Here is a 288,358-nt window from a genome sequence, read left to right as displayed (position 1 = left end):
ATTAACACCACTCGAAAATATATGCTGCCGTTAATGTTAATTCTGCTCAAAAATTCTAGTAGTTTGTTCGTAATCATCTCTGGATTAGCACATCAGTATGTAACATTTATGTTACATACATTACATGTACATATATTATATATAAGGTTCCAGATTCCAGTGTATGTACAATGTTTTTAGATTTTCACAAGTCAGTTTAAGTAAACCATAAAGCACTTCAACACTAAACCTAAATGCAGGCGTTTAAAGGTCAGTCACTTGCTCCCACTATCCCAGGGCTACAAGTCCTAAAAAAAGGGAGTGCATCCCAAAGTTATTTTTTTCTCTTTTATTGCAGCTGTGAGGGCAACATTAAATCATGTAATACATGTAACTGGGATCAGATCAAGTTGTTGTGAAAATGCAGAGTCAGACATCCTCATTCAATAATTCCTTCTGTTCTTTGGTTTCAAGAAGAAGAGTCTCTTCTTTTAACTGTCATGCCAAATCAGGTTCTAAAGTAAAATGCCACGTCAGGATGACTGTCAGTCAGGATGACGTCTACAATGACATTTTAAAATGCCACTAATATGTCGCACTTTACTGCATCTGCTATGTAATTATTGTCAGACTTTTTGGTTCAGTACGTTTGAACTCCACCAATGTGTGCTTCTCCCTCCCTCTATATTTTTTCTTCTGTTTCATCTTTAACCCTGCCACCGCATAAAGCATCATGTGTTTTGTCAGAGTTCTTTTGGATCACAGAGTTACAAAATAAGGTGCCCTTTGGTGCCGGGCAATGCTGGCATCTGCTTGGAGCCTCAGGCCCCCCCGAGGTCTGACAAACTTTATGCTAAAACAGTGGCAGTGTGCAAGGTTTGCAATGACAACCTCCCTCAGGAGGCCTGACTGGACTTCACTCACTTTAGTAGCAAGTGACATGAATAATTCTGTTTAAACAAATCTAATGACAACAACAAAAACTACTCAACAAAAATGAGGAACCGTTATCCTTCTGGGAGTGGGGGAAAAAAAAGAGCAAGTGGGAAAAAAAGCAAGACAGTGAAGCTGATAGTAAAAAGTAATTAGAATAAGTAGTATTATTGATGTTATCAGAGTTATTGTTGCAATAATAATAATAATAATAATAATAATAATAATAATAATAATAATAATAATAAAAATAAGTTGAAGATCAAGTTAATTGTGTCACAGGAAAATTTATTGCAAAATAATGGAAATGTACAGATTTTTTGTGTCTGTTAGCTGCTTAATCAGAATGCCAGTGTAGGGGTAACCTCTACATAAAGACTGCAGCTCATAAACAACATGTTCACATAAAATAAGGAAACAATCTTTTTCCCTGGGTAGTTTGTCTTTAAACCACACAAAAGACAGATTTATCTTAATTTGGCCCACAGCATGTCCATTACAGTCTAAAAGCTTGCTAATTAAAAAACCTTTGGTATTACTTTGCTTCAGAATAGTCTGAGATATGTTGGTTGGGTTTGCATTTTGGGGTTGAGATTTCCATCGCGTGAGGCATTCTCCATCAATCCAGTGGCAGTAATTGAATCTATTGGTGAATCCTCCCTTTGACTTAATCAGAATTTGTGCTCTTCAGAATAAATAATGAAGTGGAATAGTTTAACATTTTTTAGTAAAGACAATACAGCAACAATGCACAGAGAGGGCCTTTGTTCAACTCTATGGTAGAAAACTGGATGAACAGAATGAAAGTGATTTTGTTTTTACCTTATGATTCTATGTGAGTGCGTTATCATGGCAACCAGTGGTCCCAGATGCCTTTCCCAGAGATACCAGTTATAGTGGGTGCAGTGGGCAGTGGGTTTGTTGACCCAAATATCTAATCAACCAAGGACATGGCAGCAACTCAATGCATTTAGGCATGTAGATATGGTCAAAATGACCCCTATTGTGATGCTTAAACTGAGCATCAGAATGGGGAATAAAGCAGATTTAGAAATCAAGAAACTGCTAATCTAGATTTATTCATGGTTCATTTTTTTCATTGTCCTCAGCAGGTACAGGGTGAAAACGTCTCATTGATTCCAGGGGTTAGAGGAGAATAGCCAGACGGCTTTGTAGGAAGAGCAATAACTCAAATAACCACTCTTTACAACCAAATACTGCAGAAGAGCATCTCTGAAAGCATAACATACCAAACTTTGATGCACATGGGCTAAAGTAGCACAAGACCACACTGGGTACCATTCCTGTCAGCTAAGAACAGGAAAGCTGCTCTGATGGTATCATCAGAATATGGCAAAAAGCATGTATTCATCCATGGAGCCTACAGTTCAGGCAGCTGGTGGTGGTCTAATTATGTTTTCTTGGCACAGAGTGCCCCCTTAGTACCAGCTGATCATTGAATGCCGCAACCCTCCTGAGAATTGCTGCTACCATGTCCATCCATTTATGACCACAGTCCACTGATGGCTGCTTCGAGCAGGATACCATACCATGGTACGAAGCCCAAATCATCTCTAACTGGTTTCTTGAACATGACAGTGAGTTAATCCAATAAAGCATCACTGGGAGGTGGGGGGAATGGTAAAATTTACATCATATATATGCAGGCAACAAATCTGCAGCACATGTGAAAATTATCATGTCAGTATGGATCAAAATCTCTGAGCACCCAGCTGAATCTATGTCACAAAGAATGAAAGCAGTTCTGGAGGCAAAAGGTGTCCAACCTTGAACTAGTGAGAAATGCCTAATAAAATGGCTAGTGAAGATAAATATGTCAACCTTTTATTTGTTTTTGGAGAGATTTTATCACACAAATAGCATCATAAGATACAATCACAAAACAAATCAGGTTTGTGAGTGATATGAAAATTAAAATCATTCATGGTTGGTGTTACACTTTGACAGAAGAATAACACCAAAGTTTGATTATAATCTTTGTTTCAAAAGATTTGTTGATATTTAACACTGACAACTGAAGGCGAAATTGAACAAAATATACATTTACTCATTGTGTAACAAAGAACATATGGCAACAAAAGCCCAATTCATGCAGGAGAAAACAAAAATCACATGATGCATTTAGTCAGTGTCTATATAAAAGATGATTGCTATGAAAGAGATTTGGTGAATTGTTGTTCTTTATCTCCTTGCTGTTTTCCCCATCTGATTCAGAAATTCTCATCTGTTTACAAGGCTCCCATATGTTGCCGTTTCCCGCTGTTTTCCCCAGAGAGAAACAGATAGACAGAGATGAGAATGGAGATTTAGAGCAAGTGGAGGACAGCTAACAGGGGGGAAAAAAAATAAGAGCTGGAAAGGGAAATGGGCAAGTGTGGAGTGAAATACAGGTTGTCACAATTGGTAGCAAAAGTTAAAGAAAATAAATAAATATATGAAGTGGTAAAGAGACAAAGAAAGAGACGTACGGGAAAGTAGATCAAGGGGTGAACAAAACACGGGTATTTTTGTCTTTGGTAATTTAAAGCATTTAACACTGAACTAAAATTTGGAATCCACACCAATACATCCTTTCTGGGGTTTTTTTTTGTTTGTTTGTTTGTTTTTTTACACACATTTACTGATTTAACCAGATAAGCAACTATTGGCTTAGTATTGCAGCTGTGAAGCAGTAGCCAGAAATGGAACAGATTGGCAGGGAAGTCACTACTTAAGCTTGAAAGCAATCAAAACATGCTATAATTAGCTCTGTAAAGCTACATTGGCACTTTTATTTATAAAATTGTGTGTGTGTGTTTGCACATGCAAATTTCCCATTTGCATTCTACTTAGCTAATTGTCCTCAAGGGGAAATGTTTTTTTCACAGCTTTGGCACATAAAAACTGAAACAGTTACACGGTACATCTCATTCACAACGAACATCAAGAATTCAAGGTGCCTTTATTGAACAAAATAAGCAAATCAGCACAACAGGAGAAACAAACGATTCTGCTGAAAGACGTAGTGATGACAGCATTTATTAAATGATAAATACAAGTGGATCACCAGAGAGGACAATACTGATTCATTTGTGTGTGCTGTGTATTTCTCACATCCCTACTGTGACGTTATAATGGGCATTTTTATATAGATACACTCACTCACACACTCAGCAGCAACATTATCATCTACCTAATAGTGTGAGGGCCCCCCACCTCTTACTCCCAAAACAGCTTTTGGACACTAAGGCATGGACTCCATGAGACCTCTGAAGTGGTCCTTTGGTATCATGTACCAAAACAAGCAAATCCTTTAAGTCCTGTAAGTTGCAAAATGCAACCTCCATTTTTGAGCCAGACATGAAAAAAGACTCTCAGGAAAGGGTTGTGCCCCCTTAGCATCTGTCAAAATTATGTTTTGACTGCCAAGAAATCAGTACAAATACCTCGTGAAATACAATAAAAAATAACTCCATGAGTAGCATAATGTATGCATACCAGGCACTTGAGCCTGGACCTGATTTAACCTTCAGAACTGCCTTAATTCTTTGTGAATTAGATTAAGCAAGGTGCTGGAAATATGTCCACAGCAACATGACAGGATCACACAGTTGTTGCAGATTTGTCGGCTGCACATCCATGATGCTTCACCACATTGCATGTCTTTTGTCTGTGTACTTGAAGTGAATGTTGGTGGCTGTGTAACCAAAACTATTCCACAACCCATGAAGTTTTCTTTTTCAAAAGAAAATTAAAAAAAAAAAAAAAAAGTTTGCATTTTGTGTAAGTTCCATTAGCCCACACGTCCATGGATGTTTGGTGGGTTAGTTTTAGTTGCCTCCAAGATAAAAACAAGTGGAGACATGGTAAGAAGAAACCAAGTGAGTGATGTTCAGCATGGGGTGTAAGTGCTTTCCGATTGAAGCCTTTGCTGATGAGGTCGGAGTGATAGGAAACAGGGAAGCCAATTATATTTGATGCAGTGTGGGTGGTTTTAATGAATCTATTTCTCTCTCCAACTGAGATCACAGCAGGGAAAAGAGAGAGCAAAGAGAGAAGGGCAGAGTTCATTATACAAAAGTACACTTCGGTCTATAAGTTTTTTTTGGAATCGTGACACCTTTTTGTGCAATTTTGCTTCTGCACAGTATCAGAAAAACGTAAGTATTCAAGATGAAATTGAAGAGCAGAGTTTCAGCTTTAATTCAAGGGGAGCAACAAAAGTAATGTATTATCTGTAGAAGAATTACAATCTTATACATACCATTTCCAGAAGCTCAAAGGTAACTGAAGAAGCTAATTTAAAGATTGATTTTAATCATTTGGACAAAAATGTAGCATTCATGGACGAAGTCTAGAACCTCACCAAATACTGAGATGATCTGGCAGGCATTTAATACTGAACAGTTCATTTACTTGTTTGTGGGTCTGTCTACTGTTCCGTTACAAACTCATGTCATAACATTGCTTCCACCTCCTATAATTTTAGTACAAGTTAATATTGGTTTCCTCTGTCCTTGTTTTGTGTATTTCAGAATCTAGACAGAATATTTTAGATGCAATTTGGCACAGTCTAATGTGGCCTTTCTGTTCTTAAGTGTAACCTGTGGTTTGAACCCTGTTGTAAACCATCAGTATTTCTGTTTAAGAAGGCACCTCTTGATTGTAGACTTTGATAACAAATTTATTGATGATGTTCTTGACATAGCTAGCAGCTGTGAAGAGGTTTTTCATAACAAGGCAATAATTTGCCACAAATTTTGGTCTAATGATGGCCTTGTTACTTGTGCTGGCATATTTATGATCTCGTATTGAGAGTTCAATCATCCAAATACAAGTTCAACTTAACATAAAATAAGAGCACAGACCTCATGATTATCTACTCGTTTTTCTACACGGCCAATGTGTAAACCTTTAATTCATGCCTGAATTAAAGACTGAACTCTAATTGTCTGGTTAACAATCTGTGGTAGTGTACAGAAGCAAAATCATCAAAAACTGTGCCATTGTGGAAACGCTTATGGACCTGCCTGTGCATGCAATGACCTATGTGTAGTGCTAGATGCATGCGTGACTTGTTAGAAACCAGTTTCACATGAGATGCGACCTTAACCTGGCAGCTTCTGAATGTGTCAGCTTGATGCCTGTACATCTGGAAGAATGCACTCACTTCAATATATACATACTGTTATGTCACCCATGTCTGAAAAGGGCAAGAGAGAGTGGATGTGTGATTGCAGTTGTAAGTCTGTACATGCAGAAGCATCTGCACATACAATGTACAATACAGCCAAAACTGAGCTGCAAATCTGATTTAAGTTACCACTTATTGTTACTGACATCAGGGCAGAAGGGTTTCTAACCAGAAAAATGATAAAGGATGATGTCCCTACCGTCAAAACACCACCACAAAGACAAAGGGAAAGCAAAGCATTCAGTCAAGTGTTTTATGAACCCATCCATCTAACAGAGGTTTTTTGGCTTATCCCACTGCTGTTTTTGCTCCAAACTGCTGAGTTGAAGTATAACAATACGTTTTAATCTTCATCAAATCAAATGAAACATCCCTTTCTACCTAGACTTATGCATGAAGTAAGAGCCGGCCAGATAAAATGAGATAAAAACATTTATAAAGTTGAAATACAGCCCTTTCACCCTTATTACCTTAGCATGCACTTTTAAGATGATGGATACCTTGAACTTGTAATACCACTTATTAATGCAAACATTTCTGATGTTTTCCCCCCCCCTTTCTTTAGTATATGCTCATATCTGCATAATGCATTAACTCTAAGCCCTGCATTTGTTTTATTAGTTCAGCCATACCCTTGTGAATAATGTATGTAAAGGAAAGCTACCTGGCTGCCAACAGCTCCCCCTTAAGGAGAATCTGCAGCCCGCAACACTAAGCCGACGTTTGTGAATGTATGAGTTTCATTCATCCTACCATTCATTCTATTCCATTAACATCTTTCTCTCACACTGACTCGTTGCCCTCTTATCTCGCTCATTTTTTCAGCAAGCCAACAACCCCCCTTTGCCCTTCTTCCCTCTCTCTCTCCCCACTGTATCTCTCTCATTCATCACGGTAAGCTCCAGTGACAGGGGAGCGCTGCTTGGTGGCAGTCCGCTTAGTAGAGCCTGACACACACAGCCTTGAAGACAGCCTTGCAAAATGAAAGTGAGAGAGAGAAGGAGAGAGAGAGTTGATGGTGGAAGTGGGGGGTGGTTGTGGTGGTTGCTGGGAGGACGCTAGACCAATAGAGAGAGATGGAAAGAAAGACAACGAGGTCACATGTATTCCCAGTGGAGTTGTCATTGGTCAAAATGCTCCATACTGTGTGTATTTTGTGGGTGACCTTGGGAGCTATGCCCTTCTCTATTTGTATTTGGACTGTTGTAAGGCAAAAGATGAAGCCTTCTTGAAATATTCCTATTTAAATATTTTAAATGTTGATCTTGATCTTTTCTCTTGAGGTGTGTAAAAATTCCATTCATTTTTAGGGATATCGTGCAAATTTCTCATAATTGTTCCTCAGTCTGACTGCACAAACAAGCAAATGGGGAAAGTAATAAATGATGATATTTTATATTTGAGAACTGAATATATTATATAGAATATATTGAGTTTAAATAAAGTTATCTCCAGTCAGTTTACTGTCATACCAGAGATTTACCCACAATGTGCATACCACCAGATATGAAAGGACAGAGGTTGTTTTACTTCAGTAGGTTTTAATTTATGTCTATTTTTAGATTTGACAAGGCAAGCACTGCTTCCTTTCCTTTGCTTCCTGATGGAGCAGCACTAATTGACAAATTTAATAGACTAAAATCTGTTTACACAAATGTAAAAAAGAACAGAAAGAGAAATAGTCCAGAAACAAAGTAATATCTAATTTCTTGTGTCATCCATTCCTTTTGTAGGAAATGAGGCACGGAGGGACAAGACATTTTAGCTGATTTAATAAAAAAATAAAAATAAAAACAAAGAAATGCCTACTTGTAACTTTTGTGTCACAGGTAAAAGCACTTTTGCAAGACCGCTTCCGCTCTCCGTAAGATGCATTTTTAAGATTTAAGAATTGAGATATCCTTCAAGATGGCACACTGAGATTGATTTCTCTGCCAGAGGACACAGTAGACATAAAATAGAGAAATGAGGAAAAACTCATACTTTCTCACCCTGGCTGTGCCCTCTACTGTCCCTGTGTTTCGTTGTATTCTCTTTCTGCTTTCTTGTTTCTTGCTTTCGCTGTCTGTCTTTTGTCCCATTGTTAATACGTGGTATTCACTGGGTCTTTATCACCGTTCCAACCAGTTTGCACACCTGTGCCTAATGATTTTTATCTCCAGCAGCACATCTACCTGGTATTTTTCTGTCATTCTTTGCAATGCTGTTCTGCCCGCTACCATGGTAGTTATGCTTACAACTTATATTTTTGCATAGTTTAAGTTTGCTCATCTTGTCTTTTCCTCTGCACCAGTTCAGCTCTCTTGTGTGCAGACCAGCCAACTCATTACCAGCCTGCCCAGTCAAACTTCTACTGTTCAGCTAAATGCCTTTGCCATTTGTCTTCCTGCATGCTCTGCTCATTTTGCTCTGGTATTCCACATCCTGAATGCTTCATCTCCACCCTGAGCAAACTAAATGCTTTGTTAATGCATAACACAGAGTCCGAAAACAAAGTACAAACCCAATATGATCTTTATGGAGATTTTTCATAGATTTTGCTTTTCACACTTTAACTATGGAATAGAAATAGATGAGGGATTCAGTTATCTCCTGTTTATGTGAAGAGCAGAGACAAAATATTTTGGCACACTCAGTTATTGCTGGTGCAATAAAGTTCTGTTAATGTTGTCACATGCATTGTGAGCAGCACGAAACAAACATGCTGAGTTTGCATTCTTAAACATCAAAGCCAAGGTTATCTGAAAGTATACAATGAAACAACAAGGAATAACCGACTTTTTAAAAATTGTTTTTAGTACGAATAATCAGTTTTTCTTCTGTGAAGTCAGAAAACACGGTTCTTGTTTCTTAGTGGTCATAATTCTTTTCTTTCTCAGGAATTATTTGGGAACAGGGAGACATAAAAACAGTCACTCAAGGACAACTACAAAGCTGTAGTTTGTACTGCAACAATGTAGGAGTTTAGTGTAGTGAATGGAAGAGGAGTTGATGATATTCATGACATTGGATAAAAATACAACTATTAAATTTTAAGTTATCACTTAAAGGATTAATATTTTGCTCTACTTTACTTTATTATAAAAAAATAAATAAATTCTTAAGCTACAAAAAGGCTTACAAATCCAGGCCTGGCATGTGCTTCCTCTTGCTTCACGTAGAATCATTATCCCTTTACAATTAATTACAATTTGGATTCAAGGTTGAAGATTTGAAGTAGCAAAAAACTGATAAACAGAATCATTGCACAAAGCACTTGAGAAAACCAGGAACATATATTAAACATTGTTTTTGAACTACTTCAAATGAAAGTCTTTTTCAGCTGAACCAAAAGCTTCATGAATAAACAGTAAGCAACTGCTTTTGCATCTGCAAAGTGTAATTACTTTAAGGAAATCCCTTGGCTTCCATTAGATTAGTCTTTTCATAAGAGCTCCTGGTCGGTGGTTATATTCAGAGGAAATCGATGTGTTTACACAACAAGGTCAGTCATTGCTCAGCTTGCCACCTTTGTTAGCGAAACTGAGGCTGAAAGACAGAATAGTCATCACTTCACTCTGCCAAAATATAGAGAAAAAAAAGTCTACAACCTCTTTACTGGACATTAACTCTTCTTTAGAACGTTCAGTTAGAACATTGGTTTATTTGCACGCCCGAGGGGGCACTATTTTGCTATTTTTACTTTTGGTAAATTAATTACTGTTTACTTTTGCAAAAGATTGCCTTTTGGTTTGTTTAAGTATAAGCAGTTTTTTTCTTAGCAAGTGAAAGTTTTGCAAAGTTTGAAAAGTGAGATGTGAGAAAGAATAGCCCCCGTATTCATTGGTAGTAAAGGAGGATGGAGTAAAACAAAGGAAAGGAGATTAATTGGAAAGAGATAAGGACTGAATTCTTGGGTGCTTTGCAGACTAACAGTAGTTTAACAGATTGATGACAAATTAGGGTTTCCAGTAAGGAAAAAAAGATTTATTGTCAGCAGGAAAGGATATGTGAATGTTGGGGGAAAGGTATAGAGGAAAGAAAAAAAAGGCAAGTAGAAATAAATCAAATTGAATCCCAAAAATGAATTCATGCATGGCTGCAGAGAGGAGGGGATGGACATGGAGTGGTGGCCACAAGCAAAAATGAAGTTTGCTGTTTCTGCACCCAGGGAATATGAGAAAACTATGAGCTGCGGCTAGTGGGAAAGGTAATGAGACAGGTAGAAATACAAATAAAGAGGTAGAAAGGGCAGTGAAATTCAATATTTAGTAAAGGATCATTATTATTATTTTTTATTATTATTTTTCTTAAACAGCCACTCAAGAGCTATGAAGCTTTCTTATGTTACCTGATTAGGGTAAATGTTATACTGGAACACTGAATGTGACATTGTTGACATTTAAAACTATACTTCTGACAACTTTCTCATTTATTTGCCCCTTTCTTTACACATTATTTCAGGAAAGAATCACAAATTGCTGAAAGCATAAAAAACAAATAAATCAGGGTTTAGGGAATCTGTACCTCGGCTGTTTTAATGGTATTTGTGTTCAGGCTCAGTGAAGATGGAGCTTTTGGCTTTCTTATTTCTACGCTTGGTAGAAGTTAGGGATCAATAATCCATCTTTCCATTCAGTGGTTTACAACTGTAACCACACACACACACACGCAAATAAAGAGTTTTACAACAGTTGTTATCTAAGTCGATGTGTATGTGTGAAATTAGTTACCAATGGAGACAGATGGACATGTTCTCAAGGACATCATCTTGTTCCAAATCCTTGTACAATTAATGAGAAGTTGTTCCGCCATCCTTTATTCTCTAAATTGGTCATTCATTGTATTTACCGTATTTATACAGTGTTGTGTAAAAGTCTTGCATCATCTATCATTTTAAAAAATATTTTACTAGGAAAATGAGACAGGTGTTCATTTTCCTAGTTGAAATCTCCAAATAACCTAAATAACCCAAATAACCTAACATTCATGGCTCTGGACAGTGAGACAGATCTTTTTCTCCTTGTGTTGGTTCAAAATTCAATGTGCCGAGTATCTTATTTGTATGTTATTAACCAATTAACAAAGGACACTCTCAAAACATACACTTTTCCTTTTGATTATGTTTGCAGCCATGTAACTGTCATCTAACTGTTTGTCACATCAGTCAAACCAGAGCAGACACAAAGCAGACACAAGTCTTCTGCAGTTCATGCGCTGTCACTGGTAGCAAATCTTTGTGTGTGCGTCATCTTTTTTGTCTGACAAAACTGCTTTACATTTGCTCAAACAACAAGGCACCTGGCCTGAAGAAAGCATTTCTTTGTGCCAAATGAATTTGGACAGACAGGGCGTGTGTGAGTATTCTTGGAGCCCAAAAAGTCAGCATGCCCTCATATTTCAGTTGAATGAACCTGAAGACAGGAACGGTGAGGGTTTAGAAAATGACACACCTCTACAACTGTGGAGGGTACTTTATGAATCGGGTTTAGTAACACAGTAGAAAATATTTTATGTTTTCTTTTTTCCCCTCAATATTTTCTTTATCTTGTGATGATTATTGTTCATTAAAACTAAATGCAGATGGCTACACTCACACCACACATCAAAAGATCAAAACTCTAATCAGGCTTTTCTGTCCAGCACTCTCAGGTTGGGTATTATATATAAACTGTTGCATATACACAGGGTTCAAAATAACTTATAGGATAAATACCACTTGCTACTGTGTGTGTTCAAAACAGAATATTATTAATGCAAACTACAAATCTACAGATTATAGCTGACACTGTGGGAAAATGGTGTTTGGCTTGTTTTCTGGACAGAGGAAAGAACACAAAGAGGGCTTTATGGTGGAATGAAGAAGTGTAGGAAAGTATTTGAAAGAAAAGGGAAATGAACGTAGACAGGACTAGTGGGAGGCTAGGTGTATGACAAAGAGCAAAGGCAAAGACTTATGTCAGCCTTGAAGGACCTAAGGAAGGAGGAAAGGACTGAAAGATAGTTCAAGGTAGAAAGGATGTGCAGCAGGTTATGATAGATAAGGAAATGCACAAGTGACTGAAGAGAGTGTGCTGAGGAGGTGGAAGGAGTACTTTGAGGATTCTATAAATGAAGAAAAAGAGAGAGGAGGATCAGGATGGATGGAGTAAAGTTAGTGAATGAGGTAGTGTAGAGAATAAGAAAGTGAGGACAGTTTTAAAGAGAATGAAGAACGCACAGGTAGTTAGTCCAGATGACATATTTGTTGAGGTATGGAGATATCTAGGAGAGAGATGAATGAACTTTTAACAATCCTGGAAAGCGAAAGGATGGAAAATTGAGTATGTGTGTTTGTATAATTGATGTGTACTGGTACTAGTTTGCAAGAACAAGGGTGATGGGCAGATTTATAATAACTACAGAGGGATAAAGTGGATGAGCCATACCATGAAGAAAGACTTTTTGAAGCTATGTTAAGAAAGTAAGTGACAGTGTGGATGGTGAAGAAGTGGTTAAGGTGGATGATTTTAAATACCTGAGGTTAGCTGTCCAAAGCAACAGATGGTGCAAAAGAGAGGGCAAGATGAGAGTGCAGGCAGAGTGGAGCAGGTGGAGAAAATTGTCAGAGATGATTTATGACAGAAGGATAACAGCACGAGTGAAAGGAAAGGTCTACAAGATGGTAGTGAGAGCTGCTATGATATATGATTTTGAGACACTGGCACTAATAAAAAGACACAAGACAAAGCTGAGGGGGCCAGCAGGGACAGGATTAGCAATGAGTATATCAGAGGGACAGCTCAGGTTGAGCAACTTGAAGACAACGTTAGAGACGCAAGGAAGAAATGGTTTCGAAATGTGCAGAGCAGGGATAGTGGATATACTAGGCCAATGATATTAAAAATGGAGCTACCTGACAGGAGGAAGTGAAAAACCGGAAGGTTTATGGAGGTTTATGGAAGTCGTGAAGAAGAGCACGCAGAGGGCTGACGTGACAGAAGAGGATGCCAGGGATACGGTAAGAAGGAGGTAGTGACCCTTAAATGGAGCAGCCAAAGGAAGAAGACAAATCTACAGCGTCTAAGGCAGACTCTTTGTGGTGGGTTTCAGTGATTTAAAAGCCTTGAGCAAAACCAATCTATGAGCTCCTCCAGCCACACTCTGAAGTATAGCTCTGTCATTCTAACTGATTCATTCAAAGCACACGTCAACCTGAACAGAGTGAGTGTAAAGTCTGTCCGATGTGTTTGGTGCAGTACTCTGTTATGCAGTGTTGGGAAGGTTACTTTTAAAATGTATTCCACTACAGATTATAGAATATATGCCCCAAAATGTAGTTTGTAACGTATTCCATTAAGTTACTCAATGTGAGTAACAGATTCTGAATACTTTGGATTACTTAATATATTATCATCCTTTTTACAACTACATGAATGTACTATTTAGTAGCCTTCAGTAATCGTAATAAATTACACAGCAATAGTACATCGAAGATACTGAAGCGTCATTTATTTCCACTTATTTTAACAAAGTAACTGTTCTAATTATCGCCTATTTAAACGGTAACTGTAACAGAATACAGTTACTCATACACACACACACACATATATATAAAACACGCCGGTACATGTATTCTGTTACTCCCCAACATTGCTGTTATGTGACCTCTTATTTTAAAAAAATAAAATAAAATATGAAAGAAAATTTAGTGGAGCACTTATGTAGCCATGTAAAATTGTTAAACATATCAGTCTTTCACTCATAAGTAATAATTTTCCTTAATCTAGCCACTTTTCCCATATCAAAGTAAAATTTTCCAAAATGTTAAATGATAAACTGGTGAAATGCACATTCAATTACTTTACAGTTGCCATGATGTTCAAGTTGCCAACTCAGTGCTGCTGTGACTTCCCAAGCTGTTATCAAACCACCCAGTGATACTAGTTCCACTTTTCCATTACATTTAACAGATTACACCTGCACACTAAGTCTCTAAGGTCCACTACATGTGTTTTTATTCCTCTCTTCATATCTGCACAGAAGCACCACAACTCCACATGCAGCAGGCCTTAGAGGTCTGGTAAATCAAGTTTAATTGGTCAGTAAAGGAGAGTGTTAGCCCTGTGACAGACTGGCGACATGTCCAGGGTGTATCCGCTTCTCCACCTGTGATAGAGCTGGGATAGGCTTCAGCCCCACTGCGACTCTGATAAGGATGAGCAGAATTGAGCAAAAGAATGAATCGATGGTTTTAAAACAACACAAGGTGAGAAAGCCATTACAGAATATGTGCCCCCCCCCCCCCCCCTTTTTTTTTTTGTTAAACGTGCAGATATATGAATTTTTTCTGATTTAATAGAAATCTATTTTCTGTTAAATTTTACGAACAAGTTTTATTTATTAGCTTGTTATTCCTGTTTTATAACAAAACCTGGTGACTTCATGTATTAAAAGCCTTATATGACCAACATTATTTTTGGCTGAATTCCAGATTATAATAAGTCAAATTTACAGTTTGCACATAGATGGGGGTGATACGGTCACCTACACTGCAGTGCACCTTTTAAGAAGTTTAACACATATCAGTGACGCTAAACACAAGCTCTGTGATAGGCCAGGATGGCATCTAAATATAGTGTGTTTATTACCACACACACACACACACACACACACACACACGCTGCAAAAGTAATAAACCATTACTTATCAATGCTTGTTGCTTTATGTTTGCTAGGGAAAAATTGGTAATATAACATAAGATCTGTTAGTTCATTTTCTATATCAGAGGTGACAGACTGTAAATAGCTCTACAGATTATTCGGAAACCTACCATACACCTGAGAACATAACACTAGGTAGCCATCTTAAAGAAATTAATGCATCTACCCACTTTCATCACCTTGCAAGAATGCATTTCAACCTCAGTTCTGAAATTAGCAGTCTTTCACATCTGCAACACAAGCTGCCCAAGACATGTGACATGCTTGAACGTGGATGAACGTGAAAAGTTGACTCACTGTGATGCTTACTGTTCTCCTCATCCCTGAAACCCATTCTTTTAAAAAGGGATATCTTATTACAAAAGGTATAGCCAAAGAGTGCAGTGAAGTTACAGGTGTGATTATTTGACCTTCCTCAACTGTATGAGGTTAGGACGTTGACAAAGGCACAGTCAATCCTATCTCTGGATAGGATTGAGCTATCCCTGCCCAAGCCCTGCTTGTCAAGCAGGGCTTGCCCACCAGGGCTATAGCTCAGTAGGTAGAGTGGTGGCCCCATGATCGGAAGGTCAAAGGTTCAATACCCCTGAGCAAGGTACCGTCCCTACACACTGCTCCCTGGGCACCCAATGGCTGCCCACTGCTTCACTGAGTGAATGGGTTAAATGCAGAGAGGAATTTCCCCACGGGGATCAATAAAGTACACTTTGTTTCTTTCTTGTCTAAGTAGCTCAAATTGCTTCCATCTGGCCACAGACACACAGCATGCCAACATGCAGGGCAAACAGACTCAAACTAATTTGTCCCAGCTGCCACTGGTCTTTTAAATAACGCAATATGTTTTTAATGTTGCTATTATATTCTGTATTTTTAAATGTTGTGTATCATTGTTATATTTGTTGTTTATTCATAACTGGTTGCTTGATGACTGATTTCTGGTGACTGTACAACAAACTGTAACCCACAAATAAAGATATCCTTAATTTACATCAACGATTCAGATTCAGCAATGCCCTTTTATCATACATCTGCAATTCAGCACACAGAAAATACATCAAAAAGTAAAAGACAAGCAAGTCATCTTTTTAAAAAAAATGTAATCAAACAAAGAACCTTTGGTGTCTCACTTTCCTCTTATTTTATTTAGGCAAATCTCCCCTTTTTAATTATTATTCAATTACCATATGGTCTAGTGTGGATCTTCACACATGTTGTTATTTGCCCACCTGTCCAAAAGTTGCCCTAAAAATACTTGTCAGATCATAAAACACACCTCAGTGCACTGGAAGGAAACACAGAGACCCCCTGTCTGAGTACATTTACACAGATACGCCAACAAACAAACTAATGGACCTTTCACTCCAAGTCTCCTCCTACTTTTGCATCGGTAAAGTGCATTTTTCAGAAAAGGCTAAATTTAAATGCACAAGTATACACACATTGTAGAAGGTGAGGATGCTGGCGAGAGAACGCTGCCACACGAATTCAATGCCACTTGAAGCCATTTCATTTATGCACACACGCTGTTTGGCCATGCACATCCATGTAAGAAAACAGGCACACACACATGGATTCACGCACAAGTGAAGCCATTTTATGAATCAAACGTTATATTCTATACAGGTGAATGGGAGGAAAAGAGGAGAGGGAATGATTAAAGTGGCAAGATAGCAGGGAATAGTGGGTGAAAGGAAGAATCAGAAACAAAGAATCTTAGCAGGAAATAAGTGAAAGTGGGTAAAGATGAAAAAGGGAGACAAAAACAAAACAAATCAAGGAAAGTAAGAAGGATAAGGATTGATGAAAAAGAATTGATCGTATGAGGCATTTAAGTCCAGAGCAACAAACTACAGCACAGTAGTCTGTCAACAACAAAGCTTTATAATTCTCTGTGCTTTTTCTGGACTTTAATAACATTATCTTAGAATTGTGGGAAAACTGATGTACCTAAAAATGCTTTTACTGGCAAAAATATGCACTGTAATTTTGAAGATGCTAAATAATTATTTAATAAACATGAAATAAAGCACGCAAAGCAATAGTGTTGAAATGTTTATAAAACTTTAATATTAAAAGAAAGAAAAATAAAAACATAAATTAATATAATGTAGAATCTAAGGGAGAATTTACTGTGGTTCAGTGAACAGTTTTACTTGTGGAAATTTACTTCTGACAATTTACTGCAGAGCAGCTACAGAAGAATGAAAAAGCTAAGTGAAACATAACTTTAGATCTGCAAGTAATTAAAAAGTAGGAAGGGGTGTGTCTGCAAGTCTGTGGTTGCGCCTACTATTCAATATTTTTTAATATGCAGCCAGGTTTACTTAGATAAGTATATTCTGTGTGTGTTAAAAACTTAATCAAAATGACAGTGAAGTCTGGATGAGCCAGGAGAATTTGATTAACTTTCTCCATCTTATACGCATGCAACTCCCATACAGAAAGATTTAAAAGAAAAAGGAAAAGAAAAAAACAAAGAAAGAAAATTCAGGTTGACACAGAAATATAAACATGTCAGGAGTGACATGTGATATCACGATGTTTCTGTATTTTAATAAGGAAAAAGTTTTATTCAATCAAAACATCACTGACATTTTGATGTCAGTTTCAAATGATCAAAATAGATTTTAAAAATGTTTATTTAATTTTAAGCAACTGCTCTTCAGCAATAATACATGCAGGCAAAGTATTGTACAGAAACAATAATAAGGTGGATCAATAATTAATATAACATCTGGTTGTATTATCAGTAAACTTTTCACACCTCTTTTTCTCAGGTAGAAGAAACATTCCCTGTAATCCCTGCTTACATACCATTTTCCCATCATTAAGCTCACACCTTTGTTCTCAAGTGCATCCAGTAATGTTTCAGATAAATTATATATTCAGCCTTGATGAATCGAGTGGCACAATTACCTCTAACAGATGCAAGACATGTATAACCTTTAACAGACTACTGACCGCTGTTCCACTGCCATTCATAAAAGAGTGGATCCAGCCCAAGGCCACTACAGCATTGCCAGCATACATCACTGCCCACCCACTTGTCACATCTGATGTCTTTACAAGTGTATGTTGTTTTTGCTCTGAAAGATGAATGGCAACAACGTTATAATATGTAGCCACTCCAAACAATTCTCTAGACAGTTCCCAGAATGTTGCATCTGTTCTTGTGGATGTTGACTTTTCAGCAGGAGAAACATTTAATCCCTCATTCAAGTAAAAGATTAATAGACAGACAACTGAATCAAAAGGCTTAAATAGTGTGTGACGTGGTTAATTGAAAGCATCTGCAGGAAGATTAAAAGTATTAATGAAAATTTCAGATGCCGTGAATAACAAGTAGTAATAAGTAGTAATAAGTAGCAGTAAGTAGTAATACCAAAAGCATTGATTAAACTTAGTAAAAAGGGATTTTTGTCTGACATTTTAATCTGAAAATGATGGTTGAGCCTGCACTCGTTTAACTTGACATGGCAGAAGTTGCGATTCCATCATGAAGGCTGTGTTTACGACTAGCTTCCAGAGAATAGCCAGCTGCAGCCACAGGATGGCAGTACGGGAAACACTATAGGACACAAAACTCACGAATAAGAGGTGAGATTTCTTTCACTTTGCTTTGGTTTGTTTTAAGAGACATTTTTAGATTTGATGGGACAAGCACGGTTAGCCTTGCATGCCCAAATTCAATGCCAGTTATATTAATTTTTAAATAATAACAATCACCATCATCATCAGCATCATCAATAATATTTTAATTACTTTTAATGAGTGTAAAGTTCTGTATTATGACAGTTTAATTATGTTCTTAGCATCCACATCTGATATCAAAACTATATTATAATATCAGCCCCTGAAAATGTGCTGATTGAAATCCAAGCTGCTGAACTGTGTGGTCACAGACAGTGGCTGTTGTAGATATTTTTATGCCAAGAGGTCAAATATGTAGAAAATGTCAAGGAACCAGTAAAATGCATGGAAAACATAAAAGGCGTAGGTTGTAGTCAAGAAACGTAACGACAACTGACATAAATGGTTATTTACACTATAAATTATTCAACTTTCTGAGCTGGCTTTTAACATGCTGTCTCCTGACGCACATCAAGCTAACACAAACTAAATCATGAAGCATTCATGAGTCTAAAGATTATTGACTTCACATATTCAGAGTGACATGAAATGGTTCAGAAGGAAAGAAGATTTGTTGCTTCAAAGCAAGACAGCCACAATTTGAAAAGTAATGAGGCACTGACTCCCCACAAATTTAGGACTGGAAGAAGATAATAACTGAAACAGAAGCATGAGAAAGAAAGAAAATTTTAAAAATAAAGTGGAAAACAGACAAACGAAAGAGGGATATAAAAATAAGGATATACTCAAAGATTAACAAAGGAAGCATGCTATGCAAACTGAAGACATATTTGGACTTAATAGTTCAATATGTCTTACATTTTTGCAAAGATACTGTCAATATCTGGGTGAGTCACAGTAATTTTCCACAGTGCCTGCTCTCCTCCTCTGGGCAGAGTCTTCATCACTCCTCCCAGGATCACTACTTGAGATTAATCAATGCTGTATTTAAGACCAGCGTTCATAACCAGCCTTTGCCAGATTGTCTCTCCAGTCTCACCTGCCTGCCTCCCTGCCCCCTCTGTCTACCATCTCAGATCATTGCTCCACTGGACTCACCCAGGTCTCTTTTCCATACTTGTACCTCCTGCATAACTCCACCTGGGAACAAGTAAGGCTGCTTCAGACTACTACTATGGATCTACCTTGTCATTTCTCCACGCCAGTTCTTGAGCTTCGCCTGTCACAGTTCATGTTCAAAGTTCAGTTATCTCACAGTTCACAGCATCATACTTGCCTAGCTTGACATCATACATTTCATACTCATTTGCTATAGTCTCATTTCTAGCTTTAAGATTTGTAACCCTTGTATTCACCTCGTCACAGTAAAAAAGTACGTAAAAGTCAAGTTCTTGTTCACATCATTCTGAGCCTCCACTTTGACTCTGCTTTTGGGTCCACTTCATGCTCTGGCCTTGACAGATACAGTTTAACATTAGAAAGATGCATATAGTCTAAAAAGCAAACCAAATACAATTTAATATGCATTATTTTTCCTCGCTTCAGTAAAAGTAATAACATGTCATGATTGTAGCAGTCTTGAAGGTCTGTGTATGTTTGGGTGACTCAGAAAATACAAAGCAGTAGCGACTCTGGGCTTGTTCTGTTCTGAAACTGCTATCACAAAATGTGTTTGTGTGATGTTTTAATTCAGTTAATTGTTAATCTGAACATGTGTATTTGCTTCATTGCTACATAGCCTGAAGTAATATACTGCTCTAAATTTGTTTTTTTTCCACCAGAGTGCAAAGACTCTGAAAGGTATGACGGCAGCAAAAAGGCTCAGAGACTATGGAGCTGGTAAGATTATACCAGTCCAATTCTCTGAGCACCACCCACTGATAGTGGGGGATATATTTCTTTTTTTTATTATTATTTATTGTGCTGGTGTTCAGCAAATCAGCAACAGCATTCAGAAGAACAAGGCAAACATTTTGGTGGGAAAGGTTACGAAATGCTTGGCTGCTGAATCAAAATGCCATGGTTGGGTGCCTGAGTACTAATTTTTTGTATTAATATTTGGATTCCTGTGTTTTTTGGTATTTCAATTCCTTTTTAGTTGTGTATTTTTTCTGTAGTGGATATTACTTCATTAGTATATTAATCTTGAGGTTTTATTAGCTATGTTTGCTACCTTTCACAATCTGGTTTCAGTTGTAGTAACCGATAGTAGATAGTTGCAGTAACCGAACACTGTGGCTATAATTTCATGGTTGTGTTATATTCAGTTACATATAATTTTTTTAAATATCGGTAGTTTTTTGTGTCTGAAACTAAATATAAGACAGAAGACTGTCTTGTTATCAATTATTACTTTCACTTGTTTCTCGTTACCCAGATGTTTCCACTCCTCTGGTGTGTTTCTGTGTCCTAAAGAGGACAAACATAAAACCTTTTGTTTTTATTTTTTCGTACATGGAGGGGAAAAAACGCAACCGGAAAAGCAAAGCCGGCAATGCGGCACATGATTAAATTATAGAATGGTTTAAATAATTGTTATCCTTATATTTTTAGTAAACTAGAAATAGCCCATATTATTCATTTCAAGATCCCAGATTGCTTATTTTATACAACCCATACATATAGACAAACACCACATCACATCTTCCTCCCACTATACAAAAGTATAAAAGGCTCCCACCTTCATTTTTAAATAGAGCCGTCAACTAACCCTGCATTCCCTTCAAAGGGAGCAACTCTGTAAACCTCGGTAAGTACATTCCTGATTAGTTTGTGGCCTTACTTAACACAGCAGGATTTTGTAAATTATAATCCCCTGTATAGTTAAACAGATGATAAAGCAGGGTATACCCACAGCAACCTACCCTCAGCTATCCCTTACTTGACATGTTGAAAATTTTGATGAATTCATTGACGTTTCTTCTAAATATTGAAAGTAATCTCAGCACTTTATCTCACTGGACGCTCATGCTTACCAACAGAGCTGCAGTACAGTTGAATTGCATGGCAGTAGTTAAATATTCAGTGGATTCAAAGCTTTAGTTTTTTGTTTTGTTTTGGGTTTTTTTTTGTTTTTTTAATGCATGAAACTGGCAACACAAAGCAAAGATTAAAAACAGCTCAAAGAGACTTCAGAGCATTTGCCACTGCAATTCTACAGTAGAAACATGAACAGGTATAAATGGAGGCTCCAACACCAAAAGCCAGCAGTCTGGCCTGCAGATAATTGAAGAATCTCTGTAATGTAAGAAACAACATTGTGAGTGTCCAGCCACACCTGGGCTGGCAGACTGTAGAGTGGAAAGTAGTGGAACCAAATGCAGATGAACGAAGCATGAAAACTGAACTGGATTATTATTATTTTATTTATTTATTTTTTTTATTTTTTTTAAAGGCATGCCTTTTATTGAAGCCGAAAACCAACATGAACCACACGGGGGGGGAAAAAAAAAAAAAAAAAACCCACACAGATAAATGAGAAACTAATTACAAAACCAAAACCGGGAAAACTAAATGCACAAAAACCAGGAACACTAGTAAAAAAACAAAACAAAACAAGAAAGAAACACGAATGCCTGAGACATGGGAGGTTAGCAGTGGATAGAAAGCAGATAAACCAGCAACAAACAGAGGAAGACACAGGGCTTAAATACAGAGGGATAACAAGGTAATAAGGCACAAGAGGAGAGCACAGTTGGGAGCAATCACAACTAAGAAGACCAGGCAAAGCAAAACTTAAAACACTGAACACAGGACATTATCATACTCTCAGTATCTGGACTTTTCTAAATGCATGATTTCAAACAAACTTTGAAATCCCTTCATTACATTCTCTTCTTTTCCGTGTTATTCTTAAGAAAGAAAATTCCATTCCATGTAAACACTGAATACAACTTTCACTCACAGCCTCCAAGGCCAAACTCTCAGCGAGAGGACTGTTTAGAATCATTATTATAGTCTTTTATCCATTATATCAAATTAACTCTAGATAATATTCTGAACAATATTAAGCTGATAGTTAACCATGATTAACTATCAGCAAAATCACGTGTCAATTATGATTTTGTGTTCAACAAGTACATCATACTTAATACCATTTCTCTTATTCAGAATAGCTCAATACTTGTTTAAAGTAAATCTTTAGAGATTTATATTTTCACAGACATTGTAATGCAAGTCAGAGAATGCCCATGAACTTAAAAACATTCTATTATGACAGCTAGTCATCCGTTTTTAGATGTGTAATGGAGGCAGTAATGTCTAAGGCCAAATGCTGTCCATTTTCAGCTGATAAATATTGTGTGAATAGTGTCGAGTTTGAAAGCTCTCATCTGGGACTCCACTAAGACTTTACCTTTCTTCTGTGAAAATACTGGAACCATTTTTATGTTGCTCTGTGACACATTACTGCAAAGCTGATGTGTGTGAGGAGGCAGATAAGAGTCTTCAGTCAAGCGTCTGCTTAAGATTTCTTCCTTTCTGTCTCTATTACATGTTTTTGTCACATTTTATGGGACTAAACACACTCTATATTCAAATACGCATTCTGTCACGTGACTATACCTTCCTGATGAGGTACCAGTATGAATCGATGCCTACACTATGAACGCTGTTCTCATGATCATATACCTTGACCAATCAGTGAATCCAAAATTTGCATTTATAGCTGCATAAATATATCCATGAGTTAAGGTGACACATTTGAAGGCATTCGAGAGACATTGCATCATAAGAGTTGAATGTAGATACAGATGGCTGAACCAAGGACCGGAAAACCTAAAAACAGTACCACAGCCAGTGGTATGACATATTATGTAGGTTAAATCATTTACAATATTTACAGGAAAAGATTATGTTACCAGTAATTATCACTGTTGTTAAAGTCATTCAAATAATAGCTAAGGCCTTTGTGTTGGACTTTGCATGGTTTCAGTTTACATAGATGAGTTTCTTGTGGGTGCTTCCTCCCACATATCAAGGACATGCATGTTAGGTTAAGATTAATTGGCCCTACTAAGATGAGAGACCTCCAAAAACAAGTATTCTCTTTAATACAAAGAAAGCTCTATAAGGACTGTATTTCTCATGACTGATTGATCAGGTGCAGCTTGCAAATACAGACCATCATCACTAGCTCATACTCTGTGTTGGGGAATAACAGAATACATCTACCGGCGTTATGTATTTCAAATACAAAATAAGAGTAACTGTATTTTGTTACAGTTACCATTCAAATGGGTGATAATTAGAATAGAGTAACTTTGTAGAAATAAATGGATTACATGGCAGTCATTTCTTATGTTAGGCCATCTCCTCTCTAATTTCGGTAAGTCCACGCTTTGCTGGAAACCCAAACAAAACACGCAATAAGAGGCTCTAATGTAAGCATCCTGTTAATGTTGGTGGCGTCAGTTACACAATGGACCCGGAGCCAGCACAGAGCCAGCAGTGCAGGAATGCATTTCTTACTTAAAAATTCAAAAACACTTCGCTTTCACTTTAAAGAAGAAAAGGGATGGGCGAAATCTGACAGTGCAATGCTGACTCTGTTTGCCAGCAACCAAGCTGCTCTCAGCGTCGAAAGACTCCACCTCCAACCTAAAGAAACATCTGGAACCAAGTTCTTCTTTAAAAAAAAAAAAAAAAAAAAAAAAGAAACTAACGTTAGCCTAGTGCAAGTACCTTGTTATAGTTGTGGTAGTTACCTGGGTTATGTGCCACTTCAGTATCTTCGATGTACTATTGCTGTGTGATTAATTACTATTACTGAAGGCTACTCACCACCAAGCTAACATCTTATCTTATGTTAAGATGTCTATTCAGGGAGATTTGGGCTTAACAGGCAATTGGTAGAGAAAAACAAACAAGAATTGCAGGGTGTGATTGCTGCATTCATATAGTTGTTAAAAAAAAAAAAAAAAATTCAGAATGTTACTCACATTGAGTAACTTAACATAATGTTACAATCTACATTTTGGGCCATGTATTCTGTAATCTGCAGTAGAATACATTTTAAAAGTAACCTTCTCAACACTGCTCATACTCAAAACAGACCAAAAACACTGAAACCAGGCAAATGCAGTGATCCTTTGTTGACTTTAGCCATTTAGACTTTAGAGTACAGATACAGATGAAAGAGAGGGAACTAAAAGTCAAAGAAAAGTTGCAGAACTTTGATGGGAATCACACTGTGTATCCAACAACTACAGAGGTGCAGATAAATACCTGTGATGTCTGTTGTTTTGACAGCAGACAGATGGGAGACTTCCTGCTAAATGGCCAGATGTGTGTAATACATGTTGTGTGCGTGTGTGTTTACTTTCTGCTGGCCCATTTTTTAAATATCAAACAATAGAGAACAACCATAGAGATAGAGGGCACGCCTCAAAGACACATCATACACGCACACGCACCAAGAACACATGCAGAAATAATCACACCCCCGGCAATAAATTGAATGTACTGTACTCACAGCAGGATACAATCAGGGACATCAGTACACACATAGGCATACATCACAGTAAGAGTTCTTCTCACCATCTCTGCAGTTAGATAAAATGTCAAGCATGTGATCCCCCCCCCCCCTTCCAGTATGAGACACATGGCACATTATACTTACAGTTTACAAACAGTAATGAAATAAATAAAAAAAAACAGCACCAACAAGCAGCTAATGCTTTCAAACATATTTTACATTTATTTTCAAGTCACGTGAACTTTAATGAAGTCGCAATTATTTAAACTGCATTTTGCTCTATTAAAACTCATCATCTTTGAGATAAACAGGACTGAAATATGCCTGAACACTTCTGACTCACTATCAGTTGAGTCACACTTAGACCCACTGAGATTATTTTATGCAGTCAATGTGCAGAGAGACTTTATGAAAGACAAATTGAGTGGAATCATTAAAAAAAAAAAAAAAAAAAAAAAAAAAAAACCCGCTGATGGTCATTAATTTGATTCACAATGGTCATCGCAGCTCATGATTTAATCTTTTCTTTGGCCAAAGAGCTGAATGAATTTAAGATTATTTCAGTTTATCTGTCAATACAAAAAAGAAGTCCTGAAATACATGCAAATACATATTAAAAATATAACAGAAATATAACAAAATATAACAAAACATCAAAAGTGATATGACATTTAAATTCAACAAACTCACAAGAAATACAATTGAAAAAAAAAATTATGCTACTTGGAATACAATTATTTATTATCACGAGGGAACGTGCAATATTGCAGCTGCTGTAGAAAATGTCTATTACTATGTGTCAAGTCATGCTAAATCACAGGTGTCGAACTTCAGGCCTCGAGGGCTGGTGTCCTGCAGGTTTTAGATGTGTCCTTGATCCAACACAGCTGATTTAAATGGCTAAATGACCTCCTCAACATGTCTTGAAGTTCTCCAGAAGCCTGGTAATGACCTAATCATTTCATTCAGGTGTCTTGACCCAGGGTGATATCTAAAACCTGCAGGACACCGGCCCTCGAGGCCTGGAGTTCGACACCCCTGTGCTAAATCATCCAGGTGAGGAAATCCCAGAAAGTGTATTGTACCAGATTCAGCTTTCTGGTATCAGTTGCTGAATTGCTAACTAACTTAAATCAAGTTTTAAAAGGATAGACTAACAATATTCTATTTTATGTCAATAAATCTCTTTTAGTATTTTAAAAATATATATCTTTTCACTGTTAATAGTGTATATTAACATCAGCTGGTGAGAGTCGTTCTAAGCAATTGCAAAAATTCGAGTGCCAATAGCCAACTATGGTTATAGCATTTTCAGCATTTGATACATTATGGGACTGGATATGTTTGAGATGTAAGGAGAGAGAATACTTTCACTTTGATACATTTTAACTGCTCATTGTTTTTAGATTTAACTGGGCAAGTACTGCTGCCTTTCTTACCTTTAGCTGTAGTGGCACTCTCAGTTGGTACTGGCTTTCTCTGCAGGACAATAAATATTCCTGTCACGTGAGGTGCTGTGGCAGGCAGGATAAGGACCCAAATGCAGGACTCGGAACACAAGAGGGCTAAACTGAGAGAGGCAGCTTTATTGGCTGTGGCAAAATCTCGAACATTACAAATGGGGAAAAAAACAATACCTAAACTGGAAAGTGGGAAGCTAGGAACTCAGAATTAAACAACTAGAAAACAATAACATGAGGTGCTCGGAATCACGAGGTGACGCAAGGACCACAGCAAAAACACACATGACAATAGAAAACACAGGGATTAAATGCACAAGGGAGTAACGAGGGAATGAGACACAGGAGGAGAGCACTGCTAGGAATAATCTGATATAACGAGACAGGGAGGAAGGAAAACTGAATACACTTAGCACAGGACAAGAAACTATCAAAATCAAACAGGAACCAAGAGACATTCACATAAACATAGACTTGACACTGAGACATATACATACACACACACATTGCATTGAGCTGCAGGTAGAAGGAGTAAAGAATGATGCATTTTTTTTCCTCTGAAACTTTTCATCATGACAATATACGCCACAAGCAGTACTTTGCCCATCTAAGTCTAATTGCAGAAAAAAGCAGTGGCTGTGCCATGTGTAGTAATCATCACTAAATGACCCTCACAGCAAAGACTACTGTCAAAGGTTTTCCAGCTTTTACACTGCCCATTATCTTCTACGAAAATTGCAAAGTAGTATGCATGCTTGAGGAAAAATAAATAAATGTGAAAAATGAAGTAAGCGCTTACGAAGCAGCGTATTAGATACGTCTGCTATAATGATGACACATTACTGTTAGACAATGTTATGTGAAAAATGCATCTGAATATATTTTCTGATGTACAAAGAGAGGCGAAGGCCCAAGGCAAATTAAGCAATGCAGATGTCTTCACAGGCATCATACAGCAGCTTAAATGGACATTAACTTCCCCATAAGAATATCCAAATGGGCAGGCAAGACACCAACAAAGTGTGCATATTTAAGAATATATCTAGCACTCACTTTGCTGTGAAAACCAGATGAATTTTACTGACTGTTAGGAAGCTCAACTAAAGGGATTATTTTAGGGTAGATATTTGCTGTGCTGTGTAGATGCACTGTAACATGCAGAAAACTGACATGTATTGTACTGACAGTGATGAATAGGACACCACCAAGTCAAGCCCTTTAGGTTGACGAAGTGTGCATGCCAATTTGACATAATTAATATAATATATACATATATATATATATATTAGTAATATTCACTAATATTCATATCATTAACACAAATAATAAATTCTGGTCTTACCCACAGCAAAACAGGACAAAATCTGTTGCCTAAACCGACCACATGTTGTACTCATTCAGTGCATATGGTATATAATGTTTTTCATACTGAAAAAATAATTGCCAGGCAATATGTAGGCAGCAGCTAAATTACAAATGAAAATTTATTGATTTATTATTCTAGGGGAAAGGTTTGCTCTTGTTGAGTTTTACCTTGAACAGTTTTAAAAGACTAGAGTATGATGCTGTTGCAAGGGTGAAGTGAGGATCAAAATGCAGATGCAAGAAAGTAATGAATGACCTGAAAGCAAACTTTTACTGGACAATGTAAACTATTCAAAGAAAGAACAATCAAACAGGCTGTACAAACAGAAATTCAAACTGTAACATCAAAGTCAGGCAATCCAAGAAAAACAGGGATACACAAACAGGAACATAGTGACCATTAAAACCTCAACATTTGCATTTTCACGATCACCATCTTAGTTTCAAAATACCACTTATGGCACTAGAGTCACAGGTCTGACTATTAAACTGCTCTTAAACAACTTAATCATAAGTCATTGGTCATTGAGCATACCATGGATAATCCTCCATTTTGAAATATAGTATGACCAAAATGGACATAAGTTTTTATTACCACAAATTAATTAGTATGCAGATCATACTAATCTACCATATTATAATAAAACATCTTGATTATATAGAGTATGGTAGGATATAGTCATGAAAAATCTGAACTGTCTTAAACCCAGATATCAAAAGTGTAAATAAAAGATGAATGAAAGAATGAATAACATATGAGTATTTGAATGTTTTAGCCAACATTTACATCTCTAACCTGTAGGGCATGGAAACAACTGATACAGCTGGCCATGAATTCCAGCAATCACATTTATCTGAGTGGGAGGTGAAATTTCAGTGTTTTAATATGACACTTATAATCACCTGGAGGCCTCATACATATACAAACACTCACACGCACAATCTCAGAGGCACCAACTCAATCCTCAACACTTAAGTGGCCACCCACGGGAGGCTTAAATCGCACAACACACACACCTATGAGTCACTGTTTGACCTTGGCAAAAACCGCACTGCTGACAGTGTAAATCTGCTGGTTGCCTGATGGAACACAGATGAGAAGGGAGAACACAAGGCCAGTTACAGCCATTTTCTAAACCAGTTAATCACACCAGAGATTCTCCATGTGTCATTAGGTAAATTTATTTACTGACGTTAATCAAATTTATCTTTTTATTCCTAAAGTGGTGTTCAAAAATTAAAACGAACCTTGTGACAACCAAACCCTTTCGCATTTTCTATATTTACACTTGAAAAAACACTAAAATAATCAATAATCAATTAATCTTCTCTAATAAAGAAATAAAAAAGAAATGCAAGTTTATATTTTAAATAGATTTTATAGACCAGGTGTATGGACCAACCCATTTGTATGTATAAAATGTGTTTCATATGAAATGTTGCCTCATCTGAATATGATGCAAACAGTCTTTTGCCTGTACAGCACAAGTCTTGTTGAGCAATTGCTCCTGGATGAGCGCAGATGTGCAGTGTTCATTAGTTGTGGCTGCCTCTGATGAAAATGTCAACCCAGCATGTTCCAGACATGTTCAATACTAGAGATATTGGGACTAAATGTCTGCCAATGACATGTCTACATATGCTCATCCAGAAAGACCTGCACTACTTTGGCAAGGTTGAGGCGCACATTCAAGAACAATCAGATCAGAAATTGTGCTCCCATGAACATGCAAGGCTACAGCAAAAGCTTGGACACACATCCAACATCCAGCATGCCAGTATGCCTCAGTCAGCTTCAATCAGTCATGGCACTGATGACACTGTTATGCATACACTGGAATTTATGTTGCAGTAATGCAGTAAATCGAACCAATTTTGATGTGTACAGTTGAGTTAGTTTGTAATTGGAGAACAAATTACTAATGTGCCATTGACCAAAACCCATTAACTGAAACCGCAAACTACTCATAGAACATCTCTTGATGGATGCTCAATAATCCATGTAAGGAAATCCCAAAAAGTTGATTATGTTTATCTGGATGTGACCTTTTCATTGGGAGAAACGTTTAGTCTCTCATCCAAAATGACGACTTCAATCCCCCCCACTGAGACTAGAGAATCTCTTAGTTTCAAAGCACTTCTGGGGGGCTTTTAATAAGACTAGTCTACACAAATAGATATTGTTAATATCATGTCATTATTAAACCTGATAGATTTTTAATCATTGTGGTATCACCATTTTCCAGATCTCCCAGATCCACGTGGACAAAGACTCTCCCAGCTGTTAAACTTTTCAGCTGGACACCACACTCACACTCTGGGCAATCTAATTGGAATATATATGAAAACCACATTTTCATAACTGGCTTTTGGCCACAGAAAATCACATAAATAAAAGGATTTTAACCAGGGCTGTCGGCATTAGTTACAATGATGCTGCATATCTCTGCTAACGAGTTAACACGGATCACCCTTTGCGTGGGGCTGGACGGCGTCAACGCGTTAGCGGGGGTAGCTCGATTAACGCATTAGCTCCGTCCAGCCCCACACAAAGAGTGATCCGCGTTAATTCGTTAACGGAGATATGCTGCGTTAACGCGGTTTTGGCGTTAACATCATTTTAACGCGAACAACGCTGACAGCCCTAATTTTAACACAGTTATATGTGTGCACTGAATTTCTGATCAAATTGACCAAGCCGCATATTTATTTTGACTTTCTGCTAAAAGACTTTCATAGTTTACACAAGTTCTACACAATAAAAATGTCCTTATACCATTTTTTCCCTTGTCTGCTGACAGTTATGATTTGCAAGACCAAGTCAAAATAGTAAATCTGATGAAGTCTGGCAGTATGAGTGCGAGATCATGACCAGTCATCCTCAGATGATGAGCTTTCTTCCCTTCGTGTATTGGAGTCCTTAATAATCTGGTGACCTTTCTCTGACATTTGCACATATTAGCATTACTCTAAATTGTCTCTGTAGGCATTATATGGAGGGTGATGCATATAGGATGGAAAGAGCTACATGACATGTACATGCACGCAAGTTTTGACACTGAAAAAGAAATGGCTCATGAGTCATGTCTGTGTCAGAGTTTCATAAATAAAAAGTAGATGAAAAAGATGTCAGCTGAATGCACCAGGAAATGATAATCTCTCTTTCTCACACGTTCACACACTTGACCTTGCAAAATTTGCTCTGCACACAACCCCATTATATAGGCTGGTGTAATTAGATAGGTCCATCCTGTGGGACATTTACTCTCTTCCACCCACCCACACACACACACACACACACAATATACTGCACACTATGTCATACAGTAGATGCCCGCATTATGGAACACACGACACAGCAGATATCTACAAAGTTAAACTTTAAGCAAACACATGCAGTCATTTGTTTTTACTTTCCTTTATTCTATCTCTATTCATCTATGTGGTAATACAGGCTGAAATGAAGACAGTCCAGTTCTGTCATTAACAATATCACACCCTGCCCAGGGACAGACCACATCACCATATTTTGACAATTTTTTCTTAATTTAAAGAAGAAAAAAACATGCATGCATGATTCAGACATGTTTGTGTGTCAGGCAGACCACCATTCATGCTCACATTCACACCGACAGCCAATTTAGAATCACCAATTACTGTAACGTGCATATTGTTGTTAGTTAGAATACCCAGAGAGAACCCACTCAGGCACAGGAAAGACATGCAAACTCCACACAGAAATACCCCAGGCACTGTTAACAAAAAAAAAGATTTTACAGTGCAAAAAGTCTGCAGTGTCTAAGCCTTCAGGTAGTTATTAATTCTTTATTGATTTCTCCATCAACAAAGAATTAATAACACTTTATTTCTGCTAATGTGGTGTACTTCTGTAGATAGAATGCCGTTTTCAACATCGATTGCTGATTACCCTTGAGTACTGCCTGAGGGGATCCTTTGTCTCTATACAGAATGTTTCCAAGTCATATAAGGAATGAACTGCAAAAGTTGTTCTCTATGATGTTATGTGCTTTAGAGCTGAATTGTATTTGACACAATTTATGGATAAACCACAAAAAGACACAGAACTGAGGGGAGGTTGGAGGGAAATCCAATTTCTGAGGACACGGGACATTGCTTGTCACTATCCGTCAGCATTTTATACATTTGGCCTCGGAGACAGCAGCAGTAGGAATGCTCGTCCTCTGAGGCTGCGCCAGTGAAGCTTGTATTTCAACTTCATAATGTCCTGATGGCAAGAGAGCGACGTAGACAAGAAAGAGTAGAGATAGGGCACCAGTTATAAAGTGGCTGGGTCTGGGCCATCTATCTGTCTGCATGTCTTTTTATCTAGCAACTCTATTCTGTCTGATTGACTTGATTTAAGGCTATATTTAAGGGCTAAGACAAAAGCCTTATTTGAATTTAACTCTAACAAGCAAAGTTGAAAAGTAAATGGCCAGAACGAGTTTTAATAAGGGGCCATTAGCTATAATTAAATGTTGGTTTGCACTGTTGGCTTCATTAGAGCACCACAAGCTTATGTAATGGTTATGATGTTGCATTAATGCAAGAATAAATGATGAGTGGCTACTAAGCACAGCATCAAATTGAGTCCACAAAGGTGAAAGGAAACTGTAGCAAACACTGAAGGCTTATTAAGGTGATAATACACAGCCACATTTATAAATCTATTCTTACAAGCACATTGCACTAGTACGGATGTAACTACTGTATGCAGGCCCAGCTAGGAGAGAGTCTGGCCTACCTATGATCCTGAAGTGGATAATTGGTTAAGTATAAGATAACTGGTTAAGCATCTAACAATCTCTGTGCTTCTTTGTTTTGTTTGTTTGTTGGATTTGAGGGGTGGTTGCATGACCTGAAGCTCTCAAGCAACCTTGTCTGTATCTGTTATCACAGCACCAGCAGCTGTATTACAGAGTTATCTATTCATCATCCTTTTTGGATGATATTGCACTCAAAAACCATGAACCCGTTTCAACTTGTTCATCAACCAGCACTGTAGTGTTTATCATCTGAACTGACGTCTCTACTGGAATAAAGAGGTGAGCTGTTTTTTAATGCAATTTTAGTGTGTCTAAGTGGTGCATTATATATTTGAAAATATACATTATTTGCCACTTTAAATCAAACAGCCATGATTGTCCTGGAACATGGAACTTACACCTGAGCTGCTGAATTGCCAAGAGACCAGGCAGAGGTATATTTTGGCAATTTACTGTGTGCACATGTTTGCCAAAGCTGGGCTATTTTTCCAAGGTAGAATTTATTGGATACAGCTGAATAAACACAGCTTTTTAAACCATATTATTAATTCACTTTAAATCATATTATTAATGCTTCAGTGCAACTCACTCACTCACTATCACTACACTTCCTGTATTCCACTCCTGCTTGTAAAGTGAAGGTTTTCAGTGCAAAATTTAATCAAAGTACATGTCGTTTTTTCTCTAAATTGTAATTTCTCAAAGGTAACAGATAGGTGTCGCATTGGGGTAATATGCAATGCTAAAATTCAAGGAAGTGAGGCTGTAATGTAAAGCCCCCGCATGGCTTTGCTATAGCGAAGTATTGAGTAATGCAGGCTGGAGACCAATGCGGCCATGACAAATTGAGGCTGCTTTTGAATTCCTTAAACTATCAGCATCTCTGAATCAGGGGAAATAGGCCTGTCAGACTTGCGTGATAGATTAAAGCAGTCTATATATATATACAGTATATGTATTTACTGAGATACACTTGGCTTCCATTTTATAGCTGTCAGGCAGTGGGTGTATATTAACATGATAACTTGCTTCAACACAGGTTTATGCTCATTTATATGTGGGTCCCCATGTGTAAATGTATATGCACTCTGCAGCTGTTAACGTGTGGATGTGCATGCATGTAAGTCTGTGTGTGTGTGAGAGAGGGAGCATGCTTGACATGCATGAGGAGAACACTGACACAACACCAACCTGCTATCTTACACACACACTCAGACCTGGCAAGCTGCTCATGCATTTATAGATGAAAGTAAGGTTTGAGGCTGGCTGAAGACAACATTGTAGATGGAACAGATGTATTATGAAGACATGGTGTATAAAGCAGAACAGTAGATATTGAAAAAATTAATGAAAAAGAGAAAAAATGTAGAGATCAAGTCGTTCAGAGGAGGGAGAAATAAATCAGATTAAAGAGGAAAAAAGATCATGTGAAAAATATAGATTTAGAAAGTTTCTAATGACAGGACAAGAGAATAAACAACATTTTGGACTGCATGAAAAGACTTAATGTATGCAGGTTTATCTCTTAACAGACACATGATTTTCCATTACATTACCGTACATGTTCATAATGGTTGATTTCAAAGCTTTACACACGATATACTTCAAAGATGTATTAATGCAAAGCCCCCGAAAGGATAAAAGGATGCAGGATTTCCACCAAGCAGCGTCAATTAGTCGACTATCAACTACAACAAGGACAAACTGCTCAGTAAAATTATTTATCTCCTGGATGCTGATTTTTTTGACAGACTCAAAACCCTCAGGAATGTCAAGCAGTCATAATAGGATTGGTGGGGTTTCCCTGTTTATATAGTTTCCTCGAATCAGGGCAACCTGCCTAAAAAAATGATATAAACTGAACATGGTGGCCATGAGATGTAAGCAAATTATATATGTTAGATATGCAACATTGAAATGTAGGGAAACAGGGAAACGTAGCACAGAAATTACCTTTTTTTTTCCACGATTACTAGATATCAGTAAAGATACATTTGCAAATAAATAAATAATAATAAGAAAAGACAGGGAGCAAGGGAGAGAGTTGCTAAGGAAAGACAATAAATGACAGAGACAACACAAGAAATAAAGAGCAAGAGAGAAAATCAATATCTAATTCTGCAGGCAAATATCCTAACAAACAGAGCTGAAGCTTGAGAGGTGATTCGTTTCATTGCTTCAGCCGGTATTTGATGTTAAGTGTGAATATTCTACACTGTGCTCTCAAATTGTTCCAGAGATGAACATTGCATGATGGATTAATTTTTACTCACCTTCCTGCATCTCTGACCACTTTCCTTTGGCCTTCACTGATTAAACTCTGTTGGTGATAAGTGGCAATCAGAGAAATCAGACGAAAGGACTAATGAAATTAAACATTGCTTCAGACTATATCCAATGACCACATATATTATAGCGGCTAATTTTGAAAAGGTGTACAAGTAATTCTTTTCATTGGAAGAAATATCAAAATTATGGTATTAGCCTGACATTGTGCTTTGATTGGAACAGTAGTATCCCGGTTCACTGGCAGTTCTGATGGCCAATCTCCTTGTTGAATAAACTTGTGCTCCATCAGGAATATAAAGGTATTTAAACCCATAATAAAAAGTGGTGTGATCTCTTGTTCTCAAAACAGGTGACATTACACAAGGTGACATTACACAGACTTTGGATATGTTGAATTGATTTATTTTAATATAAATATCAAAGAGAAAAAAGAATGAGGAGTTTACTATTTGTTGCATCATCCCCATGTTGCACCAAAATCATTTTGCTGGGTGGAAGAATGAACAAATTAAGCATCATAATAAGTATAAAGTGTATAACTTTAAATAAACAGAAACAAAACAGAAAACAGAAACAAATATAGTAGCATCATTTCAGCATATTACAAATATATCTAGTATTCTCATGAGTTTTTATGACAAAAACTTATTATCAATATCAACTATATACATCAACAATGAAAGGAACACTTGACATTTAACTCTTAGTATACCCACAATAGGCATGTTAACAAACTAGGTCACCATAACTAATGCACACACACTCCCTTGCTTGCTTTGGAATTCATATGAGTACATATACATTTAAACGTGTCCATGCATGACTATACTAAGTGAAGTTACATGCACAAGTACACATGGACAAAACATACAGGGAGTGCAGAATTATTAGGCAAGTTGTATTTTTGAGGAATAATTTTATTATTGAACAACAACCATGTTCTCAATGAACCCAAAAAACTCATTAATATCAAAGCTGAATGTTTTTGGAAGTAGCTTTTAGTTTGTTTTTAGTTTTAGCTATTTTAGGGGGACATCTGTGTGTGCAGGTGACTATTACTGTGCATAATTATTAGGCAACTTAACAAAAAACAAATATATACCCAGTTCAATTATTTATTTTTACCAGTGAAACCAATATAACATCTCCACATTCACAAATATACATTTCTGACATTCAAAAACAAAACAAAAACAAATCAGCGACCAATATAGCCACCTTTCTTTGCAAGGACACTCAAAAGCCTGCCATCCATGGATTCTGTCAGTGTTTTGATCTGTTCACCATCAACATTGCGTGCAGCAGCAACCACAGCCTCCCAGACACTGTTCAGAGAGGTGTACTGTTTTCCCTCCCGGTAAATCTCACATTTGATGATGGACCACAGGTTCTCAATGGGGTTCAGATCAGGTGAACAAGGTGGCCATGTCATTAGTTTTTCTTCTTTTATACCCTTTCTTGCCAGCCACGCTGTGGAGTACTTGGACGCGTGTGATGGAGCATTGTCCTGCATGAAAATCATGTTTTTCTTGAAGGATGCAGACTTCTTCCTGTACCACTGCTTGAAGAAGGTGTCTTCCAGAAACTGGCAGTAGGACTGGGAGTTGAGCTTGACTCCATCCTCAACCCGAAAAGGCCCCACAAGCTCATCTTTGATGATACCAGCCCAAACCAATACTCTACCTCCACCTTGCTGGCGTCTGAGTCGGACTGGAGCTCTCTGCCCTTTACCAATCCAGCCACGGGCCCATCCATCTGGCCCATCAAGACTCACTCTCATTTCATCAGTCCATAAAACCTTAGAAAAATCAGTCTTGAGATATTTCTTGGCCCAGTCTTGACGTTTCAGCTTGTGTGTCTTGTTCAGTGGTGGTCGTCTTTCAGCCTTTCTTACCTTGGCCATGTCTCTGAGTATTGCACACCTTGTGCTTTTGGGCACTCCAGTGATGTTGCAGCTCTGAAATATGGCCAAACTGGTGGCAAGTGGCATCTTGGCAGCTGCACGCTTGACTTTTCTCAGTTCATGGGCAGTTATTTTGCGCCTTGGTTTTTCCACACGCTTCTTGCGACCCTGTTGACTATTTTGAATGAAACGCTTGATTGTTCGATGATCACGCTTCAGAAGCTTTGCAATTTTGAGACTGCTGCATCCCTCTGCAAGATATCTCACTATTTTTGACTTTTCTGAGCCTGTCAAGTCCTTCTTTTGACCCATTTTGCCAAAGGAAAGGACGTTGCCTAATAATTATGCACACCTGATATAGGGTGTTGATGTCATTAGACCACACCCCTTCTCATTACAGAGATGCACATCACCTAATATGCTTAATTGGTAGTAGGCTTTCGAGCCTATACAGCTTGGAGTAAGACAACATGCATGAAGAGGATGATGTGGACAAAATACTCATTTGCCTAATAATTCTGCACTCCCTGTATAGACACATGGTCAAATCATTCTAACACCTGACTCCCACATGTGCACATGTACATATACAGGCATAAAATACTCAGTACATGTATTTATATTGCATTGTCACATAATCCCAGCTGCTACTACCCTGTTACTCCAAAATATTAAAATTCCATTTTATTCAGCTATCTTGTTTGATCATTATTGAATCTATCTAGAATATTCAACAAGTCCATCTCAGTTATAACTTGACGTGGAGAGATGGTGACTGAGCCATGTAGCATGGCAACAGGAATTTCAAAAGACTCAGTGCTGGGATTATTTTCCCTCCCTCTGTAAAGAGACAAGGTCAAATATTGTCACATTTTTCAATTCTTATTCAACTGCTACCACGTCTGCCTCTAAATTTCCCCACATCATTATAGTTTACCATTGACGGCAGTGGCAATGGTAGGTAAGATGTGACTGAAAACACCTTTAGATCCAATGCGATCAATCCGTTCTTCCATTCTGACTACTCTGCTTCTTTTCCACTGGTTCTCCATCCTGTTCACAGTGGAGAGATAAACTGGCCAGCTAAGTCAGCAAAGCAGGGCTCTCTTAACTTTCCTATTAGCATGAGAGCAAACCTTTTCACACTGCTTATACATTTATCTGATGAATCACACTATTCTAAATACTGCCTTTTTGGGGGTCTAATCCAATTCAACAGACTGTGTGTATGTTCTGTTTTTATTTTCATTCCATTCATTATTCTTCCCTGTACCTAAAATTAACACAGGACATGAAAGCACATCATTTTTATGATACAAAGAAAATCTAAACAGTCATGTTACATTGCTGTACATGATTTTAGTTGTGTGTTTGTCAAATTACACGTAGCTTTTGTGTCTAGTTATGTTGAATGACAAAGTAGCTCTGGACAAAAAGATCATATACTATCCATTACTAAAGTTCTTCTGAAGAGTTATCTGGGAAAAGTAAAACATTACTAGTACTTACAGCTTTCAGCCTCAAATATTATCAAATAACTATCAGAAAAAAATAGCAGTAAGAATTTCAAAATGTCAGTGAACATGTTAGAATCATTTATTGAGAATCTGATTGCACAGAGGAGGTGATCCTGCACAACTCACCTAACACACATGCACTCAGTCAGAGATGCTGACTGTGAAATGAGTTGAATCCACTGTGACTGAAGCAAGCAGCTGCAGCAGAGACCATCGGGCTTTGGAAGGTTGACTCTCTTTCATTTTTTTCTGCTGAAAGTCACATGGTAAACCGAATCTCTGCCACTCCAGCTACCTGCTTGTGTGTATATACTGAACTGTGTAGACTCACCAATTCTTTGTGTCTGAACAAAAAAGGCAGTGAGTGAGATGTGTGTGGGTGGGGGTCAGAGCTGCAGTGGGATTTTTTAACTAGGTGGGAGTGCATGTACTTTTGTATACTGCAGATGCGTGTCCTGTGTGGGCTTTGCACAGCTTCCTTCTGCCCTCTACTGATTGCAGCGCACTTCCCCAGTCTTGTCAAAGAGTGAGATGGCTGACAGTGGTGGCTCCACAAAAACAGTAGAAGTATATACATAAATGAAAATGTGTGAAAGCAGGCGGAACCTCTGATCTGAGCCAAAGGGACAGCGAGAAGGGAAAGATCATTAACGAACAGTGCATCTACTTTTTGGTGATTGATGATTAATTAGACTTTTCATTTAGGATCTTTTCACACCTGTGCAGTTTAGTCTGTTTAAATTGAACTTTGATGTGGGGTTTTTGTTGTTGTTTTTTTGTTATGGCTTGTTTCTGTAAATGTAATTGCATTTGGATGCAGATCAAAAAAGCCACAACGTGACCCTTTGGATAAAAGGCCCAGTTCCAAATGAACTCAGAGTGGTTAATTTATAATAAGAACATGATAAGAACTTGATCCAACTCAACTACCAAGTGACTAATGGCGCAAGTTTAAGTATATGCCTTCACGTAGCCGAGCATTATTTGCATTCTACTATGCAGCAAAGCACCGTAGATGTATAGAGTACAAAAACTATAGCACCTACTGTGTCCTAACAAATGTAAGGAGTAAATTCTTCATGATATTCACTACCCCAGAGCTCAGCACCTTCTTCCTATATTTACTCTAGCTCCTCCTGTTGCAGATACATCTGAGCAATAAAATAAGGAGAGATCATTAGAAAGAATACAGAATTCAATTAAGCTATTTGGCGATTAGACTGTGATGGCACATCACAGCAGAACCGAATCCCAGTGGGGATAGGAAATTGGACAATTCGCTGACCCTTCAGAGTCTAGACACTGGTGGTGGAGACGAAGAGGCTTGGATGGAGCTCGAGTAACATAGAAGAGGCTGAGATCAGCAGGAGGTGGGTTTAAAGGGAGAATGACAGATGAGATTTAAAGTACGCTAAGTGGAGGTTGATTGCCCTGAAGAAGGCGGACAGAAAGATGATTGGACTAGTCCAGTGATGTCTCAATCAGCTTGACAGCGTGAGAAAGTGGATGTGCCATCCCCGAGTCCAGTCTGGCCTGATTACAATAACTTAGAATAAAAATAACTAATAAAGATCAAATAAACTATGACAATCAAGTGGACCAGTATAGCAAAAGGCCCACTTGGGAAAGTAAATCTGTTGGGCATTTTTCTTGGCCTTCAGACAATAATTCTGATTGCTACAGTGCCAGACAGGACACAAAAAAAAAAAAAAAGAGAAAGTGGATGTGATGTAAAGCTTAAATTAGCCACCAAAAACCCGGGAAGAAGACAGATGTGTTACCACAGATCTTCGTTACTGAACTTGTGCACAAGCTTCATTAAGCAGACTGATGATCTAGGACACATTTTGGTTGGCTTAGAGTTTTGCTTGTGTGAAAAGAAACCAAACCATATGAAAAAGCAACAAATTTTGATCAACTGCTATTTGTTAATGGACCAAACCATTAACAAATAGCCTTACCCTCACATTTTTGCCTTTCTGATTAAACATTCACACAGCTTCCTGAGTTAAAACTTAGCAGATGACTCCCCATCATGCCTTGATAATACTCATGATACCAAGTGTGTATGTGATGTACAGTTACAGGAAGTTGCACATTCTTCTGACCCATCTTCCAAAGTTTAGAAAATAATCATCTAAGGTGTCACAGACAAAATAGTATGAGCTGGATCAGTCATTAACGACCACAAACCACAGAGAAGCTTCACAAAGCTCAACAAGAAACGGGAACCTTATTTTGAACAGTGACAGAACAAAGTACACCTGAGCAGAGTTGTTTAGAGCTGTTTATGCTTCACATTATAGCAAATCGATGTAACAACCTCAGCAAAGCAAAAGCAGGGTTTTTATTTCTCTACATGTGCATCACGTTGCAAGACAAGAACACAGGCGGTTATATTAAAGGGTCAACGGGTGCACCCAAAGCTATAGTTGTACCCAAGTAAAAATGGCTATTGCTGCAATACGGTTTCAAATTTTATTTACAAAAAGAAAAAATTCTCACTTCAAGATTACTATAAAGAGAAAGTTGAGCGACCTAAAAATGTGCAACCTGTTAAACCCTAGATGAGCTACAGAGCTACTACATCACAGGTCCACATTAGCTCTTGACAGCCAAAAAGAGACTCACAGGTTCTGTTCAGAAAACTCAAATTTAAACTTTTAAAGCAGCAGCCTCACAGTATATTTCATTTCTGCTTTTTTACCAAATGTGCTGCTACAATAGTGAAGACAAGGCAAGTGAAGGCAGATATCTTTCTTATAATCAACAAACAAAAGTCCCTCATTAGAGGAATATTGTGATCACATTACAGGACAGCGTGTGACAGGGAACGACAACACACATAATATTAATTAAATCACAGCAAGGAAAAAAGGAACTTGAGTGGAGGTGGAGAGGAGTTGCAAATCAACCTCCAGAGGTAGCAGCAACTGTAGACAAGCAAAAGCAATTTAAAATGCATGGCCACCAGAGTAATTACTTGAGCTTCCATTCAGATCAACTGTTATCAGGATTGCAGGCTAAGCTTGACTTTGTAACGTATTTTGGTGATGAGATGCGAAAGTTAAGGTCACCCTCATTAAACTCATGAACGAGCCTGCATTGCATTGCTATTGGCAATGGACATAAGTTGTGGAGAGCATAACTGTCCAATACGCTTGTAAATCTGTAAATAATAAAGCACTGGATTAACACCATGAACATTTGTTTTCAAGCCATCTGTCACAGTTTGTGTGCCAGTTCTTTTTATTTTTTGCCAGTCTGCCCTGGTCTCCTGCCACTCTCCAGCCTTCCGAGTCCAGATCATTGCATCATTAACACTCTGCATTTTGTTTTGTTCTTCCTCCCTGGTACAGATGTCTGTCCAGCTGTAAGCTTTCACAAATTCTTCACAAAGTCAGTTAAACAAATTCTGCTGGTCTCCATCCTTAATTATCCCAAACAACAGTTTGTACTTAAATACCCATTAGCGCACCCCAGCTGTCAACCTTTCGACAAGATAGTGACAGGGGAACCAAATTTTTTCAGGGGATGTGTTTTTAACACCAATCCTGCAATCATTAGTATGCCATACTTGATGAAGTAACACCATGTCTTGGGAAGGTCTTCCATCAAAACATATAAACATGATACATGAAAACTCATGGGTGTTTCATCAAATTTTAAAATGTATTCAACCCTTTGTAAGATGGGAAGCCATTAGTGAAATAACATTTTCTGGAGATAAAACACTTTTTATTACTGTCAGTCAGTAATGCAAAACTGGTATTTCTTATTCCTATTGTTGCACATCTGATTCCTGCTACATTCATTATCTTGGTCCGTTTTATTGTATTCATTTTGGTGTCCAAACTGTCAGATCTGCACAAACACAACAAACCGGCATATAAAGCCATCGCTTGGCACATACTGTAGATTATACATATTATAGTTGATGTCATCAGGGAAACAGCAGGTCTGTTTTCCAGTTGTCTGTCAGAGCTATGTGGCTGAGCTGCCATCTTTTTAGACAAATGACTAAAATGCTGAGGTAAAAAAGAAAAACATAAAATGCAGATCCCTTCATCCATATGCAACCAGGTAGATGATAGATGGGTCTGTTTACACCCTTGGAGAGAAGGATGGAGGGAGATGAGGATGGATGTAGTGAAAAAGCAACTGACAGGAAAGCAGGGGCAGAGATAATGAGACAGAAGGAGGATGAAGAGGTGAAAAATCAAAGAAGGACAGAAAGATGAAGCAGAATCTTCACAGAGAGATGGAACAAAGGGGAAGCCAAAAGAAGAAAAAAGTGAATGAAGAAGTGATGGAGCATAATAATTGAGCAAAAATGTTAAAGAAACAAGTGAAGTCACAAGTTGGAGTGAAGATAGGATCGAGATAAAAATGGTTCTGCCAGCAGGAGGTGAACAATAGTGCTCGAGTTAGGTGACGCACGCATGACATAAAGAGGAAGACAAGGACAAAAAATGAAGACTGAGAGAGGCAGATAAAGAAGGATGAGCTCAACCATTGTGGCAGTTGATTCACTTCGTCCAAGGAAACTAAAAACTTATTCTCAAGTCAGGTTAAATTTAAAGATTATAAGATGCATTTCTGCTAATGGCATGGGCTTAAATTCAACAAGCAGGACTTAAGCATTCAGTAGTTAAAAGTGTCACTCTGTATATGTTTTTGTAGCAACTTTTAGACATGCCTCTAAAGCTTCACATGTTGGTTTGATTTATTTTCACATTTTTGATCATGCTGTCATACAATGTTTTTAAGTGTACAATACATACGTATTCACATGTTATTACACTATTTGCAAAAATAAGGATTTATTTTGTTTGTTTTTTTGCTTCTTCTTCTAGCTTCTGTTCTGTGCAAAAGAAATCTTAAGTAGAGAACATACAGAAGCTCAGTGACACTATCCCACTAAATGACTTGTGTAGAAATCACACATAAAGTCCTACAAGGACCTTAACACGATTGTGATTCTGTCACATGAAAAAACAGTTAATATTGAAAGCACTTTGACTAACAATGGCTTGGAAATGCTAAAATAGGAATAGGGCTACCATTATTGGAGCATATAGCCCCAAAAATATGATGACTTGTTAAAGAAGATATTGGAGTTTTTGCCTGTTGATGATTTATTGGCCAAATAATATGACTCAAGCTTAGGCACAATGCCACAAATCACAGAATATAATAGTAATAAACTTAGGTTAGATCCACTGTTGAGTTAATTTAGAGGGGCACTAGCCTCCAGACAGTACCTTTGCATCATTCAGTTTAAAAAAAAACTTGTAATCTTGTAATCTCCTTTAGTCAAAATCAAATTTAAGTGCTTTCTTCAGGCCAGACGTGTTCTTCTAGATTGTTAGCTGCCTCAGTGGCTGTCAAGTAAATCTGGCTTGTTCAGATTAAATATTAAATAGCAACCCAGTTTTTAAGGCGTCACATTTCTCAGCAAAATATAGATAACGACACTGCATGAAAAGTAGCCAAAATCTGAAGGGTTTTTTTTATTTTTTGTTTTTAAGAGGTGATCTTATTGTATGTAGGCATGTTAGAACAATTCGAACTGGTTGAAAGAGTGATGCTATCTACCTGACATGACATGATGGCAAAAACTGCACCACAAAGGTTAGTGATCCAGTCAGACCACAAGCAAGGAATATTAATGAGTTTATTGCAATGAAGAAACTGAATGTAGGCATTTTTGTTTTTCTAAAATATGACATTTAATTGAGAAATAATTTAGTTAATAAATCATAGTAATTTATCAAATAAACAAATAGTCACCTTCCTTTCCACATAGACTAGTACTACCAGACTATGTTTATTCATATAAGAACCATTTTTAGCAATTTATGCTTATGTAAATTCTGTGTCTTCTTTTGCATGGTACATTTCATGTGTCTGGACTGTAACAGCCATTACCCCTGATGTCAGTATTATAAGCCTGTGAAATGGTGCAGATATTTTTTCTTGGCATTCTTACTCTTCACTCAACACTTCACTCTGTTTTTCAGTGAGTGGATTTTCAAAATACTTGCTGATGTGGTTTATCCTTAAGGTCTCTGTGTGTATCTTAAGATTAAAAACAATGAATTGGAGTTGAGTTTGTATTAAACTAACAGAGACCAAGTTCTGATGTTGTACAATACCAAATATGATGATGTTGGTACATAAGATTAGATTGTAATGGTGTTGTTTGTCATTTATATTAACATTTATAATTTCTAATATGTGATTCACTGCATTTCATTTAACTAAGACTAGACAGTGTTTTACAGAACACAAAGATCATATGACATTTTCTCGTTTATTTCTCTTCTCTTTTGCTGCTATTGCCCTTTCCCCTCATTGACCTGGTTATCCCGTGTTGGCAGATGGAAATCATAAGACCTTTGAGCATTTTTTTCTCCTCTATAGCAAGATGTCGCTTACTGTATTTTTAACACACTAACAGTTATTTATAGAAGGAGGTGAAGGCCTTAAAGGATAAATGGACTGGATTTGTATAGTACTTTTTCATGTCAAGTGCAATTCTTTGAACAGTCTCTAAGACAGGTTACAGACTATTCAAAGGATTTTACTTGACATTTATTTTGCATTCATCCAGTCACACAGGGCAAAATTACAATATATGTTTGTTAGGTACAACAACACAGAGGTCACAAAATGTTGAAGATCTTAAGGTTAAATGCAGAACAATTTACGATTAGACATTAATCTGTGACATGCCTGAGAATGACCCAACCTGCCAGAAAGCATTCATGTAAAGGTTTTTGTTTAAGTATTAGCCACACAAGAGTTGTGTACACAGCAAAATGTGTGCTTAATTATCGTTTTTACACCTATATTTACACTAGAAATTGTGAAACTCTCAGTCTTGCTTTTATTGGGCCATACAGTAACTATGTCTGCATGCACAGATTTCTAAAGAGACAGGTAGTTCACAGAAACCCTTTTTTAATGTTTCATAAGAGATATTCAAATTAATTTAAGCCACCCAAGCCACAAACTTTCTTACCATGCCACAGCAACTTTCACAGTTAGCAAATTTACTGGACTGGCTCAAAGATACTTGACTACAATAAAGAGCCAAAGAATAAAAATGGAAGGATGTTCAGGTGCATCTATTTTCATGCTCTGTCTGCTCACATGATGATCGACAGCACACGTACTGTTCATTAAGTTCAGCCTTGTTTAACAGAAAAGCCATCTGTTAAACCTAAAATAGAAATGAAATATTTCATGGCATGAAATTTATTGTTTACACAGAAGTTATGATGTGAATTGTGCAAGAAAGCAGGTTTAACCTATTGCATGATGGTAGCAGGTCCACCTTTAAATTAAACTATTGAAACAATAGGTAAAAAGGGGATCTCATATATATCAGATCTTTATCATATATCATTGATAAATGATCCTAATTTGAAACTTGTAGATGGTAAATCTAAGCAGAACCCCATACTCTTTTCTCTCCCTCAGCATTATTCTTCAGCTGTACATGATGAATGAGGGGGGAATTAACCTTTCATTACTTCCTACCAATATATTTTCATTTGTATAAATAATGAATGTCATTAATGTATCTTGACAACTGTTTCAGGCAAATCTTGTTTTGGCAGTGTTTCTGTTTTTCCCTTGGAGGGAACTTTGTGAACAAAGGGGACCCAGAGCAGGTTTTATAATGGATAGGTCACTAGAATGTCAATCAGTCACTGTAGAAAATTCACATTATGCTAATCAACTTTATGCTAATTAACTTTATGATAATCCTCTTAAAGTACACAGGCTTAACCAAGATCAGTTATGAATGTGTAATTATTTGTGTTTTCAGGTGTATCTTTTGATGCATGTATGGAGAACATGGATGCCATGTGACTGGGTCAAAGTGTGTTACTGTAAGCATGTTTGTAGAATTAAATCACTCTGCATGAAACTTTTCATTCCCCTGTGACACCATAGTCTATTCAGAGAGCCAAGATTGGCCTACTCCTAAGGTCTTATAAAATTATTAATGTGCTTTTTTCATTTCCTATGTTGTGGGGAACATAAAGTACTGTGTAAAAGCACTGAGCCACTCCCATTACTGTATATTTTGCTTCCAGGGAGAAAGATTTTGATAACAGTATAAAAGGGCACCTAAATCAAGATGAACCAGTTTTTTTGAACTAAAAATGTACATCTTGGCCTTCAGTTGATTCAATTCAATTCTATTCAGTTTTATTTATATACTGTCAAATCACAACAACACATGTTATAAGGTCAAGACCATACAATAATACAAAGAAAACATCTGTTGATTGCCGAAGCCTTATCAGAAATGCTCTCAGTTGAAGGGGGGCTGTCAAAAGCTATTCATACTGTAAGGAAACGGGAAGAGAGGGCTGAGGTATTCCAAAGTACAGAGGAACAGAATGGTGTGTATGTGTAAGTTTGGTGATGGAGTTTTTATTATGAATGAATGATGAATTTTTATGAATTATTATGTCTATTTTTTATGCTTAAGGACAACAGATGGAAATTAGCCCTTGGCTATAATCTGGTATGTTTACATTCATGTAATTTTTTTTTATGTTCATTAACATGCACTGTCCTAAATAAAATAAATAAATAAATAAATAAACTGGAATGAAAATCGGTGGCAAAAGGTCTTATGGAGTGATGAAGACAAATTTGAAATATCTGATTTGAATCATCGTCAGTATGTGTGGAAAAGACAGCCAACATATAGAAAAGGACATGAAAGTACAACAGTTAATGTCTACAGCCACCTTTACAACATGGTGGAGGATTTTGGGCCACATTTCAACCAGTGCTGTTGGAGAGCTTGTCAAAACTGATGAAATTATGAATACAACAGATTTATTTTTCAACATGAGAATGAAACCAAACACACTGTCAATGCAGTAAATGTATACCTTCATAGAAAAACTAAGCCACTCCCCAGAGCCCAGCATTATTAAAGCAGTGTGGGATCATATTGATAAAGCAAAAAACAAAAGGCGGTCAACATCCAAAGAGTTTTAAATGTCCTTCAAGAAGCCTGGAGAACTATTTCTTAAGAGTTGCTTGTTAAAGTTCAGTCTTTTAGTGAATTACCATTTTGAATAAAATAAAATATAAAGAAAAAACAGTTGGCTCAAAAGTTCTCACAGTACTGTGTACATATGTACACATATGGTGAGGAGCTTCCTCACCTTTGGGGATATAAAATAAGACACCATAATGTAAACCATTACAGTACAATAGCATTGGGAAAACTATATATTATATAGTTTATATATATATATATTTTATATCTCTTCTTTGTTTCACAAATTTTAAATGTGTTATTTATATACTTCTACTACATCTAGAAGATATCAGGTTTAGCATAAATGTAGCTTTCGAGCCTAAAAAAGAAAAAAGAAAAGAAAATTGGTCTATTTTTATAAGAGGCATTATTTAATTAATCTTGAAGTGAAAAACCTGAATTAGTTGACATTCAGAGGCTAAAACTTCTCTCTCATGTCATTGTTTCCTCTGCATCAATGCTGTGAACCAATATTAGGGAGGGAGAAATGAATATTTCACAGTTTGTCTGTCTACGAGATTAAATTTTCACCCCTGCAGGGGATGGTGACTATTAAATCTAGAAAAGCAACTGGGAACAACAACACAATCCCAGGAATAAAAATACTTTAAAATAAAATCCAAGGAAATAAATTGGTTAATTCCATTAAGTAAGATAATTACAATCAATTTGTGAGTATTACATTGTTCAGAAGCGAATTTCATTCTTTGAGTCGGTCTTACATGCACTGAAATGTGGCTTTAGGGACAGGAAACAAGCAAGTGTGCTCGAGTATGTAAAAAATATATCCTGAAAATGACTGCTTCATCACCTTGGTTTATTTATTCTTGCAGAATTGCAATATCCTCTGGGTGCACATGAATGTCCAAACCAAATTTCATGCAAACCCATCCAATTCCCAAAGTTATGGAGACATTTTCCTCAAGGTTATAAATGAGAATCTCATGTTGGCACTAGAGGAAAATTTATTTCACTACAGTTCAAAAATAAACCTTTTAGTGATATTAAACATGAAGTTGACTGAGCTCATCTTTTATTGACCCTAAACAAAATCTATACAAATTTTTAAGGGATTCCATCCTATACTGGAGGAAATATAGTAAAAATATTACAGTCTGCACTAAAGTACCAAACTGGTAGATAAGACTACAGCACTTAAATCGCTTTAGTCACTATGTCCCTAAGTCCCTACCAAATATTTTTCCCTGCACTATTCATTAGTTTATCCTCTGTTATCATACTTGACAACCATTTAGTGACAGCTGATTGAGATTTCATGTGTAATTACAATAGAGATATTTTCCCCTTGGTCTGACCAGAATACATTCATTAGCAGCAATGAGCTCTCACCACAGAAGTACACTTACATGGTTTTATAGTATATAAAGACAAAAGAGCGGTAGCAAACTGCAATAGATCACATAACCTAATCTTTCAGAATTACAGCATTTCTCAAGCTGTCATAATTAATAACCACTCAAAATGTCCTGGTTGTACAAAGTGAGATGATAAGTGATTCTACTGGCTATAAAGACTGATAGCAGATTTTCATTGGGGGGGGGGGGTCTTTTTTTGTCAGCACTTCTATCAGCATTCAAAGGATATCTAATCACAAACTGAAATAAATGTTCTGAAGTTGTCACAAAAAAATAACGATATATGTATAGATACATTTCAAACTTTACATTTCATGACATTTCTCAGTATGTAACATATCTGAAAGCAGAAAGTAGTTAATATGCAAGATTATACAACAAATAAGCCAAATGTGTTCCACTGCCAGTCTGAAACCATTAGATTTAAATTAAGACTGGAGGTTATTCAGATGAGTAAGACATATCCATGATCCTGTGTGCACAACCACACCTAAGAAAATAGATCATTAGCTTTTTATTCTGTAGCTGCAGTTAATTGTGTAATTTATATAGACCTGGGCTGGATGTATTTTCATAGAAAGAAAAGCTTGAATAGACACTAAATAGATCTTTCAGACTCACAATGAAAAGATCAGGTTTTAATATTACAAGGCTGCAAACATAATGTTCTTCCTCTTTTGAAAAAGTTCTGTATAAAAGCCACATATACTGTGCAGCACAGCCTACAATAGCGCCACTTATCATTGAGGTGACAGGCACATAATAACATGGCTGTATGGCTAATGGCTCCCACACACTCGGGGCTTAAAATGTATTTCTCTGACTATGTAACTCCTGCCCTCCTCCTTCTCAAACATGATGGGATAATACATCCAACAAAGGCAATGATTCAGGGGTAATGACTTGCGTCAGTGTAGATGGACTTTTTCTTACCCTCCAGCTAAAACCATTACAAAATTAGTTTTATGCTTTTGTTTGCTGTCAGATATATTTTCATAAGCGCATAGATTTGTAATTTCTTGTGCAGGTAACAACTGTAATTTAAATCTAGTGTCTATACTGATTGTGTTGCTTTTTAAAAATTTCATTTTATTTTATTCTGTTTATTTTTTTTTTTTTTTTAGTTTTTATTTTTCCCAGAGCTGTACCACTAATAATTCTAACACAAGTAGATGATATAGATGGGGATTACAGAGTTTTGTTATATCAGATAAACTTAATTGTATTTAAATTAAAAATAAATTGTTTGTAATACGTTATCATGTGTTGCTGCCAAAGATCTATAATGTTTGCAAGTGGACTGAAAAGCCACAGGCAGAAGTTCCAAATACCAAATAGCATTCAATTCAGGTTCATCAATATATAAGACCAAATCACAACAGCAGTTGCCACAAAGGGGCTTTAGACTTTAAAGTAAAGACACTGCAGTATCCTGGAGAAGAAAGGGACAATCTGCCTTTGAACAGAAGAAAAACTCCAGGAAATAGGCATAGGGAGCAGCAGCCATCTATCCAATTGAGGTGGGGCGGGGGCAAAGAGAAAAACAAATGTGTTTAGGTTTCTGCAGGTTATAGTTTTTGGTTTCTTTTTGCACCTTATTTTTCACATTTCTGCATTCAGCCTAATAAAGCTTGCTTGTTGGTAAACTTATCCTGCCTCCACGCTTATGATACATCATCCTCATACCCTGAAGATGCTGATATAAGCCATTTATTTTTTTCAGGACATGTGTGCAGTTTAATTCACTGGTTTGTGTCATCCAACGTCATAGATAGATATAGTTGGGCATCATCTGCATATTGATAAAAATGTATATATAAAATACAAAAATATTGGTCCCAGCACAGAACACTGTGAAAGTCCGTGGCTAACTTTCATGTGTGGAAAAAGACTCCCCATTTATGTTCACAAATTGCAGTCTATCAAAAAGATACATTTTAAACTACTAAGGTACATTTCCTTTCATAACAACAGTAATTTCTATTCTGTGTAGCAAAATATTGTAATGAATAGTATTGCAAGATGCACTGAGGTTTAGCAGGATGAATGCACTGTCATGGGCCATAAGAGCTTTCACTAATGCTGTTTCTGTGTTAAAATACACTCTAATTCATGACTGAAATGTTCAAATAGCTTTGTTTTTCTGTTTTTCAGTAATAAACAGTAAAATGTCCAAACTTTGTAAATGGCTTATGAGTTCTCTGCCAGTAAGAAATGGTCAGGCAAAAGAGACTTTTCAGGAAGACTGTTATATGATCAGTTTCTATGCTATATGTCAGGACAACATGCAGAGAGTTGTTAAAACAGCGGACCAATAGAGTCTAATGATAAGATAAATGCAATGTCGAGGCTGTCATTTTTAACATATATATGAATAGTAAAATCACCCACTACAATTATTTTATCAGAACCGAACACTAAAGAAAATAAAGAGTCTAAGAACTAGGTGATAGATAACAAAGAAAACACTTTTTTTTTTTCAGTTAAGGCGAACAAAGGTAAGAGTAAGGCTTTCAGATGAATTATAACTCTGTCTAGATCTGTTTTTATTACTAGGCTAGAATGAAAGATTACTACCACTCCACCTCGGCCTGTGCTATGAGCATTCTCACAGTTAGCACAGCTTGAGGGTGTTGATTCATTTAAATTAATGTATTAATTCTGTTGCAGCCAGATTTGTTAATGCAAAATGAATCAATACTTTTGATGAATTATTAAATTGTGTGCTAACCAGGACTTAGAAGAGAGTCACCTAATGTTTAATAGTCCACATTTAATTATTTTGATCTTAGTTAAAACTGAAAAAGTTATTTTTTTTTCACTATCTTTGTGATTTTCCATAATTAAAATGTTTTTGATGATAATTCATTTATTTTTAGGTGGTCTTAGAGCAGATATAGTCTCTCGGGGGGTTGCGTTTTGGAGGTTATGGCGGCATTCTGTTGAAATATAAGGTTTTGCAATCTTAAAGGCAGTCTTACCGTTGGGCCAGCTACTTGAAATTTTATTAATTATCTTGATAATTAATAAGACTGTAAGTCAAACTGTACTTAGAACTTAGAAAAAACATATTGAACTCATCAAGTCTAAAGCTTGTAACTCGCTTTGTTCTCTAATTTACCCTCTGAAGACTTCATTCCAGGATTGATAATAGATTTTACCATTATTCCACAGTGATTCCTTCAACGTTATCCACACACATGTGCAAAAGTCCTGAGTTACACCTAGTTACCTCCGCCAATGAGTTTTGCTAGTGTTTGTGCGGTTGCATGCACGTATGTGTCGTGTGTACCGTCAACATATATAAAGTACCATATAAGATTTTAAATATCATATCATTTATGAACTCTGACCTCTCCGCCAAGGTCATGAGATTGATCTTAACAAGAACAAAAAACTTGTAACTTCTGAATCAATATTGTTCACATCAATGTGACAGACATTTTTCTAAAGAATTCAAAAGCTTCTTCCTCAAGTCAAAATTTCACACATTTTTATAACCTGTGAGACATTAGGATCGAATGAGAAAATGAAAAGACTGTGTATTCAGACAGAACGGAAACTGTGCCTGAGGTTTATGAAAGCGACAGTGAGAGAAGGACAAAAAAGAGAAACTGCAGGGAAATTATTAAAAAAACAAGTTCTAAGGTGAGTCAGAGATTGAGCACAAAGCCACTTTCTGCTAAGTATGAACAGACCCTGAATCTATCAATTCAGAAAGAATTTGCTGCTACTGAATACAAAGAGGGGAATAGAATAGAATAGAAAGTACTGTCTGCCATGGAGGAAAATTAGCTTTATACACCAATAAAGTGCACAAAGGGAAAAGAGCTGAAAATTCTACCAGTCACAGCACCAACAAGGCAAAAGCTGCTGCATTACAGTCTAGAGCAAAAGAGATGACATGAAGAAAATAATTAACTGAAGCAAAGACTGTGAGCTACTTCATGGAGCTTGAACTACAGTTTCCAGGTACAGGTACTTAAATTGCATAGTTATCTTGTTGCAACACAGATCCAATGCACCCTTTCAATCATGGAAACTTATATAAGTTGTCAGTGACGTGTTCTCTTTGCACACTAACCAGAATGTCAGTGATTTAGTAGTTCATCTAGATCATGATACATCACAATTCACAAATTATTGCTCATAAAAAAACAAATGTGATTTGACTTGGACTTTTTGGGGTAAAAACCCATTACAAGATCATCATAACTGACAGATAACATAGCAGAAATACTTCACTGCAGTTCTTAAGTAGAATGTTTATTTTTCCTTTTATTTTACTTTACTCCCTAAATGTTAACACAAATGTTCTCTCTACTACTTTCTAATCTTACATTTTCAAAACAAGCTTCTAAGTTTTGGTTTAAGACATTTGAGGGGAGTTATTTCCTGGCACTGTAGCCCTTCAAACACCATACCAAAGCCAACCTAAACTGGGGGAAAATAACAAATAAAAGACAATCCTATTGGTGTATCCATTGTTGGTGCTTATTGCACACAAAGAGATGAAAGAGGCAAAAACACATGACCTGTGTATTAATTGTGCTATACTCAGGTTAAAGATGGGCAGAACTATCTGGAATACCATTTATGGTTCAAATGTCCTCAAGTTTTGGAATATAGTACTTCAACATCCAGCCAGAGCTGCAGAAGAGGAGCAAGGATAAAGGGAGAAATGTTTTTTAAGTGGCAGGTAATTTAAAATAAGTCTGTAACAGCTCAATAAATATCATCAAACATAAATTATTTCTCTACAGTTTGTCACATAATGTGTCTGCTAGCAAAAGGTACAGCTGCTTTATTTCCCAGAGGGAGAAGATAATGTGAGATAATTTAGATAACTCAGAGATGGAGACAGATGTAAGAAAGAAAGGAGAGGAAAGGGTTTACTGACTTTTTTGCTATCTAAAGGTTATATGATGGTACAAAGTGTAGCGTTACATTAGTTAGTGGAGTGGAGCAAAGAGCTGTGGCAGTCAATGTTTGAATAAATTCCAACCGTACTGTAGGAATGGTGTTCTGAATGATGGATGAAGGGGCGGATGACAAACGTCCGCTACATGGTCCTTCAGTTGGATGGGCTAAAAATGCCTTTTATCAAAGAAACCTTTGAATGTGATGCATGTAAATGTACAATGCATAATGTGGCTTTTATCATTCATACAGTCAATGTGCTCGATGGCATGAAAAGGAAAAAGGTCAGGCTACTTAGTGGTCTGTTGCTTGATATGCCTCTGGTTTTCTGAATTGTCAGGTAGTTAACTGCAATCAGATGTTTTCCATACAGAACCAAGTATCTGAACACATCAATCACCATGCTGCCTTTTAATGCCAGAACCCATTTATGAGCCCTGATACTTCCAAAAAGCAGCTGGGCTTGTTAGTTGTCATGCAAAAGTACTGGCTTCAAAGGTGGCACTGAACCCAGGACATGATGACACATTAGAAACGCTCTTGATTTGATTGCTGATTTCCATTTGGCTGCTGTTTTGAATACTGTTGCTGTGTCACACTGTCACAGCTCACTGGAGGTCTCTTGAAGGGAATTTTAAAATTTGATTCTTACTGTGAACCACAAAAATACTGAAAACTGAAGTTGGCATTATAAGTGGTATTATCTAATTTAAGATTTGACAATAAGCTCATTATACTGTACATACCATTAAGCTTGCACATATTTTTCTAAATCAACACAGTATGTATAAAAGACTCCTGTTGTCCTGTTGTACTGATGTGAATACAGCTGGTAGGTAAACAATACAACTGGCTATCTTACAAGATTTTCTACAGTATGATAGGTGGGATTGGTTCCAGCCCTCCAGCAACAAGTGGAATAAAATGGATAATTGGATGGATCGATGCTTTCTTATTATTAAATGACAAATAGATAGAAATGTTCATCCAGAATACAAGTGGTTTTAGAATCAGAATATCTCAGGTGGGATATGAGTATCACAGAGGTGCCATTAATATTATTGCTATCACCTGTGGTTACTTTGGTATGATAAGCCAAATGACTAGAATAGAATAGAATAGAATAGAATAGCCCTCTATTGTCATTGTACATGTACAATTAAATTACAAGCGATTTATGCTAATTGTGCAGGAACAAAATAAGACAGTAGTACTTTCTTGTTGGAGAAATATATAAAATCAAGAGTGATATATACAAAACAAGAGAAAGGCACAAAAGAGAGAACAAAGTGATAGAAAACAGTCCTATTCGGAGCTCTTTGTTAATGCAGACTCACCAGGAGTTCGAATATTTGATATTAGCATGTTCTCTAAATATTCATTAGAGGGAATTCTGTGACTGAACTAGACTTCAGGGGATAAAGTTGGAAGGAAGCAGCAGATCTCTATCAAAAGAGGAAAAACTGGCCTCTCTGTAAATTCAGAATTTTGCCATTTAGTTATCTTTTGTATATTTTTAACTGGTTAGCAAGCCCATTTCTGCCCTTTTTTGGGGAGGTGGGGGGGGTTGGTCATTTTTTTCATATTCTTTTGTCCTAGCAGCATGTTCACAGAGATGTTTCTAACATATTTCTAACATTTTATTAGTTTTATCATGAAAAGACATGAAAACATGTCTTTGTCTCTGTGCCAATCTGTGTGTGTATGAGTGTCTGTGGATCCTCTTAGTGATAAACTGTATAAATCACTGTCCCCATTGATTGTCTGGATGTTTGCGTGATAACTCAGACATGCTACAGAGAGCCATAAGAGCCATAAAATCAAGGGGGAAAGATCGTGTATGCCATCAAAGGAACAAGGTTTCAAAATGTTCAAATGCAAATGCAATGAATGTATACAAATGCATGTGTATCTAAATGTTTTTAGATTTAGAAAATCTTTGGGGGAAAAGAAAAGAGAGGGTTAAATTATAATGTGCATTTTATTAGGACATTAAAGGTTTGCAATTCTACACTTCTTCTAAATTTACCCATATATGGCAAGTACATATCCCGTCATGCGCATATATAGAGCAGCACGATGTGTTATGGTCCACTAAATCTTGATATTATTACGGTGTAGTGAACATGAATTTGTAGGTCTCGTATACATTGCTTACTATTTAAGTGTATGTGTGTGTGTGTGTCTCCATGTGTTAGATGAAAGTAAAGGACATCTTGCCATTGTCATGCTGCACTGAACCGTGGCTGTGCCCAAAATGGCTCAAAGGTCAAATTAGTTCCATTTGAAAATAATAAGAAATGAGAAAAGCTGTTTGGGCTGTTTGTTTGTGTGTGTGCGCGCGCGCGCGTGCGTGTGCATGTGTGTGTGTGTGTGTGTGTGTGTGTGTGTGTGTGTGTGTGTGTGTGTGTGTGTGTGTGTGTGTGTGCGTGTGTGCGTGTTTGTAAGGGAACCAAGAATCTTTATCACCTCAGTGTTAATTCAAGATGTTTTATGGCATCCATAAAGCGTCAGCAGATGGCATGATGGCCTCCTCTCCTGCAGTTCACTGTTTACTGTCCTGTTGGTTAAAATGGCTTAAACCATAAATGACTAATGATGATGGCTGCATATCTGTGTGTGTGCTTACATGTGTGGATATTTGCTTAGTTAAGTGAATGAGCTGCTGGGCACAGTTTCAGCATTATGACATCATTTGCCCTCAGCTAGACAAGAACATCCAAAACTGATTCCCTGGACCAATGACGAAACATCATTTTTGTGTTTGTGTCTCTTAAAAGGTTATAGAAGACTGTGTTCCTCATCAAGAGACTGACGAGGCATGACTTTCAATATATATGTGTAGGTCTATATGGGATTAAAGTAAAATATATGTTTCATTGAGTTTATTCAGTTGTGGCTGTAGTTACATCCTCCCTTAAAAATGAGAGATGAAAGCATGTTTTTCAGTCTTTATACAGGGACTACAGCCCCAGTTGGAGACCACTTTGAAAGCTGATTTCGCTGTCTATCTGAATTATGGGTTTGGGTGAACAAAAAGCTTTAGTTGGTACAAATGCATTTCAGGATGTTTCCTTGACAACACAGTCAGAGTTCAGTACCTGTGAGAGGAGTTTAGAGAAGGTTATGCAAAGCAACAGCTTTAATTCAAAAATCAGTGCAGAAAGACAGTGAATCCAGTAGAAAGGCAATATGTAACAGTGTGGTTTGAAAATCAAGAGACAGTATTGACATTTTGGAGAAGTCAAAGGAATCTTAGCACCCCTAAAAGAGGCCTAAGCTTCCTTAGTAGTAACTTTAAGCGTTATTAAATACAATAATGATTATGCTGCATTGCATCATGCAAAACAATAATAATATTTGTAATTAATGATATTAAAGGTACATGAGAGAGCCTGCTCTCATCAGTACAACTGGTTTAATCCTATATCTTTAATCTATAACAGGTTGTATAAGATGATTGTTAAATCATTTACCATCCTTCCCAATCAGACACCATTGTGAAGCAGACTGCCGCTTTGCCATCCACAAAAAAAGAAAAAGATTTCAGAATAGAATGCATATGATGAACATCTTCCCACTCACAAGGCTCTGATTTTTTCTTTGATTTGTTGAACAAGACAAACCCAACATATGAAAGATTATTTTCCTGTGTTCTGATTATTGTCTTGAGAGATTATTTCTATATGTTGAACACCAGTGCTACAAAGTAGGACTCCACTTTATTCAGGCGACTTTAGGGTTAAAAGTGGTTCCCTCCTTGTCCTATAAAGGCACCATATTGCCATAATGTTTTATGCTGTAGGCTTTGTAGCTCTGGAGCAAGCTATGTTCCAGATTAGAGATCAGCTGGTATGAAATCACTCCCTGCTGGCCAATCAATTCTCCAAAGAGTAGTGTCACCATTCCTGGAAGAGCCCTCAGATCTCTCTAATGCTAAACTACTTTACAGAAGTTACATACAATCACACTGCTGCACTACAGATGTGTTGCTTTCAGTCATTATTCAGTCTTTATATCTTCATATTATGTTTTTTACCTGCCTTTGTAAAATTAGACACTCTGCTGCCAGTTGACATCAAAAAATGTAATTAATCAGATGATGCTAACCAGTATTGGTCAATTTACATGAAAAAAGTAATTAGTTACTAATTAATGATTACATCTCCAAAAAACTAATCCTGTTACTTTACTGATTACTTAATTAGATACTTTATTACTTAGTAACTTTTTAAAAACTTGATACACAACTTGAATACCTAATAGAGCAGTAGAGCTTTCAGCCCAATTCTATTTTTTCTGCACAAACCATCATATAAAATGTAATCAAATGAAAAAGTCTCTTTTTAAAAATTGTTTTATTAGTTTTAATCTTTTAACTTTATGCACATTGCATCTAGCAAAAATTAAATTATATGGAAGAAGAAATTTGTTTAACATTTAAACCTATTTTCTGCATATTCAATAAAATAATTTTTTGTGTTTACACTCGCTCTTTCAGATTGGTGCAAGTAAAACACAGCAAAAAATAAATAAAATCAAACACTCAGCTGCACTGAGTCTTGTTGCTCTTAAATCTATTTTCACCTGTTTAACAGGAGTGGGGCAAGTGGAGGTTTGCCCGGTGCCGCAGCAGTTATGTCAGTGAATTTCACATTGCCGTGCCAGTTTGCTAGATGCTTGCTCAGATTTGAAGTTAAATTTTTTGCTGTAAAAAGAAGTTTTCCTCCCACGCAGTGTACAGCGGACGCTAATGTTTTTGTCACTTTTTAGGGAATCAAACTCAAAGTAATTTCAGTACTTCAAAGCTTTAAACGCTGCATGGTTGCACTCCATATTATCCATATGATCCATTGTTGATCTACACACGTCTGTTGCTGCAATGAACGTCACACGCGCTTACATCATTGTCATGAGACTAACAAACAAAATAACGGTTTAGAAACGCAGTAGCGCAGCATGCTTATGGGAAAGCAACAGTAATCAAATTACTTTTTTCAAGTAACATGTAAAGTAAGCGATTACTATTGCAAAAAAGTAATCGGATTACAGTAGTGCCCATCTCTCATGCTAACACAACTCCTTGCATGTGAATGTGTGGAGGAAGCCCTGGGCTAATTTAATTGATAACCAGCTTGGTGTGACCCTGACTGCTGATGGTAGGATCACTGAATGCAGATAACTGAAAGATACCCTTGCTATGTAAGCTTGTTTCATAGTGTAAGGCCTTGGCCACTAAGAAATCCAGAGCAAAAGATAAAGTAGACCTCTTAAACATTACATATATATGCTGAGTAACAATCTAGTTTTTGTAGCCTGAAACTTTGAAGAAGCTTAAGTGCTATAATCAAAAGCACCAATTCAGCAATTAATTTCACTATGTAGTCTTGTTTTTCAATGTCTGTTTCAGGGATGAACTTTGTCAATCAGTCCAACTTAAGCCAATCAAAGTTAAACATAAAGCTCAGTTTAAGTAGGGAGCAGAAACGTCCCTCAGCAGTTGTCCCATTGTCAGTGCTAATTTCAAAGGTTGATAAAACTGTTGCTGTTAAAACCCCGCCTGAAGCACCCCCTGTGCCAGTAACACACAGACGCTGACTTTCCCTGTGTAAATATAGTTTTGTAATGGGAATATATCACTACAAGCCAAATTCAAAACCGCAATGTCAGAAGTTACATGACACGTGCTCTCACTTGCTTTGTCCCCACCCCAGTGTCTGTTTTAATGATAGGCTGTGAAGCATTAGCGCCAAGGGTGTCAAAGTTCTGCTCGGCTGTCAGAGCTCCTCTGTGAAAGAGTAGATAGATACAAAACGTGACTATAATTACAACACTTGTCATTTATGTAGAACAAAGCAAACCCGGGAATGAGAAGAAAAGGGAAACACAGAAAAAGAGAAACCCAGCTGAGTAGGAAGAGATATTCAGGTAGAAGCTTATACTATTGCTCCTCTTTGTAAACAGCATTATGAGCACTGCAAATGTTCTTTTAATGGCAAATAGATTTCAAATATGCACACACAATTTACTCATTTCTGGATTTACACAGCTTAGTTAAATTAGATGTAAGCAGATGTTTGTAAGTTGTCCAGATTGATTGATTTTGCAGCATGTTTCACAGTATGAAAAAAATGTAATGTCACATGTAAAGACCCAATATCTCATTTAAAAATATGAGGACTTACATATAAGCTTTAAATTTCCGGTTTATAAACACCACTGAGCCGTTCTCACCTTTTAATACAACCTGTCTTCTTCCTCCTTCTTTCTCCATCTCTGAGCGAAGTTAGTTGTTTTTTCTTTTCTCTCCCTGTGAAATATAGCAGCCGGACCTTTAAGCTAGCAACACACTGTGCGACAAATTGTAGACATAGGCTGTGTGTTTGCTGATGTTTGTTGAGCTGAGAACAGAAATGCTGCGTTTGAAATGACCTGCCACTTAATAAAAATTATTCCCTGGGCTCAAAGATTAGTGATGACTACAAGGAAACCATGGTAATGATAAGTGATTAAAACAAGCATCAGAATCTGGCATGAAAATGCTAATGAAGTTTAAAAGAATAATATGGTAAAAATATGTCAGGTGGGAAAAAAAAGCTGTCATGGAACACATGTTTAAAATATCCAGTAAAAAAAATAAGATACCATCCATATTCTCCCGCTTGTCGACCATCATCCTGTGCTGCCTTCATCACTGATTGACCTCTAACCATCCAAAGATCCAGCCTCTCCTGCAGCAAGTAGCAAGCCTTGCATACTGAAAATGTTTAAAGTTTTTCAAAATAAAGTTTTAAAAGAAAAACAATGTTAAAGCCAGCATGATAACTGGAAGTTCTTTGAGCAACAATTTCGCATTTACAAACTGTCCTATCAAAAATAAACAACAACATGCACTATTGTAATTTATGTATAAATTAAAATAATTAATTAATCTTTTTCCATTTCTGCCAAAAATAACATATTGAAATATTTAATGTCTATCATTATCACTACAAAACAGGGGGTCGTATAGCTATATTCTGAGTACACCACATCTCCAACCCCCTCAGCTAAATTGTCGAAAGTAAAGTGCTTAATTTGGAGGCAAATACTTTAAATATCATTAGCCACATATCTTATTTCGAAGTATAACTAACTATCTAGTTCTGTATCCATATTTACAATAATAATGGGCAGCTTATTTCAAGACAACCTTACTTTTATGCAACCCTAATTTTCATAACTACTGCGAGTATTATTAGCCAAGCTGACATTAGCTGCTAACCTACTGTTAGCTTCTCTTTTAGTGGTTTAAGTTAATAAGTAGAAGAGACACAGTCCTAAATGTACCTTAAGGATTTAAAAAAAAAAGGTTTTTACTTATCTTGCAGTGCTACAGTAGTAAGTAGAATGTGTTTGATTCAAGATATAGTGTGCAAGCATGGATCTGCAAGCCAAAAAGGAGGCAAATGAAGGCTAAAATTAGCAGCTGGCGCCCCACTTCTTCTTTGTTGAGGGATAAAATTGAAAGTGCAGACTCCCAGCTGTTGATTCTGAATCATCAGAATCAACAGCATAGTCATATTTTTGGTGGAATCATTGAGAATTCTACCACTCACACACAATTTTCCTGCATGCTTGCATGCCTCTCAAAAGTGACTACACTATCATCAAGAATGTGACTAAATCTAAGCAACCAAAGCTTAGATTTCTCTAAAATCAAAAAATAATGTCATAGAATAGGAAAATAACCTAAACTTTCATAAAATCTAAAAATCAAAACTTTTATATGATTTTTTAGACATACATGACTTTGGAGATCCACCCAGGGGTGCTGCAGAGCTCGAACCCTCAGCCTTCACTAGCTCACCCATGCGTCCTCCTAATCCAGTTTGTTTGAGGGCTTCTGTTCTTTTTAGATTGTCATAAATCAGATACAAGGGAAAATGTATGCTGAATAACACTATGATGTGGTATCCAATGCCAAATAAATAGGAATGATTTTTTAGCACAGCGAGGTTATTCAGCCAACATGTGCAGTTTTTCACCATTATTAAACAAGCAAATCATTCACACTATATTTATATAGTCTTTCTTCTTCGTAAGAACACAATTCTGGGATCTGATGTCTGAAAATGTTGCTGGCGGTCCATGACCCTTCACTGTCCCTGACCCTCAGTAGGGGAAACAAGCGCTTCCAGCCAGGCTAACAGACAGATGGACAGAGACAGCGTAACAGGATTATTTTATGGTGGATGTGGTTCACTGATCTTAATTGTAGTGTACATGGTGTGGCTCACAGCTACATTGCTCCATGTCAATGAGAATTAAAGTTACAGGAGTTCAAAGTAACTTTAATGTTCATCTGCAGTGCCCTCAGCTCCGCATGGTTCCACTTTTATCTGCCTGCTAACTCTTCTCAGTCTGCATGGATTCCACTGCAGGCCACAGCTTACTCATTACACTGTTTACTGAGCAGGGCAAACATATTTAGAAAACATTTTCTTATGTTTAGGGGCACTTGTGCCCATAAGCATAGCACTGACCTTCCACCTGTTTCATTGGAAAAGCTCAATTAAAGGCTTGATGCAGAAAGGACTCAAATTAAAGAAAATCAGGAGAAAACAGAAACTCTGATAATGCATATGTACGTACATACATATGCATGTGTGTATGTATGTGCCTCTGCTGGGCCTTTCCCTTTCCCATGCCTTTCCCTACATGTGTCCCTATATTTTTGTAGGTTCGGTTACTCCAGCTTCCTCTCATAATTCAAAGATATGTATGTTAGGCTAACTGGTAATTGTTTTCTGCAGTTGTGTGCGTGAATGGTTCTTTGTCTCTCATTGTGTTAGCACTGAGATAGAGTGGCATCTTATGCAAGTTGTGCCCTGCCTCTCGCCCTGTAGCATCTGGCACAGGCTCCAGCAACCCCACGACCCTGAATAGGACACGCGTGATGAATGGATGGATATGTGTGGCTAATATAAACCTAATTCAATTCGATTCAATTCAATTTATAAAGCGCCAAATCACAACAACTGTTGTCCCAAGGTGCTTTAATTAAAAATAGATATAATACAATCAGTGGTGAGTGTTGTGGAATCGCTTGAGGGTTAAAATTGGTCAAGCTGCAGAGGAGAGAAAATGGCGTGAGGAAGGGAGTTCATGAAACGTGACATCACAAGTGGAGCATTCCCATAAAGTTTGCCCAGTTGCAACACTTAAGGGGTGTTTCTGTCAGTTTCATGCTGACATTACAAGCTATTGAGGATCATTCTGCTCTTGCAGAGAGGACAGAATTTTTCATGTGAGGCATTAGTTCATTCTTATCTAATAAGTGAAGATGCTGACAGTTTGGTTAAACCTGTTACAAAGAGATACAATATGCCGCACAGCTCCCACTGCTCCGATATTACCTGAAATCACAGAACAATTGGCAACAACAATGGGAATAATTTGTGCATAATCATGCCCTGTGTGAGTGTTTTTAAATAGGCTCTACTTAGGAACTCCTTTGTTCTGCCAATTTGCATGAAGTTACCATGCAAGAATCACCCAGTAATTTGTTGACAACCATTTTGAATTCTCAAATTTGGTATTCTAGCCCTCTGGGTTTGGAGCCAGAACCATACGGTGAGTTTTGTGTTCATCAAAGTAATTCATGGGGAGTTTCTTTATCCACAAAGCCCTGCATTTTGACACTGGTGATTCTAGCTAACTCCCAAGTGGACACATAAGGAATGTTTTTCACACTCCCACATTACCTTTATATTTTAGCCCTGAGGGTTGCACCTTTGTTTTGAAATAAAGAAAACTGCAGTATTAGATAAATGCTTGTGTTGAAGATAGTGCAGATGTGACCAAACAAAGAGCCACATCCAATCACGGATACATTTAGGGTACAAAAATTAATTTAGGTTTACATTTTACACTAGATCTGACTATGGACTAGAAACAACTATCCATATCTGACACTTAATCAGGAAAAAAAGGAATTGTTGTCCAGGTTTTTCCCAAGACCCAAGTTTATCATATATCTATTAATCTGTCTGCTATGGTTGAGATAGATCCTGATTTGCTGATTTGGCTATAATGTATAATGTAAAACTTAACAGAAACACAGCATCTTAGATTGACTGAGGCAGTAAAGCAATAGATTATAAAAGAAACAATTATAAAGTTTTCACTTCATACAAATACAAATTTAAATGGAAGCATCCTAAAATGGAAAAAGGTGGTAAGAATTGCTTAGCTCTCCAGCAAAACACTTGTGCATTAAAATTGGCCTTGGGATTGCACCCATGCATTTAGTTGTGCTTGTGAGGGGCTGGAGAGTCAATCAAACATGGCCAATTTATGTTTGCTAATCAACCTCCATTTATAACTGTTTATTTCAATGTTATTATTGAAATACGAGCTTGATAAGTCCATTATTCGAGCTGCAGGTAGAAGTGTTTGGTTTTGAATACACAGAATTACAAACTGTAATGCTATAAAGATAGAAAGCTTCCCCAAAAATTCTTAATTTACATCCTCATCTTTGAAAGCCTATTTTCACTTTCAGAAAGTTCAAAATAGATGCTGTTACTGGAGAAAAAGATCATATTTTATCTGAAAGGATTGCGCTAAGAAGAAGTATGTCTTCAGAGGACAAAGCACTCGGACTGGATGTAGAAAGCGTTTCTACTTAAGGGAAATTATGACTGCTGTAAAACATCCTCTCCTGTAGCGCAGCGGCCATTAAGTGTTGGATTCAGTCCATGTTCTATGAACAGGATGCTTGAAAAGACCGTTGGTGTATGCGGCATGACTCATTCTGGATGGATAGAGAAACATGATGCGAATTCTGTGTTTAGTATTGATCCGGTTTCACCGTGACCAGATTAAAAATATCTCTGGTTGCTGTGTGTTGATAGGGTTTGTATGCTTTTTTTCCTCACCATTGCTGCTTTTTTGCTGTCGGATTTTAAAACGGTATTATGCATGTAATCTGACGTTGGAACCATTTTTTGTGACCACGTTTGTTGTTTGTTCCTGCTGACTGAAACGACAAATACAGTAGAGTGTCCACATTTAAAATCTGTTCTGGCCACTCCAACAAAACCGCTGAAAAAGCCTGAGACTGAGTTGCCCAAATAAATGTTGCTTCATACAATAACTGCCATTTTTAAGCACAATGTTTCTCTACAGCCATTCTTCCCACATGAACACATTTAAACAGCACAGCGACAGTTTTACACAATTAGCTTTACTGAAAAACACCAGCAAACGTTTTCATGGACTTATTGCTACTAAAGCCACTTAATTTGAAATTTGACTATACGTTGTAAAAACAGGTTGCACAAATTACCTACGGAGGCAATTGTTGTGAGGAGAAAATTTGCACAAGGGCACCCATAATCAAAGATGGTCTGGTGTATGGTAGCATTAATTAGCTAATGAAATGTGTTGCATTTAGAATATGAGATCACGAGCTTTAATGGTGGGGCTAATTAAAGATTTTACACACACTGCCGCGCTTAGTTTATCCTAAACAGCCACCGACTTCACAAAATAATTATGCTTGCAACAGCAAGACATGAAAGGATATTAGCCCAAGTGACAGTATGTTTAAACATCCTTAGAATGTGAAGGGGTTAAGCTCATTCTAAAGTTAATTTCTTTCTCTTGTTGCTGTCCTCTCTGACTGTCAGCTAATTGTGAGCCAGCAATTATAACACGAGCCATTTTTATCTCATAGTAAATAATTCATCAGCTTGCATTATTCAACAAGTGTAATAAGTGCAAAATACTGGTTAAATTAATAATTGAATGGCAATCATTAAAAAGAACACATCTCTCTCTCTTTCTCGTTTTTTTCCTGTCTAACTGGTCTAACTTTGCATGACTGCAGGGCATTTAGGCTGCCCGCTCGAGCCGTGCTGTTTGTGTTCTACTTGATGCTGCATTACTCACTATAATGATATCGATGTATTCTCTGCTGAAGCTCACAATTAACTCCTTTGCACAAGGGTGGAGTACAGAATATGTACATTTTGGATCTCTTTTCTGTGTCATTTGAAAATAATGACAGACACATTCCCTGAGTTAAAATATTAACAAAAATGACACCACAGGTATTTTATTTGCCTGCTAAATATGAAACTATCAACTACCAGATGCCAGAAAATTGGTACATAATGTTTTAAGATAAAAAAGAAAGAAAAGAAAAGCAGAGAGAAAGTTTATGTTTTAATATTCTGGACATTTTTAGATACGCTTTAAAATAGCATCAGTTGGAGTGAGACATAGTTCTGTATGATGCTTTCAACGTTTCACCTGATCTTTTTCCCTTGTAAGGTAACTACTGTTGTTCCATTGGCTTATCTCCAGAATCTGCTTATTTTATATGTTTATGACAACAAAGGGTGTAGAATAGCCCACAAACAATAACTTTACACAAAAATAAAAAGCCTTTGTGCCTTTTCTGATCTGCAAGTAAGCTAAACTTAGCTGACTGTGATGTAACTGTAATAAGTAAGATCTTTTCTGATGAGCCCAAACAGTGTCTGGCTGTGTCATCCCAGTGTCAGACAGAATGAGTAATTATGAATAATCCTGGCCATGGCCAGCTCATCATCACTGCAGGTGAAAATGTGACACTGTCTCCAGTCTTGGCTGCTTGGCCCTGCTCCTTTTACCACTCTGTGCGATGACACAGTGTGTCTGACATTAAGATAAGTCGGCAGAAAGAGACAAATAGTAGATGATGAACAGATGCCCACAGGGAGGGTACTGTGGCAGAGTGAGGTTCAGATTAGGTTAAATGTTGAATATATTTGGATGTCAAGCAGTAAGATGTCGTGAGGTAAATGAAAAGCGCTTATCTGAAGAACAGGACAACTGCAGCTAATATAAGCAAAGCCAAAGTACAATGTTAAGCTGTTCAAACTCTTCAAAATGTTTATCAGGATCTAGATGACATAAAGACTGAAACAATGCTTAAGTATACGGTGTGTAAGTAGTACAATTCTCAGCTGATGAGATGATCTTACTAAAGTTATACAGCAGTTAAATCATGCATTAGCTGCAGTATCCACAACACCAGACCAAAATAAGTAAAACAGCAGAGGTTTTCTGCTCCACAAAGAACTGCGAGAGATCGACTGTCAGCAGTGTGATGTAGAATCTAATGAGCTCCAGCACAGATGTTGCCAAAGCACTTGTTTCTCTTCAAAAAGAAAAAAAACAGGCTTTAAACAGGGGGGACTCTTAACCATAAAACAACTGAAAACTAATACATCTCATCACACAAAAGTAGAGAGCCGCTGATGTGTGTGTTTACTGCTCTGTAGTTTCTCTTTCCTAAACGTTGTCTTTTGTTTCATGCATTTTAAAAACTGAATAATTCCCATTTATCTCTCATTCTTTACTCAGTGCCTATATGATTTTCAGCTTATATGTTCAACCCCTTTGTCTTCAGCACTTTATGTCTCATTAACTTTGTGTTGCTTTTCTGCTTCTCTGGCTTTTCCTCTTCTTTTTTATGTGGTCTTAAATTACTTTCATTTTTTTTAATCTCTCTGTTTTTTTTTTCAGGTGTGCAGACCATATCTGCCTGAAAATATATGCTGGCTACCTTTCCAGCTAGCATGTTCTTGCTTTTCTCCTATGCCCTTTCCTTCTTTTCCTCCTCCTTCCTTCATTTCTGTTGCGCTTAAATTGTTCAACCTCTTTCTTTTCTTTTTTGACATCGTCATCCTCATTTTATGAATCACTACCTTCACCGCTGCCTCTCGCTTCCTTCGTTCTTACAAATTTCTTTTCATTTACTGTATTATCTGAAACTGCCCCCTCCTCTTTACTTCCTTTGCTTCATCCTGTCTTTTATACTGCCCTTGCCATTTTGGCCATGACCATGGACTGGCTTTTATAGAGAGCTTTTCTGCCTTACTGCCCCATCAAAGAGTTTTTGTTTCCTTCACTCATGACTGCCACCTGCCTCCTTCTTTTTTCTTTTTTCAACATTTCCTCCCTATTTATGTCTTTATAATCCCTATGTTCTTTTATAAGTCTATTAATTTCTCCTGCATTATCTCTTCCCCGTGTTTGTGACTCCTTCCTTACAAATAAATAAACTCCTTTCCAGTTTATTTTGCTCACATTAATTTTCCTCCCACATTTTCTCTGCCTTTCAGTTCGCTTACTCTAACTTCTCACTTGGTAACTTTCTGCATTTTTTACCCATTTCCCACTCACTCTGTTTACTCCTTTGCATCTTTGCTCACTCCAACTCTCCCAAATTGAGTCTCCATTATAGTTTTTACAGTACATGTATCTTTTCCTTCTCCACTCCTTGAAGACAAATGTTGAAGTGCAGTGAATTTCATCAGATTCCTCCTCTCCTCCACCACCTCTTACTAAGCCTCTCTTTTCCTCATTTCCTCTTTCTGGGAACAGTAGTGCTTTTTCCTACTCACTGACTCTTCCAGTTCCAATCACCTCCTAAATAACAGCTTTATCAGAAAACCTGTCAAGCTTGTCAGCAGCAAGTAAGAATATTCACACCATTTACTTAAAGATATCCTCTCTCCAGTTGTTTTTGAGTGCTAGATATCACTTGCTTTCACTGAGGGCTTTTCAGATGAAATGTTACATCTTGCAGGAGATGTCCTCTGTGAGCTTCTGATTGCCTTCATTTCACAAAATAGCTTCTGATATTAGAACAATTTAGCTCTGGGCTTATTAGGTTGAATCAGATAGTCATAATAGATTTGAGTCTGCAATACATTTTAGGATACTTTTGGAAATAGAAGTTAGTCACTAAACAAAAACACCATGTTATGGATTTAGGAAAAACAAAGCTACAATTGCTGCTTCTGGAGATATCGGTAAAAGGCCAAGTTGCTTACATCAGGCCCTTTTAACTGCATTTAAAAAAACACCATGGGCCAAGCCAGTTGCCAGGCAGGATAAAGTAAAAACTATGAAAAACTGCAGATGTTAAAAAAAACATTCAGTTTTCACAGTAGGAATTATGGTAAATAATTATCAATTCAAATAAAATCAAATATGCAAAGCGACCCTGAAAGTAGCTTACTGTTAAATCTGGCATTCCAAAAATCACTTAGAGCATAGAGTACAATGCATTTATTTGCTCTTTAATTAACATAGTGTTAGGATTTGGGGCAGGTCTGGGAAATCTTCGTCTATTTACTTTTCCCCTCCCTTGTTCTCTCTCTCTCACACACACACACACTCTTTTCTTAGAGAGAGGTGGGCAGATTACCTGAGCCTCCATCCACAGGCAGAGCTGCCTAATCCTTGGTTGGCTCTCTCACACCTGTGACTCATTGCGTTCATCAGTAAAGTGTATTTAAGTACACACAAAGACTTACCTGAAACCGAATCTCTTTCTTTCACCTCTGAGCCCCAGCCTGCTCACTAGCTATCCCTCTCATGCTTCAACACACTTCACTGACAATTAAGGACTCAAAGTTTAAATTGACTGAGCAATTGCAGCCTTCCTCTGCACTGTCATTTGTTAACTACCTCTCTCCCTCTTCGCAGACTCTCCTTGAACACTTCTTAGCAATCGTTAGGGTAACCACCTGTCCTCTATTCATCTTAATCCTGGTGTAAATAAGACTCTGTGAGCCTGCTCTTTGGGTCTAGTCTCTTTAAAACCATGACACAGCATATTACTATATTAGAGGCAAACAAGCTCTAGGGGGAGTATATTCATTCAGTTTCTTACAATACATTGTTGGCGATTTAAAAAAAACTACTGTTGGTATTTACAAAGAGAGCACAGTGACAAGATTGCATGTAAAAGGTGGGACCTCAGAGATTTTTGCAACTCACCCTCTTGCATATGCATTTTTCAGATTTCCTCTCTAAAGGTGCAAAATATATCAATGTATAAGAAATAAAAATAAAATAAAGTACAATAGTATTGCATTTGAATAAAAGTATAGAAATATAGAATACAGAAAAGAATAAGAATCAATAGATGCAACGGTACACTTGTCAGTTTATTTGGGATATTACACTAAGATGTGACGAAAACATACAAATTACCAAGGCACCTCATCTTAGATTTGCTTTACCTGGAACCTCCAACCAAATGGAGTCACACAATACGAGCAGTAACAAGGTTTCTGTAACGCTTCAATTTTTGGTGTCAGGTTCTTTTCAACAACTGTGGCTGGAATTTCACAGCCTTCGCAGTGGGGTCCACAGTGAAATGAAGTGAAATGGCTGAAGAGCAGAGGGATGACAACACTGACTTCAGACCCTATCTGGAAAATAATCTGGCCTTTAATGGACATCAGGCTTAGGTCTCAATATTAGCTCTTCATTCATCCTGACGTTTTAATTGGCTTGATAGCTGATAGCACATGCAGATCTCATGAGATGTGCTTTTCTGATTACAAGCTGCTCCTGTCGTGTTAATAAATTACCCGTAGTTGAATATATCCCTTAGTTTGCAACTTTATCCTACATAGATTTCCAAAGTCTAACCCAAAAAGACGAATGTGGCGGCAGAAATTAGTCTCCTATTGTCTGATTTTGATGTGCTCATGTGAACTGTAGCCTTAGTTTACTGTTCTTAGCTGACCATTCTCGATAAATCCTATATGGTTGTTCAGGAAAATTCCAGTAGATCATCCGTTTCCTACAAAGCAGTGCCTAATAAAGAGGCTAGTGGATAATTATTTCCAGTTGCGGTTTAATTTTATACAAGTATAGCTTATTATGTCATGTACTGTTAGTGTGACATTTTCTGTACTAAGAATAAGAACTGAGGAGCAGTCTAACTATTCATTTACTTCTTTTCTAGCAAGGAAGGGAATGTTTCCATTACAAATGTTGTAATATTGTAACACTATTGCAGCAATAGTATAAAAAAATAACATATAGAGCAGAATACTGACAAATACACTGAATAGTCATTTAATACATAGTTAATTAATGAAAACATCTTAATTTCATTTACAACCAAATATAATTTTTTTTTGTTTTCTATTCATATCAAGATAAAAGAAGAATTATTGGACATACTGTGGAGGTAAGCATGGACGACACGGAGCTCTTAGTTCTCACTCCTTCTTTATTCCTCCCCACACATCAACTGAACACATCGCGCCGCAAAACACAGCAACACACTTCCTCAACACTGGGTGTGAGTGGAGCCCTCCAGTGGTCCACCACTGGAGCAGAGTCCAACAACCTTGGAACAAAAGTGTCAGGCAGGCAGTGGTGCCAGGAACAGGAAAGCCCTGAGTCATTTGGGGGGCAAAAAGGCAGCACAGAGGATATCGAAACACGGGGGGGGCTCTCAGGTAAGAATTCCCCGGGGACGCGGAGGGGCTGGCCGAGGACCAGTTCAGCCGGGGAAACCCCGAGGTCTTCTTTAACCGCGCTACACAATACCAGCAAAACCCATGAAAGACGATCGACCCAGTTGTCATCCTGTTAGCTTGCGGGTGGTATGCTGTGGTGCGGTGGACCTTGACCCCCAGGCCGTCAGCCATGGCAGAACAAAGCTCGGAAACAAACTGGGGGCCCCTGTCCGAGGTAATGTCAGCAGGGGGACCGAAACGCGAAACCCACGTTGAAAATGCTCTGGCCACCATCACCGCTGTTGTGGACGCCAGGGGTACCGCCTCCGGCCACCTGGTCATGCGGTCCACCACAGTCAAAAGGTGCGTGAAACCCTGCAACTGTCGCAAGGGACCAACCAGGTCCACATGAACGTGATCGAAACGCCAACCGGGGACGCAGAAATGTTCGAGGGGTGCCTGCATGTGCCGGTGGATTTTCGAGCGTTGGCATGAGATACAAGCCGCAGCCCAGTCTTTCACTGTTTTGCGAAGGCCCGGCCAAACCAACCTGGCGCTGACCAGCTTGACCGAGGCCCGGACGCCTGGATGAGAGAGGGCATGCACCGACTCAAAAACACGGCGACGCCATGAAAGGGGAACCACCAGGCAGTGGCAGCCGGTGGAAACGTCGCAAAGCAGGCGCGGACCGCCGTCCCACACGGGGGTGTCCTCCAGCACGAGGCCCCTTTTTCGTTGACTGAAGGGCAAGGATGTCCGGGACAGCACATTGCTCAGCGGCCATGGCAGCATAGTCGACACCGACATACACTGGAGAAACCAACACGCGTGAGAGACAGTCAGCGACGTGATTGGACTTACCAGCCACATGCTGAATGTCTGTGGTAAACTCTGAAATGGCCGGCAACTGGCCCTGCTGGCGTGAGCTCCATGGGTCAGAGACCTTGGACATGGCAAACATCAAAGGCTTGTGGTCAACGTACGCAGTAAAGTTGCCACCCTCGAGGAAAAAACGGAAATGTTGTGTCGCAAGGTGCAGGGCCAGCAACTCCCTGTCGAAAACACTGTACTTGCATTCGGCATCCCGGAGCGTACGACTGAAAAAGGCAAGCGGTTGCTAGAGACCTGAAACCCGCTGTTCCAACACGGCACCCACTGCCACGTCGGATGCGTCAGTGGTCAACGCGATCTCCGCCGACGGAAACGGGTGGGCCAGCAGGGCGGCATCGGCCAGCAGGGAGGCGTCGGCCAGCAGGGCGGCGTCGGCCAGCAGGGCGGCGTCTGCCAGCAGGGCGGCGTCTGCCAGCAGGGCGGCGTCTGCCAGCGCAGACTTGGCTGTGGAAAACGCCTGGATGCGTTCCGGCAGCCAGTCAACAGGATCTTTGGCTGTTTTACCTTTTAAGGCAGCATAGAGCGGCTGTAGCTGCAGCTCTGGGGAGAAAGCAGTTGTAAAAATTGATCATCCCCAAGAACTCCTGCAACGCTTTAACTGACATAGGACGCGGAAAAACCAAAATGGCCTGGACTCTGTCGGGCAACGGAACCACACCCTCAGCGGAAATGCAGTGCCCGAGGAAATCCAGAACGGGCAACCCAAACTGGCACTTGGAAGGGTTGATGATCAGGCCGTGCGCTGCCAAACGCTGGAAAACCTGGCGCAGATGGGACTGGCAAAACGGAGCTCTTAGTTCTCGCTCCTTCCTTATTCCTCTCCACACATCAACTGAACACATCGCGCCACAAAACACAGCAACACAATTCCTCAACACTGGGTGTGAGTGGAGCCTTCTAGTGGTCCACCACAATACCTTAGCTTTGTCCTGAATAGAAATGATTTTCAATTTGACCTCAATTTAAAATGACAGCACATTTAAAAAGAACAACAATAAGAGCTAGGAGCAAAAGCTTTCCATAAAAGGCTACCAGGGAACTGGTAGAGGCAAGGGAAACAAAATATTTTAAGAATTAAGCAAATTGCTTCTTAGTTCACATATTTAAATTAAATAATTAAAATAATTACATTTAATTAAAAAATTAAATGTTCAGTCAAAGACTTTTTCTCACAACAGTACTCCATGCTATTTATCTCTATTAGAGGCCTCTGGATTGCAGCCCATCTTGCATCCAAAGCTCAATTAAACCAAATGAGTGAACAAAAACAATAACAGCCAGATCTGAATATAAGGTGCTTTTCATATGTTTTGTGAGAGATTCCTTGCACTAAGAAGAAGATTAGAAGAAAGCCAGGAAGGATTTGCTGACAGTTGTTCATTGGTTTGTACTGTTAAAGCCAGGTGCGATGTCACCTCCTGTCTGTGAGAGGAAAGGAGCAGGAGGAGCGAAAGGCAAGGAAGAGGAGGTGTCAGAGAGGGGACAGCAGGGAGCTGGAGTATCGATCCACGTCACGTTAAGATGACCTACAGACAACTCCGCTGGGAGAAGCTGTCAGCTCACTGTCTAAGTATATGCCTTCTCTTCCTGTTTGCTGCTAGTTTGGGCTTTTGCTCTCTCTGCCGGTCTCTGACTCCTTTCTTGGGTTAAATTCAAGGTTCTTTTGAAATTCCTAAAGTGTGAGTCCAAACTATAAATAAATGTATTTGTTCAGCTATTCAAGACCTCCGCCGTTTGCAATGGTTTATTAGTTCTGTACTATTGTAGAAACATGATGTTGCAACATGGCAAACTGTAGAATTTTTGCTAGTCGTAGTTAAAAAATTTTGATCTTAACACTGACATGACTAACATATGAAGGGATTGCTAACACTAGCTGCTTGTTTCAAACAGGGCGTGGCATTAGGGGGACAAGGGCTGTGACACCCCAACTCCTCATGTCATGGTCTCATAGTCCCAGCCATTGCTTTTGACTTTTGGGGGAGACATATTATCCCGTTTTTGTCTGATATAGTATCCTAGCTGTTCAGCAGTCTTGGCTTATCTTTGTTTTTATAATGTGTCAAATATTTATTAGCTGGAGAAAGGTCTGAACTGCATGCAGGCTAGTCCAGTACCTGGACTCTTCTACTACAATCCATATTGTTGTAATAGATGCAGTAGGTGGTTTAGCATTGTCTTGCTAAAATATGCAAGGCCTTCCCTGAAGAAGGCATTGCCTAGATGGCAGCAGATGTTACCATATATACCTTTCAGCACTGATTGTCCATTTCCACATGCAAGTGGCCAGTTCCACTGCACACCCATGCAATCACAGAACCAGTGCTGAGTACTGATAACAAGTCTAATGGCCCGTCTCCTCTTTAATCCAGAGAACACGGCATCCATGTTTTCCAAAAATTCTGAATCATGTTCACTTTTCACGATGGAGCTTTAATTAACCTAAATTGGTTTGCATAATGTTCCTCCAGCTGTTTCTTTTCAGTACCACTGAATTTTCCAGCCTTTTGTGTTGCTCTCACATGAGCTAATATTTTTGTTGAAATGGTGCATTTTCTCATTTTAAACATTTGATGTGGTTTTTATGTTCTATTGTGAATAAAATGTGGGTTGCTGAGGTATACAAGTCTTTGCATTCTGTTTTATTTGCGTTCTAAATGTACACAGTGTCCCAATTTGAGATTGAGGGTCACTGAATATGAAAAACTCCATGCAATCACCGAGCAACCACCATTTTTTCCCCTTTTTTTTGTGGGATTGAGACTTGACAAGACAGCACTATGTAACCTCCTGAGAGCACGCAGAACATTCAGCAGACATGAACCAGCCATCATTCTCATTGACTGCCCATCCTCACCTCATCATCCTTATGCAGATTCTTCTTGGCTATCACTCTTTTAATCCAGATGAATGAGATTCTGGAACAATAGCCTTCATGTCAAAACTTGAAGTCAAAACAAAAAGTGCTTTAAAATGTAACAGACCCTCACAAATCCTTTAAAGACTTTGGAATGAGACTGTGTTTGTTTTAGCTGCAGGATTACGGAGAAACATCAACCGCAGGACTCCCAGAGCAATGCTTAACTTTCAAACATTAACTTTGATATTGTTATATTTTTGCTTGCATTGTTTTATTTTGCAGTTAAGGATTTAATACTTGGCTGCAATACTGTTTCTTACACTACAGTGTAAAAGGGGTTATAAATAAAGTTTTGTTGGGAATTTACTTTTTCTGACACACACAAGCAGACTAAAATCATTATTCTCACACACAGGCATCCCACCTTCTGACTCCCTGCCTAGAGGGAGACGGGAGTCTTTGACAGGCAATGTTATATATGTCTAATCTCCAAAGCCAACCTGGGAAAGATGGATGATACTTTTTTTTTCCTCTCTCTCACCGCCATGCTCCTCCTTCCTCAGGCTGTTTGTACTCAGTGTTTCAAGTCAATGTGTGTGAGCATGTTGTGTGTGTCACCAGTACACCTTAGAGGTCTTTAGATGAAAGTCTGTTCATTGACGACATTTTAAAGGCCAATTGCCTACCAGTGAAAGAGCTTTCTAAAAAAACAATTATACTGTGCTTTGTATATATTAAAAGCGTGGCAAACACACTTTGTACGCTAAATAGGTGTAATGTACTGGCTAAGTTACAGTAACAGATTTCTAGATATAGCCAGTGCCAGTCAGTACTCTGTGTTCAAAGATAATATTTGTTGCCACACAGCTCAATACAGATTTTAATCGTCTCAAGAGGAAAAAATGACAGGAGCATTAAAGACTCTCAGTTAAAAAAACTAAGCCTAACTTAACAGTGCACATTCTCTGAAAACCCTTAAAGTTTTTCCTCTCGATTCTGTTTGTAAATAATATATTCTGAATTTAAAAAATAGTAAAACTTGATTTGAATATTGATTTTCCTCTTAGGTAAAACCCATTTTAAATTTTTTTAAAGAAATTTGGTAGCCAGTACAAACAGGAGGCCATACACCACCAAATAATATACACAGTTACTAAATATTGTCTTCTTTTTATGGGTTTTAAAGTTTTTTTTCTGCATGCATATTTTATACACACCCGCGTGTGTTTTCACTTGATTGGTTTGATTAGGCTCCTTTTAGAGGCTGTGTGATGTACAAATTGGTCTTTTTCCTGTTGCACCTGTTTGCAATCTTAAGCTATAGACTGTTCTGAGTTCAAAATGACATATGCAAGGGTGGTTCATGACTATCTTGTACATTTTAAAGTCGTCTTAAGAAATAGTTCTTAATGCTTTCTGGAGGCACCTAACTGAAAGCACAAGCCAGTGATGTGTTTATGCATATATTATGCATATATTACGCATATATTATTAAATAACCAATTTTAAATTGTATGTTTGGGCACTTTCTTTCTAACAGCCTGTTGCAAAAACATATCATTTGTTGCTATTTTTTTCAGTTGAATATGAAAAATGTCAACGATACATTAGCACAGGGATAAAAGGGTAGTTTTGATCCAACAAGGTAATTTGCAAAGAGCTATCAGCCAAAAACTTAGTATGCCATGTGATGGCGTGCAGTTTGTCCTGTGTATCTGCAGCAGAGAATAGCATCTGAAATCAATGTCCTTAAATAATAGAAAAATAATCCACCAAAGACCTGGCACAAGTCCTGAGAGATACATCTTGCCCTTCAGTTGATCCATCAGCTGTTCAATGAAGCCTCATTAGGAATGGTCTCAGTGGAAGTATGGCTGTCAAGAAGCTATTCTTAAGGAAGGGAAAGAACAGAAACAATTTTGGGGGCTTGTTAAAATTGTACTGCTTTTGCTTTGTATACTGTATTTCAATTCAGTTTGATTCGGTCTCAGTAAATAAAGGTAAACATGATGTAATATATAACCTTCTGCTGCTGCTATGAAGAAGAAACAAATGAGAGGCTACATTCAGAGCTCTACTATATGAGCACCTTTTTCACCTAATTCCATTAAAAATGCTTCAAAACATTGTAGATGTCCAGATGAGCCTTATTAGTTACCAGAAGTAAAACCTAGCAGACAAAGATAGACTCTTTATGTGCCTGCATAACTGTCAGTCAAATGCAGGCGCACACTGCTTTAAGCTTTAACAGAATATAAATAGGTGTAATAGGTATAAAAAAAAAAACTACAAGGTTATAAACATAATAATTGTATCTTTAATTTTGAAAACATTAACATAGCAGCCTGTGAGGTTTGACTTGTTTTTGCAGCCAGTTTGAAGTGACTGTTCAATTCAGTTCAGTCTAATAGCCTGCTCCATATAGAAGACAAAATGCTGACCCTTCTGCTCTGACAGGAACCAAATTACATTACCAACATTTACATAGTGAGCAGAGCTTGTGCACGACAAACTTCTCTTACTTTGACTGAAGTTGCGCTGAACTCCAGCAGCACTGTGTTTACCTCAAGTATATATATATTTTCCCACTCTTCACTCCTCCGCTCTCTTGTACAAAGCCAAGAAAAGTGACTCACTCTTTTACATAAAACCCTGGATGAAGCTGTCATTATGGGGCAATTATTATAGAAAAACTTACTGTATGAAAGGCATTGATCCTTTCAACAGCAGGGAGCTCCCATCTCCTGCTGACACACAGCTGGACGGCTGTCCTTTCTTCAGCAGCTTTTTGATTGCAGATCTACGGGGGAAAGGGCTGTAATACTGAGGAAATTATCTTGAATAAGGTGAAATTGAGATGCATACAGGATAATTATCAGTGACTCTGCTGCATGGCAATCATGGCCAAAGGCACAAGGCACTGATTGGTGGCCTGCTGCACATGCTTAGCGACAGCTGTGTGAGTGTGTGTGTGCGTGTGTGTGTGTGTGTGTGTGTGTGTGTGTGTGTGTGTGTGTGTGTGTGTGTGTGTGTGTGTGTGTGTGCGTGCGCGCTGTAGGTGCTCGCCACATGCTTGCATCATTATACAAATGGCATGCCTGCATGTTCAAATGGATCAAGCATAACTGCTCAGTTTCTGTTTTTAGATGCTCACATACTTGTTGAATGATTTGCACAAATACACTTCAAAGAAATGGGAAAGATTTGGGTTAATGACAACAAAATTACAGTGCATACTGACATAATATGGGTATTAAGGTAAGATTTACAACCACTCATAAGACGCCATTATATATACAGTAATATACAGAGTCATGAAGTTTTGATATTCTTTTTCCAGTGACCAATATTTTTTTAAACCATCTCTAGATATTTTCTAACTGTCAGAATGTTAAACTATGCATTTCTTCCCAGGAGAGTCCTTCAGATTGCCATTGCAATTCATGCTGTGTGCATCATCGACATCCACCTCCTTTTTCCTGTTCTGTAGACAGCATTTCATTCCTCCCTCTCATCACAGTTTGTTCTCATGCCTTCCTCCTGTCTTTCTACCCACAGCTACTTCAGCTCTCTCCTGCATCTTTTTCTCAGCTTCTCAACATTGTAATTACCGTGTTTTCTCTCCTCTCAATGTGATAATTAATATCAAAAGAGGAAAAACTAAGACTTTGTTGAGTTTTATGTGCAGCCAGCAGACATCCTCATTGGAAAAAAAATCTTGTTTGTTTTCTCCTTCTTCTTTCAGACATAAGAGCTTACCAGAAAGCCACAAACATATCATTCATGTTCAAACTCTTCACTGAGTGTCTTTTTGAAACTGAGTGAGATTGCTTGTTAGACTTACACACACAGTTATAAAGAGAGCATAGTCTTTTTGGTAAATAAAGGAATCAAAGATATGATTACGTTATTTACAAATAGAGAGCTGTGCAAAACTCGTGAGCCAACACGATTTATATTTTGCTAAGAAAAATTGGTGCACCAATTCAATGAAAAATGCAATTATGGCAATTCAGTATACAAGGGAAAAACAGAATGTAGGGTTTGAACAAACCTCAAAGTCAATATCTGGTGTCATCATGTTTATTCTTTAACACCTTACCTCTCTTAGGGAAACTGTCTTTAAATTTCTTCAAGCAGCCTTAAGGAATACTTCTTGAAGGACATTCCAGAATTCTTCTTTAGATTTTGGATGCCATTTCTTTGGCTCTCTACTAATACAATCCCGCACTGCTTCAATGGTGAACTCCAGGCTCTGGAGAGGACAATTCATGAGTGATAGTATTTTTATATTTCAGTGTGTTTGGCTTTATTGTTGTGTTGAAAAATGAAGCTGTTGCCAATCAGATGCTTTCAAGATGGTACCCTATATTGCCAAAAGCATTTGCTCGCCCATTCACCCCATTCTTTATCCATAGGATTTAATATGATTCCAGCCCACCACTTGCAGCTATAACAGCTTCAACTCTTCTGGGAAGGCTTTCCACAAGGTTTAGGAGTGTTTTTATGGGAATTTTTTTTTTTTTTACCATTCTTCCACAAGCACATTTGTGAGGTCAGAAAGTGACACTGGACAAGAAGCCCTGGCTTACAGTCTCTAATTTATCCCAAAGGTGTTCTATTGGGTTGAGGTCAGGACTGTATGCAGGCCAGTCAAGTTCTTCCACACCAAACTTGGTCGTCTATGTTTTTAAGGACCTTGCTTTGTGCACTGGTCATGCTGGAACAGGAAGAGGTGATCCCCAAATTGTTCCCACAATGTTGGGGACATGAAATTGCCCAAAATGTCTTGGTATGCTGAAACATTATGAGTACCTTTTCCTGGAACTAAGGGACTGAGCTCAACTCCTGAAAAAAACAAAAAAAAACAAAACACCATAATTCTCTTTTCCACCAAACTTTACACGTGGCACAATAAAGACAGACAAGAACCATTTTCCAGACTTGTGTGGGAATTCAGATTGCCAGACTGTGAAGCATGATTCATCACTCCAGAAAACACGTCTCCACTGCTTTAGTCCAGAGTACTTTACACTACTTGATCCGGCATGTTTTATTATGCTTGGTGATGTAAGGCTTGGATACTCAGCCATGGAAACCCATACTATGAATCTCTGTATGTACTGTTCTTGAGCGAATCTGAAGGTCACATAATTTGAAGGTCTCTAGTGATTGACTCTGCAAAAAGTTGGCAACCTCTGTGCACTATGTGCCTCATGTAACTAAAAGTTGACAGTGGAATATTTGTAGCAAGGACATTTCATAACTATTCTGAGCTTCATGCAGAGGTGATATCCCACTTTAAAAAAAAATTATAAAAAAGTCTGACTCCTTGTAAGCAAAATATAAAGAAACAAGATCAAAGATCATTACAGGAAGAAAATTATACTCAATCACTATGAAATGGAAATTCGCTGTATTTTACGATTTTTCAACAGGCATCGTAAGACACCCCAGTTGTCCTGTAAGAGGTCCTTCAGAATTCCAAGATGGCGGCATCCATCGGGGTGTGCTCTGCCCTCCGCATCACACTTGGAGGTGAATTATTTCGCCCTTTTTTCTGTTTCACAGCTTTTTAAACAGCCCATTTTATAAAGTGAAGTGTATTTATTGTCTTGATGTTTTTGAATTGTTACTGTTTTGCTCCGGTTTGCTTAGTTGACCCGGAAGAGCCTGTCATCATCACTCACATCGTGAAAATTGCTCACTTCAGCCAAAAACCTGAACTGCATTCACTAACAGCAGCATCCAGGGAGTTAAATTGAAGACATATTCAGCAAATTGTGTTCATTTTTGGGTGGTACTGTGTCTGTGTTGCAAGTTTCGGGTTACGCGTAATTCACCATTGCTCCCTAATCGATTTTGCTATGCCCTAAATATTGATCAAGTAACAGAATATAATGGTTTAAACGTGAAACTGGTTGTTCTGAGAATTATTTCTGCGAAATAGACTTGAAAGAATAGCTGTGTGCTTCATAAAGTGTCGCCTTTGTTAGGTACACCTTGCAGGTGTATAATCTAGTGTTTGTAGCCTTAAAGCACTTATTTCTAAGCCTGTTTGATTCTGCACTGTTTATTCTATAATTCTTCACCGTACGTTTAATTGTATGGTGTTTTCCAGCTGTTATTTTTATGCATACTTCAACTTTGGTATTTTACTGTTCTTGGGGGGTCTTGAAAGGCGCCTACAAATAAAATGTTTTATTGTTATTATTTATTATAATAATTTCTGACCATTAAAAAAGAACAAAATGTGATAAATAACGTTTTATCAGTGATTGCCATTGCTGTTTTAACAAGTGTCATTAATGACAAAAAAGAAAGAAAGTGTCAATCTCTTGCCACAAAGTGGCAGCAACATTATATCCAGTGACACAGCATAGGACAAATATGAGCAGAAACGTAGCCCAGGTAGTGTTTTCTCTGGAAATCCTATGTGAACGTAGAGTGTAACTGCTTAACACTTTAGCTTAACAATAACCAAAGTAACTTCACCTTGTAGCTCTTCAGGAGTCTGCACAGTATTGTCACATATAAAAACTGAAAAAAAAAAATGTTTTCTGCATGAGATGATGTGTCCTGGTCAAGCTTTTTAACCCATCTGCTTACAGTTCACCTTTTCCACCGTGCAACTGCATCGGTTACACCTTTTGCTCTTACTGTCATATGGCGTTTAACTAGCAAGTGCTCCATAGATGTTTGAGTTGAGTCATTTGTTGTGTGCCTTCATAACCTGATTGTGCTTAATGGTCTGCTTTTGCCACGAGTGGCAAACATCAGAATCAGAATACTTTATTAATCCCAAAGGAAATTAGGGTTACAGCAGGCAGCACGCTGATGGCGCATGCGCACTTACAAAGGAACCTTCTGACCAACTTTACACAAACATCACATTGGGGAGACATGTCAGAAAGGTAGGCTGATAGGAAAAAAACAACGAAAATACATAACATGAGGTAAGAGGAGGAGAAAAAAAACTCCACTCAGACTGAGCTCCTAGTGATGAAAAAACACCTCAGCACAAAAAGCACATGACTATCAATACACCATAGAAACACAAGACAAGCAACAGGGGCGGGTAAAGGGTAAGAGAGAGCCGGTGTAGACAGCGCATCCGGTCCTGCAGCATGTCTGCCCTGGTCCAGTCGACTGCCATCTTCCCCGGTAGGGCACAAGCATCGAAGGCGTTTGGAAAGGGAGGGGGGATCAGTGTGTGCATATCAGTGTATGTGTGTGTGTGTGTCCAGAGTTCAGCTGAGACAGTGTCCTTCGCCCCGCCAGGCTAAGTAAACAGTCTTCCAGCCAACCCAACATGTCTGCTGTTTTCACTTTCAGCAGGAACAGTTGTCTCGTATGTTTGTAAAGTATTGTGTTTTGCTGAAGTAGCTCCCTTTTTACTAAAAAATTGTGGAGGCTGATGATCTAAGATATGCCTGGACTTGTGTCTTTGCTGTGTATGCTAGGGAAGTAAACCCTTAGCATCATATTTTTTATATCATGTGAAAATGTACCTAGTGAAATTCTACAACAACTTGGTGGTTTATATATCCTCATTTAATGTATTCTCTTTGGTTATTAGCCCAGCTGTTGACTTGAGTGGACATACTTTCATGACTTTATCTTTGCATGTTGTCATCATGCAAGTAATGCAGTTTTAATAAGATCTGCCTTTCCTTCGGTGTCTTTGGTCTACAGGTGCAGCATCTCTCCGTGCTGTAGGAGGAGTTGTACAGGCGTCTCTCTTGGCAAGTCAAGCCTCAGCTGCGTCTCTGCAAAGACACTCTGCACATTCACCGCTCCCTCCAACAACATGGCAGCAAACAAGACACGGCAGCTTCTTCAACAAGCGTAAGTTTATGAAATGATGATTTTGAAAACTCTTCTCTCCAGCCGTCATCCTCCCACTATAATATTAAAAGTACACCATAGCATGACTTGCAAAAGCATAGCTGTTTAGAATGTTTTAAGTTGTCTCCTTATATAACACAGGTGATACCATCGGAGCAGAATTACCTTACCTTGCCTGTATCAGCTGAACCTACTTAAAGTTATGTCTTAAAAGATGATGGCCCTGAGTTTCAAAACTTATCAGCTGCTCCATTTCAAAAATGAAAACAGTAGCAAAGTACAAGTATAACAAATTCCAAAACAACAAAAATGAAAAACACAACAGTTCATAAAATGTATTTTCCTTAAGTGTTGTGAATTAATTGGATCAGTGGAACATTATTAACACTTACTCAGTCTTACTCAGTCAGTCTGAATGGGAGAAAATCTCAGCAGTGACGTTCTTCAGACTTTGCTTAAAGCCTGTACAACAATCGAGACTGTTACAGGTGATTTCTTGAAACCAAATGTTAATGGGTGTAGGGCTGGGCCATATCATACCATTCACGGTAATACCGGTATAATGTTGGGCAACGACAAGAAAATGAAATATTGCAATAGAATATGGGTAAAACGCGCATGCGCAGTGCCTTTGTTTTCATACGCACATGGCGAAAAAGGCACGGCGGTGACGGAGAATGAGAAGGGCGAAAGCAAATCGTTAAATGAAACGCACGAATCAGAATTGGTTTGTAAAAATGCTGCAACTTCAGTGGTGTGGCACTGGTTTAGCTTTCGTCCATCAGATACACAACAAAGCACTATTTTTGGTAGAGCATGCTAGCGGGCCGTCGTTATTACCGTGTTGTTTGATTTTAAGTGTGCCGTATTTTCCAATCCTTTGATTTTTCTGAAAATCGACAGTGCCCCCTATAATCCCGTGTGCCTTATGTATGAATTCTGGTTGTGTTTACTGAGCTCGAAACGATTTCATGTGGTACACGGCGCTCGAAAATCTGTCAAATGTTTTAGTACGACTTTGCTAAGCTACGAACCCGCACCGCTTGATGGATTGTCGGAGCATTATGGCTATCGTAGGCAGAAGCCTCGCGGAGTGATACGTACTGTGCTTCAACATAATATTACCGTATTGTGTGTGTATAAGCTCTTTTTAAGTTTTGTGGATATTATACATGGTTATGCTGAGGATATGTCGGCCAATTTCCACTGGAAATGCCTATTGGTTAAACTGTCAGCAAGGAATTTGCACTGTTACATTTTTATATAACTTTAATGCAAAAAACAGCTGCTTGTTTAAGTGAAAATACATTGATGTTTTTTTTTCCACTAATAAAATTGTGGAGTTGTAAAGTATTTTGTCTAGTGTCAATTATATCATCAGTTATATCGTTATTGCAAATTTTCAAATCTATATCGTGATAAATATTTTTGGTCATATCACCCTGCTCTAAATGGGTGCATATTATTATAGTGTCCAGATTCATCTGGCCATGTTCAAAGGGATGTTCTCACTGGTAAATGCACGTTAGCAGAGCTTGTTTGGAATTCATGTCAGGACTGATGACAGTGTTTGAAGTGGGCATATATGAAGCTGTCAAAACATCTCTTTTTATCTCCTGCTTTCTCTGCCATGCTTCATCACCCGCTTCATAACTACTCCTTTTTTCAGTCTTAATCATTTACAGTCAATGCCTCAGCATTTCTCGTGTAATTAAGAAAATGTTGTGCCTGTCAACACGTCACACTTTCAGTTTGAATTGTGATTACATGAAAAACACACTGTCAAACAGCCTGTCGCGTTACATTGACTCTCTCCCTGGCTTGTATTTCTCCAGGAAGACTCTTTAAGTATTCGCTTATAAATATTTAATTAGGTTATTTAACTTTTTATTGTGCATGTTGCTTACTGATTTTCAGATATGTCTGAATCAGTGGATGTACTGCAGATCCTAACTTGGGCCTTTGGTGATGCATTACCACTTTACAGTGATTGCTGTATAGCCACTGCAAATTTATTGGCTTTTAGTTACGGTCCCTGGTGCTCCCTTATGTCACTTACTGGACATCCTTATTTGTGGCTTTTAAAGGGGCACAGCTCCAAGCATTCTCACATTACATTAGTTAGATCTTACATTGTGAGATTACTGTTTAAAAATTTTAATGTGTGATGTCAGCTCTGAGAGGACGGACCCAAATTCTGATATGTTTATGATCTTTTGACTCTTAAGTGTTTTGACTTGGTGAGTTGAGCTAAAGTCAAGGTGAAGGTGTGGCAGATGAGTAGTTGGACACTTAAAATTTCTAAATCTACTCTGCTGGCAGCATTTTTCCTGCTAGCAGAAGAGACACTTGTTTTAATAAGACTGTTTCAGGTGTGTCTTATATTTTAATCTGTTTCAAATTGTTGTCACTGCTAACAGTCCTCTGGTATTAGCTCACTCATTGAGGTGCTGAAAATAACTATCGTCTTGTTTTGTCTGTCCAACAATTACAGGAAGCCCCAAATACAAATTTACCCCAATGTGAGACCAAGAAAAGCAGTGAATTCTCACATTTGAAAACGTATTTAATATTTTCATTTTTTAATCAAAAGTCATTTAAGTGATTTATCAGCTGTCAAATACTTATCATTTAGTTTTATCTTTCGTGTATGAATTGTTTTAGGTCTCAAGTAATCAGAAAAACAAATCTGTCATTTACTGACAGTGAAATTCTAAAACCTTTAATGCATTTGGAGAAAAAGGCTAGTTTCATACAGCTAATCTGTAGAAAACAAACATTTAAAGCATTTTTTACATTTTCATGTAAGAAAAAGAAAACTTTTAAATATGTGAACCATAAAAGATGTTGATAAAAGACCTTGATAAGAGTGATAAGAACTAAACAAAGGTAAAATCACAGACAGTTTGAAAGATGGTTGTAACTGCCGGGACTTTAACCATTGGTTTCTGAAGTCTCTAGATTTTCACCACCATGTTAGTCATAAAAAGACGGATGTGACAAGAGGTGTGGCTTGGACTGTGAAACCGCTTCTTCACTGGCTAACGGCTTGTCAGTCATAACTCAATAACCATCCACAACCATAGATAACCTTTATTCTCAAACATGGTATGACCATTTTTGTTTAATGTGTGTGTGTTTAACTGTGAGTGTGTGTGCGTGTGTGTGTGTATTTACAGTAACGGCTGAAGAGCTATGGAGAGGTGTGTTGGCTGAGTCCGGTGCTGGAGCAAGAAAGGGTCGAGGGAAGCGTACCAAACGCAAACTAAGGAGAGATCTGAACCGAGGACAGACCATTGGAGAGGGTGAGACTTCCACTGCGTGCCTTTCTTTAATTCACTTCTTGACAGAAGAGTAAAGCTGGTAAAACACAGAAAATCTAATTCCTAGAATTTTCTCTAGACAATTGAATTGTCTAAATGATTTCCTTTGTTCTGAAGTGCATAAATTTCTCCTGCTCAGCTGTTAACACAAGCGCTGCCAATCACACACTGACACTCACGCTGAAGCTAAGAAGCAGCTGATGAGGATGACAAACTAGAATATTCATTACTTAGTGTTAAATTATTAATGCTCTGCAAGAGAGCATCCATCATTTTGGAATCCCACAGAGCTCTCTCAGGTATGGAAGATAATGGGAACAACTATTTTCACTCGGTGTCCACAGCTGTCAACAGCTGTTTGCATCCACACACTGCAAGTATCATGGCCTTAGATCCTTATATACAAAGAAAATACAAATGTTTGCAAAATAATTAGTACTAATTTCTCTTCCTCTCATTCTTTATTCCTGTAATTGATTTCCTTTTTTCCTCTTTTTAACCTCCAGGTCGTGGCGGTTTTCTGTGGCCTGGGCTCAACAGTCCAGTGTTGAAGGATGGCGCTTTGCAGAGCATGAGTCGAAGAGGCGAAGCTGAGCAGCAGGAGGTTCAAGCTGAACTAGGTGAAGACACACAAATATCCCATCACATGTCACCGTTATCTGCGCAGAAGCACAAAATGATCACAAACCTGTGCAACTTTATGAATGCACTGACATTTTGTCAGCTACTGTTATCCAATATCACAGCTGTCCATCAGTTGCCAGCTTATATTCCACTTCTGAGCGTTAGAAAAGCCAAAGAAAAATAATTTTTCTGGAAAAATAAATTAACTTTTCACGAGCCACCAAGAAGGAGCGGTGGGGTAAATGAGGTCTTAGTCTTGAAAAACAGAAGCGCCACTGTTGGGACATAGAAGCCGCTAATTTGTCTCCACTGTGATCTCATTTGTTAATAGTAATTACACAGTTAATTTGACATTGACAGATAGCACCTTTGATGTTTATCGTGTTGTGCTCCTTGTAGTCAGCTGTGACCTGTGCAAAAATTTGTCTGTTGTGTTTTTCTGCAGTGCGTCAGAGGGACGAGTGGGAGAGAAGGAGGAAGATGAAGGTGAAGAGGGAGAGAGGTTGGACAGGAAACTCCTGGGGGGGAATCAGCCTGGGGCCGCCTGACCCTGGACCCAATGGAGGTAAATCATACCTAAATGCTCACAAAGTCTTGCTGTTATACCGTTACACTGTTAAAATTAATCAACTATACTCAAAAAGTATTTCAACCGGAAAACCTTTTGTCATCTTAATAATGCTATATAGAGCTATTTATCACTTTGACTCTCAGGTCAATCTGTTGACAGCAAAGGAGAGGTCAGAGGTCAAATATGACATGATATTTGAAATCGTCCCACAGTACTGTAGTTAATTATGTAGGTATAGTTTTAAGGCTTTTTGTCAATTTTGAACTCTAAATCATTAAGTTGTAGACCGTGGTGGATGCAAGCTAAATTTTAATGGATTTTTAACATGACCCCACTCATTGCTCTACACCCATACAAAGTTTTATCAGAACCTTTCGAACTACTGTGTTTACAAGTAAAATGAGCCGTAAATGCTTTCAAAAACATGACCTTCTTGGTTTAGTTAACAGTGTCCTTCAATTTGCTTTAGTGAATCCAGAAAAGTAGCAGAACAAAATACAACCAGCTTGAGCTGACCGTCACAGTGCAGACATCTCCACCTCACTCTCATGGAGTAACAAGAGTCTAGATCATGACACAGCAGGTCTCAGAGGGGCACCTCACTTGGATATACACTGAAAGACACAGCGAGACGTAATGATGACTATAGTGATGGAGAGAGGTGAGGTGGATGAAGCAATACAAGTGTAACTAGAAAGTGCATTTTCTGAAGAAACTGCAGTGTGAATGCTTGAATCTGAATGTATGCACTGAAATGAATTAATTGCTGAATTTTGAGTTGAAAATTTTGAATGAGATAAAAAAAAAAAACAACCCGAATTTAACCTGAAAACAAAAGTGCTGAACTGCTAAAAGCTGACATTCACACAGAAGAAGAAGTTGGAAAAAAGCTGAAAATGTTTTAGTTGTAAATTAGAAAAACCTAAGAAATGAGAAAAGAAAATTCAGAAAACATCTGAATGAATACTAAAAGTTCATATTCTTTAAATCACTGAATGACTAAAATGTGATCCCTCCACTTGGATCCACACAGTTTAAAAAGTTTACATCTCTGAGCTTTCAAAGACACAGTGTTGGAAAGAGAATGATGGCGACATTTTGAGGTTAAAATGATGGCTGTAGAGCAAACACTGTGGACACAGCAGCAGTTGAAAGAGAAGTGTTTAAGATGAATCTTGGCACAGTGGCAGGCAGAGCTCGTTAAGCAGGCAGGTGTGAGCCTGGTTGCTATAGTGACTGCACCCAATGGCTCCATACACACGGACACAGACATGCGCCTCACTTTTGCTGCTTAAAATGAACAGAAAAGTCAGGCTGAAACAAATCGTTCCCAAATGAAAAGTACAAGTCGTATTGACGAAATTCTTTCACCGTGAGCGCCAGCAATGTCCAGTCTACCAAATTCTCAGTTTTCATGCCTGTGGAGTTTATTATATGGACGTGGTGACAGTGTAAAGACAGCCTGTACTTCTGGTTTTCAAACCAACCTTCTGAGCCATTTTAACATTAGAGTCTATGGAAGAGTTGGAGGGAGGAGGCTGTGCATTGGTGACATTTATGAAAGAACCATAACACATAGTACAATAGTAAACACATTGGATGAAAGAGGACAGCGATGGCTACGTTTTGAGGGTAAAATGATGGCTGTAGAGCAAACGCTGTGGACACAGCAGCAGTTTTAAAAAAGATTTTAAGATTAATTTTTTTGCTCCTCTCACTCCAGCAGTTGAGCTGTCTCACTCTAGCCCCAACATTCCGTCCCATACACACCCATTATAAACTCTGAAACGGCTGAAAAAACATCATGAAACTTAAACTGGAACTGAAGAAAAAGTATAATAGATATTGAAAAGATAAATACAAGTTCAATAGTTGAATGTCTTGGCTTCGTTTTAAAGTTTGAATGGTGGCTCTATGTCAACGTATGTGGAAGTAGTAGGAGTTTAAAAATGAGTAAGTTGAATGAGGATTTGAAGGGTCTCTCCATTGAAATACATGGGAAATTTTTGTTGAAAAAAGTTGAATAAAATTAAAAATATAAATGTTAAAAATTTGAAAAATAGAAGCAGTGATGTCCAAAAGAAGAGGAATCTAACGGTGTTTGAATGGTTTTTCTAAGTTGAACGGTTTTGAAGGAGTAGGACTACAAAAAAACGTACGGAATAGATAATAAAATATAAAAATAGAAAGTGCATTTTTTGAAGAAACTGCAGTGTGAATGCTTGCATCTGAATGTATGCACTGAAATGAATTAATTGCTGAATTTAAGTTAAAAATGTTGAATGAAATGAAAAATACAGAAATATAGCCTGAAAACCAAAGTGCTGAACAGCTAAAAGCTGACGACCACACAGAAGTTGGAAAATAGCCTAAAATGTTTTAAATGTAAATGAGAAAAATCTAGGAAATGAGAAAAGTAATTTAGACTAAGAAAAACAAAAAACAAAACATCTGAATGAATATTAAAAGTTCATATTCTTTGAATCACTGAATGACTCAAATGTTATCCCTCCACTTTGATCCACACAGTTTAAAAAGTTTAAATGTCTGAGCTTTGAAAGACACAGTGTTGGAAAGAGAACAATGATGGCGACGTTTTGAGGGTAAAATGATGGCTGTAGAGCAAACACTGTGGACACAGCAGCAGTTGAAAGAGAAGTGTTTAAGATGAATCTTGGCACAGTGGCAGGCAGAGCTCGTTAAGCAGGCAGGTGTGAGCCTGGTTGCTATAGTGACTGCACCCAATGGCTCCATACACACGGACACAGACATGCACCTCACTTTTGCTGCTTAAAATGAACAGAAAAGTCAGGCCAAAACAAATCGTTCCCAAATGAAAAGTACAAGTCGTATTGACGAAATTCTTTCACCGTGAGCGCCAGCAATGTCTAGTCTACTGAATTCTCAGTTTTCATGCCTGTGGAGTTTATTATATGGACGTGGTGACAGTGTAAAGACACCATGCTCTTCTCATTTTCAAACCAACCTTCTGAGCCATTTTAACATTAGTCTATGGAAGAGTTGGAGGGAGGAGGCTGTGCATTGGTGACATTTACGAAAGAACCATAACACCTAGTACAATAATAAACACATTGGATGAAAGAGGACAGCGATGGCTACGTTTTGAGGGTAAAATCATATCTGTAGAGCAAACGCTGCGGACACAGCAGCAGTTTTAAAAAAGATTTTAAGATTAATTTTTTCGCTCCTCTCACTCTAGCAGTTGAGCTGTCTCACTCTAGCCCCAACATTCCGTCCCATACACACCCATTATAAACTCTGAAACGGGTGAAAAAACATCATGAAACTTAAACTGGAACTGAAGAAAAAGTATAATAGATATTGAAAAGATAAATACAACTTGAATAGTTGAATGTCTTGTCTTCGTTTTAAAGTTTGAATGGTGGCTCTACGTCAATGTATGTGGAAGTAGATACAGTTTAAAGAGGAGTAAGTTGAATGAGAATTTGAAGGGTCTCTCCATTGAAATACATGGGAAATTTTTGGTGAAAAAAGTTGAATAATTTTAAAAATATAAATGTTAAAAATGAGAAAAATAGAAGCAGTCATGTCCAAAAGAAGAGGAATCTAACGGTGTTTGAATGGTTTTTCTAAGTTGAACGGTTTTGACGGAGATAGAGTACAAAAAATGTACGGAATAGATAATAAAATAGAAGAACTAGAAAGTGCATTTTCTGAAGAAACTGCAGTGTGAATGCTTGAATCTGAATGTATGCACTGAAATGAATTAATTGCTGAATTTTAAGTTACAAATGTTGAATGAGATGAAAAATACAGAAATTTGCACCTGAAAACAAAAGTGCTGAACTGCTAAAAACTGACAACCACAGAGAAGAAGTTGGAAAATAGCTGAAAATGTTTTAAATGTAAATTAGAAAAACCTAAGAAATGAGAAAAGAAAATTTAGAGTCAGAAAACATCTGAATGAATATTAAAAGTTCATATTCTTTAAATCACTGAATGACTAAAATGTGATCCCTCCACTTGGATCCACACAGTTTAAAAAGTTTACATTTCTGAGCTTTCAAAGACATTGTGTTGGAAAGAGAACAACGATGGCGACGTTTTGAGGGTAAAATGATGGTTGTAGAGCAAACACTGTGGACACAGCAGCAGTTGAAAGAGAAGTGTTTAAGATGAATCTTGGCACAGTGGCAGGCAGAGCTCGTTAAGCAGGCAGGTGTGAGCCTGGTTGCTATAGTGACTGCACCCAATGGCTCCATACACACGGACACAGACATGCACCTCACTTTTGCTGCTTAAAATGAACAGAAAAGTCAGGCCGAAACAAATCGTTCCCAAATGAAAAGTACAAGTCGTATTGACGAAATTCTTTCACCGTGAGCACCAGCAATGTCTAGTCTACTGAATTCTCGGTTTTCATGCCTGTGGAGTTTATTATATGGACGTGGTGACAGTGGAAAGACAGCCTGTACTTCTGGTTTTCAAACCAACCTTCTGAGCCATTTTAACATTAGAGTCTATGGAAGAGTTGGAGGGAGGAGGCTGTGCATTGGTGACATTTACGAAAGAACCATAACACCTAGTACAATAATAAACACATTGGATGAAAGAGGACAGCGATGGCTACGTTTTGAGGGTAAAATCATACCTGTAGAGCAAACGCTGCGGACACAGCAGCAGTTTTAAAAAAGATTTTAAGATTAATTTTTTTGCTCCTCTCACTCTAGCAGTTGAGCTGTCTCACTCTAGCCCCAACATTCCGTCCCATACACACCCATTATAAACTCTGAAACGGCTGAAAAAACATCATGAAACTTAAACTGGAACTGAAGAAAAAGTATAATAGATATTGAAAAGATAAATACAAGTTCAATAGTTGAATGTCTTGGCTTCGTTTTAAAGTTTGAATGGTGGCTCTATGTCAACGTATGTGGAAGTAGTAGGAGTTTAAAAATGAGTAAGTTGAATGAGGATTTGAAGGGTCTCTCCATTGAAATACATGGGAAATTTTTGTTGAAAAAAGTTGAATAAAATTAAAAATATAAATGTTAAAAATTAGAAAAATAGAAGCAGTGATGTCCAAAAGAAGAGGAATCTAACGGGGTTTGAATGGTTTTTCTAAGTTGAACGGTTTTGAAGGAGTAGGACTACAAAAAACGTACGGAATAGATAATAAACTAGAAAAATTTGCATTTCCTGCGAAAATGCAGTGTGGATGCTTTAAAGCTGAAGCTGTCTGCAAAAACTAGCTGAAAAAGCTGAAAAGTTGCAGAAATTGTAAAAACTTTGCAGAAGCAAAAGAAGTTTGCTAAAATGTAATAACTTAGCGGAAACATAATACTTGGCAGAAATACAATAGCATAGCAGAACTTAGCAGAAATATTGTAACTTACCAGAAACATGATAACTTCTCAAAAATACAAGAATTTAGGAGAAATAGTATAAGATAACAGAAATAATATATTTAGCCAAAAATACTTTGAACATTACAGAAACACGATGATTTAGAAAAAGAGTACAACATAGCAGAAATACTGTGATTTACCAGAGACACTGTGATGAACTATGAATATTGTAATTTTAAATCAATACTATGTTTTAGCACAAATAGTATAATTTGACAGAAATGCTATCATTTGGCAGAAATACTATGTTTCAGCAAAAATACTCTGGTTTAGCACAAATATTATAACATAGCAGAAATACAATTATATAGCAGAAATACTATATTTAGAAAGAAAATTATAATATAGTAGAAATACTATGATTTAGCAGAAATACTGTATTTAGCACAAGTACCAAAAAGTAGCAGAAATACTATGATTTAGCAGAAATACTAAGATGTAGTAAAAGTACTTTGATTTAACAGAAATACAATTATGGAGGAGTAATACTTTAAAATGGGAAAAATATTGATACACACACACATACACAGAGCCTAAAGGGAAGAGTACTTGTGCCATGGAGTGTTAACAAGAATGTGAGGTCCATATTAGAAAACCTGGTAAAATCATAAAAGTTTGCAGAATTGTAATAAATGATGAATATGAATTACTGGTCTGTGATAGTGTATTAATTTGTAGGGAAAAAAACATGTTGACTAAGGTGGAATCGAACCCACGACGTTTGGGTTGCAGACCCGTGTCATTACCAACTGCGCCACTGTGAAAGAGAGCGGGCGCCTTGAAAGACAGGGTGATGAGCAGACAGAATTAGATGGCGGTGAGAGGCAAAAAACGCCGTTTTTTGGAGTTACAAAACGTTGTGTAACTCAAAAACTCGGTGGACTAGAAGCATAATTCTTCTACTGGCTGAATCAGCGGACTTTGGTGTACTTTGACCGCGATTTTCATTGCTCTTTGTACATCCGTCGCTGAGATATGACGAGAGAAGAAACGGCAGACCTCAGATATGATTGGCTGGCTGGGAAGCCGTGTAGGCCCTGATATGTGCATTTGAATGTCTGAGTCCTCACAGAGGGTTGGCTGCCTGGCAGAAATATATAGAAATAGTATGATTAAGCATAAATACTATATTTAGCAGAAATACTATATTAAGCACAAATCCTATAAAAAGCAGAAATACTATATTAAGCACAAATCCTATAAAAAGCAGAAATACTATATTAAGCACAAATACTATAAAAAGAAGAAATACTATATTAAGCACAAATCCTATAAAAAGCAGAAATACTATATTAAGCAATATAAATATCCTATAAAAATCCTATAAAAAGCAAAAATACTGTACTATGATTTGGTAGAAAAATTATAATTAATCAGAAATACTATATTTGGCACAAATCTTATAAAATAGCAGAAATAGTATGATTTAGCACAATAGTAATAACTTAAACAGAAAAATTGGAAAAGCAAAATGGACAGCTGAAAAAATGCTGAACATGCTGAGGGTCCCTCAAATATACTTGCTAAATGAAAAAAATCAGCAAAAAAATATATAACAGCCACACAATCACAAAAAATTGTCACATAAGGAAACACACATGCACAGAGAGACACACACACAAGATCCAATTCAGTCAACCAGTCTAAATATATTGAATTTGAATCTTACAATGAGATCATCCCATAAAAAGGCTTAATCTCTCTCTCTCTCTCTCTCTCTGTAGCACACACACACACACACACACACACACACACACACACACACACACACAAGATCCAATTCAGTCAACCAGTCTAAATATATTGAATTTAAATCTTAGAATGAGATCATCCCATAAAAAGGCTTTCTCTCTCTCTCTCTCTCTCTCTCTGTAGCACACACACACACACAAACACATACACACACAAACACACACAAACACACACAGGGAGAGAGAAGCAAGTTTTCAGTCAAGCAGGCTGGGAGCTGCTGAATTTGAATCCACCAATCAGAGAGCCTGTGCACTTTTTCCCGCCAAAACAGGTGCACGCAGCACAGAGAGACACAGGATTTTTGCAGTCTATTTCTCATAATGACGACTCCCCTCAAACAAATGACCATAATTTCCTAACCGTAGGGGCTAGAACGGTCATTCTTACACCGTTTTGTTCAGAAGAGATGGGGGAATCTTCAAGTGTTGACAATTTATCATTAAAATATGAATTATTAAAGATATTTGAGTTGTAATGCACCATAACTGAGTAGAGCCGAAGCAAAAACTGCCTTGACCTGCCCTCAAACAACGCTTTGTAACTCGAAATCTATTTGGAGTATCGATATCATTCTTTCACCGTAAGAGACAGCAGGCTTTGGTGAACAGTCATGGAAATTTTCAGGTCTCTGTGGAAATCCAAAAAAAAGATATGACGAGAGAAAAAAGTGGTTCATTTCCAGAGTTTGAAATCTGAAGAAATCTGAGCGAAGGACGAATTTCCTACCCTCAAACAAGTCCAACTCATCTCAGAACGGTAATAGGTGAGAAAAAAATTCTTGAATTTTGAGCGTCAGGAGTGTCTGAAGATATACGGGGACAAGCCTCATGTTTTAACTTCGCTTCGTTAAGGAGATATGACGATTCGAATATGCCTCTCATTACAGAAATCAAGCGGTGATTTTGAACAAACTCTCCATTGACTTTCTATGGAGAGTTTTGAGACCTTGTGTTGGTCTGAGGAGATTTGCCAAAATTCTATAAATCCCACAACAATGATAGTGATATTTTCTGAAAGCCAGCAAAAATACCTACGTTTTGATGTATAATTTGTGGAAGTTGAGTGAAAATTGAGCAAGTAGCAAGAAGTTGTTCGGACATGAAGAGAAGACTGCGAAACCGTCAGTGGCACACTGGAAGCCAAGAGCATAGCAACCATAACAACGCATGTATTTTGTGAAAAATCAAAAAGATGAAACTCAAAACTTGAAGAGGAAAAGATGAAAACGGTAACAGATATGAAAAAGCTGAATCATACATGAATAGCCCAATAATTTGTGAACATTTTAAAATTTGAATGGTTGTTCTAGGCGACAGTATGAGGAAGTAGTTAAGTTTCAAAAACGAGCAAGTTTTAGCAGAATTGCGGAAGTTTCCCATTCATTTCAATGGGACAAATTAAAGGAAAAAAGCTTAATATTTTAAAAAGTATAATAGCAGAAAATACCAAAAGTCATAGCAGTCATTAGCAGAAATAGCAGAATAGTTTAAAATTTGAATGGTGAAAATCGGACAAAAATTGTGGAAGTAGTTAATCGGCGAAATACGGAGCAACTAGAAGAATAACTAGAAAAATTTGCATTTCCTGCGAAAATGCAGTGTGGATGCTTTAAAGCTGAAGCTGTCTGCAAAAACTAGCTGAAAAAGCTGAAAAGTTGCAGAAATTGTAAAAACTTTGCAGAAGCAAAGGAACTTTGCTAAAATGGAATAACTTAGCAGAACTGCAATATCTTAGAGGAAATATAATACTTGGCAGAAATACAATAGCATAGCAGAACTTTGCAGAAATATTGTAACTTACCAGAAACATGATAACTTCTCAAAAATACAAGAATTTAGGAGAAATAGTATAAGATAACAGAAAGAATATATTTAGCCAAAAATACTTAAACATTACGGAAACACTATGATTTAGAAAAATAGTACAACATAGCAGAAATACTGTGTTTTACCAGAGACACTGTGATGAACTATGAATATTGTCATTTTAAATTAATACTATGTTTTAGCACAAATACTATAATTTGACAGAAATACTATCATTTGGCAGAAATACTATGTTTCAGCACAAATACTCTGTTTTAGCACAAATATTATAAATAGCAGAAATACAATTATATAGCAGAAATGCTTTATTTAGAAAGAAAAATATAATATAGTAGAAATACTATGATTTAGCAGAAATACTACAATATAGCATAATAACAATGATTTAGAACAAATACTATGATTGAGCAGAATAGTAATAACTTAAGTGAAAATACTGGAAAAGTAAGATGACAAGCTGAAAAAAAAAACGGAACATGGTTAAGTTCCCTCAAAACTAATTGTTGTTCACCTGTGAAATAAAAATAAATTTAAAAAACAAGAAGGAACAGCCAACAGAGATCTCTCTCTCTCTCTCTCTCTCTCTCTCTCTCTCTCTCTCTCACACACACACACACAAGATCCAATTCAGTCAACCAGTCTAAATATATTGAATTTGAATCTTACAATGAGATCATCCAATAAAAAGGCTTTCTCTCTCTCTCTCTGTCACACACACACACACAAGATCCAATTCAGTCAACCAGTCTAAATATATTGAATTTGAATCTTACAATGAGATCATCCCATAAAAAGGCTTTCTCTCTCTCTCTCTCTCTCTCTCTGTCACACACACACACACACACACACACACACATACAAGATCCAATTCAGTCAACCAGTCTAAATATATTGAATTTGAATCTTACAATGAGATCATCCCATAAAAAGGCTTTCTCTCTCTCTCTCTCTGTCACACACACACACACACACACACTCTCACTCACTCACACACACAGAGGGAGAGAGAAGCAAGTTTCTAACTCAGTCAGGCAGCCTGGGAGCTGCTAAATTTGAATCCACCAATCAGAGAGGCTGTGCACTTTTTCCCGCCAAAACAGGTGCACGCAGCACAGAGAGACACAGGATTTTTGCAGTCTATTTCTCATAGTGAAGACTCCCCTCAAACAAATGACCATAATTTCCTAACCGTAGGGGCTAGAACGGTCATTCTTACACCGTTTTGTTCAGAAGAGATTGGGGAATCTTCAAGTGTTGACAATTTATCATTAAAATATGAATTTTTAGAGATATATGACATGGTTGACTTCTTGACTTAGAAGCCACGAATTCCCCAATATGCAAATTTGAATGCCTCAGCCCACATATATGATTGGCTGGCTGGGAAGCCGTGCAGGCCCTGATTTGTGGATTTGAATTCCTCAGCCCTCAGATATGATTGGCTGGCTTAGAAGCCATGAAGGCCCCAATATGCAAATTTGAATGCCTCAGCCCACATATATGATTGGCTGGGAAGCCTGATTTGAAAATTTGAATGTCTCAGTCCTCACAGAGGATTGGCTGCCTTGGGACCTGGCAGAAATATATAGAAATAGTATGATTAAGCATAAATGCTACATTTAGTAGAAATACTATGTTTTAGCACAAATACTATAAAAAGAAGAAATACTATAATTTAGCAGAAATACTATATTAAGCACTAATCCTATAAAAAGCAGAAATACTATATTAAGCAATATAAATATCCTATAAAAATCCTATAAAAAGCAAAAATACTGTACTATGATTTGGTAGAAAAATTATAATTAATCAGAAATACTATATTTGGCACAAATCTTATAAAATAGCAGAAATAGTATGATTTAGCACAATAGTAATAACTTAAACAGAAAAATTGGAAAAGCAAAATGGACAGCTGAAAAAATGCTGAACATGCTGAGGGTCCCTAAAATATACTTGTTAAATGAAAAAAATCAGCAAAAAAATATATAACAGCCACACAATCACAAAAAATTGTCACATAAGGAAACACACATGCACAGAGAGACACACACACAAGATCCAATTCAGTCAACCAGTCTAAATATATTGAATTTGAATCTTACAATGAGATCATCCCATAAAAAGGCTTTCTCTCTCTCTCTCTCTCTCTCTCTCTCTCTCTGTAGCACACACACACACACACACACACACACAGGGAGAGAGAAGCAAGTTTTCAGTCAAGCAGGCTGGGAGCTGCTGAATTTGAATCCACCAATCAGAGAGCCTGTGCACTTTTTCCCGCCAAAACAGGTGCACGCAGCACAGAGAGACACAGGATTTTTGCAGTCTATTTCTCATAATGACGACTCCCTTCAAACAAATGACCATAATTTCCTAACCGTAGAGGCTAGAACGGTCATTCTTACACCGTTTTGTTCAGAAGAGATTGGGGAATCTTCAAGTGTTGACAATTTATCATTAAAATATGAATTTTTAGAGATATATGACATTGATGACTTGTTGGCTTAGAAGCCACGAAGGCCCCAATATGCAAATTTGAATGCCTCAGCCCACATATATGATTGGCTGGCTGGGAAGCCGTGCAGGCCCTGATTTGTGGATTTGAATTCCTCAGCCCTCAGATATGATTGGCTGGCTTAGAAGCCATGAAGGCCCCGATATGCAAATTTGAATGCCTCAGCCCACATATATGATTGGCTGGGAAGCCGTGCAGGCCCTGATTTGAAAATTTGAATGTCTCAGTCCTCACAGAGGATTGGCTGCCTTGGGACCTGGCAGAAATATATAGAAATAGTATGATTAAGCATAAATACTACATTTAGTAGAAATACTATGTTTTAGCACAAATAGTATAAAAAGCAGAAATACTATAATTTAGCAGAAATACTATATTAAGCACAAATCCTATAAAAAGCAGAAATACTGTACTATGATTTGGTAGAAAAATTATAATTAATCAGAAATACTATATTTGGCACAAATCTTATAAAATAGCAGAAATAGTATGATTTAGCACAATAGTAATAACTTAAACAGAAAAATTGGAAAAGCAAAATGGACAGCTGAAAAAAGGGTGAGAGAAGTAAGTTTCCAGCTCAGTCAAGCTGCCTGGGAGCTGCTGAATTTGAATCCACCAATCAGAGAGGCTGTGCACTATTTCCCGCCAAAACAGGTGCACGCAGCACAGAGAGACACAGGATTTTTGCAGTCTATTTCTCAGAGTGACGACTCCCCTCAAACAAATGACCATAATTTCCTAACCGTAGGGGCTAGAACGGTCATTCTTACACCGTTTTGTTCAGAAGAGATTGGGGAATCTTCAAGTGTTGACAATTTATCATTAAAATATGAATTTTTAGAGATATATGACATGGTTGACTTCTTGACTTAGAAGCCACGAATTCCCCAATATGCAAATTTGAATGCCTCAGCCCACATATATGATTGGCTGGCTGGGAAGCCGTGCAGGCCCTGATTTGTGGATTTGAATTCCTCAGCCCTCAGATATGATTGGCTGGCTTAGAAGCCATGAAGGCCCCGATATGCAAATTTGAATGCCTCAGCCCACATATATGATTGGCTGGGAAGCCGTGCAGGCCCTGATTTGAAAATTTGAATGTCTCAGTCCTCACAGAGGATTGGCTGCCTTGGGACCTGGCAGAAATATATAGAAATAGTATGATTAAGCATAAATACTACATTTAGTAGAAATACTATGTTTTAGCACAAATAGTATAAAAAGCAGAAATACTATAATTTAGCAGAAATACTATATTAAGCACAAATCCTATAAAAAGCAGAAATACTGTACTATGATTTGGTAGAAAAATTATAATTAATCAGAAATACTATATTTGGCACAAATCTTATAAAATAGCAGAAATAGTATGATTTAGCACAATAGTAATAACTTAAACAGAAAAATTGGAAAAGCAAAATGGACAGCTGAAAAAAGGGTGAGAGAAGTAAGTTTCTAGCTCAGTCAAGCTGCCTGGGAGCTGCTGAATTTGAATCCACCAATCAGAGAGGCTGTGTACTTTTTCCCGCCAAAACAGGTGCATGCAGCACAGAGAGAGACACAGGATTTTTGCAGTCTATTTCTCATAGTGACGACTCCCCTCAAACAAATGACCATAATTTCCTAACCGTAGGGGCTAGAACGGTCATTCTTACACCGTTTTGTTCAGAAGAGATGGGGGAATCTTCAAGTGTTGACAATTTATCATTAAAATATGAATTATTAAAGATATTTGAGTTGTAATGCACCATAACTGAGTAGAGGCGAAGCAAAAACTGCCTTGACCTGCCCTCAAACAACGCTTTCTAACTCTAAATCTATTTGGAGTATCGATATCATTCTTTCACCGTAAGAGACAGCAGGCTTTGGTGAACAGTCATGGAAATTTTCAGGTCTCTGTGGAAAACCGTCAAAAAGATATGACGAGAGAAAAAAGTGGTTCATTTCCAGAGTTTGAAATCTGAAGAAATCTGAGCGAAGGACGAATTTCCGACCCTCAAACAAGTCCAACTCATCTCAGAACGGTAATAGGTGAGAAAAAAATTCTTGAATTGTGAGCGTCAGGATTGTCTGAAGATATACGGGGACAAGCCTCATGTTTGAACTTCGCTTCGTTAAGGAGATATGACGATTTGAATATACCTCTCATTACAGAAATCAAGCGGTGATTTTGAACAAACTCTCCATTGACTTTCTATGGAGAGTTTTGAGACTTTGTGTTGGTCTGAGGAGATTTGCCAAAATTCTATAAATTCCACAACAATGATAGTGACATTTTCTGAAAGCCAGCAAAAATACCTACGTTTTGATGTATAATTTGTGGAAGTTGAGTGAAAATTGAGCAAGTAGCAAACAGTTGTTCGGGCATGAAGAGAAGACGGCGAAACCTAGAGTGGCACACTGGAAGCCAAATGCATAGCAACCATAACAACGCATGTATTTTGTGAAAAATCAAAAAGATGAAACTCAAAACTTGAAGAGGGATAAGATGAAAACGGTAACAGATATGAAAAAGCTGAATCATACATGAATAGCCCAATCATTTGTGAACATTTTAAAGTTTAAATGGAGTTTCTATGTGAAAGTATGAGGAAGTAGTTAAGTTTCAAAAACGAGCAAGTTTTAGCAGAATTGCAGAAATTTCCCATTCATTTCAATGGGACAAATTAAAGGAAAAAAGCTTAATATTTTAAAAAGTATAATAGCAGAAAATACCAAAAGTCATAGCAGTCATTAGCAGAAATAGCAGAATAGTTTAAAATTTGAATGGTGAAAATCGGACAAAAATTGTGGAAGTAGTTAATCGGCGAAATACGGAGCAACTAGAAGAATAATAAAGTATAAAGTATAAAGAATAAAGAGAAACAGGAACTCAATAGTGTGGATGCCTTAAAGCATCCACACAATAAAGTATAAAGTATAAAGAATAAAGAGAAACAGGAACTCAATAGTGTGGATGCCTTAAAGCATCCACACAATAAAGAGAAACAGGAACTCAATAGTGTGGATGCCTTAAAGCATCCACACAATAAAGTATAAAGAATAAAGAGAAACAGGAACTCAATAGTGTGGATGCCTTAAAGCATCCACACAATAAAGATTACAACAACAATACTGTGAATGCTTTTACAAGCACTCACACTAATAAAGATTAGAAGAACAATACTGTGAATGCTTTTACAAGCATTCACAGCTGCTTTTACAAGCATTCACACTAATAAAGATTAGAAGAACAATACTGTGAATGCTTTTACAAGCATTCACACTAATAAAGATTAGAAGAACAATACTGTGAATGCTTTTACAAGCATTCACACTAATAAGAGGCATGCTGGGTGTGTATGTGTGCGATAGAGAGAGAGAGCAGAAGGAGGTCAGCATGGGGGCTCACTGCTAGAGATGAAAATGAGAATTTGACAAAAGTTTCAAATGGGACAATTTCCTAATTTAGAAAGACATCCCTCTCTTTTTTGCTCTCTCTGTGGCTTTCCTGTTCACTCTTTGTCTTTTTACCCCAGATTTCTTTTCCTATTCCCATTCCTCATCTCTTCCAGTCATTTCTCAATTCATTATTTTCTCTCTTCCATTTCCTTTTCCATCACCCTCTCGGTTTCTCTCGTTCCTCCCACGCTGTTTGCCTTTTCCCCCCCTGTTCCTGTACAAGAAACCCAAATGACCACACTGTTACTTTGCAATGAACCATGCAGGGCTGTTGGTCCATCACACCTTGAATGGAATGTCTTATAACCACAGCCTTAAAACTCAATTTACAGCACACCACAGCTGTAACCTGTAACCTGATGTGCCACTTCCCAGAAATGTGACTACAAATCACAGTCATGTGGACCATGACAGCAATGATAGGTCTTCATAATTGGTTAGGACAAGGATAAAGTCTCCGTGAAGCAAAATGTAACAGACTGTAACTGTATGTAGCTTGTTCTGAATGCTAACACAAGCACCAGTATTTTCATCACATTTTCTTGGTATAAAGTTTGTATATGAAACTTGTTATTTTTAATTCTTTTTACAGATCCAGAGGTCAGTCTCCTGACACATTTTTGCCTAGGATTCTGTTGTTTTTGTTGTTGCACAATATCTCCCGAATCAGTTGCCTCTCTGGTGCTTTTTGAACTAAAGGAAAAGTGATTATTGTCACGTTTACATTATTTTTATGTAGACTTGGTACTGACTTCGAAGTTATCCTACTAGAAAGAAATCGCATAATGAGTGTCATGAATTGCTGATAGCTTTAAAACATCCTATTGTGATTGTTCTTGAAACAAATTTGCTTTTTCTGATCATTTAGTGGGTTTAAAATCCATCTCCAACCCCTTTTACAGTGGAGCCCATAAGACTTTAATTATTGACAACTAATGATCAATTAAAACTTATGAAAGGTAATTTAAAATCGTTCACGCTAAGTTTGGTCAACATATTCCACAGTGACTGTTGATGTATTCTTGCTAGAAACATAAATGCACTCTTATTTAATAGAAATAAACTAATTTTGTGGAGATTTTTAAACCAAAGAACTCAGTGACAGGATAATTCAAAAAGTAAACCGCTGATGAAAGGTGGGAAAACAAATACATATATATCTTTTGTATGAATGTCTTAAGTTTGTATCTTATCCTGTGTCTGTGATCATCTGATTTTATTTGCTTCACGTGTGATTAACAAAAAATCCAAAATCATTGGAAAATGAATCTCTTTCAGTGGCCATACGATGTACATGTGTCATGCATCAGAGTCCAATGATCAAAAACTATTTTTAGAGTAAAAACGTAATATGATAATGTAACCAGCTGTTCGGCCAAATGCCGGTGCATATAGAGAGCTTTGCTCTGAAGCCCGTAGTGTTGGGCTCCTGCCTAGTCAACTCTTCATCCGAAACTCTGAGGAACACTGTTGGCTAATTCCAGCTGATTCACTGATGAAGCAGCTAGCCTCCTGTTCCCAGCCTCATTATATCTTTAAACATTAGTCTTTGCTGGAGTTGAGCTTGTTTACCTCAAACCACAAAGGATGAGGGAACAAGACTCTGCTTGGTTCACATCCTCCTTAGTTTTATATCTCTCTTCCCTTTCCACTTGCCTCTGTGCTAACAAGCCCTCTCACACCTTGACATACACACCTTCCCCCCTGCATGCGCGAACACCTTCTTTCACGCGCTGTCCTGACGTTGTTGTTCTCGCAGTTCCAAGGATACACTCGGGGTCTGGTGAATGTGATGTGAAGGGAGCTGGAAATAGATTACTTCTCTCTGATCAGCTTTGGTCTCCTACAGATGTTGGGTCAATATACCAGCTGTGGTGGGGGTGTGTGTGCGTGTGTGTGTCCTCCCCTTGGAGCCTTTGAGTCAGCTCTCCTTTGTTTGTTGTTAATTGGTTAGAAGTGAACAGGGTGCATTTGGGAGAGTAACATCCTTCAAAGGTCACTGACAATGAAAAGTGCAGACCCGTTACGCTGCTGCAAGGGCTTCTGGGTATTTGTTACGCTCGCAAGAGCCTGGTTAATCTGTTTATAGTGTATGTGTGTACGGATGTGTGCGCTTAAATGCATTTGCATGTTAAAGCTTTGTTATCTAAACTTCTTTCTTTCTTTGTCTTTCTTTCCTCTGTCCACAGAAACCTACGAGGATTTCGATTCACGTGTCATCGAGGTTAGTGTCACTTGTCCCTTTCTGTTTACTGAATGACACACTGTGCTCTACAGCGTTTTCAACGATGTTGATTAACAGTTGCGTTTAAATTGTTTCAAAAATGTAAAAAAGGCTGTATTGTTAATAAATGAGGATGATCCCTTGTACAGCATGGTCATCAAATGAACAGTTTTCATCAAGAGAATACGTTTTTGACGGTTTAATTGTTTCACTTCATTTTAATTGCTGGTTTATTACCCCCACCAAGTTAATAAGAACCGTTTCATCTCTCTGCATTAGCTGACTGGACAAAATACAGCTGTACTGATAGCCCCCCAGACTCCTAGGAACTTCTAGCTTATTTTGTTTTATGTGTCATTTTCTAAATAAATCTGACTGTACATTAAAATATTGCAGAAAGCCTCGAAGGGAGCAAACAGTTTTCAAGTATTTCAAAGCAGTGGAAAATCCAGTGTGGTGTGTACACATGGATGGTGATAGGGGCAAATTTGCTGAGCAAGGGTAGCTCCATTTGAGAACTAAGCAGCAGCATTTGAGCAGTTGGACTGGTTTAGCACTCCCTGAAGTCAAATAGTGTAATATCTAGGTCACGTTTGCTTCATGTATGATTACCCCTAAAGCAAAGCTGTTCATTCAAGTGTTTGGTGGATATAATTGCAGTTTTTTTTTCCTTTTAGAATTTCACACAGTATGCAGTTTATTAAGATCTGAATATAATTTGGCACAATTGACCCTTAAAATCCTGAAGGCCATTGGAGGTTTTTAGTATTCCTGAAAGTGTTTTGCAGTGTAACTTTTATGCTGTCAATATAAGGCAGGGGTGGGGCAACTCCAGGCCTCAAGGGCCGGTGTCCTGCAGGTTTTAGATGCGTCCTTGATCCAACACAGCTGATTTAAATGGCTAAGTAACCTCCTCAACGTGTCTTGAAGTTCTCCAGAGGCCTGATAATGAACTAATCATTTGATTCAGGTGTGCTGACCCAGGGTGAGATCTAAAACCTGCAGGACACCGGCCCTTGAGGCCTGGAGTTCCCCACTCCTGATTTAAGGGATATTTTAATTGTAAAAAAGCTCAGTCTCTCCTAGTTAAGTTATGTAATGACTACTTTTTGAAAATAACAGTAAGCTTGATAAAGAAGAAAATTGGGTCATTTTAGTTTGACCTGACGACGTCACATGCCTCAGTGGAGACATAATAACAAAGAAGAGAGTTACCATCACACTAACGATGGCACTGCGGCTGGATGCAAGGCTCGCAAAATTTCAAAATCTCTGGTAGCCCTTCGGGCAGGCATTCTTCAGTTTTTGGTAGCCCAAAATAAATTTAAGTAGCCCGAATAAAAAAGAAATCAATTTTTTTATGTTTTGTTTCCGTTACAATATTATACATTAAAGTATAATATTGCAACAGAAACAAAAATTCATCAAAAAAATTGTTAAAATGCAAATCACAACAACTGTATAAAAATTACAACCATCAACTCAAATACTTGGTTCAAATTGAACAGAAATTTCTATGAAGAATTTCTTGTAAGAACTGTGTAGAACATGAATCAGTCTGTGTCAGATCCTGAATCTGAAATTTCCAATGAAGTCACAGGTAAGAGGCAAGTGGAACCAAGATCTAGGCCATTTGCTTTTTGAAGTTTGCAAAGACTGCTAAATTTTGCCAATGGTAGTTCACTCTTTGCAATATAGCACGCTGTTCTAAACAGCTTTTTCAGGAGTTCTTGTTGTGCTTGATTTATTTTTAGTATGTTTTTTTGCAATTGCTGTTTGTTCTGGGAAAGATACTGCAGACTGGGCAATAATGCATTTCTTGCATTTCTCATGGGTTCTGATGGGGTCTTTCTTAAAATTACTGGTCCCAGTAACAAAGGCGCTTGTCGACTCAGAAATCAAATGAAACTCACAACACGCCTGGCAGAACATCATGTTATTTAGCTTGTCATATTCCAGCCACAGAAATTCTTTTGTCCATGAAACCAAAAAAGCTGCGCTTTCTTTTGGCCTCATAGTCTGATTTGTCATAACTTTTCCGTTTTGTGGTAGGCTTTTCTTTGGCTGTCCCTTCTTCACCCTGACCTGTCTTATTTGGCTGAGCAGAACTAAAATACCAGCGTAAATCCTGCTGCTTTTACACACGTACTTACATAACGGTCAGCGATTCTTTGCGCACTCAACCTCTCACATGTTTAAGCTTGCTGCGAGAGATTTCACTTGTCGCGTTTGAATAGTAAGCTAATGAGTGATAAGACGATGTCAGAGGAATTGGTGCGCAATTAATCGTCACTCACCAATCAGTGCTGCTGCTCTCTGCACACCGTTCGCGCAATTGCAAAATGAAAGTGAAAGCAAAAAACAAGCGCAAATTCAAACGCGATTTCAATATGTCACATATTGACAGTGGCTCATCGATGCCAATGACATAATTACTCAACTACATTGGCGAAAGAATGCAAAAGCATAGACATATATTTTCCTTCCTATGATAGCCCGACGGGCAGGGCTGAGTTAGATTTTGGTAGCCCGACTGGAAAAATCGCTAGCCCCGGGACGTCGGGCTAGCAATTTTGCGAGCCCTGGAATGTCAGGTTTAGATTAGAGCAGCGTTGTGTTTGATGTCAGAGGGTTTTGATTGCAGTTTCTCGCCAAAAGAATATCTATGAGACTGCTGATGATTAGGAATTGCCCTTTAGGCAGTCATTAACTAGACTGTAGAAGCTGAACTGGACAAGAAAAAGGTAAGACTAGTACCATTTTGTGTCATTTGTCCCATGATAAGGGAACTGTGGAATGAATGAAGTTGTAATATAATCAGTTGCCTTTTCATTACTGGTATAACATTTTCAGGCCAAATTTTGTTTTATAAAAAATTTGTTTGGTAATTTTGTTTTACCCAAGACTGGAGAAAATGAAAGTGTCACCAAGACTTCTTGAAGCTGACGCAAGCCAGAAAAGTGTTATATTGTTTCCATCCAGGTGATAAATAGTATAGGGTTGTGCAATTAATGAGCAGCATGCTAGAGATCCACTGAACTACCTTATTTCAGTCCAATAATTATAGCTTGAAATTAATAAGCTGCATTTACGTCAAGGCACCTCGAGACTTAACTTCAGGATTGCTTTGCTAGAATGTTGCATTCAAATACAGTTTGTAAATTTACTGAATTGGTATTTATTATTAAGATGATAAATTACTGTGGGACCAGAATAGACAAAAGGAAAGACAAAAAGTGCATTTATATTATTCCCCCAGTTTATTTACATGTGTTTAATTGCAGCGCGATGTGACAGTCATTACTGCATAGCATGCTACTGTCATGGCCTAGTGTCTTGTTCCATGTTTTTCTGTGAGTGCACAACCTCGTACATTAAAAATGGAGCTAATGAGACACTGGTAATGTGAAGATAACAGCAAATGAGTTGAAAGAAACAGTTATGTTAACAGGGGTACAATAAAAGCTTCCCAACAATCAGTAAAAGTGATGTAATATAGCAAGAGGCAAAGGAGTCTTTCTGTTTCTTTCTGTTGCAGCTTTTGTTCGTTTTATTTCACAAACTAAAGAATGAAAGAAAGAGGCGAACACATAAAACATGGTGGCGCACACACTAAAACCCTACTAAATGCTGATGTAGCTGAAAGTACCTGCTTCACTGCTGACGAGTGGTGTAGTAAACATAGAGCAACATAGAGTTAAATGGATTAAATCGTCCTATTGTCAATGACTGATTCTTATTGCCTTATAGCATGTAGTATATCCGTCTCCACTGAGAAGATTAATAGATTTTTAAAACTTGATTACCGCTGATGCTTAAATCTGAATATTTCAGCATGAAAAATATGGCCTAATGCTACATGTAACTTGTAAAAGATATGAGGATTCATGTTGAAATCTGGTGAACCTGGTAGCTAAGTGACACTTTGCACTGCAGTCGTGTGTGCTTCAGGATAAAGAAAAATTGTATTTTGAAGGCAGTGTGTGTGTGTGTGTGTGTGTGTGTGTGTGTGTGTGTGTGTGTGTGTGAGAGAGAGAGAGAGAAAGAAAGAAAGAGAAAGAGAGAGAAAGAGAAACAGAATAAAGCTACACTGCATAGACAGTTCATTTAGATTCTGTCTTAGTGATCCTGGAGCTTACCTTAATTCAATTAGTGCTAATGGACCCTACTGAACTAATGGGGGTAACGCTACAAGGTCACATATGCAGGAAGACCCAGATGTGCAGCAGAGACGGGGGTGCACACATGTGGAATATCTGATTTTCATTGAATACCTGTTTGTCTATACCTTAAATATAAGTTATATATTTTATATACACATATGTATGATTTTTAATTTTTTAAATGTGACTGTTTCCAGATGTATCTATTCCATACACACATGTCATTAGATATTGTGTGTGTGTGTGTGTGTGTGTGTGTGTGTGTGTGTGTGTGTGTGTGTCTCATTGATAGTCTTCCCTACAGCTCCTGTCTGCATAAATAAAAGTGGTGTCACAGACATTAGGCTTCCCCCTGGAAACCGATGGACGCTTTTATGGTGCCATCGCCTTCTATAAATATACCCTCTGTGCGTGTGTGCGAGAGTGTGAGCGTAAGTGTGCACCACTATAAATCCAGGCCTAATGAAATGAAAAAGGCTTACTGGAATAAAAGGCTCGTCTCCCAAGGACGATCATGCTGGCATGCCATTAGTGAATACATCCAGCAGGAGGGAGGGAAGAGGAGGGAAAGAGAAAAAGTGTAAGAGAAGGAAAAGTTATGAAAGTTATCTTGAAAGTCGAAAGGTGAGAAGAAGGGAAACAAAAGGCTGAAGCTGTGTAACATTAATAAAGACTCATTAAATGTAGATAAGAATAAGTACATACTTTTGAATGTGATGGTGAAAAATTTTTAAAGTTTAAAAAAATGTATGTTTGTTATTTCACATTTTATTTTAATAATAGAATGTAGATGCATACATTCCACACATATCCTTTTATTGTTATTTTAAGCTTGTTGAAATGAACTTACTCCTTGCTGTCTGACAGTATCAGCTCATTTCAGTTGATGTTGATGTTTATGCCAAGAGAAATACTTAGAGAGATCTACTCATCTCTCCTTCAGTATCTGCTAAGTTATATCTTTGTAGGCGAGTCTTTACCTGTCACACTGTTCATACTGTCTCTTTTGGATTGGATTGGATTTCCAGTACGCGGTGCTTCTGGCAAATTACAGACTGTAAAAATACATAAAGATCTCCTGGCAAGCCAAAAAATAGCTGCAACAAAATTCATCCATAACTTAAAGGTTGATATTTCAGTTTAAGATATCCACATTAAGGATGATAAGAACTGCTTTGTTTAGTTCAGTTATTTAGATGTATTAATCCCAAAAGTCACATAATAGGCACGGTGACAGCAAATTTACACTGTTGTACAAGCTGTACACTGACTTGTACACTGACTACTTTACATTATATCAATGTGTCATGTCTTCACTGTTCTCCCATGAAAAGATATATAACAAAATATTTAAATAAATGTGAGGGGTGTACTCACTTTTGTGAGATACTGTATGTGCTTTATTTATTATCAAAGCAGGCTATTTTTGTAGGCCTACATATTCATTGTTTTTGTCCTGTAACATAATAAATCCAACAAAAATGTGGTATTAATATAGGGAAACTAGAAAGTTAAATATTAGATAAATACCAGTTAAATATCAAATAATACTATTGTAGAATGTTTACATGTTGTAAAGGATTTTATTTGTGCTTGTTAGTAATGTGGAAAGGAGACTAGGCTTTATTGCCTTCACTTTAAGGTCCAAATATCTTTTGTGGCTCCATACAGACCTTTTAGGCAAAAACTGGTCAAAATATGTCTTTTGAAAGCAAAGGTTGCTTTGTCCTATGTTGACTAAAAGTAGTGACAAACCAGTGCTGAATTATCCCCTGACTGTACAGCTGCCCTCAGCTCATAGCTTTTAGTACACTATTTTGGTCTTCCTGCTGAAAACTGTACTGCTATTGTTCAGTCTATCCACCCTGCCTTATTTTAGCCTACAGCTCTTATGAAAAGCTCTGAGAAAGCCACTTTCATTTTAAGACTGGGCAGTTAATTTAATTTAATTTTTATTAATAAGGCTGGCTTACAAAAATTCCAAAAAATGAAGATAAAATGATCACTGCTGCCCCCGCTTCATACTCAGACACCTCCCCAAGCAGTCAAAAAATAATTTGTGCTCGTATGTGAGGAAATGCTATACAGAGAATCATCAAATGAAAAATGTGCACCAAAATGCATCTAAATCATCTAATCCAGTACAATTACACTAAAAACTACAGCTTCAAAAGTTCCCATTAAGTTAAAGCACACGGCTCTGGCACACTCAGTGTGATGAAGAATAGAGCTAGGGATGACGGAGAGCTGAGGTAACTGAAAAAAATGGAGAAGAGTCAGAGCGACGCAGACAAAAGTGATGTTCATGGCCTCTCTCCAAGTACAGCACACACTTGGACAAGACTCAGTGATTTCATTAACGGAGATGGAGTGTTGTCAGTGTCAGAAGAGGGTTTCTTTTTTTCTTTTTCTTTTTTGCTTTATACTCCCTGAAGTTAACAACCTTGAAAGTTTTGTTGAAAGTAAACTGAGAGCAGGCTGGATGAACTTTGTAGGAACTTTGAATTGGATTAGAGCTGTTTACCACACTGAACTGTCAAGGCATGTATTCATACTAATATCAAAAGTGAAATTCACAATAGAGAAGTCAAAAGCTACTAATGCAGGTTTATTTGTTTCTTAACACTACAACTACCAACATTCTAAACCCCTAGAATCACTGCAACAGTACCAGTCTTCTAGCTGTAACTATGACTTTACGAAATAAGTACTTCAAACAAGAACTTTTGGGGGTTTTATTTGATTTACAAAGAGTTTGTGTGATTTCATATTATTTCATTACAGATCATAAAGTTGAAATATGTTTAAGAATCCACAAAGGAACAACAAACAACAATAACTAGAGAGTCCATAGAAAGTGAATAATATTTAGCAACTTCAAGGAATTACTGATATAATAACTACTGGTGATGCAAACAGAGAAGGATCCATGATAAAACCTTTAGACAAATTACCAGTGAGAGTATACTGTTGAAAGTGAAGCAGGTCATTGCCTGTAACTTACTATACACCACACAGTTGGCCACAATAAAATAAGAAATGCATTTAAATAAATTAATTGCTGTAAAAGTCGATCAGTGAGTGTTTATTATGTTATCCGAGAGCCTTTTTCAATCTACAATACTACCCATCCTAGTGTGCAGCCTTCCTCAGCATTGACGTTCAACTCCAAAACCAATCCAATTTGGCTGCTCTGCACCACATTTCACTCTTTATTTGCTCAGATTAGTTCTCCACTCTCTGCGCTGTGCTCTGTTTGGCTTCTCTACATAGCCAGCAACCTGCTTGCTTCTTTATGTTTCCAGTCACACACTCCCTCACCTACCCGACCCATTCATCTTTCTACCCATTTTCTTCCACTTATCCAATTAAGAATTGTGGTTGACTGTCCCTACTACCATAGGGTGGGTGGAGGTGGGGTACGCCCTGGACAGAGTGCCAGCCTGTCACAGGGTCAACACAGATAGACAGACAACCATTCATGCTCAACTTCACACCTACAGCCAGTTTAGAATCACCAGTAACCAAACCCCACTAGGTGTAAGTCTTTGGACTGTGGGAAGAAGCCAGAATACCCAGAGAGATTCAGTCAGTCATGCAATAATTATTCATTTTTTATTTTAACTACACTCCACTATATATTTTCTATTAGTCACATCCAGAGTCATAATTAGCCAAAGCATTGGTGACATCTAGCTACCTCTAGGTTATTATATAGCAGCCTTCATGTACGAATCTCTGTAAACAATACATGTTGCTAGCCAACTGAGCATGCCACATTGTTGAGCGCAGCATTTCCCATTGATTTCTGTTGGGGTTAATATAACTCTGTTGGCAGTTCCTTTTTATCCCATGTGCTCCAAAATTAACTACATTATAAATAAACACATTTTTTTAAAAAAGTGGTCAAATGTTAGATGATGGAGTTTCATATAAATTGAGTGATTTTTAAAATGTAAATTAGTCAAAATGAACCTTTTGGCAGTTCTAGCTTTCAAAGTATTTATTAGATTTGTGCTGGTGAAAGTTCAGCACTGTTATTTTCATTTACAGTTTAATATTTTCACAGAAATGACAATAAAGAAGATGAGATAATTTTGCATTTCTTCAGGTATTATTACATTTGAAAATAAAAGCTTGCAGTCATACATTACCGAGTTATTTTAAAAGTTAATTTAGAGGAGTTAGATTCTTTTAATTGGGAACACGGTGTTCACTGAAGTTGACCCAGTAACACATAGTTTATTAAAGCTCATTCAAAAGTTGGATGTTGAAGAATCCTTGGGGAACACATTTTTTATCAAATCGAATTTAAAATATTGCCTTCAGTTACTGGATCAATTAATAGATCTCCAAGTGCATTTTAATCTCATGATGGTGGCTTGTATCTGAATCAACCGTGATGCCAAGTTGTAGAGTAATACATAGTACAAATGAAAATTTATGTTCTACATTAAGGAAATGAATAGGAAAGCAAATTTTTCACTCGCCCTATATGATCAATTTAATTTCCAAAAAATACTTTTACAGTTGAATGTAATTTAGTCCTATTTTCGTCCCTTCAGTCTCACAAGCACAAACATGCATGTCTGAGTCATTTGCATGACTAACACACAGTTCCCTACACTGTTATAAATGTTGTTTTTTTGCTAAGTCTTTAGACAGCAGTTTGTCATCTCATTTGAACACACATTAGTCCAGAAAGGGATTTTAACTCTTTCCTTTTCTCCTTCTCAGTCACAAATATCTGAAAGATTTTTTTTAATTAAACTTAGTGGAGAGGGGCCAAAGAAGAACTTGACACTTGTGCTATAATATTCAAATAGCCATCTACCATAGTGTATGACTGCACTCTCTTTTCACGATTAGTTATTTCATTATGTAAAAGAGCTGATTACCTTTCGCACCACTGTTAGAAAAAAACAGGCCTGTGAATCTAGCGTTTTGCTTCAGATATGGCCATCTGGCTCTCAACACATCACATGTCACAATTACACAAAGAAATCTAGCAGAGTTTAAATTATGCACCAGTATGACTAATTATGGCAATTGTAGCTATGCCTGAGCAAATAAAAGCTGTTAACTATTCACTTGTTGATATCTTTACTCAAGATACTCGAGAAAAAAAAATGGTGTTTCTATGCAAGAGCAAGTCAGAGAAGGCATTTGTAGTCATGCAGTACCTTCTGCTTTCATGTGGTTAAAACTCCTCCCTTGCACTGCAGCATATAGACTGATAGAGATAGGAAAACATGCAGCAACAGATTGAGAAAATAAGAGATTAAACAGAAGTGAGAGCGAGTTAGAAGCATCCTCCCACTGCCATGCTGTTGCTCATCCGGCAGAGAAAAACTCAGCCCATCTGCTCTGCTGTGAACACTCCTCAAAACTACTGCATCTTCACCTCAAATGACAAATGTAAAGCCCAGAACTCAACATCACTGGAGGCTTTTAGACACACTTCTAATTGAAACTGGCTGCGAACAGCCATAAGTCACGCTGAAACTTGAGAGTTAATAACTTGTTGGATTTTGATTTACAGAAACGCGTCATGTGCCATCTGGTCCGCACCTGGCATAAAGAGCAAGTTTCCTTACACACTTATCCTTCCTTACTGTCAAGTTTATGTTGCTGCCTCCCTTTAAGACCTGCTGCCACATTGTGCAGAAAAAATGTACATGCATTTATTACGGCATGTACTTTTTGGAGCATTATGTGTATGCACCTTTGGTTTGTAAAGGCTAGTGAAAGGCAAAAAATATGTGAGGCATGTGGAGGTGTCGTTAAGTCACTGTTTTTGTGCATCCATGTGTTTGCATGTGTCCTTGGGGTTGTCTTTTCATTGTTTTGGTGTTTGCTTCTACTCTGACCCCAATCCTTGTTCTGTTGCCCTGCAATCATATTATAAACCCTTTACTGAAGTGTATGTTACGTAACTAGCGACGCTCAAGGCACATCTTGACTTTGAAGTTCCCTCTGCTGGAATTCAGCACTATTTTATCACTTGCGCTCTCTGACAGGGATAAAAGCCTCAAGGTGAACTGTTTTTTGGAGGTGGTGTGGGGTTAGTCCAATGAAAGGGTGCTAGTGCAAGATCTATTCGCAGCTCATAGGAAAAACATAAGGAAATGCATACAAGCAGGCAGTACTATTCATATTTGCAGGGATCAATGTCCTTCATTTCTGTGATGTTTTACCTCCCTTTCACAGTCACAGCTGAAGGTGTTTTGAATGCATTCTGTCAGAAACAAGTTGGTGCTATGTGGTGGCTCCTATAGACTTCCATTTCAAAGCGTTAGCTTGACTCATAAATACATTTTTCCCACCAGTCATGATATGCCCTTTAGCTAAATTCACTCTTTCAGTTTGCTGGTGTAGAGAGAGATGGAGAGACTCAGAGAAAGAGAGGTGGAGCATGAGGGGAGGGAGAGAGAAGCCCCTTGATGAGGCAGGCCAGGCAGGTCCTTCACTTGGGATTGAGTTGCATTCACTCGTATTGTAACAACTGTTTTTTTTTGTTGCCACTTATCACTGGAGTATGGAATACATTTACATACTCAGACAATTTCACACTCGATTGGCTTGTTTTTTATTCAGTTTTTAGCTCATAATTATTATGGCTTGTTTTCATTTTGCGTTTTTTTTTTCACTTGGTGTTTCTTTATGTTGTCTGTGGTTATCTTTATGTGAAATTCAAATACATAATATGTATTATCATGTATATATGTATATATGTAGTATCATACCTTGATCTTTACCTAGCACAATGATAATCATGTACAGCCAAGTCTATAAGTATTTGTACAGGGTACATAGTCCACCTTTTTGAGAGGCATGAAAGTCAATTTGCACTAGAATGATGGGCTATGAGCTGAAGAATACCACATCATCTGTCAAATGTGGTGTAGGCAGTGTTGTTGCATAGGCATGCATGGCTGCAAGTGGAACCTGGGCATTCATGTGTATTGATGATAGCATAAGCTAATAATGACCTAAAGTACACTGCAAAAGCAACTCAAAAGCTCAAGGCAAAGAAATGAGATATTCCTCAATGACTTTCAAGCATGCATTAATTGAAGGCTGTGTATGTAGTAGGAGACTTTGCAGGGAGGAAACGCAGCATTTAGTGATGTCCATGGATTCTAGACTTCAGGCAATCATTGGCTCCAAAGGATTTTTTTCCAATTATATTTGCAAGTTTAATTTTATGCCTCTGAAAGTGAGGGACTATATATGAAAACTGCAGTAATATCTAAACAGTTAAACCACCTGAATTAAGCTTAAAATCTGCACTTCAGTCACGTCCAAATTCTTATGCATGTGACTGCCCTAACTCTGAGCCACAAGGTTTGAAGTTCTGGTTCTGGCTCCAACCTGAAAATACTATACTATACACAGGCTGTGGTGGGAAATACTGTAAATGCATCTGTGCTTAATTGTTGACTCTTTTATTGAACATTTTTCTTGTCTGTTTAAAATCAGCTGAATGAATTTTGTCCATTCACGTTCTTCATTTTTTGTACTATTATTGTTCCCCTCTCATTCACACTCGCACAATATGAGCAAAGGAAGCTTTAATATTAGTTTTCTGCCTTTACTAGAGAATAAATAAATATTTGATGGGTGTTTTATTGCTGAATGTACAATCGCTTCTTCACTTGTCTTTCCACCTCAGTAATATTTCTGTATTTGTGTGTATCGTTGAGGGAATACTTTTGAAGCAATATCCAACTGTGGAATTGAAGAAATAACCACAGTGTTTCCACATCAATAAGACAGATACTAACACAAGTGCAACATGAACACCACAAACCACTGCCATACATAAGCAGCAAAGTAACACAAAGTGCCGCCAATGCTTAAACCAGTATTGAACTGTCAAAATACATAGATACACAGATTTTTCATATAGACCTTCTGTATAAGCAGTTGTGTGACCTGTGTGTGTCTGTATGAGAATTGTCTTATAGTCAATATTTAAACCCCTCCAACTCAATACCTGTTATTGGAAATCACATCATAGCTATTATATGCCTAAAGCCACAGGAGTCATTGTTTTTTCATATGAACAGTGAATTATTGAGTGATTTCAATATGAAAGGGGCGGCTAGTGGTTATGATCCAACAGAGGGGTGCCAAATTGCAGCTCTTCAGTATGTTATCTTTTTTTGCTGCAGCAGACCCTTTTTTCAGTCATAAAGCTTTCCATAAGCGTTTGATGGACATATTCAGAGACAAGCTGGTGAACACAGTACAGCATTTAGCTAGTAATAAGTCAGATATTTTCCTCCTTTTGAATCCAAAAACAGCTTAAATGAGAGTTCCAGGAACCAGGTCTTAAACTAAACTCTAAAGTACCTGTTGTTCTATTTTTGCAGCTTGTTGTGGAGTTCAGTGGTAAAATGAATCCAGCTTTTAATTTAGAGTAATCCTAAATGAACATTTTATTAATGAAACATACTGTGAAAGGTGCTATGACAAAAAATATTTTCTAATTAGACCAAAAATATTTTCTAATTAGCACTATAATTATCTTAATTAAATTTGCTTAATGAACTAGTCGGGATCGCTGGTTATTCTGTATCACTTTTCACTGTGCCTCTTGGTTTTGAGCTGAATTTATTCCGTGTGCATTTATTGTAGTTCTTCTTGAGGCTTCTTTGAGTGTTGGTACTTTGCACATCTCTTATTAAGACAAAGATGCAGACACATCCGTTTTCAAATGTCACACACATAAATGGATGTTTCATTTTCACACATTCAGGCATTTCATCAGGATTTTTTGAGTCAGATTTTAGAACATTCACAACAAATAGATCTTTCACCATCTAATCATCATTTTTTCTTGTTCTTTGATTTTTAAATGGTCACTTAGTCTTGAGGAAGAATCAGTTAAACTTTGGTGGTCAAAGGTCAAGTTCAGTGTGATCTTACAGAGCATTTTTTTGACTATAATGCGAATACATTCACTTATTACAAGATTTCACACCAATGTCTAATAATATCAAGTAATGAAGTGATGACATTTTGTATGAAAAAGGTCAACTTGTCGTCATAATGTTCCACAAGAGCTCTCGTCAGGCCGTAATTCAGCATCATAACTGACACAGAATAGGAGGCTGTGACGTGATCGCACATTTGATGAGATATTGAATTGGTGACACTAATCCTTGGTCCCCACATATTAGATTCTTTGAATTTGAGAGTTGTCACTACATTTATATCTAGTCTAAACTGCAGCCTTACATGCTGGATCTGATTCTAGTTTCATTTGTTGTTGTTCTCTTTCTGTCCCTTGCCTTCTACCCCTCATTCGTCACCTCTTTTCCTCCCGCTCTTCTTTCAAACCTCTGTAGTGGATCTATGCTGCCCCCTGGTGTTTCAAAGTCATATTGCCTAGAGTTGATCAGCCTGTGTGGATAGGATATGTGTGTGCGTCTGAGAGAGAGATAGATGACTGCTGCTTTTTTTACATAACAGATCAATGAAAGTCACTTAAATCTGGGAAGGCATGCGGGTCTGGATTGACCACAAATGCACAACTAATAGCTTTGTTGTGGTGCTATAGCTGCAGATGTTTTACTCCACGCATTTGTTTTTGTCGGTTCATTAACTCGGCTGTTATTGACTTGAGCGTAAAAGCCAAAATGCATAAAATCAAATGATACTACGCCGAAGTTATACAACAAATGCCTGTTGTCATTCATCTTTTGAGCTTTGGAAGTTAATGTGTGCCATAAAAACAGATGACAGTAGTTGGCTGATTTGTTGTCCTGATATTTGATCTCAGTATATAAATTAATCTCAGTATGTAATTGCAAGAGTTTATAATGAGCAATAACAGTTGTAACATATCATTATGTCATTATTATCTGCCACTGCTTATCCAGAATGTGGCTGCAGCTGCAGCACACTAAGCAAAATAGCCAGCTGGACTGATCCTTGGCCACTTGCACCAGGCTAGAACGGATATACAGTCCCTCCAGCATAAAAAGCCTCTCTAGGGAGGTCAGATGCGCAAATGTATTCAGCTGACTTCTTTTAATGCAAAGGAGCAGCATTACTGCTCTCACTCATCACTCCATAGCCCATGTGAGGAAAACTAATTATGACTTTCTGTGATCTCATTCCTTTTTCACTGCCCAGACCTCACAGGTAACGATGCGATGGTAGATGGGCTCATAAATTATGAGATTTGCTTTGCCTCTCAGCTCACTCTGTCCCACCTAAGGTACTAGAACTGCTTCACTTGAGGTAGAAACTCTCTTCCAGACTGCAGGGTTGTTTTCCAGCAGAGGACTTCAGTTATAGAGTTGCTTATCCTCATTCCAGCTGTTTCATAATGAGCTACAGAAGGCTATACAGCATGCTGGAGCTCACAGCCAGCAGAACCACACTGACTGCAGCACGTCTGCAGAAAAATCTCACATCTTTATTTATGTTTATATTTGCAGTGTGTATGATATAATAGCTACACTAGAGCTCAAGATAGTGTTTGTTTATGATTGCTGTTTTGTAGGTGAAGAGTGTGTTCAACATGACAGCCAAAGAAGGCAGAAAGAGGTCCATCAGCTGCTTGGTCGCAGTGGGAAATGGCAACGGAGCCGCAGGTTTGGATCTCTAAAAAATAAATAAATGAATGAATAAACTCTGGAAGCAACTTATGATGATAAATCCAGTCTATTAAACGTTTTGTCCCTGATAATCACGTTTATTGAAAATGCAAGGTATTATAGTGTGAGGAAGAGAGATAAGAAACATAATTTAACATGTTTTGAATTCTGTAGACATGACACAGAGCCAAAATTGATTTTGACAGTTATTTTAATTGAGCTTTTCTAAAATGCCTCAGCCTCTGTCGATATGGGGAAGTGCAGGAAATGGGTTTGGCACTTTTCATCCTCAAGCAGCAGCAAAAAAAAGGAAAAACTGCTGACGAAACTCTGCATACTTTTCTGAAGCTCGCTTGCACTTAACCTCTTATTATAGAGTGTGTCACTGCTGCTTTTCGAAAACTTCATCATGTTATTGCTCATTAGCATAAAGACTCACAGTCATTAGTTTAATGACACTGGAAAAGCATCACAAGCTGTGATTTCTTCAAGAGAATCTTGTTTAATTTTTAATGAATCATACTATGATGAATTTTACATTTTGTGTTACACTGAGCTTCACACTCTGCACTCAGAGGTGTTTTAAGACCAATGTTCTTTCCTCCTTCCAGGCTTTGCTTTGGGGAAAGCAGCAGACAGGAACACGGCTCTGAGGAAGGTAAGACCACAAACCGTATATCAGTGTAGCTTCAGATGCCGTTTATAGTTTTGGGACAGCTTAAGGTCACATATCCAGCAAGTGTTTTGTTAAATAACTGTCGACTGAGGTTTTCGACTGGTCTTGGCTAAAAAATATCTCCTAAACGAAAGATTTTGGAGATGTTATCGCGTCATCTGCTGGACGTCTATCATAGACTTTGTACCAGAAGGTTTTGAAAAGGGTAAGCGACACATGAAAAGATTCAAATTTATGATTGACCTCGCAGTCTGAAGCCCATTTCACTGAATAAGCATATACAAGTGACATCAGGGGATGATGATTGTGTCAGTCCAGACAAGTGGCAAACACTCAGTGTGACAGAATCCACATCAGCATATGCAGAAATCTGATGTTAGCATTTTAATGTGAGCATCCAGTCTGCGTGTGTGAAGTGGACCTGTGCACGTAGCTATCTGATATCCCCGTGCTGGTGTCATTCCTGCATCATCATAATGATGTTGGTCCAGCATCAACACTGGAGCTGGCCAATCACGGTGTTGTAATATTGTGGTTTTGTAAAGTGGAAAAAATGTCTTTATTCAATTATTCAGTTATTTTCTTCATGAATGTCTGCAAGATAACAAATATATTATCAAGTTAGGCTTGCTGGTGATAGCTTTTTGTTGTAGCATTAGCTAACTTGGCCAAACTTAACTGAAGGCTCAGGCAACATGATAGGTACACTGCAAGGTTGATACTGGAACCAACATTGTTATGATGATGTAGAAACAAGACCAACACAGGGATATCAGATCTGATTACAACCATATAGTAAACTAGTAAGTCTCAATAAAATGTAAAACAAAAATGTGCATTTCCTTTCTTCATTGATATGATCATAGTTCTCACGTTGTAACAGACTGCCTGACCAGACCACGATGCTTCCCAGGAATAATATCTATAATAATAATGGATTGCATTTATATAGCGCTTTTCTAGGCACCCAAAGCGCTTTACAATTCCACTATTCATTCACTCTCACATTCACACACTGGTGGAGGCAAGCTACAGTTGTAGCCACAGCTGCCCTGTGGCAGACTGGCAGAGGCGAGGCTGCCATATCGCACCATTGGCCCCTCTGGCCATCACCAGTAGGTGAAGTGTCTTGCCCAAGGACACAACGACCGAGACTGTCCGAGCCGGGGCTCGAACCGGCAACCTTCCGATTACAAGACGAACTGCCAACTCTTGAGCCACGATCGCCCTATCTATCTATCTAATCATCTACCATGCAAGTTTTTAACTTTTGACTAGGGAAATAACATTATATTTCAATATTGTTATATTGTTATATTTCAACAGTGTTTTCTGGGTAAGTGCTGTTGAAACCTGCAACATAAACAGGTTTTCAAATCAAATCAAGCTTGTTTATATAGCACATTTAAACTCACTCTATTATGGTTATACATTAGATGATTAGGTGAGCTAAATGGCATCTAAAGAGACAAGACTCAAGACTTCCTTTCATGCGTTTCATTATGTTTATAATAAGGAATTTACTACATGGCCTTTTTCTACTAATAGTATTAATATATTTTCCTATATTAATGTAACTGCTGGATTTCAATCTGTGTGTCTTTTATCATGTAACTCTTATTTGCAGGCTAAGAACAGAGCCATCCACTACTTGTACTATATAGAACGATACAATGACCACACCAGTAAGTGACTTTGAATCTTCATTTGTCCTTTTGTTCTTCCTCTCTTCCTCCATAAAACTGTGGTCTGTTTATTCACATTTTAAATTTCCATCTGTTATTATATGCTTATGTTAACTTATTATTACATGCCTGTCAGCCTTTGTCTCTGTAAACAGAATCTGATGAACACGCTATAGAACAATCAAAATTTCATGCTTCATTCTACTTTGAAAAGGCTATCTGATTATAGCCTTAGTTGGGGCAGATTGCTGCATAAATTAATTTGCATATTAACGAGCAAACTCATTTCCTGAAAATTGCTTTTACTTCTTAATGCCACGTATGCAGTATGCAAAGACAAGCATGATGATGTGAAAAAGTTTAATTTAGTGTAAGTTCTTATGTAAGTATTAGAGGAGCATGGGTGAAGGGTTTAACTGAAGAAGACATGAGTACCAGGAAATTTAGAATTACAACTCCCTCTTCTCCCACTCTTCTCTGCATCACTTTCATTCAACAACTTTATCTCCATGTACTCCTCTGATCAACACTGTACCCTCCCATTACCTGCTGGTACTCATACAAAGGATATGATCTATAATATTCATTTGTAATGAAAGGTTTGGGAATTAAAATGCACTGCTTCTCCGTTCTAATTGTAAGACTTAATTTGGCTTCTTTGGAGAGCAGAGCCTGAGAGATTAATGAGCGTGAGTCATCGGCCTCGCTGGCCCACTGGAGGAGAAAGTTAGCTTCCAGCTCTGGCCTAAAACCAGAAGAACTGCATGTGTGTCACTGTCAGTGTCTTTGTGTGTGTGTGTATATCTGTGGTTCTGTATTTCGAACCAGCTTGAATTGGAAACTGAGAAAATGTTTTTAGGCTCATGGAAAGATGATGCTGCCACATGCCAGCTCTCCCTATGTGTCCATCTGCAACCTGACAGTGTGACTCATTTGTTTACTTTCTTGTTTTGAATGTTATAATTGTATCAAAGCTCCAATTATGTCTGGATAAATTTAATTTTCTGTCGCCTTTGTTGCTCCATCGCTCAAGTTTTATTTGCTGCAAGGTTTTAGCCAATCTGTTTGTCTGATACTCAGTGAGCTGCACTGATTTTACAGTGGCTACTGTTTGAATTTGAATTACTTTAAAGGCAGTAGCGAGTTTGGTTGTGTTTGATTTAGGTACATTTTCACCTTTGTTGTAAGAGAACAAAACATCCTGGGATGATATTACACTCAATTCCCTCACTCATTTTAACTGGTTTGAACTAGGTTAGACTTTTATTTCAGTGTTTCAGTTACTTAAGTTTAGAAAAGTGTTCCTGATGTGGGAATTAGCAAGGTTTCTTTCTGCTCTGACTTTGTCACTTTGACAGAAAACAGTGGGACCTCTTGCAGCTGCTACAAATCAGCTCTCTCTACATGTGATCTGATTATTCTCCTCATCTACAATGTCCTGTGAAGTGTGTAAAAGCGCTTTAGCGCAAGAACAAGATTTTAACCTGAAGCTATAATATCGGCTTAATTTAGCAGCACACAGTTCCCTCTCAAGGACTGTGTGTCGTTGAATAACTAATTAGCCACAGCTGCTGCAGTGAGCAGGCGATACTGGCATGTGGAAGGACATCTGGTGGGCAGGTAGAGAAACAGGAGACCTGAGGGAGAGCAGGGGAAAAGATGCATAACAAAACACAGGTGCTTTCATTCAGAAATGGCACAAAGCTTGTAAAAAAAATAAATAATTCAATTTTCTGGCATCATTTTTGTCTGATTATTATGCTTCAGTACAGCAGCTTGTTTTCTCTCTGCTCTGCAGCCAGTTAGTATAATTAAGCTGTTGTTCTTCTCTTCCAATAGTTTACCATGACATTGATTCCAAGTTTAAGAGGACGACGCTCTGCATGAAAAAACAAAACAAAGGTATATTTCCGTTTCCAAAATGTCCTCTTTTATTGCACGATTTTCTAAAGTCTAAAAGAAAAAACTTTACATTTTCCACCAGCCTTAGGTACAGCTGTCCTTTCAGCAGAAAGATACCTGTTTGCACATTCAGCAGCAGTTAAGATATCCGTGGTGTCCTGAAAATTTCTGTGTCTGCAGGTTACGGTCTGCACTGCCACAGGGCGGTCATCACTCTTTGCAAGCTGATCGGTATAAAAGACATGTATTGCAAAGTAGAGGGATCAGTCAATCTCCTGAACATCACCCGGGCCCTCTTCACTGGATTAGCCAGTCAGGTAAGAAATGTTTGGGGGCGTTTTCACAAATTGGTTTTATGGTTTTGGAAAAGCATACAGGTTTTAGCAGGAACATAAACTTTCATGAAAGCATAAGAGCTCAATTTCTTATTAACTTTCTTAATTTTATAAAGATCATTTTTGGCATTTTGGCTGTTACTCCACTGTAACAATAGAGAGAAAGAGAGAGCAAACATAGGGAAAGAGAGCAGTGGCTGCAGCAGGCTTGCAGTAAAGGTCTCTGATGGAACTGGACACTCACTGCTGATGTCATTTGCACCATATCAGGTGGCCTTCTGAATGCTGAACACACAATAGTGACATATTATCACCTTGTAAGTACAGCTAACCTCCCAGCAAATGGATGCCTGTTTAGACAGGGGTTGTATTTGTGTCCACCTGAGTAATGTTACTGCAACATTACCTCCACCTGTAGCTTTTTCTCAGTTTATCCCTGAGGGGAAATATCTGGCTCCTTAATAATTCTGGCCAACTAATCTTATTTTACTTTCAGTTACAATTTGGGGCTTCAGTGGTGATGAAAACAAGACATTTGAGATGAAGCAGTTATTGCATTTATTTTTCCAATAGTTTTCTTGTTATGTCTTCTGTTATAAATCCAGCACATTTTCTAAATGGCTGTTTCACCCGAGCTCTCTCAGTGCAGCTGTAGGTACCGTTATTTTGCTCTTCAGAGTCTGAACCTAACTTCTCTTTCCTTTGCTATCTCCACTTCACTGGTCTTCGGTCAAAATATATTTAGATTTCAAGCAACTTTTTAACTATAAAAATGTGATGTTTTGAAACTTTATGAAATAATGTTTAAAAAAAATTGTCTAAATATTGCTGAAAATACTGACTTGCATTTTATTTATCTGAGTCCCAAGTCACTAACTTTGTAGTTTAAAAAAAAAACTGAAAGTTTATGGAAAAAGTTTATATTATAGAAGCTGCTAAGTTCATAGCCCCAGTAACAGTTTCCATATAATAATGTCTACCTCTTCTGTTTCTCCGTAGGAAACCCACCAGACTCTGGCTGACAAGAAGCAGCTCCATGTTGTAGAGTTTCAGTCACAGCGTGGCCTTCTGCCCATGGTGGTGGCGAGTCCCAAAGACGGCGCACGACCCAACCCAGAGTCAGAGGATGAGATTCCCAACACCCGGCTGCACTGGGATGACGTACGAGCTGCACAGGGGTTGAAACGCTCGATCTGGGCAGGTGTCAAACGCACCATCTGGTAATGCGTGGGAAGGCTGATGCTTGGATAAGACCAAAGGAGACTTGAGTGGACTGAAGGAAACCAATAGTGTCAAATGGATTATCTGACTTGGTTTTTTTTTCTAGTAACAGTATGTGTGGAACTTGTTTGCTAGAATTTTGTTTTTTGTTAACATCTCAACATGTGATGGATTCTGTTTGTAAGAGTTTCATTATTTTCTCAACTGAGGACTAAAGTTCAGTGCTTTTCAGTATAACACCAACTTCATTGTCCATATCAAACCTATGATACTGATGCAAATTAATGACAGTCAATGTTACAGCAGAAGAAATATTTTACATTCTGACTCTTCTTGAGAATTAATTTTGAACTGTTGCAAATTACAACATGTGCTAATAATAAAGTGTAAATCTATTAAAGTCATTGGGGGTTTTGTCCTTTTTGCTTTGGATATATTTAGTAATGCATGAAATTCCTGATTAGCTGAGGCTGATGGATGCCTCTTATGTTTTACTGCAACTATGGAGCAAAGAAATTGAAAAGTGTTGAACAAAGTTTATATTTTTGTGTCACTTTTGATGTCCGTTGGGCAACAGTGCACAGTAATATATATTAATGATAAAAAATAATGATAATAGTAATAATATTGTAGATTTTTTGTCATATTTTGTGCATGTTCACCACAAAACCTACAATCTAAGTGCCACCCTGTAGTCATAGTAGCAACTTGTCATGTATAACAAAGCCACTCCCTGTCTTTCTTTTTCTTTAAATGGAGTCAATGATTTGCAAAGTTAAAATGGTTATATTCTTAGAACTACAGATATAGGTAGTGATAACTAGGTGATATAAACTGAGCTGCCAACTTTAAACTAGGGTTAGATTGAACAAAGTAATTCCAGAAATCCTGACTCATTTTGCAAACAGAGGAGTCGCCTACTGCTGGCTGCCATTGTCTCGGTAGTCTGATTTTTACATAGTTGATGCCTAAATGCAAGTTTAATCTTTTATAAAGCTGAACATTTCACTAGCTGGGACCACATCCTCGGTAACAATGGGGAATGAGGAAGTGTGAACTGGTGCTGCGGTTTGGGGAAGGCCTCGAAGGAGACTGGCGACGGCTCCCGGGCCGGACAGATCCCCATGTACTAACGAGAAATGAATGAAGAAAAGTAAGAGAGGGAAAAATGGGGGGGGGAAACAGCAGGTATTTGAAAAGGGGGCGTGGTCCCACTCCTGAAATTCAGATGACATTTCCACTAAAAAGGTCTGTGCCTCAGCAATTCAGAGACCATCAAGTTAAGATGCTCCAGGTGAGGCTTGAACTCACAACCTCGGCATTGCTCTACAAAGTACTGTCTTATAAGTACCGCGCGCTGACCGATTGCGCCACTGGAGCTTGTGTGCTAGTTATGTCAAGACATTCTTACCAGAGGATTCAACACTGGCTATTAGAGACAGTTGCCAACAACAACAACAACAAAAATGCCCATGCATGAGCGCCCATCTTTGTAAGATCAGGTTTTTTTGTTTAGTTTTTTTTTTTTCTTGCAACCAAGATGACAACAGCAAAAACCAAAGGTCTCACAGGGTCCATCTTTTACACTGATAATGTCACTGGCTTCACTTTTTAAACCCTAAACCAAAAAATAAAAAATAAATAAACATTGGAAAAGTCAATGCAATTTGCCCTCCCTTGTCATATACGTTTTTTTACAACCAAGATTGCAAAAAATGAAAGTGGTGCCGTCTCAGTATTCCTTCTTTAACAGTGGTGATGCCTAAGTGCAAGTTTAATGTTTTATATAACTCAGCCTTGAAAGATCTCTGCCCTGGTGTTTCAAGATGAACTGAGGACATCTGCTCCAGATGAGGCTTAAACTCACAACCTCAACATTGATCTGCAGTGTACTGTCTTAGAAATACAACACATTGCCTGATTCCAACACCGGGGGTGGGGGTGCACACATCCAGAGGGTTTATACTGGTAATGTAGAAAAGGTCGTTCTTATCAATACCTGGACCGAAAACAGTCTCAGAGAAAGCAACCCTCAAGAGAGCAGGTGGGGTGCCGCAGTTGAGGTTTGAATTCTCATCCTCGGCATTGCTCTACAATCTACTGTCTTATAAGTACTGCGTGCTGACTAATTGCACCATTGGCGCTTGTGTGTAGCTCATGCTCATCAAGTCAAGACATCCTTACCTCCGGAGTCAATGACGATACATTCATGATGCCTAAATGCAAATTTAAACTTTTATATAACTCTGTTGTTGTTTTATGTGAAGACAAGTAGTCATTTGATATTTCATTTCTTTTGAACCCCCATGACTAGAGTATTTTAAACACTGTGAAATCTCTTATTCTTCTTTTAATTTTAATGTGCATGGTTTTGCAATAAAAGGAAAACTGGTATTCGAAACATCAAATTATGTTTGATGTTGGTACTGAACATCAGCTCTGAAGAAGAATAAGGATAACAGCAATTAAACCAAACTCCAATGAGTGCAAATGCCTCTCACAAGTAACTCAAAGATTCTTTTGATGTTTTATAGAGAAAATGAAGCACATAACGAAAGAATACAGACGAGTATAATTCATTTTCTTATTTTAATAATCTTCAGAATACAAAACTATAAAAATTTAATCCAGCAACATTAACTCTGTTCCTCTTATTTTGTCTTTTACTCTTTGCTTTTTAATTTTTTTAATGACATGCATGTATTTGATTTCTTTAATAAATCCAGTTATATTATTAATATTTCAACACAGATAATACAAAGGGAGAAACATAAAATATAAGTATGCATTTAATGTATTTAATGCTACTAGCTTTGTATGTTTGTGATGAATTTTATTCTACAATAACAGCATTGACACCATATTCTCTAAACTGTTGAAAAAAATGACCCATTCTTTTTGTGAAGATGTAATCACGGGCTCGACAACATTATTCTGAGGTTTGAGGTTAAAAGAATATGACTTTTGTCTAGTTGATCATTTACTCTTTGAATTTTATAGTTTATAGAATATAAGTTTTGATTTGTTTACGTCTTTTCTCTGCTTTAAAATCTATAGATCTCCTTTACAAAGTCGTAACCAATTTCACAATATACTGTGTTATGCCAAAAAAAGGATGGAATGCAGTTTTTCACTGTGACCTCAGGTATGTGCTGTGTGAGTTTTTGTATGTTAAAGTATTTGGTATTTTGATAATGTTGCGAAGCAAGAAAGTCATGCTCTCACATACAGTCAAGACCAATTCTGACCAATCTAATGTGACTTAAATGCATTATCCAACAGACAAAGACACACAGACAGTCAGGGACATAGATGTGCACAGCAGATGGAGTGTACTACTTTCTTGCAGGTCTGCTATTCACTCTTCAGAAATACTTCCATCGGATGGCTGAGAGAATGGCATGGATGAAGTACAGCAGTGTGGCCACGAAGGCGAACACCTGAAACACAAACAAACACAACCAAAGAACATACTTAAAGCCAAGTCCATCCTTTGCATCATTATTGCTGTTTCAGTTTGCTTTTTAATCCAATTCTGGGAAATCCATATTTGTTTTCTTGCCAAGAATTACATGGAATACTAGATATAAATGCTAGTTAGCTTAGCTTAGCATAATAAGTGAAAGGCAAAAAAACATAGGTGGCTCTCTCTGAAGTGAAAGGAAATTCACATGAAGTTTCCACCTCTTTAAGCTAATAATCAATGTGTGTTCAAGTACCCTTGGCTCCACCCATACCAACTAGGTCACTGATTAATGTTGTTCTGCATGTCCTGTTTGAATTGAGCAGACTCACTGGTTTTGGGTCAGGTTGAATTAAAAAAAACATGTTGAAAATCTACTTCTACCTGCTGTAGTTTGGTTCTTTAGATAATATACTGTTTATAGCAAGGCCTCGAGGGCCGGTGTCCTGCAGGTTTTAGATGTGTCCTTGATCCAACACAGCTGATTCAAATGGCTAAATGACCTCCTCAACATGTCTTGAAGTTCTTCAGAGGCCTGGTAATGAACTAATGTGTGTTGACCCAGGGTGATATCTAAAACCTGCAGCACACCCGCCCTCGAGGCCTGGAGTTGCCCACCCCTGGTTTATAGTTTATTATGAAATCTCTGATCACTTTATCTCAACATTAACATACTGTCCAAAAAAATTAAAGGAACACTTTTAAAAGAAATCAGATTTCAATGGGAAAAAATCATTCTGGATATCTGTATTGATATGACCTAGGTTATGTGTTAGAAATGAAATGATGCCACATCATTTTCAACCTAAAGATGGCTGAATTCAAAAATAATGCAGCAGCCTGGTCCATTTTTCTGAAATTTCTTTGCAGCAACTCAAAATGGAACTCAGTATTTTGTGTGGGCCCCACGTGCAGACGCATGTGCTCAAGATCAGCCTTTTTTCATCTGTGACAAGCACAGTGCACCAGTGGACCAGTGGTGGACCTGCCAATTCTGATATTCTATGGCAATTGCCACTCGGGCTGCACAGTGCTAGGCAGTGGTCGCAGAGCCAACTAGAGGCAACTGTTGTAAAGTCTGCTCGTTCCTCCTTGCACAAAGGAGCACAAATGCCAGTCCTGCTGATGGTTTGGGGGCCTTCTACGGCCCTGTCCAGCTCTTCCAGGATAATTGCCTGTCTCCTGGAATTTCCTCCATGCCCTTTGACTGTCTCCCAGACTTTGCTGGAAAACAGTAAACCTCTGACTATGGCATGTATTGATGTGCCATGCTGGAGGAATTGGATAGGTATATTTCCTGAGTATTCAAAAGAAGTCAAAGTTGATTAATTAAATATATCAAATAAAAATAAATCTGAACAAATATTTTGGACAGCTCTATTGTATTGAGTTATTGTACTTACCACAGCAGAAATGTAAGTCCGGTAGATTTTAAGGTCAATGACTTTCACCCCGATGGTGATGATAGCCAAATCCACCCCTGCACTTAAAAAAAAGAGCGCTGCCAGGCCATGGTAAGCAAAATCCTTCACAAACAGAGACAAACATTTTTACAACAAGGTCATAACCCATTAATTTTTCTAAATTTTATTCGGTGTCTGACTATTGCGTCTCTCTTACAGCAGCAGCCCAGTGAGAACTGTTTTTATGACCTCCGGCAGCGAAGATGATCATCCAGAGGAAGGTCATGACGAAGCAGAAAACAGAGACGAACATCACCCACCCCAGAGGGTTCGGTGGGGCCACGTGTGTCGATGCAACTAGAATCCAAACCAAACCACCAAATACCTGCAGAGATGAAGAAGAGAGAGCGTGAATGGAGATGGCACATTGAATTATAACATTTATGAGAACTAATGGGAATCCATCATATTCTTTTTCTGGTGAAGAGTTGGACATATTCAGCGAATAAGAATCTACAGCCAGCACATTTAACCTTAGTTTACCTAAGCTTAGCTCACCTGGGCTTGGGTAAGCAAGAAGACTAGAAACAGTAGCAATGGTAGCAAAATGTGAGCTTCTAAAAAAGATAAAATATATTTAAAAAAAACAAAAAAACAACACATCTAACATTAACTTGAATTGAATTAAAAACAACTAAATTCATTAGTTTGCTAATTTATTAAACATTACATGGTAAATTATAAGGAGGCTCTGTAAAAGCCATTTCAATTTTATTTTAAACTAAAAATAACCATAAATATGACCTAAGTGCATAATGCAAAACACATGACATGCTTAAAATAAGTTAATCTTGCATAAAAAGCAACCAGTAATTAAAGACTTTAAAACAGGTGGTCGTGTGGGATTTAAAATATAACACTGTTACTCTAAAAGAGCTTTATCCTGTGCTTACTGTGCAATATGGATTGTTCCTTTAAGCCAAACTTGCCATAGAAAGAGAAATTACATCCATCATTTAAGGATTTCTGTAAATTATCTGAGTATGAAGAAGGGCCACATTGCTCAATAGCTTCAGTGATGTCATTTATTAACTCACAATGTTGGCATTGCTCTGCAGTGTACTGACTTATAAGTACCACACGCTGACCGATTGTGCCACTGGAGCTTGACTGATGTGGAATTTATAGTCAAGCTAACTCATAACTTGCAGTTATTTCAGATTGCAATCTGAAACCTTAAATGAACATTCCACGTGTTCATTAAAACCCACAAAAGCCACAACTGGGACATCACAGAACAATGATGTCAACAACTGAAATCGTTTCCAGTGTGATTTTTGATAAACAGACTTAGCCAGCAGATGGTGGAAGCTTTCTGATATTACAACATCATAAATAAAGCAATCACCAAATTAGCTTCAACTTTAGTGTACTTCAGAGCATTGCTAAGGTTAGGAATTCACACATTACTGGGAAAATGTTTCTTCCTCTATTCAGACAAAACACCTAATAAAAAATGTTTTTTCATACAAGGATCAATGTTTTAATTTTGGGCTCATCTAAGACTAGTGGAAAAAATATCTGAAATACACACTTAAGGGTTTATTTTACCACACTTAATAAACATTGATGGTAATGTTGATTTTCAACAGCCCATTCAAACACTAATCTCTGTCTCTACTGTTTCTATACATTGCGTTCACCTTATCAGTCAAGCTTGCCATCATTAGCTAAGCTTAACGTTCAAATATGATTGTTTTTATTTACCTTTAGTCTAAATTTAATTAAAGTTCCTTCATAAGTCAAGAGCTCTCTTTTAAATTCTAATATCATAACCAGGAAATAAGAACAGGCAACAGTGCATGAATATAAATATCAAAAATATTCATCTGACTCATCGAATATAAAATAGTGGCGTTCAAAGTTTGTCAAAGTACTTTCAACGAAAAGCAAATCAGCTGCAAAGGAAGTCACATGTTGATTATACAAATATTTCTGTTTACATATGTGTGGGTGGAGGAGTTTCAACTTACCCAAGCGTTAACCCAGTTTTTTTCTAATCTCTAATCTCTCTGTAATTTTTTTGAGTTTTTTTGTAGTGTTTTTCTCCATCAAGTGTACATTTAACTCAGTTTAAAAAAAAATGTGTTTTTAGTCTTTTTCACTGAAAAAGATGTGAAAAAGAGTTAAACATGCAATATATTGCAAGTGTAGTAAATCAACAAGTTACCAGTCATGCAACACAAGGACATTTCACTGACAGCTTAAAAAGGCGAGGCAAATGTTATGAGTGTAGTCTCTCTGTTCATTGTGCCAGTAGGTCACAATAAACAGAGGTATCCATAAATGTATGGACATGGTTAGCAACAAAATTCAGGTAGGATGTGGTATTTTAACAATTCTGAATTGGTACTACATGTGCTAAGAAACTATCATCCAGACTTTTACATCACCAGGAACCTGAACTGTTAAAACAATGCAGAATGTAGCCATGTTTAGGCCAGATTCAAAGCTTACAGTAAATTCAAGGCTCCTCAGGACACACAGCACTTTTGCCATCTTCTATTGTCCAAATTTGGTGATCCTAGCCTGGGTTCCCACCAAGTATGGTACTCTGCTGCTTGTCACCCGTACTTTACTTCGAGGTTAGGCATTTAGAGATGGCTGAAAAAAAAAACGGCTATTTGACTTACTGTTGCTTCAGCATGAAAGAGTTCTCTGGCATTTATGTTTTTCTGGCCATTCTCTATAAACCCTAGACATTGTTTTGTGGGAAAATAGCAGCAGATTAGCAATTTATGAAATACCCATAGGAGCCCTTCTGGTACTAACAACCATACCGCACTCAAAGTCACTTAAATCACCTCTCCCCATACTGACACTCAATTTAAATTTCAGCGGGTCATCTTGACCATATCTGTGTGCTTAAATCCATTACATTCCAGCCACACAATTGGCTAATTAGTTCGTTAATTGTTAAATGAACTGTACACTTTGGAACAGGTAAAATAACTTGTTAATACAGCAAGTTTTTCCAGTGCAGTTTAGTCATTGGTGAACTGAAGCAGTTCATAAAGGGCTTCTTACTGCATTCACATTTTGTGGCAACGTTCGAAACTCATCAGTCTTCAAGATATGAAAATGTTCATGTTTTTAACTGTTCTCATACAATATAACAGCATGACTGGCTGAGCGGAGCCAAAATAAACAAACTAAAACTTTAGCGAGGGTATTGGTTGTGAGAATAAAAGATCTTTATCTGTGGAGTTTCGTTTTTTTAGTTATTATACGAGTGTCCTTTGTAATCAGTCAGGGTGAAGAAGAGCCGGCCGCATTCTTTCTTATTAACAGAGACACAATATAACTGAAATGTGAGATGTGAAGAGAGATGATGCTCCTCCCACATGAAGAATTTTCTCCACTGACTCCCTTTCTCCAAATCGTGCATTTTTATCCTAAAACAATGTGGCTACTATATGGAGCTATAGGCCCACTGAGATATAGGACCACTAAATTATCAGAAATACCAGCAGCTAATTTAAGTCATAAAATCAGAATTTCCCATATGGAAAAGAAATAGCAAAAACATATATGATTTACTCATGAAAGTGGCCACTTTCTCATTACTTTCATATATTTTTTTAGTAAGTATCCAAAACATGCAAGTTTCGTTATATAATTTTTCAAGGGATCTTATATGTGTTTTCACTCTTGTATGCTTTTCATACAAGTTTCACACAAGACAGATACAAACTTTATAAGATTTATATATATCTTTTCCATATGGGTTGTATTTTGGTGAAAAGAAGTTTGAGTTTTGTTCATCCTTAAACTCACACCCAATACATAGCACTGTTACCAATTGTCGTTTATCCTGTAAAAAATAGTTTAGGCATCAATTTTAGGCATCATATGAAGTATTTATATGAGCCGAAGGCTTATTTGTCGTATTTAAAATACTTTAAAATGAGAACTATAAAATTGTAACTGCATCCTGAAGAGAATACTTAATGACCTGAAGATCATAGTCATTGTTGTCTGTCATTGCCCACTTACCAGTTCAGGTATGTAAAATATATCCGGTGCTGTGGTGCATATTCCCAGTCCACTGGGCAGGCTCCCCATGGGCTGAGCAGTTGTTGCAGCCATCTCTGCCTCTTCCTTCTCCCAGTGCTGATTTAACAGTGAGCACCTTGCTCTTTCCTCTCAACTAACGGTGCGGCAGCAGGTGTAAATGACCCTTTTAAGAAAGTCAGGTGAGCAGTCAAACCCGTTCTGCTATTGTGGGGGAGAGATCCCTTCCCACAACAGCAAACCAGACACACCCTTCACCTTACAGCACTGAACGCTGCCTGGAATTTAATGTGAACTGGTGACTTGTGACGGGGCTTTCAAAAAAACTTGATGAGAGATCTTGTGGCCCCAGGCTAAGTTGAGTCTACTGATTTAATATCTTTCCTGTTGCTATTGAGTAAAGACACACTTCACTGACTTTTCAGTTCCCACTAACCTATAAACCCTTTCTTTGTGTTAGAAAAATGCCTCAAGCCTCTATTTGTATTGCACACAGAGACTTTAACAGGTTTCTTTTCAAAATATAGATTCTAATGATTGTGGGTTAAGACAGTCTACTTTGATCTCACAGACACAGGGCTTCATTTTGAGCTGCACTAATCAATAATTAATTTCAACAATGGATCAAATGAGCATGTCCAGTGTGAGGGCTGACAGGCCTCGCATCTCCCTTTAGCATTTATAGCACCATGTTTCTAGTTGCTGTTTTGGCTTATGAGCTCAAAGTGTTAGTGTTCTACCTCATTACCTCCCCTGGTATCAGTTTCCAGCAACAGTAGGCAAACAAAAAACTTTGGTTGCAACTAGCTGGTGGTGGAGCATTTAACTGCTAACATTGGATATTTTTCTAGGAAATGAGTTTCTGTTACATCAGCTCAAAGCAGTCTGGTTGTTCTTCTCTGACCTCTGGAAAATCCCAACAGATCAGCAGTTTCTGAGATACTCAGACCAAGCCATCTGGCACCAACAGCTCTCAAATTCAGTTAAATAAACTTTTGTCCCCATTTCTGATGCTCAGTGTGAACTTTAGCAGGTCGTTGCCTATAGATACGATCCTCAATGCACTGAGATGCTGCCATGTGACAGATTGATTGGTTATTTATGTTCACCCACAGTTAAACATGTTTACCTAACAAAGTGGTGAATAACGTTATAACAGTCCCACACAAGGGACCATTTTTAAATAGAGCAAAATGTAATATTGGATTACAGTGTTAGTTAAATTACAACATCCAGTCTCTTTATCAGGGATCAGTTTACTGCTAACTTCAAAAGCATATTTCCTGATGCTGTGTATTACTAAAACCACTCACCTTACTCTATTTTATTATGTAGGTGAGTGATAAAGGGAGAACAATAAACCAGTGGGATGGTTCACTGACTCCTTGATCTATTTTATAAAGGGTACGACTGGTATAAAGGTTCTTAGAACATTTACATCTGTATTAAATCTGTATTTTACACCATTTGATTGGACAATCTTCACCAGCCTGTAGTTTTAATCAGTCAAGTCAAATTGAGATTGTATAAGTTTTTGTTGTCTTTTTTATCTCTGTGCAATTAGAAGATTTACCTGACAGCTCAGGTCTGTTGTCACATAGTATTTCATTGTTCAAAACAATGAAAACAATGAAATACTAAGAAAACAATGAAATTGACGCTGTTTGTTTTCTCCCACAACGTGATCTGTGACTCATTGCATGGCATGCTGTCAGTCTTTGCTAACGTTGACACCCTCAACAAACAAAACACATAATATTCCAATGTCCAATTCTTTTATTTCACAATGGAGATTCCAAGACAAAAGTGTGAAGTGAATCATCTAGACAGTTACATCATCAAATGTCAAACACCAAGCTTTTGAAAAAGGCACTAAATCTAGTGTATTTAAGGTGGTTTAAACGGCTGTCAGCAAACAGTTTTCTTCATTCATTCATTCTAAAACCATGGAGTGAAACATGGAGGAAATTGAAGGATATTCCAATCACAAATCAAGTATTTGGCATAGTCTGCGTTTCAGGTTTCAGGTACAACGCTTAAAAAAATACATTTAAAGTAAATTTGTTAAAAGTAAAATTCCTTTTGAGACCATTTCAAATATGGAATAATGATTAATTTAAGTTAAAGATGAATTTATACTTTAATTAACTCATTGGTCATGCCATTTAGGCTGCAGTTAGGAACAGTTAGCTACGTAGCTAATAAGGTAAGGATCAGAAGTGAAACATGAATGGACAACTATATTGTTCGTATTTTGCTGTAAATGTTTTAATGCCTTAATGTTTTAATGTGGAAGCGTTACCTCCTTAACAGAAATGAAGCTCTAATAGAGGTTACATTGCAAAGCTACACTGCAGGTAACTGATACATCACTCACTAATAAGACCACAGCAAAGAAACAATGAAAAAAATGAATATATCTATCTAAATAAAAACTAAATAAAACTCAAGTGTTGCTGACCCCTGTATCACAAAAGACAATGTAACATTGTAAACACAGTCACTGTGGAAATACAGACAACAAACAACACATGCATCTGTCAACTGTTGAAATGTGGCCCTGACGATGCCTCTAATGTCAGTCGCATGAATAAATGGGTAGATCACCATCAAAGTGATCATTATTTTAGCTTGGCCCATCAAGTTGCAACAGATGAAATATAGGGCCCATTCCATTTATTGTTGGCCTTGTCTTCTGTAGGAACTAAAGTCACAATCCTCCTGCTTTTCCTGTTTCCATTTTTAGTGAGAACAAACTAAAAGTCTAACTGTGGCAAGCTGTAGAAGTAAGTCGTTGTCATAAAGGTTTGAAATATTTAAATGCTGTGGTGCTGGTTTAGCTCACACAATGAACATGTGACTGTATGCCACAAGGTTAGATGCAGTTCTGTTAAACTCTAGCCTAAGGCCCCTTTGCTGTATGTCTTTCCCTTGTTGTCCCTTCCTCTCTCCACTATCTAATTTGGGCAAAACAGATATATAGCAAATATTGCAATGTCAGCTATTACATTAGGTCATGTTACCATTACCATTAGGTCATGTCTTTAAGCCAGGATCACTGACGTGGTTTACTTACAGAAACTGCGAAAACACCTTTTTTTTTTTTCTTGAAATGTCACAGAAATATATTTAAATAAGATTAGGACACATCTTGAGTTTTAAAAATGCATTTGTGTTTTTGTGTGTGAGTGTGAAATAAAATTTGTGAACTGAGCTTTTAAAGAATCGTAAACGATTGAAAGTTACAGTGAAAATAAATCAAACATTATGATAATATCATTCCTGCTTCTGTTTAGATTAGTAATTTCATTACTTATTTACACTCATCTATCTTCTTTAAACGATATTTAGTTCTGAAAACTAAAAAGTAATTCTCACTTCTTATGCATGTATTCTCAAAAACAACATTGAAAATTGTGAGGTAGGCTAATGTGATAATGTAATTTTTGTTTGGGTGTGCTTCTCACTTTTTTATGAATTTGATGTTTGGGCATATTCACTCATTAGAAATGCATGAAAAGTAACATGAAAGTAAAAATAATTTTCCTAAAAAAGCTCAATGTACTTGTGAAAGCTATGTGATTAGCTGTTTTTGTTTTGTTTTGTTGTTTTCCTCTTGAGTTGGTTACTTTTTTAGGACCTCTTCCATCGAATGGCAGAGAATATGGCATGGAGAAAGTAGAGAAGAGTGGCCACATAGGACATCACCTAAAAAACACACAGAAACACAGATGGATTATGCAGATGGCCACTTTGAGGTACAAGACTTTGGACCACTTTAGAGATTTTAACTTAGCAGTATAATTTTGATTTAGGATTTTCCTTGTTTGAGCGATTACAATTTGAGACACATATACTTTACTTGCGTATTTTCATTATCTTCTATAATTACATTTTCAATTCCTTGACATAAGAGAAATGTTTACACATCTACATTTGTACTGCTTAACAATTTACATTGTTAAAACATTTTAAAGCTTTGTTCTTTTACAACTACTTTTAAAACTACTAAAAGTTGGATAATTTCAACATGTTGTGCTAAAATTGTCAGGAATTACGTGATATTGTCAGAAATACAAGTACAAGATTCATATAAGCTATTTCCGCTTGTTTTAGTAAATAATGATATAACGTTACCATCAAGCAATTCATTTATTATAGAAGAACTTCACTTATTTCATATGCTGCTCAAAAAAACATACATTAATAAACAAATTAGGGAACAATTTTACAAGTTATAACTGACTACTGACGATTATACAATGTATGTCAATACAGATTTTTAATTTGGATATGTCATTCTTCAATATCCCTTAACGTTTTGAACAATAAATGTATGTGTTTTACGTACCACTGCAGAAATGTACAGTCGGTATATTTTGAGATATTCATCAGGTTGTACTCCTGGAAGTGCTAGAATTGGTAGAGCAGGTTGACCTGATATAAATTTATAACTTTCTCCAGTCCCATAGGTGATAAAGGCCAGATCCACTGATGCACTGAGGAAGAAAACCACTGCCACAAAATGATAGCCTGCATCCTGCAAAATGAAACATTGAGAAAAAAGAAGGAGGAGGAGGTCATTTTAAAATGATAATAAGAGAAAAGAGGGAGGGGGAGCAAAAGGGAAAATTTTCAAACAAAGTGGGGACAGGTTGATGGACTATGTAAAACTTGTGGGAAAGTATCCCCCAAAACCCCCAACTGCCCCTATGCTACTGCATTTGTAAGAACATTGGCAGGTAATGACCCTTCTTTAAGACAGGCCCTAAAAATGTCTTTAATTGTCAAGTTTTCTGCTTATCGTTTGATGTCTAATATATTGGTGCACATTTCTCAAGGTCTACACTACAGTCACATGAGAAATGGAATTACACCTTTTATTATTTATTTATTATTTATTATGTCTAAGTTTTTATGTAACAAGACATAAAAGAAATTTGGTCCTGAGCAGGTTCTAAAATGATTTAAATATAATCTTAGATGAACAACAACATATTTATTTATCAAAAACTAAGCCTACTTTTAGCCCCAGTAACTTGAAGTCATCGTTTTCTGTATCGTCGTTTTAGGGGTTGGACAGATGGCCTCGCATTTGACTCTAGAATACTTTGGTATACAGAGAAATTCATAGTTGACTCAATGACTGCAGGATACCCAGCTTCTGTGGCTGTGAAATAATCCCAAATCATCATCCTTTCACCACACAAAACGTTTTTGTGGTTTAATTTTCTGTTTGTTCTTTGCACAGATGCAATTGTAGGGTAAGGTGTGCTTCTGTGTTCTCTTTATAGAGAACAGATTATCCCCTGAGATTGATGTGGCTTTCTTTGGCTTTTTGCAGTCTCACATTGCATACCACTGTCTGATCTTGGAGTGAATTTGCTGGGTTTTCCTTTCCTGGGTAGATTGGTAACTGTCTTGAAGATTTTAAACTTAAAGTAAATACTCTTTCTTGCTGTAGAGTCACTGATTTCAAATTATTTGCAAGCTCTCTATTAACCCTTCGCAGATTGATGGGAAAAAATAATTGCTTCTTTAAGATCATTGCTGATTTCTTTTATCCTTCACATTGTGCTAACACATTTGAATGCTCCAAACTGCCAAAATGTCTACTTTTCTAGATGTGGCCACACTTGCTGATGATCAATTAGTCAACCATATTTCATTAATACTTACTGTCTTAATTTCTATAAAAGCACTGTGGTGTATTTAGTTTTCATACATTGTTACTGTATTTTGTCTTAATTTTTGTTAAATACAAAATTACAGTTTAATATGTCAGGAGTTGCTCGTCATTTACCTAATTGGTTGACCTGCTGAAGACAAAATGATTTGGAATTTAAAGATGCTTTACTTCCTTTTTCACATGACTAAACACGTTCAACAAGTACTTTCATTGATCCCCTATTAATTATCTAATTAGGGTATTAAGCAGTCAGTGGGAGTGTCTAACCAGTGCTGGCCAGATGCTGCTCTGATTGCCTCCGCAGAGGAAGATGAAGAACCAGATCGTTGTCATTACGAAGCAGAAGATAGACACAAACATCACCCAGCCCAGAGGGTTAGCCGGAATAACTTTAGCCGATGCCACCAGGATCCACACTAAACCACCAAACACCTGCAGGGTTACACAGAGGAGGGGAAAAGAGACAATGATTGATGATATTGCAATTCAGTGGCTTGATTTCCACAGAGAGGGAATTCTACACACCCACTTTGTAAAGTTTTTTATTAGAAATTCATAGTGTTGAGTGTAAGCTTTAAGCTATTTTCCAGCCCTCTGAAAGGTTGTTCAGAGCTTCATGTAAATTGGTACAGTGCCCTTTAAACTACGGCTTGGTCACACAAACACACACATAATGGCCATGTTGTCACTCTTGGGTGTATTGCCTCAGCCTTTATATCTCCTCCTTTGGCAAACATTATGCTTGAAAGAGTCTTTGGTATTTAGATGGAGCATGAACCTTCCACCATTTGTTCCTTGATAAGAGCCACATTAAAATGCTTTACCATAGGTCACAGATAGTGTGCGCAGGAAAAACATTTTTATTCATTGTCATTCCTTATTTTCTTTTTTTAAAAATGCAATGTCCTGGATTAAACACTGTCACTGTAACAGGCAAACATTGCATCAGAATCAGAATACTTTATTATTCCCGAAGGAAATTATGCTCACTCTGCTCATTCATCTCAAATGGTCCTTTTAAGTATATTTAATGTGAGAAATGTCTCCTCCAAGTAAAATAAATAACAATAACTGCATTTACTTCCATTTATGTAGTGCATTTCTGGTCTTGGTGGCCACTTGAGGTATGTTAGAATGCTTCTCAGCTGTCATTGTCAATTGTTGTTTAAACAATCCACATCACAAAAAAAGAGTAAAAAGATGAATAAAGAATACACAACATTCATGATATCATTTTTTAAATGCAAAGAAGTTTTGGTTTATTCACTACTTGTGAATCTTATTTGTACAATGTCAGAATATTTTTTTAATTGTCAAAATGTGAAGTAAAATGCCTGTTTTTTTCTTTAAACCTTTAATAGGCGAAACTGGCGAAATTTCTGACAGTGAATCATGAAGGAAATGGAGAACAGAGTAGCAAACAATAGGTGCTTCTACATACAAAAATTGTTTTAATATATGGACAAATATTGCATAAGCCTTATCGCAACTTATCTAATCTAAAACCACACAGGTAAAACATATCCATTTTACATCCATTCCAGGTAAAAGGGAACGCACCGTGAATATACAAATTTATACAAAAATATATGCAAAAAAACAGGTGGGTGGGGCTTCTGTACTCGCAGTCAAAGCTTGACTGTTTACTCTGACTGAAAACAACAGGAAAAATGTTTATAATGGAGCATTTAAGTCAGTGTGAAGACTTAATCTGTGACTCAATATTTTTATCAACCTTTTTCCATCTTTAATGTGATAAAATTGTTTGTTCGCACAGAGGTAGGTTTGGATAGATTTAATTCCTTAATAAATGAAATCATTATTTTAAAACTTTGACCAATATTAAAATTTGTTTGATGATCTGAAGCCTTTAAGTGTGAAAAATGCTTTTTTCACACAACAGTATGCACACCTGAATGGGTGGCTGGCTAAACCTAAATTAGGTATACTAGTATTTTTTAGCATCTATATCTGTTGTGGCAAATTTGTTGCCGTGACTGAATCACAGCTGAAATCCACTGTTGTCAGTCTAGACTGAATATAACTGCTGTTTCCATGCCAACAGAGGGTGGTGAAAGCGTTTGAGTGGAGTATACCTTTAAATCAGCTGGAAGTGGATCCTACGGCCATGTGGTCTGAGTTTATGGTCTCAGTGATTATTTGAAATAACCAAGCTTCAAGCTGAAAACTAGTGTTGAATATGTTTGTGTGTGATGGTAAGTTAGCTTTGAGGCTTTGAGACACAATTCATTTGAATTTCAGTAGTGGGACCACACCTCACACACTCCCCTTCCACTCATATATCGTGAAATGTCCTCCTGCCCTACTTGCAGTTTGTTCTTATTTCTGTGCCCCACCCTCCCAGCTCTTGTCTTATTTCTCACGTCTCACGTAGATACCAAGAGTGCTTTCTGCCCAGAGGGCCCTGAGGCCCTCACCAAATCGACAACTTTGCTGACTCTGTCCGCCATTTTCTGTCAATAAACACTGTCCAGTGAAGTCTGATCCCTGCTAGTGAATTGTAGGTTTAAGGACAGTTTCAATTAAAAAATGTTAAAAAACATCAAGCATCTTAACTGTTGAGGAGATTTTCAATTCATTCCTTCACTTTATTGCCATTGCTTGCCTTGTGCAGGTGTTTTTGTTCTCTAGCATTTCCTTTTTTTTCCTCACAGTCCTTCACAGTACACAGTAATTCCAGAAAAATGACTTGGTTGCCAAAAACTAAGCCAAACTCACCCTCATTTGCCTTTTTTTATCCGTTATCAGTTAAATTTACACTGACAACAAGAGTAGGTAAACTTTATCAGTAGATTTCCATTCTTGTGCAGCAGCAAAAATTTCTGGCACAACTTCACCTACTTCCATTGTGCATGGAGAGGATGAGAAACTAACAATGCAGGAGCTCCAGCAAGACTTAAAAGTAAATAGGAACAACTTTATTAACTGACCAACGCGTTTTGGCTTGTGGCCTTCATCAGGCTTGTGCAGCATAATGTTTCATGAAAAGTGAAAGCCATCCAGTAATCCATGAGGGTTTATGACTACTTTGATATATACTTTACTGCACTTAAATCTAAGGGTTACAGGTGCCTTTCCACATGTCATGCAGATTTAATCTGTGTGTTGCATGCATCAAAAGAAAACGTAAAGATAAAGCTTGGGTTTGGTATTTACAGCTTTAGTGCCATTTTAATGAGGGGCATGCATGCCAAAAAAGGTGACAACTTGTTTGCTTTAATTCTAAAATGTCACAGAATACAAGGTTTTTTCTTTGTGGTTTGAGCAATACAGAGAATGTTTTAGATAACAAAATGTCTCTATATGACATTATAAACAAATAAGAAGTACTAATACCTATCCCCGCACTCTCACATTTAAAGTAATAGCTGTTATGCAGGTTTAAAGATATTGCACAAACCTTTTTCAGGATAAGTTTATGAGATATATATTTTTAAAAGTCAGTCCTTCTTCATTAACAGCTCAAAGTTAATACTTGTTTCATCTAATTATTTTCTGGATTGAAAAACATCAAAGCCTAATAATCTTCACTTGTCACTTTTCAATATAATACAGTTCAGTCCATCACCACCTGTTACATCCATGATTGTGATCCTAGAGGAAAATCATGGTGAAAGTGAAAGTGAGGATGCCAGTGACAACATAAGTATTGTGCAAATTGCACAAATATTTTTTTATTCATTTTGAGGATATAAAAGTAGAACTAATGGCTGATTAGTGCAGATACTGCATCACAGATGTTTTCTGACAAATAAAATGTGTGTTTTTTTGATATTTAGGGTTTTCCTGTTGCTATGGAAACAAATTATTTTCACCAAAAAGTCTGCTTTTTATTAACTCCAATTATCAAACAGTGGTTCCAGCTGACCAGCAAAACAAGACGAGAAAAATCTTATCAGAATGGAGATCTGCTTCAACAGAGAAATGAGAAGAAGAAGATGTTACTTTAAATAATGTTGGCCTGTTTGAATAAGGAATGAAATAAGGAAAACGTGTTAAACAAACATATGAAAGAGAATAAAAGAAAAGGCTGTGCAAAAATAAGACATGTCTGAACCACAAAAGAGGGTAAAACTCAACATGGAAAAGTAACACATCCCTTCTAACAACACAAATTACAACACAAGAAACTCACAAACTCGGGGATGAAGAATATGTCAGGAAAGCTGGTGAAGATCCTTCCGCCTGATGGCAGAGCATCACCTGAGGTGGTGGAAGCCATAGTCCAAAACAGTGTGCAAACACGTATGGGGTGTGTTAGAGAATGAGATGTGTAACCTGTTTCAAGGTGCCTTTAAACACTGTCTTTCTGTCTCGTTTTCCCTCCTGCACCTCCCTCTATTTGTCCTGTACTCCACCTCCCCATCCATTCCTACTGTTCAAACTACCAGTTTGACAGGTGGGTTTCTTTTTGTTTGTGCAACAGGATGATGTATCATGACCCTCTTTGCATGTGTGTGGTTCTCTGTGCAGTTTTTTTGTGTGAGCCTCCATTTCCGTGGTATTTGTTGATGATTCTCTATTAATAATATCAACCTGTTTACATGCACACAAAAAGGGATAGTGAAGCAACTCTAAGCACTGTTAATTCTGGATATAAAAGGAGTTTCAGCTGAACGTTAGAGTAATGCCGGCTTTACTCCAGCTCTCACTGAAATATGATCACTTCATTTAAAAAAACAACAACACACACACACACAGTGGAAGCCAAATGCAAATAATGAGGCTTCTCAAGCCAGTTGGTGACATGGTTGCTGCTTCCATCTATAATCACTTTATACTTCTAATAAAATTTTTAACTGTTGTAGGTAATATTAAAATAAACTCTTATCCAGCTAGTCGTCATCTGATCAGCCTCAAACCATCAAATGGGTTCCAAAATTTATTCTGCAGTGTCACAACAACACCAAACATACAAACAAGAGAATTCACTGCTTAAGAAGAAAAAGCTGTTCTGACCGCCACACAGTATAGGTGGAGGTCAAAATCTTGCAGCCAGACTGGGATTACAGAATATACATAAGCATGGTGGCAGCAGCATAGTATTTGGGCATGATGCTTGGAAGCTCATTGTCAAGTACATTAAACATGACAGTCGATTTACATGTGAGTTGAGGATTTTTTAAGGCTCTGATGCCATTTTATATGAATGACCTGTTAATCATATAGTCACTGACATCTGAGTTAATGTTTGCTTTTGACTTTGTGCCTTAATGTGTTTGTGTAGGATCTGACAGAAGTGCATTCCTCTTAAACTAGTGTCTTTTATTAGCTGTCTGCTCAAACTGCAGAAGTTTAGGTCTAAAAGACTGGGCGAGGGATGCATAGACTGAAGTTTTGTTTGGTTTGTTAACATAAAGTGCACATGAGTCTGAACAGGAAAGAGTAGAGACTTAAAGGATCAAACGCGCAGATAGATAAAGAGGTCTGAAATGAAACAAGAGAACAAGAGAACAAACGTGAGAACAACCAGCGAGAAACAGGGAAGTTGGGAGTGGCAGGAGTTAAATTGATCAATTGTTACGTCATATGTTTCCACTTGGCAACATTTCAGCACTTTGGAGTACAGCACTTTTGTTCCTCTTCCTCTATTTCTTTTTTCCTTCTAAAACAAAGTAATAGTTAGTTGCTGTACGTTAAGCCTTAGATGTTCTAGCAGGTGAATTTCATCACCTTTAACTCTTTAAAGTCACTAAACTTATATGAATCTTTTCAACTAAATCAAGTGACAACCCCAAACTGTGAAGTTACAATATATTGAGAACAAATAGGTCTCTTTGTGCTTTCATTTCCAAGCGTGTCATCAAGTCAATCTGTCAAACACAGTGTGACGGTTTCCAGGGTGAGGGATTAAAACCCTTCACCATATGCAAAACATCTTGTGTGAGGCAAGCTCAAGACCCTTCCACCTTTTTTAATCACTGTCTGTAGTCACCAAACCTGTTTTGTTACCACAAAATAAATAACATAAACAGCATATGAATTTAAATTATTACTGCTACACATGCATCACATGGGTGATCCATGAATTTTACTTCCTATCATAGATACATTGATTAATGGTGAATAATCGTTTTGAGTTGTAAAATCTGAAGCCTAAATATATCTGAAGAATTTTAAAAGAATCCTGATACACTGTGTTAGTGATAATTCAGATCAGGGTTGCAGGTGGGCTGGAGCCTAACCCAGCTACCATAGAGCAAGAGGCAGGGTATACCCTGAACAGATCACCAGTCTGCCGGAGGGGTAAGCGACAGACAACCATTCACATATACATTCTCACCTATGGACTATTTAGAATCACAAATTAAGATAACCTGACTAACAGCATGTCATTCGACTGTTGCAGGAAGCTGGCAAGAACCCACACAAGCACAGGGAGAACATGCAAATGCAAAAAGCCCCCGGCCAGATGTTGGATTCAAACCTAGGACCTTCTTGCTATGAGGTAACAGTGCTGCCTCTTCAGTGCATTCCATTACTGGTAATATGAGTTGTGAAACAAGTCTCTGCCTAAGATTATGTGTAAAAAAAAATGTGTGGAGCATTTAAAAAAAATTGGCATTTTTAAAAAATATAATCAATATGCGATTTAAAGGTGAGTTCAAATCAATCCACACATGAAGTACATGCCAAATTTCAAATTTCTGATCTTCCCAGCTGTCATTACATATTAGAGGCAAATGATAACTTAAGATTGACATTCTACTTCGCATTTTAATATTTGGATATATTAAGCAAAGTTTGCAAAGGGTGTACATTTTTGTATCTAAATCCATCCGACTTATTTATAAACTTGTAAAAAAGAAGCCTTTGATGATAGCATCATATTGGTGTAGGCAATCACATGAAAAGAGCAGTAAATGATTATTAAAAAGAAGCGGTCCTTAGATGCAACCCTGAGGTACCCCTCTGTGCTGACTAATCATACTTCACACCCTATTGCACAAATAGCAATGAAAACATATCAATTTATTCTAGGAAAGGTTTGTACAAAAAAAGATCATGATTGACCAAATCAAAAGCGTTTTTCATATGAATAAACACTGGACCTCATACCTATACATTTGAAGTTAGCAACATGCAAGAAAAGGACAGGTTTAAAATAGTGCCATCAGCATTAATCTCGTTAAAATGACGTTAACGCCATAACAGAATTAACGCGCCAAATCTCCGTTAGTGAGTTAGCATGGATCGCCCCGTCCGTGGGGCTGCACGGTGATAACGCGTTAATGAGCTAACAATGCTAACACGTTGACGTCGTGCAGCACCACGCACGGGGCGATCCGCGCTAACTTGCTAATGGAGATTTGCCACATTAGTGCAGTTATGGTGTTAATGCCATTTTAACTACAGGGTGGGCCATTTATATGGATACGCCGTAATAACATGGGAATGGTTGGTGATATTAAAGTCCTGTTTGTGGCACATTAGTATATGTCAGGGGGCAAACTCCTCAAGATGGGTGGTGACCATGGTGGCCATTTAGAAGTCGGCCATCTTGGATACAACTTTTGTTTTTTCAATAGGAAGAGGGCCATGTGACACATCAAACTTATTGGTAATGTCACAAGAAAAACAATGGTGTGCTTGGTTTCAACGTAACTTTATTCTTTCATGAGTTATTTACAAGTTTCTGACCACTTATAAAATGTGTTCAATGTGCTGCCCATTGTGTTGGATTGTCAATGCAACCCTCTTCTCCCACTCTTCACACACTGATAGCAACACCGCAGGAGAAATGCCAGCACAGGCATCCAGTATCCGTAGTTTCAGGTGCTGCACATCTCGTATCTTCACACCATAGACAATTGCCTTCAGATAACCCCAAAGATAAAAGTCTAAGGTGGTCAGATCGGGAGACCTTGGGGGCCATTCAACTGGCCAGGAAACTGTTCATCTAGGAATGCTCGGACCTGGCACCCATAATGTGGTGGTGCACCATCTTGCTGGAAAAACTCAGGGAACGTGCCAGCTTCAGTGCATAAAGAGGGAAACACATCATCATGTAGCAATTTCAAATATCCAGTGGCCTTGAGGTTTCCATTGATGAAGAATGGACCCACTATCGTTGTACCCCATATACCACACCAAACCATCACTTTTGTTGTTCCAACAGTCTTGGAGGGATCCACCCAATGTGGGTTAGTGTCAGACCAATAGCGGTGGTTTTGTTTTTTAACTTCACCATTCACATAAAAGTTTGCCTCATCACTGAACAAAATCTTCTGCGTGAACTGAGGGTCCTGTTCCAATTTTTGTTTTGCCCATACTGCAAATTCTGTGCGCCGATCTGGGTCATCCTCGTTGAGATGCTGCAGTAGCTGGAGTTTGTAAGGGTGCCATTTGTGAGTAGCTGATATCCGCCGAAGGGATGTTTGACTAATGCCACTCTCCAGTGATATGCGGCGAGTGCTACGCTGTGGACTCTTGCTGAATGAAGCTAGGACAGCCACTGATGTTTCTTCATTAGTGACAGTTTTCTTGCGTCCACATTTTGGCAAATCCAACACTGAACCAGTTTCACGAAACTTAGCAAGCAGTTTGCTAACTGTGGCATGGGAGATGGGTGGTCTCGTAGGGTGTCTTGCATTGAAATCTGCTGCAATGACCCGGTTACTGCATTCACCAGATATCAACACAATTTCGATCCGCTCCTCACGTGTTAACCTCTTCGACATGTCAATGGCTGTGAACAAAGAGAAACTTGTAAATAACTCATGAAAGAATAAAGTTACGTTGAAACCAAGCACACCATTGTTTTTCTTGTGACATTACCAATAAGTTTGATGTGTCACATGGCCCTCTTCCTATTGAAAAAACTAAAGTTGTATCCAAGATGGCCGACTTCTAAATGGCCACCATGGTCACCACCCATCTTGAGGAGTTTGCCCCCTGACATATACTAATGTGCCACAAACAGGACTTTAATATCACCAACCATTCCCATGTTATTACGGTGTATCCATATAAACGGCCCACCCTGTAGATTAATGCTGACAGCACTAGTTTAAAATAGAAATAAATGTTTTCATAACTTGGCTCTAAAATGAACCAATACTGCTTCTCAAAACAAGGAGACCTTTCTGAGTACAGCTAGTGGTTCTGTCATGATCCAGGGCCATGTTGGCCCAGCATTCTTAGTTTTCGTATGTTTTGTATTTTGTTCTTTATTTATGCCTTGGTTCCTAGGTGGTTCTGTTAAGATGTTCCCTATTTGTTTTCCCCATGTGACTTTACCCCCTGTGTGCCCATCTGTGTATCGGTGAGTCCTCGTCTCCCCTCCTTGTGTTTTATTCCATGTTTCCCAAGCCCATTATGTCTGTGCCCTCCCCGTGCTCTCTCTCTCTCCTCCTGTCTGCACCTCTGTGTACTTCCTGTTTTACTTTGACAGTCTCCCGTCAGTGTTGTGTTTACTCCTGCCGTGTCTCGTTATGATTATCAGTGTCACCTGTGTCCCCCGTGTGCCCCTACTTCCCTCGTTAACCCTCTGTGTATTTATGTCCACGTCTCCCTCAGTTCAGTGTCGCGTTCTCCGTCATTCAGGGCCGCGTGTTTCTCCGTATAATACGTTATAGTTTCCAGTTTAGTTTGTATGCTTTTTCTTTCCAGCAATAAAGCTGTGTTTTGAGTTCATTCATGCCTCCATGAGCTTGCGTTTGGGTCCAATTCCTGCCTGCCACACAGCCCAATCATGACAGGTTCAGGGTCTTGCTGAGCACAGATGATCTTGTATTATTTAATAGATCTTTGTTTTAATTGGAAACTGACAGCCTACAAATTTTCACAAAAACAATAATGTGCCTAATATGCTTTGGAACTTTGTAAGATGAATTTCTGAGTTAAAGATTAGAAATTACTGGAAAAAAAAACGTGGGTACAATTTCTAATTTCATGTAATCTTAACAGCATACATTTCTCTCACCTCAATAACACATTTTACTTGACTATACTTTGATTTACTACTTTCAAAACTAGTTGTATAACAATGAATTAGAAAAAAAAAGCTTTGAAATTAATGTCTGTTTTCCTGTTTAGTATATTCTGTGATTCCTGTTTAACATGCAATTTCAATATTGGACTGTGAGTCACTCTGAAAGAGTAGCTTTCAAACCTTCCTCATGCACGTTCCCTCTTTCAGTGACAAATACTTGTTTTGTTCTGCTGATGCTGACACACCCTCTGTCAACCCATTTGTCTGTTAAAGCTAATACTTATAAGGACATGCTCCTGTTTAACAACAAAACATGCGGTCAGGTACACTATCAAGTGAAACTGAAGCAAGGATTTTGTTTGCCATGGTAATGTGATCACCATGGCAAACATTTCTTCATTTATAGAAAATATATTTTATTTCGTTTTATTTGCACAAATAATCCTGCTGAGGGTTAAATAATAACAATAATATTAAATAATATATTAAGTATATGACTAGTATTAAAGTATACGTATTAGTATTATTCACAGAAATGCACCATTATTTAAAGTTTTCTAAATAAATCACTCAAGCCTGAAAGACACTTCACTCAAGGATAAACTAGTGTTGTGTTTACACATAACAATAAACCAAATTTTTAAATTGGCACTTTGCTACTAGCTGCCCATCATAAAAACATATCATTGGTTCCCATTTCTTTCTTGAATTAGAAAAAACTAGAATATAAATATGCTGTTTGACAAGCATAAAATTGTATTTTGACACCAAGGTGATTCCCAAAACACTATTAGCTCAAAAACCTAGCCTCTCATGGCACAGTGTGTCACATGTCCTCAAAAAAACTGAGGAAACTGAGCAAGTGGAGGACAAAAGAAGAAGTGGCAACATGAGAAGCTTGAGAAAAACCAAGGACAACACTACCATATTCAGAACAATAGGTAGGATTTTACATCCCAACCAAGGCCATGCATTCAGTAAGGGCCCCCCATGCTAGGTCCCCCCATGCTACCCAGGCCTACCTCAAAATATGATTACGAGACACATAACTGAAGCCATGCTGCCCTTTGCCCATAAGCTGAGGAACCAGGGCACACTGATGAGAAGTGGGCTACTGGAATAAGCTATAAGTGGACAAGGCATGAGAATAGGGAATTGTTGAAGTGCTACTACGCATCTAACCCCAGCAAAAGGTGATACGTGAAAGAGATATGGAACCTATGGATTCTTTGACACCCAACATCTACACTAACATTGAAACGACTAGTACCTCAGTGTTCGAACATTCGGAATAAGCAAGTGCTGTCACAACTAGAGATTCTCCAGGTACAACACAAATGTTACGGCAGGGCAGAGGTATAATCATCCTCACACTCTGAGATTGGGTACCAAGCCCTAAAGAACATCTGGCGGTCCCTTTTAACAGCAAGAAACCTCCTGCAGAATCAGGCTCAGGGAGGGGCGGCTATCTGCTGCGACTGGTTTAAGGTGAGGGGAGAGGGACAGTAACACAAAGAATGAAAAATGTGAGTGAACTAGAAACAGTCAGTGCATCATGGCTGTAACAGCCCAAACTTATTGTAGTGTAACCAATGCAGGATTCAGATTATCCTATATGCTACTCAAAAAGGACTGGTATATGAAGAGAAGGATTTTAAATTTGATCCTGGATTTAACAGTAAGCTAATGAATAGAAGCAAACATAAAATATGCTCTCTCTTTCTAGTCCCTGTCAGTACTTTTGCTGCAGCATTTTGTATCTACTGAAGGCTTTTCAGGGAGTTTTTAGGACAGTCTGAAAATAATGAATTACAGTAGTCCAGCCTAAAAGTAATTAATGCATGAACTAGCTTTCAACATCACTCTGAGACAGGATATTTCTAAATTTGGAGATATTGCACAAATGCAAGAAAGCAGTCCTACATATCTGTTCAATACATGAGCAGGTCTTGGCAGAAACACCAGAGGGGCAAAACACCAGCTGCTGGTATATATCCAACCGTCATCGGGGTAAAAGCACATGAAAGAACTTAAAACTGCAATCCTTTTCATCTTTGTGCAAATTCATTTAGTCTTCATCTGATTAGTTTGATTTTAACTTGCACAAATAATGCATTTTAGATGTGACTTTGTGGCAAACACAATCTTAGAATAACTGTTGATGTTGTAGCTATCATATTGCAATATAAAACCCCCTCAGTTATTACCACCAGACAAACACACAAGACAGAATAAGCAGACATGAGACAGACACACCTTGCACTAGATCCTCTATTCTGGATCTAGTTACAGGATACACGCGCACACACACTCACATACACACATAGACAATGACAGAAAATGCATTATATGTTGTGTCCTAAGCCTGGACAACAAACCCATTGCACGTCCAGGGACTCAGGACTCCCCCAATGCTGTGAACTGTAACCTCGAGGTAACCTCGAGCTGCACCTATACATAGTAAACTTAGCCTGTTTTTTAATTTACATGTTTGCTCTACTAAGCTTCATAGGATTTATTCTATAGCTGTCAAATGACCTATACCCTCAAACATCATGGAATGCATTACAAACATATTTTAATCAAAACTGGATGTTAAGATCTAATAACTAGATGTTAAGATCTAATAACTAGATATGTAGCAAACACTGTGTTCCTGAAAATGCCTGAAGCATTTTAATATCTTTTAGCTCTTTTAGTTGGCTTACTTTCCGTTTGGTTAATGGTCCAAACATCTAAAACTTTTCAGCTGTGTCAAGTTCTTACAAAATGTCCACTGAATGCTACTTGAAACAAAATTAGAAAGAAAGAAAGAAAGGAAACAAATTAAAACTACAGTAAAGATGCAAAACACAAAGGCACACACATATATACATTGTAACCCATTCACCTAGCAATTTTGTGCACAAGCTCTAATTTCAAACAAAAAGCTGTTTAAGCCATTAAAAGATAGTTAGTCTCCATTTAAATTAAGGGAAAACTCTTTGAAAACATGAGATAGACACCAAATAATTATTCCAGCACATCATAAGGTAACACAAAGTTTCCGTTTCCCAAACTGAATCTGTGATCATGATAATTCTAGATCCTCCACTATGAATCTATTTTTTTCTTTTAATAACACTGATAGGACATTAAATCTGTGTGTGCATATTCTAGCATTTAACTACTTACTGTGTGAAATCCCCACCACTACCACCTCTTCTACTTCTTCCTCCTTAGACAATAGTCCACCTGGGGCACAAAGAGAACTGGGTGAGAACGTCTCAGTTTTTCCATGTGATAACAATCAGGTCTACAGTTTTACAGTTTTTTCAGTCTGCAGTCCAGTATCATTTATATCTACACAATGATGGTCCGTGTTGAGTGATCTGCAGTGGAGTTAATACATTATCCTCACCTCTATAGTTAGCAAAATGAGCTCAATATGGCACAGATAAGATTTTTCTTTCCTGTTGACCACAATTTGAAAAAAGGAGCATCTGACAATACACCACTGCTTTCAAATAAAGTCACATTTTACTCTCTTTTTAAACAAATTCTTAATACCATGAGATTTGATAATGATGATTTGCAGCCATTCAGAGCCAGCCTCTACTAATCGGTGTATTTAGTCTATTGGTGTCTCTGACACTGCTCCCCCAGCCGAGTATCCTACACTTGCCACAATTGAGTGATGGATAATCTTAATCACTGCGCTGCAGACTTGAAAAGATCCAAAAGAACCCTTTTCGTATAAAGCCTCTGTGTTGGTTTTCTAGTTTAGCCAGTTGTCCGTGTGGACATCCCAATACTTTTACTCCTCCGCCACATCAAAATCCTGTCCCAGCACAGATACAGGTCATTTAGCCATCTTCTTCCATCTGAAGTTAATCATCATCTCTTTGGTTTTACTCCCATTCAGAAGCATATGATTTATCCCAGACCGTTAGTCCCCTGTATTCCTCCTCCTGCTCATCACTTATATATCCAATCACTGAACAATCATCAAAGTATTTCTGTAGGTAGCATGAATCAGAAGTATGAGGTTACAAGGTGATAAGGAATGGAGATGGCACAGACCCCCCTCTACTGCCCACATACTGCCTTATATACCTGTCTGTGAGGTAGTCAGTAATCCATGAGATGGGGTACACGTTTACTGACATTGCCTGTAGTTTCTCTCTCAGTAGCAGCATTTACCAATGTCTAGAATTTCTGTTATTATGAAACCATCATATAACAAGAAGAAACATTTGAGCAAACCCAGAAGCTAGATCATTTTTGGCTCACACCCCTGTCAAGCAATTTTCATATATGGAAAAAAGTAGTATATAGCAGCTAGTGACAATTAATTAACACATACAAAGTGTCCACAATAGTTCAATATTGTTTCTCCCCCTGGTACTGTCCTCTTTTCTCTTTGAAGCTAGTGGAATTCTACACAGGTGACCTCATCACACAGTGAGCACTGGAACGATACTGTACAAACTGGGAATAGAAGCTGGCAAGGCACAGTGGGCGAGTTTAGCAGTGGTTAGTACTTTGCTGTTGTGTTGTCTGTACATATTTAAGAAAATCACTTTCCCAAGTGCAATATAATATTTTAATAGATAATTTCTTGACTAATCTCAAATAACATTGTCTCACCAACCCCGGAAATTTACTCAAACGCATGTTAGATGATCAGACCCATGCTGACTAACTGTATGATATGAGGTTTCGGAAACACCATTAAATGCCACTCTGGATTCTGTTTTCTTTACAGTGTAGCCTCACTACCTCTCTATAGGTACATAGTAAAAGTATTTTCTGTTTAATCTGTAAGACTTAAATTTTATTAATTATTATTTTATTTTATTATTTTACCGTCGAGATACCATGGGAAAAACACATCTTGCTCATTGCTACTGTCAATCAAGGGATAATCTAAAACCTGTAAATATAATTCAGGACCAAACACTTCTCTGTTCTGGGCTTCACAAAGAGTTTCTTTTGCCTTTGTTTGACACAGACCTGGGATATCTTACTACTATTACCCTGATGGTAATCCAGTTTTGTTTTGTTTTTTCCAAAGCTTATCAATGCTCCGGTCATCAGGGACAGCATACAGCAACCGCAGCAACTGCACTGGAATGTGGAAATACAGGATGTGGAATATGAGTCGCCTGCAAACAGTGCACCAACAAAAGGCTTGGTATGTTTATACACATTCAGAAACACCACTTTAGGTATTGGGCTGGGGACTTGGAGTATCACTTTGGGGGGATAAAGGCTTTATAGTCAGTGTTCAGTTAAACAAGACTGAAGTTCAAACAGAAGGTTAAATGTGTGTTAGTTTCAAGGTTAAGATCATGTTAGACGATGAGGGGATGTAATAGGAATTACTAACATGCTGATAAGTGTTTGCACTCTTTGTCATTTTGGAAATATTCTTACTGGCTTTGTTGCTTTTCTTGAGTAGCATGACCTGGCTGATATATTCATGTCTTTAGAGTACAATTAAATTACTGTAGTCAGTTGTCAAATACACATGGGGAAATAAAATATACCCTTAAGCATCTCTACTCACCAATTAACAGGTTACATCTTATTCCTTTCTTTTTTATTCAGAATGTGTTGGGGGATATATGTGAAGAGTTTAAAGCAACATTTACTAACATCTTCATATTACAAAACCAACAGTGTAAATAATATGTATTTTTTTAAAGGTCTTATCTCATAAATTAAATTACAGAAGCCTTAAATGCCTTTCAAACAACTTTTTCAGATTTTATTCCCAAAGAAATATGTTTAGTGTGACAGTATATAATTTAACATAAAAAAGTATGTTGAATTGCTGTAATAAATGTTGCTTTGGATGTGAAGCCGTAACCGACAGCACCCAAACTGACCCAACCTCCTAGTGCTCCTTAGCTTTTATACCAGGCTATAAAAAGAACACAGCGGGCCAATTATTAACTCCTGTAACCCTACACTACACACCCTCCCAAACAAGCACATACACACAATGATGTTGAAATAATGGGTGGGGCTCAGTACCCAGTGAGATGACAGGGCTGAAAAAGCACCTTTGTGGATGTAAATAAGAGATACGAACACAACTTTTATCATAAAATTTAAATTAAAACATGCCAATAATGTTACCAATACTGGCATTAGTGGCACTCATTGTCCCTTTTTTAATCCTGTAACACATTTTTTATCTTTAAGAGGAAGGAGATTGATTCTGTGATTAAATACAAAATAAATAAAATATTTTATTTCACAGCTACACAGACTACGATCAGTGCCTTTGGTAAACATAAGGTTCGCAAAGACGTGTATGCTCAGTAGTTTAGCAGAAGCAGAAAGGAAGTAAAGCATGTTGGACATGTGAGTTTTGTCTTGTTTTCAACAAATTCGGTGAAAAACCAATGAAGAATTTCCCTATCTTGTCACATGTTTTATCTTAAGTGTATCTAAAATATGATATATTATATATCATCTGTGCCATGGACCAAAACTAAAACTATAATAACTACATGAAAGACTAACTAGGTTATAGTATGTGATATGTTGTAATGAAAAACAGCTACTAAAGAGGAAGCCCGGTCTTTCATTCAAATTTCAACCACTGCTGGTTTTGGTCTTCTTCATTAAAATTTACTAAAAATAATAAACATATAGAATATTGCGAGTTTTAACCTTTAATTATTTTCAAAATATATGTGAAAATTAGGATAATTAACTTCAACCAAATAGCACCTTCAGCCAGAGGGAGATGACGTTATTGTCACCACGCCACACGGAGAAGGTCAAAAGTCAACTCGGTAACATCAAAAGCGAGATGCATGTGAGCGCCATCAACAAAGACCTCAGGAACTCCTGATTGGCCAGTGTTGTTGCGTTGGTTTTTCAGCGTTTCCAGCATTGCGTAGATGACTCTTGCGCGTTGTTCCTCAGAGAGTGGGTCCGCCCAACGATAACAGGGCAGCGATGGAGAGTGGAGCAGGAAATACACAGATGACATGTAGACTTTAACAAACTCCAGTTTTAGATAGGAGAGGTCCCTCTGTAAACACACAGGGAGAAAGCTTTAGTTCATATTCACGTCTCAGTGTAAGCCACCCAATCTATTATACTGGCAGCATCCTCTACAGGTCTGAGCTGGTATTATGCATCCAAAGATGCGCTTCCACCATTTCACAGAACCAAAACATCCTATTTCCTCTTTGTTCCCAAAAAGAAAACAGATCCCCAACATATCACTTTGTAATGGGATCTGTGTCCCAAAACCCTGTTTCCAAAAGAGTTGTAATAATGCATAAAATGTAAATAAATCCAGAATGTCTGGCCTGCAAATCATACAATCCCTTATATTTGATTAAACATGACAAAAAGACATATTAAAAACCTGGAAGGAAAAAACAATTAAAATTTTTACGTTTCAAAATAGTTGGTACAGGCCTGATTAATATATTTACAGGTTTGCATATGCTTCCATCCAGACACAGGGGACGCTAGACCACCGAGACAACTACACTTAAACTCAGCAGTTTTTCAGTCGTTTTATAATGACTGCCATTATACTATTTAAGCAAATATGTAGTTCAAATAATTTGCATTCCATTTTTTATATTTGCACCGGGCCAAAATGTGTTTGGACACAGAGTTGTATAACTACACACCTACACGCACGCACCTTTTGTGCTCTGTTCATGTTAGTCTCAGCATCCAGCCAGGCACTCTGGAAGAAACACAGTTATTTGAATATTCAGTTGTCCTTACCATCAAACAAATGTGATGGGTCATACCACTTAACAAGCTTTAAACTCTCTCTAAATATAATCACACATTATTTTTACTATGAGAATATTAAAAAATAATCTCACAGAAATCATCTTCAACAAGCAGAATTTCAGCTGTGTTAATAAAGCAACAAAACAAAGGAGCAGTTGTTGAATCTTATTTGAATGGCAAATGTGACTTTTCTCACCCTGAGAGCATCTAACAGGTCTGGCTGGTCCAACAACACAGGAAAGGTTGAAAGTATAGGACTGCATATTAGATCTGAAAGAGAGATAATGGTATTAAACCCAGAGCTGTGAATGTGATCGGTTTGGATAAGAACCACTGACAGTGCGAGCTACCTGCATTCTGCATTGTGGGCCTGTCCATCAGCAGTGCGTCTGCGAGCAGATGCCTGTGCAGAACCAGCAGATGGATGCAGTTTAGGCAGTGGAGGAGAGTATCTGGAAGGACACTGAAGAGAAAAAATGTACTTATCACAAACATATACATGCACGCACATACGTGCACACAGGGATATATCTGAGATGAGTCAGGAATGAGTCCAAATAAACAGAGGAAGGCTTTATGGATAAGATATTCTACTGCAGGTGTTCAAGCACAGTGGCAGTCTTTTTTTCACTGATCTTCTAACCTGAGCTGTGTTTGCGTCCGGCTGTTGGCTGATTTCAGCTTAACAACAAGTTTGGGCTGCCGCCTGGCTTGGAGCATCTGCTGGAAAACACCACTTGGAGCTGAAAGGAGAGGAGATACACTGATTAATATAACATAAAAACTATTATTTTATTTCTATTGTTTTTTCCTTATATTATTTTAAGATCAAAATGTACTGAGTCTGCCATTTCTCCTTACATCCTCTAGTGGGTGACGCCTCCACTGCTACATCCTTCTCATATGGAGTGCCACCATTCACAGGCAGTTCATAGGTCCTGTACACAGTAGATAATTCGATTTTTTTTCAAGGGCGCACTTAATAATGTCAGTGGTTTTGCGCTAGGTGTCATTTTACTTCGTTAATCTTTTCACTAATGTAGGTGTCTAAAGAAAAGGTATTCTGATATATTTTCGCAGCTTTTTCTGCATATGTCCGGATGACTGTAAAAAAAACATTAATATGTACCTGTTCGGCACAGGATTTCCTGCATCATCGGTCAATTTGAGGAAAGCCCAACCACAGCTTAGGTCTCCTCTCTCCCCAGTAGACTAAAACAGAGACACTTTTTCTTTTCTTTCCTTATATACATTTTTGTAATTCGCAAAATTGTATGCACCCTTACGTTTCGTATAAAAGTGACTCCTAATTCAAAGAGGATCCCGAGGTTAGGAGACGCAGAGTTGCAGCGCAGAAAACAGTCTCCATCCAAGAGGGTGGGCAAGATACCGGTCACCTTGAACAGACACACACACGAACACATGCTAAATTTCACATTTCTCACAATTTCTTTTTTTTTTCTTTTGCAGAGCCTCAGTACAAAGAGTCTGCAATTCAGTTTGTGTTGTAAGGTTACAAACATAGCAACCTCCACATACCCTTGGAGAGAAGCTCCAGGTCTTTGGGCTCTTGGCGTTGTAGGCTGCCCTTATTATGTGGATGTTACTCAAAACCTGAAACACAGTGAAACTCATGTTGAAAAAAGCAAGAGAGCGAGGGAATTAGATACAAAGAGTTAAATCTGAAAAAAAAAAAAAAAACCCTGCATAAAAATCTTCCTGTTTTATGGCAGAAACGTGTTCTTTGTTGTCTGAGTTGAGCTGAAATGTGACTGTTTCATAAGCTTACACACTTAAAGAGACCAATACATGATTCCTGCCACTAAAGTAATCAAGGATATGAATTACTACATCCACACTAGCCTGGTTAAATTTGAAAAAGGCATTTTCGTCTGAAAACGCTCCGCGGTCACACTATCGTTTTCAGTTGTTTTCACAGAGTTGTTGATCCACGGCCGAAAACGATTACGTTCCAGTCCTGCGCATGCATGAAACGCAAGACGATTCGACCTGCCTCATTTCTGTCTGCTGCTTATTTACTTTCCGGCTCTTTGAAATGTTGCGACAAAATGTTGAGGAAAAGCACCAAGTTTTTTAAATGGACTAACAATGAGGTGGAGTTGTTGCTGCGAGTAACACAAAAGTACAAAGTTGCAAAGCAAGTGAGAATTAAAGAATCTGAAGAAAAGCTATCTGGAGCATGTGCAAACTGATATTAATCTTTAATAGGGCTGTCAAAATTGAGAACAAACAAAACAACTGCTGTATAATGCCCTCCGCTATCATAGTTTAATTGGTCACATGACCGCATCACATGACAAAATGTACCATCAACTTTGAAAAGGTTCCGGGTTCGCTGTTCACACTGCTATGCAAAAACAGCGTTTTCGAATGTATCCGCTTTGAAAAGCGTTTTCAGAACGCTGCGTTTTCCTTGACCGAAAACGCTGTCTCAGTGTGGACGGAAGGCCAAAACGGAGAGAAAATGATGCGTTTTCAAATGAAAACATATTAGTGTCGACATGGCCTTTGTGTAACACAACAACAGAGGTTGTTTTCACACCTCAGTTTCCCTAAACAGATGCTGCTGTAGTAAATGAAAGAAATTTGTCATCATGACCTCTTTGGGATTGAATTGTATGACACAAAATTACAGAAAACACTCCGCTACCTCATTGTTCAGAATATCCGGTAATTACAAACAGAAAGTTTTTTCTAATTCACAGAAAATGTGGACCCACTGAAAAAAATTTAAATCTAGAATCTTTGTAGGGCTTATCCCGGCCCCTAGCCGTAATGTTTGACACCTCTGTTTTACCTAATACACCAAAAGTATTAATAAAATTAATTATACTCTGAAGACATTTGGAGAAATTAAAGAACTGCAGTAAAAAATTACAGTACAAAAGAACGTAATAATGATCGCTCCAACCAAGGAAGAATGGAAGCAAATGTTTCCCTGATTCTGTTTGTAATAACGACAGTGGTATAAGCTTTCTGCACAAGCAAATATGCTAAGCCATAAATTCTAGATGTGCAGATAAGGTTGAAATAGCTCTTTTTGCAGACGACTGTACACCACTTTATACAGCACATTTTAGTCTATTTAGAGTGATGCAAAAAAGAAAAAACTTCATATAATGAAGCGTTCAGGATCTTTCTCAGTTCTCTAAATGTTTGTGACTTAGTACCTTTCTTGGTGTGTTGCATAAATTTATGTTGTAAATATCTCATAATGGTTTTAAATGATTTATTTTTCATTTTTTGTCATGGACTAGTGTCTAAAATAAAAGTATACAGAGAAAACCATGATACCTGAGTTCCGTCAAAGGCGCAGAGGCGGACGTGCCGGCTGAGGACTTGAACACCAACCCCAGGAGTAGGAATCATCCTGCAGCTCCACAAACTGAAACAAACACTCGTGCTGACCTGCCGAGGACGAACCTACACCACAGGAGAATCACACAGTAGGCAGGTTTATGACTATAGTTGCTGGTAAGTGTCAGAAACACAGGGACAAGCTCACCTTGCCAGTGTCTGGGTCCAAGAAGAGGTCTTTAAAGGAGAGCTGTGATTGGCTGAGCTGAGGCTGAATGTAATGACTTCCTCTGTATGTTACACCTAATAAAGGACACAAAGGGTTACAGCTTTGCCCTGAAAGTCATGTAGCATTGGCTTGTTAGATAAATATTACTATTTACAGTGACAGCTGTTTCTATCAATACGGTAACAATAGGGTAAAAATTGTGCATCTAACTCACCATTCAATCTACTGCACCAAAATGATGACTACAGTAATAAAAATAACATCCAGTATAACTCACCCAGTATAAACTCTTAATTGTTGAAGCCTGTGCAGTTATGAACTTGAATAATTTTAAATGTCTTTTAAACCAGCTCCTTTATCTCACAGTGTAAGCTGTTCAAGCTGTTTTAAGTTTTGGGTGTCATCTTAGTTTAAAGCCAAATTTCCATTAAGATGCAACAATTTGTATAATTGTTGATTTTTCCAAATATAAATGTGACACATCCTGTGATTCCTGCTTCACTAATGCAAGGATTTGTTACTACCTTGGAATACATTACTTAGAATTGGGGAAATGTAATCCACATATTTTGCTGCTTTATAGAAAAATTATACATTGACAAAGTAATTGGCAGAAGTAAGTGTAACTGGCAATAAAAACACTGTTTTCTCCTAGCCTTATAACAGCCACTTAACCTGTAGGATGATGTCAGGCAGCACTAAGGGAGGCAGGTCTGTTCACCACCAGTGGACCAGCAAGCTCTAGGATTTACTGAATTCTGCCAGTGCTTCCAAAACTGCACAGATCCCCCATTGTGGGCAGAGTTTACTTCATATTAATTTGTGAGTTTATCCAGTCTCCCTCTTTCTCTCTCTCTCTCTCTCTCTCTCTCTCACACACACACACACACGTGCTGCATAATGACCTTCCTCCACCAGTAATTTATTGAGAGTTGATGGTCTGAATCCTGAAGGTATAGCACCCATGGCGGAGAGCACATCTGTTGCATCAATCTGTCACAGACACACGATAAAACCATAAAACATATTTAACACAGCGCTAAAGATTGTGAATGCAGTATTTGCTGTTGGGAAAATTAATAGCAGTTTCAGTTCTTGTAGTTATAACTGTAGAGTATAGAAAGCCGCACCTCACTCAGAGCCTTTTTGACTGTAGACCAGTTAGAATGTGAAGCACTGTCAACAAAAACAAAAGAAACCAAGAATAATTATGTTATTCATTCACACCAGTAAGCAATATTTTTATGTTGCCATTAATCTGGGTAAATGTAGTTTTCAAAATTATCTTCCTTTTAAACAAAGTCTCTCAAGTGCAGGGAAACACAGATCCTGGAAGCTTAATGCCATTAAATAAAAATAAAATAAAAAACTTTCAACCTCCATTTATCTGGATCATCAGTTAATTCTTCACTATCTTGATTTTCCTCCTCTTCCGACTCCTCCTTGTCATCATCGTCTTCTTTTGAATCATCATCATCATCATCATCATCATCATCATCATCATCTTCCTCATCAACACTAGAGCCAATCTAACACATTATGGTTACATTTAAAATACAATCAGAAATCATATCCTGTTAAGGTCTTGATCTTTTTTGTCAGTCTATACTAATATTAAAAACACAATGAATAAAGAAAACTGCTGCAGGCTGCATTTTAATGTTCTCAGTAATGTTTTATAATTCATTCAGCTAAACACTTGTCTAAATGAAAATTCATAATGTTGGACTTGCTATCGTTGCAGATTTTGTACCTTCAGGAAGGTTTTTGGAACCACTCCTCTGCTGCCTTTAGTGTTCTGAGCCAGCCACCATCCATCTGCTGCCTTCCTGATAATCCTCACCACCTCCCCCTTCTGAAACAACAGGCCACAGAACACCATGTAAGTTCACATAACTCACACATTTATAACAAACAGATGAGATCAAACGTAGTTCATCACAGACGTGTCTAAAATTCAGATGTGAGGATAAACCTATCTTCCTAATCGGTTAAGTACTTGATTAAAAATTAACCGGCAATGGAATAAGATTCATTAACACAAAGGGATATCAAATTGGATAAGTGGAAAAAGATGGATGGATGGATGGATGGACATAACGATTAATAAAGCTTATAAATTACACTACAGTGCACTAGACTATATGCCAGTGTCTACCAGACACATCATAGAAATGTTTAAAATTAAAAAGGTATATAGTTTTCAGAAATATGTAAATTACATTTGTTACTTAATTCAGGCCTGCAAGACTTGAAGAAGAAGATTTGGATGGCTAGAGCGCCCTCTTCTGTTGAAACTAAATATTATACAATATCGCTTTTAACATGCAAGGGGAAAGAATCCAAGCTCTAAACGTCCTAAATATATTGCTGACATCAAGGCTGTTTGTATTTTACCCGAACAGACAGATCTCCTTCCTGCTCTCCTTTGAAATCACTGAGGACCATGTAGATGCGAGCATCTGACTGAGATGGCGGTTTCAAATCTCGCCTCTCATCACCGCCAATGTTGTTATCATTTTCTACATGCTCTTCTTCATTGTCGTTACTGTCTTCGTCATCGTCTTCTTCAGCACTATTTTCACTATCTTCCTTTGAAACATTACTGTGGACCAGGGAATAATTCAGTGAAAAAAGGTATTCTTGGGTCAGATTTGTCAATCAATTGTCATTGAATCTGTCAGATAAACTGATGCTTTGCAATGAAGCATGCAGGTTAAATTGTTGTGGGGAAGTCAAGCCCCCTGCAGCAAGGACTATAAAGTACATACACAGATCAACAACAAAAAAAACTCTACCGTCCCAGTTTTCCTTCTTTGCAATTAGCACACATTTCACTAACCCTGCTTCAGTGCTAGGTCCTGGTGGCGACAGCTCCAGAGAGAGAGTTTTTAGACGCTCCACGATGTTTTGCACTCGTCGCTCCTCTTCCTGTTTCCTCTGATCATAATTCCCCACTGGAGCCAGCTCATCACCCTGAAAGATCAAGCATTAGCTTATGATGGCTAATTAGCTACACTGCTGTCAACCATGCAACATTTTCCACAAAGATAAGTTAATATATCGATTTGCTGCTGTAAGTAATGACAACTGCCTTAATAAAAACAACTAATATTAGTCAAGCAATATCACTGATTGCTTCCAATTGTTGGCATCGAAAGATTATATTAAATCTGTGTACAATAATAGTATTTGAAAAGGTTGAAAAGTTTCTTAAAGATTAGAAAACTAACCTTGCTCAGTTTCTTCAGTGTCCTTAGTGTCTCCTCTGCTGACATTTGCAGTTTTTGGCATCTGTTTGCAAGTAGATATCAAATTTTCAAGCATTCCATAAAGTAGGTGATCAGGGCATGTGGTAGAGAGGGTCATCATGCTGAAATATCCTTGGGCAGACTGATAGCGAACTCACTGATGTACCCATTGCAGTCTGAGTACGTGTGTAATTGTTATAAAATGCTTATAGATACAATCCTGTATGGATTTGTGCGTGACTGGGTGAGTGACACTTTTAGCAGAAAACCCTTTGAGTGCTCAACTGAGTAGAAAGGCGCTATATAACTACACACAAGGATTTCAATGTTGAAACAGGTGAGGGTGCTCATCTTAAGAGTAAGGAAGGGCACTGCTGGTGCTCTACCACAGTTGGTTACCTTCGAAAGGCCTCTTCAGTGGATCCAGCCTGGCTCTGGACATCCTTCTCCAGACTGTCAACCTGTGAAAGTGTTTAAATCAATGTACAGTTCAGCGTTTATATTGATGATTATGTCGGTTTTTATTCTGGTTTACATTGCTAACTCACAGCAGTGCATCATAATGAATTGTTACGAACAGATGCTAATCAATATTTATGCTAGCGCATGCCACGTCGGTAAAGGGCTTATAAGACAAAAGTGTTTAGAGAAACAGTCGAGTTCAAGCCTCGGGATCACATCATTTCGAAAAAGCTCTGGTGGTACATGTGCAACAACTGTATAACGTTCAGTCCGAACAGTTTGGTGCAGTCGCACCTAAGTTTAAAGCGTCGTTCTTGAACTGACCTGTTTTTTTATTTCATCCACTTCTCTCTGGGCTAGCTGCAAAGGTCCTCTTCTTTTTAGTGGCATTTATACACTTTTTAGGGTCACACGGTACGTGTGTTAGCTGATCTCCTAGCTTGCTAACTGACGCTGGGCTTCCAACAGTTGCTAAGCAACTGACTTCTTCTTCTTCTGTATAGGGTTTATTGGCGGTTGGCAAACAGCAAAATGGTGCATTACCGCCACCAACTGGTGTGGAGTGTGGACCGAAAAAGCAACTGACTTCTTCTTCGATTTTTTTTTTTAATTGTCAATGTAATTTCCGTGCTCATTGTGGGTTTGTTTTAGTCAGCATATTTCGCTTATGTAATATATTTTTATATATTCGTAAATGAATTAACGCGATATTAATACAAAGACTATGTTTTCTGTTTTTTTTTCGCAATTATTGGCAGTTTACAAGCTTACATCAAGCTACCGCCGCCTACTGGTCTGGATATTTTCTCACGATTCCTTGAAAAATTACTGACGTTACTGCGACTTCATAATGTTGGAGTTGTTTGTGTTTAATGCGCATTTAATTCAGATTCAGTGCCATAAAGCCAAATTTTGGATCAAAAGGCAAAACTACCATTATTGATTGTAATCATATATGAATCCAAATACCCTCCAAATTATGATGTAATGCATTTCCATTTCCTCTAATACTAGTTTTTAAATTCTAGATGTTTGATGCTTTTACAGGTTTTATGTCCAAAAAAGATAACATAAAATATTACTGATATTTTTACTTCTCTTCCAAATCGAGCGTGAATCTCCCCCCCCCCCAATAATCCTCAGCTTTTGACTGATCGAACCCATCCAGCACCACATCTACAACTTGGTCAATACGCCCTGTAAAATTATATCACTCTTTCAAAGGACACTTGCAATGCACAGTTGTGTACAGTGTTGCCAACTCCTCAGTAAGGAAAATCGCTATTGGCTGTCCTAAAAGTCGCTAGAAGTCGCTAAATGACGTCATCGCCTAATTTGCATAATTGGTCATGCTAATATAATTGTAACCTATGTTGTTGGAGAGAGAAATAACATCATGGAAGAGACATAAAGTGAGTAAAGAACGTTCTAAATGCATTTAGAATTTATTTATAACTACAAATTAAATTTATTTTAGCAATTACTGTTTTTTTTAATGTCACAATTCCAACCCTGCTCCTTTATCCGGGCTTGGACCGGCAAAAGTGACCCGAAATAGGCACTGTGGTGGAGTTACTGTGTGTGTGTGTGTATAGGTAGTTTTAAACCTCGTGATCCACAAAACAGCATAACAGTAAAAGAACTGACTGCGTTACAGTCAGTGCGAGAGCAGCGGCTTCGCTCATGCGCGATTCATTTGCAGTTCGGACGCACAGGTGTGAACATCTTCTGCCCTGATAGCAGCTGGGGAGGACTATTCTCCGCCCGTGAGCGCTTTGGAATGGGCGAGGTACCCACGGCAGCACCCGCTGCTTGTTGAGAGTAAAAGCGATACCCGCTTTCACGTCAAAAAGTCGTCATAAATAAGTCTCCAATAACACCGGAAAAAGTCGCCAGATTTGTCGCTAGTAGCTTTTTAGAAAAAAAGTCGCTAAGGGGGTCTGAAAACTCGCTAAATATAGCGACAAAGTCGCTAAGTTGGCAACACTGGTTGTGTAAGTGCTTTCAGAAAGACCTACAGGGGGCGTACGTTACGTCCTTTGCCTTGCGTGTTACCTTCACTACCACTTGTAATTTTCTGTTCCCCAAATTTCAAATGTATAATTTCAAAACATACCACCACTGTAACAGCGTTGGGTTTTTTTTTATATTAAAAAAAGTTTAAAGGTCGCTTATGAGCCCTATTAAGATGTCGTTCGGCAAGCGTCCTCGCTAAATTGCCCCCGATTTTCTATGTTAAGACCCTTTGAGTGGCAGTGAAGGCAGCAAACACTGTTCGTTATGTCATTTATCAACCATGGCTGCACCCGTCGCTCTTATTCAAGGTGCGAGCAGAGGACTGGGCTTTGGATTCTGCAAATATATACTTAAAAATAAATCACTCGCTACTGTTGTAGCAACATGTCGAAACCCGGACGGGGCTGCAGAATTGCGGAGCCTGGCCGGCCAACACCCGGGCCGACTGATGGTCCTCAGACTGGACGTGAACCACGAGGAGGACATCCGCGGAGCTGCAGAGAGGGTTAAGGAGAGCTTCGGTCGGCTGGATCTAGTCGTCAACTCCTCGGCGATGCTTCACCCTTCGGGGAAAGGAGAGACCAGCTTGAGGGATGTTTCTGCACAGGTAGACCTTTGTTTTAGTGTGAGAAGCCACATTTCCGTAAAAACTGGAGTAAAAGTTAGTTTAACTCACTGTCGTGAGTCAAACTGTTGCCTGTGTAGAAAATACATGCACAGAACTAGTGCAAAAAACTTGGTGAGACACCATCATCATAGAGGCATTTGATTTCCCCCTATAGTGGTACATACATTGGACTTTTTCTAACAATCTCTGGTGGTCCTTAAACTGTGCTGGTGATGTCTGTGTCCAGCAAGAGAGTCTGAAATCGGCAACACAAAATTCATTAAATCCTTAACCTAAACAAGTAACTTTTTTTTCCCATTTTCAGGGTATCATTTCCACCTTAACGACCAATACAGTGGGTCCCCTGGTCATGGCCAAGTATTTCTCCCCCCTCCTTCTTAAGGGCAGTGGTGGATTTGGTCAGCAGCCTGCAGAGAAAGCCAAACAGCACAGCGGGATCATTGTTAACATCACAGCGAAAGTGGGATCAATTGGAGACAATGGTATCTGGTGGTTCCAAAACACTTTGTGCATACATGTCATGTAGGCAGTGGCAGTTCCAGACCAGATTTACCGGTGGGACCAGTGTTTTGTTTTGTTTTTTAATTGGGGCACAGAACAAAAAAAAAAAGATTTTTTTAAATGTATTAAGCACATACTGTACAGGATTGACAGTCTCTGTTTCTGATCTCTCATTCTTTATTTAAAAGAGCAAGCGTGCAGCACCCTAAACAGTCCATGTTGAACACCTCAGCAATTTAGTTCCAGTTACTGTGCCACTGCGTATCACCATAATAAATCAATTAATTATTATCTCTTGAGCACAGAGGCCAGAGCTAGTTCTACGGGGGCACTGGCCCCTGTTGGCCCCTGTCTAAAACCACCTATGCATGTAGGCAGCACCACTTTTGTCACTTAGCTGAAGGACAGAGCATAGTTACAAAGCAGATATTTCTCTTTTGTTATAATGTGCATGCATGCACAGTGGTAAAATGTTCATCTCTAACACTTTTTTCTCAGGTCTTGGAGGTTGGTACAGCTACAGAATGTCTAAAGCAGCTCTTAACATGGCCACTAGGAATTTGTCTATAGAGCTGGGCCGCAGTCGACCCAAGGTAAGTGTTTTCATACATGCTGCATTAATGTCTTGATGCATGCTCAATCATCCAAAAAGCTGATTCTATTCATCTGGTTGTCAAAGGAGCTTGCAAAGAAAAGCGGACAGTTGGTGTCGTAAACCACCGCATCTGTTCAAAGATGGTCGCTCACAGTGAACATAGATGGCTTCTTTCACTCCTCTTTCAAGCCATCTATGTCCACTGTGAGCGACCATCTTTGAACAGAGGTTTACGACACCAACTGTCTGTCATCTATAATCCAGTTTTGAGTTCCCTCCCCAGACGCCTTAACGCCCACTCACATCCTGGGCCATCTGACCTCAGGAATTCGCATGATAAGGTGGGGCCAGGTTTCACAATGAGCTCACCCGAAACCCTGGCTGATTGGGACCCACACCCAGTTTCACACCTTGGCTCAGGCGATTAGAGGATCATCAGGGGGTCCTTTTGTCCCTCTGTGGGGGGACACTCCCACTAGGTTTAAATCTGGGACTCCCCACCATTTGACCTTAGAACTGCAGAAGCTTCTCGGATGAGAGGTGAAACGTCTTCAAGCAACTTAAAGAAGTCCAGACGCTTTTCTTTGCAAGCTCCTTTGACTACGATGACCTGGATGACTGAGAACCTTCACAGACATATTCATCTGGTTGTTTATTTGGTTGGTGTTTTCAGTGGGAGAAACATTTCGTCATTCGTCCAAGTGACTTCCACCCTTATGTGTTGGGAGTATCAGAACAGCTGAGACGCATTTTCTCTTAAGAATGGGTCTCTGTTGGTTTCAAACCCCAAGACACACTGTGCCAAAAATTGGTCCACCCCAAAGATCTGGTCCGCTGGCACAAATAGAGTAATATAGTGTATGCTGTTAAGTGCCAGGAGGATTGCCAGGATTTATACATCGGGGAAACCAAACAACCTCTGGCTAAACGGATGGCACAGCACACAAGAGCTAACTTGTCAGGCCAGGACTCCGCAGTCTGTTCACACCTTGAGTTGCATGCTCTTGTACATAGATCCCATAGCCCATAATGATGTTTTTTTTTCCCAGGTTGTTTGTGTGTCCCTACATCCAGGAACAGTGAACACAGACCTCTCCAGGCCTTATCACCGGAATGTGCCACAAGACAAGCTGTTCAGCGCTGAACACTCTGTGAACTGTCTAATGAGCATCGTTGACACACTAAATATAGAAAAGACTGGAAAAGTGTACAGCTGGGATGGAACCGAACTTCCGTGGTAGAATTTCTAAGAGATGAATTTCACCACTTCTGGTCTTAATGGTGAATTTCTGAGCAGTGTTGAGACAATGTGGAGATGAGCTGGACTTCATGCTATTGCTGTACAAGACATTCGTGCTCAAGTGACAGTTCAGGTGGTCAATGAAAAACCTCTTTTACTACCTCATAAATATCCAAAGTGCTTAAATCATCTGTAGCACATACAGCTTTTGTGTGAAGCCATTATTGACAATGTATCTGGTTTCAATATTTCATACAACTCTCATATAGTTTAGTGCTGCTCATTTTAATGGTAAAAATCATGTAATATCTCACTAATCTTGACGTCTTTCCCCAATTCAGTAATATCATCAGGTGGTTTGTATTAAAGGTGTATAAATTATCTGACTGTTTAAAATTTGTGGTTGCATTACACACACACGCAGTCATTTTGGAAACAAGTGCTGTGGACATACAGTATGTTTTAAGAAAAAAAGATTGCATGGGTGGAGTTATTCTGCTAGTACATTCTACATGCAAATGTTGCACAAAGACTAACTCCTAAAGATAAAATAATAAAATCCTTTACATAGGATCTGTAAGATTTTTTTCATCCACATTAAGTCTGAAACTGATTGTGATAAAAGTTAATCCCAAAGAATCTGACTCTTTATGAGATATAAAGATGAAGCTATTTGGCAACTGGAAAAACACTGGACTGCAGCAGTCATGGCTCAGTCTGTTGCAATCTTCCACCAGAGGTGTAGTCACAAAACAATTAGTGCTTTCACCACCTCATATATTCAGAAAAAGTTAATTTAATATGTAATTATAATAATGGATTGCATTTATATAGCGCTTTTCTAGGCACCCAAAGCGCTTTACAATTCCACTATTCATTCACTCTCACAAACTGGTGGAGGCAAGCTACAGTTGTAGCCACAGCTGCCCTGGGGAAGACTGACAGAACATTCCGTTTACAGATGAGCTTCCCAATCCCCTGAGCCACGGTCGCCCCCGTAATCATAAGAAGTAATCATAAGAAAATAAATACAACTCCAATAATGTAAATAGATTACTGCATTTGTAGGCTTTTGGTTTTGTAAGTTGCTTTTTAAAACAAGATTTACACTTTAAATAAAAGATTTCACTACATATAAGATAATATTCATAGTTACACAGTTACTTCTATGACTAGGTGGGTCAGTTTTGCTGTCAATTATAAAGCATGTGTCTTTTTGTTTAATTGTTGTTGGTCAAGAATTGTTAGTCAACCTATGTTTCACAAGTAGTGGTGAAGTCAACCACACCTCATCACTGAGGTAGAGGTTTCAGTGTTTTTGCACGGAGGATGGTTTTTATTTAGAGCATGTAAAATTACATTAAGGATCAGCTCTGAGCCCCTTCTTGTTTACAGTGGTGATGTACAGGTTGACAGATGAGGTCAGGCTGGCGTCTCCATGAACTGTAATGTTTGTAGACAATGTCAGAGTAGGGAGCAGGTGAACAGGAAGATGAGAGATGAGATAGCCTTTATTTGTCAGTTGCAGGTCTTTTGCCCACAACCGAGATGACAGACCTTGCCTACCGTACATATAATACACAAACATCACATTGGGGAGACAGGTCAGGCTACGTAGCAAGGGGAAAAAAAAAACATCGAAATGTGTAACACAAAAGGATAATACAGAAATGCACAGATATCAACACACCATAAAACAATAAAACACAGAAAAGCAACATGGGAGACTATTCCAGTGTGTACAGCTGATCTGGGACCGCTGCAATCTTCGATTGCGCCTCCAGTTGATCCGGTGTCCACATCTGTCCGCTTCTTGTTCTTCGATAAGCCAGGTCCAAGCCAGCTCCAATCAGCCCGAACTCTGTTATCGTGGTTCCAAATTGGTAGATGTCGTTCAATGTCCTTCATCGAGAGTGTCGCTAGACACACGACGCAACCCACCATCGAGTATCCGGCAGCAAACGTCTCTGCAGGACAATCGGGCTCTCCCAAGCCCAGCAGGGTGTCAATTCCGTTACGGGACCAGTTGATCAAATCCATAATTCTTTAGGTTTTAGAGAACAAGACTGAGAAACTCTTTGAGGGTAATAGTTAGATGAGACTAGACAAACACAGAAGCACCAACAGGGAAGATAAGGGAGAGAGAGGGGGAAAGATGCGTCCGCCTCCTCCGAGAGCCAAAGAAGAGCCAAAGAACAGGAACCTGGAGAGGTGAAGGTATGCTCTGCAGAGAAGATGAATGAAAGCCAGTAGAACACAAAACAGATGTGTGAATGAGAGAGAGAGAGAGAGAGAGACAGGTGTAACAATGAAGGTGGATGAGTTTACAAGATGGCAGTGATACTTGCTATGATGCATGGTTTTGTAGACAGCGGCACTGAAAAAAAGACAGGTGGCAGAATTGAAGATGTTGAGGTTTTCACTGGGTTTGACCAGAGTGGACATGATTAGAATGGAACATATCAGAGGGACAGCTCGGGTTGAGTGGTTTGGAGACAAAGTTGGAGAGACAAGGCTGAGATGGTTTGGACATATGCAGAGGAGGGTTGTGGCACCTTTGCACAAGCCAAAACTACTTTGAGATATAAAATAATTATTTAAAAAATTAATCACATTTTAATCCTGTTAACACAGATTTGTATTTGCTGTAGAGGAATTTAAGTAGGGGCCCAAAACATTTCTGTAAAGCTGCAACTTTCCAGTTTCTACATAAACCTGGCACATTTCTTCAGATTTAGAACTTTTGCTTAAGGGCCGATTTAAAATATTTGCTTTGCTAAATGAATCCTGTTTTATAATAAGATTATAGGCAGTTAAATTACTATATTTGTTAAGCTAGTGTGATTTCAACAGAAGTTTTGAAACAACACTGAATCTTTGCAAAAGGCTACATTCAGACAGCATATATTTTTGTTTATGTAACTTTGTGGGTTAGAGGTCCACCACAGTCAGAGGAAAAACCCAGATTTATAAACTGTATAACAGGGAGCATGACACCAACAGGAACAGTTTTAATATTTTAAATAGACTGCCTTAGTAGATAAAACTGATTGTTTCCCTTTTCTGTGAACATTTACTGTGAGGGAAAAAAATCTGATGAACCACATTCAGGTCAGTATGTTATGGACACATGGACATAAGAAGAGGAGAGGAGAGCCTTAAGGCATAGTGGGCTGCAACTAATTGGCTGGGTAATGACTGAACTCAATCCTGTTAAGAGATTTTTATATAAGGTTGACCGGATTCCTACCAAGTCTTGGTTACCCGGATGTCTTTTAAATCTACAATAATATGGTGCAGCCAGTAAAATAATATACCTAACAGTTATTGCATGGTATATGGTGTTTTTTTTGTTTGTTTCCTTTTGTTTTTGGTCCATATCAGTTCATGTTACATTATGTCACTTGTAGTTTCCACCGTGGGTTTGCTCATTTCATTTTTGCTTTTGTTGTTTACAAATGTGTAATTTTACTTTAGTTTGTATTTTTGGCGTTAGTTTTCTTCTTTTTGGTTATTATAATTTGTTTAGTTTTAATTAATCATTGTAAGCTCAGTATAACCAAAGCACCATTTAACCAGAAGATGGCAGCAGTACAAGACTCCATCAATTTGGGGGGTAAAACTGTTTGGCTTTATCTTAAACTAGCTGGCCACATAATGGGAATTTTGAGATATGCTTGTTTATTGTGGCATGGTGGTCTCAATTATAGTGTAACTATAGTATTTCAAAGAGTGAAAAAGGGACTGCTATAACTTGTATCAATATATACACGTGACTGAGACTGTTCTAAATGCTCTGTGTATGGCTTCTAAAATAATAGGGAGTCCAATTGTAGCACATTTTATTTATGTATTTTAAACCTTTCATTGTATTTATCACGTAATGATATCAGTTTGTGGCGATGTGTCTGTAATGGGATATTTTATGCATTTCTTTTAAGACCTTTACAAACCGTCTTTCTGGTTTGTCGTCCGTATTAGCTGCTCTAGTCTGTAGTTTCTTTTTTCAAGCTGATATTGCTGTTTGACCTTTGTATCTTATCTGAACCGTGCTCATTATATAATGCTCTGTTGTTTTCTCTTTGCCCCAATGTCTTACGTAAATGATTTTTTCTGGCTATTTATTATATATTATTTTTTTATAAAGTTTGTAGGAAATGGACTATAAGAGGGGTATAATAATAAAAAATATCAGATACTGATTTTAAATTATTCTGCGGCAAAAATAAACAAACAAACAAACAAACAAAAAACACTGCTCAAAAGACAGATTTTTCAGTTGGATGTGCGTTTTTTTGCATGCAACTTCAGGGTCACTACAGTTCATTTTCATGACTGATACATTGACTGGCAGCTTTGTGCGCGCATCACGCGTGGAGAGGACTGCGGGGAACGAGGATGACGGCCAACGGCGACGCTTATAAATAAAGCGCCCACCGCTGCACGGAGTGGTACTGTAGACTTTAGAGAAGAGTAAGCCAGCAGGGAGCGGCCGCAGTTCATTGTTGCATCGAAGGCGAATGAGTCCGTTCTTGCATGTCTTTGTGTTAAAGCGAAGAATTGCGGTGCATCTCCTGCAAAAAGCAGAGAAAACCGGTTAGAGGAGGTGAACAGGTTCAGGCCTTGACTGGAGGAGCTGATGTGACGTAGCAGTCCACCGACACACACGCGCGCGCCGGCTGCTGCTGCCTGCCAGGATCTCAGTTTAGGGAAATGACCGCGAGTGACCTCAAGGGAAACACTGTATTTTAGCGGCTGTTCGCAGTTTTCTTTTTTACGGACATTATAGTAAAATATACGACACAATTTAGCCACATACTTTAGATTAAAATACGTTATATTTAGACGCTAGCTGGTCGCTAGACTGCCTCATTACGTTGGAAGACGGGCTAGTATTAGCTGGCTAAGCTAAAGTAGCCGGGATAGACACTGCTAGCGGCTGGGGCTCTTACGTTTTGTTTCCCTCACAGATGCTAAGCTACGTTAGGCTAGGGTAGCTGCTGCCATGGATAAAGCCAAGTCAATGGTGGATAAGAAAGGAGCTTCGGGACCCTTTCATGTTAACAATGGGCAGAGCCAGAAGGTTTTTCACAGTCATGTCATGGTGGCCACTAACGGCAGCTGTTGCAGCAGCAGCAGCAGCAGCAATGCATTCGGCTCAAGCACCGTACCCAGCGGCAGCGGCACGTTTGAAAACATGCATCATCTGCACCGCGGGGATGATGCAGAGTGCAACGGGTCCCCGGCCAAGAGGTGCAGACTACGGAGGAGGACCGAGTCGGTGCGAAAACACAGACCCCGTAAGTTGATTTTTTTTTTCGTTCTGACATGATTTTTCTGTATCTGCTGTCATTTGTGCCAAACATGAGCCGGGTAAATGCAATACCAACCGGCCGGTGTTTGCACAATCGTGCAGTGTTGCAATGACAGGAATGGAAACGCTGTCACTCAGCGCGAGTTCTGCCTCATTGTTAACGATTAATAATTTATTATAACTGTTATCGGCTTCAGATCACACTGGTGTCCGATCAGAATGCGTTTCGAACTGTTCTGTCCAATCTTCAAGCCCTGCCGTCGCCAGGGAGACCCCCTTTTGTTTTTAATGAACCCTCAGGTTGCATTTGGAACGCTGTGATTGGTCGGTTTCTGGTGGTGAAAAAGCTCCTGATAAGTGGGCCTGGTTTACCGCAGCCAATAAGCACTGGACTCTTGTCTACAAGAGTCAGGGAGAATGAGCAGCAGTCCCGCCCCATTATTTACCGAGTATGTTCTGATGATGGGAGTAGGTTCATCCGGGTAAAGTTGGAAGTTTTAACAGAGAATGTGTGAAAGTCTCGTTTTATTCAACGAGCAAAGTATTTTCTGATCTCCGGGACTGACTAAGACTTTCTGCGGAGATACAGTTTTTAACGTTTTTCAGTTGTTATTGTTATTTTGTTCACACCGTGAGACGATATATTGCACCATTATGAAACTCATAAATGAGAAGAAGCCTGGTAAGTTTTAGTTTAATTTTATTTGTTGGTACTGAGGATATCTAGGCATTACAATATATGTAGAATTACTCTTAAATTGCATGGACATAGCAGTCAGTAATGCTGTCGTGCACAGCTGATTGCCAGCCATACTTAAGCATTCAGTGAAAGCCACTGGGTTTGTTATGGCTGAGTGTGGCTGTCATGGTAAATCTCGTTACTGCTCTGTGGAGATGCTTGCGGAGTGACCACATGGACTTTTGAATGCCTTTGTTTATAAGTAAGCATGACAGCATTGCGTGAGTCTGTTAGAGACTATTTGGGAGAGACAAAGGCTGATGACATAATTCTTGGTTTTCAGTGGATTTTTTGTCACTTTAACCTGTTACAAGCTTGTTCTATATTAATCTCCTCCCTTATGAGATCTCAAATACACTATATGTACACATATTTTTAATAAGTGCTTGGTTTTGTTTGCTTACTAAGAAAACTGTTACATGTTGTTCTTAATGCATTGCAATCTTTTTAAAAAGTGATGTGAGTATTGAAATATATTTAATTATGCTCTGATATTTAAAATTCTTTCATTGTTACTTTGTCACAATATTTTTATAGTACTGCTACACTTTACTCACTGATGGACAGAAATCAACCCATAAAAAAGTTTTTATTATTATAGAATGACATTGCAATCTGTTTGAACGGCTTATCAGAGAATAAATATTATCAGTTGTTATTCTGTAGGATGAAAAATCAAGTACAAAAAGATAAGACAGAATAACTTCTTTTGGTTAGATGTACCCCTGCAGATATATAGTATGTATTGAGGTTTGTATCTGTGAGTGATATGAGAAAAACTAATCAGAAATTCTGAAAATGACCATGATAAAATACTGTTACTGTAGAGTAATATAACATACTTTTTATATTTCACATCTTGATCTGGCTTTCTGTGATAACTGGTGCATAAGTCATAAGAGAAGTGGTGCCACTGGAAAGAAGAACCTACACCAGAATTAGCCCGGATTACAACATTAAGGACTATTTCATCTGTAAACTTCGAAATGTCCGGTCAGAGCTGCTCTGCTTAATGGTTGAGTTATCCTTGGATGCAGGCCAGCCATTCTGTCAAACCCGGATAACTTTCTAAGCTTTTCTTCAGTGAGGGCTGAACCTGGAATGTGTTCCCCTCGGGGGTGTGATTTTTGAAGTGTTTTAAGGTTGGGGTTACTTTCGGGTAACACTGCCTGCAGTACCCTTTATTTGCACCAAAAGCAACTTGGCAGCAGTTAGCACATGCAGTTAACAACAAAGCAGAAACTTGTCTTCACAGTTTTATATTAGTTAATGTTTCAGTTTGACCTTTTAGTTTTAAACCAGCACTTATGATTTTATCCTGTTTGTTCAAACAGGCATAAAGAGGTATTTGTATAAGTTATATAAGTTGAAGACAATGTTTCAATACAGTGCAAATATACCAGTAATTACATCCATTACTGAAGTGCACTGTCGCCCTCACCCCAACCAGGTGTGGCAGATAGTTGTCCCTCCCTGAGCCCAGTTCTACTGGAGAATTCTTTCTATTAAAAGTGAGGTTTTCCTTCCCACTGTCACCAAGTGCTTACTCAGAAGGCCATCTGATTGTTGGGGGTTTCCTCTGTATTATTGTAGGGTTTACACTGTAAAGCGCCTTGAGGTGACTTTTATTGTGAATTGGCAATTCAATAAAATTGAATTGAATATGTTTTAAGCTTAGTTAGATTAGTGTGAGGATCTCATACCAAAGTTTTCCTGAAACTGTTTTGGCATTTGTGTGTATGTCCCTTAATTGAGGGTGTACTAATTGTCATTTTTATTTTATTTTTGCCACTTTAGTAACAGAAAACATATATATCTTATATATAAAAGTGTCTCAAAAGCATTCTCACAAGTGAAACCCTTGATAGTCTTTGGATATATTCAGGTTGTGACTTTTTCATTTAATGACAGAAACAAACAGATAGACAGAAAAAGTAACAGTGTCATATAGGGCTGGGCGATATATCGAGTTTTTTAAAAATATCGATATATTTTTATACGAGATATAAGATGTGACCATATCCTTTATATCGATATATACATTATAATTATAGTTGTGGAGCCACAAGTTTGCCTCTCTTTCGTCCACTTTTGTCTTTACGCAACGTTACTCCGCCTCGCCTCTCCTTCACTGAACACAACTCCCCCTCCTCCCCCATAGCTTCACCTGCAGGCAGCGACAAGATGAACACGGCAAATCTCCGTTAACGAGTTACTGCGCATCGCTCCGTGCGTGGGGCTGGACGGCGTCAACGTGCTAACGAGCTAACCACGCTAACGAGCTAACCACGCTAACGCCATGCAGCCCACAGGGGCTGCACAGCCTAAAATCCTTTCATTTTCTCAAAAGTTGACAGCGCGCCTTATGTATGAATTCTGGTTGTGCTTGATGACCGCGAACCGATTTTATGTGGAACACGGCGCTCAGCAATCTCTCAAAAAATGTTTTAGTACGACTTTGGTAAGCTACGGAGCTGCACCGCTTGATGGATTGTCGGAGCATTACGGCTACCGAGGAGCCTCGCGTAGTAATTGACCCTGTGCACGAGAAAATGCTAACTTCCTGGTTTGAGACCGGATGTGGGGTTGTACATTTCCGGTAGCTTTACTTTGTGGTCAATCGCTACTGCGAAGATATACTCCAAAATCATGTCCAAAACTCGAAAACGGAAAGATCGCGTTAAGTTACAAAGAGCATAAGGTGGGAACACTCACCACTGTTGTGTCATAAAAAATCGAATGATCAATTTTGACGTTTAAAGAGTTTAGATCGATCAGTTGTTTACATCACTCAACACAAGCAGAACTGCATTACTGCAGCAGAAGACACATCGTCCACATTCAGAAGCACATCTCTGTACAGTGACTGGTCTTATGATTTAAACAGGCAAATGTTCAGCATTCAAACTACAGGTGAAGAATAGTCAAACCAGATGTTTCCCCGTTATGTCGATATCAGCTAGTCAAGTACACACCTACATGGCATGTTAACAAACTGTGAAAAAAGCCACACAAAAAATGAATGATTGCTGGTAAGGGTTTCTATACATTAGTATTTACGAAGGGTATGTTGTGACTTACCTTCAAAATTACAGTGGTCCCTCGCTAATAACGCAGTTCACCTTTCACCTCGCTGTTTCACAGATTTTTTTAGTGCAAGTTTGCACGTTTTTTTTTTTTTTTACGTCACATTGTGTCCTGCGTCCTGATCGCTGCAGACGATCTCCTCCGTGACGTCTCTCCTGTACAGTACAGAATCTCTGCATCGATCGCTAGCAGTGTGACTCTGAAGTGCAGTGCTGTATGTCCACGATGTCCACCAAACGTTTTGCACCGTCAAAAAATAAAATTGGTTACTTGATTTCACCTATCGCTGGTTATTTTTAGAACATAACACCCGCGATAAACGAGGGACAGCTGAGAAATATAACGTTTGAATCCCTTTTCTCTTTTGCTCTGAGGCACAGGGAAAAAATATCGACAAGTCGATGAACATCATTTACAGATATATTGGGTAAATGCCCAAGACATCTATAGAAATGTAAATCGCCGCTTGATTCATTCATTTGCTTAACTTGTTTTGGACCGTAAACAGGGCGTGAATAGGACACCGGAAACAAAGCTCCCCACAGGAGTTTCCGCACCGGAAGTAGCATATGCTAACGTGCACATAGTCAATACGCACTGTGCTTCAACGTAATATTACCGTATTGTGTGTGTATAAGGACCATAAATTGCACCTGAAGCGGATTTCAAACTCCAGGCTGTCAGTTACGCAGTAGAAGTTGGGAACAGAGCACCTGTGAAATCTGCCTATGTTATTATGCTCAGCGTCTTTTAGTTTACATTTTGACTGCACAATTGTGAGCTTTTTGTTATGGACAAAAACAACATACTTTTCTTTTATTTGTGGAGCATTATTTTTAATAAATGCTCATAATTTATTTTTGAGTAGTTTTTTTTCATGTACATCTATGCTGTATGTTAATAAAAGTGCCTGTGTGACATCTGGGACACAGCTTTGACTAAGAACTCTCTTTTTGTTCTTACTTTATGGCTTTAAAAAAATATCGAGATATATATCTTATATCGCCATCCAGCTAAAAAAATATCGAGATATGAATTTTGGGTCATATCGCCCAGCCCTAGTGTCATACCCAGTTTCAATCTCATTTGAGTCAGCCTGTTCAACCTGAGCATAATTTAGTAACATAGTTGCAGTGATAAAGAGATACAGGTTCATCCAGGTGTGCCACAGGTTCAGTCAGCGTTCTACTATTGCCTTATTTAATGGATTGTGACTAAGACATGATGACGAGTTTCAGTAAATGTTTAGGAAATTTGGGAAGGTGGAGATTGTTTCAGAGATAATGTAAATTCAGATGACGAGAAGTGCTTGACCTATGAAACCCAAAAACCAACCAAAACTTCTTCTCCAGACTGAAACTTCTCCTCCACGCTGAAACTATGTGGAGTCCTACAAGTCTTCTGATTTCCATTTCTAGAGAGTAGAAAAGTGCCATTTGCCTATATATGTCCCCATTGTCCCAGCGCACTTGGAGGGGTTTTCACCCAATGAAAACTTGCTCACATGCAGTCCCCCAAAATCCCAACTGCAAATTGCTGGTTTTTGATGATGTTGTGCAGTGGTTGAAAGCGGATTGGTTGACAAGTGTTCCAGAATAGAGAATGGTGTTTGACAGGAATGGGACAAGTGAGGGAAAAAAAGAGATATAATATAAAAAACATTAAGCAGGGCTCTACAGTGCGACCAATTTGGTCGCAAATGCGACCAAATTTTTCAGTGGTGCAACTAAAAAAAAATATTTGGTTGCACCTGTGCGACCAACTGTTCGGGTAGCAAAAAAAAAAAAAATCTGCAACCTTCCCTGTGGTCAACAACAGACACAAATTATGCCCCTATCGTGGACTAAACCAATCAGAGATAGTAAGGGGCGGGACCTCTCTGATTGGCCATGGTCCAGTTGAAAGTGCAGGTGGAAGTGGGAGGTGAGTAGCTTGAATAAAGCGATATCAATTCATTAAATCCTGAATCGACTTTTAAATATAACTGTGTTTTGCCAGAAACGCCAGATTCTCAGATTAAAGCTCACAAAACCATTTCAACAACAACCAAACAGCAGATGAGAGCAGGTACACGGATTCCACACAAAGACGTAAACACAGAGCGGAACCGACGCATCAGAATCAGCTTTGTCTTTCTCCGCTTTCTCACCCGACGGCCCGTAGACGGACACGCTGTCGGAGCTTAGCGATTCTGATGCGTCCGGTCCGCGCTGTGATTACGTCTTTTTGCGCTGATTCTGAGCTGCAGGTTTTGTCTCTCTCCAACCAAAATTCACCGAGCCAGCAGCAAAAGAAGCAGCAAACTGCGCTTCACATTTGATCAATGTCGTCATGAATTTTGCTGTTTTGCTTCCACGACTATTAAAATCACACTTCATGCACAGCTAGCTCTCTCTCTATCTCTCTCTGTACTTCAAGAACAGTTTCCCGTCTCCAATCTCTGTTTTCTGTATTATTCATTCGCTTATTACCCACCAGTCTACCGTTGTTTACAGCGCTGTTGGCTGCTGTCTTTTTCTTTTCTTTTTCTTTTTTTCACTTAAATGACCTCGGACAAGAAAGCCTATTTTTTTCTGTTGTTCAATACTGAAGAAATTTAAACTTTATATGCAGAACATTGTAGAATATTTTTAAGGTTATCTGATATAAAAAGCCATACCAGGAAAATCTCCTTCATGTTTTTCTGTGTTTTATTCTCAGTTACTTTCACACAAAGGCATCTGCTGTGATGTTCACAATTCTGATGAAGTCAGTACTGATAAATGATCAGAATTATAATATTTCTGACTGTCTGAGGCTAAGTTGAATCGAATCGGGACTTTGAAAACCGGAATCGAATGGATTATAGAAATCAGTGATGATACCCAGCCCTAGTGAGCAGCCTAGGCACGACAGAAGTGGATGTAGCTGTAATAGGAAAAGAACTATTGCTAACTTTTCTGTTAAGTTAAGGCCTGATCCTTCTGAAATTCATAGCCAGTGCTCTGACACGGTGTCATCAATCTTTGAATGCTGAAAAAGCACAGTGTATCCAGAAAAACACATTATATTATATAAATTATTATAAAATTTGTGTGCGCCTAACTTTTGTGCCGGTACGCCTAACTTTTTAAAGTTAGGCGTACCGGTACGCCCATGGCAAAAAGTTAGTCTAGAGCCCTGTTAAGTATGAAAATTACACACAGTGGCTGCAGTGGACACACTTGGCTTCACTTCAGCTCTTTTATGCTATGACTTTACTCTTCTCTTTGGCTGGCTGACACCAGCAACAGCTCAAGGAAGAGTAGCCCACAGACCGGTTGTACCACATAATTTGTACACTGCCTCCATCAACAACATACAGGTAGAAAGTGGTCTGCAGCTGGTTTAAAATAGAAATAAGTTGTTTCCAGTGTGTGTGTGTATTTTATATTTGTGGTATACAAAATAAATTGCACAAAGAATAGTCTGCAATGAAAAAAATAATTTCCTGTGATATCACAAATTGATACTTACAGTACAGAACCTGGAACAAGGGAATACTTGAGATTTAAATCCAGGATTTTTCTTGTATTTAAAAAAATTTGGTGGTCAACCATGAGATTTTTAACATACATTTTTGTTGAGAATATAACAAAAAATACTCAGGCTTTTGTTTATTGAGACAAGACAGACTCAAGGCCAGCCTGCCCATGAGGAAACATGAAACCAGACGGACCAGACTATGTGGTAACAGCAGATGATGCTTCAAATAATGACAAAGATTTCTCAGTAATAAATTGATTGTGTTGTTGTATTGGATATAAAAATACACATCTAAGTAAAGTTCAAGTGTGGGAAATGATGGATGTAATTAAGTGTTAGCAGTAACAGTGAAGGTGATGGCGGTACTTCTCTGATTGTAACTATAATAATATGTTCGTAATAGGTAATAGTAAAAGTAAAGTGGATGCAAAAAGAGATGAAGATAATGGTGAAACACTTAATCTTAAGACTTTAGAATATCCAGAACAAAACATCCTTATTATCGTCATAAGGATGTTTACATCATCCCAGAATATAAAAAAGGCAAATGCAGTTGAACAGGACAGCTAATTTGTACTTTGTACTGAGTAAATGTATTTATATACATTCAACCTCTGGTTAGCACTGTAACTTTTTAAAATCTTTTAAATGAAAAAAGATGTAATCTGTGACCTTTTTAAAGTAATGCCCTGTCATTACTAACAGTAAATATATTGTCTAGGGTATGCAATAGGTGTACCTTTTTAGTCTCTCTCACTCATTTTTGTCATGCAGGGCAAAAGCAATACTTTTGTGTCATTCCCTCTTCTTTTTACATAATTTGCTTCCACACACATACAAACACCAAACCCTTCTATGAAACCTGAGCTTAAAGGTGAAGCAATGACAAAATGTTATATGTGTGTGTGTGTGTGTGTGTGTGTGTGTGTGTGTCTGTGTGTGTGTATGTGAAATCTGTGTATGTCATGGGGACATGCAGTGCAATATCGGTGTTTGTTAGGCCAAGGACCTTTTACCTACATCTACACAAATCAGTCTTCATGCCCCAACCTTGCTCTTTGGTGGGCAAAGTGTGTTTGTGTGATATGGCTCTGTATGCTCTTTGAAGCCTTGAATAAGTCAGGTGTTCCTGACTTCTTGTTTTTTCGATGACCCTGAAATTGCTAAAGAGCAACTTGTAGAGAGATTTAAATGCTTTGGATACCTTAAATAACTTTCTACATAATAGTAAAAGAGTGATGGAAACAGCTAACAGTAGTTTTCCTATTTGCCTTGCAGTGAATCAAGTTTCAGTATGTAATGAAATCCATCCACTCAACCATCCATTTTCTTCAACTTATCAAATTCAGGGTTCTGGTGGTGCTGGAGCCTATCTCATCTATCATAGTGTGAGGGGGCAGGGTACAACCTGGACAGACTGCCAGTCTATCACAGGCATGTCCATGAAATTCAACAATAACAAAAAAAGTACTCAAATGACTAGGCTATATATTCATATTTGCTAATAGAGCAGGGCGATATGACCAAAAATATTTATCACGATATACATTTGAAAATTTGCGATAACGATATAACTGACGATATAATTGACACTAGACAAAATACTTTACAACTCCACAACTTCATTAGTGCAAAAAAGACCCATCAATGTATTTTCACTTAAACAAGCAGCTGTTTTTTATGTGCATTAAAGTTATATAAAAATTTAACAGTGCAAATGCAAATTCCTTGCTGACAGTTTAACCAAAAGGCATTTCCAGTGGAAATTGGCCTGCCTACGGTAGCCGTAATGCTCCGACAATCCATCAAGCGGTGCGGGTTCGTGGCTTAGCAAAGTCATACTAAAATATTTGACAGATTTTTGAGCGCCATGTACCACATAAAATCGTTTCGAGCTCAGTAAACACAACCAGAATTCATACATAAGGCACACGGGATTATAAGGGGCTCTGTCGAGTTTCAGAAAAATCAAAGGATTGATTTTAAGTGTGCCGTATTTTCCAAAAAACACAGTAATAACGACACCCGCTAGCATGCTCTACCAAAAATAGTGCTTTGTTGTGTATCTGACGGACGAAAGCCAAACCAGTGCCACACCACTGAAGTTGCAGCATTTTTACAAACCAATTCTGATTCGTGCGTTTCATTCAACGTTCCGCTTTCGCCCTTCTCATTCTCCGTCGCCACCATGCTTTTTCCGCCATGTGCGTATGAAAACAAAGGCACTGTGCATGCGCGTTTTACCCATATTCTATCGCGAGATTTCATTTTCTTATCGTTGCCCAACATTATACCGGTATTACCGTGAAAGGTATGATATGGCCCAGCCCTATTTGCTAATAACATCTCTCCCAGGAAAGCATCCTCGCAAGTTGGAGATACAGACACCCTCAGGACAAAACGGTGACATGTCAGTCAGGAAATGCATTTTTCATGAAGTGGAAACTTTGTCCCAACACAGCCAATGTTGACATGTTAGAAAAAGTTGGTGGTAGTCTGTCTTGACCTATTGTGCCAAGCTGGCAGAAGGGAGCATTTGTATCAACAGCATTTTTGCGTTTAGTTAACTTTATATCTCTTTGATATTCTTTATTTTTTATTTATGCTTTATTTAGTTACAAAGTTCCTGAAGACATACCAGGTCTCTTCTTTTAAGAAGTCCAAGTCAAATAGGCAGTGCAAAAGGTTACTGAAAAAACACAAAAGTAACAAAGAGAAATGGTAAAACAAGAGGGGCTTACAAACCTTAATGCATTTACTAACAACTTTAATCTCTGCTATCTATTGTCCCCAAACTTTAGATTTACAGTCTTTTTAGCCTCTGATTTCCACACACAAAATTGATGGTGATTGATGACTACCTGTGCTCTATTAGTTCTGTTTCCCATTGATGTAGTGGTCTGGTTGAATAAAATGTAGCACCCCTCATTGAAATCCAAAGAGGTCCCTTTGTTGCTCTTTCCTCTTTGTTTCCCCTGTCCATTAAGCCCTTTAGCCCACTTTTAGACACAACCTCAGAAGAACTGTAAAGCTTAATTTTTAATTTTTATCCTCTCTAAGATTGAGTACATTTATGATAGACTGAGGTGGTGTGGAAACTGTCCGGGTGGTCTGTCAAATTAAAAAGGGATTTCTTTTGCTTTTTAAAAAAATCATGGATGCTGTGTTTTTTGGGCCAGGGGTAGAGGGACCTTTCCTACTTGTGATCAGCTTGAAGTTGAAAAGCTAGTACTTCTGACTGAATGAGGTGTCATATAGTACGGATAATCTGCACATTTGTGAAGGCTTCATTAATGCTGAACAATATGTAAATATTTTATGGAACAGTGTCTCCTTCAAGAAAGGGCTTGTTTAGAAGAATAATGCCACACTAAATTCTCCATGTAATACAACAGCATGGATCTTTCGTAAAAGACTGGGGCTGGCAATGTAGTCCTGTCATTTACTGAAAGCATTACAAAATGAAAAGTATAACTGAACTGCTGAGCAGCTCATATCCTTTATCAAGAAAAAAAAATTGGTCAAATCAGTTCCCAAATAATTAAAGAGTTTTGTTAAATAAATGCAATGCAGTATCATGTAATCAAATGGAAGCCACAACTTCTCATTTTCAACATTTAATATCTTGTCTTAATGACAAAGTCATTTTCAATTATTGCATTGTGGCATTACATTTTGTACATTATCGCCAACAGGCTTCAAAACAGGGTTACAGTTTTCTCTTACAATGTATTTGTGATTTTTGCCTCTTGCCCAAGGCAAACACCAGTGTTGCAGGCGCTGTGCATGATACTTGGCTGCCCATGTAATGGGCCAAGCAATTTCAGTGCTTCAGGTTCAGGACATATGACATCAGCAGAAGGGGCTGGGGCTTGAAACATCAAGCTTGCAATTAGTGGACACTCTGCTGTACCATCTGAACCATAACTGACATCTTCCTTACTAACATTATTATTGTGGCTTGTAGTTTAAATGTAGTTTAAAGAATTTCCACAATGACAACATAAAACCCTAAAAAGGGAAACAGGAAGTTTGTAGTTTTCACACAGATCATTAAAAAGTCACAGCAGTGATGTTAACATAGTTAGAGTCTCTAAGCAGCTCAAAATAGACAAAATTAAAATCCTTAGATTATTTATGTTTATCTCAGGGAGGAAGTCATGATTTTTACAGTGTAATGTTAAATAAATATGTTTGTTTGTATAAATTTAAATTCTGAATTTGAATAATGTCATGTACTGCTTGTGGGTTTGTTTTTTGGCTGGGATTATGGAGAAAAACATGATTGTCACTTGAGACAGACCCTGTCATCTACCCTGGCTGGCTTTTGCTTGCAGTGTTGCCTTTCATTTTGTCAGAGTGGGAGATTTCATTTCTTCGAAGGTGGAAGGCAGAAATGCTAGTAACAATCCATAATACTTGTGCAATTTTACTTTCTCTTTTAAACCATTAATCTTCATCTCAGTGGTGAGAGCTGCTGTCTCTATTATAAGCATGTATTTCCTTTATTAAAAAAACAGAAAAAGGAAAAAAAATATTCTCTTTGTTTGGCAGGATAAAATGATAGTAATGAATCTAAGAATCATTAGTGTCACGCTCAACAAGAGGAATGTTTGAGTTAAAAATCTAGCAGGTGAGATTTCCACAGCAGGCATTGGAAAATCAATGTCTGTCAGTTCTTATTTACAGACATGAGAGAAGGTCACTGGGTAAGAGGGCACAGTGGCAAAAAAGTGCACTAGACAATGTGGTGGGTGACTGAAAGGCATTAGCCACTGTAGTGGAGTTGGAGCAGGTGTAGCGTTGGGTTATCAACAGATAACCTTAACAGGGCTAAAAGTCATAGAGTTGGTTTTGGTTCCTATTAGTTAGCTCAGTTTTCAATAGACAAAGATGTAAAAGTATTGCATGAGTTTATGTTGTTCTGTGCAAATCATTTCATAGATATTAAAAATAATGTGAAACCTGAGTAACCTTTGGTTACGACAGTTTGCTGACATTAAAAGCAATATTAGTGTTATATCATTTACAAAGCCTATCCTTTATGTGTTCAAAAGAAAGTAGATTTTAGTAGGTGTAAAAGTGGAGACTGTGACACAGTTTCACCAAAAGTGAGATGTTATACTAAAGAGATTAATACTGAAGTTACTGTTGCACATTCACTTTTCTGACAAACCGTAAACAGTATCGTATGAGGACACATTCCCCCTACAGGATCTGCTTGGCCAAAACCATTCCACGAAGTCTTGGTGCACAGTTTTTGTGCTGATGTTTACTCTGAGAGGGTGGTTTGGAACCCTGTAGTTATTGAGTCAGCAGAGCACTCGTGACTTTTACACACTAAGATCCTCAGCTCACAGCAACCCTGTTCTGTAAGTCTTTATGGTCTGCCATTTTGTGGCTGAGTTGCTGTGGTTCCTAAACCCTACCACTTTGCAATAATACCACTTACAGTTGATTGTGGAATTTTTACAAGGGAAGACATGCAGCAAACTTAGTTTTTGCAATCTTGGCATCCTGTTACAGTACCACACTCGAATTCAGTGAGCTCTTTAGAACGACACATTCTTTCTCAAACATTTTTAAAGGCAGACTACGTTGTTAGGTGCCAAATTTTATACACCTGTGTATAAAACCTGTGGATTTAAAACACCCGAATTCAAAGATTAAGACATTTGGCCCAATACTTTTGTCTGTATAGTATGTCAGTTTGACATAATTTACCATAAACATTAGATCGAGGGTCACATGTGCATATGCTTGTGTTGCTAACACTAATTGCTAACAAATCATAAAGTATGTGTTTACAAGTGATCATCCTCTGAAGTGGAATCCTCAGCTTAGCTGAAAGTGGACTTTGCCTCAGTAAGCCAGACAGTCCGTCTGTTCCCTTCACTGGTCAGTTGTGAAATAGTCACTCTGATCATCATGCAAGGGCCACAGTAAAGGCGCAGAGAGGGCGGTGAACAGTCATGTGCTGACCTTTTTAAGTCCAAATGGTGGTAAATTAGTTCAGTGTTTAACTACTACTGTCATGAAGGTAAAGAGTCAAAGATATCAATGTTCTAAGTCTGATTTACTTGGATTTGAAACTGTTAATTGATGAATTATTTATGAATGTTGTATTTACTATTTGTTCTTTGTGTTATTATTGAGAGTTTTTGAAATTGATAGGAAACTGATGACTGCAGGCACACACACTCCTTTTACAGTTAAGTGATTAATCATATGCTGAACTTCTATTCAGAGGTAGCTGCTTCAGTAGAGAAGCTTACTGATCAACATTTACTCTCATTGAAGGTTTAAAATAAAATGTGTTCTTAGCATCTAACAGTATTCAGTGAACCAAATCCAAGTTTATACGTCTGGAGTCTTGAATTGCTTATTCTATATTTACAGGGAAACATATATTACTCAGAATGGAAATCAAGCTGATGTATAAAGTAAGGACACATCACAAGTGTCAGTGTTTGGGTCATACATCTCATAATAAACTGATCAGCCGAGGGGTTATAGAAGCATGCTTCATTTGTTTATCATCTGTGTTTCTGTAGGATTTTGTTTACATGTGAAAGACATTATATATTGTCTCAGTGTGCTGTTTACCAGTTATGTACTAAATGGTTTGCTTCAACACATTCTTTTGTTCAATGCTTCCACAGCAACACAGTTTAAGTGAGCATGGTTGTCTTGAACACTAGCACATGGTTTCCATTGTTCCTAACTACACACTAAATGATACAGCCAGTATTAAATGTCATGTGCGAAACCTTCCTTTTCATATTTGTCTTGCCTCTCTACAGCGCAGTAAAACCTTAAAACTAAACTTGAGGTATGCCGAGTGTTTTTCCTCTCATTTAGCTCTGTGTAACCTCATTTTGTTATCAAACCATTCTTACCAAAATTTCAACCAGAACTTTTCTCTTTGTTGAAGTGCCAATGCAGTTAGCTTCTAAAAATAGAAATACATTTTGTATGTCTTGAAAAAAATCAATAAGAATACAATTTGTTGTATTGTTTTTGGAGGCAAATATCCGTTGCTTTGTGGTTAATTAAAAACATCCTGCAGTATCACTTATGTCATCCTGGCCATGTAAATGTTAATTTAATTAAAGTGACTGACAGATGAGAAACAAGGGAAAGCTATAAGGAGGAGTGGAACAGAATGAAGCTGGAAGAAGATGGTGTTCACTAAAATAAAAAGCTGAAAGGACAAAAAGGAAAAATGTGTGGTGAAAGGCAAGAAACTCCAAATGAGAGAATGCTGATGGAGATGGAGGAGGGGAGGAAGTGGGAAAGGTCGAGAAAGGAAGATGGATGGTGTGTATGAGACTGTGATAAAGGCTGAGAGGTGGAGAGGAGAGGAGAAGCTAAGGGAAAGAGAAAATAGGAGGCTGAACAGTGTATGAGATACCGAGCGAACAGGAGATGATGGGGAGTGGTAACTGTTTCTATGGCAATGTTGTTGTGCTGTGGTAGCTTTTTTTCCTAGCCAGTGGTGCTGGAAGATTTTCATTTTTTTGTGCTGAACTCAGTGTTCTACCCCCAAAAATATCAAGTCCAGATTGTTTCCCCTCGCTCGAGTGTTGTTGTTGTTTTTTTTTTTTGCAGCATTCGATGTACAGTGTTCCTACTAAAACCATCCTGGAAGCAAGATTACTGTCTTGGCAATTTGGACATCTTAACTGCCTTTGGGCAGTTATTTTGTAACTCCTATCTAAATGAACGGGGAGACATTAGTAATAAACTCCATTGATAGAATTACTGGAATTTGCTTCATTTCCTTTATTCATTCCTTTATTATGATATCCATAGACTTAGATAATAATGAGCAGATGTGCCTGTCACATCACAGTTGAAAGTGTTATGATTCACAACTGCATGTATCTGTGCAGCAACACAGTTAATAATAATAATAATAATAATAATACATTTTATTTAAAAATAGCGCCTTTCAAAGCACCCAAGGACACTGTACAACAGATAAAAACACAGAAACTGGAAATATACACAATAATAAGAATAACAGATAAAAGTTAAGAGCATCCAGAGGTTTAAACATAAGCAATTTTAAACAGATGAGTTTTGAGGGTGGACTTAAAAAGAGGGAATGAACTAATATTTCTGAGGTCAGGGGGTAAGGAATTCCAAAGTCGAGGGGCAGAGCAACTAAAAGCCCTGCCCCCCAGTTGGCTCATATGTTTCCTGCTTTAGCTTTTAATTGGCTTTTGGCAAAGGGATTGGGGGATAAATGCCTTGCCGTTATTGAGTTCTTCCATAGATTTCTATTAAGGATTATTACTCTGAGTCTCTGGTGCTTATTTCATGCAACTTTGGTCTGGAGCACATCATGGTTCAGGGGTATGTCCTTATCATTTGCAAAGGAAATAGGCCTGTATTTATTTTTATTAGCATAACAACCAGAATTCAATATGTTATGCAAAAATGTCTACATAATGTCTTGTTTTCCTTTTTAAAGTAACAGTTTACTTGTTTTTCCATTACCTTCTCTAGCCTTCCCCTGGTTTGGTATGGACATTGGTGGGACTTTGGTCAAGTTGGTGTACTTTGAGCCAGTCGATATAACTGCAGAGGAAGAACAGGAGGAAGTGGAAAACCTCAAGTCAATCCGCCGCTACCTCACCTCAAACGTTGCCTATGGTATGACTATTTACACATGCAGATGGATATAGGTATCTCTCACTGATATATTTTACAGTTTTACAATTTATGAGATGAATTTTGTTATCAGCTTCAAATTCAGCTTTTGGGTCACTTGAGTGTTCAAAAGAAATTAAAAGCATAACACAAATCAGGAGACAATACCATATGGTAAAAATTATTCTTTCCTTATTCAGGTAAAACAGGTGTCCGTGACGTTCACCTGGAGCTGAGGAATCTGACCATGTGCGGCAGGACAGGAAACCTGCACTTCATTCGCTTCCCAACACAGGCCATGCCCCGCTTTATTCAGATGGGACGGGATAAGAACTTCTCTAGCTTGCACACAACACTCTGTGCCACTGGAGGCGGGGCTTACAAGTTTGAGAATGAGTTCAGAATGGTGAGTGTGCAGTATATACAGAGATAACATCTCAGTATCAGTGGTACTGATTAAACATTATGACATAATTACAGTGAATAGTTGATTAATCAAATACTTAGTTGATTGAAAATAGATATGTGGTGTAGTGGTTAACACATTCGCCTAACATGTTAAAGTTCCCCAGTGCAAGATTGGGAGGAGACACAAATCCTTCATGTCTGAAAATCTGTGCCAATTCAAATATGCAGATTAATTCACGGTGGTTACCCTTTGCAAATAACGGCAGATTTAGAGTTTGTGCAGTGACTCTTTATACAGCCCACGACGTAACCAATGCAAGCAACCAGCACTATTGCAAGGATTCATACTTTGCGTGGTGCAATAAGTGTTAATTACATTATGGTCATGTCCTAGTTTGTCTTTACAGTATTTGTTTGTTTTTTTTTAACCTCCTAAGACCTGGCTTCTACATATGTGGACATCACATTTTTGGTTGTCAAGACCAAAATACTAAATTTTGCTCTACAAGGGCCTGATATCCACTTACGAGGACATTATACTGCCACTGTTCTATCAAAATTTAAAACGAATGTCCTCTTATGTGGATCTCATTTTTCTTAGAAACAAAAATCAGGTTAAAAAGAAAAAATCAGGTAATTCTTTGTTTTTTACATTCATCAGGTCCCAATCAGCCCAAATAGCAAAGAGAAATTGAAAATGCATGCCATGAAAGAGTTCGGGTCTTAGGAGGTTAAGGCAATCGTCTTTGCCCCTCAAGTTTTTCTACATCTTTGTCCATTCTGATAGTTTCAGCAGTCTCTCTCCAGGAGTTTGCTGGTGGTCGTGACTACTTTTATTGAGGTTTTGATTATTTCTTATATTGAGGTGACTTTTAGTCTCTCACTGATCCATTCAAAAGTTGCAATGAAAAAGTAGCTGGAAATACACAGGAGTAACCACCTGTACAGAACAAGCAATGTGAATTTACATATCTAGGGAGGTCAATATCAGTTTGTGGCATATAGGGTTTCAGAAGGGGACTTTTTTTTTGTCTTTGCTGCCCATTTTTGATATGTTAATTCAAACTCTAGATAAACAATCAAGAAAATGGTTAATAGATGAATAAATGGGACAAAAAGTGCAAAAAATCTAGGTCATTTGTTTACAGAATCGTGTTTCAATGTAATTTCATCACAAATTCTTGCCTTCCCTCACAGTACCTTTTTACCTAGGTTCATTGACCATGTCTGCACTTCAGCAGGATCAGTGAAATCTCTGACACTGCACAAACTGTGCTAAATGTCATCAATTCAACCCCAATGTGTTTTAAAATATTTTAATGTCTCACGTCTACACTCATGTTTTTTTTCTTTATCTCTAAAAGTCATAGCTTTCGTATAGAGAAACAATACTTGTACAAAGTATGAGACAGACTTGTGAACATTTACTGATTGTCTTAACTGCTGATTTGTCTTAGCAATCACAAAAATTAAGACAAAACATTAATGCTATAGCTCATAATTTTTATTTGCACACTTCCCTTCCCAGTTCCAAGTGTGCTGTCATATTTTTCCTTACAACAATTATAAGTCTTTGTTTTACCCACCATGACCACCATATACTCATGTTACTTGCTGTAACAATTCCAACTCAGTGTTGTTCCACACTATCAAATAAGTTTTACTTTACTTTTTTCGTTGTTGTTCTTGGGCTCTACTATTTCCTACAAGCAACCAGTTTTCTACTTAATTTTTACGCCGTTACCATCATGCCAATTTACAGTAATTCACATTGTATGCTTTTATAGGAATGTTGATAGTCTAGTCTGCATTTGGATAAGCAACTTTTTAATTTTTAAAGACCATTTTCAGTGAGTCATTTTAATACTATACAACTGACAAATCAAGGGTTTCAAGGAATGTTTTACTTTAAATAATCAGGAACAATTTAGCAGATAAAGTAGTGCCTTATCAATGTTTTAAACCTCCTATATTTGTGAGCAGATGGCTGACCTGGAGCTGCTTAAGCTGGACGAGCTAGACTGCTTGATTCGTGGTCTGCTGTTTGTCGATCGGGTAGGCTTCAACGGACACCCTGAGTGCTACTACTTCCAGAACCCATCAGACACCCAAAGCTGTGTGAAGAAGCCCTGCACTTTGGACAACCCCTTTCCTATGTTGCTGGTCAACATTGGCTCAGGAGTCTCCATACTGGCTGTGTACTCAGAGAACAACTACAAACGGGTGACTGGTACCAGGTGAGGAGAATGGGAACCTCTTTAATGGTGCACACAGAATATTTATAAGCAGAGTGGAAGAAGAGAGTAATAAGAATATAATTTTTAAAAATTCAAATTAGATAAGTTTAAAGATATTTAAAAAATCTGATCAAGAGATTAATGATGCAGTGTGTCTACTGTCACAGGCAAGTGATGGTGTGTAGAACAGTCCATGTCAGTAGAAGACAATACCAATAAGTTATTAACAGAAGTATTAATTAAGTACAGAGAAACTGTATTGGAGTTCAGCTCCAATAATAATTTAAGAAAAGTAAAAAAAAAAAAAATAGATAAACTATAACTAAACTATAAACTATAGATAAGTGTTTATTTTTATTTTTAATAAAATATTAACAAACTTGTTAAAAAAAATAATGTTTCTATAACCCGGCTGTGAAATAAACTCATTGCTTGAAGCAAAATTTATGGAAGAAAAAGTGCCAGTGATAGAAAATAGGTGCTGTTTCAACCAAGTGATTTCCAACCTAATAAACAACAGAAGGATTACAGCTGTTTGTTGTTGTGGTGAACTCCTCTTAAGTCCTACATCCGTGTCCTTTGAACATGAAGTTCTGCATGAGAAGTATTTTTCAAGAGTATGTGCAAAAGGTGAAGGTGGCACTTTTATGGCTTTAGTAGATCTGGCAGATATGCCAGACTCAGTTGCTTGAGTTGCGACAGTCACATTCATTATCACCTTGTGTACCTTAGTACTTACATAATAGTAGAACTAGATATGATCATAGAATGAACTGTAAACATTTGTAAGAAATTGAAGTTACTTCTACCCATTATGTGTTGTACAAAGAGTTTTTTCCTTTGATGATATTAGGATTTACTCAGCCTCCTGAGTATTCTGTAATACAGTGAAATCATATTTGACCTTATAAACAAATATTTTCAACTATGGCCAGTCACTGTTGTCGCAGTATACCTCTGGTCATTCGTTACTTCCTTGTTCTGTAAATGGCAAGTGTGTCTTATTGCAGCTACTCACCGTGACATCAGTGTTTATGTGTGTGTGTACAGCCTCCATCTGAATCTATTGCACTGTTCCAGGAAGAGAAACATGATCAAACAGAACTCACTTGTTGTGGGTGTGAGTAGTGTGGGCAAGTCGAGGCACAAAGGCTTTATACATTAATGTTGTATAAAGTATTTTATTTCAAAACAGCTGTCTCGTGTTGGCTCTGTTTCTCCTCACTTATTCTGGTACCAACTAGGTGTTTATTTTGTAGCATATTTTAATCGAATGTATTTATGTAGCCAGTTTAAAAATATTCTCTAGCATATGCAAAGATGCAAAGAAGAATAATATGGAGTTTAAATAAAGACATAAAAGTATAAAAACATAGTAAACTAAATCTTGAATACTAAAATGACAAGTCACCCAAAAGCCATAAAAACCATAGATGTGTTAATATTTGTATTATGAGCTTTATTTTACACTTGAAGCATAATGTGTGAGACATTGTGTTGGCCTAGGACTTAACATTTGTTCCAAGGTTGGAGTTGATATGGGCATTTTTTGTGTACTGTCAGTGTTAAAGTGTTCACACCGTTTCAATTGCTTCATTAAACTTCAGTAGCATTTTTCTCCCTTCTTTTTCTTTGATCTATAATTTATGTTGTTTACACCCTTTCTTTTTCTTGCCTTCAGCCTGGGAGGTGGTACATTCCTAGGGCTTTGCTGTCTGCTCACTGGCTGCGAGACGTTTGAGGAGGCTTTGGAAATGGCTAGCAAAGGTGACTCTACAAATGTGGACAAACTGGTGAAAGATATCTATGGGGGAGACTACGAGCGATTTGGTCTACAGGGCTCTGCTGTAGCATCCAGGTAACATCACTTTTTTTTCTTTCTATATTTAAAGCTTCTTGTTTTTGTTTTTTTAGCGGTACAATGAAATACAGACTGATCCCAGGAGTGTTTGTATACATATGTCTGTTTGTATACATACTATAAAATAGGTCAGTAAACAATAAATAGAACAGTGTGATGCAATGAACAGAGCTGTGTTTGGTTTGTATTACTGAACTTTGACCAGGATGCACATCTTGTATTTGTCTGGTTGTCCGATGTCTTCGCTTCTGACATGATAATGAAAACCAGTGAATTCATGTGAAACTGAACATTTTAGTTAAGTGCATTTCATGATTTAGTAGCTTGTAGAACCAGCTTTAGAAGCACTAACTTGAAGTAAGCGTTATCTCTGACTATCTGCTTGACATTAAGAGACCTGTCCCACCAAGTGGGACTTTGACTGGGCTGTTGCAACAGCTTGATTGTTTTATTTCTCAGGTGTTCTGTTTGCTTGGGATCATTGTCCAGTTGCATGTCCAAATTGGGGCCACGTTTTAAATGTTAGACGGATGGCCTCACATTTGACCTACTTGTTCAGTCTTTTTCTTATTGTAGTGAATTTTAACATGCTAACTGAGGCCTGTAAAATCTGAGATGTAGCTCTTAGGCTTCTAGCATGTCCACTCCTAGGAATATTGTGGCATTGTGTTAAAACTAACTTTTAACTCCAGAACAGCAAACTGGCAAACCATCTGCTTTTATATAGGTGATCACAGCTGCAGATCATTTATAAACAATTAATCTGTTGCATTTGATTAGGAAAGTCTGTCTGCTCTTTATTTCTGTGGAAGCAATAAGAGTGTAATTTGGTTTTCACAATGTTATGCTGTTTCACATGACACTGTTTATGTAACACTTGTAATTTTTGTAGATGTCACAGGAGATGTTATAGGAGCTTATTTCAGCTGGCTGCACTGCATCTGTGGTGGACTGCATTGTTTACTGTTAAAATACTATTTGGTTATTGTAACTAGGGCTGTGCGATATGACCAAAATCTCATATCCCGATATAAGACATCTATCGTCCGATAACGATATAAATCACAAAAATTCAAAATTTTCTGAAAATTCTGTGAATCTCGGGTAGCTCGACTTGCGTGAAGTGTTTCAAGCTGGGCGTTGTGTACCTGGAGTCGAATGTTTTAACCGATGCATGATACTATACATTTTTAGACATAAGTTGTAATGGCCGCCGTTTTCTTTGTGAGTATTTATTACACGGCGTGCTGCGGGGAAAAGCCTGTTCTAACGTTTGAGTCAAAGGTTTATTTTTTAGTACCTGACGGCTCTTTTTTGCTTCTCATCCGTAAATACTCTGCATACTCTTTCACGACAACGCATAAAAAACAGGCGCTTGTCCGTCGGTAGCATGGTTATATTAAATATAGGAGAAAGAGAGAACTTTAAGAAATTAATGTAGCCACTACAGTGACCATCAAAACGATGAAAAAATATTGTCGTAAACAGTTTATTTTGCGACACCACGAAACAAACGATAGCGATGTTTTTATATCGTCATCCGATATATATCGTTATATCGAACAGCCCTAATTTTAACTATAAAAGATTAATAAAATGGGGAAAAAACATGTTGTAGATGCGGATACAACACTAGAGTAAATCTTAATCTGTGTCTCTGATTAAAAGCTGGAAAACCTAAACTGATATTTACTCACTAAAATGCACACCTGATTAATCAATAATCTAATTGTGTAAAGTGGATGAAATTGCCTTGGAACTTGATGAGTGAGCTAAAAGCTCTGATTTATGTGCTCACATAAATTGCTCATTTAGCACGATGAGATAAGAGGATAAATTATCCAAAATTGTGTGGACATTGTTTAATTACAAAAAAAAAGCAAAAACATACCAATAAATGAACAGTTAGTAATAAATATTTTACACAGAGACACACATAGGCTCATGTGCTCCGGTTAAACTGAATTTACCATGTATACAGTAAACCTGCAGCTCTGGGTCCAAAGTTGATCCATAAAGCATTGTAAAAACACATGTAATCACAGTTATCAAGTTCTAATCAGTGTTTTGTTATGGTGTTCTTTTTAGTGATTTAATGAAACGAAACACACACAAATACATACACACACCCAGTGACAGTTGCTTCAAAAGGTTTTTGAAGAATTTATGGGTTCACTTTTTTTTTGTTTCCGTTTTTTGTTTGTTTGGTTTTTTTTAATGTGAAGAGTTAATCAGACTTTGAGGAAAATGTCTTTTACATGTTGGGTTTTTTTATGGTCTCTTTTATAGTTTTGGTCACATGATGAGCAAAGAGAAGCGAGACAGCATCAGTAAGGAAGACCTGGCCAGAGCCACTCTGGTCACCATCACTAATAACATAGGATCCATAGCACGCATGTGTGCAGTCAACGAGGTACACACACACACACACACACACACGCTGAATCAGTCAACTATACCCAGCTAATCATAACAGCCATATAAAGGTTATGTAATACAGATACTTGCATGAGTTTATCTACTGTTTCATAAACCTCTAAGATAGTTTCTTTGAGTTCTTAGAAACAGATACCCAGACCAGAATTTAGTCATTGCATAACCCATCGACACTCCTACACCTAAACTACTCTTTACTGGCTACTCAGGATTACCAAAAACATAAAATCAACTAATTGTTCTTTACAAACACATTCAAAAGTTACATCTTATGGCTTGCTATAGCTATTTAACAATAGAAAAGAAAAGTTCTTTGTTGTTGTGTGTGTCCGTGGTGGTGGTGGGGGGTGGAGCTTTCTTTTTTGTTTAGTTTTTTTGTTTTTGCATTTTCAGAAGTCCAAATATATTCCTTAATTTTAAGTTTTGGTTTTTTTTTGGTAAGGTTGCTGGATTTGTTTATATTTTAAATCATGCTTATGTTTTGGGGGTTTTTTTGCTGGCAAAAACAAAATCACCAGATTTCACACTTGTGTTGTAATATTTTGTAAATAGCCAGCTGTAAGCTATAAAACAATTCTGGGATTGGGGCTACTGGTACTATGTGACAATAATTTATTAGTTTTAATAGGCAACTGTAAAATTAATTTAAAAACCAAAACCATAGCAGCTAAAGCTGAAGTAAAGGATCAGTCTGGAGTATTTCTACATGCTGTGAGCTTCTTTACAGTGTTGCCTTGTGGCATGGCGATCAAGCAGCATTGTACAGGGCTATCACTGCATGCAGAGCTGCAGCGAAGAAAAACGTGCATATATAGGGTTATGGAGGGTTTCTTTTAAATGACTTCTGAATGCCTTAGTAATAAAATTAAGACCCCCATTTTATCATAAACAAAAATCTTGATAACTGGATTTCAGTCCTGTATTTGACCATTTTATTGGCAAAGAATTGTGCTGTTTAAGCTACATCGACAAACACAAAGTTACCCTGCTAAGTTTTCAGGAAGAATTACACACTTGCACACACCACAGCAGGATGTTTTTCAAGATTTTTGTGTCTTTGGTATTCTACCAGATTTCATCAGTGTTTGTTTATTGGTTCTCTAGCACCACCACATGGTGGTGCTAGAGAACCTTTATTTTATTTATATTTTCTTTATTACTGTATTTGCAGATTATATGCCTTTATTATAGTCAGTTTTTAATCAGATTTGCATGACATGGATTAAATGTCAATGTCATAACAAAAATTTACCTTTAAAATATTTTATTTCACCAAATGAAAGACCTGGGATTTAGTATCACTTTGGTGACCGTGTCCAGGGACAGAGGGGAGAGAAATAAGAACTCTGCAGTTCATTATTCCTTGTTAGGCCATATGAGAGGATTTTAGAGTCACACTAATAAAGGATTTTTAAAGCCTATAAAAATATTAGATCTAAAAATTAAGTATATTGGCTGAACTCTTGAAAGCTAAAGAGAACATAACCTAACATTTTTTATGTGTAGCTATTTATGAGTCATTACTAAGATGACAGGAGCATTTAGAAATGACCTTTCTTCATTATCAGAACAATTTGTGAATTACTTGTTTAAACTCTTGTTTGTTGGGTCTCAGTTTCTCTAAATTTATTTTTTTCTTCTTTTTCTCATAAGAAAATTGAGCGTGTGGTGTTTGTTGGGAACTTCCTCCGTATCAACACAGTGTCCACCAAGCTGCTAGCTTATGCCATGGACTACTGGTCCAAAGGCCAACTAAGAGCTCTCTTCCTTGAACATGAGGTGAGCAAACGGCTGTCCTTTTATTAAATTAAAGCAATTACTTAATGTGTTTATAATCATTATATTTACCCTCAGAAACAAAGCACTGGTTGGTTACATGATAAAAGCCTATAAAATATATTTGTGTGCTTGTCTTTTTGCTCCAGGGTTACTTTGGAGCTGTGGGAGCACTGATGGAGCTGCTCAAGACAACAGAGGACCCCTGAAGGAAATTCTGTCAGGACAACATCAACTCTTGACAAGACGATGTCACCTGCCCTTGAAGGCCGTGATGTCTTAATGCTGTGACATCATCAACTTTTGAAGCTGCTGAAAGGTCCCATTTGTCGAGGCCACAAAAGGAACACTAAGAGAGAACACAGAAACTGATAAAAGCCATTTTTAATAATTTAACACCTGTAAATAACAATGACCTCTAATATTCATCTCTTAAATTTCCCATCATCCCCCTATCATAGAGGTTTAATATTGTAATCTTTTATTTATGGTTTCTGTTAATGGGGTCTGCTGATTCGTGTAATCAGCCCTATGTCAGGAAGAAGAGACACAAAGTATTTTAGTGTATTTTGTTATTGTGTTTGTGTGAATAGCTACTGTAGCATTACATCCTGGGGACAGTAGTGCGCCGGGAAACAATTTGTGCAACAGTTCTTTAAAATAGGATACCTTTGCAGAAGAGTTAACTGCTGAATGAGGGATTTGTACCACCAGCAACTCATGGAAACATCACCTTTGGGCAGCTGTGGTTGCCGGTTTGTTGCACAAAAAGTAGCCCATTGCTCTACTGTTTCTGCAGAGTGCACTGAAGCCAAAACCTGTTGAGATTCATACTTTACCTGCCTCCTTCAGCTCCAATGGGAAGCAAAAAAAACAAACAAACAAAAACGGTCTTTATTTTGCTCTACTGCATATGGCCTTTGCTTTTTGTTTGTCTCTCCTTTGTCTGCCTATATGTAAGCAAAACTAGCACCACCAGATTGCCATGCATGCATACTCAACCTGCTGAGTTTAGTGTTAGGTGACGGGACCAAGACGTTGTCTTCCAACAGATTGCAGTGCATCATTGATTTTTGTTCTGTTCTGTTCTGATTGGCATCGCCAGAACTACTGTTGAGGACCCAGTCTGACTCGGCTGCTTGTGTTTGTGATGTATGAAATACTTGATCTGATCTTTATATTTATTTCTGTTTTTCTTTAACTTCCCTGTTTTCTGTCAGTGTCAGGAAGATGGAAGCTTCATTCATCCTTTTCTGGCTTTTCTGCCACGCTGATGCCTTGTTTGGGGATTTGTAGTGTGAGTTTAATAAATGTTCAGACTCAGAATCCCAACATAAAAAATATCATAATAGCTGATGATGCAAAGGTAAAGTGTCAGTTTGGGGGAGACAGCTAGGAGTCATCCCAACATGTTAGACTGTTTACCATTCTGGTGCCGACACTGTTGGTAGCTGTTTTAGGTTTGGTCCATTAATTGTATTTTCCCCCAAACCCCAATTACTCGTCTCTAAAAACAAGCACTTACAGAATTTTAAGAGTTGTCCAACATTCCCAAGAATTTTAAACAGGTACTTTATGCTTGCTGTGAAACAACCATAAAAACCTGGAAAATATCCAAATCCAAATTGTCTAAATTGAAATAATTGGTGAGTATTAGCCACAATTATGTAGTAGACTTTGAACAGAGAATGGGCTTCATATGCTATTGCTGCCTGTTTGCACTGATCTAAGTCTATGTTGACACTAGCACTATAAACAAGTCTATTTTTAACACTTAGGGTAATACCCATAGGATCAGAGACTCAGACCCTTTGAACCGAGAGCCAGTCCAGATTTCTGCACTGAGGTAACCGGGGCTGAAGTAACACACTTGTATATTTATCATATACTTGAAAATGGCACGTAGAGCTTTAATATGTAATAATTTATGTTTTAAAGGAAACATAGCGTGATCTGCGATTATTTGAGAATGCTGAAATTTAGTTAACATGAGCGCATGTTTGCATGGACACAGGAAAGGTTTGTGTTATTTACTAAGCTTAGAAACAACAGTTGTAGAGAGTCCCACTACTAGTAAGTTTTCCATTTTCTATAAGAATTGTCTAGTGTTTTTCGAGAAACAGACCACAAGTGTATTACGCTGTTATGTCCCACCCATCTTCACTTCCTAGCCTGAACCTTTACAGCCTTTCTTTTTATCATAAAAGCAGCTGAGCTATAAAGCTGGGCAAAGCAGGAAATACTGTCCACTGTTTTATATTAGGCGTAACTGTCTACCTGCCTTTACTCTCCCGAATAGGAACTATGCTCTTTACGCAATCTCGAGTTAGTCGTCGCTTAATTCGCCTTCAATCATTGACTTTTTATCAACACTCACACCTCCAGCTGTGTTCAGTATTGCGGATTTTTGTGAAAATCTTACCTACAGTACCTGAATAACACAGATATAAACTTAAAATTACAAGGGTAAAATCCTAAGGATCTAGCTTAATGTAGCCTACTAAAGTATTCTGAACATTTTATTGACAAATATTGTCCCCACTTCACCATCTAACATACACTTTGACCCTGACCCTTAAGCTGCTTTGCTGATCTGTTTGTGTTTAACACATAGGAGGGTAGGATCATAGACCACTTTTTGTGAAACGTTTATTTTAAACTGACACCCATAGTGCAATAACATCTAAAAAGATTTTCTTGTGAATTGAAAATGCATCATTGTTTCCCATTTGGTGATTGAACAGAATCAAAATAGATAATTGTACTTTTTTTGTGACAAATGGTTTGGGTTATCTGTCTCATTGTAGTCCAGCCAGTGTGATTCATACTAAAAGTTTGTATTCAATTTCTGCTGAAAGGTTAACAGGCTTTATAAGCTTTGTAATGGCTTGAACAATGTAAATGCCGTCACTTATGCAAGTGTTTTGAGTAACAGTGTAGTGAAATAATGGAGGCATAATATTGTGAAGAGAGGTTTTGCAATTGCTTCCTCAAAAATGATCAATGTTTCCTGATGTTTTCTTTTAGCTGTGATGACACTGCAAACTGTGACACAAGCTATGCTTTCTTCTCTGTGTGTTTTTCTTTTTCTGTTTTCCCCCCTTTGCCTTGTACCAACTGATGTTTGGATGTTAATTAGTGACCTCAATCTGTCAGGTGCCACTCTGCTTTAAAATCAGGCTGGAGTTTGATAACTTGTGCCACCACTTCATTTAATCTAAAAAACCAAATCATTTGCCTTTTAACATGTGTTAGCCTGGTTGCACTGTGTTTGTGCCCTTCAGTTCCCTGCTACTTCACCTCATTTTTACAAGTTTTAAGTTTTGCTCTTGCTTTTTTTTTCTTTATCATTTGTACTGTAACAGAAGATTCATTGCAGTTAATACCCATTCAGAGTCTGAATATCAAAGTGTCCACCTGCAGTCCCAAGTGGATCTTGGTACATAAACAACATTAACCTTCAGTGCTAGCTTTGGTTTCCTTTGTTTTTTATTTTATTTTGGTAGAGGTTGTGACTGTCTTTTTTTTTTTTTTTTTTTTTTTTTTTTTTTTTAATCCTTATTTTTTGTGGCCAGTAAGGAGTGATAATGTGAGTTGGCATCTTTTGTGTGTGTGTGTGTGTGTGTGTGTGTGTGTGTGTGTGTGTGTGTGTGTGTGATTTCAAAATGTCTAAAATGCCTGTTTTTTTTTTTTTTGTTTTTGTTCTCTATTGATGTTTCCATTGATTTCAGTTGGCCCAACAGACCAGTGTAATTGCTTCCAGCCGTCATAATCTGTCAATGTGCAGAAATCTGTGGGAAAGCGTTGAGTTTCTCTTAGCAAGTTTTACTTTTTGAACACATATCACCACTGTCTGCAGAACATTGTTTCGCAGCACAGGGGAACATCTTTTTATGGAAACCAGTGGTTGTATCTTTTTACTTGGTGTTAGGGGAAGCATTTTGAGATGATACATAATCACTGTAGAACATAAATGATATGTTGTTAATTTTACTGTTCACCCCTATATCCCCACTAACAATTGCAAGCTATTACATAATTTTCATACTCCAGAAATTTGAAGCTGGTGTTATAGACTGTTGTGGGATTATGGGATTATATTGAGTTTAGACACGTTTAGTATTGTTGAAACTAACTGGTGTACTTGCATACTGTTGTAGCTTCACTGTTTCTAATGAGAACACTTGCTGGGTTTTAAATTCTTCAGATAAAATGTTTATGGAACTGCATCATGCTGTAGATAAAATGTGAAACAAGAATTAAGTCCTTTTAAGGACATGAACTACTAAGTGGTGGGTTTTTCTGTTATCATAAGTGATCAGTGTGGGTGTCTGTCTGCTTTCACAGCAGTCTGAATTTAGAGTTTGCTGTTTGAACATCACTAACACTTTTTTGGTGTTTTATTTCCCATAGGAAGGGACCATCTGTATTCAGACCAGTATGTATTTCTATGTACTGTACAGAGTCTTGGCCTACAGCAGGGGTCCCCAATCTCAGTCCACGAGGGCCGGTGTCCCTGCAGGTTTTAGATCTCACCCTGGGTCAACACACCTGAATCACATGATTAGTTCATTACCAGGCCTCTGGAGAACTGAAGACATGTTGAGAAGGTAATTTATCCATGTAAATCAGCTGTGATGGATCAAGGACACATCTAAAACCTGCAGGGACACTGGCCCTCGTGGACTGGGATTGGGGACCCCTGGCTTACTGTGTCCACTGAACTGCAAATCTTATGTCATCATAGTGAAATCTAACCAACAAGCTATGCAGTATCTCGTCTGTTGATATCTTTGTCCCCACGTCTCTTCTTCAATACCTACCAGAGTTGATTTGACTTGATGTTACTCTAAAAGATATGCAACCCTGTTAGCTTTTCCTTCTGAGAAATCCTGTTTGAATCTTGACAGAGAGAGAGTTTCTCCTCCTCAAGTTTCTGTCCTGCTGATTTAGTTAACACTAATCAAGGTGGATGCTCGTAATCAGGATGTTTCAGACCCAATTATGCAGCAGAAGAAGCTCTTTTTCTTTTCTTTTTTTCCAGATGTGTGTGACAGTTATTTTTGAATGGTGCCAGATGTTCTTCTAATCCAGTCTATCATGTTGGATGGATGTTTGAGGGAAAAAAGTATTTTAAATGTCCTGGAGCTCTGTAGTGTTAGTGAAACCTAATATTAAATACAAGCCACTGTGATGACATGTTCCTCTGACCTTTTGCTTGTCTAATATCTTTCACACCATTTTCCTAACATTTCCTCAGAGGTTGTTAATCTGGTCGAACATCCTGGTACGAGAAGACATCCAGCCTTTTAACTGTTTTCTGGAATGCTTGACTGGCGGGGCAGATATTGTGTATTTGATTGTACAGAGATTTTGTAAATATTAATATGATATATTCTACACCAGCAATCTGTCCATTGATAAAGTTGTTTTAACTGTTCAGAGCCAGGTTTCCCAAGCACGACTCACAATCCCAATGCAGACAGAAAATGCATCAAGACAAGACAGAGTTATTACCTTTGCCAATAATTCTTTTGGGGCTGTAATTTAAAACTGTTGGCTAATTGTGCTGTGACTGATTAGATTAACTAGATACTAAGTTTTGTGACATTAACATGTAATTGTGTTAAATTTGCCAATTGGAGATATATATATATATATATATATATATATATATATATATATATATATATATATATATATATATATATATATATATATATATATATATATATTACCACTTGTTTGTATACATTTCCCCATTGAATTCAAATCCATTTTACTTCGTTACCAAGGTTATTTCTTAATCTAAGTTCAACTTAACATTAGATGGTGATGAAAGATGTAGTTGTTGAATCAAAGCTTTTTTGGATGCTCTTTGGTGGCCTCAGTGGGGGGGGGTTGCCTGTTTTCTGTCTGCTGGATTTCAGTGCTGGTTGTTCACCTTGGCTCGCCTGCATTTGGGAAGTTTTGGGAATCCCAGTGCTGGTTGTCAGCGTCAGTTCTGCTGCTGCTTTTAACTCTGATTTGGGGGGAAAATGGTTTTAAAAAAGTCAGTTTAAAAAAAAATGGCTCCCTGCCTTGTGCAATGTGTATGTACTGAAGTGAAGAGATTTTTTTTTTTTTTCTAAAGAGAAATAAAACTAAAACTGGATGAGATTTTTTCTGGATATTTCTTTATTGACCTCGAATGAAAGGTACACTGCAATCTATACAGAATAAAGATGAAAAGCATGAAGTAGAAAAAAGCGCTAATAAACTATAGCTAGTTTAAATGTGAAAGCTACAATTAGAGTCCGTAACTATTTATTTATTTGTTATTTTTTTTATTTAAAACTATTTTTTTCAAGCTGACTGGATGGCACAGTAAAAGTATTATGGATATGATCTGATGGTTGCACTTTTCTGGTAGCGGGGTGAACAATTACCACTTTCTTTTATATTCTTAAAAATAACAAGTAAATACATAAAATGAGATGCTGAGCTTCTTTAGAATAAAATCTGCAAAAATACTGCACTTTGCCCGAGGGGGTGCTGCAGATTCATACAGGTTAATGAGTTTCTGAACATAAATTTCTGAACATATTTCTGAACATAAAACATATATAAATAGATACAGATCTGTATGCACTGGGACTGAATATTAAAGCGGGCGTCCAGTGTATCTCCACTAAAATATTTAGGCAGGCATTCATTGGTAAGTCAGGGCGAAAATTGGCAAAAAAAATCCACCTCTGGGAGAAAACATTTTAAAAGAAATTGCAAGACAGATTTGAAAAAAACAAATTTTGAACATTTTTAAATATGGCACTGCAAAAAAGTGAAAATAAAATAAAAAAATATATATATTTTTCATCATTATAAAAACCCAGCGGTATATTAGCTGGCAGATATTATTAATTGTTTGCCGACCACTACCGGCAAACAACTGTAATTTAAGTGCCAATAAATACAAATTTTACAAGTAAAAAGTCGGTGGAAGAAACGCCTTTCGGCCACGTTAAAAGAGTTGACTTTGCATACACAAAACACAGATCTGAGCAGAGTTGGGTAGCGAGAAAAAGACTCATTTACGTGTTGTTGTGACATTAAAAAAACGTTTAGGGTCGTTGTAAGTACTTATAACTAAATACACACAACAAATGCTTGGGAATCTGCTGGTTTCGTGTACCTGAAAAAACAATATTATTTTTACTGTTATCACTATTATTGCGTGCATAGCGTTTTGTGTAAGTCTAAAAAAACTCATCTTCAGTCCTCCAATGGCGGAAGCGTAGCTCCACTGCAGCGTGCTGATGCGTCGAAGGATCAGCCAATTAGCTTCCACTTCTTATCAATGGAAGTTCTCTGTGTTACTGATGAACACTTGAGTCATGGAGCGGTGACGGAGGGGAGCGGAGATTATCTGGAGGCTGTAAGCAAACACCCGTACTTCTCACTTGTTTTTGTGTTTTAGTCTTGTTCAGTACTGCTCTGCTGTTTCTGTTCCTGCTCGTTTTTCTTTCTAGTTCCATTCCTTGACCCTCTAACCCACATAGGCTATGTGTTGATGTTTACTCTGTTTTGACTTGTACTGCAAAAGGCTGCTGCGAAAAACAGCAGAAAAAAATGCATTTACCTGAAAAAACAAAGCATGCATTTAGATGACAGTCATAATACATGAATTGTACTAATTTACATTTCTTATGGATGCTTTTCCCTTTTTGTTTTCAAATGAATATAAAGCGAAATCAAATGTTCTGTGGCCACATTTTACAACAAATAACAGTCTTCAATGACTTAATGTAAACTTTTTAGTGTTTCAGAGCCAAAAGATTTGCATTTTACTGCAGGGTGGAATTTCTGTGTTTCATACGTTTGCTGGTAGCACAGGCATGCAGACTAACAACCTGTTATTTTGTCAAGATAACATTTTGAGCAACATATGACATAACAAAAGAAGCTGCACACAAACCTTTGGACAAACACATGAGTGGAGTTGCAAAAGCACAGATAGGCCAAGTGCAATACTTTACATTTTAGTCTCTTGTTAAGGTTTTAATTGTCTGGGTTTTTTTTCTGGTGTTTTATTTTGAAGGTTTGCTGTTCTACTGGCTATTCTGTTTTATTTGTCACCACACATAAAGCTAAGACCCAGGAGCTGATTTGTAAACACAAATTTAGCTAATGTGAAACCTGGAGCTTAAGAAATGGAAACATACACATTTTGCATATCAACACAATCTGACATCGCACAGACTTTGTACTCAGGAGCTGGTAGGTTAAAGACTGGCTAATGTTCTCAGCTGATCCTCGCCTGTGAATCGAGTTGGCTAATCATATATAGGGTTCACTATTTAAGCTGTTTGAACCTGCCCATATCTCCTGCACTGCTGCAAGCTGTTTTGCAACCCACTTCGACCCCATCCCTTGCTTTCATGCAATATTTAAATAAATAAATATCATATTGGTATCTTTCTACCTGCCTACAACAGAGCCATAACAACACATATAAATTACTTCAGGTAGAAATGACAGTCCCATACTAAAAATATGCAAAAGTTTTAACTTAAAGGATCTAAGTGAACTACATATGCACCGTTTGTGGCATTTTCATGGTCAGTGTTTCCAATAAATGTACTTTGTTTGAGTTTCTTGACCTACTTTTCAACCATGAAATCTGTGAAGTCGGTAACTAAAACAACTGACTCTAAACTCTAAAGGCCATTATGGTGTCCAAGAAAACTACATCATCTTTCTTTGTTTTTTGTTATTAAAATGTTCAGTAATTGCTTCTTTTTGACTGCTCCCATATTAGGAAGGGGTTGGCACAGACTTTTACGCTGCAGCCATCCTTCCTGACACAACCCTCCCAGGGATTTGTGTCTCCTACTGGTATGTGAATGTGTAATAAAAGTTTTATACTGTGTATTTATGTGACATAACAATAACAAATACATAAGAAATTGGGTTTAATGTTATACTTATTGATAATGTAATTTCTATAATTTCTCAGGAGGTGGCAGAAGGCACACCGACAAATGAGGGTGATTTAAGAGACATGTAACAGACAGGTTTGCTGACATCAGCTGGTTCTGTAAATGGCTGGAGGGATGGCAGTTACCAAGCAGGAGACACTTGAAGGAGGCAAAAGTGCATCTGGAGTCCGGACCGAGCCTGAAGGAGGCTGGGGTTGGATGATTGTTGCTGGTTGTTTTCTCGCTACCATCTGCACCCGAGCAGTAACCAGGTGAGGAGTGTGTATCTGTGTTTGTTTAAGGCTACTACCAGGTACCAGTCCTCACTTTGAAGCTAATTATGCTTAAAAACTACAAAATCGCTTATCCATAGATTTTGCTGTGGTTTTTCCCATTGTCACTACTGGGCACACTCTTTATATGCTTGTGATACAGCTTCTATTTAGTATTTCCCTGTATGATTTGATCTGTTATTAATTTAAGAGCACCAGGCCAACAGCAAATTATTTCCACTCGTTGGTGTACTTAAATCTTTATTCTCCACAAACTACTCAACATGACTTCACCTCCAGGTGTACAAAGCTCCAGCTTAGCCTTTTGTAGCAGGTGTAGGATTATTACTATGCAATATGCAGTTTTGACATGTAGCTGTACTTAGCAAGACTTTATGTTCTTAGATTTGATTATTAACACCTCAAAGTTATTACTTGGCAATAATCCATTCTGACTCACTTCCAAGTTTTAAGCATCTCAGCAGCCATATTTTTTTTTCCACTAAGACTTTGAAATCCTGCAGAGATGTTTCCACATTTACGTCACTGTACATTACTTTCACAGGTCTGCCACAATCTGGTGTTTGGCTTTAATTGAAGGCTATCTCTAGATTTACACTATAGAAACTGACTGGGTGAACAAACTGGGTGAAATGTGTAATTTTTTAAAAAAGTGACCTGGATAGTTTACAGCATGTGCTGGGAGGAATAAGTTTGGTGAAGTGTTGTGTTTTTCCATGTAATTTACGAACATGTTCTTTATAATACTCAGTATTTCCCAACCACCCCAGCTCACGCAGGACATAATGTCACTTGCCATATATCTCAATAGATAATATAATCTTTCAACCCTGTGAGGTCACCCCTATAGTATATATTTGATTTTGAAACCGTAGATTTTCCTGGGGGGAAAAATATGTTTTTTTGTTTTGTTTTTTAACACCTAACAGGATGTTAGAGAAAACGTCTTAGCTTGTAAAATTGAAGAACAAAGCCATTCATCCTCTAGTTTGTTTCTCTGCCTGAAATAAAAGCTAACATTGCTAAAGCTTTTGTAGTACTGGCAAACAAAGTACAAGAAATGAAAAAGTGTGTAATGATGAAAATAATAATGCATCGAATTCTGTTTTAATGTGAATTTTATCAAGGCGGTGAGTGATTTACAGCACCGTTCTTGTCTGAGGCTTCAAGAACAAGAAGTCCTGCCTGGTGTTAAGTAACAGACAGCAAGGGTGAATAAAAATACAGGTCATGGAGTGCAGAGCCCTCTAACTGTTTGATATAAATGCCTGTCATAAACTGATAAACATTATACTTGGTTGCCAAGTCTGACAGACTAGGAGTATTAAATAGTCTAATTAATATTGCATTTGGCCCAAATCATCACCCAAAAGTTAATATATACATGATATAGATAGTGGATGTAAGATCCCATCATATACTGACCTGAAGATACGGTGTTAGCCCAACTGACAGACTATGTTTTTATCTGTTCTTCGATATGAAGACTTTCTCTTTTCTTATTGACTTAATGTAATAAACCTCTTTGAAGTTGTTATTGAGGAAAGCTACTAATTCTATTATCATCAGTTTATTGCTTTATTTCACTCTTCCTTATTCATGTCACAAACAATCTCTCTGTATGCAGATGTGTCTCCATGTTCTTTGTTGAGTTTCAAATGCACTTTGAGAAGGATTACTCCAACACTGCCTGGATCCACAGCCTGATAGACTCCACCACTATGCTTTGTGGTAAGATGATCATTTGCACCAGTTATCAAAAGCACTTCAAAGGCTAACAGTGTATATTGGGCGATCGTGGCTCAAGAGTTGGGAGTTCGCCTTGTAATCGGAAGGTTGCCGGTTTGAGCCCCGGCTTGGACAGTCTCGGTCGTTGTGTCCTTGGGCAAGACACTTCACCCGTTGCCTACTGGTGGTGGTCAGAGGGCCTGGTGGCGCCAGTGTCCGGCAGCCTCGCCTCTGTCAGTGCGCCCCAGGGTGGCTGTGGCTACAATGTAGCTTGCCATCACCAGTGTGTGAATGTGTGTGTGAATGGGTGGATGACTGGTTGTGTAAAGTGCTTTGGGGTCCTTAGGGACTAGAAAAGCGCTATACAAATACAGGCCATTTTTTAAAATTTTTATATTCTTATCAAACCATACACTAGTTAGGAGGGTATAGTTTGGCCAGAAGGGGAAGAAACAAGTCTTGTTGCAATTAACAGGCGTCTACGCAAACTTGCTTTTCTTTTGAAAATGAGGCATTAATTGGAAAAAAAAATCTTATGAATAAAACAAATCTACTGAAACTGTCTCTGCAGCTCCTCTGGGCAGTTTTCTTGGGAACCGTCTGTCCTGCAGAGCTACAGTGATTCTCGGAGGCATGCTGTCATCTGCTGGTCTGATTATCAGCTCCTTTGCTAACAGCCTGGAGTATCTTTATATGTCTCTGGGTGTCCTCACAGGTACATGTTCATGATACTCGGCTGTTATCTGTTATCTGTTGTGTACTGCAGATAACAGCCGCATGGGGGACTGCAGCAGTCCTCCATGTGCACACGATCCTGTACACACATATCTAACATACACAGCATGATCTTAAATGTAAGCACAGAAGATTAAATGGTAACAGCCATGCGTCAACAGGGAACCTGCCTAGTTGTTGGAGATCTTGTCAAAATCATCTGGAAGGCTTCTGATTGTCATGGAGGGACAATGATGCCACCCACACTGCCAATGCATTAAAAGCATACCTGGATAGAAAAACACGCAGTGTAACATAAGTCATGGACAGAGCCCAAACCTCAACATTATTGAAGCATTGTGGGATCATCTTTATAGTGAATTAGGGCTGCCACGATTAGTCGACTAGTCACGATTACGTCGACTATCAAAATCGTCGACGACTGATTTAATAGTCGACGCGTCGTTTGAAGCTTTGTAAGATCACAAAAGACGCAGGAATAAGTAGTAGGATTTAAGAGTGTAATAACGGACTGAAACAGAAGATGGCAGCACTGCATGTACAAGGATGCCAGCTGCCCTTAAGCTGTTAGTTTTAATATTAGTCTTATTATTCTTTCTGTGTCACAAAATAAACGTTTAACATATTTTCAGGCGAGAATGTAACTGTGTAAACCTCAAATATCTGCTCAGTTTATCAAGACACCACATATTTTCAAAAGCGCTCCGACGTTTTCGGAGACGTCTGTTACCCACTAGCTCGATAGCTAGCCGGGGGCAAGGCTCACTAGAGCCCGTGAGAGCACCGGACTCCCGGCAAATCGTTTTCAAACCCACCGCCGTCTTTCGCTACTCAGGTTAAACATATATAAGTCACTTAGATAACTTAAAAATGTTATTGTTTGGCCTTGTTTTAGTATTTTATTTGTTCCTGAGTAAATCGGTTTGGCTGAGATTAAAGTTATAGTTTACACAGCTGAATAAACGTCAAGCAGACAACTGATTATCAGAAGTGTGAGATGCTCGAGAATATACTCCGGTGTGCTGTTATATTTTAGATAGCAAGGAGTTTGTTAAACTTCACCGAAACAATCTGCAAATTTCATTAAAATTTAATAAACACTATCATCTTGTCTTTACTTGTAGTTAGCACATACCTTAAACACTTAAAGCTGTAAGCTAATGATAGTTATATAAGAGCAGATGCATGCTGGTGCAATAAGCTGTACGTTTTACGTCCAATGGATGCATGATCTGATTAGTCGACAAATCGCAAAAATAATCGGTGACTAGTCGACTATCAAAATAATCGTTTGTGGCAGCCCTATAGTGAATGAAACAAAAGGTGGCCAAAGAAGAACTTCAAAAGTCCTTCAAGAAGCCTGGAGAACTATTCTTGAAGATTACTTAAAAGAAATGACAAGAAAACTTGCCTAAGAGAGTTCAGAATGTGTTGTACATATTCTGCTACTTATATATTGCATTTCCACACATGTCTGTACATTTGATGTGTGGCTCAAGACTTTGACACAGTACTGTACAAACATCTATATACAAAGACACAAGCTACTTTTGACTGGTCGCTACAGCGGGTAGCTACACATGTTTGATTTGGCACATTTTTACTACAGATGCCCTTCAAAGGGTTTGTGGGTTAAACCATTTAACAGAAAGATACCACCGACAGAACCTCAGGGAGCCTCGACCTATATTGTGACCACTTGAAGAGAAAGGGAAACAGTTTTTTTTTCACTTGTTAAAAAGGAGAAAAAAACAGAAGCATTTTTACAGGGGAAAATATAATGATATGAGCCGTGAACGTTAATGATGATCTTACTGTGAAGTTTAAATATTGTTATACCAAGTTGCTTTGGGGAAAATATTTGCTAAGTAAATAGCAGATTGTAGAATGGCACATATGAGAGCTTCTGAGGAGATTTGGCAACATATGGCAGGTCTCCCAAACTACAAAAACCCTTTATTCATTCTCTGCAGGTCTTGGCTTTGCTCTCAGCTACACACCAGCCATAGCGATGGTTGGGAAGTACTTCAATGAGAGGAAAGCTCTGGCCTATGGCATCGCTCTGTCTGGTAGTGACATCTTTACTTGTCTTCATTTTTCTTTCTTTTCACTGATACTTTATTTTTCTCACCTCACCTGTTCATTCTTCCTTTCACCGTTTCCACCTGTATGTATTTACTGTGTTCCTCTGTGCTTTTTTCAGTCTGCTTTTAAGTTCCTCATCCCATATTCCCCCTTCACTCTTTTCGTGTTTTATTTCATTCCATCAAATCCAATGTTACCTCATCTTTAGGCAGTGGCATTGGGACCTTCCTCCTGGCTCCTGCAGTTCAGCTCCTTATAGAGTATTATTCCTGGAGAGGAGCGCTGCTCATTCTTGGAGCATTTGTGTCCAACTTGTGTGTCTGTGGTGCCCTGATGAGGCCGCTGGAACCAAGAGGAAGTCAAAGGTAAGTTCTTGGGTATTTTGGTGTATTTTACTTGGATATGAAAGAAATATGTTGCAAAAGTAAAACTACTGACAGGTAAAATGGATAACATTATTCATCTCATTACAATGAAATGTTCTTCTGGTAAATGTTACCCAAATGGCAGCTCCTAGCATGACTTAGTATAGCAGTGTAGCAATCTGCAAAAACTGCTCAAAGAGCCACAGTTGTTTACCCCCAAATTCCAAATATCGCAATTCGATTAACTACCTACAGGATACACTAGGAAAAAAAACCTGATCCATCTTGCCACAGATTTAAAAGATCACCTAATCCTTAAAAAATTGAAATCTAATTATTTTCTTATCTTTCTCACTCCATCTGAAGGATATGGGAGAGCAAGCTGACAAAATTTGGGAAAAACTGCATGAAGACAGTGCTGGATTTTAAAGTCCCTGAACAAATATCTGCTGATTGTATCCAAGTGGACCACAAGCAGCTGGATGTAAAGAACTTAAAGGGTCCTCAGGGGCTCCTCATACCGAACGGAACATTGAAAAACTTTGGACTTGAAAAGGGCAAACTAGGTAACATAGCATTTCTTCCAACCCTGGAGCCATCTGATCGGAAGTTAATAGATCTGAAGATAGGGAAATGCTTTTTATTTAGCAACTCACTAACAGACACAATGCTAGGCAACATTGAATTCTCAGATCTTAAGCTACCCAACACGACCGAGGACTTGAAATTGGTGGAAAGCATTAGCTTGAGCAAAAACTTGGCAGACATGGATGGAAAGATAGAAGACTCAAAATTTAATGAAGCCAGGCAAAGTGACAATAATCCTTTAGTAAACCCTTCATCCAGAGGTCAGTGCTTTTGTTTCGAGTCCAGGGAGGAGTTTGGCTTCCTTTTGATACCCAGCTTCCTGATTTTGTCCATGTCATTCCTGTTTATGGCGTATGGTTGCAGCCCTCCAATAGTTTACCTGGTTCCTTATGCCCTCAGTTTGGGGGTGCAGCCTCAGCATGCTGCTTTACTCATGTCTGTATTTGGAGTCTGTGGAATTGTTGGCAATATCACCTTTGGATGGATCACAGATAGGGGGTAAGTATTAACCTGGAGTGTATTTTTGTTAGTTAATAATTAGTTTGTTGTATTAAATTCAAAGTTCAGTGGTGATGGATTTCCTTCGTTCTAGGTGTGTTAGGAGGTTTCGCATGCTGAGCTACACGGTGGCGATGGCCATGGAAGGCCTCTGCTGTATGTTCATGCCTTTCCTTAGCTCCTTCTCCCTTCTCGTGCCTTTTTCCATACTCTATGGGTACTTTGATGGTGCATATGTAGCACTAATACCAGTGGTGACTTCTGACACTGTGGGCTCCACCTATCTCACCTCAGCTTTGGGTGTGGTTTACTTCCTTCATGCCATCCCCTACCTGCTCAGCCCTCCCATTGGAGGTAAGGATTCACGAATATACTACAGCAGAGTTAAGAGTCAAACTTTGTTTGTTCATCCTATTTATTCCCCTATGCATGTTCTAGCCTCTATACCAACCTTTTTAGGTCTTTTTTGCCTTCTAGAATCTGCTGTTTGCAAAGAACGAGCAGCTCTCTCCACTTGTTTCTGTTTCATAAGGCATAAGGCACCACCTAATTTTCATTCTACATGCTTTTACATCCATATTTTCAGAAATAACTGTGCAGAAGTTTGAGCATAAACTCTGTAAAACAATGCCATTTTGGAGGAAAATAAGTCCTACTTTAAAATATGGATTTAAAAAAAAATGTGTTTATCTTTTTTCTTTCCTATTTCTCCAGGTTGGTTAGTTGATCGGACGGGAAACTATGCAGCAACTTTCTTCCTCAGTGGGGCTTCCTTTATCTTCAGCTCTGCAATCCTAGCAGCAGCCATGTTAGTCAGACACTGCCAGAGGTCCAAGTTGAACTCAGCTGCACATTTAAACCCCAGTCACACGGCCGCTGCAGCTCTGCAGAGCATCCTATGACATGTCAACCTTGATTCTTATTCACTGTCTGCACAGATGATGGTGCTGCTGGTCTGTGGGTGTACTAAGATAATAATGATGTGCGACTGGGCTAAAGATCAAGAAGCAAGTGGCCAGGAAGGAAAAAACATAGAATTTTAGTTATTTCACAGTGACATTTTCATGTTTTTTTTTTGTTGTTGTTTTTTTTTTTTTTAATGACTGGATAAATATTTTCTATAGTAATTAACAGTATAGTCTACTAACTGTCTGAAGTAATTTTGTTTTTTAAAAGATGATACTTGAGAAGTGCCTTCCAACATAATTTAAAAATGAAAGTTCCTCATGTCTCTTTATTTCAGTTTTTATATTGAAGACCCACTGAATGTGAAAATGTAAGCTAATCCTAAGTGTTGGTTGTTTTTTTTTTTTTTTGTGATTCTACAACTTCACCTCCAAAAAATGTTGGCACGCTGTGAAAAATGTGAATAAAACAGGATTGCATTGATTTGCAACCCACATTTCATTCACAATAGAAAATAGAAAACATATCAAATGTTTAAAGTGACACATTTTACTGTTTCATGAAAAATAGCTCCTTATATTCAATTTGAAGACACAAAAAAATTGTGAAGACTTTAAATACTTGATGTCATATCTTTTAGTTCTGAGAATCTGGAAAAATGTCTGTGCTCAAAGCACAAGGCCACAAACCAGTATTGGATGCCTGTTGTCTTTAGGCACTTAGACAGCACTGCGTTGCAAACAGGCATGATTCTGGCATAGAAATCACTACACGGGGTCAGGAAAACTTACAGAAATCATTGTCTGTGAGCACAGTTCACTTTGGCATCCACAAATGCAGGTTAAATATCATGAAAAGTGGAGTCCAGAAAAACTGCTGTTATCTCTGGGTCAAAACTCATTTAAAATTCACTTAAGCAAAGGGAAGCCTGTTCTGTGGTCAGATTCATCAAAATTTGAAATGTATGTTTTTTGGAAACCATGAATGCTGCCTCCTCTGAACAGAAGAAGACTGGGACCAGCCGGCTAGCTGCCAGCACTCAATTCAAAAACCAGTCCAGTGTCTATATTGGCCATTTGCAATATAGAAAGGCACCATCAAGCTTGAAAGGTATGTGCAGATTTTAGAGCATATTGTCCTATCCAGATGTTTTTTTTTCAGGGAAACGCAGGTGCTGTTATTTCACCTCATCTTTAGGCAGTATTTTCTGCATATATCAGCAAGACAATGTTAAACTGCATACTCCAGTTATTAGAACAGCATAGCTTCTCAGTAGAAAAGTCAGGGTGCTGAATTTCCCTACTTCAATTCAGCCCTTTTACCGACTAAAAAGATTTGGAGCATAAAGAAATGAAAAAGACTTTATTTAAAAATCACAACAACAGTCACCAAGGCGCTTTATATTGTAAGGGAAAGACCTTAGAATACTACATTCAGAGAAAAATGCATCAATCATATGATCCCCTATGAGCAAGCACTTTGGCGACAGTGGGAATGAAAAACTCGCTTTTAACAGGAAGAAACCTCTGGCAGAACCAGGCTCAGGGAGGGGCGGCAGTCTGCTGCGACGGTTGGGGTGACAACATTGCTCTCCTAGAAGTCGAGCAACAGCTCAATTCACAGATATTTTTTGATTAATGTTAAAACACGAGGGGAAGCTACACAGTGGTAAGCACAGCCCAGTCTCAACTTACTTGAGACACATTGCTGCCATCAAAATTAACATATATTTTTAAATGATGCATCATATTTATATGTAAAAATTTTTTTGAAATGTTCTGTTGTGAATAAAAAAACAGGTTCACTGCATTCTGTTTCTATTTGCAATTTACGCAGCATCCAAACTTTTCTTGGAAAATTACATCAAGGTTAAGGGGGTTGTTTTTAGCCACCAGGGGGCAGTAGGCCCATGTGTGCACTGTTCACCCTCTGTCGCTAAATCATTTAATGCATTTCAAAAAGTTCATTCAAAACAGATGTTCTTGCAGAGACTGGTTATTGATGTGGGGAAGTGTAAATTCAGCTTGAGGAAACCAAAACAACAAAGCAAAATAAATGAAAGTTTACAACCGAAATTCCCTTGTCACCAACTATTATGAAGTCTATGCTGTTTTAGAATGAATCTAAACTAGGACCGTATTTGTGCTGAATGTGCATTGTTTGATCCCTTTATTGGAAAAATAAAGAATATAGAATAGCTGTCTTTACAAAAGTGGAAGTCAAATTTAATGTTAGTACAAACTGTAAAAATGGTGACAATTTAAACAGGTTTAAATTTGGACCTTTATGTGTAATAAATAATTCTGTGTGAAAGCAAAATGTCCAGTTAGGGCTTTTGTGAATCATCTGAACGCTGGACATACACTGAATTTGTTTATGATTTGTGGTGTGTTATCTATGGATATATAAATGTGCATCGTGTGAGTTGGTGCCTGTGCATTCAGGTGTGTGTGTGTGTGTGTTTGTTGGTAGGGGTGGGTGGGGTGGTGTGGGGTGGGGGATGTTCACTAAAGAGAACATCCCGTTCTGGGTGTATCCGCCCACACACGGGGAGCCCTGCATTGTTCCCCTGCTGAAACCACCATTTGTGTGCGTGTGTGTGTGTGTGTGTGTCTGCTGGGTATTTTTTTTTCTTTTTTCTTTTCTGCATTCTGAACAGTGACGTTTGTGTGTCTGTCTGTGTGTGTTTACCTATCACACAGTAAATGCATGTGTTTGGCTTTTTAAAAAATTATCAGCACCCTAATATCTTCAGTCATTCTTTGTCATTTTTGTGTTTGTTAAGCCAGAACCAAGTCGTCACACAGAAATGACAATAAATTAAGCATTTTTACGACAAAATACTACACAACTATACTTTTAGATCAAAGGAAAACATCAGTTTATCAATCAATTATATCAGCATCCGTCAAAAAAAAGAATGCCGTCCATAAAAGTATTTTACCTCTACATTTTCACAATGAGCCCACCCGAAACCTTGGCTGACCTACATTGTTACCCGTTTTCACACCTTGGCAGTGTGATTAGGTAGAGGATCATTAGGGGGTCTATTATCCCTCTGGGGGGAACACTCCCACAGGGCTTAAATCTGGGACTCTCCACCATTTGACCCTAGAACTGAAAAAGCTTCTCGGATGAGAGGTGAAACGTCTTCAAACAACTTAAAGAAGTCCAGCGCTTTTCTTTCCGAGCTCCTTAGACCTCTACTTGCAACATAGTTTGTGTTGATCTGTCACAAACATCTTTTAACCTTCAGTGTGTGAATGTGTGTGTGAATGGGTGGATGACTGGATGTGTAAAGCGCTTTGGGGTCCTTAGAGACTAGTAAAGCGCTATACAAATACAGGCCATTTACCATTTACCATTCATTGGAGATGACTTCATACGATGCAGTGTGCTGTGAAAAAGGATTGATAGCACTCAGTCTAGAAAAGGGTGAGCTATGCAACAAAGGTTGTTGTGGTCTGTCTGTAGCTGTATACAGACGTGTGATGTTTTCTGTGAAGCTAGAAATCTGATAAGGTAGTTCCGTTTCCAGTAAGCAGTTTTGTGTTAAACTATGCTATAATCCAAAATATACAGTTGCATACATTAGGTGCTCATGAAGGTGATCCACTGCATTTGGCTATATGGTTATAGTTTCTCTCTTTTAGTCTGAAGTGTGTGAAAGAGAATCCACCTCATTGATTCACTTGTTTTTTAAAGCAGCTGGTGAATGTTGTTAGTAACACACAATTGCTGTCAGATAAATGGTGGCATAAAAAATACACAAGTTCTTACTTGTGTAATTGTTTTGTTAAGTAGGAATGTTAAAGTAAAATACAGATACCTCAAATCTGTAACTGGGTACATGACTTCTGTTAGATCATCTGAAAGCCTTTACAGGTGGCCTTGGTGATTAAACCTTGTGTGTGTGTGTTTGTGTACGTGTGTACTTTTTAGTTAGAAGTTTCCAATGTGTAGGTGGATGCGTGGGAGGCAAGCAGAGGAGGGGTTTCCTCTGAGGTTGGCATCCCCGAAGACACCAAAAAAAAAAGAAAAAATACAGAAAAAAGGACTTCCCCTGTAATAACACACACACACACACACACACACACACACACACACACACACACACACACACACACACATTTCTCCTTCCTGTTTCATGTTCATGCTTGCATAAATTTAACTGATTAGGCCCACATTAGAACTCTTCATACATTTGCCTGGTTGCTTGTACCAGAGGTTTTTTTTAGTCTCATTGCATTAGCAGATTTTCACGTATTAAATATAACACATTTGTTATGTCATCATGATATTCTTTCTTCTTAATGTACTTCTTACGTTTGCTCCAGGATTCAATTAGATTACTAATCCACATGAGTGGGCAAAAACCATAATGATGTTTCAAAGTGTGTCCTTTGATACTTTCTTTGATATTCTGGGAGAATTTCAGAATATTAAAGAACAAGTCCTCTGCAATACATTCAAGCACTTTGCAACTTGTCCTTTAATGTGTTTTTCTCTTGTTTTGCATATATTCCTCTTGTTTGTTATTTATTCCTGGTGTCTTACTATTTATATTTTTTGCACTGTTGATGTGGAGCAATCACAACTTTATTGTACATGTTTAATGACAATAAAGGGCTATTCTATTCTAATTTGCACCATCCCCATTAATGTTATGCTGCTTTGATCCCTGCAAGTAATACAACTGTGGCTGGCTGTGGAGAAGCTTATCTTTCTTGCAGATATTTAAACCAGTGTCTGCTTAATATTTCACTCCAAGAACTCAGCGTGGGTTGTGGCTAACAGAAACCAATATCACACATTCACAGGAGGCCAGCACATGCAGATTTACTGGGTGCTTACTTACTGCTTTACTGCCTTAAACCAAGTTTTTACTTTAGGATTGCTCTGCCTTTAAATTCAATAAAGTGAATTATTGTAATTTAGATTTAAATAATATCTTTTTGCTGTTTTAGAGACCGATACTGTCTAACTACAGAACAGCACTGCTGCTGTGCATGGGGAGAAGTGATGTCACACATACGCACACATAGACAGCACCTGCGTTGTTGGTTTACACTAGATTCACTCTCTGATAAACTTTTGTCATGCAGCAGCCAGGTGCATAATGCCACTGTATGTCTGTATGTGTGTGTGCTTTACCACATCACTCACACACACTTCTCTGTGGGAAGACAAACACTGTGAAAAAACAGAAGATGCTCCTGAGGAAACACAGGTGAGAAGGACAAATGTAGACACGCATGCATGCAGACAGATACTGTATGTTCCCTCAGTTGTCATGTTTACTCTGGAATAGCAACCCGGCTTGGTTATTTTGTAACATTTTGTCTGCCATGTTTGCTCTGAAATAGTGACCTATCCACTGTGTGCCTTGTCTCTTAACCATAGTTAGCTGAGATAGGCTATAGCCCAAGTGGAAAGGGTTTAAAAATATGCATGTATGACATGATCATTTTTCATTAGATGTCTTCATCTTTATTTTCATATTGTTTTGTGTTAGGGTTAAGCTTTTAATGCAATCTTTCTGTTTCTAGTCCTGTGGCTGGCTGTTTGTGTTTGTTTTGTTTGTGGCCTCAAGTCTCGGGTGTTTTTAGAGGGTTTGGTTCACAGGGTTGTGTTTTATGTGCTTTTGCAGATAGAATGCTCTTGGTTGGCTTCCTCAGCTGTGGTACAGCAATTTTTTCCTTTGCTATTTGTTGTAATTTTAACTGTGACTGATCTGTCCGCTTCACTGAAGCCCCTGTATTTGGATTCACATTTGCTACAGATGTTAAAGGCACCAGTGTGCATAATATGTCCTTATATAGGATAATCCAGCATGTAGGAAACTATCTAGTCCTCATTTAATGCAGTGTCTGCATATCTATTAATTGTATGCATGTATGTTTTAAAATATGATTGCATACCACCTGAACTGATAACAAGCCGGATACACCTTTTCCTCTTCAGTTCAGAGGACGTGGCAACAGTTCTCCACTTTGCCTCAATCCATTTTATGCTGCTGAGAAGACGGCAGCGTTTTTGGATTGATTTCACATATGGGTTTTAACCTGCATTTGTGAATGGTACAATGAACTGTGTTCACAGGCAGTGATTTCTGGAAGTTGTCCTGAGCCCATGCAGTGATTTCCATATCAGAATCATGCCTGTTTTTAATGCAGTGGCGCCCGAGGGACCGAAGATTGATTTTTAGCTTTCTCCGTGCACACAGAGATTTCTCCACAGTCAAGGAATCTTTTGATGATATTATGTGCTGTAGATGTTGAGATATTCGATGTCTTTACAGTTCATTTTATTGAGGACCATAATTCTGTATTTGTTCCACAATTTGTGGATGTAGTTTTTTGCAGAGTGGTGAGCCGCTGCCCATCTTTTCTTCAAAGAAACTCTGCCTTTGTAAAATGCTCTGTCATGCTGCTGACTCCTTGCCAATTCCAGATCTAATGACTTGCAAAGTTCCTCCAGAGGTTTCATGCTAATATTTCTGACACACATATTTGTTTAGATGTTACACAGCATTCTAACATTTTTGGAACTGGGATTACAATAATAAGGCTTTCTCTGTAGAGCATTGTAAATAATCAAAGTTTTCTTGGATTCATGTTTCAGAAGTTGCTATTTCTCACTATAACTAACTACATATATCATTTCTGTAATATTTGGAATATAAATGTACTTCTTAACATGCATATTTTGGCTGAGGACTAGCTTAGAAAAGATATGGCTGGACTTTACTCTCTTTGCCTTTTAAAATAGGATTTTAACAAGCCAGAACTCTAAACGGAACTCTTTGTCCTTATGTGCAGCAGGCCACTCTTCACGTTCAGTCACAAGGCTTCAGCTCCACTCAACATTTGAAAGCAACTTTTGTCAACCGCTGAAGCCAGAATGCATTAAGTGACCTCTCCCAGTGCAGAAAATCAGATTTTTCTTGCTCTGATGATAAGCAAGAAATTCAGCAGGCTCACTTAGGGTGATGGCTGATCTGTGGAGACATGGCCTTGTAATTATATTAACCCATCACTTTGTACATCTCACTAAAAACCATATAAGACATGCAACTTGCATTTTCAGACCAAATTACAGAACCGGAAAGATGCTTGTTTCTGTAAACAAAAACAGCAGATCTTCATGGGCAGTCCTAAAACAGTTCTCATCAATCCAAGGATAAGGAACAAGCAGATGTGATCCGCTCTTCTGCTGCTTTTTGAGTCGACATCAGGGACTGAGTTGTGGTTCATATAGGGCTACTAACACATTGAATAATGATTAAGGTAAAGCTCCACGGAGTGAATAGCTACTGACTCGCTTTCAACCAAATAACTCAATATATATATACTACATACACTTTATATACACTCGTCGACCACTTCATTAGCCACACCTGTTCAGCTGCTCGTTAACACAATCACATAGCAGCAACTCTGAGCATTTAAGCGTGTAGACATTGGTCAATATGACCTGCTGTAATTCAAACCAAGCATAAGAATGGGGAAGAAATGTGATTTAATTGTATTTGGTGCCAGCCAGGCTGATCTGAGTATTTCAGAAACTGGTGATCTGGGTTTTCCCTACACAACCATCTCTACTGTTTACAGGCAATGGGTGGAAAAAAGATAATATCCAGTGAGTGGTAGTTCTTGTTGATGTTGGAGGAAAATTGTCAAACTGCTTAAGGCTGTTAGGAAGACAACAGAAACTCATCTCAACTCATCTTTGAATGCATAACACGTGCACATCATACTCCGAAGCAGATGAGTTAGAGCAGCAGAAAACAACCCTGGGTGCCACCCCTGTCAACTAAGAACAAGAGACTGGTTACAATTTACACGTACTCCCCAAAATTGGTCATTGGAACATTGGAAAGACATTGTCTCAGTCTCAATTTCTCTTCTGCAACATTTGTTGCAAGGGTCAAAATTAGGTGCCATCCCACCTTCTATCAACATTTCAGGCTGGTGGTGGTGTAATTATGTGGGGAACAGTTTTTTCCCCTTTGTAACAGCTAGCCATCATGTCAGTTCCTTTATGATTTCAGTGTACCCATCTTGTGATGGCTGCTTCCTGCAGGATAATGTTCCTTGTCACAAAGCTCAGATCATCTGAACATGACAGTAAGTTCACTGTACTCAGATGGCCTCCTCAGTTACTAGATCTCAATCCAACAGAGCCCTTTTGGGATGTGGTGGAATGGGAGTTTCATTTCGTGGATGTAAAGCCGACAAATCTGCAGCAACTGTGTGATGTTATCATGTTGAATTCCTGATGAATGTTTCCAGCACCTTGTTGAATCTGTGCCACCTAGAATTAAAGCAGTTCTGAAGGATAAAGATGGTCCAAGTGGTTGGTGAGGGTAGCATACCATTATAGTGAAGTTTTAAAGTCTCTCTCTCTCTCTCTCTCTCTCCCTCTCTCTCACTCACTCACTCACTCACACACACACACACACACACACACACACACACACACACAGAATAGTCTAAATGGCTAAAAGCAAATGAATTAACGATAATTTTCTCCCCAAACTCACCATCAGTTCCTTGCTTCGAATCTCAGTGATTTACCATCAGAGAAACTCTCAAATACTCTAAAAGAGAGTGTTTATTATTGTTGGCCCTATTTTTGTTGAATTTTCAACAAATAATATGGATTTGAAGATCTAATGCTTTTCAATGTAGAGAGCACTGGGGATCTAAATAAATAAATTGCACTTAATAACCTTTGAGAGGCGCTGTTTATTTAGTTTAGTGTGCTGTAACATGACACCTTACTGAATTGTGTTGCCAAATTTACAAACTAGAATGTGTGATCTGTGAGCGGGAACAATGGCTGCTACTACTACTACTGCAGTCGAATGTACCACAACTAGTGGCTTAGACACCGTCACGTGATATTAATGAAACATAGAGGGGAAAAAAGTGGACAGACTTGCTTAAGATGTGACTCTTCATGGTGTCAAGTGTTCCTGGAGCTGAAGTATACACACAAACACGTATAAAGAGCTGGTAATACTTAAGTTGGTGAACAGCCAGTGTGATACTGCTGGCTACTGATTGTTCGACTAGTTTGTGTGGATTTGTATTGTAAAACTGATGCACTATTAATCTGTAAAAATTAGAATGTGATGTTCAAAATATCAGAATTTTGTCAGCCAGCTTCACACACACATTAAAGCATGATGCTATTATCTCCCGTGCCAGTAACAGTGGCAGTCATGTGTTTCTTTTAACCTAAAATTTTGGCAGGGTGTGCAGTAGACACAAAGTTAGATTGTGATTAACTTTATGCACACTGCTTCAGCCGGTCGAGGTAAAGTAAACCACACTTTTTCACACCCCAAAGGCTATAATCTTTCCAGTCCCCTTTCTTTACCCTCCCACACAAAAATGCGCACATCTTTAGAGAGTTGCAAGAGGTTAAAAGAGAAGAGGAAATAAAGAATAAGGAGAGCGCTGATGAGAGTGACAGAGACAGAAAGAGACAAAGAGAAACAGAGATAGTGAGTAAAAAAAGGGATTTGCGTCTAAATTTTAAAAACCTCACAGCGTGCAAGCAACAAAACAGATGAAAAACAAACAAGGTTAGAAAAGAGACACAAAAAGAAAAGTTAAAGGTGTGCTGCTTTGTTGTGGGAGATTTCTCTGCCTTGCCGGTTGTTGCCGATTCTCACCTGCTGTTTTATGTTCACCACAAGAGTTTTGATTACAGTATTGCAGTCTGTAAGACTGCAATACTGTATGATAGCAACTCAAATTAAAACTTACAAGGCATACAGTGAAGAAGGTTTTACCTGAATGCTTGTGTTAATCTTTAATTACAACTAACACTACACAGTATTTTTTGCCATAATGTATATTTATGTATTTAATATTTTGTACATAATTTGTCCTTTTTTACTCTTTTCTGTCTGCTGTTTTAATCTTCAAAAGACGTAGATGGGCAGACCCACCTGCTGAGTGGTTATTACACATAATACAAGTATACATACAAAATTCTGCGTCTCCTTGGATGATCTAACGATGTAATACCCTAGAAGCTAGCCTAGATAATAGTATGATTATGTTCAGAATCAACAAAAAATAAAGCGATAGATCTTACAGAATATTTATGAAAGAATAATCTTATTATTCCCATTTTGCAAATCTTGCATTGCAAAGCATTTTTATGAGTCTCAAAGGAAGTAAATAAAGATATAAGTAATCTAGAACGGCTATTTTTCTATTACGTATGGATAACAGAGTATAGATGACAGTTGTTCCATCCATGTGTCATCCCATTATGTGCTCATGGGCGAGCGTTATCTCTGTCGACATGTCGGGATTTTCCAAGTGTAGCATGAGCAGGTTTTACTTTTGCAGCAATAGCTCTCCAGCGCGGGGATACTGGTTTCTGGATGGTGTCGTTCAAGTCGATACAGCTGTCTTTCTGCCGCTTCTTTAGTCTTTAGTCCATTTTCCTCGTTTGTGCATCCACCATCAAACTAAAACGTCAGCTTGATTCAGACAAACAAACATACAGCAACCAAAAAGTCAACTCACATAAATTTGGGGCCGAATTCAAAACTGAATACCATTCATGTAAAGTCACGTGTCTTGGAAAGCTTACATGAGTTGACACTTTGCTGCAACTCAATTACAGTAATCTCTACAATGGAGGTGGTGAGAACAACATTAGCATGAACCACAAAGCCACAATAGCCACATTAATGGGAAATACACCAGGAAGAAATGAATAGAAATGATCCGTTAAGACTAACGTTTAAGTAAACAAACAAACAAACAAACAAACAAACAAACAAAATGACATGCTTTCAGATTTTAAAATAATGTAAATTCAGCTCCCTCTTTAGACATCTGATCTCTTCTGATGAGCATGTTGGTATTTTAGTTGCTCTAATTTCTACAAAGACAACACTGTGTTTGCCTTGGCTGTTTAATGGTGTGTGATGTTACTGCATGTCTGTTTCACATTACAATATTCATGTGTCAATGTCAGTGTCACTGTGCTTTGGATTCTTTCATTTTTAGTGCATAATCTTTGCATTATTGAATATTGCATGTGTGCATGTCTGTGTGAAACCAGTTTTCCACTCATCTTCTGTCTCAAAGGCTTGTAGAGGAAACAATGAGTTTTCATTTTGAGTCAGCCCACTGTTCTCAATGGAAACTTCACACACAAACAAAGAGATATGGTATATGATGGAACATGCTGCTAACATGCGTGTATCTGTCTGGTTTGTTACCAATAAAACCCTGATATTTTAATATGAACAATATAAATAAGTAACAAGCATGCTAAAGAGTACTGGCTATATTATTCCACATTCAGAGTATGCTGTGTTGTCCTTAAACCTCAAACAAAAACCTTATTTCTTGCATATTGTGTTCCTTTGTACTAATCTGCCCATTTGCAAGCAAAATGAGGCATGTGAAGAGGAATCACATGCCTCACAACAGTTGCAGCAACCTGTATTCAAATTGACCTAACTTTCCATCAGCTTCATAGGAAGCTTTTCTCTTCTTCTCTTGTGCAGACACCATTAGAATTGAGGAAGACAGTTGTTTCATATATGTTCTTTTTACAGAGTATCAGTTCACAGCTTAATGCAGATTGATTGTTGGGCAGAGAGGTGTATCGGGGGAGATTCTTGTGTATTCATGAGGCTTATTTTGTGGTTAACCAGTCAGCAGTAGTTCAGAGGAGCAGGGAGATGTATTTTACTGCTCATACTGAGAGGATGTACTGTTAGGGAGTGTCAGTACTTGGCTGATAACATTTCTGCAGGCCAGTGTTAGTTCGCAGCAAAGCTGGTGTAAATCAGTGACATGCCATGACATCTAATCCACTCACAATTTACGCAAAACAATACCACATAACTGCAGACCATAATCATGATACAGAGAAAACATTTTGCTCATGTCCAGACTGGTTCTGTGGCTTGGACTGCAGCTCACTTGCACACTGCTTTTAATGAAATGCTAAAGCAATAAATGTAAATGGCATCTAGCAGTCAGGCTCACTACCTTTTGGCAAAACGGCAATGAGTTTTCTTTGATCGTAACTGTTTTTTCTAAGTCTGTCATTCATTGAAAGTCAAGATATGATACATTACTCGTGAGAAATCTATCATGACTTTGTGACTGCTTGCAAACTCAAATTGTGTTGCCTTCAGAAGAGTCCAGGTCTATTTAAGGGGAAGTCCACCTCATATTGAGTTATTGTTTCAAACAGTTAGCAATGGCGGTCATCTCCCCCTAAACAAAATCCAGCATTTTGGTTTTATTTCTTCTGCTTGTTAGAAATTATATTTGTTTTTTTTAATTTTTTCTTTAATAAACCAAACTGCAGGTTCCCTGTTAAAAATATTACATCTCTTTCAAAAACTAATAATAAAAACAAACAAACAACATTTTTAGTATTATAGCACAATGACATTGATATTTTTTGCTCTATACCCCAATGTGGGACTAAAATGACACCAGCCCTCTGCGGGGGAAAACACCGAGTGCATATTCTGTTTCTACTACTTTCATCTAAATATGCATACCGTCTCAGAATATCACCTTTTGGGTTTTTAGGGGAGTTTGTGGTGGGTTTATTTTTCACATGTGCTGTGCACGTGTGCTGCACAAGACAGAAATTTTAAACACACACGTACACACACACACACACAGAGGAAAATTCAGGTAAGAAAATGTTATGAGGTCATGTTGTTGAAATTAGATGGCTCCAAGGTAGACCGCTTTGACATTTCAGCAATCCTTTCTTTGGCAACATGCTTTCGCATTATGTTTTGAAACTAAAACAAAAGCTTTTTTTGGTTGTTGGCATGTTAAATGCCATGTCTTTTTGTGCAAATAACTTTTACAGCTGTAAAAGGGGATGTGTGACTGATCTTTCACATGCAGGTGTATAATGTGTGCTTGCCCTTTTGTTACATTGCCTCATCTCAAAATTTCAAAATACCTGCTTTGAACAAGGCCTGTGGAATGAAATTTAAGTGTGGTGTAGTGACAACGTGTATCTGGCACCAATTTACCACAAGAAGGCTAAAATGTTGCTAAAATGAAATTTTTTTAAAAACATTACTAACGTTATGCTGCTATCTGTATCTACACAAACCCATTTTAAGCCCTGACAAAAGTAATTTTTATTAACCAAACTCAGTGCTTGGAACAAACAAACATCCTGACACGATGAAACGAAAGACTGAAATGTGCATAGAGAGATGAGCTCAGAACATTTTTTTTTTTCCAATTATTGGGTCAAATGTGATAACAGCACAAAGGTGTGTGTTTTTTCCACTCTTTGATTTGACCACATGTGGCAGTTAAGATACACAAACACAAACATACACAGGCACTGTAGAGACCATCTATTAGAGCAACCATGTCTATTTTTCCATTTCCTCTGTTCACACTAAGCTGTTGAGGTACCTCTCTAACCACGTGCTTTTCTTTTCCAAAAACGAAATTGACTTTCACCTCACAAAACGCAGCTCATTTTCTTTGTTTTGCACCTTTGTGTGAAGCTGTGCACGTGCACTGCTCAGCACCTGACAGTTTTAATAAATATGTTTTTTGTTTGCTTTGCTGCTTCGTAAACCCGCCGTGGCCCTTCAGATGCAACAGTCCCCAGGTTTAGCAACTGCTAAGGCAAAATTCGCCCACACAAACTTGCAGCGTTAAAAACAGCTGTGTTTAATATATATAAAATCAAAATAACCATACAAGACTTTGGTTGGAAAGATCTCGTGCAAAATCACAGGGATAGACAAATTCAGCGGCTGAAGGACTCAAAATCAGTCAATTAAAATACTACTGCAAATACTTCAAAGGTCAGCCTGGAGGCCACAAAAGGAAGCAACAAAGCCATCAGCTTGAACTTGAAGTTTGTAGAATTCACGTCATGGAATAGTAAATGTTTGCATTTATATTTAATCTACTCAACGCAGATTCTACTCAAGGACCGCTTTGCTATATTAATGTTTAACTTGACCTAAGGTTTACTTAGCAGGAGTTCAGTTAAAATGTGTTAAACTGTTAAACTACATGTAGGTATGTAGTAAAATATAGGAAGTAGATATGATAAATATATACACTAGTGTTGCATTTATGGGTATGCAGTGTGAGTAAAACATGGTCTTTACGATGGCTAACAGTGAGCTGGATTGATAAAAAAAAAAAAGAGACCATTTCTGAAATGAACCACTTTGCATGTGCACATCATTAATCTGAAAAAAGCACTAAGATTCTTTGATATTTTGATTTTGACGGTTTCTCTGTGACTTTTCCCTGCAGTCCATGTTGTTGTTGCACTTCTCTTTCAATACCACGAGGGTTCTTTAAAGCTAAGAATTACAGCATGTGTTTAACAATCAAACCAACATGTTGCTTTGAATGTATGTTATTAGTATAAAATCCACTTTGTTGTTGAATGTGAGGAACTTGTAATTTCCCCCAGTCAGCGTCTTTCTGTCTTTTTTTCTTCTTCTGCCGCAAGAAAAGAAGCTTAATTTTTTAATTGTATTACAAATAACACATGCAACACTTCTGACAGGATAATTACAAGAATCACAGAGGCATTTTTTGTGTTGCTTCTTGTTGGGCATTTTGTGTTCTTTCATTGTATTTTAGAATGGTTCATTCCTTTAATGGAGGCACAGAACACTTGAACGTATGCTGCCCATCAGTGGCGTACTAAAAGTGCAAATTTCAGCAGAAATTGCAAACCAGTATTTCTGTTGGTCTTTTATCTGTTAGCCTTTGAGGTTTGTTTGGTGTGTCATGGCCTGAAGGATAAACAATATGCCGAAAGGGGTTCCAACCCAACGTGACAACAGAGTAAAGTATTTAATTAGAATGATCCACGACACAAGGTGTGTGTGTGTGTGTGTGCACAGGAGTGTGTGCACAGGAGTGTGTCTGTTACTAGTGTTTGATCACAGCAAAGTGAGAACAACTGTATTACTGGACTGCTGGAGCAAAACAAGAGTATAAAGGATTATAAGCAGAACTGCAAGTTGAGGGTAGAGACAGAAAAAAAGGCAAACAGGGAGCGGTTACTTTGGTCATTGTGCTATACAGCTTCCTGTATTTGTGTCTTGCAAATCAGTAAACAAATTTATGTAGAGTGAGCTTCTTTTACAGGTTAGTTAGGCTTCCAGTGAGGTTAACGAGTGTGGTCATGAAGCAACAGACTGCAACTGACAGTTTCTCATCAAAGCAGAAGATCTCCTACAGATTTTCCAGGTAACAGATAGAGGCTTTTGTCCCTCTGGGGGTAGAATTGCATAATAAATGAGCTTATTCAATTCCCAAGACAAGATGCGTAGATGTATGATCTTAAGCTGCCTCGACTGGATCTAGATTCTTTTGCGTGTTAGTGCATTTTGGGGAATAATTGAACCCTAAATCTTTAAAAGTAAATATCAGTGTAGCAAAGTTTTAAAACATTTTAAATGATTTTGTTCTATTTTTATGGCTTGTTTATTTATTTATTTATTTTAATCAACATTTTCTGTGCATTCAAAGCCTCTCTGGCATAGATTTACCAAATGAACTGGACCATAGAGACGAGACAGTACAGAAGACTCACTATTTGGATATGTTTGAAAACATATTTGGATGAGCTAGTGGACAGACATAATTAGTCCACCAACATACTACGAGCATACTGAGGTGAGCCTAGAATTTCATTCACCGAAAATGGATCACAGATTCTTTAAACACAGTCTTATGTGGCGTTAAACAGAAGACTGCGTAATCACTGCACATGAACAAGACCTCAGGAAGGTACCAACACCACAAAGTCTTCTGTATCAGCATTTACCCGTCATTCAAAGTGGCCACATCCCTAATTTTAAGCTTTACTTTAATTTAAAAGGCTGAATTAAGAAAAAAAAAAAACCTTTTTCACTCATCTTTTTCAGCAGACAGGACAGAGGCTACTGGATCACCTGGTATCTGATTATAATCTAAATTTAAACAGATGTCATGGGCAATAACCACAAGTACATGAGCTGGATTCAGATGTTGCTTGTGTTTTTTTTTTATATATATAAAATGATCTACTGTGCAAGTGCAGGGTATTATCTTACTAATGTAACAGCCTCTCAACCTTTATGTACCAATTTAAAAGTATCTCTGTAGCATTGTTTGTTTTTTGTATTTATCTTTAAAGACTTATTAACAGAATTATGGGGAAAAATTAACCCTTTTACACAAAAATGCTTTGTGTATCAGGCTGTAAACATTCTTGCTTCTGCTGTGATGCTAGTAATTTTCACAAGAGTCTAATGGGACTGACTTGCTTTGGAGCCAGCCTCAAGTGGCCACTGGAAGAATTGCAGTTTCCCTTTTTAGTTGTCCCTAAGACAACTAAATCCTGTTTGAGCAACAAATCTTAAAAGTTACATTATCGTGATATTTCGGAAAATATTCAGCTTCTATTAAAAACGTACATTTTTCACATAAGCAAACACACTGTTTGTTTAGTCTTTTTTGTAGGATAAAAGAAACAGTTCAGCCTCTTTCACATAAAGTGCCCGACTCTTGATGTTCAGAAGTAAATAGTAGAAGTAAACTGTCCTTTTTTTCTTCTCTTTTCATCATTTTGATATAAGGTGAGTGTCCTGAGTTGCTTCTTTCACTGCGTGTCTTCGTCTTGTCTTCCTCCCCTCACCCCAATTGGTCACCCGTCCTTGAGCCTGGTTCTGCTGGAGTTTTCTTCCTGTTAAGAGGGAGTTTCTCCTTCCCACTTTCGCCAAAGTGCTTGCTCAGTGGGGTCATATGATTATTGGTGTTTTCTCTCTTTTCTTTGTATTATTGTATAACTGTTGTAGTGATTTAGAGCTATACAGATAAATATGAACTGAAAAAACTAAAGTCCAGAGTACTTTGTTGCAAAGCTTAAATAGTTTCAATTGTTTTATGAATGGAAATCTTTTTCATTTTGAAACTTGGTAGAGCTCCACATCCTGTGCTGAATTTTCTGAGGTTAAACCTTGATTATTAACATGGACACATATTTGTGGATTTCCAGTGTAGAGTCCAGAAAAGCAATGTATTACACATTATTGGTAGCATGTTAGTCAACTACTAACTGGAGAAAGTAGCTGCTTACAGTATTTTTTACACTGTTTTCTTGTTAGTCTGAAAAATGAACTGAGACACATTATCTCTTAATGTAATGTGAGACAATATCCATCTTAGACTAAAGTCCCACATAAAAACACAAATTCCTATCCTAATGAGGACAATCTTTCTTTTGTTTTTTTATGTATCATCAGAAAGCTGACAGCTGAAAGCATAGCAGCCTTAATTCAATTCAATTTTATTTATATAGCGCCAAATCACAACAAAAGTCGCCTCAAGGCACTTTATATTGTACAGTAGATACAGAGAAAAACCCAACAATCATATGACCATAAGAAACTTTAAAGTGATTCTGTTTTAGAAACACAAAGAGGCAGAAATGTTCTGCTCATCACTGCTTCTGTTACCTGATGAACATCAGGTTCCGGCTGCTGGACTTAGCTTTGAAATCACTCTAGGTTCCTGGCTAGCTTTGTGTTAGCATGCTGTCTTTGCAAATGTTTGCAAAGAGCCGAAATTTTGTTAGCAGTGTAATAGTTGTTTATGTCCTGCATGAAGTTTCCACTTCACCACTGCGCTCTTGTCCTTTGGGTGCAATAAAAACAAAAGTAATGTCCACGTCTTCACTCTTCAAAAGCTGTGTGGCTGTATTGCTCCACCATTTTCCTCCTCCCACACACAAACTGAAATTAGCTGATGATAGTGTAAGTGCTAGAATACAGCATGTCTCATGTTTTTTTTTTCTTTCTATGTGCCCAGAGAACAGACAACAGAAGAAACTTTGTAATGCAGAAAGACTGAATAAAAGAATGTTCTTAAGAAATGCATTAGGACAGTAATGCGTTACAATGCTGTGTTACTCAAAAAAGGGAATGTGACTACAGTAATGCGTTCCTTTGTAACATTACTTTACATTACAATATGTTACTTTGTAACGACCCAACATTGCTGATATCCTGAAGGACACTGTGACTTGCTGCGTTTTCTTTACCATGCAATCCACAAATCTTATGTTATTCTCATCATTAAGTGTGGTTTAAATAACAAGAAACAATACACAAGGAGCTAAGAAACATTTAAGAATCAACCAATCAGTTACTTTTGATTCCTTTTTCTGTCTCACATAAAATTCTGTCTATGTTGCAAATCTGGTAAGCCAAAGTTTATAAATTATATTTTTTTAAAGTCCATGATTTTACTTCAAGGAGAGTGTTTAGAGGCACAATGCCTAGTGAAAAAATAGGAAAAAAAAAGAAAATGTGTGTGCACGTGTGTATGCGTGAGTGTGTATGTGTGAGTATGTGTGTGTGTGTGTGTATGTGTGAGTATGTGTGTGTGCTTGGAGGTGGGGGTGGTTATCACATAGATGTGACCTCTCTCAGCATGGTGTTAGGTCTTCAGAGTCACAGTGCTATTGTGTCCTGACCTCTCACATTACAGCCGGTCAACACTAAGTATTATGGAAATACTTGCATGCTTGGACACTCACAAACGCACACTCATACACACACTGTTGGTCCAGGTGGTCAGTATTGTCTTCTTGGGGGAGGGGGATGCTTTGCTTCAATGCATGAGCACTGGCTGGTAGTTTCCATTACCACTCAATAGCCTGGTAATCACACTTTTTTAAAACTCAGACTTAAATATATGCCAGTTGCTCCGCTTCCATTTTAAATAATTTGTTTTAACTCAGAATGCCTCTAATAATGGTTTACATTATTAATGTATTTTTCAACTAATTAATCATTAATGTCTAGAAAAGTGCTTGAAAAGTAAAAGAATGTTCAGTGTGAGTAATAGTAATCAAAACTTTTCAGCACCCAAGATGATTTCTTGTGTAACCTGAAGGGACTCAAAGCGTTAATTATCATTATGCATTGCAGAAAACTCATTTTCTGTCAATCACTGAATCACCAAATAGTTTCAGCTCTAATATTTATTATTTGAATAAATAGGCAGCAGGTGGCAGTAAAGTTGAACTTAGACTGTATAGTTTCCAGTATAAGAAGTGTTGCATGTTATTCTTTCTGATTTCTTCTTTTACAATGTTTGGCAGAAGTGATAATTCTTTTTTTTTTTTTTGTAGCTCTGTAACAGCTGAGAACAGGGCAGGACCAAGTGGGCAGTGTTTGGTAGAGCTTAGGTAATGGGTGATACACAGGACACTAGTTACTTTCTCTCTAAACTGGTTTAGGCAGTGAGTAAAGCTTGGATGGATATTTTATGACGCACGTGGCCCTCTTCCCACGCACACACACACACACACACACACACACACACACACACACACACACACACACACACATACAAGTTAAAACTACAATTCCAGCTTTGAGTTCATTTGCAGTATTGATGTCCACAGAGGGAGAAACTGATTCTTCAGTGACCGTTCGGTGAACGTTTGCTTCCTGATTGGGCCTTCTCACTCAGTTACTGTCCTTCCTTGATTCATTGCGCTGAAACAAAGCAACAGAGCCTCTACTTCCTGTTTAGACTGGCACATGCATACCCAGTGAATGTGAATTGTCATGTAACATTGTGTAATAGTCCTTATTTCTCAAATGGTGCCGAAGCATTTTGTAACCTGAGATCGTTTTTGTTCTGCAATGCAGTTTTGAAATGAAAGTGCGTTATCGTTTTCTGCCTCTGATGCTGCGATGTCCGTGTACGCCGTACAGATGGAGGTTCAAAGAGCTGGTTACAAGGCTCGCTAGGCGTAACAGTTTGCTGCTGCAACCTCACCTATTGCTAAACAGCTCTGATGCATATGTTCATGTGAATCTTAATGTGTTTCAGAGAATGTGGTGTATCACTGTATATTATTGAACATAGCACTTTTTTTCTCCTATTTAATGCTTTAACGTTCTGCCTGTGTGTTGTTTATTTTGTTTTTGACTATTTCTAAAGTATATTTGCTTAATGTTTACTTTCTTGACTGATTAAAAAAAGAAAAAAAGCTTCTATGTACATATATTTAAATAGAATATATAGGTTTTCAAGGCCAAAAGAGTCCTGTCTGTACACTATAAGTTGTGTCTTTCTTGCTGAGTAAACAGCGAGAAGCCTGACTCACATTTTCAATGCTTCATTGACTAACACCTGGGTCGATAAGCTGTAATGAAGCCTGTCCTGAGGCAACATATTTAGTGCAGTGACAATAATCACAGCAGTAAAATAAGCTTTAATTTGTTTATTACCAACATTACCAGCAACTACTGAGGGTGCAGCTGTTAATATCTCCTGTTTCTCAATAGGGAACTGATGCCTGGGGGAGTGGACTGCCATAATAACTGTTATAACACTGATAGAGTTTGTGGACAAACTGTGAAATATTTGTCACCCCCAACCTACTATTTATCAGGTCATATAGACAGGCGACCTATGGCCATCATTTTGTTTGTATGACAGAATTGCTGAGTTGGCACTGCAGTAGAATTAACAGCTATTTATGTGTATATTGTGTCGACTGTAGTGAACAATCTGTAATTACTGTTAAATTCCCTGGGGGCAGCTGAAAGTTTCAGTGTTCCTGCAGTGTTGAGCTCCAACAATGATTTGCCTGTTTAAACAGATTTGCTGAGGAGAGCGCAGGCAGCCACAAACATCATTGTAAAGCGGGAAGCACTTTAACACCCGTGAAATCAGCCATGCGTGAACGTCTCTCTTTCTTATCTTGCCCCTCTGTTAACTCAGCAGAAGTGATAGCGTGACAAAGGCCACGTGTATTTCAATTACCTTGATGGCATGTTAATTCCACCCAGCTTCTATGACCACCTTAAAAAATGTCATCATGCTATCATGCTGTTCCTTGAAAGTACATTACTTATCGAGGTGCTTATCTAAGTTTAGCTTGTTAGCATGGTGACACCTGTAAGTACAGGTGAGGTTGTATAATAAAACTTAGTTGTAAGTTTTATTCTTCCTTTCTGATTTCTCATTTTTGTCGCACTTACATCCAAAGCTACCTAGCCCTATTTTAATAAAGTAATTGTGCTCATTGTTAAATCATGAATGAAGAAACCATAGTTTTTAGAAAGCTGAGATCAATTTTACTGGCAACACCCAGGCCTAGTTACTGCCAGACCTGTGGAATCAAGAAATCACTTAAGTAGAACCTGTCTGGCAAAATGAAGCAGGCTAAAAGATCTCTAAAAGCAACATACCATGCCATCAGTTTTAAAAGAAACTCGAGAATAGCTGAGAAACAAAGCCATTTATCAGTCTGAAAGGGTTACAAAGCCATTTCTAAGGCTTTGAGACTCAAACTGCAACTGTGGTGCAGCGGTGATGCTTTCCAGGATTGGCCAGCCTACCAAAACTAGTCCAAGAGTGCAACAACGGCTCATCCATGAGGTCACAAAAGAACCCAAAACAACAACTAAAGAACTGCAGATATCACGTGCCTCAGTTAGGATCAGAGTTCATAATTCAACAATAAGAAAGAGGCTGAGGAAAAATGGAAGAGCTCCAAAGTGAAAACCACTGCTAACTAAAAACAAGACAATGGCTCAGCTCACATTTGGCAAGAATGCCATACCTGCAGTCAAAAATGTTGGTGTTGGTCTGATGGTCTGGGGCTCCTTTCCTGCTTCAGGACCTGAATGACTTGCTGTAAGTGATGGAACCATTAGTTCTGCTTTCTAACAGAGAATCCTGACAGTTATGCAACAGGACATCGAAAACAAACCATTAAGTCCACCTCTGAATGGCTCAGAAAAATGAAGTGGAGAGGCCCAGTCAAACATCAGACTTAAATCCAACCGAAATGCTTTTCACGACCTTAAACAGGCTCTTCGTGCTCAAAAACCCTCTAGTGTGGCTGAACTAAAACAATTCTGCAAAGGAGAGTCCTCTAGGGAGATGTGAAACACTCATTTCCAGATATCACAAATGCTTGATTGCATTTCTTGCTGCAAAGTTGTTAGATTAAAGAGTCACTCGTTTTTTTTTTCACACAGGGTAGGTCTAGGTTTAGATACCTTTTTTTCCATTGATAAATGAAATCATGATTTAAAATGTGTATTTTTATTTACTGGGGTTCTCTGTAACATTGTAGTGTAACAAATATATATAAACTAAGAAATCAGAGAGAAAAAATATTTTTGCTGCTCATTTGCTAAAAGAAACATAATGATGGTGTGTTTTCAGGGTCATGGCTGTTCATTGCTTTCAGCAGACATGAGTATATGTAACATGAGCCAGAATAAAAATACATAGGCCTTTGGGGAATGGATTCCAGTCTGTAGAAATTCCTTTGTCAATTTAAGAAATCTAGACATGTTTCTAATACGGTCTGAAGAATCCAAGACTGTACTTATTGAACCATTCAAAAGTAGCCAATGGAAATAATTAGTGTGTTTTAATATCAAACAAAATCAGGGACACACACATTTTACTTTAACTTTCTTTTATTCAGGCGTTACTGCCCATGGCATTGTTGCAGTAATAAAACAATTTTAAATTATAATCAAGGAATTGTTAAAGTTATTACACGAAATTAAAGTATTTACCTGATTTCATGCTCATTAGCCAGTGTGTATTTAGTGGTTCCATTGTGTAGTGATTTGTGCATTTGCCTAACAAGCAAAGGTTTCCTGGTTTGATCCCCAGAAGACACACAAATCCCTTTGGGGTTGTGTCAAAAAAGGCATCTGGTATAAAAATCTAACATGTGGTGACCCCCTGTGATTAAGGGACCAACTGAAAGCAGCTTATTTAGATAAAGCTCCCATATTCACCACTGCCGGTAGCTCCTCATGTTTTGGCAAAGTTTTTCTGGTGAATGCCCTTCCTGACACAACTCCAAAGGGATTTGTGACTAAACCAACAAATTATAAATTCTGTAGCACTGCATAAATGGTAATTATATTAGACCATAGTGCTGGAAACCACTGATATAAGATATTTATAAATATATTCTTATCGATATATTTTTTTTATCTTGCTCAATTTGACTTATAACCAGTTATCAGCAGGTGGGTTTTGTAAAACACTTGATGAAGATGAAGGTTATTATGTTGTTTACCACTCTTGCTATTTTGGTCTCGTAGTTCTTTATATTATCTTTCTCATCATTGGCACCATCGACAATATCACCTGCATCATCATCACAATAAACAGAGCTGTAAGCCTCACAATGAACACAAAAAGGCAGAGTTGTAGAGCAGTTCACACACATTTTTCCCACACTCTGAGCAACTGATTGGTATTGATTACATGCAAATGGTAGTGAGTGTCTCACTCTTGTCTGTTCATACTGATTTGTCTGTGTGTGTTTGTGCATACGTGTGTGCGACTTTTCCCTTAGTCCTTTATCACTGCAGCTGCTGGAGTTATGTAGATTGGGCCTCCCTTATTGTTTCTTGGCAGTTGATACTGTAATGCAACTTTTCCATTTTGCAGCAAAACTCCTCCGCACCTCACTGTGCACAATACAGAGCAGGCCCCTCGCAACGAGATGGGAGACTTGTCTGAATGCAGTAGAAATGTGTAAATGTCAAATGTCTGCTCATATACGGTGTGAACCTTAGCTGAAGAAGGAATACAATACAAACTTATGGTTACCTGTTTGATTAAATTATATGTATATATGTGATCAGAGGTTTCTGAGAACAAGTCTATAAAAACTGAAAGTTTTAACAAGATTTAAACAAATTCTTACAACTCAGGGCCCCTCATGCCCCTTAGGACCATTATCTGTGCTGCTATTTGATGATTTCTCAGTTGAAGTCTTGCTATATTCTCTTGCATGTGCTTCTGTGATGGGCACTTGATCTCTTCCAGTGCGTCGAAATGCTGGTCCTTCGACATGACATTTTTATTTTTTTTTTTAGGAAATTGACAAATCTGTTGAAAAAGGTTGATATAGAGAAATGGATAAAACTGCTAGATTTTTAAAGCCTACTGTGGCAGCATATGCTAGTAAGCACACCACAGTTCCTAAAATGTCTTCTGAATCTTTTTCAATAGAAATCAAAGGATGTTAGAAACTGTGTGCTGACAAACTCACTCTTGTATGCAAAATAGTGATGAGAATGATGAGATTTCTTTCGGTCTTTCATCTCACCTGATTTGAAAGTGTAAGTGTATCACAATGTTCTTTTTTTTTCCATACAATTTTGTTTCTGCCTTCAGATTTGAAATCTGTGGACTCTTCAACTGAAAACTGCTTGTTTGTAGCCAGAGATGAAGCTCTCATTAATATATTTCATATCACATTTGCTTTCTGCCCAAGTTTGAAGTCTCAGAGTAAATTGCGGATTATACAGCAGTCATGCTAGAAGCTGCTTGGTCAAACCTGAGAAGATAAACTTGAGTATGAGATTGGATAATTTTTACAGGTGCGCTTTTGGACTTTTATGGATCTTTCGCAACAAAATCGTTAAGCGGTCATGTGGTGAAGGAATATATTCTTAATTAGAGAATGGCACATCAGAATTTAAGCTTTTCTTACCTGTGTTTGAATTATTCCATTATCTTACTGTATGTTGTTAATCAGAATCAGACATATGAAGTTCCTGCAGTGCAGATATAAACTGTAAAATCCATGTTTTGTTGCATCCCCAACTAACTTACATTTCTTTAGGTGTTTTGTTTTTTTAAATATCTATCTTAAGGAATACAGTTATGGTACTAAGACGGCCTTAACGATGATTCATAACAGCAGTCCTATCTCATGTGTACTTTCACGCTAGCAGTCATATGTGTAGGTGTCAGTTTCATCCAGATTGTGAATGTCTCAATTTCAAATGCAGAAGATGCATGAGGCCAAATGGCAGTTAAAAGGAAAAAGTAGTAGTAATTTCAGTTTATGAATTTCTTGAAGAAGTGTGTGGGGGTTGGGTGCACAGGGGCAGATCTTAATTTTGCAAATCATTCTGTAGTTTTAACTAGACAGAGTGTGAAAGCCTTGAGAGACCAATCTGTTCTTTATATTTTGCTTCCAAAGTGCCAGATTTTCTTCTAATTTTTTTTGAAGTGCTCTTGAGCAATATTTCTTTAAGTTTCCTGAATGTCTTTTAGAGTTTTTCTTTGAGAATTGGCTGCTTTTTCATTCATTTTTAATCCAGACCTTATACCTGACAAGGTACTTAACACTACTATAAATCATTCAAGGCACCTAACTCAAGGGATGAACCACTGGACTGTCTACACATACCAGACAACTTAGCAATGAATCAGTTTTAAATTGTATCTTTAAGCACTTTGTAACTAGTAGCGTGTTGCAAAAAGAGATACTTTGTTCCAGTTTCTTTAGTCAAATCTAATAACAGGCCAAAGATAACACAGTTTGACAGGTAAAGAAATTGTATTTCTGCACCAACATGGTGATCATGAAAGAACTGAAAACTTGATATATATTAGTATAATGTGCGATGTCTTGGAAAAAATGTAGAAAACTGGACAAGTGGCACAAAAGAAGAAGTGGCAGGCTTAAAAACTTAAAGATAAACATATCTGAAAGTCATGTCTTTAGGAAAAAGGAAGATATCAAGATGTGAGCATTCTCAGGTTATGTGTCAGATACCTGACACATAACCTGAGAATGCATCTGGGCTTTCAGATGACCCATCTACTGTTAGCTGAAGCCTCATCAGAAATGGTCTCAGTGAAAGTGACTGTCTTATGGAAGGGAAACAGCGAGAAAAAGATTAGGTATTCCAAATTACGCAAAAACTGAACTGAAAATCAGTGGTAATCGATCTTATGAAGCGATGAATCCAAAGTTGAAATTTTTAGATTAAATTATCAATATGCAGGGAGGGAGTCAGGAGAGAAATATCACAGTGAGTGACCACAGCCATCTGAAAAACACAATGGAGGCTCTTTGGTACTGCATCTCAGCCAGTGGTGTTGAGGATCTTCTCATAATTGATGGAATTATGAATGCAGGAGCTGTCATCAGATTTTGTTCCACTATGTAATATCATCTGAAGAGCTCAATTTCTCTGCATGATAATGATCCCAAGCACACTGCCAATGTGCGAAAAGCATACCTGGACAGAAAAACACACAATAGAATATTATCATTCATGGACTGTCCTCCTCAGAGCCCAGACCTCAGCATTATTAAAGCAGTGTGCAACAAATGCATCCAAAGAAGCTTTGGAATGTCCTCCACACAGACTGGAGAACTATTCCTGGAGACCATGTAAAGAAATTAAAAGAAAGCTTACCTATGAGAGTTCAGACTGTATTGAAGAATTATGGTATAGCATTTCAAGCTCATTGTGGTTGCAGAAACTTTGTTTTTGCCTTATATACTGCATTTCCATTTATGTTTCGATGTTTCATAAAAAACTGCTGCACACATTTCCCATTTTACTAGCAAAATACAAAGAAATGATGGGTACTGTAATTTTGTATACAAATCCTTACATCTGGACTGTGCCAGTGCACTTTACCAGATTTATGAAACTTGGATGAGCAAACTTGTACTTGCACCTTTTAAAAAGGGTGCAAAAAGAAGAAGGTAAAGTATTATATCATTTATTTTTCATCTTGTTAATGTCCTGCAGTGGAAAAAGGGAAAACCAAAAAATGTCAAAGTCCAGCAATAGGCTTAAATCTTATAATACTGAATAATGTGTATAAATGTAGGCAGATGTAAAAGTGCCAGAGAGATCACAGAGTGCCCCCTCCCTGTTTTCAGTCATTGTTCCAGCGTGCATACAGCACTTGTTTAAAATTTGGGAATCAATCATTTGCAGTATGTAGTGCCAAGTTATAAACACAAAAAATTGGGTCCAGATAGCCTGTGGCATAATGAGTGCAATGACAATTTTGGTTTAACAAAACTTTTTGTAATTGCATTGCAAATTTTGTTTCTGTAACTTTTAATAATTGGTGTCCTTACATTGAGCACAAAGAAAGCCTCATGAGTAGCCACTGGAAATGCTCCTCTTGACATACAGAGGTCGTTCAAGAGCTGTAATAGGCTTTAAAGCATTGGTCCCTCCCACTGGGCGGACCGACTGTTGGAGTAGATAGTGTACTGTTACGCACAGTTTGCCTTATTGACGCGACATAGAGAAAGGGAGAGGAAGAAAACAAAGGGTTGAGTTTGTTTACAGGTTTGCAGACTGACTAAAACACTTCATTCTTTTTTGTTGTGTTTTCATGTTACTTTTTTAAGCTTTACTTGGATTATGTACTCAGAGGCACGATCCTGAAATGCATTCAAGGTGAGTTTTAAAAACGGGCTCCAAAAATATGTGTGTTACTTTAAAAAAATACACAAATCTTTACAAACGTGCTCTTTAGATGTTTCAGTCGCTGTGTCAGGTGTCACGTTGCAAACAGCCGACACCTGCCTAGTATATTGGTAGATTTGTGGAAAAATCTACAAATCACCAGATCTAAATTTGAATTATTCATATTATTGTGAAATGTCACTGCAATCACCATGAAGACATTTTTGTTTAAAAGGTGTTTTAAACAAAGGTGCTCTTCCCACGCATGTCTACTAAGTGGTTACTAAAGCAATTACCAAAGTAGTGCAGTGGGTGTTTGAAACGACCGTCCCGTGTTTGATGGGACTTTCTTCTTTTACATTAATCTGGATTTGGGTGTGAATTTTGCAGCGACCCTCTGACTCCGCCGGTATATTTGGCAACGCGGCGCGCTGGCTTGAGTTCAGTTTATTAATCTGCTAACTCTGTAGACGGGTGAACGTCTGGTTTCACCCGACATCGGTTGTGTTGACTGTAAAGGAGATGCTGTGAATGCCGGTGTCCCCAGGGATGCAGAGAGGGGAAAAACATGCGTTTTATTTGCTCGATGGAGTGACGACAGCTTCTTTCAAGAAATACACGCTAAGTGGGTTGATGATTTAAGCGACAATTCTCCATTTAAACTCCTCAGAAGAGCTGATTTTTTTTTATTTTTTTTCCCCATCTTTCCCTTGTTAAGGGAGGTTAAAGAGTTCATCCGCGTTTCTACTTACCGGCTACTGTCAGGCGATGACGCCGGCGTGGGAGATTTTTATCCACTCCGGCTTGTTGGCTTGAACTTTTCTCCCATTAATTCTTGTGATAATGGGCAATTACGGACACTAATGGATATGTTTGGCATGCTACTATGAGACTCCCAGGACTGGAGATGGCGCACGACACCACTTGGTTTTGCAGAAGAACCATGCGAGGGATAGCGAGTAATGCCGTACGCGCACACGGCCGCTCAGCTATTTTGCTGTTTGTGTTTTAATAGTTAAGTGAAACCTAATATGTTAACCGAGAGGTCACTTTCTTCTATCCGATGATACTGTCAGCCGTCACCCACGAAGACACGGAAACCTCTTTGTGTTCATAAAGTTTCGGTGCAGACGTGTCGCCGAGCGAATTTTCTTACATCTTCTGCCCTGTTGCACCTACTTAAAACACACCGAGTTAGTGTTCTCGTACCGGCTTTGCGGATTTTGCTTCGTTCCCACTGTGTTGTTTTCCCTCTTGGCGTAGTAGCCGCACGAACGTGTCGCTGTTATTTCTCTAGTGCGCAAACTGTCTCCGGAGGCGCTCGGATCGGTACTGAAACCCACAAGGAAAGTAAAAATTTTCATATGGTTGAAGTACGGCCATCGCGCCCGGTTCACACAGTTGTCGCTCCTCCTCTGCTCCTCTAAAAGCAACGCTATGATGAATATTTACATTAGAGATGTGCGAAATAAAAGCGCGAATACCGGCGAATAAAAAAATGTCTGCCTAGAATTTCATTTTGGCAGACGCCTTCCACTACAGGTCATTACAGCGGGGGATTCGTGCGCCGAGGAAGCTGCAGTTTATTCTGGACAAACAGGAAGCACCGCAACAAAACATCATTTTCATGATTTTGTTTTGTAAGACTGTCACATTGAGAGTCTGAAGCTCAGTAATCCAAACGGAAAATGGCACATGTGTAAATCGTTGTTATCTCAGCGCAAATCACCTTAAATAAACTGACTTTGCAGAAACCAGTAGACTACTTGAGTGAACTTGATTTCACAAATTCCTTTATTAACTGCTAATAAGCACCGATGTCAGAAATTCAAGATTGTTATATTTTACTTATTTGAAAATGCTGATATGCAGGCTGATTGCGGTCTGTTGCGGCGCATTTATTTCTGGCTGTTTCTCTGTGACGCAGCTGAAGTCACTCTGGGGCTTCCTCATGCTTTTCCTATCAGGCAAACAGAGATGTGCCGCAATCAGCAAATTTATTTTCAAACAATGGAGGCGCACCGGGCAGCCAGTTGGACAGGAAACCTGGGCCACAGAGCAGGAACACGCTCAGCGCGCAGCCAAACACTCGCTCCTGAACTCCCTGTGCTTATCTGAGTTTCAGCTACACAGAGAAGTAAGTTACAAAACAGTACCGTTTCATAAAAGTCACTTATTGTTAGCACATTACATCTGCTATGATTTGGCAAAAAAGGAAAAAAAAAGTTCGCGCGTGTGTAAAATTAAGTTAAGTGACAGAAGTCCCGCAGTTCTGATGGGATATTTGGAAACAGAGTCACGTCCTGCCAGCGGATCGCTGGAATACGTGCGGCTGAAACTCCAGACGAAACAACAGCGAGAGGCTGTTGGCTGTTTGAGCACAGGGATGACCAGCCAAACTGACGGTGCCGCTCTGTTCATTCAACAGACCACCAAATTCGTCCGATGGCTCGACCGCAGTAACAGCATCGGAGGCCAGCGGAGGAGATCTACCACCTGTCGGTGCCACAGGAGCGCAAACGTCCCGTTTAAACCGAGGCTCTACCGGAGGAGGAGAACCGGATTCGCCTTCCTGGTGCAGAACCCCGAAGAGCTTTGACGTTTTTCAGAGCCGGACGATATTCCGCTTCCCTCGCCGTTCCTCCAGTGGATATTTTTCCTCTGACTGCGACTCATTGCCAAGCTCCCCGCTCTCCCCGAAGCCAGTGATGTCTGACAAAGCGATACAGACCCCGAGCCTCACCGGACAGGTGCTAATACACGCCCTGCAGCGCATGGGTGAGGTGCACGGTGAAGGACCGGGCACGCAACACGGTGAGCACAGACTCTTCATGTATAACTGCCGCATTAATGTGAGTGCACGCACGTGGAAGATGTTCAGGTGTCTTTTTGTAAAGTCGTTTCCCAAGTGATGGAGTGACAAACCGAGATGCAGGAACTCCATTTGGTAATGTAAGGTGGCTGTACTTCCCATTACGGTAAAGGTGTTTCTCGCCTTGCGCCTTTCGTCATGATGTTGCTGTTGTTGTAGATGGTAAAAGAGGACATGCACACGTGAAAAGATGAACAAAAACATACTTAGGATGTTTTATATATGTAGTTTCATACTTAAGATGTGTTTGTTTTCACCCCTTCCTCACTCTAGAGCTTAGTCATGAAAGAGAGCCGTTTTTCCACTACCTTGATGTGCTATGCTTGCTATTCTCACATGAGTAAGGCTGTTGCTTTTTTGTTTTCGAGATTCTGGTTTATTGACTAATACTCTGCATGCGCTACTCTGTTGGCCCTTGAAGAGAAATCCAACAAATCCAGGTGGAAACATGCTTATATAAAACACACTAATGACTCCTCCATGCTGCTAAATCCACTTCTGCTGCTTCTCTGTTTTCATTCCACTGTAGTAGTACTTAGTTTTCTGGCGAGTAATGCCTGCTGCCTTCGAGTGTGTAAAACCTTTCTAAAACCTGCAGGATACATTTGAATAACATTCTCAGGTTTAATTTAACAGGAAACTGTTGACTTGTTTATACAAAGGGTGAGTGATGGTTATAACATTGTGGACAAATGTGGATCCAATAGGTTGGATGTGTGATTTTGTTTTGCAAAAAACAAAACAAAAAAAACATAAAAAAAAAAAAACCCCAGCAGAAACGGTGACAACTTGTATTCACATTAGTTTTCAAAGTCTTAATCCCACCCTTACTCTGTAAGGGTTTGTCATTTTCATCTTCACATTGGTGGTTTGAGGGAGACAAACACATAATGGTGTAATGCGTGATGACCATTCTGTACCATGTTTCTGTTAGGAGTTGTTAATCCTGCTGATGTTGGTTTGTTTCAGACGTTGTCCTGACTCATGGCTAGACTAACAGGGCCATGCCCAGGAATGTGTGCATGTGTGTACTATTCCACACACAATGTAGGAACCTGTCAGTGAACCTAAAGAAACACATTTCTACTGACATCATCGTTACTGCCACGCCTAATGGATGTCAGATTTATATTCTTGCCAACACTTTTATTAGTCAAACTTAAAATGATGTGAAAGAGTCATAATGTATCAGTATTTCATAATGATAATTGAGTCTGTACTCTTAAAGACTCTTGACTTCTCAAAGTAAGCATTATTTAGTGTTCGCTAAGTATCACTTAGCAAACTTGCAGGTGAAATGCAGATGTGAAACACACAAACATTGAGCAATGGCTGAGCATGATATTTGGTAATGGAATCTTTCTGGTTTCAGTTTGTAGTCCAAGTAGTATTGGTTGGTCACATTTAAGTGGGCTGTGTTTGCATGCTTTAACAGTATTAAAGATGGCTGAAGTTTCCTGCTTTGAAAAGTGAACAACACAGAAGTACCTTAAAGCTGCATTCTGTTTAATGGCCAGTAGGGGTGCAACTGAAGGTTGGCAATAAACTTGTAGTTGTAAAGTATAAAAGCCTATGTGGGAAAATAGGCCTCAGCTCTTTTGCTCTTCAACCTCAGAAGAGACTTACCCAATGGGGTAATTGTTGTTTTAGGACACATTTATAAAAAATAAAGTTAGTTTTTGTAAACTGTCATTACTGGAGTAAGAAAGAAATGGGTTCATCCTGGATAATCTCATTGATTATAAATAATAAGTCAATCATAAGTGTGGATGACAGTGAGCATGTGGTGTCCCCCGGTTTCACAGTCAGATCCACCTCTCACCCATTATATTGCAGAAGTTGACAAAGAACATGCTCAGTTCTAGGATTCATAAACTAAGGTTAAGGTCAGGTTGTGTTTTAGATAGTCTAGGGTTGCATTCTGCTAAAAAAAAATGTGTATAAGCTGAACTACATGTTGATTCTCCAAACTGCACCAATTTCGTGTCATACTTTAGCCTCCATCAGCATTGACGCAGACTCAGGTTATACCATTCCACAGTGTGAAATACTGTTGTTCCTCAGATGCTGCTGTTGTCGCAGAAAAGGTGTCCATTTGGCGTTGGAGTCTTGTTGGTTAGGTTTAGGCATCAAAACTACTCGGTTACACTGAGTAAAAGATGAAGAACTTTGTCCCTTCTCAACATTAATTTAGTATGCTGAAACATAAGGCTCACCGAGTGTGTTTAAATGTGACACTAAAAGTATTGGACCACACCTCTTAATCTTTGAATCCAGGTGTTTTCTGTCTCATTGGTACAGGTGCACAAAAGCATGCACCTAACCAAACCATGTAGCCTGCTTTTACAAACATTTTTGAAAGAATGAATCATTTTAAAGAGCTTACGTTGATGCCACCCCTACAAGTCAGTTTGTGAAATGTCTTCCCTCCTAGATATTACACGATCAGCTGTAAGTGGTATTATTGCAAAGTGAAAGCGTGCAGGAACCACAGCAATTCAGCCACATAAAGTTACATAGCAGGGTCACCAAAGGCAGCGGTGCATAGTGTGTAAAAGTCACCAACTCTTTGCTGACTCAATAACTGCAGAGCTTCACAGCATGGGTTTCCATGGCCAAGCAGCTCCAGCAGGTGTACTGAGTAGGTGGCCCGGTACTTTTGTTCATATAGCATATCTGATGAGTGTGGATTGAGGCCCTTATTGCCAGTACCTTTATCCATATGTCCTCTGCAAACATACCGGTAACAGCAGTATTTGAGGCCTTCAGGTTGCTAGCAGGTTGTTACTAAGAATTTATGTATTTCCCCTTTTATGGAATTAATATATCGATTGAGGTGTAAAGTAACTAAATACATGTCAGTTAGCTGTTAATTAGAATGTTCAGTTGATACTAAAGTAGAAGTAGGAGCTGTTTAACTTATCCAAAGAGCTTAAAATGAAATTCAAATTGCCATAATAAAAGATGAAAGCAGATAAAGTTTTAAATATTATAAAACAGGAAGTGCAAGTTACGAGCTTAGATTATATCATTACATAAACACATTTTCAAATGTGGACATTAAAATGTTGTGCCAATATTATTTTTTAATCTCTATACCACAAACTCATTACTAAATACAACCGTTGTATTTAGATGCTCATTAAACGTTAAATATTTAGTGTATACTCCCACAGCAATTTTATGACCAACGGTTTTAAGCATATATTGAGGGATTCCCCAAAATGTTTTTATCGGTTATCACAGCCTGGATCCTATTTTTATTGTTTTCTGTTTATTTCAATCCCAAACAGAAATGAAAGAACTGCCACCTCCAGCATCACTGGTCTAAAATAGTGCTCCAGTTGTCTTGTTTACATCAGCACAGCTTAAAAACAGAAGGCTCATACTTTTAGCTGTGATGCTGTTGGCTAAAGTTGCCCATCCTGTTGCTTGGTAACGAACAAAACTTTGCCAGGAGGTTAAAACTTGGCAAAAAAAAAACCAGATAAAATAACTAACAGAGTAAATGCCTTCACAGTGTTGCTGCAGTGGAAGGCAAATAAATCTTCTATGGAATAATGCTGTTCTGTCATCTTAATGAGAATAAACCTATTTGTTTTGCTCAGACTGGTAAAATTGTGCGGTTACATTACATTACAGTCCAACCCTCTCTGTTTACATCTCAGCTTTAATCCTTCAATTTGTTTTTCTAAACACAGTGGGGTTTTATTTTTTTGTAAATATCAAAGTAATATCCTAAGGCTGAAATAAAACTTCCGAAAACCTGAGCATATTCTCTGCTTTGTATGTGTCGCTATTCTTTTTCATAATAGCAGCGAGTAGCTTTGCTGATTGCCTTGTGTCTCTTTTATTCTCTTTCACTGAAGCCAGACAGACAAGATAGCAGTCAAAACAGAGCAGTCCATGTGTGTGGTTACGTGTTGTTTATTAAGTAAGCCACTCAAAAAAGGACTCAGCATGTGTGTTTAGTAGCCAAAATAGGCCTGCAGGTCTTTTGTAAGATGCAGACAGTAACTTGCATCTCAATCAGTCCACTGCATTTGCAAGATAGCACCAATAAACACAAACAGACTTGTGCATTAAGTTACACATTGTCCCCCCAATCACACACAAAAGTCTCAGTTATCAAGATTGCTAACTTGTTTGTGTGTTAGATATAGTGCAGGGGCTTAAGGAAGATCTGTTTATCTTGTTGTTGCTGCTCGACATCGCAGTACTTCCTCCTGCAGCAGCAGGAAGATCACACTCGCAGTGCAGTCAGGTTTCTTCAGTTTTAGAGCAAAACAGATGCCTCTTGTGAGTTTTTGTCCTTAACACAGTCTAATTATAATACAACCTCAGGGCTGGATGGAACAAAGATAGATTTTGCCTGAGGCTTTGATCTTACAAATAAACTTTAGCTGAAATTCAAGTTACTAAGCTGCACAAAGCCGACTTACTGTCTGTTAGAGGAATTCACTATTTATTCAGGTTACTCTGGTACTCTTCTGACCTAAGATGACCTAAGATGCGACTGTTTGCTCGCATTTGTTTTTTGCTTTTTAACTGAATGCCCTTCGGCATAAGCAAACTGTGGATTATGAGCCAAAATCGGTTGTCAGCAGATCGCATTACAGCAGCCAGGTTGATGTCTTAGAACTGCTCATATGCAAAATCAGTATCATCATGTATACTATGTATAACTGTCATTTTGGTTATTGTGGTCATTGTCAAAGGAACATCCTGATAAAGTAAGTCCTCGTGCATGACACAGTATTTAACCCGCTAAGTACATGCAGTGTTACTTAAAAGCATCTTGGACGTCAGTGCAGAAATCTTTGAAAGGAGGAAACAAGTAACATATGCAAGACTTCATAGGAGTTCTTGTTTTGTGTTTTAAAATTCATTATTTGATGTCTTGAGCATCCTGGCATCGCCTACCTGCACCGTTTGTAGCTTCCAAACCCGAATAAATCAGTGAGATTCAGTAATTACTCAGCATTTATTACACTTTGAGGCACTGTAGCGTAGCTCCATGCCCATATCTCCATTAAAATCCCTCTTGCTGATGCTGCAGTCAGCAGCTTGATGGATTGATTGCTGTATTGGTCTCGTCAATATCAGAGGATGTGAGAAATATTAAGTCTGGGTTTCATAATGGCGTGCATGAGTCATAAGCGGAGATCGGTAAGAGGTCAGAGCCTTTCATAATCGTATTGTAGTTCAGACTGAAAATCTAACAGATTAACCACGAAAACACACATTCACGCGCACTGACACATGAACACACTCGCACTTTTCCTCATCCTGGTCAGCTGGCAACTGTAACACCATGAAGCACTCAAAGTGCACTAAATGTATCTGATAACCTTCTCTACTGTTAATAATTAACAAATATGTTTGTCATTTACCTATTTTGTCTCACCTCGTTGAATAAGTACCCTGATTTACATCTCCTCTGGGGTTTTTATTATGTCACTGTGAGCATGCATCGATTATAACATCAAATAAACTGAACTGGGTCAAAACCAAAGGAGTCTCACTTTATGAATCACACTCTGATTGTTTTTCTTCTTTGTCTGTCGTATAGTTTCTTCAAAATTTTACCATTAAAAGGAGTTTATTGGTGTGTTTTTTTGATAAAAGCAGTCATGGATTGGCAGGAAAGCCGAACATGCACATCACATATGAGTTTCTCCAAAAAAACAACAACAACAAAAAAAACCCGATGAAGGTTTGAGTTACAGTGCTTTTCTGTTACATCTGTTCACGTTTTTTTTTTTAAAGATTCAACATCAACAAGTGAATCAAGTTCAAAGGAACTTAGCTTGGCTGCAGTGAATTTGGTGTAACCACAGTCTGAGCCATGTGCCCGGTGATGCCCAAAAGGACTTTATTTTCTTTCTGGGCAACCTATTGTTAACATAAGTTACGATCAGATAGCCGCCATTTTGAAACACCTCGTATGTAAAGCTATGTAAATACATGCACTCAGTTTCTGTGTTCCTTTGTGGTTTCTCTTAATCTTACAAGTCATATTTCAAATATCTTTGTGCTGAAGTTTCACAGTGTATCAAGTCTGAACCCCTAACCACAAATAAAGCTCCAAATACTTTTTGGTTATGCTTCACTTATATGGAGCATAAATAAACACATATTTTGTCTCGGTGGATAAGTTTTGAGCATTTAACCTCTTCAGAAATGTAGTGAAAGATCATATGAGTTAATGCTGTTGCACCCTGGAACTGACACGCAGGATGTATAACAGTTGTTTACCTGATCATCATATGCAAAGATGGCATGTTTTCTTTTTACTTTGTGTTGCAGATCCGTCACCCAGCCCCTCTAGGACGTGGCAGCAAAACGCAGCAGGGGACATGCAGGCAGAGACATTCGGACAACAGCTCAGACGAATAGGAGACGAGTATAATCGTCTCCTATTGCAAAGGGTTAGTGATCACTGACACTATTTCTGTGTGTGCGTGCGAGAGAGAAAGAAGTCATATGTGTGTTAAAACCAGCCTGCAGCAGGATACATTTTTACATCTCTTGACCAGAAGGCTGAACACCCTGCAGCTGTGGTAGTGAAGCTGATCAGCTGACAGACAAGACTGCGATTAACTAAAGGATATAAACGACTTTTGCCAAATCATCTCATCTCAGCAACTAAACTCAAAAATATATAGGCTGTTGGAAAATTGCCTTTTTCATTCAGTGTTTCTCTGTGAATCCAGATTTGCAGCTGGATGCTGCTGAAATGAACCACATGTTCAGCAGGGCAGGAAACAAGAAAGGAAAAAAAAGCAGGACAAAATGTGTGTGTGTGTGTGAGAGATCAGAGTCTCTTAGCAGCTGGTCATTTCCACTCTGCTTCGGTTGAGAAAAATAAAAAGACCTGTGATCAAAGTATTACACGAACAGACAGCCTGAATCTGCACAAAATCCAGATGCCACAGTTACCACTGCAGTTAAAAAACATACCAAAAAACAGGAAAACAGCCTAATGATAGAAAAACCTCAACAGTCCAGGAGCAGGTGATGGATAGGTTAAGCGTAGAGAGAGGAAAGCAATGTTTACAGAAGTCGAAAAGAAACAAAAATAAAACCTCGTGGTACAAATTGACTTTTTAATGTGGGGAGAGTGAAAGAAGTTCATTATGCAGCACACAAAGACACATATGTTACATAGATGTATTTGTAAATGCCGAAGGTGAAATTCATCAGAGCTTTTTCAGTTTATTAATATATATCGCATTTGAGATGTTAAATATTTTCTGCATGCTATGCTGCTCTAGCCTTTCAGTTACAGTATTCTTGAAACTTCCTACTATATACCCTTTAGGCCAAATCACACACAAAAAATACAGGTTTAAGAAAATTCCTATCACCTTGCTTGCTTCGGTACTTGTTCCATGAGATTGCAGTTGCAGTATTCTGACTATTGCTCTGCTAAAGAGACGTTCATATTATTCTTGGGAGTATAAATCCTGTGAATGGTGCAGTTGTGAAGTTGTAATCAGACTTAATTTCCTCTTGGCTTCTTTTCCTTGGCAATATTTCGACATATTGCATCACTGCGGCTTTATTTACTCCTCTATCAAAGAGCTGACTGGAGCTTTGGGAAGACAGAGAGGAAGCGAGGAGAAAACATGATCTAGTTTAAATTCACTTTAATCTCATCACAGAAATGGGTTAAAAAATAGAAGTCAAGAAAAATGCATGACAGGCCTATTATAGCTCAGTAAGGAGCTTAAAACACTCCCTCAGTGTCAAAAGCTTAACAGTTACAAAGCTGCAAGTCTCCATTCGAGTCTTTTGATGCATGAGAAATCTGCTTCACTCACTGAGTGTTTTTTTGTCTGTGTAACTAATGAGCAGCAAACAGGAATAGAGTGAACCTTCTCTGCAACTTTGCTTCTGCATTTTTCCATACCAACACATATATCTGATCTCTAGTGACCCTGTGCTTACGTATTAGAGATTCAGCCGTGTAAACTGCTAATGCATTAGTAATATAAACAAGCACAAATGTAGAAATCGATGATTAAAAAATTATTTTTCAACATTTGTTAATATTTCTCAGCATTGTAATGTTTAGGTTTCATCCTCCACACACTAAACAAACCTAAATTAGTCAGTGCTGTAATCACTGACCATACAGTTACTCAGCTACGGGAGTCATGATTTTGGAATGTTTTCAGTAAAAAAGCAGTAAAAAAGCTGGTGTTTCTCACATCCTCTGTGAGCAATTTCCATTATTCAGTGTTGAAGATGGTGAGGAAAGCAGAGTACAGGCTGTGACTCAGCACCTTGTCACACAAGTTTGGAACGTGTGTGTATTTTAGTGCCTCCATTATCTTGATTGCAGAGCCAACCAGAAAGCGAGCGCATGTGTGTTAGGTAACTTAACAAGCTTACAAAGAAATAGGCTGGGGATGTTATCCACTGCCCTGACATTGTGATCGTTCACCCTAACCTACTAGGCTAACTGGTAGTTGCACTGAAGAAAGCAGAAGCTTACGTAGCTTGCACAGGAAGGTCAAACGTTAAACGTAAGGCGCTGTGACTGATAAAAGGCCCAAACAAAGGAGCTCAGGATGTGATACACAGTGAGGCAGAATATATTTTACTTTTACATATATGTAAGTGACATAAAGTTGCATTTTTTTAATGTTAAAAAAAGTATAGGCTATGTTAGTTCTATTGCATGTAGATACCCTTATGATATAACTTTCAGATTGGGAGGGGGTTTTTTTGCTCTTAAAGAAATAAACACACTGACTTTTCGATCAGTCAGTTTAATCAACATTTTAAATTACTGATGTTAAAGTGAGCTGTAGTTTGTGGGATTGATTCTATATGTTCCTCAAAAGTATTAGCTTACTATAGCCCACTTTAGTAAGACTGATCGGTTCATTAAGTCGTATATTAATGCCACACATGTGTGGAGATTTATTGTTGAATGAAGGAATATGCAGTGCTTGTGGTAAAAGACAGACTGTATATAGCCTTGACACACCCACGATTTAGAGAAACAACATTCACGTTGTTTGTGTGTTGTGTGTGTGTGTGTGTGTGTGTGTGTGTAAGATATACAAATTATTTACTAAAGGGATTAATTGCCCTAGATTGTTACAGCAAACTAGAGACACACTGTGGATGGCTCTACCGGTTCATGTAGCCACAATGTGGCCACATCTTCACTAATTTCTCCTCAGAGCTCATGGTATCTGAACTAGCTTTGTTATTCCCATGTTGCAGTTTTTGTTTCATAACATCTGAAACATACATAATACAAAAAGTACTTCCTCACGAACAGTGGCCTCCAGCCCCTTTAGTTTTATAGCCAGCGTCACCAAACAATATGTCAGCACCCAGCCTGTAATGTAAGTGCTAACGAGATAAAGTGAAAGCCTTCATTTACCTTTATTTGTTTGGTTTTTTTGATGAATTAACTCCATCTGCCTTAATAAAATATAATGTCACTATGCTGTTTTCACTAAGGTAGGCGAGACTGGTTGAACTCAAGAGCTTAACAGATTACAGTATTACAACTCAGTGCACTAACGTCGGGGAAAGTATTTAATTTAGTCCATATGTGAACAGTCCCACGAGCTGGGATTTAGTACGTGATAAGCGTCAGTGGCGTGAGCCTGCCATGGCCTCAACGGCTTCAAAACAAACTTAAACACAAAGAGGCTGGATACATGTGAAAACAAAATGAGTTAAGGCTGTGACTCAACACCTTGTCACACTATCGCACTGCTGGGGAAGACAGGAAGAGATAGGTGTGCGTGTGTGTGTTTTTTCCAGTGTGTCTTAGTGGGAAATCATCTGTGAACTTGGTTGCAGAATCATCCAGAAAGTGAGTGCAGGTGTGTTTGTTCTTGCTGTAGAACAATAATGAGACGGAGAAAAGAGGAACGTGGAGACTTGTTCCTTGTTCTCTTGCCAGGTGTTGATGCTGCAGTGTATAAATGCACATGTGTGGTTACACATAAGGTTGACCAGGTTTCTCACTTTATGGGTGATTGCACAGAGTTTTAATCCCTCGCCTTTCATCCCACATATTGAGACAACAGTGCGCATTTTGATTAGCTCTAGTTTCCAAAAACCAGGACTGCGACACAGGCACACTTCTGATGTCTGGATTTTATCCACTAAAGAAAGCATAGGAGGAGGTCATCGTGAGTGAAGTGCTGTTTAATCTACTTGAGCTATAGCTAATTTAAAAAATTGCATGCAATTGCAAAACCTTGGGTCATGCAGATTTTAGTGTAATATGATGGTAACTACAAAAAGGAAAAGGAAATTCAGCTGTAATAAACAGTGAAAGAGAAACTGCTCAAGTTTCAGTGAAACTGGTGAGAAATGATTGTCAGAGATCTTTTTTTCCCGTTTTTAATCATAGTTATCTTGCAGGTTTGCAAGGATGAGAGTATGAAAGCAGTCTTACAAGAAATATGCGGTTTACAAAAAGATCGGGCTATCTGTGAATGCATCTTTATGAAACAGAACAGTAGCTGAAATAAGAGTACACTGATCAACCTTAAATGCATTAAGTTTCAACATTAGAAAAAATAAACATCTGAGTGCACCAAGAAGTAAAATAAACATATGAACTTATGTTGATATATTTTTCTACCACTGTGAGTTTGTGATGACAATTAATTCATAAAATTAATGATTTTCTGCAGCGTTACTCTCTTGTCTAGTTTGCAGCTGCAGGGTTGTATTTTACTGTTATATTTTATCTGTTCTTTATAGATATCTATCACCCATTCCTCTTGTAGCACCTCATGCTCAGTTGATCTATTTTGTGCAGAAGAGTCAAATGACCCATCAGAAGCTTTGCTTTATGTGAGCGCACTAAGAGCCTAAAGCAGAAAGCCCGAGTTAACAAACAAATCCGATAACCACCATTGTGATACCAATTTTCTCTGACTAGGTTTTAGACTTTTTCAAGCCAGCTGATACAAAGAAATCCTGGCTATGTTGAGCATGCTTCATAGTACGTCCTACTGCTCACTCAAAATACTTACAATTTCAGAAGGTCAGCAACAAGACATTTTTAAAAGATAATTAAATCCATCTATCTGAATAATGTGAATTATTACCACTTCAAATATTGAAGTTTTACATTTAGCATTCTTTTTATGGTTTTTTTAAAGCCTTTATTATGACAGGAAAGCTGGGAGAGAGAGCAGGGGGAAGACATGCAGGCTCTAAAATAGCCTTATTGCATTATGAGTCACCTGTTCAACCCGGTGAACTCAAATGGCACTCCTTTCTCGTGTAATTCAGAAAGCAAATTCTCAACAGATGTTCTCTCACATCCCTCAATACTTATGTCTTATCTGAGTGTTTGTGAGTGGCTGTGTCTGCGTTGAGATATCCTGGTGGGACTGCATCCTTGAAGTGACCTGGAGAGTTGAACTTTAGGAAGTTTTCTGAATACAAGAAAATATAAGAAGTCTTCAGCACTGCCACAAACTTTACACCGTAATCAAACCGACACAGCAGTAAATGATGAATCATCTGGCTCCAGTACAGCCGGGCTAGACAAGGGTTGAACTGAGGTGATTAAAGCATGTGGTGTGACTGCCTGCAACCTAAAGCCTACACCCTTTTGACCTGTTGCTCCTTAAAACTAAAACAGTTTTCACTTCCAGCCTCCTTAACTCACAAATGCCAAGCCGGCTGTGAGCATTTCTTCAAGTTGCATTATTTCACATACATTTTTGGATCTCTACTGATCCAACAAAACCATCTAAAAATATAAGATCAAATTATCAGTCTTCTTTTCTGCACATTTACGTGCTCCACAGAGAATGATTTCTACTAATGTTGATGGGCTTCTAACTTTTCTTCCAGCAGATCTAAAATGCTGACATTTTGTTTGTTTTTTTACCAAAATTTCCAAACAGTTTTTAATTACACTGCCACAAAATTTGGTACATGGTACATGGATTGTCACATTTGGTAAATCACGGTTCCAAGATGATCTATCCTTATGTGACTTTGCTGATATGCTCTTTTCTTCTATAGTTATTAGAATGACGTTTCTGGTCGTGTGTGAAACATTATAACAGTTATAAGAAAGATTAGAATGAACTTAAACTCTTACCACCAGGTCAACAGTTGAGCTTGAAGCTGTCCAGACCTCTGGGTTATGATCAGGAAAACTAATGACACATCCAACCACCCTGTTTAGATTCATCTCACAACCCTGCTTCTTTGGCACTCCTCAATTTAGGATTGCGAGTCACTGATCCAATGGTGTCTTGAAATATCTATGAAAACAGGATCCAGTTAACACAATTTTATACTTAATAGGGGAATTTATTATGTTTTTAGCTTCAAAATGAAAAACATTATTATCAGCCCGTATCACATTACTTTTGAACACTTAGCTGCCAGCATTGCTAAGGTTGACAGAAGAGCTTTATTCGACTTCATTGCCTGAAGCCTAAGAGATGCCTGAAGGATAAGAAACAGTCTGCCTCACTTCAGACTGCAAAGTGACTCACAGAGACGCTACACTGACACAGACTCTGGGTTTAGTTCACTTTACTGCCTGAGAAGTTTGAAAAGCACTTACTACTGTAACATACCATACAACCATACTATATTATAGTGGTTAATTATTTTGCTGGAAAACATATGCAGCAGTGTATAATCTCAAATGTAATGAGTAAGCATTTGTTTTTTTTAGTAATCTTCCACACACTCAGCTTTTTCTCCTTTGCCCTCAGTTAATCCATCCAATCTCTCTCTCTCTTCCTCCCTGTCTTTATATCTGTCTCTCTCTCTCTCTGTCAAACATTTACACAATGTGTGCATGTTTGTTTTCAGACTTCTGTGAACATGCCCAAAATGGTGTCCATGCCCATGTGTGTTTGTGTGTGTGTGTGTGTGTGGTGCGACAGCCCAGTGTCCGTGACAGTGTAGATTCATTATGGCTCAAACCTGCGGTTACAGAACTCTAAGGGAGCAAAGCACAAGGTCTAATTATCCTGTCCAAACACACACACACACACACACACACACACACACACACACACACACACACACACACACACACACACACACACACACACGCTTACAGAAACTCCCAACACACACTGTCTTTCAGTAAGCGGTACAAGCCTTTGTCCTGAAGACAGAAATAACTCTGAGGAACACTCTGGACCAGTCGGGTGTCACTGGCTGGCTGCTTGTATTTGTGTGTGTGTGAGAGAGTGATTGAGTGTGTATGAAAGACAAAGTGCAGGACAGTATTTTTAACCCTTGCTTAACCATCTAGGTTTGCCTACAGCACTGTTTCTGTGACTACACAGTGCCTGCCGTAGGTTCTGCCTGTTTATGGCCTGCTAGCTGAACAGTTGTTTTGTTAAAGGCGTTTTCTGAACTTAAACACCATTAACAATTTCTGCTGTCAGCTATTGTAACGGAAGGAACTTTGATGTCTCAAAGTTTCAAAGAAACTAGGACAGTAGTCACTGAGAGAGGAAAGTTATTTCAGCATCAGTACATTTTTTTTCTATTTGAGTGCTTCAAATATTTCACTATTGACTCATTTGAAATATTGACTAATTTCAGGTTTCTAATATAAATCTTTATAAATGCATAATCACCTATTTCTCTCAGTCATGGCAGTCAACACCACACCTCAGTTTACTTTATTACTGCAAGATTTGGCAACTTATCATGGCCTTTTATCAATTTTACCCCACTCAGGATAACATAAAATCTCTAGGTCAATGCTAGCACAGCTTTCCCTCTGTTTCTCGAGTGAGATAGCAGAGAACTGCATCACTGTGATGTTCACCCAATCTGGTGCTTCGAGCTTTCTCTCAGAGGAATATTTTTACTTGTAAATATAGCGACAATTGTGAATTAATGTTATGGTAACTATTTGCTTCTGAATACCACCACCTCTCTAAAGCCCTCAAAAGAATGGTATTCAGAACACCCCAACCTTTCACGCATTATTCAAGTACACACAGAAAAAGTACACACAGAAAAAAAATTTAATCTGTCAACTCAGTAGCAAGAGTTGGGCATTGTTATGCAAGTATTTGTAGCCGTTATTATGCATATTTCCCAGTGCAACTCTATGAATGTCAGTTTGGACAGATTGTGCAAGATCAATGAGTAGATGTTCAAGCTGACAGTAAAGACATTTTTTACAGGAAAAGGAACTTGTTAATACTTGGTTGCAGTACTTTTGCATTCAGAACTCAAATTTTACATTCATTTTAGCAATGGTATGTGATTAAGTGAAGCTATAGCATGCATGTAAGACCCATGGCATATTTTTGTTTTAAAGCTTTTTTTTAAAAAAAGAGAAACAACTGAAAAAGAAAAGAAAAACACTTTAATTCAAAGTGGCACAGACACCACAGAGATGGTAACAGTAGACAGAAAAATAATGTAGCAAAACCTGAGTCATTTTGCATTGTGTGCATCAGTGTGTGTATGTGTGTGGTTGAAAGTGTAGCCTTGTTTTGAAAGCTATTTTTGAGAAGCAGCATAGTAAGTTGTGGTAACCAAATAAAATCACACGAGCTCTTTGGAAGTGGCTGACTCAATGTTTCCACTGTGAAAGGAACGAGCAAGATAGAAAGATGAGAAACTTAAAAACCCTTGCATCAGAGATGTCTGTCTTCAAAGACTTTGGGCAGAAACAATCACTTGCAGAATGCGCACAACTTGGCTGTCTTTTCATTCGCATCACCTTTTGCATCCACAATTTTTAGATTTCTGGATCAAAAGTGCATCTGGTCAGCTTTTAATATTTCTCAGTGTCATGGTAACACTGCAGAGGTTTTTAAATATGCTGCATTCAAGAGCCAGTGGGGAATCCTCGACTTTAGTGCTCTAAAACTGGCAGATTGACTCATGCATGTTTGCTAATTGTGCTGATGTTGAAGGAAAAAAAAAAGACTACTGTTATACAAAAGTGGAAAACAATGTTGGAGTCTCAGATCACCAATGAAAGATTTTAAACTGGTCGCTCTTTTAAGCTGAAATCAAATCAAATTATACAGCAACATAAATGTAAGCAACATTTTTAAAAGGCACGATGTTAACAGTAAAGGATTCATTTACCTGTGGCTTCCCAAAACAAACAGACCAAAATAATTCACTGTGCAAACATGAAAGAATCTGCAGTAATTGTGATAAACTGTTTTATCTCTAAGTAGATGAATTGTATCATCTTGTTTGACTGATGGGCTGAATTATGTTTTTTTACTGATTAAATGCCTGACTGGTGAATTGCCGATGATTGGCTGACTTCCTGCCTTTCTGAATCTGTTTTTGTGAAAGTTTGGCTTTTCGTCCTTTGGCATCTTTGTCACACTTTGCCTGCTGTTACATCCCACTAGCAATTACTGTGGGTGTGTGTGGGCAAACGCATGCACTCTACACGGTGGTACCTTCGTGTGTTTGCACGTGCTGTATGAATTACTTGTTAGGAGCCTGCAGAGTTGCAGTGACAGCAGGAAAATGATTTGTGGCAGCAGGTTTTCTATTCGCAGATGAAGGATGAGGTTATTTGAGGTAAGAGTTCAAATGAGGAAACTATTAGAGAATTACCAATGTGTGTCTGGGTGTGCATGCGCGTGTTTCCTTTCTGTAATCCTGAGGTATACAGTAAGCTTGAAAATGAAAAGTTTTTTGGGAAACTGGTTTTGGTTTCATGTCAGTCTCTCAGCCCGCAGTTTGTCAGCTAAAGGAATACATCTGCTTCTGATTGCAGTGCAATTCAAACCTCTTATACTGACTGTGAAATACAACCAATCGTCCAGAGTAACAGATCAACCCTATACACAGTGTTTCTGATTTAAGATGTTTATTGGTTTATCCCTGGATTTACAGTAATGTTAAAACAGCAAAAGAAAGTAGTTAAAACATGTTGATATGTGATATTGTAAAGCACCGTTTGCTGTTCTTTATCATAAGCAAAGCTAAAAACGTTCTGCTCTCATACTCAAAGCATGGACATGACACTGAGATTGATCTTCTCATCAAACTGCCAGCAAGAAAGCAAACAAGTCTGTTTGCCAAAACGGCAGACTATTTCTTTGAACTCTATGAAGTAAAGAAACTTCCAGCATGCATGTTATCAAATAAAGTATTATTAGTCCAGTTCTAATTATAGCTTAGATGCAGTTAATTTGATAACAATGAGAGGTGCTTTTAGATAGTCTGCATACAGGCTCATCTCAGGTACACCACATCCTCCTGTTATGTTGTCATTCATAGTTTCTCAGCTTTCATTTGCAGCCAAGCATGACTATAGATCAGCACATACTGTGATTTGGAAGATCATTCAGAAGTGGCATTTTGGCCTTTTTGGTCAGGATATGAAATTAATCCAAATCCTTAATTTGGAATAAATTCACATGCTGTGAATCCAAGCAGTTCCTATTGAGCTTCCCTGTTTTTCATTGCACTGGTTTTGATAAACCACATAACCCATGTTCTTCAGTGTACCAAAAACAGCTAATATATTATAATAGTATCTAGACATCAATGGACCATTAAATAAAACGTTATAATGAAAAAAGCTTTCAGTAAGATTGCTTTGTGTCTTGAGACCCATACATCTGCCAACAGGAGCCCTTCCCTTACTCTGCAAGCTGAAGACCATCATGACAGTCAAATCATTACAGTGGTTGGTGAGGTGACGAAAGAGTGCAGAAACGCTGCCAACTAAAGCAAAAAAACCAAAACAAAAACCCACAAACCTTGTGTCTGTGTTCCAACGCTGCTTTGAGGAGAGACAAGTCTCTAATGTGCAACATGATAAACATTGCTGCAAGCAAATTAACAATAATAACAATAATCTCACTGTTTCCATAACAACAAGGTATAATAACATCTCTGAAGGCCTAGAGAAAATAAGTTGCCGAAGGAAAATTGCAACTCTTTATTGCTTTTACAAAAGTTCTTATTCGGGTTGAAATCCAGTGTAATATTCTACTATAAACAAAGGCAAAGCTCTAATGGTAATGTGTGATGTGAGACGCCAATTTTTGATGCCAAATGAAAGGGGAGGCTGAATTAATGGGTATTAACTTCACTCAAGACAAGAGTCTTGATATATAGTAATGGTAGACGTTCAGGTTGCGGAGATGAAACTAAATTGCCAAAAAAATCAACATGTGGAGAATTTACTCTTCACTTTGCCGCCAAATACAACAGTCCCCTGATGACATTCAGGGAAACTGAGCCTTAGAGAAATCAGTCTTACTGTATTGACTCTCTGCCGGTGATCGGCTATTTCCTAGACTGGTGTAGCTGAATTGTTGATTTAAAGTTAAAAAGTTCATAAAGTGATGATTACTGGAGGAAAAATCCACAAAGGAAGAAAAAGTATCACATGTCCTGTCAGAATAAGATGTTTTTCCAGATGTGCAATTTTTTTCCCCTCTGTCATGGTGAATTTGATTTAAACCACTGACAGATAATAAAACTAAGTCTTCAGTCCCACCAGCTCTGTGAAGCTATTCACAAGGGTACTTTAACCCAAATGCTAGCACCACAATGCTAACAGGATAATATTTAATAGATATAATGTTAACATCTTCCAAGCGATTGTCTCCAGATTGCCGTTACCATTTGAGAGCATTTCTGTCAGGAGAAGTTAGTAAAGTGGGATTGTTATTTCCATCTACAGCAATTTATATTTGGCACCACTGCTATGTTCTGTGGCCTTCCCACTCTTCTATACCCACACACGGAAAGCCTCAGGTAGGGAGAGCATTAGCTGGGATGTAAGTGGCAAATGGATCAGTTCTTTTATAGCACTTTTCTACTGTACCTGAGAGGTCAAAGCACTTGATATAACTTGTCTCATTCGCATAAGCACCTTTTTCTATACACGTGCTTCCTATCTAAGAAACATTCACAAAGGATGCATTGGAGAGCAATTTGGGTGCTCCAACAATCCAGGCTCTTAGTATCTTGTCGGATATTTGGCACACAAACTAGAGCAACCAGGGAATAAACTAGCAACCTTCCGATTAGCAGATTACCTGCTGAGCTACAGCCACCCCAACTACAGAAACTATATGCATAGATATCTTAAATGGCACACCAACCTGTATGAGATTAGCTCTAGGAATGTTATCAGCTGGTACCGGTGATTTGCCTGCCAGAACTAACCCTACGGTTGATAAGCTATACCCCATTACCTTCACCTGCCATAGCTGTTTCAGTGTAAAAAAATCAGGGTCATGTCTTCTTCAAATAAACATTCTGCTAGCTCTTTGGTCATCTAACTTGCTTGTTTGTTTAGTCAGATGTGGAATTAGAAGCACATTGTGATTCATTTCAGGGTTAACTAGTGTTCCCCTCACCTGTTTCCTCCTCTGGCATTAGAGGCTTCTGTGGCTTTTGGCTCACTTTTCAAATTAAACCACACAGCTTTTATATCCCTGTTGCATCTGTAAAGATCCTGTTTTTCAGAGTACAGTGTGGCCTGGGGCAGGCAGTATTATTTTGTGCCAGCGGATATCTGGATGATGTTGCACAGTCTGTCCATCCGGGCTAAATCTGAAAGGCTTAATGCCACAACGTGAGGGAAAAGAAAAAAAAGATTCTTCCTACTCTTGTAAATTCCTTAGCTGCTCTTTAAATTATTCACGTATGGCAGTTTCCTTTAAAAGCATTAAGCAAACATTTTGAACGGAACTCATTAAAACTCACACCTGAAAGCTGCAGTTCAACCAAAACCATCCACTGTTAGCTACTCCGGGTAGTTGTGGCTGTAATTTCCAGCTGTTAATTATATAAGAGAGGATTCAGTTACTCAGGTGTTTTATTCTTAAAATAGGTTTAAACTGGGTGAAGAAAATACATTCAGTAACTTGCACAACATTGTGTCTGAGTGAAGTAGCTAAAGTTTCTGTTGTTGTTGTCTAAAATGGCTTTCTGTGTACACAAGTTACTACATAATTTTCATTGTGGGGATCCCCTTCCACAATAACAGGAACCTTGTTGTTTCTGGAGAGAGTTTTTTTTTTGAGCATCCACCCTGAGGATGTGTTCCTGTTCTACTGACCAGGGAGATTATTACTGAAAAGTTACTCTTCCTGCTGCTGAAGAAATGGACTGAGGCCAAGACACTGATCGATCAGCTGCAGGGTTACTGTACAGAAAAGAAAACACCTGTTTCAGTCAACAGCCTGCCAAGTGTATCTAGATGACTGAGGCAAGGAGTTACAAATAGACACAGCTGAGGGGCACAGTGTGAAACAAGGCAGGCGATTTCTGTTACAACATGCAGACAAGAGGACTGGGCACCCAAAATCCAACCAGACTCAGCTTTTAGCTTGTCTGCTTCAACTTTTATTTTTTAATGATTTGAAAAAGAAAATTTGAGCAAATTCAGCTTGACATTGTGATAATGCTTGAATGTGTCACTGGAGCTACAGCAAGTAAAATAAGTATTGAACACATCACCAGTTTCCTAAGGAAATGTGTTTCTAAAAGGTGTCATAATTACCATTAACAGCATTAACCTGAGGCTACAGCCCTACACACCAGCACAAATCTCTATCCAAATGAAGACACGTGTGAGCTTACGTGTGGCTGATTTCACCACAAATGATGGCTCACTTTATCACGGTGCTGTGCAGGGGTCCGCATTTACTCAGCTTTAACATCACCCTGGGCTCTTGGCTAGTTTAGCGTTAGCATGCTGTCTGTACAGGTGCCTGCAAAGAGCCAAACTTATGTTAAAAGTATAATGCAGTTGTTTCTGTCCTGGAGCGGTTTCCACTTTACCATCACGCTCTCATCCTTGTGCAATAAAAATAAAAGTAATGTCCATATCCATGCTGCAGACTGCAACACTATTTTCCTCCTACACACAAACTAAAATCAGCTTAATGTAACAAGACTGCAAGAACCGATAAGTGGGATCAATAGGCAGGCAAAATAACGATTCCAAGGAATTGGACTACTGTGAGCCATTCCCTGGGAATCCCTGATAACAGCTGAGAGTTTCCTTGGCAGTGTGTTTGGGACGATCGTCCTTCTAAAAAGGTCCACCCTCGTTTCAACATCATCATCATCATCATCCTGGTAGATTGCGGCAGATTTTTTTAATCACAATATCCTGGTACATTTTTCCATTCCACCGTCCTTCAATTACGTGCCAGTGCCGTATGCTGAAAAACAGCCCCACACCATGGTGCTCCTACCTCTAAACTTCAGTTATGTGAAATTGTTTTGGGGTTGATATCCAGTGCCCTATTTTCTCCAGACGTGGTGTGTATTATGGCATCCAAAGAGTTTGATGTTGGTTTCATCTGACCAGACTACATTCTCCCAGTATTTCACAGGCTTGTCTTAATGTTGTTCAGCAAACTTTAAACATGCTTCGACATGCTTATTCTTCAGCAATGGAGTCTCGCGTGGTGTGCAAGCACACTGGCCATGGCGGCTGAATGCATTACTTATTATTTTGTCTTTGAAACAATTGTACCTGCTGATTTCAGATCTTCCTGTAGCTCCCCACATATGTTCCTTAGCTCTTAAATAACACTTCTGATAACTCTTTTCATTCTTCTTGCTGGGAGCACCTGGTTGTGGTCGTCACAGTGAAATTATGTTCTTTCCAACTCCACATTATGGCCCCAACAGTGCTCACTGGAACCTTCAGTAGTTTAGAAATTCTTTTGTAACCAGCACCATCAGAATGTTTCGCAACATCAAGGCTACAAAGGTCTGCTCAGTAACTTTATCGATCACAAGAGGTTTCTTGTGTAACACCTGGTAATGAGACGTTTTTATAGGCCAATCAGTTGGGACTGAAGCAGCTGATTTTAATTTGCAAAAATTGGCAGGATTGCTTTCTAATTACTAATAGATTTCAGCTGGTGTCATGCTTTGTTGCACCTCCCTTTCTTCATGTGGTCAACAGCACATTTAGAAATACATAGAAAATTGGTGACATGTTCAGTACTTAATTTACTCGCTGTATTGACAATTCTCTTTTTAGCAGAGTTGACTGAACAGTTTATAAAGCAATTAACTAATTAGGAGCACAGTAGCACACCCTCATTCACAAAGAAGTTGAGAAACTATGAAATGTAACAGTAACAGAAGACAAATATAACTAATTTCATTAGTATTTATTTATTTATTTATTTTATTATTTTAACAGTTTGCACAATATGTGTTTGTAAAAACATCTTCTGTGCTCAGATTATATCAAACCAATCATCTTCAGTTATGTTTGGCATTTCGGCACTTGCTGTCGAGTTTCAGTCAGTGTATCGGGCATTTCCTAAGCTTAACCTTAGAGGTTTTCCTGTTTCACATCTTTGTATCTTGCTTGGTTTTCCACTACTGTATGGAAGTGCAACATTAAATTACCATTTTAATACATTCCTGTACTGAACCATTTCATTGTCACTGTAGAATACATACAGCATTAATGTTTGACATCTGCTGTGGGCTTTTCTCAAACGGTAACATGGAGTTTATCAGGCAGTATTGGGCAGTAGATGGGGCTTTTGAAGTGCTGCTAATATCAGCTGCAGCAAACTTTCAGGTTAGCTACTGTTAATTAAAAGTGTGTGCTGGAGTGAAAGGACTGTGACAGCTTTTGTTACAGTACCACATTCTTTGTTCTGGGAATGTGTATGTATGCTCTCATGTAAAGGTAGTTAATATTCTCAGAGTATGATCACCTGTATAAATTCTGCTGTCATGCAACATATAAAAAAAGATTTTAAAAAAGTCAGAACTTGAAAGATCAGAAGCTTTCATATGAACCCAAAATATAAGAAGACATATACATATAAACACGTACATTCAAAAATGCACTCACACCTGGAGATGGAGAGAGTAAAAAGAGAGTTGTGGCAGGATGTTGAGAACTATACTTACGTGCTTCCTGTAGACGTAAACATACAGTAGGTGTCTGCCCCTTTGATTTAAAACGTCAAGTGATCACAGGGTGTTTACATGAGCTTTAGATCTACATCACTGCACACTCAGAACATTTTGCGATATGGCAACACACTATGCAAATGCTAATGCAAATTCTTCATGTAGAAATAATTTTTTTTTTTTACTGTACATGTTGTTTAATAAAACAGTTTAACAGTTTTATTAAGTTTAGGCATATAAAACTGCATACAATAAATACTTTCTTGTTAATTACTTGCACAAGGATTAGCATCAAGCACCCTCACCCTAAAATACTTACCTTTTTCTCTTGATTAGACAATGATTAGTCTATAGTTCCACATCAAGAAGCTCTAAAGTGAATATTTAAGACATCTCAAACAGAGTTGTTGTTGTCAAATAACTCAGTAAGAAGCACAGTTAAGTAACACCAGACTTGTTAACCAACTCATGGAGCATTGGGTTGATTTTATATAAGCCCACATATATACAACAAGATATTCTAGTAAGAACAAGGAGTTAGCTTTTGTTTCAATAACTGTGTTTTTGTTACAGTTTAATGCAGTCACATGTGTATTCTATGAAGCATAACTGTCATTAACTAAAATATCTCTTCTTCTCTCTGTTCTTTCTGTTCCAGAGGGCACCTAGACCGGTTGTTCTCCTGCCGAACATAGTGCCTCATATCCACCAGGAGCCTGTCACCCTTATCTGTGTAGGCCTACTGCTGATACTGATTGGGCGATGGATTTGGATACAAGGCAATACAAACACCCAGGACACCCAGGTTTAAAATGAGAGTGGTAGACCTAGAAACCCGGCAGACGTAGCATTTTTTTACTAACTGTTTTTGGATCTACTTTTTTTGGGGGGAACTCATTTTTAGCCTCTACTCTCTGCTTTTCCATTTGCGAAAAAGACTCCTGTTGTCTCCTGGAACTCTAATCCTTTTTTGTGTTTGCACCAATGTTTTTCCGTCATGGCCTCAAAGATTTTGTGATGCTACCAAAGAGGCAAGATTTTGCAATTCTTTGTGGGCAGGGGCAGTCGCAATACCTTAATATGCCTCTGCAAAATGACGCCTGTGGAAATTCAAATGTGCCTTGAACAGTTTCTCGTTTACTTCGCTAGCTTTCTATACAATTTTTTTTTGTACAAAGATTATGTTCACCCCAGGTCAAAATATCTGTCAAAATGGATGACTTTGGTTTGGAATTGCACCTGCATCACATTCATTGCCATCATGCAGCAGACTCATGACCTCTGTAGGAATCAGCCGGACCAGACTTGCATCAGTATCCAACTTGTTTTTAAAAATACTTGTGGCAAATGAATTGGTTATTATGTTTTTCTTGGATCTATAATCTGGATTATTATCCCTTAAAAGGTACTTTTAAGTTACTGATATATAGCAGGAGACATCTGTATGAATCTTCATTTGTTTTCTAAACATATATAGCATAGAAATTTGTTGTCTTCTAAAACTGCAAAATTGATGTTTTATCACTGTGTTTCATGACTACTTTAACAACAATTGGTACATAATATATAGCACAACCTGATAATGAACTGAGCCCACCCAAGTAGATTTTACCATCTGCATCTTTTAGACTTTATCAAAAAACCCTTAATCATAACACAAGATGATATTGAACCAACTTCCTGCAGTAGTAGATACAAGTCTTCCAGTCTCCACTAGAGAACTCAAAAATGGGTTATACCACCAAATACTATCTGTGTCCATGGCTTCCTACAAGATGACATCAAAATGCAATAACAGTTTTCTTCTTTGGTCATTTTGTATTCAGCATTAAAGCAAAGAAAAAGAGTGTGTTAATAACCAAAATCTGAATGTGAGTGTTCCATTTTTGTTCAATAACAAAATTGGAGGAATTGTTACTAAGTTGAAATCCAGTTAGCAGAGTGGTGTTGATGAACAAAGTGAACAACAAAACTATTAAATAGTGTCATTTCATAGTGTCTTGTTTATGCATTATGCAACCTTTAAATTTAAACGAATCAACCATTACTGTCTTCCACCTTCTTCGTTAAGCATCTGGTTTTACCATTAGCAGGCAGAGTGCAATGGTTTCTTGACAAGGTCACGATATCCGTATATTAGCACAGTGATTCAGACCTGGCCAAGTCTCCATACGCTTGCCAGGTCATTAAATAGTTAGTTGAGTTTTGGACAAACACCAAACATTGAATAGTGCAAGTCAAAGACTCTTAAATAACTAAGTGATTAGCGAACAGCGGAAATAGAGGCTTCAGATTAAAAACATGTATTTGTATCTTTGAACTCTTGATGCCAATGATAACTTTTGTTGTGTTAAAATGTAAGAATTCATGATCCTTTAAAAAAATAGATATTGGGTTATGTTACGAAAAAATAAATGTTACCACTTAATCCTGATTAAATCTGAAGTAAATACAAACAACTGAGTACACTGAGAGAGGAGGCTTTTCATCCGAAAAGTTCTCTTCTTGTCTGTGTTTACAAATATCAGAATTTACTCCCATTTGAATGTTGAGGGTAAATATACATCAGTCCATTTTCTTGACTTTGAACATTGTTTGCTATCTGAATATAATGTGGTGTCAAAGGATTATGCAAAAATACATTTAACCGAAGCACTTTATAATACCAAAAGTGCATGCTTCTACTAGGAAAGTTGAAGGAATCAACTGTGCACTACAGTTTATTGGAGGTGGGAAACCAAATCAACCAATACTTCTTATGATGTGATTCATGAAAATTAGAGGAAAAAAGACACAGACGCTCTGTTTAACTGGCTTTTTTGAGAATAATCACAATATCCCTACCTCCTTTAAAGCATGGTGCACAGCCAACTCCTTGAACTTTTCTGACAAACTTTACCAAGCAAGCAGACTGACTAGGTTTGGTTGGAGTAGTAAGCATTAAACACTGTATTTCAAAGGTCCAATGTGAACACTGACCAATTATATTTGTGTACAACTCATGTTTTCCATGTTGGTTTGAATGGTACAAGTTGAATATTCCCAAATTCATTGACATAATATACGTTAACTTGATCGGTACCAATAATAATAAAATGACATTGCCTAGTGTGCATGTTTGTTTAAGCATGACACAAACAAAAATAGGGAAGTATTTTTTATGCCCCTGTGAGCAACCTTGGAGATGTACTGTGCTATTATGTGTGATACATGTGTTTGATTTAAAACTTCAGAAACAACGTAGTTCAATCACTGTTGACGACTCCCTGTGAGGTTAGCCCAAAAGTTTGTTGTAACACAGCAATAATCAAATGTACGTTTGCACAGTTGTGTCAACACCACTGAAAATCACTGATACATTAATGTGCCGGTATTTATCACTGCTACATAAGAATTTCAGCTACTCTGTCAGCTGTGTAATCTTACATTTTAATAGCTATTCATCAGCTATAAGTAATCATTTTCAAGCTTTCTCCTATGATATGATGAGATGGTTTAGGACTGGTCACTAATTGAAGGTTTTGCAGGCATTATCTAAAGATATTTAGCATTACTTGTAGTGGATAAAGTCATTAGAATAATCTGTACTTGTATTGTTAAAAATCCACTTCTGACAGCAGTGTCATATAGATTATATTTGTCATATAAACATCACCGTACACATCTGGCTTATTGGTATTATGGGCTACTAGAAACATACCACTACAAGATTAAAATAAAAAATCGCAACAAAGAGACATTAATGGCCATAAAAAATACATTAAATGATACAAAGAGATATAACATAATCACAGAAAACCACAAAGAGCTCTTACCAATGTATTGTTTATTTCCGAGAACCACATTTGTCCACTTATGTTAGCAAAACTGCCACAGCGTAACCTAAACAGAAAATGCAAAAGTTGTTTTACACTACTTTCTGTTTCTGGTTGTATTTCCTCCTTGTTCTATCTTTTCCTGTTGGAGTAATGTATTGCATACCATGTAACCTTTTCTGATTTGTCTCTGTTTGGAATTACACACGTTCCAGGTGTGTGTTCGTGTGCACCAAACCTAAGTGCTTTTGCTTTGTCTCTGCTGTGACACTGAGATCGCTGTAACTGCGTGTTGATTTTTGATATCGTGCCATGTGAAACCTACAACCTCATTTTGAAGTACTGTATTACAGCTGGAGTGTGAGAGAAGAGCATGGCAGGGAGGAAACTGAAAGATGAATTAACGGCTTATGAAACTGATATGGAAACCTGGCAATGTGCAGATTCTCCGCCTATCATTTGTAGGTGTTAGAGCACAGAAACACTTGTATTACATTCAGGGTTTTACTGACTCGCTTTAACACTGCTCAGGCTGCGTTCGCATATTGTGCTGTGCTCTTTGGGGCTTTAAGATAACAGCTATTATCTACATACAGTTATGTGAAAAAGCAAGTTGCAAATTGTTAGCTTTTTTGGCACATCTTCAGCGCCGACTGATAAAGGTGGTCGACATGACAAGAATTTTTCAGTCATGAATTTGACAAAAGCATGAACAGATGTAATGATGTGTGGAGAAAGAGAGTCACCGTTGGTCTTGGTCCCCTTCGGCAGAAATCATTTTTAGCAGGTGTTTTGTATAATTGTTATAACTGTCCTTGCTAAATGTCTAAAGTTGCAAAAGTTTTTAAGGGTTTTACTGATATTGCTGCACTTTTCTAATCCCCCCATAACTTTTAAATGGGATCATATTTGGGTTGTTGTATATGACCTTTCATGGTTAATCAAATCCATAACCCTCAACATGTTCTTTTTGAGGCATTCCTTAGTAGACTGGCATAATTTATGGCACGTTTGGGCTGCTGAAAGGTAAACATATTTGCAGATGAATCAAAGACTAGACAGGCAGGCTAGACAATAACCTAGGTGGGAAATCAACAGCAAAATTATTATCCACTATACTCCAGAATTGATATTGCATAGGCTGAGAAGTTAAAATCTCCCCTGTTTCTGTTTGTTGTCTTGAGTTTTGTTTTGTTTGGGAATAGCAAAGGCTTTTTTATGAATGAATAAATACAGTTGAGGTCCAGTGATGCATGCATGTTGATGCCAACAATTATAGGCGCTACCTTCAGAGTTTGTGATTACAACTTTTAGATTTATGAAAACTTCAGTTTGCATCAGTTTGCCTTTGTTTGGAATTTAAGGTGGCTCTAACCCCTGATTGAAATGTTCTGGTTTTTGAAGGTGTGACGAACACCTTTTCCACTCTAATTATTTACATGGAAAAATTACATAGTACATTTATCCATAGGCATTTTATGAAATGTTTAACAGATATGCCAAAAGAAGCCAGACTATTAAGACTCTTCTCATGACAGGAAAATAAGATTAAAAAAATCAGTGGAATTGTTAAAAAGATAAAACACACAGTATAGTGGACCCAGAGACATAGCGGTTTATTTTGCTTTTGCTGCAAGTGCTGTACAGAAATGCATCTCTTGGATGGAGGTTGTTTGTGCAAGAACTGAGACAAACAATCCAAATGACCCAGTAAAATTGTAGCAAATTTGTCTTTTGTTAATATTGTAACTGTACACTGAACATATTGTAATTATTGCTTCAATTTTAAATAAAGCTTTTTACATTCAATTTAATCAAAAAATCAGAGCAGTGTGATTATTTGTCAATAGAAACCATCTTTTTATTCTAATTTGCATATGTTTGGTTTTAGAAAGTTGTTTATTTAAATAGAATTTAGTTGTTAATATGAACAACTGTGAATGTGTAACCAATGTAAAGGTCAGACTTTCTGTTTGAAGCAGTCATGTGTACGTTTTCTTTTTTAAAAGAAAACAGAATCCCCCTATTTTTCCCCAGTAGCCCATTTGCAGCTGAATTTTATGCCTAAAGACTATGACTTTGAGAGATACTTGTTTGCCATACTCAGCTGAAGGCTTTTATATCACATCCACACACATCCAATATGCTCACTTTATTTGGAAGTATTAGTGAAACATCTAAGTGAAGCATATAAAATCTCTTTATGTACATCTTTCAGAAAAGAAATTATAGAAGCAAAATATATTTTATTAGCAAATATATTTTATTTTTATGAGATCTGTATTTGATCAAACATCAGTTTGTTTATTGGCATAAAATCTCAAAAAAATGAAATAAAGTTGTTTCCCTTTCCTTTTCCTTTTGTGTTTGTGTGCGTGCGTGTGTTCGTGTGCTCATCTGCAGTACACGGAAAGTACGGTGCCTTCCACAACTTGGCAAAAGCACATGCTCAGATAATTATATGTCTTCCACAGTCAGACTCACATACACAACTCATTAACACACGCACACTTGGTCACACACACAAATGGTTTCTGCACGCCTGCAGGCACACACACACACAGACACCAACACAAACACATTCATACACGTGTGTGAGTCAGAACTGTAGTCCAGCCGGGGTGGATTCCTCCATCTGTAGAGAAAGAGAGAAGTAACAGTTTTAACTCTTAGTGGTTTGAAGGTAAGAGAACAAAAGGTGTCTAAAATGACTTTCATATAGCAGGTTTGTGTTGCTCAAAGTTCAACTAAAATGAAAATGTATGACTGTTTTCTGCTACAGCATACAGATCTGCTTTGTAAACATAATTCAGTATTATACGGTGTGCACTCTTTAGAAGTTCAACATGCACTTCAGTTGCACTAATGTCCTATGTACAGGTCAATGAATTGTCGTATATTTAGTGTTTAGTCTGTTTCGTAATCAGTACTACAGTCTTTTGTTCTTTTGAGAAATTCTTTTCCCTGAATGTTTTACATAGACCAGGGGTCCCCAATCCCAGTCCACGAGGGCCAGTGTCCCTGCACGTTTTAGATCTCACCCTGGGTCAACACACCTGAATCACATGATTAGTTCATTACCAGGCCTCTGGAGAACTTAAAGACGGTTATTTATCCATTTAAATCAGCTGTGATGGATCAAGGACACATCTAAAACCTGCAGGGACACCGGCCCTCGTGGACTGGGATTGGGGAATCCTGACATAGACCCTTAAAGCCTAATCCACAACCATGACACATGTTGATTCTATTGCATCTACTATTCCCTTGCCTAAGAACACCACTGCCCCTTTCAGGATCAGGACAGGTCAGACTTAACTTATCAACAAAGTCTTGATTGTATTTTTTGTTTCTAAAAGAAGAGAATGAATTAGCTCCTCGGAGTGTAATGTGGTAAAGGAATGCTTCACTTTTTGTAATGCTGGTTTCAGTAGTTTTAACAAGGAAGTAGCATTTTGTGTATTGCACCTGACCTGATAAAAGTGCTATCAGTTACCTTCAGTATGAAGGTACAGTGTCTAAAGATAATTATTTAGGCTGCGCCAACAGTGATTCAGGACAGTCACTTTAATGGTTCAAGTAGCAACTGGTTTGTGGGAAAACAAGTGTGCTCCTGTTTTTAAAATTTGGATTATGCACCACTAAAGTCCAAGTATCAACAGCCATGATTCATTATCTCTTTATGCCTCATCTCAGTTTTATAAGGCAGGTCAGGGACTTCATTGTTACATGACGTATTCTTAAAAATGTTTGTGTAATCAAAGAACCATACTGCAATTTTGGTGCATTGCAGTCATTCAACCAACAGTTTGTTGACATTTCTTAAGTACTTAGGGCCAATTGTCAGAAATTCCTGCTAATAAGAAGCAATTTCAACAATAAAAATTTAACACTAAATTTGAAAAAGTATTTTGATTACGATTTTTGGCAACAGTGGCACTCACGCTGGGCACACTATGATTATATAGGAAGTACTTGTAAAAATGGTTTGTGGTTTGACTCCTTCAGACTACACTACCTACTGTGTAAAACACAGCAGGAACCAGGTGTGCACATAGTTTCCTCACTGCTGCTTTTCACACATACAACTAGTGTAACAGAGTTCTTTCTGTATTAGGGCCAAGAGGAGACATATTCAGGATGCTGTGGTCAGAGACCTCCAGTCTATTCTCTTCCTGTATTGAGTGCTGTTTGTGTGAAAAGTGAACCACAGGAAAAAAAATGTCCTGCATTTAAGGGGCAAGTATATAAGTGTTATCGACAAAGAGCATACATAAAAGTATTCACATATAATTGATGTAAAACTTTGGCTAGCCTATAATAAGTTTTTATATTAAGTATAGAGTACAAAATAACTACATTTCCACAAGTGCAAAACAATGTATACACTCAAGTAGAACAAAAATGGAAACTACTTGCAGTTGTCAGTATATAAAAACAGATGTTCCTGTAAATCATAACTTAAAAAGAAAAAGTGAACTTGTTAAGTCTGGTGAATTTCTGCTGAATTAGACACTCAGGTTTTCACAACAGCACCTGCATGTGTAAATAATGTACACTTATGACTCCAGCAGCACTTTTAGTGAACTTCATGTCTCTGTGCAAAATCTAGATCTTGACATGTATATGAACAAGGACATGTAAACATGTTGTTTAGTGCTTTTTTAGCAAACTAATAAAATGCTGGATTTTCTTCATTCACCAAAACAAACCTAAACTCTTGGTTGGGATGTTTTTTTTAATTTCTCTTCTATTTGGCAAAAGTTGAATCTGATAAGTTCAAAAAAATAACCTTAATATTTGAATAGAAAGTAATCTTTTAAAAACGTAAAATAAAGTATCTCATTATGTGGCCTTTACTGAGCAAAATGAAGTAGAGGGTGCAGAAAAGCCACAATGCAATGTCCCCATATAAGTATCAAGGGTCTCAGGAAGCTATAGTAGCCTTTAGTGGTGCAACATGTCAGTTAAAACAGCCACACCACTAATAATGAAAATTTTAAGTCTTCATTTGAACTGGTAGACAGAAATAAGCTATAGTAACTAAGACATTTTTCTGTGATTCTGTACATAAGTTAATGTTCTTATGGAAATGTGGGCATGGAGATGGACTTGCTTTGCCTATAGTCTCTATTTCAGGAGCTGTGATTTTTGGCACTTTCACACAGGCTTTTATTTTTTGTTTGTTTATCCATAAAAGTTGCTGCTTTATTATAATATAGATTTAAATTACACCCACTATCCTGCTGACCCTCGGCTACTATTTTATGAATCATCCCACCCCTCCACATACTATACAGATGTTTCAGAAACTGTATTATCTTCAACTATATGATAACTTTTTCTTTTTGTTGCACCACATTGTACTCACAAATTGCAAAGTACATCTGGAAAACCTTTTTAAGCATAATTTATTAATAAGAAAAAACAACAAAAACAAAATAAGAAAAGCATTTTCTGGTGTTTCTCTATTCATTTATTGTGTGTTGTCACACACACAGACACCATACATGGATGGTTAAAACATTACATACAAGAAAGCTTTCTGTAAAAGGCGATATGTCACAATAACAAATTTCCCCACAAAGACTCTGACTTCCTTGTGCCTCACAATGCACGGTACAGCTATAGCGACAAACAGATTAGCCATCTTTTCAAAACAGAACTCATAATCAGTATCTCCTAGTGGATATTCTCTTTTTACATAAGATAGCTGTACACAAAGCTTGTGGGTTCAGTCGGGATTAGTCAGTGGCAGCTAACCCTCTACATGAGTGATGATCACAGAGATATCAGAACACATCTGTTTCCTAGTTTTGACTCCTGACGCACACAACCATGTGCATGTAGGAAGAGTAAAATGCAAAAACTGATTCATGCTTGTGGCAAAATTTAACTTCATGAAAATCTGCCTGATTCTGACTGATGATACTGCTGATGAAAGTGGAATAAGTATTAAAGTACTTGTTGTTGTAATGTAATGTCACTAATATATTACACACACACACAGATATATATATATACATACATAGCTTCAGGGGCAAATACTTTGCATGCAAAACCTTTAAAGGATATGACCAGCTTTCCTCTAAATACAACAAACCTTTGGCTATAAAGAGATTCTTCTTAGTCTTTACTGTTGGGTTTTCTAGTACGACAATAACTTCTATTTTTTTTTCACTTCCATCATCAAAATGTTATCAGGCTTTGATTCTTTTTTACACCTTAGAATTTTGAGAAAATGCAAGCTTTATAGGTATTTACAACAAACCACACCTCAAACTCAAGAGAGACATGCGATGCAACACGTCGAGTTGAGATAAAAACAAAATGCAGCATTTTTAAAATTTCACACCCAGCTACAAATACTCATGAACCAAATATTAATGAGTGAAAAATACTTCTTATGTGTTAAATTTGAATTCAGTGCCAGCAGCACAAAAAATACTGCGTACATATAATTATACATACACATCATACTTTATATATTAGTCTAATAAACAATATAGGCATGAAAAGAGCATGACAAGCATGGTAAAACTGAAGATGAGCATGGGTGATTGTAAGTTAGGTCTTCAATTTTAATGATGTCTCCTGTAATCTTCTGTTACTTGAGGTCAAAACAGAGCAGAAAACATGATGAAGAGGTTTGTTTATGTGTGGTAGTCTCAGTTTGTCATAAACTGCTGAGTCCTCAAAGCAGAAGTGGGTACAACAGTGCTCTTGGGGAAAGGAAACACAATGGCCTTGCTAGTCCCAGCTGCAGACAGCTGCAGAGAAACTACATACGTAATGCTTAGAGCATTATACATCTAATGTCTTATCTTAATGTTCAGTACTTAAAAGAGATAAGCAACAATGACACAAGATGTGCTCAGCTTTGACTCTGGAATGCTTTTGAGAAATTTTATGATAAAACAATGTAAATATGCTGTGTAAAAAATTTCCACAGACAATGCCTAGAATGTATGCACATTTACTAGACTATTTAATAAATATACCAGGATATTTATTCTCATAACAACGTTAATTTTAGTTAGCGTTAGGCTGCGATGCTGCTGCTTAATGCAATAATCTTCATTTTTTTGTGATGCATCTACACACTTTAGTAACTGCAGTTGAAAAAAAATATAGAAATGACTCAGTCCTGCTTGTAATACACGATGTCATTGAGCAAGATTTCCAACAATCTGAACTCTAGCCAGCTGATGAATGCATTAACATTAAACATTAATTTTCATGTTCGGTCTGGTTTTGCTTTCCATTATCTCTGGAAGGAAATATCTAGTTATCTATCTGCTAAAGCTTCTGCTGTTCAGAGGTTAAGTATTCCTTGTTGCTTGGCAGCATTAGCATAAAGGTTTCATCAAAGCCTTTTCTGTCTGAAGGAGAACAGTAAAGCTGCTGTTCTCCCACAGAGCTAGGGAAGAGAACTGCAGATGTAAGTTTGGTTAAGCCCTATTCACACAGGCCTAGAGAGCAGTCGGTGACCTCCTGGCAACTATTGGTCACAAGAGAAAAATGTGTATTCCCTGACAACAACCACCTATCAAATTAATATTTTCATTTTAGTTTTTCAATAATTGCTGGAAGTGGTAAGGGATTAGGGTTCCTGGGAAGTCACTAGGCCTATATGACCGCTGTTTTGTTTAGCAAATTCTAATGAATATTCCTATGGTGCCTACTAGCATAGCATGTTTTGTTTTGTGTGTTTGAAATAATTTATTTTAACCTTAAGTTTATGTTTGCCTGAATGGTTTTCAAGAATCGCAGCAAAATGCATGGTGAGTGCAATTAGAATTATGCATTAGTCACAAGAACAGGACAAGAAGACTTGAATTTGTCTTTAATCCTGTTTGTATATGCATCCAATCCAATATGCACACAATCAATCGCGTATTTGCTTGTGACTTTGACATGTCGGATACAAAATTTAGAAAGAAATGGGCATATGACTTTTGATTTGCGGTTGTATTTGCCATATGGGAAAAAGAAATATAAGAAGAATACACTGCTACACTGGTTAGTCATATCTAGCATCAGGACAGAAATTCAGAGAGAACAAAAGGAAGATTTTTTTTCATCTCTGTAAGGGTGAGTGAGGGCAAGTCCACTTTAAGGAAGTTGTTCTCTTGGGCCCCATCAATATGCACACGGTATCAGTGGAAATACCCCACAGTGTGCACAACATTCAAGAGAAGAATTTGGCTAAAAACTGAGTTGTAGGGAAGCTGTTGTTTCCTGTTATATTCTATTCATGGCATGTTTCCTTGTGCAGTTTTACTTTTTAACATCATATTCATGTTTCCTCATTAAAATGTAGAGTGCTTCCTATTATACACGCTCTCCCTTTGATGACTGCAGAAAAAAAAAGACTTTGCTCTTCAGAAGGATGTGGCTTTCTAAGAGAATCTCTTGCTGTCTCAGTGTATGTCTACGCACATACAGCATATGAGCTGTTTTAGTCATGTATCAAAGCATCTTTACATGTGAGCAGCGCAGTGTCAGGCACACTGTTGCAGCTCTTTGGCTCAGTGTTACATCAGCTTCACTGAGGCAGATATGCCACTCTAGAATAGTCCAAGCCAGCATGTACCACCAGATTCACTGAGGCAAATCAAGCTAGCCACTCCAGAGTCAAACTCACAAATCCAAGCTAAAGAGGGGACAAACCACAAGTGAACCCAAGTGAAGGAAATAAAACCAACTTAAACAACCCACAGCAAAGAAAAACAGTGACATGCAAGAGGGCAAACAGAAACATGCAGTTGGTACGCATGAGTGATAATGCTGGGTAATGAGCCTAATTACAAGAGTCTGACATACTCCAGCCCAGGACAAAACATGTCAGAGTAAATCAAACCAAAAGCAGCCCCGGCGAGTCCACAAACAGGATCCAGATCAAAACACCCAAATCAAACAAAGGCTACACAACCTGGACACAAAAAAACCCATGGAAATACAGGCAGACCAAATAGATCATATCAGTTACCAAATCAACTAGCCTGCAGCTAGCTAGCCAATCAGCCAAAACACTCTGTAATGGTTTAGATTTTCTGCTGTGCTTTGTTTCCTGTTTTTATTTTGTAACAACTCCCTTGAGTTTCTTATTGTTTACCCTTCTGCTGTGTCCGTTGTGCATTCTTGGTACAAAGCTTAAAGTAGATTAAGTGAGGATATTCTTACTATTCTGGCAGAATTTTTTGTGGAAGACGTGGAAATTGAGAGTTAGCCTGCTTCAGACCAGACAAACAATCGTTTTTTGTTCTCAGGCCTGCACTATAAAGCAGGCTTTCACCATATCCAGGTTGCTTCAGAGTTAACTGAGTGCTTTTTGTTGGTTCATTTTATATTGGGGTAAGTCACCAGAGTAACTTCTGTTGCAAACCTAACCTGCTCTGGAGATTAGATTCCAGATTATTAAATACATTCCTACTATACAGTTCTATGGAAAAGAGCATTGCCACTCCTGGAAGATTCCTCAGACCTCTGTGCATAAATAGCTGGTTCCTACAAGGTTTTTCAATAGTATCTAAAGTCATGCATATCCATTATCTTCGGGCCCTCAGGCGCCACTGCATTAAGACTAGGCGTGATCCTGTCATGGAAATCAGTACATGGGTTTAGGAACACTTTCAGAAATGAGTGTCTGTGAACACAGTTTGTGTCCACAAATATAGGTTAAAGCTCCGTCATGCAAAGAAAGGGCTAGATGTTGACATGATCCAGAAACTGTGCAGTCATCTCAGCAGCATAATACAGCAAAATGGATAACTGGTCAGATTAATCAAATTTGAAATTCTTTTTGGAAAGCATAGACACATCATCAAACTTAAGAGGAGAGGGTCAATCCAGCTTATTATCAGGCCTCAGTTTAAGAACCTTCATATATGATGGTATGGGGTACATTACTACCTGTGCAACTGGCAGCTTGTACATCTGAAAAGGAATCACAGAAAGGCACAATTCTGAAAGGTATAGACAGGCTTTACAGCAAAACAGATTACTCCTTTTTAGGGAAGGCCTTGCATTTTTCAGCAAGACAATGCTAAACCTCATACTGTATCTAAGGTGCACCCCGAAAGCATTCACAGCAATTCATTTCTTACAGAATTTCTCAAGATCCCCATACGCTTATTCTAAAATGTATTAAACTAAAACATAAAACAGGTATGTTTGAAATTCTTCAAAATTAATTTTAAAAAAAAAACATATAAATCAGTATTCACAACCTTTGCTTCATACTTTGTTGAAGCACCTCTGGCAGCAATTACAGCCTCGAGTCTCATCAATCCAGAATTGGATTCAAGTTTGGACTCTGGCTGGGCCACTCAAGGATATTCACAGAGTGGTCCCGAAGCCACTTCTTTGCTAAGTTGACTGTGTGCCTAGTATCGTTGCCCTGTTGGAAGATGAACCTTCTCCCCAGTCCAAGGTTCAGAGCGCTCTGGAGGAGGCAATCATCAAGGACGTTTGTTTACATTGGTGCATTCATCTTTCCCTCAACCCTAACTAGTGTGCAAGATCCTGCTGCTGAAAAACATCCCAGCAGCCTGATGCTGCCACCATCGTGGCCATCGTGCTTCACTGTAGGGATGGTGTTTAAGCTTTATCAATATAGCAGGTCTTTTCCAGTCATACTGAACAAAGCACTTAAAGTGCTCACACTCATAGCAGTGCTCTGTCTGTCTTTCAGACTGTATATTATGTTTGGCATTCATATTTTCCCCATATTTTATTTTAATCTCTTTGTAAAAAGTTTAAAAAAAATGAGCAGCTCTGTAGTCAGTATACTTACTGATAATTGACTTTGGTCAAATGCTGCCGGTACCACCCCTTTTATATGAACAGACTTGTTGCTGGATTGGGAAAACCTGGGTTATCTTATCAAGTTCATTGCCAGCTTCATGTGACTGCATATACTGATTGCTGATGTCAGGGTACGCAAATAAGAAAGATACCCTGGGTATGTTAAACCCATTTAATAGGGGTTGATCTACTTTTTTTTTTTTTTTTAGGGGGGAGGGGGTCTTCTTGTTTTTTCATGTTCATTTGCAATTATACTCTTTTTGGTTTTTTAATCAGCCCACATTAAATACCAAACATACTTCAAACCTGTTATTATAACATTGTGACTATTGTTATTTTATTATTTTATATAATTATTGCTTTTGTGGAGATCATTACAACAAATAGTCTAAAAGCGTCTGGACTTCTTTAAGTTGCTTGAAGATGTTTCACCTCTCATCCGAAGTGAACTGAAGATGAGAGGTGAAACGTCTTCAAGCAACTTAAAGAAGTCCAGACGCTTTTCATCCCAAGCTCCTTAGACTACGATGACCTGGATCACTGAGAATCTTCACAGACATGACAACAAATACTTAATAAAACAAATATCTGGCCTACAAAGTGAATTGATTTTCAGTATTTAGATCATGGCCTGCTGGGAGCTCAACAACAGAAAGATTAATGGTTTCCACTGTTGCTTCCTATCAAGCAGGTTCTGGGTTTGATTCCATGCAGGGTCTTTCAGTGTAGAGTTCACAGTTCTTCTTGCTTAGGTTAAAGCTGTGCAGCAGGAAATCTCTTTAGGACTTCTGCAGCACTAAAACTTAAAAAAAAAAAAAAACAAATACATGAAAATACATAAATATATAAATACAAATCAAAATAAATAAAGAGTCAAGTGTAATTCACAGATTTATGGTAAATTCAATAGAATAAAGCAAATATAAGGCTTCCAAATGAAAAAAGATGTACAGATTGTACAAATATGACCAACATTTTATTAATCCATTTTGGACTAATAAATAGCATGCCTCTAGTCAAAACCTCTCCCCCTGTTTCCTCCATTTTCCCTTTCCTTTTGTCACTTGTTTTCTTTTCGTTTCATGTGTGAGTCACAGGAGAGCCACGCCCTTCTCCGTCTGAGTGCCTGTCAGCACAAACACCTGTGGCTTATCGCCTCATTACCAGCAGAATATCCATTCCTGCTCGCCATTCTCATATTCTCGGTTTTCATATGGTTGTGTTAATTACTGTGGTAGAGACACTTAGTCCTTTGTGCTTTGTTTTGCTACATTTGCATGCAGTGTTTTCACCTGTATGGATTCTTTTCTGTTGTGCTTAGATTGCTAACCTTTACCCCTCCAAACATACCACTTGTCATTGTGGCCACGGAGCTCAATCTTTGCCTTTACTAACCATAAATTTTTCTCCAGAAGACATTTGAATTGTCCTGCAGCTGTACATTTCAGTTGAACTTAAAGGTGAAGTGAATAAGTAATATACCACTTTGTACAGAAAAAGAAGAAAATTAAAAAGTGAATAAAAAAAGACCACGGCAGAGATAATTTCATGCTGTTCTATATATAACAACCATGATTACTGCAGCTTGTTTGTATTCAGTGCCAAGTACAGTATATTGTGCAATAGCTATTATGGTAATCTATGTCTACTAAAACCTGCAAGGCTGATATAAATGTCTGTGCATATTAAAGAAAATTCTGTGGACTTTGGACTTAGAAAATATTGAATGATGGGAATGATGAACTCATGTTGTGAATTTGATGTTTTCAAGGGTAAAGTTTACAGGAAAAACAAACACTAACTAGAAATGACTCAAAGCACTCATCATACCATTTATATATCCACTGAAATATACGCAAGTTGACTGCTATATTTGTTTGCATAACACACATAGGCACACACACACACACACACACACACACACACACACACACACACACACATACATACACACACACATATACATATATATATATATATATATATATATATATATATATATATATATATATATATATATATGTGTATATACATGATAAGATAGGTTTAGGGAGTGTCACTGACACTTTATATGGATAAATAAAGAATTACAAAAATTCTATCATTAGTTGTGGCTGGGAGACTAAATCTGCATTTATCAGATTTGCCCTTTATGAGTGACAAACACAGAGACCTGTGTGACAAGGCACAAGAGAAAGGACATTTTCTTCACAGTCTAATAGTAGGTATTGTTTATGTCGCTATATTTGTTACTTACTGTAACAGGTAACAAACTGAAGTGAGTTATTGGAAATGATAAATTCTTTCTGACAGATGCACTTCCTGTACTGGCTCTCTTGCTCATTTTTAACTTCCTGTTTACAGCTCCAACATCCCACAAACCCCTGCTCCTCTAATATAGGAAATGCTAGACAGAGGCCCTCACACAGGCCCAAAGTCTGCAGCTACCTGAGTGTGACTAAGCCATTTAGAGATTATTGTAATTTCATTTCTGCTTTACTGTGAAGTTTGTGACGCACGCGAGTGGGTTTAAAAGGCCAACAATAGGTATACTTGCATGTCTGTAGTTCAGTATTTGCAATATTTTGCTAAAAACTACTGTCAGTGCAGCACCATTCTCATATAACACTTTTCGGAAGAAGAAACAACACTATTTATTTTCCATTTGTTGCACTTTTAGTCTCCTTTGTACTTGTATGGGGTCCTTGATTTGGATCTTATTACTGCCAAAAAGTCCCCCACTTCCCTTACTTTTTATGAAAGAGGAATACTTTTGTGAATGTGGAATCCTTCTGTTTTGACAGAAACAAACAGGAAATTTGCACTTTGGTAAGATTATAGTTTTACTTACCACTACAATTGTTTTGCATCACTATTTGCTCTCACGCCATATCAGTCTGTGCAAAACTGCTTTTACTTGCCAATGCGACGCATTACAAATGCTTCCTGTGCAGGGGACTTGGACTAATGACTGACATGTACAGTTTTCACACATTTATATGCACAAAAGAATCATAGCTATAAGGTTGGATTTCCAGCTACACCTTGGAATCCAATGTTCTTTTTTTTTTTTTACTTTTTGTGTGTAGTATTTTGGGTAGTAAGCTTTTGTCTCTGATGTGACATGTAAGTGTGACAAATGTGAATGTGTGAATTTGCAAAATGTCAAGAAGTCATTCAGTTTTCTCACCAAATCCTGAGAAAACAACGTGCCTATTTTTAACCATTTTAACTTTGCTCAGGAGGAGTTTGTTGCTCAGCCCATGCTGCTGTGCCCTGAGGTTAATGACAGGTTTGTCTCACACAACATATAATCGCTGGCAGTTAGCAGAGCAAACACGTCATTCAGTGACTCACAGCAGAATTCAGTGTTTCTCTGTCTCCTGATATCACACTAACAAAAGAGCTGTAAGCCTTTAGTTTAAGAAAAACTACACAACTTTACATCGTTACTTTATCAGATTTTGTTTCAAATTTTATTATGTTTTAGGATCTAGACAGAGAATTAAACTTGGCTAAAAGCTGGATTCAATTATTTACATGGAAACAATGTCAGGCTGCACAGTAACTGATAGAGTAAGAGCTGCATATTTCATAAAAACATGATACTGAATGTAGCCAAGGTAGTGATGCTTTTTTAAGTTAACCCTAATAGAGAGGTAAATTCCAGGATTTTTCCATTAGAGTTTGGTGATTTTGACAATGATCCTGCAAAACTTCCACATTTTTGGCTTATTTTGGGAGGAGGAACTCATTCTCTGCAGTTAATCTATTCCAAGGATTGGTATCATACAATGGACGGCCACTGTGCAATGCCTAGGGACCAACTCCATTAATCCAAAAAAGCTAAAGTATGCAGAGTTAGTTATTTACCATTTAATGAAGGAGAGCTGCACAATCATATTCAGCTAATGTGCACTTAACAGTTTATATAAAACTGCTTTTAAAATGTAATTATTAAAATTTAACTATGTAAAATGAAATAAATTCTGTCAAGGTTCTGTAAAAGTCATTGTGATATGGAGTGTTCTGGGTAAATGAGCATATAGGGATGCTTTACTGAGCACTTTGAAATGTAAACAGTGGGAAAGATTAACAGTCTACATGCATGTGTGAAGCTCTAGTTTAACTGCAACACATGTTCTGGTTTTCCATCACAGGATTTCCTCCCCTCCTGTCATGTGCCTCATTACACCACACTGTAATATTTCATCAGCCATTTGACTCAGTGTATACCTCTAAAGCAAACACAAACACATCTAATCTCTGTGAAGCTGGCAAAAAACCCTTTAAACCCCACTTAGGGATAAAAACTCAGGTGCTGCCTGTTGCAGAAACTCTACCACAGGTTTCAGAATCAAAAGGTTTCACATCTTCAAAAACAAAGGTATCAAAGCTAGTACATTACCCCAGGCAACTAAACAGCCTCACAATCCTGGAATGGCTGAACTCCGGGGAAAATAACGTGAGGAGCTTCACCTGACTAAAGTGAAAAGTTGAAAGGCTTGTGCAACGTTCTCGTTAAGGTGTTCATTTAGGACTTTTTTATTTTTATTTTAGATATGCGGTGCTTCTTTGAGGTTCTGTGTTGCATTGTGTTGCATTGTTTTGTTTTTGTGTTTTTGCATCGTGTCAGGTTGCTCTCTGTTGCGTTATATTGTTTTCTGCTGTTTTTAAAAATGCACAAAAGTAAGCTGAAAATTTACCTGAAAATCTCTGCAAATTAAAGAGATGCCAATGGTTCTCTAAACAGAGTTTGGTGCACTTGTCAGTTTATAAACTCTGCTGTGTGTCGGAACAGTTAGAGTCATCAAATACCGTTAGTGATAAAATGGAGTGCTGGTAAAACCCAGCTATTACTAAATGTGATGAAATATCCTACTTTGTGGAAGTGAAATAATAAATTCTCTTTAGAACAGAATAAGTGGCTCAGATAGTTCAATTAGATTGGAAATACTTTTATAAATATGCTGACTCATATGAAACAGTATATGCAGGATTATACCCTGCACTAATATGAACCTCTGGAAAGTTCCCTCTCAAATTTATTGGAAATCAGATGCTCAGAGATTAGTTTCCTGTGTATGAGAAACATTTTGAAGTAATTTGCAGGTGTAGGTACAACTTCGAAAGCAAAAGAGGAAATGATGTTGTACAGCACTGCAATCCACAGAGGGACAAGGTCTTGGTGGTTGGTTGTAGAACATTGTACAATGAGACCACTATTTGCTTCCTATTTTTTCTTAAAAAAAAAAAATCTAATACAGTCAGTGATTTTTTTTTTTAATTCAAAGTTGCTAAAAATGAAGGCGCCATAGAATAAAGATTTAAGCACAGGCCAGAGCATTCTTCATCAAGTCATTTGAGTGTCTGATTCTAACCACCTCAAATAAATCAAGATTCCATGTTGGACATATTAAAATCTGGTCTTTAAATAAAATAAAAAAATGCTTCTAATCTCCCAGTAACAATTCTGCCTTCTGCCATTAAAACATTACAATATGTTTTCTACTTTACTAAATGTCTATCGTGGGTGATAATATTTATAAATTGTATAAAATGCACACTGAACTGACATCTGACATTTAAACTCTATAGTGAAAAAACATATTGTGTATTTCCTGATGCCTGACTGTGCCCAAAAAGATACCTTGGTTTCCCAGAAATGGAAACTAAGATATTCCAAAAGAGGAAGTTGCGTTTATCACACTGTAAAGTGCAGTAAACTCATACATCAGAATTTTGCTCATGACTTACAGTCAGCTACAAACTGGTAAAATGTAATTAGGTTTCTGTAAACGTGTGGATACTTGTCTGAGAAAAAAAAAAGGTGACATACAAACAATAGAGAGAAACATCTGTAACATAATAGTGCAGGCAACCAGAGTTTTTCCTGTTCTATATTTCTATACCATGGTGGTTGCGATGCAGAAAAGTGAAGTATGTTGTTACAGTCCAGGAATGTGTACATCCCTATAATTGCCTCATATTCACTGACAGCTGAACCGTCGCAGCTTCAGTAGCTGTAAAGATGAACAGATAATTTTGAATCTAACTACAGCATATCTTTTCCTAGAAATATTTTCTTATTGATATTTCGTCAGTCTCCGATTTCCTTTAGTAAATTCAGTGCTTGAACGTAGCGTCATTGTCTAGACACTCCTATGAAAGTGTTTATAT

General features: G+C 38.0%; 8 protein-coding genes and 1 non-coding gene across 13 annotated transcripts; 5 read left to right on the top strand and 4 right to left on the bottom strand.

The window, feature by feature from the left end:
• The first annotated feature begins 80,057 nt into the window (after positions 1 to 80,057).
• On the top strand, positions 80,058 to 125,125 carry mrps5 (mitochondrial ribosomal protein S5). Its single transcript, XM_084948530.1, has 12 exons — positions 80,058 to 80,144; positions 82,302 to 82,454; positions 85,634 to 85,759; positions 86,284 to 86,397; positions 86,847 to 86,966; positions 104,092 to 104,126; positions 118,809 to 118,899; positions 119,514 to 119,560; positions 121,206 to 121,263; positions 123,103 to 123,165; positions 123,346 to 123,482; positions 124,500 to 125,125. Exons 1-12 carry the CDS (start codon positions 80,096 to 80,098, stop codon positions 124,722 to 124,724), a joined length of 1,218 nt encoding a protein of 405 aa, XP_084804656.1. The 5' UTR covers positions 80,058 to 80,095; the 3' UTR covers positions 124,725 to 125,125.
• An 882-nt stretch (positions 125,126 to 126,007) lies between these two features.
• trnai-uau (transfer RNA isoleucine (anticodon UAU)) lies at positions 126,008 to 126,101 on the bottom strand. Its single transcript has 2 exons — positions 126,064 to 126,101; positions 126,008 to 126,043 (listed from the first exon to the last, which is right to left on the bottom strand). It is a non-coding gene; the product is annotated as a tRNA-Ile (tRNA).
• A 1,223-nt stretch (positions 126,102 to 127,324) lies between these two features.
• LOC146375191 (myelin and lymphocyte protein-like) lies at positions 127,325 to 133,948 on the bottom strand. 2 transcript variants are annotated; one of them, XM_084948207.1, is made up of 4 exons: positions 133,644 to 133,948; positions 129,805 to 129,972; positions 129,588 to 129,710; positions 127,325 to 128,161 (listed from the first exon to the last, which is right to left on the bottom strand). In XM_084948207.1, the coding sequence occupies exons 1-4, from the start codon at positions 133,734 to 133,736 to the stop codon at positions 128,087 to 128,089; spliced, it is 459 nt and encodes a 152-aa protein (XP_084804333.1). In that variant the 5' UTR covers positions 133,737 to 133,948; the 3' UTR covers positions 127,325 to 128,086. The 2 variants fall into 2 exon arrangements, with proteins under 2 accessions (XP_084804333.1, XP_084804334.1); XM_084948208.1 differs by lacking the exon at positions 133,644 to 133,948 and adding an exon at positions 132,105 to 133,627.
• Positions 133,949 to 135,419: 1,471 nt separating this feature from the next.
• Positions 135,420 to 146,496, bottom strand: LOC146375190 (myelin and lymphocyte protein-like). The gene is made up of 4 exons (XM_084948206.1): positions 143,507 to 146,496; positions 139,618 to 139,782; positions 138,013 to 138,201; positions 135,420 to 137,369 (listed from the first exon to the last, which is right to left on the bottom strand). The coding sequence occupies exons 1-4, from the start codon at positions 143,591 to 143,593 to the stop codon at positions 137,295 to 137,297; spliced, it is 516 nt and encodes a 171-aa protein (XP_084804332.1). The 5' UTR covers positions 143,594 to 146,496; the 3' UTR covers positions 135,420 to 137,294.
• Positions 146,497 to 146,959: 463 nt separating this feature from the next.
• On the bottom strand, positions 146,960 to 164,903 carry nphp1 (nephronophthisis 1). 2 transcript variants are annotated; one of them, XR_014801924.1, is made up of 22 exons: positions 164,651 to 164,903; positions 164,264 to 164,325; positions 163,847 to 163,907; positions 163,456 to 163,589; positions 163,011 to 163,218; positions 162,367 to 162,468; positions 161,991 to 162,142; positions 161,744 to 161,789; positions 161,519 to 161,606; positions 160,593 to 160,687; positions 160,382 to 160,510; positions 158,606 to 158,680; positions 158,353 to 158,463; positions 158,196 to 158,278; positions 157,928 to 158,004; positions 157,710 to 157,809; positions 157,417 to 157,529; positions 157,263 to 157,336; positions 156,969 to 157,013; positions 156,032 to 156,338; positions 152,480 to 152,539; positions 146,960 to 148,060 (listed from the first exon to the last, which is right to left on the bottom strand). XR_014801924.1 is itself a non-coding variant. In XM_084948204.1 (20 exons), exons 1-20 carry the CDS (start codon positions 164,714 to 164,716, stop codon positions 156,060 to 156,062), a joined length of 2,100 nt encoding a protein of 699 aa, XP_084804330.1. In that variant the 5' UTR covers positions 164,717 to 164,903; the 3' UTR covers positions 154,860 to 156,059. The 2 variants fall into 2 exon arrangements, 1 of the variants encoding a protein (XP_084804330.1); XM_084948204.1 differs by lacking the exons at positions 146,960 to 148,060; positions 152,480 to 152,539 and having other exon boundaries at positions 154,860 to 156,338.
• A 1,679-nt stretch (positions 164,904 to 166,582) lies between these two features.
• Positions 166,583 to 169,687, top strand: LOC146375188 (uncharacterized). Its single transcript, XM_084948205.1, has 4 exons — positions 166,583 to 166,949; positions 167,275 to 167,452; positions 167,970 to 168,064; positions 169,116 to 169,687. The coding sequence occupies exons 1-4, from the start codon at positions 166,623 to 166,625 to the stop codon at positions 169,305 to 169,307; spliced, it is 792 nt and encodes a 263-aa protein (XP_084804331.1). The 5' UTR covers positions 166,583 to 166,622; the 3' UTR covers positions 169,308 to 169,687.
• A 3,984-nt stretch (positions 169,688 to 173,671) lies between these two features.
• On the top strand, positions 173,672 to 203,602 carry pank1a (pantothenate kinase 1a). 2 transcript variants are annotated; one of them, XM_084948480.1, is made up of 8 exons: positions 173,672 to 174,606; positions 190,465 to 190,611; positions 190,809 to 191,014; positions 193,000 to 193,253; positions 194,935 to 195,111; positions 197,404 to 197,527; positions 199,204 to 199,329; positions 199,476 to 203,602. In XM_084948480.1, exons 1-8 carry the CDS (start codon positions 174,312 to 174,314, stop codon positions 199,533 to 199,535), a joined length of 1,389 nt encoding a protein of 462 aa, XP_084804606.1. In that variant the 5' UTR covers positions 173,672 to 174,311; the 3' UTR covers positions 199,536 to 203,602. The 2 variants fall into 2 exon arrangements, with proteins under 2 accessions (XP_084804606.1, XP_084804607.1); XM_084948481.1 differs by lacking the exon at positions 173,672 to 174,606 and adding an exon at positions 174,702 to 175,302.
• Positions 203,603 to 206,660: 3,058 nt separating this feature from the next.
• On the top strand, positions 206,661 to 217,282 carry LOC146375186 (monocarboxylate transporter 12-B-like). 2 transcript variants are annotated; one of them, XM_084949405.1, is made up of 10 exons: positions 206,661 to 206,740; positions 208,124 to 208,200; positions 208,322 to 208,555; positions 210,204 to 210,307; positions 210,876 to 211,019; positions 213,013 to 213,108; positions 213,333 to 213,489; positions 213,856 to 214,575; positions 214,670 to 214,929; positions 215,290 to 217,282. In XM_084949405.1, the coding sequence occupies exons 3-10, from the start codon at positions 208,407 to 208,409 to the stop codon at positions 215,475 to 215,477; spliced, it is 1,818 nt and encodes a 605-aa protein (XP_084805531.1). In that variant the 5' UTR covers positions 206,661 to 206,740; positions 208,124 to 208,200; positions 208,322 to 208,406; the 3' UTR covers positions 215,478 to 217,282. The 2 variants fall into 2 exon arrangements, with proteins under 2 accessions (XP_084805531.1, XP_084805532.1); XM_084949406.1 differs by lacking the exon at positions 210,876 to 211,019.
• A 25,341-nt stretch (positions 217,283 to 242,623) lies between these two features.
• Positions 242,624 to 273,190, top strand: LOC146375185 (uncharacterized). The gene is made up of 4 exons (XM_084949035.1): positions 242,624 to 242,776; positions 245,214 to 245,599; positions 251,967 to 252,088; positions 268,213 to 273,190. The coding sequence occupies exons 1-4, from the start codon at positions 242,766 to 242,768 to the stop codon at positions 268,363 to 268,365; spliced, it is 672 nt and encodes a 223-aa protein (XP_084805161.1). The 5' UTR covers positions 242,624 to 242,765; the 3' UTR covers positions 268,366 to 273,190.
• The last annotated feature ends 15,168 nt before the right edge of the window (positions 273,191 to 288,358 follow it).

The sequence above is a fragment of the Perissodus microlepis genome, chromosome 13 (assembly GCF_051167445.1).
Source record: "Perissodus microlepis isolate ML-2025 ecotype Zambia chromosome 13, ASM5116744v1, whole genome shotgun sequence".
NCBI lineage: Eukaryota > Metazoa > Chordata > Actinopteri > Cichliformes > Cichlidae > Perissodus > Perissodus microlepis.
Note: the sequence above shows the minus strand (reverse complement) of the source record. Positions and strands in the feature narration are given on the sequence as shown.

Excerpts from the sequence above, each read along its gene's own strand:
- LOC146375188 (XM_084948205.1), top strand. The coding sequence starts at position 166,623 with ATGGCTGCACCCGTCGCTCTTATTCAAGGTGCGAGCAGAGGACTGGGC. Across the intron at positions 167,453-167,969 it reads GGGATCAATTGGAGACAATG|GTCTTGGAGGTTGGTACAGC; the intron begins GTATCTGGTGGT and ends CTTTTTTCTCAG. Across the intron at positions 168,065-169,115 it reads TGGGCCGCAGTCGACCCAAG|GTTGTTTGTGTGTCCCTACA; the intron begins GTAAGTGTTTTC and ends TTTTTTTCCCAG.
- LOC146375186 (XM_084949405.1), top strand. The coding sequence starts at position 208,407 with ATGGCTGGAGGGATGGCAGTTACCAAGCAGGAGACACTTGAAGGAGGC. Across the intron at positions 213,109-213,332 it reads CTATGGCATCGCTCTGTCTG|GCAGTGGCATTGGGACCTTC; the intron begins GTAGTGACATCT and ends CCTCATCTTTAG. Across the intron at positions 214,576-214,669 it reads GGATGGATCACAGATAGGGG|GTGTGTTAGGAGGTTTCGCA; the intron begins GTAAGTATTAAC and ends CCTTCGTTCTAG.
- LOC146375191 (XM_084948207.1), bottom strand. The coding sequence starts at position 133,736 with ATGGCTGCAACAACTGCTCAGCCCATGGGGAGCCTGCCCAGTGGACTG. Across the intron at positions 129,711-129,804 it reads GTTCTCACTGGGCTGCTGCT|GATTTTGCTTACCATGGCCT; the intron begins GTAAGAGAGACG and ends CTGTTTGTGAAG. Across the intron at positions 128,162-129,587 it reads GGACTTACATTTCTGCTGTG|GTGTTCGCCTTCGTGGCCAC; the intron begins GTAAGTACAATA and ends TTTGTGTTTCAG.
- pank1a (XM_084948480.1), top strand. The coding sequence starts at position 174,312 with ATGGATAAAGCCAAGTCAATGGTGGATAAGAAAGGAGCTTCGGGACCC. Across the intron at positions 174,607-190,464 it reads GGTGCGAAAACACAGACCCC|CCTTCCCCTGGTTTGGTATG; the intron begins GTAAGTTGATTT and ends TACCTTCTCTAG. Across the intron at positions 197,528-199,203 it reads GCATGTGTGCAGTCAACGAG|AAAATTGAGCGTGTGGTGTT; the intron begins GTACACACACAC and ends TTTTCTCATAAG.
- LOC146375185 (XM_084949035.1), top strand. Across the intron at positions 245,600-251,966 it reads AGGACCGGGCACGCAACACG|ATCCGTCACCCAGCCCCTCT; the intron begins GTGAGCACAGAC and ends TTTGTGTTGCAG. Across the intron at positions 252,089-268,212 it reads ATCGTCTCCTATTGCAAAGG|AGGGCACCTAGACCGGTTGT; the intron begins GTTAGTGATCAC and ends TTTCTGTTCCAG.
- mrps5 (XM_084948530.1), top strand. The coding sequence starts at position 80,096 with ATGGCGGCATCCATCGGGGTGTGCTCTGCCCTCCGCATCACACTTGGA. Across the intron at positions 121,264-123,102 it reads ACGATACAATGACCACACCA|TTTACCATGACATTGATTCC; the intron begins GTAAGTGACTTT and ends CTCTTCCAATAG. Across the intron at positions 123,166-123,345 it reads CATGAAAAAACAAAACAAAG|GTTACGGTCTGCACTGCCAC; the intron begins GTATATTTCCGT and ends CTGTGTCTGCAG.
- LOC146375190 (XM_084948206.1), bottom strand. The coding sequence starts at position 143,593 with ATGGCTTCCACCACCTCAGGTGATGCTCTGCCATCAGGCGGAAGGATC. Across the intron at positions 139,783-143,506 it reads TATTCTTCATCCCCGAGTTT|GTGTTTGGTGGTTTAGTGTG; the intron begins GTGAGTTTCTTG and ends GTAACCCTGCAG. Across the intron at positions 138,202-139,617 it reads GCAGCATCTGGCCAGCACTG|GATGCAGGCTATCATTTTGT; the intron begins GTTAGACACTCC and ends TTCATTTTGCAG.
- nphp1 (XM_084948204.1), bottom strand. The coding sequence starts at position 164,716 with ATGCCACTAAAAAGAAGAGGACCTTTGCAGCTAGCCCAGAGAGAAGTG. Across the intron at positions 163,219-163,455 it reads GGACCTAGCACTGAAGCAGG|TAATGTTTCAAAGGAAGATA; the intron begins GTTAGTGAAATG and ends CCTGGTCCACAG. Across the intron at positions 158,464-158,605 it reads CCTGGAGCTTCTCTCCAAGG|GTGACCGGTATCTTGCCCAC; the intron begins GTATGTGGAGGT and ends TGTCTGTTCAAG.